Below are 288,358 nucleotides of genomic sequence, written 5' to 3' on the forward strand. Positions count from 1 at the left end.
ACCCTCACTGTCCATCACTGATGATCCTCACTGTCCATCACGAATGATCCCCCCATCTATCACTGATGATCCTCACCATCGATCACTAAGGGCCCTCATCATCCATCACTGATGATCCTCACTATCCATCACTGATGATTCTTACCATCCATCACTGACTTTTCTCACTATCCATCACTGATGATCCTCACCGTCCATCACCAAAGACCGTCACCATTCATCACTGATGATCCTCACCATCCATCACTAAGGACCCTCACCATCCATCACTGACGATTCTCACTGTCCATCGCCGATGATCCTCATTGTCCATCACTGATGATCCTCTCCATCCATCACTAAGGACCCTCACCATCCATCACTAAGGACCCTCACTGTCCTTCACTGATGATCCTCACCATCCATCACTGATGATCCTCAGCATCCATCACTAAGGTCCCTCATCGTCCATCACTGATGATCCTCACCATCCATCACTAAGGACCCTCACTGTCCATCGTTGCTGATCCTCACTGTCCTTCACTGATGATCCTCCCCATCCATCACTGATGATCCTCACCATTCATCACTCATGATCCTCACGATCCATCACTAAGGACCCTCACCATCCATCACTGATGATTCTCCCCATCCATCACTGATAACCCTCACCATCCATCACTAAGGACCTTCACTGTCCTTCACTGATGATCCTCACCATCCATCACTGATGACCCTCACCATCCATCACTTAGGACCCTCACCATCCATCACTGATGATCCGCACCATCCATCACTAAGGACCCTCACCATCCATCACTGATGATCCTCACCATCCATCACTAAGGACCCTCACTATCCTTCACTGATGATCCTCACTGCCAATCACTGATGATCCTCCCCATCCATCACTGATGACCCTCACCATCCATCACTAAAGACCCTCACCATCCATCACTGATGATCCTAACTGTCCATCACTGATGACCCGCACCATCCATCACTGATGATCGTCACCAGCCATCACTAAGGTCCCTCACTGTCCATCACTGTTGATCCTCACCATCCATCACTAAGAACCGTCACCATTCATCACTGATGATCCTAACCATCCATCACTAAGGATCCTCACAGTCCATCACTCATGATCCTCACTGCCCAGTACTTAAGACCCTCACCGTCCATCACTGATGAGCCTCACCATCCATCACTAAGGACCCTCACCATCCATCACTGATGATCGTCACCATCCATCACTAAGGACCCTCACCGTCCATCACTGATGATCCTCACCATCCATCACTAAGGACCCTCACTGTCCATACTGATGATCCTCCCCATCCATCACTGATGATCCTCACCATCCATCACTAAGGACCCTCACCATCAATCACTGATGATCCTCACCATCCATCACTCAGGACCCTCACTGTCCATCGCTGATGATCCTCACTGTCCATCACTGATGATCCTCCCCATCCATCACTGATGATCCTCACCATCCATCACTAAGGACCCTCACCATCCATCACTGATGATCCTCACCATCCATCACTAAGGACCCTCACTGTCCATTGCTGATGATCCTCCCCATCCATCACTAATGATCCTCACCATCCATCACTAAGGACCCTCACTGTCCTTCACTGATGATCCTCACCATCCATCACTGATGATCCTCACTATCCATCACCGATGATTCTCACTATCCAATACTGATGATTCTTACCATCCATCACTGATGATCCTCACCATTCATCGCTAAGGTCCCTCATCGTCCATCACTGATGATCCTCACCATCCATCACTAAGGACTGTCACCATTCATCACTGATGATCCTCACCATCCATCACGGATGATCCTCACCAACCATCACTGACGATTCTCATTATGCATCACTGATGATCCTCACCATCCATCACTAAGGACCCTCACTCTCCATCGCTGATGATCCTCACTGTCCTTCACTGATGATCCTCCCCATCCATCACTGATGATCCTAACGATCCATCACTGATGATCCTCACCATCCATCACTAAGGACCCTCACCAACCATCACTGACGATTCTCACTATCCATCCCTGATGATCCTCACCATCCATCTCTGATGATCCTCACCATCCATCACTCAGGACTCTCACTGTCCATCGCCGATGATCCTCACTGTCCATCACTTATGATCCTCCCCATCCATCACTGATGATCCTCAGCATCCATCACTAAGGACCCTCACTGTCCATCACTGATGATCCTCTCTGTCCATCACGAATGATCCCCCCCATCTATCACTGATGATCCTCACCATCCATCACTAAGGGCCCTCACCATCCATCACTGATGATCCTCACTATCCATCACTGATGATTCTTACCATCCATCACTGACGATTCTCACTATCCATCACTGATGATCCTCACCGTCCATCACCAAAGACTGTCACCATTCATCACTGATGATCCTCACCATCCATCACTAAGGACCCTCACCATCCATCACTGACGATTCTCACTGTCCATCGCCGATGATCCTCACTGTCCATCACTGATGATCCTCTCCATCCATCACTAAGGACCCTCACCATCCATCACTAAGGACACTCACTGTCCTTCACTGATGATCCTCACCATCCATCACTGATGATCCTCAGCATCCATCGCTAAGGTCCCTCATCGTCCATCACTGATGATCCTCACCATCCATAACTAAGGACCCTCACTGTCCATCGTTGCTGATCCTCACTGTCCTTCACTGATGATCCTCCCCATCCATCACTGATGATCCTCACCATTCATCACTCATGATCTTCACGATCCATCACTAAGGACCCTCACCATCCATCACTGATGATTCTCCCCATCCATCACTGATGACCCTCACCATCCATCACTAAGGACCTTCACTGTCCTTCACTGATGATCCTCACCATCCATCACTGATGACCCTCACCATCCATCACTTAGGACCCTCACCATCCATCACTGATGATCCGCACCATCCATCACTAAGGACCCTCACCATCCATCACTGATGATCCTCACCATCCATCACTAAGGACCCTCACTATCCTTCACTGATGATCCTCACTGCCAATCACTGATGATCCTCCCCATCCATCACTGATGACCCTCACCATCCATCACTAAAGACCCTCACCATCCATCACTGATGATCCTAACTGTCCATCACTGATGACCCGCACCATCCATCACTGATGATCGTCACCAGCCATCACTAAGGTCCCTCACTGTCCATCACTGTTGATCCTCACCATCCATCACTAAGAACCGTCACCATTCATCACTGATGATCCTAACCATCCATCACTAAGGATCCTCACAGTCCATCACTCATGATCCTCACTGCCCAGTACTTAGGACCCTCACCGTCCATCAGTGATGAGCCTCACCATCCATCACTAAGGACCCTCACCATCCATCACTGATGATCGTCACCATCCATCACTAAGGACCCTCACCGTCCATCACTGATGATCCTCACCATCCATCACTAAGGACCCTCACTGTCCATACTGATGATCCTCCCCATCCATCACTGATGATCCTCACCATCCATCACTAAGGACCCTCACCATCAATCACTGATGATCCTCACCATCCATCACTAAGGACCCTCACTGTCCATCACTGATGATCCTCACCATCCATCACTCATGATCCTCACTGTCCATCACTGATGATCCTCACTGTCCATCACTGATGATCCTCCCCATCCATCACTGATGATCCTCACCATCCATCACTAAGGACCCTCACTGTCCTTCACTGATGATCCTCATCATCCATCACTGATGATCCTCACTATCCATCACCGATGATTCTCACTATCCAATACTGATGATTCTTACCATCCATCACTGATGATCCTCACCATTCATGGCTATGGTCCCTCATCGTCCATCACTGATGATCCTCACCATCCATCACTAAGGACCGTCACCATTCATCACTGATGATCCTCACCATCCATCACGGATGATCCTCACCAACCATCACTGACGATTCTCATTATGCATCACTGATGATCCTCACCATCCATCACTAAGGACCCTCACTCTCCATCGCTGATGATCCTCACTGTCCTTCACTGATGATCCTCCCCATCCATCACTGATGATCCTAATGATCCATCACTGATGATCCTCACCATCCATCACTAAGGACCCTCACCATCCATCACTGACGATTCTCACTATCCATCCCTGATGATCCTCACCATCCATCACTGATGATCCTCACCATCCATCACTCAGGACTCTCACTGTCCATCGCCGATGATCCTCACTGTCCATCACTTATGATCCTCCCCATCCATATCTGATGATCCTCTCCATCCATCACTAAGGACCCTCACCATCCATCACTGATGATCCTCACCATCTATCACTAAGGACCCTCACTGTCCTTCACTGATGATCCTCACCATCCATCACTGATGATCCTCACCATCCATCGCTAAGGTCCCTCATCGTCCATCACTGAAGATCCTCACCATCCATCACTAAGTACCTTCACTGTCCATCGTTGCTGATCCTCACTGTCCTTCACTGATGATCCTCCCCATCCATCACTGATGATCCTCACCATTCATCACTGATGATCCTCACGATCCATCACTAAGGACCCTCACCATCCATCACTGATGATTCTCCCCATCCATCACTGATGATCCTCACCATCCATCACTAAGGACCTTCACTGTCCTTCACTGATGATCCTCACCATCCATCACTGATGACCCTCACCATCCATCACTTAGGACCCTCACCATCCATCACTGATGATCCTCACCATCCATCACTAAGGACCCTCACCGTCCATCACTGATGATCCTCACCATCCATCACTAAGGACCCTCACTATCCTTCACTGATGATCCTCACTGCCAATCACTGATGATCCTACCCATCCATCACTGATGACCCTCACCATCCATCACTAAAGACCCTCACCATCCATCACTGATGATCCTAACTGTCCATCACTGATGAGCCGCACCATCCATCACTGATGATCGTCACCAGCCATCACTAAGGTCCCTCACTGTCCATCACTGTTGATCCTCACCATCCATCACTAAGAACCGTCACCATTCATCACTGATGATCCTAACCATCCATCACTAAGGATCCTCACTGTCCATCACTCATGATCCTCACTGCCCAGTACTTAGGACCCTCGCCGTCCATCACTGATGAGCCTCACCATCCATCACTAAGGACCCTCACCATCCATCACTGATGATCCTCACTGTCCATCACTGATGACCCTCACCATCCATCACTGATGATCGTCACCATCCATCACTAAGGACCCTCACCGTCCATCACTGATGATCCTCACCATCCATCGCTAAGGACCCTCACCGTCCATCACTGATGATCCTCACTGCCTATCACCTGGGATCATCACCATCCTTCACTACAGATATTCACCATCCTTTTTTAAGAATCCTCACCATCCATCACTATGGCTCCTTGCCATCCATCACTAAGGACTCTCCAGATGTCTTGTTCATGTCACTGCTGTTGGGGAGTAGGTATAGGAGGCTGAAGGCCCACACTCAATGTTTTAAAAACATTGAACATGAACACTACCTTGTTCTTCGTCTTTTGTAGTATCTATTTATAATCTGTACCTTAAGGTAATTTCAATGCCTCGCACTGTCTGCTGCCACAAAATATAAACTTTCATAACATTTGCCTGTGATGACAAACCTGACACGGATTCAGATGCTGATTCTCTTGCTCCTTCGTGACTGAATTCTAAACTGCTCCTGATCGGTTGGAAACTTTATATTCCTACAGCTTGGACAGTTTGCTATGCTTGTATCATCAGTGTTTCGATTGTTTTTCATCTTTTGTTTTCCTAGCTCCAAACAGGAATAATCAATTCCTACATTTGTTCCTTAAAGAGGATCCACTGTCTGCCATTTGATGAAGCTGCCCATCTATTTATTGCCAAATCATTCCCCAACTCTTTCTAGTATCATTGTTTAGATTTAGGATGAAGTGAAGAATTATACCATGTGCTGGTCATCCCTCCCCAAGGGACCCCACTCGAGATTTAACTAGCCCTGTCTCATTGCACAGTACCCCACATGGGAAAGTCTGTTCCCCAGATGCTTCCTCAATGATCTCACATGCACTCCCAGAATTCCTGGCACATGACATTATTGCTAACATAGCTTGACCAAGGTTACTGAGCATCCTTGGTGTAGGCATCTCTAATTTGCTAATTGTTGCCATATTCTACTTTAATCTTATTGGAAGCCTACATTCGGCTTATGTCCATGTCAACAACTTCATGCTGCATCTTAGCCCCAGCCAGACTGATTCTATGTCTTGATTCTCTGAGCCACTATTCTTTCTATTGGTATTGATATTGGTTAATTATTGTCCACGTCCCAAGATACAGTGAAATGTCTCCCATCCACTACATAATGGACTGGTTGGGCACCGGAGTACATTCAGCCAGAGACTCATTCCACCGAGATGCAACACTGAGCATCATAGGAAGTCATTCCTGCCTGTGGCCATCAAACTTTACAACTCCTCCCTTGGAGGGTCAGACACCCTGAGCCAATAGGCTGGTCCTGGATTTATTTACTTGCATAATTTACATATTACTATTTAATTATTTATGGTGCAACTGTAATGAAAACCAATTTCCCTTGGGATCAATAAAGTATGACTATGACTATGACTATATGACTAAAAGATTTTCTTGCATATTGTTCGTACAGATCAAACCACTGAGGTTCGTTTATTACATGCCGCATCATATGCTGTGGGCAATCATGATCTTTGTGGCAAATTCTTCTACAGAAGTGGATTACCATTGTCTTCTTCTGGGCAGTGTCTTTACAAGACGGGTGACCCCAGCCATTATCAATACTCTTCAGAGGTTGTCTGCCCAGCATCAGTGGTTGCATTACTAGGACTTGTGATATGCACCATCTGCTCACACAACTATCGACCACCTACTCCCATGGCCTCATGTGACCCTGATCAGAGGCTAAGCAGGTGCTACACCTCACCCAAGGTGACCTGCAGGCCAGCGAAGGGAAGGAGTGCCTTACACCTCCTTTGATAGAGAGGTGTCCACCCAGCATTGAGGTGAACAACATGAAGAAAAAGAACAAAAAATAAGATGTAAAAGCCACAGATTTTAAGGTCAAGAGTCTATTTTACCATACTAGGGAACAATTTAATAGTCTTATTGCAGAGGGCTAGAAGCTGTCCCTGAGCCTGGTGGTCCATGCATTCAGAGTTTTGTAACTTCTGCCCGTTGGACAATTGGAGAAGAGAGGATGTATGGGGCGGGCGGGATATTTGATAATTCTGGCTGCTTTACTGAGGCAGTGAGAAGTAGACAGAGTCCATAGAGGGGAGGCTGGCTTGCATGTTGTGTCATTTCCACAACTCTCTATTTTCATCTTTCACTAACAACACTATCTTACCTTCTTTTACTTTTTTTCCCACCAGTCCTAAATACCAAAACTCCTTATATCTTCATCTCTGATCCTGAATCAGCCCACTGCCGTCTCTCCGACGTAGTAGGCAACCATTGATCCCAGGGGATCAGAGCTTTGTGTTTCTGGTGGACGGTGTCCTCTCCAGGTCGTGAGCCTGGCGGGAAGATTTGAAGAACCGGCTGTTGCCCATGCAGTGGGTTCGCCCTCTCCACGTCGCTGATGTAGTCCAAGGGAAGAGCAAGCGCCGATACAGTTTGGCACCAGTGTTGTCGCAGAGGTTGCAAGAGTGAAGTTGTAAACAACACCAAACTGCCTTAGGGACCCTGGCTCCGGATTTCTTCCCCGGGGTTTACTCCTGAAGCCTTTCCCGTGGGTGGGTATGGCTGCAAGGCAGTGGAGGTTTAAAATCAGAGTTTTCCTTCTCCTGGGCGGGCTGTCGTCCAAGGCTGACAAGCCCCATCTGCCCAAAACAAGTGGTTTTGAGGCGCTAGTGGTCCGCCTTTGCCCCTTCCCTTGTCAGTAGAAACAGTTCCACTGGGCCAAGTAACTAAGCCACACGTGAAAGCCAAGAGTTGAACGTGGGTTGTCAGAGACTATTAGAGTCGCATGCCATTTGGAGAACTTTATAGGTAGTGGGAGCTTATCCTCACCACCACCCCTGGCTATGACAACCTTAGGAACCATGCATCTCTCCTACTATGCATTCATGTACATTATTTGTGCTGTTGACTAATTTACCTTATTACTGAAGTTTTGCATGCTCAGACACATCATCCTCAAATGAAAAGCAAGCTACTGGAGGAACTCAGCAGATCGAGCATCGTCTATGCAGGCAGAGGGATAGGTGACAATCCCTTTCCTTCCAAAAGAGCTGCTGACATGCTGAGTCCCTCTTGAAGCTTCTACTTTGCTCCTGATTCCACCATCCGCTGTCTCTTGTGACAGCATCTTAAATATGTTCTTTTCACATTTCTAAACATCTTTATGCGATGGGATTACACTTTGCTGAAGAAGCTTCTCCTTGGTCTCATGAAGAAGCTGCTGTTTACTCCAAGAATCCTGATTGGCTGCTTCTCACAGAAGTTTCCTGGTCTGAGTAATAATTGTAATCTGTTCCCTCTGCAGGTTCAATCCCAGATTAGATCCACTCCTTCAGAAGCAACCACTAAGGCTTATTCTGCATTTTTCTAATGCTGTGTGGATCCCAAGGAGTTTCACAGGAACACGGGCCAGGTGAGGTGTTAGAAAATAAAAATAAAAAATGCTGAAAACACTCAGTAGGAGAGGAAAATAGAGATAATGTTTCAGGTTGAAGTGGGAATATGAAAAAACAAATTAATTTTAAATTGCAGAAAGGGTGGCGGGGAGGAGGGATGGGATAAAAAGAATACCTCTGAGGCACACAGAGGGTATGAGTTTGAAGCTGCATTAAAACAGAGAAGTTAGGTGTTCAATGATGTGTTCGGTTGAGGGTGAACAGAGAAGGGGCGGATTTCACGGAATGCTGAGGGTTGTATGGTCAGAGTAGGTTACAGAGGCATTGAGACAGATTTGAGTGAAGGATGAAGGGGGATGAAAATCTCATAATTCAGGAGCTGTTTATTGAAATATTTGTGTAGGGACCAAGAATGCAAATGATCCTTGAGTTCTTGTGGTTTGGTTGGGGTTGAGTTGAGGGAAGAAAGGGTGGTGTTCAGTGACTGTGCCGGGGAAGGTTGTGGTAAAGGTGTCCGAAATTTTAATGTAAGCAAGACAAAGGGTTAATTGTTGACCTGAGGAGGTTGGAGAGGGAGGAGGGTGAATACCATTATGTCCTTATCTGTAGAGACGGTTGACGGCTTTGCATGCATATCAGCAACAAAATAATCATCTAGTCCCTTCACACTGATCAAGAAAGTGCATCACCATATTTATTTTCTTGGGCATCTAAGATGATTTTGCTAGTCCAGGAGGATTGTCTCAGCCTTCTACAATTCTGCTATAGAAAGCATTCTGATGGGTTACATCTCAGTCTGGTTTGGCAATTGCTCTGTTCTGGGCTGACAGAACCTGCAGAAAGTGGTAAACACTGCACTTCTCATCACTTCTTTCCATCCAGTCTATCCTGTTTCGGGAAGCCTAGTAGTACCATCAAGAATACCTGCAATCCTGGCCATTCCCCTTTCTCTCTTCTACAGGAGCTTTGAAAGCTGCGATGTCCAGACACAAGAACAACATCTTCCCCACTAATATCAGTCTTCTGAAGCAATCACCTCTTTCACATCCCCTTCCTGGTGGGCAAACATGTTCTCAGACCCTTATTTCTACCTCTGCTGGTTATTCTGAAATTGTCATTTTAGCATTTTGCTCTGTTTCAGATAGCACCACAATCGTTCACCACTTTGCTGATTTGTGCTCGTAGCTGTTTTTATTATTGTATTGATTGTTACCATGTCAACTGTCTGCGTGCTTCTGGCAGAAAGGTTTTCCATTGCACCCTGGTGAACATGACAATAAACTGAACTGAGAGTGTCAATCACAAACACAAGGAATTTTGCAGATGCTGGAAATCCAAGGCAACACACACAAGTCACTGGAGGAACTCAGCAGGCCAGGCGGCAGCTATGGAAAAGAGTCAACAGTCGACATTTCGGGCCAAGAGCTTTTATCAGGACTGAGAGGGAAGGGGGAAGATGCCAGAATAAAATGGTGGGGGGGAACGAGAAAGAGGCTAGCTGGTAGGTGATAGGTGAAACCGGGTGGGTGGAAAGGTTAAGGGCTGGAGAAGGAGGAATCTGATAGGAGAGGAGGGTGGAGCATAGGAGAAAGGGAAGGAGGGGATCCAGGGGGAAGTCAGAGGCGGGTGAGAAAAAGTCTAAGGTCAGAGTGGGGAATGGAGGAAGGGGCAGGTGAAATCTGAGTCTCCGTGTGCTGTGTGTCTGTAGTTGTCTGTGTCTTTGTGTGAGTTTGTGTGCCTGTCTTTGTGTGTGTGTGTGTGTATGTTTGTGCATGTGTGAGCGTGCACTGTGTCTGTGTATGTGGGACGAAAATTGCAGGGGATACAGCCAGGGAGAACTTTGCGGTGAGTGAAACACATATCCTGTCATAGTTTTTATCTGGTTCTGCTTCAGAACAGTGGGCTCCAAGCACGCACTCCTCTGTGGGATTCTTTCCATTTTTAGTTTCACGTACTGTGATAATTTGATACCCTCCGGGAACTCCTAACCGCAGGAGCTGATTCAGCTGCAGTATCCTGGCTGTAATTACTGGGTTAGCCATCAGCCTGATCTTCTCAGGGCTCTGGTCTGTGGACTGCAATGACTGGTGCCGAGAAGAGTTGGGGAGAATGGGTGTGCTGGGATTGACTGCTCTGTCCCTAGGTAGCAGTATCGAAGGGTCATCATGATCTTCACGAGTGATGGTAAACCTTGCACTGGAACGGAAATGGAGAATTGATCATGGGGTGGGAGGATCCAGAGGAGTCAAATCAATACAGAAAAGAATTTCTGGTCAATAGGATTTGGAGAAGCAGTCTGAATAAATCATGAAGGTAAGAGCGAGAAATATACCAGTCACAGATAGCTTCTCCTACTGAGACACAGTCAGGTTAGAAATAGAATACTTTTGTTATTCAGGATTAACTCACAATGCACAGGACTGTTAAATTTACACTTATTAAGCATTTATTTCTGTATTGGTGAAGACAATTCCACCCCTTTTGGTTCCAAAATATAGCCAGAAAATGCTGGAAATGCCCAGCTGGTCAGACAGCATCTGTGAAGTCAACTGTTTCATGTTGATAACGATAAGACTATAAGATGTTAGGCTAGAATTAGGCCATGTATCGTGTTTTTCTTTACTATTGTGCATTTTATCTTACCGTGTTTTTTTGTGCTGCATCAGATGCAGAGTAACAATAATTTGGTTCTCCTTACACTTGTGTACAGGGAATGACATTAAACAATCTTGAGTTTGTCACATGTACATCGAAACATCAAAACATACAGTGAAGTGAGTCACCTGCATCAATGACCAAATCATGCTGGGGACAGTGTGCAAGTCCCGTCATGCTTCTGACACCAATAGAGATTGCCCACAACTTTCTAACCCTAATCCGTATGTCTTTGGAATGTAGGAGGAAACTCGCGCAGTCACGGGAAAAACGTACGAACTCCTTACAGACAGTGTCAGGAGTCGGACCCTGATTGCAGAACTCTGGGACTGTAATAGTGGTAGAGACCAAGAGGCAGACATGGACGGGGAGACGTGAGAGAAGTAGATACTGGGGAAAAGAGAGACTGGTCACTCAGGCTGGGGAGTGAGAAAGGCAGCTGAGTGACAGGGTGAATCGAACATGGAACATAGAACAGTAAAGCCCAGTACAGGCCCTTCGGCCCATGATGTTGTGCCGACCTCTTAACCAACTCTAAGGTCAATCTACACATGTATCATTCTCCATTGCTCCAAAGAGAAAACTCCTGACTCACTGATCCTCCCTTCATAAGTCATGTTCTCCAATCCAACCAGCATCCTGGTAAGTCTCCTCTGCACCCTCAGTGTTTTCTTTCTTGTTGCCGACTGGCGGGTGGGCAATATGCTGGGTGCTAGTGTTACTGTCATTGCTTTTTTTGTGTGGGAGAGGCTTGGGGGTTAGGGGTTTGATGTTTTAGCTACCTTGTCTGGGTGGGCGATTTGTTCATTTTTGCGTGAGGGAGAGGTTGGGGGATTTGGGGTTCGCAAGTTTTGTTTCTTTTTCTTTTTCTTTTTTTTAATTTTATTTTTATTTGGATAAGGAATTCACAATTATCATGTACTTTTTTCACACATATAACCTTTTCCACTTTTTATATGTATAAAACTACAATTATTTATACATTCTTAAGTACACATTGAGATGATATAAAAGCAAAATAAACATTTAAATAGATAATTATGTACTGTGGTAAATCTAACCTATTAGGCTAAGTAATGAAATTAGTTGTTAAGAAAAATGGTAATAATAGTTTCCATACAACCCTTCTGGACCATTTCCACTGGTCCAAAATGTTGCATACAAGCCTATATACCAACCATTGTAGGTGTTTATATCCCAATTTGTTCGTGCTTGTTCCTGCCCGCAGACATAATTATCCAATCCCTATGTACTTATTTACTTAATTTTTTCTTTTTTTTATCCCTTTCCCAAATCTTTCCCTTTACTTGTGTTAATTCTCTATTTTCCAAAAAAAAACAAACATTTAGACTAGGGGTGCTTACGTTAGCAATATTACTGTGTTGATGAGAAGAGCAATATAAATCATTAGGAGAGTCATCTAAAGTCTGCTCGCATTGGAGTTATATATTCTTTTTCTTTTTCATGCAGGAGGGGGCCCTTGATGACTTCCATGATTCTTCTGTATTCTATGACTACCTGGAGAAGATGAATCTCAGACTTTTATTCTGTGCACATACTTTGATAATAAAAGGAACCTTTAAAAGCTTCCACATCTTTCCAATAATGGAACTGAATACAATACTCCAAGTATAGTCTGACCAGAGATTTCTAGAGCTGCAGTATTACCTTGCAGCTCTTGAATTCAATTCCATAAAACCATAAGATATAGGAGTAGAATTAGACCATTTTGTCTGACAATTCTGCTCTGCTATTTCATCATGGCTGACCAATTTCCCTCTCAACCCCATTCTCCTGCCTTGTCTCCATAACCTTTCACGCCATGCCTAATCAAGAACCTACCAATCTCCACCTTAAATACACCTAATGACCTGGCCTCCACAACCGCCTGTGCAAAGAAATCCACAGACTCACCTCTCTGTGGCTAAAGAAATTCCTCCTCATCTCCATTCTAAAGTCATGCCCCTCTTTTCTGAGGCTGTGTCCTCTGGTCCTGGACTCTCCCACTACAGGAAACATATTCTCCACATACCCTCTATCTAGGCCCTTCAACATCTGAAAGCTTTTAATGAGATCTCTCTCATTCTTCTAAATTCCAGTGAGTACAGGCTCAGAGCCGTCAGTTGCTCCTCAGAGGATAAGCTTTTCATTCTCAGAATCATTCTTATGAGCCTCCTCTGAACCTTCTCCAATGTTAGCCCATCCTTTCTGGAAAAGGGGCACAAAAGTGCTCACAATACTCCAAGTGATGCCTCACCAGTGCCTAATAAAGCCTCAGCATTACATCCTTGCTTTTATATTCTAATCCTCTTGAAATGAATACTAACATTTCATTTACCTTCCTCACCACTGACTGAACTTGCAAATTAATCTTTAGGGTGTAATGTATGGATCTATTGATTTTAGAGCAATGACTCCCCTTAGCACCATGTATGGACTGTTGTCTACACATGTGTATTGGTCTGTTGTCTTTGCATGCATATCGATCTGTTATCTACACATGCACATTGTTCTCTCTCTCTCTCTCTCTCTCTGTCTCTCTCTGCAGTGTGAAAACACCATTAAAGCCATTTCTCACATGTGTGCTTTTATTTAATTGATGCGTAGTTGCAAACAAATTGGCGATGAGTACAGACCTGAATGTCAGAGTTTATCACCAACTGCACCAACAGTTATGGGATGATTATGGGACGAGACTGAGAGGAAAGAGTTAAACTGCACAGAATCAGTCGTCACGGACACTAACAAAAGGATGCGTGAGTAACTGCATAGTACACAGTGAAAGACAAAGTGGATAACGTGGCAATGACTTCATTCGGGAAAGTTGACGAATTTGATAGTGCTAATAAATACTAGGAGTCATATAATGAGAGGGTGGAATTAAATTGTAAGGCAAATGGCGTGGGTGAGCAAAAGTAAGCTTAATAGGTGCTAGGATGTATAATCTGTCAATTTAGTAACCCCTGAAAAGCCAGCAAATAAGACATTCGATGACATTGTTACAATTTTACAAAATCATTGGAGCCCTGTATCATTGGTAATAGCTGAGAGATTTAGATTTTACAAAAGGAACCAGTTAAAAGATAAAAGCATTTCTGAATACATTGCAGAACTGCACAAACCTTCCCAGTACTGTGCCTTTAGAGATAGACCTTCTGATGCATTAAGGGACAGGCTTGCATGTGACATGCATAGTCAAAGCACTCAGAAGAGGCTACTGTTAGACAGAGACCTGACCTTAGAATGGACATTGATTATTGCCATATTGTTAGAGACTGCAGCAAACGATGTAGCAGAACCACAGAAAAGCAGATTCGAATGTGAAATGCACAAAGTGTCCCTGAATGGTTCAAAAAGCCAAAAATGTTATCGATGTGGCAAATCCTCCCATGATGCAAATAACCTTTGGTTCAAGGAAAAAGTATGCAGGAAGTGTCACAGGCAAGGTCACATAAGAAAGTGTGTAAGGCAGACAAAAAACACAACTGAGTGTAAAGTCTCAAACACAAAACTAAGCAAATGCATGAAGTTACTGAATGTAAAACAGAATCAGACAACACAGAGTCTGACAAAGGTGAAATGTCATACCTAGAACTGCATAGTATAACTGAAGCAGGTCACAAAATCATCTGGATCACAATAGATGTGACCAGTGTAAAACTGAAAATGGAGATGGATACAAAGTAAGCTTTGTCCATAATTCCAGAGACTGACTACAATGGGCTGTTTTCTAAGATACATTAGAGAACACCTCAGTGATGCAGTGATGCTGAAGACTTACACAAGTGAAAAAGTGTTTTCCAATTGCAAACTGAAAGTTAATGTGATGTATGGATGCCAAACATAACAGTTAGAGCTTAATGTATTGAAAAGTGGAGGGCCAGCACTTTTCAGACGTGAATGTTTGAGAAAACTCCAACTAGACTGGCACTCAATCAAAGCTCTCAGTGTGGCATCAACAGGCCATGGCAGCCCAAATGGTAGCACTAACCAGAGAATGGCACAGCTGCTTAATGCTAATGAGAAGGTGTTCGAGAAGGGGATTATTAAATGCAGAAGCATGAAGGCCAGAATAGAACTGGATGAAAGAGCAACACCAAGATTCCACAAGGTGTCTCCAGTGCCTCACACACTATGTCCTAAAGTGGATGCTGAACTTCAGAGCTTGGAGGCATCCGGAATTTTCTCCAAGGTTGAGTTGAGTGATTGGGCCACAGCCATTGTCCCACTAATCAAGAAAGGGAAGGTAGGAGCCATTCGTATATGAAAGGATTTTAAGGTGAGCATCAACCTTACAGTATCCCCTGCCATGAATAGAAGACTTTTTTGCATCTTTGGCAGGCGGGGAGAGGTTTTCAAAAATTGACTTATCACAGGCCTATCTGCAAATGGCAATTGAGGTATCAAGCTGGAAATTCCTTATAATCAACAGTCACAAGGGACTGTTCCAGTGAAATAGTCTCGCCTTTGGTGTCGCGTCAGCTCCAGCAATTTGGCAAAGAGCAATGGATCAAATGCTCCAAGATATCCCAGGAACACATGGCTACCTTGATGACATCATCATGACTGGCAAGAATGACTCTTGGCATCTCCAGAACCTTGGTAAAGTTCTTAGCAGGCTGAGTAAGTATGGTCTGCATGCAAAGAGAGAGAAAAGTGAGTTTTTTCAAGAATGAAATCTCATATTGTGGACATGTCATTGACAAGCATGGCTTACACAAGTCACAAGAGAAGACTGAATCTGTGCTACAGGCACTCAAACCAGAAAATGTGTCACAACTCAGGTCATACTTGGGCCTTGTAAACTACTACCACTGGTTTCTCCCAAACACTGCTACAGTGCTGCACCCATTGAACACACTGCTACAGACAGGAGCAAGGTGGGAATGGTCAGAAAGGTGTGAAAGATCTTTCAAGGAAACAAAGAGACTAATAACATCAGATGAACTGCTCACCCATTATGACCCATCTCCGCCCATCAGACTGGCGTGCGATGTATCCCCTTATGGCATTGGAGCTGTTTTGTCACATACTATGAAAGATGGATTTGAAAGTTTGATTGTGTTTGCTTTAAGATCACTGATGAGCACAGAATGCAACTACACACAGATCGACCGAGAGGCCCTTAGTCTAGTGTGAGGAGTAAAGAAGTTTCACCACTACCTCTACAGACAAAAGTTTACAATAGTGACGGATCACCAGCCCCTTGTGTCCATTTTGATTCCCAGGAAGGAAATTCTAGTGATGTTGCTACCCGGTTACAACGTTGGGCACTATTCCTAGGGGTCCACTCTTATGACATAGGGTAGCAAACAACACGGCAACGCTGGTGGCTTGTTACATCTTCCACTGTTGGCAATTGAAGAAGGAAAGTCTTCATTCTGTGACCCAGCAGAAGTGTTCCACACCACATTGGTGGACCAATTGCCGGTAACAAATTCTGAAATACAAAGGGAAACAAGGAATGACCCGACATTGTCAAAAGTCTATGAAATCACCATGCAAGGATGGCCAGCTCACGGTAACTCAGTTTCCAGAGTTCTCAGTGAAACAAGACCATCTGTCTGTTTGTCAAAGAACACTGATGTGTGGATCTGGTGTTGTGGTTCCCTCTAAATTGCACACCAGAGTGTTAGAAAATCTGCACGAAGGACACCTGGTTACAATCAAGATGAAGAGTCTCACCTGGAGCTACGTGTGGTTGCCGGGAACAGATGAACAGATTAAAAACTTGACCAAAAGCTGTTTGGGAGATATTCATATGTTTGGACGTGCCCAAGTCTTGGAAAATATTGGAAGGAAGTATTCCAAACTCTTTCTGTACTCTTTAAAGTAAATTTTAAGCCTAATCCTTTGACTGCCCTATTTGGTATTGTGGGAAGGAAAGATATCATCTTGAAGACATCTGATCTGCCCATTCTGGCTTTTATCTCTCTTATGGCTAGGAGGGCGCTTTTGTTTAAATGGAAGGATGCTGTTCCGCCTAATCATGCTCAGTAGTTACGGGATGTTATGGCATGCCTAAATTTAGAAAAGATTTGTTGTTCAATTTCTGAATCTAACCAAGATCTTCAAAATTTGTGGGGGCCATTTTAAAATTATTTTCATAATCTTTGACTTCTCGTTAAAGTACAGAAGTTGGTTTAATAGCATCTCTTATTATCTGATAAGTTTTTTTCTTTTTTTTCCCAAACAGCTTTGACTTTGGTAGTGAGTGTAGATCTTTTTTTTAATAAAATTGTTTATATTCTAATATATGAACTAATCTAAGGAGTTCGTTAATGTGATTGAATATATTGTATCTAGTATTACTATATTTTTTCTTTTGTTTTATAATACGTATTCTCTTGGACTCTGTATTCTTCTATCTAGAAATCAATAAAAATATTGGAAAAAGAAAGATCAAAAGCTGTTTGGAATGCCAAGAAGTTCAAAATGCACCCCCACAGGCACCGTTACACCCATGGGAGTGGCCATCGTCATCATGGCACATACTATACCAAAGGAGGAAATTTCACCTGAACCCAAGGGGGACCAATATGCTCATGGGCATATTTGTTAGAGCTGTTGGGTAGGGTTTAAACTAAATTTGTAGGGGATGGGAACTGAAGTGAAGGGAGTCTGGATAGGACGGATGGTAAAAAAACAAAGATAGTGTGTAGTGAGACTGTCAGGAAGGGCAGGCAGATGATAGGACAAAATTGCAAACAGCAGGGTGAGTAACAGTATATTAGGGATGCAGAATCAAAAAGGGTAGCAAATACAGTACTCAAAGTGTTATATCTCAACGCACGGAGTATAAGAAATAAGATGGATGATCTTGTTGCACTTTTACAGAATGTTGGGTATGATGTTGTGGCCATCACTGAATCATGGCTGAAAGATGGTTGTAGTTGGGAGCTGAATGTCCAAGTTTACACATTGTATCGGAGGGATAGGATGGTAGGCAGAAGGGATGGTGTGGCTCTGCTGGTAAAGAATGGCCTCAAAAAGAAAGGTGCAACATGGGATCAGAAGATATTGAATCCTCGTGGTTTGAGTTAAGAAACTGCAAGGGTAAAAGGACCCTGATGGCACTGTTATGATATTCATAGGAGTTTATAACATGCAGATAGATTGGGAAAATCAAGTTGGTAATGAATCTCAAGTGAGTGAATTTGTTGAATACCTATGAGATGGCTTTTTAGAGTAGTTTGTCATTGAGCCTATTGCGGAATCAGCCATACTGGATTGGGTGTCTTGTAATGAACCAGAGGTGATTAGGGAGCTTAAGGTAAAGGAACCCTTAGGAGCCAGAGAGTAAAGGTATTCATAGAGGAGTAAAGAGCAGCTTTACAATGAAGTACAGTGGAGTAAAGATATTTATAGAGGATGAGAGAGAGGATCTGACCAAAGTTGATTGGAAGGGAACACTAGCAGGAATGGCAGCAGAGCAGCAGTGCCTGATGTTTCTGAGAGCAATTCAGAAGATGCAGGATAGATACATCACAAAGAGAAGAGATATTCCATGGACAGAATGACAAGGGAAGTCAAAGGCAACATAAAAGCAAAAGAAAAAGCATATAATAGAGCAAAAAAATAGTTTGAAACTAGAGGATTGCAAAACTTTTGAAAACCAACAGAAAGCAACTCAAAAAGCCATAAAAGGGGGAAAAGATGAAACACAAAGATAAGCAGGCCAATAATGTCAAAGAGTTTTTTCAGTTATATAAAGAGCAAATGAGAGGTGAGAGTAGATATTGGATTTCTGGAAAATGATGCTGGCAAAATAGTAATGGAGAATAAGGAAATGGCAGATGAACTAAATAAGTATTTTGCATCAATTTCACTTCTGAGGACACCAGCCGTACGTTGGTAGTTCAAGAGTGTCAGGGGGAAGAAGTGAGTGCAGTTGCTATAACTGGGGTGAAACAAAGTGTGAGTCACCTGGACCAGATGGACTACACCTGACGGTTCTTAATGAGGCAGCTGAAGAGATTGTGGAGGCATTGGTAATGATCATTCAAGAATCACTAGATTCTGGAATGGTTCGAGAGGACTGGAAAATTGCAAGTGTCAGTCCATTCTTCAAGAAGGGACAGAGGCAGAAGAAAGGAAACGATAGGCCAAGTAGCCTGACGTCAGTGGTTGGGAAGATGTTGGAGTCGATTGTGAAGGACGTGGTTTCTGTGTACTTAGAGGCACATGATAAAATAGACTAAAGTCAGTATGGTTTCCTAAGGGGAAATCTTGTCTGACAAATCTGTTGGAATTCTTTAAGGAAAGAACAAGCAAGATGGACAAAGGAGAATCGGTGAATGTTGCGTAGTTGGATTCTCAAAAGGCCTTTGATAAGGTGCCGCACATGAGGCTGCTTAGCAGTATAAGAGCCCATGGTATTACAGGAAAGATGCTAGCATTGACTGATTGGCAGGAGGCAAAGAGTAGGAATAAAGGGAGCCTTTTCTGTTTGGGTGCAAATGACTTGTGGTGTTCTACAGGGTAGGTGTTGGGACCATTTCTTTTTACATTGTATGTCAGTGATTTGGATTATGAAATTGATGGTTTTGCAGCCAAGGTTGCAGATGATATGAAGATAAGTGCAGGTATAGATAGTGCTGAGGAAGTAGGGAGACTTTAAAAAGACTTAGACCAGGGGTTACCAACCTGGGTTCCATGAACCCCTTGGTGAATGGTTAGGGTTCATGCCATAAAAACATTTGGAAACCAGTGATTTAGACAAATGGGGAGACTGGGTACAGAATTGGCAGATGGAATACAGTGTTGGGAAGTGTACGTCCTGCACTTTGGTAGAAGGAATAAAAGCATAGACTATTTCTAAATGGGGAGAAAATTCAGAAATCTGAGGTACAGGGACTTGCAAGTCTTCATGCAGGATTCCTGAAAGGCTAATATGCAGGTTGAGTTGTCGGTGAGGAAGGCAAATGAGATGTCAGCATTCATTTCGAGAGGACTAGAAGATAAAAGCAAGGATGTAATGCCAAGGCTTTCTAAGGCACTGGTGAGGTCTCACTTGGAGTATTGTGAGCAGTTTTGTGCCCCTTATCTAGGACAGGACGTGCTGACATTGGAAAGAATTCAGATGAGGTTAATGAGAATGATTCTGGTAATGGAAGACTTATTGTATGAGGAGTGACTGATGACTCTGTGCATTTACTCACTGGGATTTAGAAGAATGAGGGGAGATCTCATTGAAAGCTATCAAATGTTGAAAGGCCTAGATAGAGTGGATATGGAGAGAATATTTCTTATGGATCAGAGAGCACAGCCTCAGAACAGAGGGACATCCATTTGGAGTGGAGATGAGGAGGAATTTCTTTAGCCCGAAGGTGCTAAATCTGTGGAATTTTTTGCCACAGGTTGCTGTGGAAGCCAGGTCACTGAGTGTATTTAAGCCAGAGATGGATACTCAGGGTGTGGAAGGTTATGGGGAGAAGGTGGGAGAATGGGGTTGAGAGGGAAGTGGATGAGATATGATGAAATGGCAGAGCAAACTCGATCGGCTGAATGGCCTGATTCTGCTCCTATGTCTTATGGCCTTATGGTCTTACCATCTTCTGCCGTTAGTGGGTGAGCTAATTCTGAATCCAAGTTTCCCTGGATCCCATGCTTCCTGGCTTTCTGAATAAGCCTGTCATGGGGAACTTTATCAAATGCCTTACTAAAAGCCATATACACCACTTCGATGCACTACCTTCATCATTGGGCACATGGCCAAGTGGTTAAGACATTCGTCTAGTGATCTCAAGGTCGCTAGTTCAAGCCTCAGCTGTGGCAGAGTGTTTGTGCCCTTCAGCAAAGCACTTAATCACACATTGCTCTGGTCTGTGTGAGGAGTGGCGCCCCACACAGACTTCCAATCTGTGCCTTGTAAGGCTTGAAAATGCCCGACGCAGGCCTCTCATAGTCTGAGTCGATGTTCCCTTCCCCTTCATCAACTTGCTTCCTCACTTCCTCAAAGAATTCAGTTAGGCTTATGAGGGATGACCTACCTCACAAAGCCATGCTGACTAACCCAAATAAGCCTATGCTTCTCCAAATGCTCGTAAATCCTGTCTTTAAGAAACCTCTCCAACAATTTGCCAACTGCTGGTGTAAAACTCACTGTTCTATAATTCCGAGGCATACCGCTATTCCCCTTCTTGAGTAAAGGAATAGCATATGTCATTGTCTAATCATCTGGCAAGTGAGGACACAAAGATCATCATCGAAGGCACAGCAATCCCTTCTTTTGCATCCCATAGTAACCCCATAAACCCCATCCCACAGGGCGTGAGGACCCTGCCTTACTCGAGTCCCGGGCTCAGCTGGCTCCGGCTGACAGTACCCGGTATGGGCCCCTATCCAGGGTTACAGATCCCACTGCCTTGTGGGTATCTTCGGGAGAAGAGAAGGCTAAGGAGTAAACTCTGCACAAATCCGGAGTGGAGCCCCTAAGGCGGTTGGATGATGTATCACGTCACCTCCCGGCAGCTCCTGCAGCCAAGCTGATGCCAAATGTACTGCTTCGCATTCCTTTGGACCACATCTGTGAGGCCAAGAGGGGGATCTTGCTGTCTGGGCAGCCCAGGATCTCCATATTTATCGCCCAGGTCCGTGCCCTGGAATGGGCGCATCCATTGTCTACTTAGACAGACGGAGCCATGATGATGATCCCATCCCGCTCCAGTCACTTACCTAACCTGATGTTTTTCAGAATTTCCAGCACATCTGCTTTCTTAACGTTGACATGTTCCAGCATTTTACACTGCCCTCACATTTGTCAAGGTCCCTCTCACTGGTGAATATTGAGGAAGTGCATCAATTATGGACCTCCCCTACCTCTTCCGATTCCAGGCACCTATTCCCTCTTTTATCCCTGATCCCTCACTATAGTCACCCTCTGTTCTTCAAGCACGTGTAGAATACCTTGGAGATTTTCTTAGTCATATCTGCCAAGACCTCCTCATGTTTTCTTCTAGTTTTCCAATGTCCAATCTTAAGCTTCTTTCTGGCTACCTTGTAGCTCTCTAGATCTTGGGTTTCCAACATTTTTTATGCCTTGGCGCCTTACCATTAATCGAGGGGTCAGCAGACGCCTGCTCTAGAGCCCTATCTGATACTTGATTCCTAAACCTGAAGTATGCTTCTTTCTTCCTCTTGCCTGGATGTTCCACTAGATGCCTACAGACACACGTGTCCTGTGTCAGTCCTGTGGTCACAGCATTAGAAAGATCGAATAGCTATGGCACACTGACAGGGGAACTAAGCTCACTGCATGGACTGCTGCTCCAGATAGACACTTGTTTGGGACTACGTGGTGATTATTGTCATTAGGGCTTTACTAAAGAGTACATTTTACAATAGAAACATTGTCATTGTCTGCCTTCCACTAAAAATGTAGTGTTTTATTTTTCCCCACAGATGAAACATGTGAACATTACAAAAGAGGAGGTACGGCGACATTACGGAAGAGAAATGTTCCCCTCTGCGCACACATGGTTCCCCAGCAGAGGGAGTTAAGTCCACCATGTTCACATCACCGATCATTTCATCTCATCCCTCAATATTATCTCCCTGAATAAAAAGGAAATTGACGCAAGCGAGGCTCCCCCCCACCTTAACTGAGTTTTACAGGAGCACCAGTGAGAGCATCCTGACAAGTTGCATCTTCACCTGATATGGGATCTTACAAAAGGACTATAAGGATGGTCTCCCTACCATCGATCAGGGACATTTATCTATGTGTAATTCACTTGTAGATTTAAATCTTACTTCTCTAATTATTGTGTGTTATATGTTCTATTGTTCATACACCCTGGTTCAGAGAAACATTGTCTCGTTTGATGGTATACATGTATATAGTTAAATGACAATAAACATGACGGCTTGTTAGTCTTGATCTGCATAAAGATGGATAAATCCCTGGGATCTCACCTGGTGCATCCTAAGATGTTGTGTGGAGCAAGGGGAGATATCGCTAGGGCTCTGACTGATATTTGTTTAGTTGTTAGCCATGGGTGAGGTAATGAAAGACAGGAGAGTTAGAAACACAGAAAACCTACAGCACAATACAGGCCCTCCGGCCCACAACGCTGTGCCAAACGTGTCCCTACCTTAGAACTATCTAGGCCCTACCCATAGCTCTCTATTTTTCTAAGCTCCATGTACCTATCTAGGAGTTTCTAAAAAGACCCTATCTTTTCCGCCTCCACCACTGCCGCCAGCAGCCCATTCCACATACTCACCACTCTCTGAGTAAAAAACTTACCCCTGACATCTCCTCTGTACCTACTCCCAAGCATCTTAAAACTATGCCCTCTTGAGGCAGCCATTTCAGCCATGGGAAAAAGCCTCTGACTATCCACACAATCAATGCCTCTCATTATCTTGTACACCTCTATCAGGTCACCTCTCATCCTCCATCGCTCCAAGGAGAAAAGGTAGAGTTAACTCAACCTATTCTCATAAGGCATGCTCCCCAATCCTGGCAACATCCTTGTAAATCTCCTCTGCACCCTTTCTATGGTTTCCACATCCTTCCTGTAGTGAGGCGACCAGAACTGAGCACAGTACTCCAAGTGGGGTCTGACCAGGGTCCTATATAGCTGTAACATTACCTCTTGGCTCTTAAACTCAATCCCACAATTGATGAAGGCCAATGCACCATACGCCTTCTTAACCACAGAGTCAACCTGCATAACAGCTTTGAGTGTCCTCTGGACTCGGAACCCAACATCCCTCTGATCCTCAACACTGCCAAGAGTCTTGCCATTAATGCTATATTCTGCCATCATATTTGACCCACCAAAATGAACCACTTCACACTTAGCTGGGTTGAAATCCATCTGCCACTTCTCAGCTCAGTTTTGCATCCTATCGATGTTCCGCTGTAACCTCTGACAGTCCTCCACACTATCCACAACACCCCCAACCTTTGTGTCATCAGCAAATTTACTAACCCATCCCTCCACTTCCTCATCCAGGTCATTTATAAAAATCACAAAGAGTAGGGGTCCCAGAACAGACCCCTGAGGCACACCACAGGAGGGTTGTTAATGTTTTGTCTTTGTTTCAGAAGGGCTGTAAGGACAAACCAAGGAACTATTGGCCAGTGAGCCTAAAGTTAGTGTTAGAGAAGTAACTACAAGGGATATATGTGCATTTAAAGGGCAACGGCGATTTAGGGATGGGCAGCAGGGTTTGTGTGTGGGAAATTGAGTCTCGTGAATTTGATTGATTTTAGAAGAAGTGACAAAGAATATTAATGAGGGCACAGTGGCAAATGTTCTCTACATAGACTTCAGCAAGGTTTTAGAGCAGGTCCCACATGTAGGCTGGATAGAAGGTTAACTCACATGGGATTGCGGCTAATTGGATGCAAAATTGGCTTTGTGGAGGGTGACAGAGGGTGGTAGTGGGGAGTTATTTTTCAAATTACAGATCTGTGACCAGAGCTTATCTCAGGGAATGGTGCTGGGAATGCTACATTTTTTTTTGTTGTACATATTAATGATTTGGACAAGAATGTAAGGTGGAATGATTAGTAGGTTTGTGGATGTCACAAATCTTGATGGTGTGGTGGGTGGCGGAGAAGGTTCCTTGAAGTTGTTATAGCTGAGGGTGGTAATGGGGACAAGCTCCCATACCTATTAATTGCATCCAATGACGTGCATCTCAAATGGGCTCCGACAACAAAGTCCAGCTCCTGGCCTTCACATGTGGCTTGGCAACTAAGCCCGGTGGTGCCATTTCTACTGACAGGAGAAGGGGTAAAGGCCGGTTAGTGGCACCTTAAAACCTCACTTCAGGCAGATGGGGTTCGTCAGCCATCGTTGGCAACTCACCTAGGAGAAGGAAAACTCTGATCTCAAGCCTCCACTGTCTTCTGCCTGTACTCACTCATGGGGAAGGCTTCGGGAGTAAACCCCGAGGGAATAATCCAGAGCTGGAGTCCCTGAGGCAGTCGTACATTGAGTTCAATGCTGACTGGTAACTCCTGCGGTGCTGCTGGTGCCAAACTGTATGGGTCTCTGCCATTTCTTTGGCTTTATCAGATGTGTGGAGAGGGGGAGCTTGTTACATGGGCAACAGCTTGCTCTCCATATTGTACTGTCCAAGCTTGTGTATCTGGACAGTTAGAATGCAATATCCATGGTCGACTCTGACCGACGGAGGCCCTCACCTCACAATGGGCAGTGATGAAGGTTGTCTGAGGTTACAACAGGATACAGATCAACTGGGAAAAGAACGGCAGGTAGAATTTATTTATTTTTATTGTTGTTATTTAGCGATACAGCGCGAGTAGCTTCTTCCAGCCCTTCGAGCGATGCTGCCTCAGCAACCCAATTGACCTTAATCTAATCACGGGACAATTTACAATGACTAATTAGCCTGCCCGGTATGCCTTTGGACTCTGGGAGCACCCAGGGAAAACCCAAACATTCCTTGGGGAGGACGTACAGAGACTCCTCACAGAATGGTGCTGGAATTGAACTCTGAACTCTGAACTCTGAGCTGTATTAGCATCGTGCTAACCACTACACTACCGTGGTGCTCAGAGTAGTGTGAAGTAATGCATTTTGGTGAGTTAAACCAGGGCAGGCCATAAATAGTGAATGGCAAGCCCCAAGGAAGTTTGCTGAACAGAGACACCTAAGGGTACAGTACATCACTCCCTGACAGTGGTAATACAGATAGATGGGGTGTTGAAGAAGGCATGTAGCAGCCAGCCAGTCTGCATTGGTCAAAGCACTGAACACAGGAGTTAGATCATCATGTTCCAGGTGTACGGTACACTAGTTAGGCCACAGGCAGAGTACTGTGTGCAGTTCTGGTCACCATTCTAGCAGAAAGATGCGCCTAGCTAGAGAGTGTGCAAGAAAGATTCGTAAGGATGTTGCCAGGACTGAGGGGGTGATTTACGACACTGGAAAGGATGGGTCTGTTTTCCTTGAAGCAAAGGAGATGGAGTGGTGACCTTCTAGTTCTCTCACTTTTGGCTCCCTTGTGGGAATCACTCCTTTGTTTACCAACTCCCCCTTGTCTGCTCCAAATTGAATGTGGCAAGGCATTCATCCCTGCACAACGATCAGTTCCTTTGTTGCTGTTGGCTCCTTGTTCCCCCGGGTTCACAATCCCTGCTGCTGTTCATAGGTTTCATTACTTTGTGGATCCAGAACTGGCTTGCCCACAGAAGGCAAAGAGTGGTTGTAGATGGGTCATATTCTGCATGGAGGCCAGTGACCAGTGGTGTGCCTCAGGGATCTGTTCTGGGACCCTTACTCTTTGTGATTTTTATAAATGACCTGGATGAGGAAGTGGAGGGATGGGCTGGTAAATTTGCTGATGACACAAAGGTTAGGGGTGTTGTGGATAGTGTAGAGGGCTGTCAGAGGTTACAGCAGGACATTGATAGGATGCAAAACTGGGCTGAGAAGTGGTAGATGGAGTTCAACCCAGATAAGTGTGAAGTAGTTCATTTTGGTAGGTCAAATATGATGGCAGAATATAGCATTAATGGTAAGACTCTTGGCAGTGTGGAGGATCAGAGGGATCTTGGGGCCTGAGTCCATAGGACACTCAAAGCAGCAGCGCAGGTTGGCTCTGTGGTTAAGAAGGCATATGGTGTATTGGCCTTCATTAATTGTGGAATCGAATTTAGGAGCCGAGAGGTAATGTTGCAGCTATATAGGACCCTGGTCAGACCCCACTTGGAGTATTGTGCTCAGTTTTGATCGCCTCACTACAGGAAGGATGTGGAAACCATATAAAGGGTGCAGATGAGATTTAGAAGGATGTTGTCTGGATTGGGGAGCATGCCTTATGAAAGCAGGTTGAGTGAACTTGGCCTTTTCTCCTTGGAGCGGCGGAGGATGAGAGGTGACCTGATAGCGGTGTATAAGATGATGAAAGGCATTGATCGTGTGGATAGTCGAAGGCTTTTTCCCAGGACTGAAATGGCTGCCACAAGAGGGCACAGGTTTAAGGTGCTGGGGAGTAGGTACAAAGGAGATGTCAGGGGTAAGTTTTTTTCTCAGAGAGTGGAGAGTGTGTGGAATGGGCTTTCGGCAACGGTGGTGGAGGCAGATACGATAAGGTCTTTTAAGAGACTTTTGGATAGGTACACGGAGCTTAGGCTGTGGGTAACACTAGGTAATTTCTAAGGTAGGGATGTGTTCGGCACAGCTTTGTGGGCTGAAGGGCCTGTATCGTGCTGTATGTTTTCTATGTTTCCCCATGGCCTGTCCTCACTCTAGTCAGCATGCTCCACCCCTACTCTGCTCAGTCTGTCTCGTCAGTCGGTTAGGTCATGGAAGCTGGGCACTGAACCAAAGGTACTCCACACCTCTACTACCTCCGTTCATTACCATTTCATTTCACCCAATTTCCAGAGCCTTTTGTGAGACTTAATTCCTGTGTGTCAGGGCTGTCAACTCTTGAATGCATTTTTGATTATTTGCCCTGCGTACAGGCGAGCTGTGTGTAAGATGTGACACAGCTAATAGATTGGCTGCCTCACAGGTACAGAGACCCAGGTTCGATCCTGAACTCAGGTGCGGTTTGTGTGGGGTTTGCATGTTCGTCCTGTGATTGCATGGGTCCACGTTCCCCCCTCCCCGACCACCACCCTCCCCGGGCGTGCTCCGGTTTCCTTCCACGTCCCAAAAACATGGAAATGACTCCTTGTATGTAAGCGTGTGTTAGACTGTTGGGGAGAGTTGCTGGGAATGTGGGGAGAATAAAAATGGGATCAGTGGAGGATCAGGGCAAGTGGATGCTTGACCTCGTGTGTTCTCAGTGGGCTAAAAAGCCTGATTTGGTGCTGAGTGACTCTACAAATCTGCAATATAAGCATCATTAAGGCTCCTGCTGAGGAAATACTCACAAACATTTTACTGGACTGCTCCAAAATAAACTTGTTAGGAACCTAGGAGCAGATCACCAGTCCGAATATGGCCAGGAACAAGATGGTGCTGAGGAAAAAGAGGGCTGAAGGGAATTGGCAGAGGGAAGCCCAAATTTGGAGATATGCAACAAGAACTACTCATGGTGAGAGGAGGAAGGCAGCTGAGATCAAGGTTCAACCAATTACTCTTCTAATCATGAGCAGGTTTACCATGGGGAGTTGCACTGGTGACTGACAGCAAGCAAGGAATGTGTCCTATTATTGATCATGTGTTCTGGTCTGTGGGTGCCAGCTGTTCCCCAGTCCCACAAAACACACAGAAAAATTGTTTAATATCATTTCCAGTACACAAATGTAAGAATTAAATAATTGTTACTGTGGATCTGATGCTACACAAAAAAACACACAAAAGATGAAGAACACAATAGTAAAAACACACAATTGTTATAAATGCATAAGATAGCTTATATGCATTGTTTGCTTGTATGTCCATAAAGTGATGCTAGTCTGCAAATAAGGCAACTGATAGGAGCTAGTAAAGTAGTGGTGGTGAGGGTTGTGGAGTGGTGGGTTTGTGAGGAGAGATGTTCATCAGCGTAACTGCTTGGGAAAAGTAACTGTTTTTGAGTCTGGTGGTCCTGGTGTGGAAGCTATGTAGCCTCCTCCCTAATGGGACTGGGACAAACAGTCCATGACCAGGGTGTGTGGGGTCTTCATGATGTTGCTGGCCTTGACATGACAGATGCACTGGCATTTGTCGTAGAGCGGTTCAAAGGTCTTCAAGATGATTGGCAACAGTGCCACCAAGCAGTAGTCAATTATTTCTGAAGGTGTAGGTTTCTTTGGTACAAGGATGATGGTGGGTGATATGAAGGATGTGGAGACAGCAGCCCGGATGAGTGAAGTGTTGAAGATGTCTGTGAAGAACTGGTGTCCACATTCCCTGGGTACTTGGCCTGGGATGTTGTCTGGCCTGGCCACCTTACTGAAGTTGACTCTCTGCAGGGTCCTCCTCATGTCTGCTGCTGTTACAGACAGTGTCTACTCACCTGGGGGTGGGGGTAGCTTTCGTGGGCGGCGTGGTGTTGCATAACAATTGTTCAGGGCGTCAGGGAGGCATGCGTCACTGGTACAGTCGACACTGTTTTTCCTTGTGTCGTTTTCCACAATAGCCTCCAGTCTGGAAAGCCAAAGGGCACGTGGAGCTGAGGGAGACGACCGGCCATGATCTTATAGAATGGCAGAGTAGGCACATTGAGCCGAATGGCCTATTCCTGCTTTTATTTCTTAACTGGATTGGGGAGGAATGTGGAGTTAACAAGGACACTGTTGTGTTCGCTCAGTAGAAGAATCAATGCTATTAAAATCCAAAAAGAATTGTGTCTTTCACACTGACTAGTTATTGATCGTTCTGCTCCCAGCTGGGTGAGAGAAATAGCTGCAATGATTTGAAAGCATTTTAGTCAGTACATCTCCGAAGCCACATCACAGGAGCCACACATATTTATATCAAGTGCCTTCTACCAAATTACTTGAGGGAAAACAATGTCTGTGGAGAAATATGATGAATTTACTCCAAGAAAGAGCTATGACACTTGGAAGAGATCCTTGGAGCAACATGCACACTTAAACCCAGTTTAACAAACATATCACTCATAGTTACACCCGAAGCCTTCACATGACCCATTATTTCAGAGGAAGTTAAATACTGGATAATTTTCCAAGCTTCCTCCTGTACCTAAAGACAGGTACTGTCATAGTCCGGTCCGTGAAATCCATATTCCGGTTCACGGTCCGGTCCATCAACCCTTGCTCCAGGTTTTCCTTTCTACCCTGTTTCTGTCCTTGTTGAGCTAATTGAGGCAGCTGATGCTCGTTGGGGCTGGCTGCATAAATACCTCCAGAGACCCAGGCGTGGCTGCTAGATTGTTCTTGACCCCACTGCTTGTATCTCTTGCTCTGCCTTCTGTTTCCTCTCCTGAAGCCCTGCTTTGTCTTGCCTGCAGTCTTGTCCTGGAGCCACCCTGTTTCTAGCTCCCTTCCTGTCCCTTGCCTCTGCCCAGGTAAGCCAGGCCGTCTTGCCGTTACCTGGGGTTGGTTCTGTCCCTTCCTGTCCCTTGCCTCGTCACGTGGTCAGCTGCACCCTGCCCAGGTGATCCGCGCTCTGCCCTGGAGGAGCCTAGCCTCCAGCCTCGCCTGGCCTCCTGCCTCTGCCTCAGCCTCGCCTCGCCTCAAGTCTCCTTGCCTAGTTCTGGGGTCCGAGCCAGAGGCAAGACCCAGGTACTGGGTCCTTGTCCAGTCTCTGGCTCGGAGTCAAAGCCCGGGCTCCTAGCTCTCTTGTCCGGTCTTGTTCCGGGTTCCCAGTTCATGTCCATGTCCTTGCCATCGCCCTGTATCCTAGTCCTGTCCCTCGTACTTCAGTGTCTGCGTCTTGCACTTGGGTCTGTTCCCAGCCCGTGCCCTTGTGACAGGTACAGGAGGAAGCTTGAGTGGAAACTCCAGCAGAACAACATGAGAGAGGTCTGGAGGGGGTTGAGGACCATCACTGGGTTCCGGCAAACTAGCAGCAGAGGAGCCGAAGGCAGTGTGGACAGGGCCAACGAACTTAACCTGTTCTTTAACAGATTTGACATTGTGGCCCCTGCCCATCCCCCACGAGTCATCTGTTGTCGGCCCCCAACCAACACATATTCCACTCTCCCCTCCTACCCCTTCTCACAGTCCCTCACCCTGCTCTCCTGACTATACCCCTTCCCCACACGAAACCACCACGGTGGGCTTCACAGCTGAACAGGTGAGAAGACAGCTGAAACGTCTCAACCTAAGCAAGGCTGCAGGACCGGATAGTGTCAGTACCAGGGTGCTCAAAGCCTGTGCCCCTCAGCTATGTGGAGTACTTCACCATGTCTTCAACCTGAGCCTTAGGCTCCGGAGGGTTCCTGTGCTGTGGAAGACGTCCTGCTTCGTCCCTGTGCTGAAGACACCGCGCCCCAGCGGCCTCAATAACTACAGACCGGTGGCATTCACCTCCCACATCATGAAGACCCTGGAGAGACTTGTTCTGGAGCTGCTCTGGCCTATGGTCAGGCCACACTTAGATCCCCTCCAGTTTGCCTACCAGCCCCGACTAGGAGTTGAGGATGCCCTCGTCTACCTGCTGAACCGTGTCTACGCCCACCTGGACAAGCCAGCAAGCACTATGAGGGTCATGTTTTTCGACTTCTCCAGTGCGTTCAACACCATCCGCCCTGCTCTGCTGGGGGAGAAGCTGACAGCGATGCAGGTGGATGCTTCCCTGGTATCATGGATTCTTGACTACCTGACTGGCAGACCACAGTATGTGTGCTTGCAACACTGTGTGTCCGACAGAGTGATCAGCAGCACTGGGGCTCCACAGGGGACTGTCTTGTCTCCCTTTCTCTTCACCATTTACACCTCGGACTTCAACTACTGCACAGAGTCTTGTCATCTTCAGAAGTTTTCTGATGACTCTGCCATAGTTGGATGCATCAGCAAGGGAGATGAGGCTGAGTACAGGGCTACGGTAGGAAACTTTGCCACATGGTGTGAGCAGAATTATCTGCAGCTTAATGTGAAAAAGACTAAGGAGCTGGTGGTGGACCTGAGGAGAGCTAAGGTACCGGTGACCCCTGTTTCCATCCAGGGGGTCAGTGTGGACATGGTGGAGGATTACAAATACCTGGGGATACGAATTGACAATAAACTGGACTGGTCAAAGAACACTGAGGCTGTCTACAAGAAAGGTCAGAGCCGTCTCTATTTCCTGAGGAGACTGAGGTCCTTTAACATCTGCCGGATGATGCTGAGGATGTTCTATGAGTCTGTGGTGGCCAGTGCAATCATGTTTGCTGTTGTGTGCTGGGGCAGCAGGCTGAGGGTGGCAGACACCAACAGAATCAACAAACTCATTCGTAAGGCCAGTGATGTTGTGGGGATGGAACTGGACTCTCTGACTCTCTGATGGTGGTGTCTGAAAAGAGGATGCTGTCCAAGTTGCATGCCATCTTGGACAATGTCTCCCATCCACTACATAATGTACTGGCTGGGCACAGGAGTACATTCAGCCAGAGACTCATTCCACCGAGATGCAACACAGAGCATCACAGGAAGTCATTCCTGCCTGTGGCCATCAAACTTTACAACTCCTCCCTTGGAGGGTCAGACACCCTGAGCCAATAGGCTGGTTCTGGACTTATTTCCTGGCATAATTTACATATTACTATTCAACTATTTATGGTTTTATTACTATTTAATTATTAATGGTGCAACTGTAATGAAAACCAATTTCCCCCAGGATCAATAAAGTATGACTATGACTGTAATGACTGAGGTGTGATCATTAACATTTAGATTTGGGTCTTACAATCATAAGGTCATACAGCACAGCAAAAGGCCTTTGGCACAACAGGCTCTATGCTGACCAAGCTGCTGATCTCAGCTAATCCCATCTGACTGATGTTTGACCAGAACCAGGGGGTGCCAGCCTTTTTTATGCCATGGACCAAAACCATTGAGCAAGAGGTCCGAGGAGGGTGGCAGTGTTAGCTGTGAGGAGGATGCTAAGAGGATGCAGAGTGACTTGGATAGGTTGGGTGAGTGGGCAAATTCATGGCAGATGCAATTTAATGTGGATAAATGTGAAGTTATCCACTTTGGTGGCAAAAATAGGAAAACAGATTATTATCGGGTCTCGGCCTGAAACGTCGACTGCGCCTCTTCCTATAGATGCTGCTTGGCCTGCTGCGTTCACCAGCAACTTTGATGTGTGTTGTTATTATCTGAATGGTGGCCGATTAGGAAAAGGGGAGGTGCAACAAGACCTGGGTGTCATTATACACCAGTCATTGAAAGTGGGCATGTAGGTACAGCAGGCGGTGAAAAAGGCGAATGGTATGCTGGGATTTATAGCGAGAGGATTCGAGTACAGGAGCAGGGAGGTACTACTGCAGTTGTACAAGGCCTTGGTGAGACCACACCTGGAGTACTGTGTGCAGTTTTGGTCCCCTAATCTGAGGAAAGACATCCTTGGCATAGAGGGAGTACAAAGAAGGTTCACCAGATTGATTCCTGGGATGGCAGGACTTTCATATGAAGAAAGACTGGATGAACTGGGCTTGTACTCGTTGGAATTTAGAAGATTGAGGGGGGATCTGATTGAAACGTATAAGATCCTAAAGGGATTGGACAGGCTAGATGCAGGAAGATTGTTCTTGATGTTGGGGAAGTCCAGAACGAGGGGCCACAGTTTGAGGATAGAGGGGAAGCCTTTTAGGACCGAGATTAGGAAAAACTTCTTCACACAGAGAGTGGTGAATCTGTGGAATTCTCTGCCACAGGAACAGTTGAGGCCAGTTCATTGGCTATATTTAAGAGGGAGTTAGATATGGCCCTTGTGGCTACGGGGGTCAGGGGGTATGGAGGGAAGGCTGGGGCGGGGTTCTGAGTTGGATGATCAGCCATGATCATAATAAATGGCAGTGCAGGCTCGAAGGGCTGAATGGCCTACTCCTGCACCTATTTTCTATGTTTCTATGTGACCCTAGGTTGGGAACGCCTGCTCTAGACCATCCCTACCCACTTACCAGTCCGAGTAGCTTTTAATTGTTGTTATTGTACCTGCCTTGTCCACTTCCACTGGCAACATGTTCTAAACACGTACCAGTCTCTGTGTGAAAAAATTGCTCCTCGGTTTCTCTGGTTCTTGATTTCCCCAACACTGTGAATAAAGACTGTGCATTCACCCTATCTATGCCCCTTTGTGACTGTGTACACCTCCGCAAGATCACTTCTCAGTCTTCTACAATCCAATGAATAAAATTCCAACCTGCTCAACCTCTCCCTTAACTCAGTCCCTTGTGCGTGCCATTTAAGGAATGAACTGGAATTGGATTACGGTCTTTAAAACATAGCAACTCCAATAAAGATTTTATGAGGCATATTCATAAATTGCAACTGGAACCCCTGGATTGTTACAGACTTTCCAGATTTTAAATGTAGGGTAACGGTCCAAATTAAATACTCAAATTTCCTTGTCAATATCAAGACTCGAGGCAATTAATAACCTGAGCAAATAAAACATGGCAAGGGCAAAGTTTTTCTTAATATCTGCTCCAAGTGGCTTTGAGTCGGGTGTGAATTTTCCTGGAGTGTTGAGCACTGTTAATACATGGTTTTCCAGGGTCAGCATCTTGGTTTAATCATTCACAGCGACAACTACATATCTGCAGAGGCACTGAAAATTCAACATCTTTCCTCAGTGGAGCTCAGAAAAGATTGCATACCTTTAACATTGCAAATTAGGGATAACCTGGCAAATAGGATATCAATTTGTTCTTTGGGAACCTTAGCCCTCTCCCCATCACCCCACCTTTTTCAATGATATGTAGCAAAGCCACCTCATTACTCAAAATTACATGCTTACTGGATTGGGTCTCTGAGCTACAGATTGTTGTCAATGCCTTGTGGGAAGAGGAGATGCTGGATCCTGTCAGATGGTTTCCAGAGTTGACAGTCAAGTTTATGTGCCTCATTGCCAGAACTTTCAAGTAAGAGCCTCAACTTGCCTCAGAGTCAGATGAGATTTGAAATGCTCAGGAGGCCAGACAGCAGCTGTGGAAAGAAATACAGAATTTTAATGCTTTGCTTTAACTCAAGAGCATATTAAGTGCCTGGAACAGACTGCCAGGGGTGGAGCAGCTACAGTATGTAAGAGGCTTTTACAATCACACATGAATATCCAGGTACTGGAGGGATGAGGAGGGATTTCTTTAGCAAGAAGTTGGTGAATCTGTGGAATTCATTGCCACGGGCAGCTGTGGATGCCAAGTCATTGGTGTATTTAAAGTGGAGATTGACAGGTACTTAATTAATAAGGGCATCAAAGGAGAATGGGATTGAGAGGGAAAACAAATCAGTTGTGATCAAATGTTGGAGCAGACACAATAGACCAAATGGTCTATTTCTGCTCCTACATTATGTCTTATGGTTTTAGGGTCTGGTGCAAAGACCACTGCAACCCATTTCTTGTCAAAGGAACGAGGGAGAACTGATTTTGTGATGGTACAATATTTTTGTCTTATGCTGTGGACAGTGGCATAGGAATGCACGATATTATAAGCTTGTAAATATTCTGAGTAAGGCATATTGTTGGTAAAATAAAAATTGCTCAGCACATCAGCATGGGACTGGAGGAAGCCATGGCATTTCCCTGCAAGTTAGAGCTATTGTCATTAGCAACCTTTGAGATCCTGGAGGCTTTGGAAAGAGTTCAGAAGGGGTTTGCCAGGATGATGCATAGATTAGAGAATATTATCATTGGAAGGCAATCGCTATAAGGAGAGGCTGGAGAGGCTTCGATTGTTTTCTCTGGAGCGTCGGAGACTTGAAAGAGGTTTATTAAAGCGTAGATAGGCAGCCAGTATCTTTTCTCCAGTTGAATATTGGAGGGCATAATTTAAAGGTGAGAGGGGAAAGGTTTCAAGTAGACGTGCAACACAAGTGTTTTTTTTAAACAGAGAGTGGTAGGTGCCTGGAATGCACTGTCAACAGTGTGGCGGAAAGCAGATATGATAATTAGATTCAAGAGACTTTAGGACAGGCAGGAAATGGATAGATATGGCTCATAAGCAAGCAAGGGATTTATTTGGTCAGCACAGACAGTGAGGGCTGAATGGCCTGTTCCTGTGCTGTGCTGTTCAAGGTTGTGTTCTAACTGGTGATTCTGAGTTGTGGACAACTTTCCCCACGGCCACCGATGGGCAGACTGCACAGTGTATACTGATGTGCCTCCAGCTGCAGTCATTTTTATTGGATACTTTGGCATGGAGACCCGGGGAACACAGAATGTTAACAAGTAAGCAAAATGGCATTTTTCCCTCGGTCTAAATGTATTTCCCAAGCCTGGTCTCTTTCACCGTCAACTACATAGGCATTGTGATCTGAAGGGACAGATTTCTAGCAGAGTTCCTGTGTGCTTCTGCTCTCTGGGTTGACACACTGGACTTTTGGCCTGGCTGTTTGAACAGGTAGCCAACCTCTTTTGCTCTGGGAAAATCAGGAATCTCTTTTCAGTCTTAGTGCCAGGAGGAAAAAAAATAATAGGTAAGTGATACTTCAGTCAATTAGAATTGAATGTAAAAGTGAATTGGCTATTGATCACATGCCTTGGCTGTGTCTACTAATGATGGTAGCAGATTTCTGCAACAGGAGCTGTGTGCAATAGGCTTCACTGTCTTTTTATCCAGTTTAAGGCTATTATTACTAAATCTGTTGCTCTTCTGGACCTTTTCCTGCTTGCATCCGGTCCCCTTTGCCTCTCAGTTCTGCTCCTCCCACACCAATGAGCATTGTTTTTCAGTAAGGAATCATCACATCTTAACAGCTTTAAGGACTTCAAAATGTTTAAGATTTAACCTGCTCCCTCTGATGATTCTTTTAGCTCTCCCTAGCTCCAAGATGAGTCACTCCATTTGGTATACAGTGATTTTTCTGCCATTCATGTCAACCTACACAGGGGACCCTGGCTTTCCAGTCAGATCTGTTATATGGAAATTGTGTGTAGGAGTGTTTAATGGAGTTGCTGTACAGACTGCATTTGCAGGTGAAAAACAGGAAGCTTCACCAACAAACCTGGAGTCAGGCAAGCTTGCCCAACCCCCACTAGCGTATCTGTGTGTTGTTGAATTCATCAAGAGGGAGGGGTATGGGAGAGGCTGATGTCAGGAAGTGCAGGTGCTTGATGGACAATGTCACCATCTTCTGATCAGACCCACGAGTCAGTCCTCAGATCGGTCTGCTTGAACTGGGCTCAGTGGCCAGTCAGTCTCGGGAAGAGAGAGGCCGTGTTATTTGCCACTGGTCCAATGGATAATGTAATGGAATTGGTCTAATATTGTCACATGTACCGAGTACAGTGAAAACCTTGCCTTGCATACTGTTCGTACAGATCATATTATTACACAGTGCGTTGATCTAGAACATGGGAAAACAATAAAAATGCAGAATAAAGTGTAACAGTCACAGAAAAAATGCAGTGCAGGGGAAGAATAAGGTGCAAGATCATAAGGAGACACATTGTGAGGTCAAGGGTCCATCTTATCATACAAGAGGCCCATTAAAGTGTCAGGTAACAGTGGGATAGAAATTGTCCTTGACGTATGTACTCTGTTCCCCTTCCCTTAGGTACTGCGGATCCGGACTGTGTGGAATGGCTGGAGTGGATGGTCAAGGTGAAAGAAAAGTTGGAATGGTGTGAGTGGTGCTCACAGAGATGTGGTGGGCAAGAGGTCCGAGGTGCTCCTGGCGTTACTGTTTGTAGTGCGAGTGTGACCCTGCTCTTGCAGAGGCAGTCACCCATGACATAGAAACATAGAAACATAGAAAATAGGTGCAGGAGTAGGCCATTCGGCCCTTCGAGCCTGCACCGCCATTTATTATGATCATGGCTGATCATCCAACTCAGAACCCCGCCCCAGCCTTCCCTCCATACCCCCTGACCCCCGTAGCCACAAGGGCCATATCTAACTCCCTCTTAAATATAGCCAATGAACTGGCCTCAACTGTTTCCTGTGGCAGAGAATTCCACAGATTCACCACCCTCTGTGTGAAGAAGTTCTTCCTAATCTCGGTCTTAAAAGGCTTCCCCTCTATCCTCAAACTGTGGCCCCTCGTTCTGGACTTCCCCAACATCGGGAACAATCTTCCTGCATCTAGCCTGTCCAATCCCTTTAGGATCTTATACGTTTCAATCAGATCCCCCCTCAATCTTCTAAATTCCAACGAGTACAAGCCCAGTTCATCCAGTCTTTCTTCATATGAAAGTCCTGCCATCCCAGGAATCAATCTGGTGAACCTTCTTTGTACTCCCTCTATGCCAAGGATGTCTTTCCTCAGATTAGGGGACCAAAACTGCACACAATACTCCAGGTGTGGTCTCACCAAGGCCTTGTACAACTGCAGTAGTACCTCCCTGCTCCTGTACTCGAATCCTCTCGCTATAAATGCCAGCATAACATTCACCTTTTTCACCGCCTGCTGTACCTGCATGCCCACTTTCAATGACTGGTGTATAATGACACCCAGGTCTCATTGCACCTCCCCTTTTCCTAATCGGCCACCATTCAGATAATAATCTGTTTTCCTATTTTTGCCACCAAAGTGGATAACTTCACATTTATCCACATTAAATTGCACATCTTGCATTTCATCTGCAGTTGCAGGAGAAGCTGCTCTGAAGACCCACACTCAATGTTTTAAGAACACCTCTGCCATCAACTAAGTTGGCAAGGGGAAGGAAACCAAGGTGTTAGGATCAAGGAAGCGGAAAATAGAAATAAGTCAAAAATACTGTGCAGCAAAGATGGTAAGAAGGACAGGCCGGTGAATATACAGGATAATTTGCTGCAAAATAGATATTTAGCACAAGTGGCAACAGGTACCAATCTAAATGTACTGTACTTAAATGCATGCAGCATTAGAAATAAAGTGGATGACCTTGCTGCACAGCTGCAGGTTAAAAGGTATGACATTGTGGCCATCACCGAGTCATGGCTAAATGATGGATGTGATTGGGAGCTGCATATACCAGGATACACAGTGTACAGGAAGGATAGGGAGGTAGGTAAAGGGGGTGGCGTGGCCCTGATGGTAAGTAACGATATCAAATCAATAGAAAGAAGGGACATAGGATCAGAAGAGGTAGAATCCTTATGGGTAGAATTAAGAAATGGCAAGGATAAAAAGACACTAATAGCAGTTATATACAGGCCTCCCAAACAGCAGTCGGGATGTGGACTACAAGTTGCAGCTGGAAATAGAAAAAGCGTGTCAGAAGGACAATGTCAAGATAATTATGGGGGATTTTAATATGAAAGTGGATTGGGAAAGTCGGGAAGGTAATGGATATCAGGAGAGGGAGTTTGTAGAATGCCTACAGGATGGCTTTTTGGAGCAGCTTGTCCAGAAGCCCACCAGGGGACCGGCTGTTTTGGATTGGGTGCTGTGTAACGAACCTGAGGCGATTAGGGAGCTGGAGGTAAAGGAACCTCTTGGAAGTAGTGATCATAATATGATTGAGTTTAGTTTCAAATTTGAAAAGGAGAAGCTGATATCAGGTGTATCGATATTTCAGTGGAACAGGGGAAATTACAGTGGTATGAGAGAGGAACTGGCCCAAGTCAATTGGAAAAGTAAACTAAATGGAGGGACGGCAGAGCAGAATTGGATGAAATTCCTACAAAAAATAAGGAAAATGCAGGAAAAATATATTCCAAGAAAAAAGAAAATCATGAATGGAAAATGGCACAAATGTGGCTAACGAGAGAGGTTAAGGCAAAAATAAAAGCAAAAGAAACGACGTACAAGGAAGCAAAAATTAGTGGGAAAAATGAGGACTGAAAGACCTTTAAAAACTTACAGAAAGAAACTAAGAAAGTCATTAGGAAAGAAAAGATGAATTATGAAAGGAAGTTGGCGATTAACATAAAAAAGGATACTACGAGTTTTTTTAAATATATGAAGAGTAAAAGAGTGACAAGGGTAGATATGGGACCGATCGAAAATGGTGCTGGAGTAATTATAATGGATAACAAAGAGATGGCGGAGGAACTGAATGAGTATTTTGCATCAGTCTTCACAGTGGAAGACATGAGCAATATACATGATAGCCAGAGGTATCAGGGAATAGAATTAGGTACAGTCAAGATAACTAGAGAGAAAGTGCTTGGGAAGCTAAATGGACTAAGAATAGGTAAGTCTCCTGGTCCGGATGAGGTGCACACAAGGGTTCTGAAGGAGGTGGCTTTGGAGATTGTGGAAGCATTGGAAATGATCTTCCAGGAATCAATAGACGCTGGCATGGTTCCAGAGGACTGGAAGGTCGCAAATGTAGTTCCACTGTTTAAGAAAGGAAGGAGGCAGCAAAAAGAAAATTACAGACCTCTTAGTCTGACATCGGTGGTTGGAAAGATATTGGAGTCAATCCTCAAGGATGAAGTTATGAAATACCTCGAGGTGCATGACAAGATAGGCCGAAGCCAGCATGGTTTCATGAAGGGAAGATCCTGCCTTACTAACTTATTGGAATTTTTTGAGGTAATCTCGAATAAGATTGACAAGGGAGAGGCTGTGGATGTTGTGTATTTGGATTTTCAAAAGGCCTTCGATAAGGTGCCACATATGAGGCTGCTTAATAAGATGAGAGCCCATGGAATTATAGGAAAGATATTGAAATGGGTGGAGCATTGGCCGATAGGCAGAAAGCAAAGGGTGGGAATAAAGGGATCCTATTCTGATTGGTTGCCGGTTACTAGTGGTGTTCCGCAGGGGTCGGTGTTGGGGCCACTTCTTTTTACGATGTAAATCGATGATTTGGATTATGGATTAAATGGTTTTGTGGCCAAGTTTGCGGCTGACACCAAGATAGGTGGAGGAGCAGGAAATGTTGAAGAAACAGAAAGGTTGCAGAGAGACTTAGTCAGTTTAGGAGAGTGGGCAAAGAAATGGCAGATGAGATACAATGTTGACAAATGTACGGTTGTACATTTCGGAAGAAGAAATAATCGGGCAGATTGTTATTTAGATGGGGAGAAAATTCAAAAATCGGAACTACAAAGGGACTTGGGAGTCCTCGTGCAGGATACCCTAAAGGTTAACCACCAAGTTGGATTGGCGGTAAGGAAAGCGAATGCTATGTTGGCATTCATTTCAAGAGGAATAGCGTATAAGAGTAAGGAGGTGTTGATGAGGCTCTATGGGGCATTAGTGAGACCTCATTTGGAATACTGTGTGCAGTTTTGGGCCCCCTATCTTAGAAAGGATATACTGATGTTGGAGAGAGTTCAGAGAAGATTTACGAGGATGATTCCTGGAATGCAGGGGCTAACATATGAGGAGCATCTGTCGGCTCTTGGATTGTATTCATTAGAGTATAGAAGAATGAGAGGGGATCTCATAGAAACATTTCGAATGTTGAAAGGGTTGGACAGAGTAGATGTGGAAAGAGTAGATGTTGTTTCCTTTGGTGGGTGAGTCCAGGACAAGAGGTCATAGTCTTAGAATTAGAGGGTACCCAGTTAAAACAGAGATGAGGAGAAATTTTCTTAGCCAGGTGGTCGTGGATTTGTGGAATTCGTTGCCACATATGGCTGTGGAGGCCCGATCATTGAGGATGTTTAAGGAGGAGATTGACAGGTATCTAATTAGTCAGGGTATCAAGGGATATGGGGAAAAAGCCAGAAATTGGAACCAGATGGGTGAATAGTTTATCTCATGGGGGAGCTGCGGAGCAGACTCGATGGGCCGAATGGCCTACTTCTGCTCCTTTGTCTTGTGATCTTGTGATCAGACTTCTGAATGGTCCTCACTATTCCCCTTTCACACTATTTATTTATTTGAGTAACTTTTTAAATGTCTTGCACTGTACTGCTGCCACAAAACAACACATTTCACAATATTTTTCTGTGATAATAAACCTGATTCTGAAGTGATAGACAGCATTGACTGAAAAGTGATGTACAAGTCCCCAGGGAAGGGCCGAGACTGGTACCTGACGTAACCAAAATTCCCGAATATTACCTTTGTGTGTGGCTGCATCAGGCTGTGCTTAGGACTGGAGCATGCAAACACTAAGTGTCACTGCATGCTGAGCTTCTGTCTCCACCTGGTATTGTGGTGGATGGGCTTCGCTTCAGTGACTGTGCGATGTCCCATTCAAATCTTGCCAAACTTACCCGTCCTTTGTAGAAAAATTTCCATGGATCTTTGACCACATTTATCCGGCAGCGATCAGTGCAGAGAGATACAGTGGATCCTGTGGAAAAGTTCCCTATGCAGACTGTCAAGGACATTTGGCAGAATGCCTCATGGCCAGGGCTCACGAACAAATATCACGACTTCACTTGGCAGGCAATGAGAAGGTCCCTCCCTCGAGGTTACTGCAGTGTGACATGACTGCCCACCTCTCTGTGGAATGTGCTTTTGTCAAGTCTGTCTGGAAAAGGATGCAATAGTCCTTGATGAAGTTTGTCCTGAGCAGCTGCCTAACAGATCATTCTCTGATTTACGATCTGTTTCCCAGGGACATGGACCTAGACAGTCATCAGCTGCTGCTGGATCATCGTCAACGTAGTCTGCCTGAAACTTGGTCTTCCAGGGTAAGGAGAGGTCCCCAAGCGAATACTGCTAACAGGCTTATCCCAAGGTGCACAACTGTGCTCAGTGCAGCCACTGCCAAGACTTTGATGGAAAGGACCACAGTGTAAGGTCCTGTCACTACTGAGGGGCTGGGCCCATGTATCAGTCTCTTAAACACTGCACAGTTGACGGTATTTACTTGGCATTATGACTAAATATATTTCCGAAGTATAGAAAATGGATTGCTTTATGAAGTGTGGTCATTCCCCTTATCTGATGTGGGATACATCAGCTGAGATACAGATTAACACCTCTCCACCATGAAGCCTGACAATGTTCTCCTAAAACAAAGTTAGATAGTGATGCTAACTATGTAGCAGTTCTTAATATCTAATTGATTATTCAACTTACAAAATACTGGAAATCTGAAATAAAAACAACCAATACTGTAGATATTCAGCATCTGGGGTGAGACAATCTGCAGTGGTAACATTTTCTTCCTTTACAGATGCTGCCTGACCTCCTTGGTACTTCTAGTACTTCTCTTTATCTGCTAGTTCCTCATCAAATTTATTAGAAATACAGTTGTGAGAAATGGAGCATATACACTTGTCTCTATTTACGATCATCACTTTAACTGTCCTGAGGATTATAGTCATAGATGTGTATGCCCCGATGGAATAAATGATAAGAGGATTAGACAGCAAACTACAAAAATTTGGTTTGTATTCCTGTGAAGATTAATATAACCAAACAGATTAAAAAAGAATTGCTTGTGCAGTTATAAAGCAACTATTATGTCAGGTGGAGAAATCAAGGATGTGATCTTAAAGTTGTTGGTAGACCATTTATGGAAGAACTACTAAACACTTTATTAATCACACTTTTTCTTGTAAACAATCACTGCAAACAATAGCCTGCAACTTCCCTGTCAGAGTTGAGCTGTTGAATTGCCTACACAACCTGGCATTTTTGCGGTGTGAACTGAAGTCGGGAAGGTGCAGGATGCAGGTGTGGTGCGGTGTGTACGGTCTGAATCGAGGTGGTGGGATCCAGGCCGGAGAGTGGGGAATGAGCTAATGTGTGGCTGTTGCTGGAGTGGACTTGGAGGCACCTCAGTGAGGCAGAGCTGAGGGGAGGCAAGGTTGAGGTAGAATCTGGGCCCAAGAATAAGGATTGATTGATTTAAGCGCCAAGCCGAATTGGAAAGGTGGATATGGGCCAGATCGAGGTGCTGGGGCTCAGGCCCGAGAGCACATTGAAGCACAGGGCCTGGGTCTGAGAGAAAAGAACAGCCCAAGGTTTGGACTACTCACGCGCAGGGCCAGATTGGAAAGGACAGAGTGTCAGGGTCAGAAGTGAAGGACAGACCAGTTCAGCTCCCTGCTCCGCGAGGTTTATTTGTCTTTACATTGAACTGAGGCCATGGCCTGCAACTAATGGACTTCTGAATCGGCTACGGACTCACTTCTGTGAAACCTCAGTTCTGAATGCTATTAGTTTACTTTTATTGTTTGATTTTTTTTCCCCCTCTTCATGTTCGACAGTTTTCTTTTGTTTAATGGGTTCTATTGAGTTTCTTTGTTTTGTGGCTGTCTGTAAGGAAGTGAATCTTAAGGTTGTATATAGTATGATAATAACTGTACTTTGAACTTTGAAGTGTAGAACCAAGGACCTAGAGAGAAAGAAAATTTCCTAAGTTCCCATAAGCTCCAATCAAGGGGGCCTACCCTGAGATCTGGGCAATGATACAACATCCTCTGAATATTAAACAGTACTCTATCTCTCACTTTCAATTTCAAATATTTAATATTGCAAAAAAGTAAAATTATACATAAGCCTGAATATCATTCATGGAATAAATTTCTCATTAAATAGTCATGTCAAAGCTATTACAGTGAATAACTTTATAAACTCTATGAGCACACAGCTTCTAAGAAAAGGGCTCGTAATCTTTAAATAGATACACAGTAGACACCATCTCTGAAGTGAGAATTTTATCCTGCTGCATGTTATCAAACTCCAGTTAAAACATTAAAAGACGCGACTCTTTCTGATCTTTCACAAGCTGTTCCTTTCTCGGGCGATGCTGAAGACAGAGGCTGAGTTAGATTCAGATTCTTAGTTGCTGAATATATGACTTGCTATTTTCGTACTTCAATTATCCAGGCAAGCACATCCAACACGGTGTTGCAAGTCACAAAGCACAAAGAGCAAGAAATAATTCAGTAGTGTTGTGGCAGCTTGGATTGTTAGCAGCCTGAATAATTGGAGCCAGGAGCAGCTGAAGTTAATAAGAGACTCTTGTTTCCAAACATAAATTGTAACCAGTGTATCTAGGCATGGCTATTCATGTAATGACTTGGGGCTCAATTTCCCTACACAGGCTATTTAAGTGTTTTTTTTCCCCTTGATTTACTTAATTCTTTTTGAATACCTGTCCTCCAAAGATGCATAAAAAGGAACAGGAACAAACAACTTTAAGAGCTGCCAGTAAAGCTAATGCAGAAATGAAAATTCAATCTACGCAGAGAGAGGAAATGAACACCGTCAGGTAATAATCCTGAAGACAGAGCAGGAAGAAAATATAATCAAGAATTTACATGATGAAAGACAATAAAAGTGAGAGGATGGTTAGTACAGAGGGATTGTACCAACTGAAGGGGATTTGGTATAGAGCAAGATTAATTGCATACAGTGGGAGGCGTTTAGCACACTGAACAAGTATACCATTAATCTGGGTTTGATCAGGGAAATTCTATAGATCAAAAGGGGCTTGGTAAGCACTTCATTACATGGATTTATTGCAGTGAAATTCAAAACAATGAAGCCTCTCATCGTAAAGAAACACCTTCTACTACAGCTGGTCTCCAATGATCAGAGAGGAATTGTGATGGTGTGTTGGGACTTTGTTTAGTGCAATATTACTTAGTGAAGAGGAAGGAGACAAGATGGCATACATACAATGGGGAAGGGGATTTGCTGGATTTGTACTGTAGGTTGGTGAACTGCAAATCCTTGCAATGTTACCAGTTTGCTGTAGTTTTCCATAACTAGGAGGGTTTGAGTACCGTTTGGTTTTACATAGTGTGCTATGAAGGGGCTGTTATCTATAGGTTGGGCATTATAAAATTTTAAACAACTGGACTGAGTTTGGTGCCATGGATTTTAAAAATGCACTTAGTTGTTGCTACCTTTCCTATGTTATGGATGTGCCAATGTTGTATGGGGTTGATTGGGCAGAGATCAGTTGTCTTTGGAAATAAACTCTCCTATCGTCCAGTAGGAGCACGACCTTGTCATAGGGTTTGGAGGCTAGTGTATCTCAATGACCTGGAGAGCTGTGTTGGCTGGAATCAGGGCTTTGTGCTTTGGCTCTTGGTAGGGTCACCCATGGCAAACAGGTCAAAGGGTAGAGGCCAGACTAAGAGTGGTCCACTGGTCCTCCAGGTTCTGGGGTTCAGCTCAGGGCTAATAGCCCTGACTGGTCAAACAAAATTGTTACGGAAACAGCACTAAAGAATCCTTCGACATCTGAATGCAACGGTATTCCTGAGTCTCCACTTGGGACTTGCACAACTGACGGTAGTAAAGACCAAGAGAAAGCTACTGGTATGAGAAAGCAGGCCTGAACACTGCCACGATCAAGACCAAGGACAGACAGAGACTCAGGACCTTCATTGCTGCCCTAACTGCCAGCAGGTCATTACAGATGAGTTGAGCGTTCTGTTTAAATTGTGACAGGACAACCATCCCCAAAAAGCATCGATGTTGAAAATACGAATTCCAGCACATTGCATTGCAAGGCAGTCTGGACAGTTGTTTTTTTTCCCTGAAAGAACAGCTTTTAAGAAAGGAGTATATCTCAGAATATAAACTAACAGCACCCAACCATCTGGCCAGTTATCTGTGCTCGTACAAAGTAAGGATGGATTAGAGTGCAATCCTTTGTTGGATGTGTATCGCCTGGCTGTGGAACTGCTGGATATATTTTATGATCGTCAGCCCCTCACGTATGAGATTCAGAATCCAATGAGACATTGCAGAGGGCATGGACAGGGATGTTCCTCATGACCCTTGACTGAGTGACTCCCCAAGGGAACTTGCATGTCCAGCTACAGGCCTTCATTTGGCCTGGAGGCTTGTGTATTTGGAATGATGCGGTGAAGCTGTTGGGTTAGTACCCTGCTGCAAGGACAAATACATTACACCGCCATCCTCGCCCATGTCAATATGGATGGCAGGCAGCCCCTGCACAAATCACCTTGAGGACTCACTGGATGTGGTCAGCCACACTTCAGCTCAGGGTGAGAGAGAGGAAAGAGGCTCACAGTTCAACAAAACAGCAGATGACCACTGGCATGCAGTCAGCTGAATACCAGGAGCAGAAAGTACCGACGTTTTTTTTAGCTTTTGAGTTGCAATGGACCAAGCGTCCACAGATGTAACATCGGCACAATTCTGCTCGTTTCCTTTCTGCCCCACTACATTGCCTGAGGCTCTCCAGTGAGTTGGACATGTGCTGGTGCCTGCCACTTGGTTATCGTAGATGTATGTGCCTCAGGATCTGCAGCAGCGACCCCCTGGTAAACATACATCTCAAAACTTACTATTTTTGCATTTATTGATTTAGGTTTCCTATCCAGGCTTTGGGTTACTTCACAATGTATTCGGCACTGGCCCCCAAAAGGCTGCCCGCGCCCAAGATCATTTACATGGTCACCCCAAAAAGTAGCTCCCCAGGGCCAAACATCTGAAGGCAACTGGATTTTACCATTCATCCAGGTCTCAGTCATTCCTTCACAATGAAGAGATGAAACAAGTCAAAACAATTAAAAGTCTCTGTTTTTTTCTTTGCTTCTTGAGTCGATTCCTTCAACAAGTGTGCCTTTAAGTGTCAGCTAGTGCAAGAACACAACTGCTGTCCTACAGCATGGCTCTTTGATCACGGTTCTTCTCGTGATCTGGTGCCGAGCAGGCAGTCTCTGATTTCGGTGCTCTCCTGCAGGCTGCTCGAATGATGAGAGCTCAAGGTGCTCCCTGCCCTGGAACGGTAAGGTGGCAGTTCAGGATGGCTGAGGATCTCAGTGTCTGAGAGGTATGGAGGCGGTGGGAGGTCAAACCATGGTGGCCTGCTGGGAACAAGGAGATGAAACATGAGTCCAGGCAAATACAGAACAATAAGAAAGAAAGCTGATAGTGATTGATGCTCAGGAGGTTTTCTTAATCGTCACTTAATGACCTCCTGGCCAACCCAGTTTGAAAATGGTGTCTACCAATCATTCAGCTTGGATAGCACGTGAGATTCCAGGAGGGGAAAACATAAGAAAATCTGCAGATGCTGGGAATCCAGAGCAACACACACAAAATGCTGGAGGAACTCAGCAGGTCAGGCAGCATCTATGGAAAAGAGTCAACAGTCAACATTTTGGGCCGAGACCCTTCACCAAGACTGGGCCCAATAAACTCTCTGATACAACTAGGCAGGAAAATATCTGAAGAGATTCACAATATCCCATAACTCAAACCGACAGAGGTACAGAGATGTTTACAGAATATTACAAATCCTCCTGGGTTGCAAACGCTCAACTAGGAAATCTTGGTCAGCTAGGGAAGTGGGCCAAGGATTGCCAAATGGCTTTCAATTCAGATAAATGCAATGTGTTGTATTTTGGGAAGTCAGACTAGTGTAGGATTTATACAGTGAATGTTGGGCCCTGGCACTTGGCTCACTGGCCTTCATCAGCCAGGCACTAAGTACAGGAGTTGGGACGATAAAGTTACAGTTGTACCACTCCCTACTTGGAGTATTGTGTATAGTTCTGTTTACATACCTCTTGAGATACGGTGCAGAATAGGCCTTTCTGGCCCTTCAAGTCACGCCATCCATCAATCCCCTGACATAATCCTAGCCTAACCATCAGACATTTTACAAGGATCAATTGACCTAGCAACTGGTACATCTTTGGAATGTTAGAGAAAACCAGATCAGCTGGAGGAAACCCACTCAGTCACTGGAAGAACATACAAGCTCCTTACGGGAATTGAACCTGGGTGGCCTGTACTGTAAAGACATCTGCCAGCCACTACTCTGCTTTACCCTGTCATAGGCAAGACAGAATTAAGCTGGAAAAATATACACAGAAGATTTATGAGGATGTTGCCACGACTTGAAGATATGAAGATGATGGGCAGAGTAGGACTTTATTCCTTGATATGTAGGAGAGCGAGGGGCACAGATGTGGTGAATGCACAACCTTTTTCCTGGGAAGGAGAACTAAAACTAGAGAGCACAGATTTAAGGTGAGATGGGAAAGTTTTACAAGGGACTTGAGGGGCAACTTCTTCACACAACACATTGCATATGGAATGAGCTGCCAGAGGAAGCGGTTGCTGCAAGTACAGTAAAAATATTGAAAAGACATTTGGATATGTACACGGAGAGGAAGGATTTGGAGGGAAATGGGCCAAGTATAGACAAATGGGACCGGCACCATTGTCAGCAAAGATGAGCTGGACCAGAGGACCTGTTCCTCTGTGGCTCCATACACACAAGTGTTTCGGAGATCGGCATTTGGATTGGGATGGATTTGCCAGCTACAGCAAGACTGAAGGCATCTTCTGTCAGTGGGAATTGGGTCAATCTGGGTGCCTTCTCTCACCTCAAGCACCAACAACAGGAGGGCTGGGTGGAGCCAAGCAGAGATGGGAGCACTGTCTCTTTGTGTATTTTCTCTCCTCCTGATTAACCCAGCTCCTCTTTCCTCTCCTCCATCCACTCCATCTGCCCATCACCTGCCCACTCCTTTCACTGTTCCCATTTGTCTCACTCAATTTCATACTTCACTTTTATCTGTTATCGGATTCCACAGCCTGTGGCCTTTTGTCACCTCTACCTATCATCTCTCTTCCCCCCCATCTTCCCATCACCCTCCTTGCCTGCATCAACCTACGCTTGTCACTCTTGCTCCACTGCATGCCTTCACCTTTTACACTGGCTATCTCACTTCCATTTCACTGTCCAGATGAAGGGTTTTGACCCAAAACATCAACTATCCACAATAGTGCCTGACCCCGCTGAGTTCCTCCAATATCTTGTGCACAGTTATGCCTTCAGTTGTGGGTCCACCACAGGAAATCTCGGTCATGCCTAAGGCCATTGAATGTTCAAATTACAAAGTAAACTTATTATGGAAGTATGTATATGTACCATATACAAACCTGAGATTCAATTCCTTGTGGACATACACAACAAATGCATAGAATAATACCTTTAACAGAGTCAATGAAATCCACACCAACTTGGGAATTCAATCAGTGTACAAAAGACAACAAACTTCAAACACAAAAAGACAAAAATAAATAAATAAATAAATAAACAAACAAACAAGCAATGAATATCATGAACTTTTAATGAAGAGTCCTTGAAAGTGAGGCCACAGGTTGTGGGAATATTTCAATGATAATGGCAAGTGATGTTGAGTGATATTATCCCTACTGGTTTAAGAGCCTGATGGTTGAGGGGTAATAACTGTTCCTGAACCTGCTTCCTGATGGCAACAGTGGAAGAGAGCATGTCTTCTCATGGCTGCCGTCAGGATGGTGGGGGTCCCTGATGATGGATACTGCTTCCCTGCAATAGCGTTTCATGTAGATGTTCTCAGGGGTGGGGTGGGCTTAATCCGTGATAGACCGGGCCATACCCACTACTTTTTGAAGGATTTTTTTTGTAGATATGGATTGGCAGAGTGGTGGGGGAAGGGTTAAGGCATACGGTAATGCACAAGACAGCAAGAACATTACGATCAATTTTGAAGAGCAAAATTACACATTCTACTTAGTTCATCAACACCTTGTGATATCTGCAACAACTTATTGATAAAAACCACTGGCGTGGTAATGATCAATGTGTTGAACAGCTTAATTAAGGCATATTTGCTATAGTGATGTTGTACGGAAGAATGGGATTTTGCCTCAAACTGTAATCTTGGCCAAGTAGTGTCAAAGTGAAGTCACAGCAGAATGTGACTGGGGACTATGTTTACTTAAATAGTTTATACAATTCTTGTTGCTAATTGTATGTAATTCAACAATTTTCTTGAACATATTGATTAGATCAACAGCATATTGTAACAAACCAGTGGTTTGTAAAAATAGGTAGCCAATAATCTGAGCACGGGGTCAGAGGCTTTAAACACTGAGTCACAGAGCCATACAGCATAGAAATAGGCAATTCAGCTCAAAAGGACCATGCTGAACTAGATCGCAAACACGAGGAAATCTGCAGATGCTGGAAATTCAAGCAACACACACAAAATGCTGGTGAACACGGCAGGCCAGGCAGCATCTATAGGAAGAAGTATAGTTGATGTTTTGGGCCGAGACCCTTCGTCAGGACTAACTGAAAGAAGAGATAGTAAGAGATTTGAAAGGGGGAGGAATAAATAAATAAATAAGGGATGGGGTAAGAAGGGGAGGAGGGTCATTAACGGAGTTAGAGAAGTCAATGTTCATGCTATCAGGTTGGAGGCTACCCAGACAGAATAAGATTCCCATTTAAGCTAGTCCCATATCCCCATATCCCTCGAACCTTTCCTAACTATGTGCCTTATCCAAGTACCTTTTAAATGTAACTAACGTTCCTGCCTCCAATACTTCCTCAGGCAGCTCATATGGACCACTAACTGGGCGAAAATGTTGTTCTTCAGGTTTCTATTAAATCTCACCTCCCTCCCCACTTATCTTAAACCTATGCCCTCTAGTCACTGATCCTCAACCCTGGGAAAAAGACTTGCGCAGTCACCCTGTCTATGCCCCTCAGAATTTTATACCTCTAAGATAAATCCCCATTTATCTATGCTCCAACAAATAAAAAATCCCAACCTGCTCAACCTCTCTCTATGACTCAGTCTCCCAAGTCCCAGAAAGATCCTTGTAAATTTCCTCTGCACTCTTTCCAGCTTAATGACACCTCTCCTACAGCAGGGCAACCAAAACTGAACACAATCTTCCAAATGCAGCCTCACCAATCTCTTGTACAACTGCAGCATACCTAATGCCCTGGCTGATGCCAAAAGGCTTCTTCAGCATCCTGTCTGCTTCTGTCACTGCTTTTGGGGAACCATGGACTTGTACTCCTAGGTCCCTCTGATCTAGGACAATCCCCCCACGGTCCTACCATTCATTGTGCAATCCGAACCTTCATTCACATTCGCAAAATGTATCACTTCGCACGTATCCAAACTAAAGTCCATTTGCTGTTCCTCAGTCCACTTACCCAGCAGATCACGATCCCTCTGTAAGTCCTGATAACCATCTCACTGTCAATAACATCACCTACTGCAGAGATCAGGGGTTTCGAACATCAGATGGTGGGGGGTGGGTTGAGTGGGGGCTTGCTGAGGTGTGAGACGTGTCACTTACGGGGGTCTCAAGCCAGTGAGTAAGACATAGCTGAGTGAGGAGTGTCCAGTGACGGAGGAGTGGCAGTATTCTGTTAGTGACTGGTGTGGAATCTGCACTGTAGCCGGACCTGCCTGTTAAATTTCTGGAGTGATGCACAGCCTTACCATGGTTCAGTTTAGCTACGTTAAACTGAACAGAAACCTGAATTCTGTGACTGAACTTTGAGATCTTTTATTTAACAGCTCTTCATTCTCAGGCCTTGTTAAAGAGATGGCACACCTTGACAGGCCTATTAAACTGAGTTTCATAAAAGGGACCAATTAAAAAGCTTCACAATCACGGACTCATTAAAGAATCAGTATGATTAAAAGGAGGTCATTAAAGAGACAATATCAGTAGCTTAACAACATTCTGGCCCATTAGTCCGGACTCCATCCATTACCCTTAAATATTCACTTCGTATACAGCCAATTGCTTTCCCAATTTACAGCACAACTCTACCACATCTGGAAGAACATGGACAGCAGCTGGAATGGGAATATCAAATCTCCAAGTCACAAACTGCCATTCCATCAAAATCCAGCACCGCAGAGGAGCTTTTGGTGAACAGCAGTCTTTCAAGAAGGTAGCTTACCACCACTTCTCACATGCAATTGTGCTTGGTGACAGAATAGTAAGCTTGACCATCAGTCTGTCCACCATCTTAGAGATCGTTTCTCCTGTCGCAGGTACACTATGGCGACACACTTCAACAGCCTGCCAAAACTGCTCTGGCACCCCCTGATGCACTCTCCACCTCTGTCAATTAAACAGCAGAGTCACTGGAACATCAATCCCTCCAAGTCAGATTTATTCTTGACACAAGGGTCATTCACCATCCTTCATGCCTGTTGGGTTAAATCCCTGGAACTTTAGCAGACTGCGGAATTGGCTCACTATGAATTTCCCAAGGACAATTAGTGATAGGCAGTGAATGGCAAATTTCTGCAGATGTATGGCATGGTGTGGTTGCAACACTGCTCCAGTGCACAGAATTAAAAAGGCCTGCAGAGGGTACCGGACTCAGCACTCAGCCAGCCCCGTCAGGGGTACAAGCCTCTCCACTATCAAGGATAACATCAAAAGGCAATGACTCAAGAAGCTGGCATCCACTATTTAGGGGCATCACCTTCTGGAACATGCTCTCTTCTCAAGACTACCATCAGAGAAGAGGTACAGGAGCCCTGAAGACTCATGCCCAATGCTTTGAGAACAGTTTCTTTCCCTCTGCCATCAGATTTCTGAATGGTCCATGAACCTCACTGTTCCTCTTTAGCATTATTTATTTATTTATTGTAACCTGTATTACGGTTTATGTCTTGCTCTGTACTGCTGCCACAAAACAACAAATTTCACAACATATGCCAGTGATAACAAACCTGATTCTGATCCAAGGAAGTATGGATATATGGGGGACAGCGGACTCCCTTCACTGAATCTTTTTCTCTCGGAATTGTTTCCTTAATTTATAGCCAAATCTAGAAGCCTTAAAGTGCGTTAGAATGCCTGCAGCCATTAACTAAAACAAGAGCTTATTGATAAACTCTCCAATCCTGAAATAGTGATGTGGATTTCTGCTTGTGACAGATCACATTTCACTGAGTTCACACACTCCGTATCAGGAAACTATAACTTCCAGCTGTTGGGACAGGTAAGACCTCCGGTGCCTGTTCCATCCACAGTCAACCTTGCTTAAAAGGTATTTAAGACCATAAGATATAGGAGCAGAATTAGGCCATTTGGCCCATCGAGTCTGCTCCACCATTTCATCATGGCTGATCTATTTTCCTCAATCTTCTGCCTTCTCCCTATAACCCTTCATGCCCTGACCAATCAAGAATCTATCAACCTCTGCTTTAACTATACCCAAGACTTGGCCACAGCCACCTGTGGCAACAAATTCCACAGATTCACCACTCTCTGGCTCAAGAAATTCCTTTTAATCTCTGTTCTAAAAGGACACCCCCGGTGTTCGACTCCAACCCCACAGGAAACACCCTCTCCACATCCACTCTATCGAGGCTTTTCATCATTCGATAGGTCTTTGTGAGGCCACCCCTCATTCTTCCGAGTTCCAGTGAGTACAGGCCCAGAGCCATTAAACACTCTTCATATGACAAGTCTTTCAATCCCGGAGTCATTTTCGTGAACCTCCTTTGAACCCTCTCCATTGTCATCTTATAACAATGCATGCCACCTTTAACTGGAGCTAACCACTCAATAATTAAGTTTCTGTGCAGTGAGATTAGCCCAGGATGGTTATAGCCAAATTTTACCGGAACTGTGATCTTTACATGCTGCCTGTGTTCTGCTCATTGGGGTGGGGGTAATCTCATATTGTTCTCCCCTGCCTAATAAACTTGGCCCTAAGTCTTCAATTCCTCTTTCAATTCCTTCTCTCAATTCCTCTGTCTCTCAGGATGAGGCTTTTCATTCCAGAACGGAGGCAATGTCCTCCTTTTCAAAGAAAGGGGCTTCCCTTCCTCCACCATCAGTGCTGCCCTCAGTCACATCGCTCCCATTTCACACTCATCTGCTCTCACCTCACCCTCCTGTCACTCCACTAGGGATGGGGTTTCTCTTGTCCTCATCTACTACCCTACCAGCCTCTGTGTCCAGCACGTAATTCTCCGGAATTCCGCCATCTTCAGTGGGATCCCACCCCCAAGCACATCTTTCCCTCCATACCTCCCCACTTTCTGCTTTCCACATGGATTACTCCCTACACGACTCCCTAGTCTATTCATCCCTACCCACTGATCTCCCTCCTGACACTTACCCTTGCAAGCGGAACAATTGCTACAAGTGCACCTACACCTCCTCCCTCACTACCATTCAGGGCCCCAAAACAGTCCTTCCAGGTGAGACAGCACTTCACCTGTGAGTCTGTTAGGGTCATCTACTGTATCCGCTGCTCCCGATGTGGCCTCCTGTATATCGGGTAGACCTGATGTAGATTTGCCGAGCACCTATGCTCCATTTGTCAGAAAGAGCAGGATCTCCCAATGGCCACCCATTTTAATTCTACTTCCCGTTCCCACTCTGATATGTCTATCCATGGTCTCGTCTACTGTCGAGATGAGGCCACACTTATGTTGCAGGAACATTACTTTATATTCTATATGGGTAGCCTCCAACCTGATGGTATGAACATCGATTTCTCAAACTTCCAGTAATGAACCCCCTGCCCCCCACTTCCCCACTTCACCATTCCCCATACCCATTTCCCTTTCTCACCTTATCTCCTTGCCTCCCCATCACCTCCCTCTGGTGCTCCTCCCCCCTCTTCTTTCTTCCATGGCCCTGTCCTCTCCTATTAGATCCCCTTCTCCAATCAACTTCCCACTCTTTACTTCACCCCTTCCCCCTCCCGGTTTCACCCATCACCTCGTGTTTCTCTCTCCCCTCCTCCACCTTTTAAATCTATTCCTCATCTTTTTTTCTCCAGTCCTGCTGAAGGGGCTTGGCCCAAAATGTCGACTGTTCTCGTTTCCATCGATGCTGTCTGGCCTGCTGAGTTCCTCCAGCATTTTGTGTGTGTTGCTCAGATTTCCAGCAACTGCAGATTTGTGACTGGGTCTATGTCTAATTAACAGAACCATCTTGGTCAGCCTCTCATTGTTAAAGGGGTCCTGCCAGTGGGATTGCCTACTTAATGGGACTCTGATCATGAGCTGCACTGAAGTGAGTCTCATATTCTTCACTGCCTGAGGCAAAATTTAATGTTTTTTTTTATATATATATATAAATTGTGTGTGGCAGTAGCGATAAGCTGCCTTCTTGGAAGTCTGCTGTTTCCAAAAGACTCTCCTGCAGTGTTGTTAGACTCCTGAATTTTCATGGAAAGGCAGTAGATCTTCAAGTTCGAGTTATGCTAACTTGGAGATGTGATGTTCCCATTCCAGCTGTATTCCACACCCTTCCATACAGGAAGTGGGAATGAACTTGGGAGATGGTGTTGGGGTGAAGATGCCTGATTGATTTTTTGTGAACTGGAAAAGTAGCTGGTTTTATATACAGTGAATATTTAATGGAGTCCCAGTCTAATGGGCTGAGTGTTATTAATCTGCTGATGCTGTTTCTCTAACGACCTGCTTTTAATCAGACTGATTCTTTAATGAGACGATAATCATGAAGTTCTTCTCTAATTGGTCCCTGTTGGTGAGACTCAGTTAGAATGGCACAGCAACCTAGTTCAACCCTGACCTCCTGCACTGTCCGTGTGGAGTCTGCACGCTCTCCCCATGGCCATGTGGGCTGCTTCTGTGTTGTCTGGATTCCCCTCACACAGGATGGTAGGGTGATGGGCCACTGTAAACTGGTGGAACCTGGGGGAGAGCTGACGAGTGGGGGAGTAAAATGGAACGAAGGGAGATGGGTGCCTGAAGGTCAAAGCAGATGGTGTAGGTGGAAGGTCCTATTCCCATGTTATATGACTGTTGGTATTGATTTAGTATCATCACGTGGGCCATGATACGGTGAAAAGCTTTACTTTTTCATGCCATCCAGACAGATCATGCATACAATAATTACAAGGTGGTTTCAGAAAGGAAACAGAATGCAGAATATACTCCTACAGCTACTGAGGAGGTCCTCCAGGACCACAACCTTGTCGCGGTTTGGAGGCTTGTGTGCCTCAGTGACCCAGCAAGCTATGTTGGCCGGAATCAGGGCTTTATGCTTTGGCTCTTGGTAGGGTCACCCAGGCCAAACAGGTCAAAGGGTAACAGGCCAGACCTGTCCTCCGGGTTCGGGGGTTCAGTTCAGGGCTAACAACCCTGACTGGTAACACAAAATTGTTATGAAAACAGAAATGAAGAATCCTTCTACGTCTGAGTGTGATAGTTCTCCTGCGTCTCCATCCAGGACTTGCATGACTGGCAGTAGTGAAAAATGCCATGATGAAGGAAGCCCTGAACACTGTCAGAGATAAGAGAACCTTCTTTACTGCCCTAAACACCAGTCGTGTAACGGGCAGGAACTACTGAGAAAGAGCAGTGCAGGTAGATACTGAGAAAGAGCAGTGCAGGTAGGTACTGAGAAAGAGCAGTGTAGGTAGGTACTGAGAAAGAGCAGTGCAGGTAGTACTGAAAAAGAGCAGTGCAGGTAGGTACTGAGAAAGAGCAGTGCAGGTAGGTACTGAGAAAGAGCAGTGCAGGTAAATACTGAGAAAGAGCAGTGTACGTAGATACTGAGAAAGAGCAGTGCACGTAGGTACTGAGAAACTGCAGTGTAGGTAGATACTGAGAAAGAGCAGTGTACGTAGATACTGAGAAAGAGCAGTGCACGTAGGTACTGAGAAAGTGCAGTGTAGGTAGATACTGAGAAAGAGCAGTGCAGGTAGGTACTGAGAAAGAACAGTGCAGGTAGGTACTGAGAAAGAACAGTGCAGGTAGGTACTGAGAAAGAGCAGTGCAGGTAGATACTGAGAAAGAGCAGTGCAGGTAGGTACTGAGAAAGAGCAGTGTAGGTAGGTACTGAGAAAGAGCAGTGCAGGTAGGTACTGAGAAAGAGCAGTGCAGGTAGGTACTGAGAAAGAGCAGTGCAGGTAGGTACTGAGAAAGAACAGTGCAGGTAAATACTAAGAAAGAGCAGTGCAGGTAGGTACTGAGAAAGAGCAGTGTAGGTAGATACTGAGAAAGAGCAGTGTAGGTAGATACTGAGAAAGAGCAGTGTAGGTAGATACTGAGAAAGAGCAGTGCAGGTAGGTACTGAGAAAGAGCAGTGTAGGTAGGTACTGAGAAAGAGCAGTGCAGGTAGAACTGAGAAAGAGCAGTGCAGGTAGGTACTGAGAAAGAGCAGTGCAGGTAGGTACTGAGAAAGAGCAGTGCAGGTAAATACTGAGAAAGAGCAGTGTACGTAGATACTGAGAAAGAGCAGTGCACGTAGGTACTGAGAAACTGCAGTGTAGGTAGATACTGAGAAAGAGCAGTGTACGTAGATACTGAGAAAGAGCAGTGCACGTAGGTACTGAGAAAGTGCAGTGTAGGTAGATACTGAGAAAGAGCAGTGCAGGTAGGTACTGAGAAAGAACAGTGCAGGTAGGTACTGAGAAAGAACAGTGCAGGTAGGTACTGAGAAAGAGCAGTGCAGGTAGATACTGAGAAAGAGCAGTGCAGGTAGGTACTGAGAAAGAGCAGTGTAGGTAGGTACTGAGAAAGAGCAGTGTAGGTAGGTACTGAGAAAGAGCAGTGCAGGTAGGTACTGAGAAAGAGCAGTGCAGGTAAATACTGAGAAAGAGCAGTGCAGGTAGGTACTGAGAAAGAGCAGTGTAGGTAGATACTGAGAAAGAGCAGTGTAGGTAGATACTGAGAAAGAGCAGTGCAGGTAGATACTGAGAAAGAGCAGTGTAGGTAGATACTGAGAAAGTGCAGTGCAGGTAGATACTGAGAAAGAGCAGTGCAGGTAGGTACTGAGAAAGAGCAGTGTGGGTAGGTACTGAGAAAGAGCAGTGCAGGTAGATACTGAGAAAGAGCAGTGCAGGTAGATACTGAGAAAGAGCAGTGTAAGTAGGTACTGAGAAAGAGCAGTGTAGGTAGGTACTGAGAAAGAGCACTGCACGTAGGTACTGAGAAAGAGCAGTGCACGAAGGTACTGAGAAAGAGCAGTGCACGTAGGTACTGAGAAAGAGCAGTGCAGGTAGGTACTGAGAAAGAGCAGTGCAGGTAGGTACCGAGAAAGAGCAGTGCAGGTAGATACTGAGAAAGAGCAGTGCAGGTAGGTACTGAGAAAGAGCAGTGCACGTAGGTACTGAGAAACAGTAGTGTAGGTAGATACTGAGAAAGAGCAGTGTAGGTAGGTACTGAGAAAGAGCAGTGCAGGTAGGTACTGAGAAAGCAGTGCAGGTAGGTACTGAGAAAGAGCAGTGCAGGTAGGTACTGAGAAAGAGCAGTGTAGGTAGATACTGAGAAAGAGCAGTGTAGGTAGATACTGAGAAAGAGCAGTGCAGGTAGGTACTGAGAAAGAGCAGTGTAGGTAGATACTGAGAAAGAGCAGTGCAGGTAGATATACTGAGAAAGAGCAGTGCAGGTAGGTACTGAGAAAGAGCAGTGTAGGTAGGTACTGAGAAAGAGCAGTGCAGGTAGATACTGAGAAAGAGCAGTGTAGGTATATACTGAGAAAGCAGTGCAGGTAGGTACTGAGAAAGTGCAGTGTAGGTAGGTACTGAGAAAGAGCAGTGTAGGTAGTACTGAGAAAGTGCAGTTTAGGTAGATACTGAGAAAGAGCACTGTAGGTAGGTACTGAGAAAGAGCAGTGCAGGTAGCTACTGAGAAAGAGCAGTGCAGGTAGATACTGAGAAAGAGCAGTGCAGGTAGATACTGAGAAAGAGCAGTGCAGGTAGGTACTGAGAAAGAGCAGTGTAGGTAGGTACTGAGAAAGAGCAGTGCAGGTAGGTACTGAGAAAGAGCAGTGCAGGTAGGTACTGAGAAAGAGCAGTACAGGTAGTACTGAGAAAGAGCAGTGTAGGTAGGTACTGAGAAAGAGCAGTGTAGGTAGGTACTGAGAAGTGCAGTGTAGGTAGATACTGAGAAAGAGCAGTGTAGGTAGGTACTGAGAAGAGCAGCAGTGTACTGAGTAGGTACTGAGAAAGCAGTGCAGGTAGGTACTGAGAAAGAGCAGTGTAGGTAGGTACTGAGAAAGAGCAGTGTGCAGGTAGTACTGAGAAAGAGCAGTGTAGGTAGGTACTGAGAAAGAGACTGTATGGTAGGTACTGAGAAAGAGCAGTGCAGGTAGCTACTGAGAAAGAGCAGTGCAGGTAGATACTGAGAAAGAGCAGTGCAGGTAGGTACTGAGAAAGTGCAGTGTAGGTAGGTACTGAGAAAGAGCAGTGTAGGTAGGTACTGAGAAAGAGCATGAGAGTACTGAGAAACAGTGAGGTAGTAAGCGTAGGTACAGCAGTGTACTGAGAAAGGCAGTGTAGGTAGGTACTGAGAAAGAGAGTGTAGAAAGTAGTTACTGAGAAAGAGCAGTGTAGGTAGGTACTGAGAAAGAGCAGTGCAGGTAGGTACTGAGAAAGAGCAGTGCAGGTAGGTACTGAGAAAGGCAGTGCAGGTAGTACTGAGAAAGGCAGTGCAGGTAGTACTGAGAAAGAGCAGTGAGGTAGTAGCTGAGAAAGACAGTAGGTAGTACTGAGAAAGAGCAGTAGTAGGTACTGAGAAAGAGCAGTGAGGTAGTACTGAGAAAGGCATGAGGTAGTACTGAGAGCAGTGCAGGTAGTACTGAGAAAGGCAGTGCAGGTAGGTACTGAGAAAAGCAGTGTAGGTAGTATGAGAAAGAGCAGTTAGGTAGGTACTGAGAAGAGCAGTGCAGGTAGGTACTGAGAAAGCAGTGAGGTAGTACTGAGAAAGCAGTGTAGGTAGGTACTGAGAAAGAGCAGTTAGGTAGGTACTGAGAAAGAGTGCAGGAGGTACTGAGAAAGCAAGAGCAGCTGCAGCGTAGGTACTGAGAAAGAGCACTGCAGTAGTAGGTACTGAGAAAGAGCAGTGAGGTAGGTACTGAGAAAGAGCAGTGTCTGAGAAAGCAGTAGGTACTGAGAAAGAGCATGAGTAGGTACGAGAAAGTGCAGTGAGGTAGTACTGAGAAAGAGCAGTGCAGGTAGTACTGAGAAAGAGCATAGGCAGTAGGTAGGTAGGTAGGTACTGAGAAAGAGCAGTGAGGTAGTACTGAGAAAGAGCAGTGCAGGTAGTACTGAGAAAGAGCAGTGCAGGTGTACTGAGAAAGAGCAGTGCATCTGAGAGAAAGTACTGAGAAAGAGCATGCAGTAGACAAGGCGTAGTACTGAGAAAGAGCAGGTAGCTGAGAAAAGTGAGTGTAGGTAGGTACTGAGAAAGAGCAGTGCAGGTAGGTACTGAGAAAGAACAGTGCAGGTAGGTACTGAGAAAGAGCAGTGCAGGTAGGTACTGAGAAAGAGCAGTGCAGGTAGAGGTACTGAGAAAGAGCAGTGTAGGTAGGTACTGAGAAAGAGCAGTGTAGGTAGGTACTGAGAAAGAGCAGTGTAGGTAGGTACTGAGAAAGAGCAGTGCAGGTAGGTACTGAGAAAGAGCAGTGTAGGTAGTACTGAGAAAGCAGTGCAGGTAGGTACTGAGAAAGAGCAGTGTAGGTAGGTACTGAGAAAGGCAGTGTAGGTAGTACTGAGAAAGTGCAGTTAGGTAGATACTGAGAAAGAGCAGTGTAGGTAGGTACTGAGAAAGAGCAGTGTGGGTAGGTACTGAGAAAGAGCAGTGCAGGTAGATACTGAGAAAGAGCAGTGTAGGTATATACTGAGAAAGCAGTGCAGGTAGGTACTGAGAAAGTGCAGTGTAGGTAGGTACTGAGAAAGAGCAGTGTAGGTAGTACTGAGAAAGTGCAGTTTAGGTAGATACTGAGAAAGAGCACTGTAGGTAGGTACTGAGAAAGAGCAGTGCAGGTAGCTACTGAGAAAGAGCAGTGCAGGTAGATACTGAGAAAGAGCAGTGTAGGTAGGTACTGAGAAAGAGCAGTGCAGGTAGGTACTGAGAAAGAGCAGTGCACGTAGGTACTGAGAAAGAGCAGTGCAGGTAGGTACTGAGAAAGAGCAGTGTAGGTAGGTACTGAGAAAGAGCACTGCAGGTAGGTACTGAGAAAGAGCACTGCACGTAGGTACTGAGAAAGAGCAGTGCAGGTAGTACTGAGAAAGTGCAGTATAGGTAGGTACTGAGAAAGAGCAGTGCAGGTAGGTACTGAGAAAGTGCAGTGTAGGTAGGTACTGAGAAAGAGCACTGCACGTAGGTACGGAGAAAGAGCAGTGCAGGTAGTACTGAGAAAGAGCAGTGTAGGTAGGTACTGAGAAAGAGCAGTGCACGTAGGTACTGAGAAAGTGCAGTGCAGGTAGATACTGAGAAAGTGCAGTGCAGGTAGATACTGAGAAAGAGCAGTGCAGGTAGATACTGAGAAAGAGCAGTGCAGGTAGGTACTGAGAAAGAGCAGTGCAGGTAGGTACTGAGAAAGAGCACTGCAGGTAGGTACTGAGAAAGAGCAGTGCACGTAGGTACTGAGAAACAGTAGTGTAGGTAGATAATGAGAAAGAGCAGTGTAGGTAGGTACTGAGAAAGAGCAGTGCAGGTAGGTACTGAAAAGTGCAGTGTAGGTAGGTACTGAGAAAGAGCACTGCACGTAGGTACTGAGAAAGAGCAGTGTAGGTAGTACTGAGAAAGAGCAGTGTAGGTAGGTACTGAGAAAGAGCAGTGCAGGTAGGTACTGAGAAAGCAGTGCAGGTAGTACTGAGAAAGAGCAGTGTAGGTAGGTACTGAGAAAGAGCAGTGTAGGTAGGTACTGAGAAAGAGCAGTGCAGGTAGGTACTGAGAAAGTGCAGTGTAGATAGATACTGAGAAAGAGCAGTGTAGGTAGGTACTGAGAAAGAGCAGTGTGGGTAGGTACTGAGAAAGAGCAGTGCAGGCAGATACTGAGAAAGAGCAGTGTAGGTATATACTGAGAAAGCAGTGCAGGTAGGTACTGAGAAAGTGCAGTGTAGGTAGGTACTGAGAAAGAGCAGTGTAGGTAGTACTGAGAAAGTGCAGTTTAGGTAGATACTGAGAAAGAGCACTGTAGGTAGGTACTGAGAAAGAGCAGTGCAGGTAGCTACTGAGAAAGAGCAGTGCAGGTAGATACTGAGAAAGAGCAGTGTAGGTATATACTGAGAAAGTGCAGGTAGGTACTGAGAAAGTGCAGTGTAGGTAGGTACTGAGAAAGAGCAGTGTAGGTAGTACTGAGAAAGTGCAGTTTAGGTAGATACTGAGAAAGAGCACTGTAGGTAGGTACTGAGAAAGAGCAGTGCAGGTAGCTACTGAGAAAGAGCAGTGCAGGTAGCTACTGAGAAAGAGCAGTGCAGGTAGATACTGAGAAAGAGCAGTGCAGGTAGATACTGAGAAAGTGCAGTGTAGGTAGGTACTGAGAAAGAGCAGTGTAGGTAGGTACTGAGAAAGAGCACTGCACGTAGGTACTGAGAAAGAGCAGTGCAGGTCGTACTGTGAAAGAGCAGTGTAGGTAGGTACTGAGAAAGAGCAGTGCAGGTAGATACTGAGAAAGAGCAGTGCAGGTAGATACTGAGAAAGAGCAGTGTAGGTAGGTACTGAGAAAGAGCAGTGTAGGTAGGTACTGAGAAAGAGCACTGCACGTAGGTACTGAGAATGAGCACTGCACGTAGGTACTGAGAAAGAGCAGTGCAGGTAGTACTGAGAAAGTGCAGTGTAGGTAGGTACTGAGAAAGAGCAGTGCACGAAGGTACTGAGAAAGAGCAGTGCACGTAGGTACTGAGAAAGAGCAGTGCACGTAGGTACTGAGAAAGAGCAGTGCAGGTAGATACTGAGAAAGAGCAGTGCAGGTAGGTACTGAGAAAGAGCAATGTAGGTAGGTGCTGAGAAAGAGCAGTGCACGTAGGTACTGAGAAACAGTAGTGTAGGTAGATAATGAGAAAGAGCAGTGTAGGTAGGTACTGAGAAAGAGTAGTGCAGGTAGGTACTGAGAAAGCAGTGCAGGTAGGTACTGAGAAAGTGCAGTGCAGGTAGATACTAAGAAAGAGCAGTGCAGGTAGGTACTGAGAAAGAGCAGTGTAGGTAGGTACTGAGAAAGAGCAGTGCAGGTAGGTACTGAGAAAGAGCAGTGTAGGTAGGTACTGAGAAAGAGCAGTGCAGGTAGGTACTGAGAAAGTGCAGTGTAGATAGATACTGAGAAGAGCAGTGTAGGTAGGTACTGAGAAAGAGCAGTGTGGGTAGGTACTGAGAAAGAGCAGTGTAGGTAGTACTGAGAAAGAGCAGTGTATGTATATACTGAGAAAGCAGTGCAGGTAGGTACTGAGAAAGTGCAGTGTAGGTAGGTACTGAGAAAGAGCAGTGTAGGTAGTACTGAGAAAGTGCAGTTTAGGTAGATACTGAGAAAGAGCACTGTAGGTAGGTACTGAGAAAGAGCAGTGCAGGTAGCTACTGAGAAAGAGCAGTGCAGGTAGATACTGAGAAAGAGCAGTGCAGGTAGATACTGAGAAAGTGCAGTGTAGGTAGGTATTGAGAAAGAGCAGTGTAGGTAGGTACTGAGAAAGAGCAGGTAGGTACTGCACGTAGGTACTGAGAAAGAGCAGTGCAGGTAGCTACTGAGAAAGAGCAGTGCAGGTAGATACTGAGAAAGAGCAGTGCAGGTAGGTACTGAGAAAGAGCAGTGTAGGTAGGTGCTGAGAAAGAGCAGTGCACGTAGGTACTGAGAAACAGTAGTGTAGGTAGGTACTGAGAAAGAGCAGTGCAGGTAGGTACTGAGAAAGCAGTGCAGGTAGTACTGAGAAAGAGCAGTGTAGGTAGGTACTGAGAAAGAGCAGTGTAGGTAGGTACTGAGAAAGAGCAGTGCAGGTAGTTACTGAGAAAGTGCAGTGTAGATAGATACTGAGAAAGAGCAGTGTAGGTAGGTACTGAGAAAGAGCAGTGTGGGTAGGTACTGAGAAAGAGCAGTGCAGGTAGATACTGAGAAAGAGCAGTGTAGGTATATACTGAGAAAGCAGTGCAGGTAGGTACTGAGAAAGTGCAGTGTAGGTAGGTACTGAGAAAGAGCAGTGTAGGTAGTACTGAGAAAGTGCAGTTTAGGTAGATACTGAGAAAGAGCACTGTAGGTAGGTACTGAGAAAGAGCAGTGCAGGTAGCTACTGAGAAAGAGCAGTGCAGGTAGATACTGAGAAAGAGCAGTGCAGGTAGATACTGAGAAAGTGCAGTGTGGGTAGGTACTGAGAAAGAGCAGTATAGGTAGGTACTGAGAAAGAGCACTGCACGTAGGTACTGAGAAAGAGCAGTGCAGGTGGTACTGAGAAAGAGCAGTGTAGGTAGGTACTGAGAAAGGGGACTGCACGTAGGTACTGAGAAAGAGCACTGCACGTAGGTACTGAGAAAGAGCAGTGCAGGTAGTACTGAGAAAGTGCAGTATAGGTAGGTACTGAGAAAGAGCAGTGCAGGTAGGTACTGAGAAAGTGCAGTGTAGGTAGGTACTGAGAAAGAGCACTGCACGTAGGTACGGAGAAAGAGCAGTGCAGGTAGTACTGAGAAAGAGCAGTGTAGGTAGGTACTGAGAAAGAGCAGTGCAGGTAGATACTGAGAAAGTGCAGTGTAGGTAGATACTGAGAAAGTGCAGTGCAGGTAGATACTGAGAAAGAGCAGTGCAGGTAGGTACTGAGAAAGAGCAGTGTGGGTAGGTACTGAGAAAGAGCAGTGCAGGTAGATACTGAGAAAGAGCAGTGTAGGTATATACTGAGAAAGCAGTGCAGGTAGGTACTGAGAAAGTGCAGTGTAGATAGGTACTGAGAAAGAGCAGTGTAGGTAGTACTGAGAAAGTGCAGTTTAGGTAGATACTGAGAAAGAGCACTGTAGGTAGGTACTGAGAAAGAGCAGTGCAGGTAGCTACTGAGAAAGAGCAGTGCAGGTAGATACTGAGAAAGAGCAGTGCAGGTAGATACTGAGAAAGAGCAGTGCAGGTAGATACTGAGAAAGTGCAGTGTAGGTAGGTACTGAGAAAGAGCAGTGCAGGTAGGTACTGAGAAAGAGCACTGCAGGTAGGTACTGAGAAAGAGCAGTACAGGTAGTTCTGAGAAAGAGCAGTGTAGGTAGGTACTGAGAAAGAGCAGTGTAGGTAGGTACTGAGAAAGTGCAGTGTAGATAGATACTGAGAAAGAGCAGTGTAGGTAGGTACTGAGAAAGAGCAGTGTGGGTAGGTACTGAGAAAGCAGTGCAGGTAGGTACTGAGAAAGTGCAGTGTAGGTAGGTACTGAGAAAGAGCAGTGTAGGTAGTACTGAGAAAGTGCAGTTTAGGTAGATACTGAGAAAGAGCACTGTAGGTAGGTACTGAGAAAGAGCAGTGCAGGTAGCTACTGAGAAAGAGCAGTGCAGGTAGATACTGAGAAAGAGCAGTGCAGGTAGATACTGAGAAAGTGCAGTGTAGGTAGGTACTGAGAAAGAGCAGTGTAGGTAGGTACTGAGAAAGAGCACTGCACGTAGGTACTGAAAAAGAGCAGTGCAGGTAGTACTGAGAAAGAGCAGTGTAGGTAGGTACTGAGAAAGAGCACTGCACGTAGGTACTGAGAAAGAGCACTGCACGTAGGTACTGAGAAAGAGCAGTGCAGGTAGTACTGAGAAAGAGCAGTGCAGGTAGGTACTGAGAAAGAACAGTGCAGGTAGATACTGAGAAAGAGCAGTGCAGGTAGGTACTGAGAAAGAGCAGTGTAGGTAGGTGCTGAGAAAGAACAGTGCACGTAGGTGCTGAGAAACAGTAGTGTAGGTAGATACTGAGAAAGAGCAGTGTAGGTAGGTACTGAGAAAGAGCAGTGCAGGTAGGTACTGAGAAAGCAGTGCAGGTAGTACTGAGAAAGAGCAGTGTAGGTAGGTACTGAGTAGGAGCAGTGCAGGTAGGTACTGAGAAAGTGCAGTGTAGATAGATACTGAGATGAGCAGTGTAGGTAGGTACTGAGAAAGAGCAGTGTGGGTAGGTACTGAGAAAGAGCAGTGCAGGTAGATACTGAGAAAGAGCAGTGTAGGTATATACTGAGAAAGCAGTGCAGGTAGGTACTGAGAAAGTGCAGTGTAGGTAGGTACTGAGAAAGAGCAGTGTAGGTAGTACTGAGAAAGTGCAGTTTAGGTAGATACTGAGAAAGAGCACTGTAGGTAGGTACTGAGAAAGAGCAGTGCAGGTAGCTACTGAGAAAGAGCAGTGCAGGTAGATACTGAGAAAGAGCAGTGCAGGTAGATACTGAGAAAGTGCAGTGTAGGTAGGTACTGAGAAAGAGCAGTATAGGTAGGTACTGAGAAAGAGCACTGCACGCAGGTACTGAGAAAGAGCAGTGCAGGTGGTACTGAGAAAGAGCAGTGTAGGTAGGTACTGAGAAAGAGCACTGCAGGTAGGTACTGAGAAAGAGCACTGCACGTAGGTACTGAGAAAGAGCAGTGCAGGTAGTACTGAGAAAGTGCAGTATAGGTAGGTACTGAGAAAGAGCAGTGCAGGTAGGTACTGAGAAAGTGCAGTGTAGGTAGGTACTGAGAAAGAGCACTGCACGTAGGTACGGAGAAAGAGCAGTGCAGGTAGTACTGAGGAAGAGCAGTGTAGGTAGGTACTGAGAAAGAGCAGTGCACGTAGGTACTGAGAAAGTGCAGTGCAGGTAGATACTGAGAAAGTGCAGTGCAGGTAGATACTGAGAAAGAGCAGTGCAGGTAGATACTGAGAAAGAGCAGTGCAGGTAGGTACTGAGAAAGAGCAGTGCACGAAGGTACTGAGAAAGAGCACTGCACGTAGGTACTGAGAAAGAGCAGTGCACGTAGGTACTGAGAAAGAGCAGTGCAGGTAGTACTGAGAAAGTGCAGTGTAGGTAGGTACTGAGAAAGAGCAGTGCAGGTAGGTACTGAAAAGTGCAGTGTAGGTAGGTACTGAGAAAGAGCACTGCACGTAGGTACTGAGAAAGAGCAGTGTAGGTAATACTGAGAAAGAGCAGTGTAGGTAGGTACTGAGAAAGAGCAGTGCAGGTAGGTACTGAGAAAGCAGTGCAGGTAGTACTGAGAAAGAGCAGTGTAGGTAGGTACTGAGAAAGAGCAGTGTAGGTAGGTACTGAGAAAGAGCAGTGCAGGTAGGTACTGAGAAAGTGCAGTGTAGATAGATACTGAGAAAGAGCAGTGTAGGTAGGTACTGAGAAAGAGCAGTGTGGGTAGGTACTGAGAAAGAGCAGTGCAGGTAGATACTGAGAAAGAGCAGTGTAGGTATATACTGAGAAAGCAGTGCAGGTAGGTACTGAGAAAGTGCAGTGTAGGTAGGTACTGAGAAAGAGCAGTGTAGGTAGTACTGAGAAAGTGCAGTTTAGGTAGATACTGAGAAAGAGCACTGTAGGTAGGTACTGAGAAAGAGCAGTGCAGGTAGCTACTGAGAAAGAGCAGTGCAGGTAGATACTGAGAAAGAGCAGTGTAGGTATATACTGAGAAAGCAGTGCAGGTAGGTACTGAGAAAGTGCAGTGTAGGTAGGTACTGAGAAAGAGCAGTGTAGGTAGTACTGAGAAAGTGCAGTTTAGGTAGATACTGAGAAAGAGCACTGTAGGTAGGTACTGAGAAAGAGCAGTGCAGGTAGCTACTGAGAAAGAGCAGTGCAGGTAGCTACTGAGAAAGAGCAGTGCAGGTAGATACTGAGAAAGAGCAGTGCAGGTAGATACTGAGAAAGTGCAGTGTAGGTAGGTACTGAGAAAGAGCAGTGTAGGTAGGTACTGAGAAAGAGCACTGCACGTAGGTACTGAGAAAGAGCAGTGCAGGTCGTACTGTGAAAGAGCAGTGTAGGTAGGTACTGAGAAAGAGCAGTGCAGGTAGATACTGAGAAAGAGCAGTGCAGGTAGATACTGAGAAAGAGCAGTGTAGGTAGGTACTGAGAAAGAGCAGTGTAGGTAGGTACTGAGAAAGAGCACTGCACGTAGGTACTGAGAATGAGCACTGCACGTAGGTACTGAGAAAGAGCAGTGCAGGTAGTACTGAGAAAGTGCAGTGTAGGTAGGTACTGAGAAAGAGCAGTGCACGAAGGTACTGAGAAAGAGCAGTGCACGTAGGTACTGAGAAAGAGCAGTGCACGTAGGTACTGAGAAAGAGCAGTGCAGGTAGATACTGAGAAAGAGCAGTGCAGGTAGGTACTGAGAAAGAGCAATGTAGGTAGGTGCTGAGAAAGAGCAGTGCACGTAGGTACTGAGAAACAGTAGTGTAGGTAGATAATGAGAAAGAGCAGTGTAGGTAGGTACTGAGAAAGAGTAGTGCAGGTAGGTACTGAGAAAGCAGTGCAGGTAGGTACTGAGAAAGTGCAGTGCAGGTAGATACTGAGAAAGAGCAGTGCAGGTAGGTACTGAGAAAGCAGTGCAGGTAGTACTGAGAAAGAGCAGTGTAGGTAGGTACTGAGAAAGAGCAGTGTAGGTAGGTACTGAGAAAGAGCAGTGCAGGTAGGTACTGAGAAAGTGCAGTGTAGATAGATACTGAGAAGAGCAGTGTAGGTAGGTACTGAGAAAGAGCAGTGTGGGTAGGTACTGAGAGAGAGCAGTGCAGGTAGATACTGAGAAAGAGCAGTGTATGTATATACTGAGAAAGCAGTGCAGGTAGGTACTGAGAAAGTGCAGTGTAGGTAGGTACTGAGAAAGAGCAGTGTAGGTAGTACTGAGAAAGTGCAGTTTAGGTAGATACTGAGAAAGAGCACTGTAGGTAGGTACTGAGAAAGAGCAGTGCAGGTAGCTACTGAGAAAGAGCAGTGCAGGTAGATACTGAGAAAGAGCAGTGCAGGTAGATACTGAGAAAGTGCAGTGTAGGTAGGTATTGAGAAAGAGCAGTGTAGGTAGGTACTGAGAAAGAGCACTGCACGTAGGTACTGAGAAAGAGCAGTGCAGGTAGTACTGAGAAAGAGCAGTGCAGGTAGATACTGAGAAAGAGCAGTGCAGGTAGGTACTGAGAAAGAGCAGTGTAGGTAGGTGCTGAGAAAGAGCAGTGCACGTAGGTACTGAGAAACAGTAGTGTAGGTAGGTACTGAGAAAGAGCAGTGCAGGTAGGTACTGAGAAAGCAGTGCAGGTAGTACTGAGAAAGAGCAGTGTAGGTAGGTACTGAGAAAGAGCAGTGTAGGTAGGTACTGAGAAAGAGCAGTGCAGGTAGTTACTGAGAAAGTGCAGTGTAGATAGATACTGAGAAAGAGCAGTGTAGGTAGGTACTGAGAAAGAGCAGTGTGGGTAGGTACTGAGAAAGAGCAGTGCAGGTAGATACTGAGAAAGAGCAGTGTAGGTATATACTGAGAAAGCAGTGCAGGTAGGTACTGAGAAAGTGCAGTGTAGGTAGGTACTGAGAAAGAGCAGTGTAGGTAGTACTGAGAAGTTGCAGTTTAGGTAGATACTGAGAAAGAGCACTGTAGGTAGGTACTGAGAAAGAGCAGTGCAGGTAGCTACTGAGAAAGAGCAGTGCAGGTAGATACTGAGAAAGAGCAGTGCAGGTAGATACTGAGAAAGTGCAGTGTGGGTAGGTACTGAGAAAGAGCAGTATAGGTAGGTACTGAGAAAGAGCACTGCACGTAGGTACTGAGAAAGAGCAGTGCAGGTGGTACTGAGAAAGAGCAGTGTAGGTAGGTACTGAGAAAGGGCACTGCACGTAGGTACTGAGAAAGAGCACTGCACGTAGGTACTGAGAAAGAGCAGTGCAGGTAGTACTGAGAAAGTGCAGTATAGGTAGGTACTGAGAAAGAGCAGTGCAGGTAGGTACTGAGAAAGTGCAGTGTAGGTAGGTACTGAGAAAGAGCACTGCACGTAGGTACGGAGAAAGAGCAGTGCAGGTAGTACTGAGAAAGAGCAGTGTAGGTAGGTACTGAGAAAGAGCAGTGCACGTAGGTACTGAGAAAGTGCAGTGCAGGTAGATACTGAGAAAGTGCAGTGCAGGTAGATACTGAGAAAGAGCAGTGCAGGTAGATACTGAGAAAGAGCAGTGTGGGTAGGTACTGAGAAAGAGCAGTGCAGGTAGATACTGAGAAAGAGCAGTGTAGTTATATACTGAGAAAGCAGTGCAGGTAGGTACTGAGAAAGTGCAGTGTAGGTAGGTACTGAGAAAGAGCAGTGTCGGTAGTACTGAGAAAGTGCAGTTTAGGTAGATACTGAGAAAGAGCAGTGTAGGTAGTTACTGAGAAAGAGCAGTGCAGGTAGCTGCTGAGAAAGAGCAGTGCAGGTAGATACTGAGAAAGAGCAGTGCAGGTAGATACTGAGAAAGAGCAGTGCAGGTAGATACTGAGAAAGTGCAGTGTAGGTAGATACTGAGAAAGAGCAGTGTCGGTAGTACTGAGAAAGTGCAGTTTAGGTAGATACTGAGAAAGAGCAGTGTAGGTAGGTACTGAGAAAGAGCAGTGCAGGTAGCTACTGAGAAAGAGCAGTGCAGGTAGATACTGAGAAAGAGCAGTGCAGGTAGATACTGAGAAAGTGCAGTGTAGGTAGATACTGAGAAAGAGCAGTGTAGGTAGGTACTGAGAAAGAGCACTGCACGTAGGTACTGAGAAAGAGCAGTGCAGGTAGTACTGAGAAAGAGCAGTGTAGGTAGATACTGAGAAAGAGCACTGTAGGTAGGTACTGAGAAAGAGCAGTGCAGGTAGCTACTGAGAAAGAGCAGTGCAGGTAGATACTGAGAAAGAGCAGTGCAGGTAGATACTGAGAAAGAGCAGTGCAGGTAGATACTGAGAAAGTGCAGTGTAGGTAGGTACTGAGAAAGAGCAGTGTAGGTAGGTACTGAGAAAGAGCACTGCACGTAGGTACTGAGAAAGAGCAGTGCAGGTAGTACTGAGAAAGAGCACTGCACGTAGGTACTGAGAAAGAGCAGTGCAGGTAGATACTGAGAAAGAGCAGTGCAGGTAGATACTGAGAAAGAGCAGTGCAGGTAGTACTGAGAGAGTGCAGTGTAGGTAGGTACTGAGAAAGAGCAGTGCACGAAGGTACTGAGAAAGAGCAGTGCACGTAGGTACTGAGAAAGAGCAGTGCACGTAGGTACTGAGAAAGAGCAGTGCAGGTAGATACTGAGAAAGAGCAGTGCAGGTAGGTACTGAGAAAGAGCAGTGTAGGTAGGTGCTGAGAAAGAGCAGTGCACGTAGGTACTGAGAAACAGCAGTGTAGGTAGATACTGAGAAAGAGCAGTGTAGGTAGGTACTGAGAAAGAGCAGTGCAGGTAGGTACTGAGAAAGCAGTGCAGGTAGGTACTGAGAAAGTGCAGTGCAGGTAGATACTGAGAAAGAGCAGTGCAGGTAGGTACTGAGAAAGAGCAGTGTAGGTAGGTGCTGAGAAAGAGCAGTGCACGTAGGTACTGAGAAAGCAGTGCAGGTAGTATTGAGAAAGAGCAGTGTAGGTAGGTACTGAGAAAGAGCAGTGTAGGTAGGTACTGAGAAAGAGCAGTGTGGGTAGGTACTGAGAGAGAGAGAAGAGCAGTGCAGGTAGATACTGAGAAAGAGCAGTGTATGTATATACTGAGAAAGCAGTGCAGGTAGGTACTGAGAAAGTGCAGTGTAGGTAGGTACTGAGAAAGAGCAGTGTAGGTAGTACTGAGAAAGTGCAGTTTAGGTAGATACTGAGAAAGAGCACTGTAGGTAGGTACTGAGAAAGAGCAGTGGAGGTAGCTACTGAGAAAGAGCAGTGCAGGTAGATACTGAGAAAGAGCAGTGCAGGTAGATACTGAGAAAGTGCAGTGTAGGTAGGTATTGAGAAAGAGCAGTGTAGGTAGGTACTGAGAAAGAGCACTGCACGTAGGTACTGAGAAAGAGCAGTGCAGGTAGTACTGAGAAAGAGCACTGCACGTAGGTACTGAGAAAGAGCAGTGCAGGTAGCTACTGAGAAAGAGCAGTGCAGGTAGATACTGAGAAAGAGCAGTGCAGGTAGATACTGAGAAAGTGCAGTGTGGGTAGGTACTGAGAAAGAGCAGTATAGGTAGGTACTGAGAAAGAGCACTGCACGTAGGTACTGAGAAAGAGCAGTGCAGGTAGGTACTGAGAAAGAGCAGTGTAGGTAGGTACTGAGAAAGGGCACTGCACGTAGGTACTGAGAAAGAGCACTGCACGTAGGTACTGAGAAAGAGCAGTGCAGGTAGTACTGAGAAAGTGCAGTATAGGTAGGTACTGAGAAAGAGCAGTGCAGGTAGGTACTGAGAAAGTGCAGTGTAGGTAGGTACTGAGAAAGAGCACTGCACGTAGGTACGGAGAAAGAGCAGTGCAGGTAGTACTGAGAAAGAGCAGTGTAGGTAGGTACTGAGAAAGAGCAGTGCACGTAGGTACTGAGAAAGTGCAGTGCAGGTAGATACTGAGAAAGTGCAGTGCAGGTAGATACTGAGAAAGAGCAGTGCAGGTAGATACTGAGAAAGAGCAGTGTGGGTAGGTACTGAGAAAGAGCAGTGCAGGTAGATACTGAGAAAGAGCAGTGTAGGTATATACTGAGAAAGCAGTGCAGGTAGGTACTGAGAAAGTGCAGTGTAGGTAGGTACTGAGAAAGAGCAGTGTCGGTAGTACTGAGAAAGTGCAGTTTAGGTAGATACTGAGAAAGAGCAGTGTAGGTAGTTACTGAGAAAGAGCAGTGCAGGTAGCTACTGAGAAAGAGCAGTGCAGGTAGATACTGAGAAAGAGCAGTGCAGGTAGATACTGAGAAAGTGCAGTGTAGGTAGATACTGAGAAAGAGCAGTGTAGGTAGGTACTGAGAAAGAGCACTGCACGTAGGTACTGAGAAAGAGCAGTGCAGGTAGTACTGAGAAAGAGCAGTGTAGGTAGATACTGAGAAAGAGCACTGTAGGTAGGTACTGAGAAAGAGCAGTGCAGGTAGCTACTGAGAAAGAGCAGTGCAGGTAGATACTGAGAAAGAGCAGTGCAGGTAGATACTGAGAAAGTGCAGTGTAGGTAGGTACTGAGAAAGAGCAGTGTAGGTAGGTACTGAGAAAGAGCACTGCACGTAGGTACTGAGAAAGAGCAGTGCAGGTAGTACTGAGAAAGAGCAGTGTAGGTAGGTACTGAGAAAGAGCACTGCACGTAGGTACTGAGAAAGAGCACTGCACGTAGGTACTGAGAAAGAGCAGTGCAGGTAGTACTGAGAAAGTGCAGTGTAGGTAGGTACTGAGAAAGGGCAGTGCAGGTAGGTACTGAGAAAGTGCAGTGTAGGTAGGTACTGAGAAAGAGCACTGCACGTAGGTACTGAGAAAGAGCAGTGCAGGTAGATACTGAGAAAGAGCAGTGCACGAAGGTACTGAGAAAGAGCACTGCACGTAGGTACTGAGAAAGAGCACTGCACGTAGGTACTGAGAAAGAGCAGTGCAGGTAGTACTGAGAAAGTGCAGTGTAGGTAGGTACTGAGAAAGAGCAGTGCAGGTAGTACTGAGAAAGTGCAGTGCAGGTAGGTATTGAGAAAGAGCAGTGCAGGTAGTACTGAGAAAGTGCAGTGCAGGTAGGTACTGAGAAAGAGCAGTGCACGAAGGTTCTGAGAAAGAGCAGTGCACGAAGGTTCTGAGAAAGAGCAGTGCACGTAGGTACTGAGAAAGAGCAGTGTAGGTAGGTACTGAGAAAGAGCACTGCACGTAGGTACTGAGAAAGAGCAGTGCAGGTAGGTACTGAGAAAGAGCAGTGTAGGTAGGTACTGAGAAAGAGCAGTGCAGGTAGATACTGAGAAAGAGCAGTGCAGGTAGATACTGAGAAAGAGCAGTGTAGGTAGGTACTGAGAAAGAGCAGTGTAGGTAGGTACTGAGAAAGAGCACTGCACGTAGGTACTGAGAAAGAGCAGTGCAGGTAGTACTGAGAAAGAGCAGTGCAGGTAGGTACTGAGAAAGAACAGTGCAGGTAGGTACTGAGAAAGAACAGTGCAGGTAGGTACTGAGAAAGAGCAGTGCAGGTAGGTACTGAGAAAGAGCAGTGCAGGTAGATACTGAGAAAGAGCAGTGCGGTAGTACTGAGAAAGAGCAGTGTAGGTAGGTACTGAGAAAGAGCAGTGTAGGTAGGTACTGAGAAAGAGCAGTGCAGGTAGGTACTGAGAAAGTGCAGTGTAGGTAGATACTGAGAAAGAGCAGTGTAGGTAGGTACTGAGAAAGAGCAGTGCAGGTAGTACTGAGAAAGAGCAGTGCAGGTAGGTACTGAGAAAGAGCAGTGCAGGTAGTACTGAGAAAGCAGCAGGTAGATACTGAGAAAGAGCAGTGCAGGTAGTACTGAGAAAGGCAGTGTAGGTAGATACTGAGAAAGAGCACTGTAGGTAGGTACTGAGAAAGAGCAGTGCAGGTAGGTACTGAGAAAGAGCAGTGCAGTAGGTACTAGTATGCAGGTAGTACTGAGAAAGAGCAGTGCAGGTAGATACTGAGAAAGTGCAGTAGTACTAGCAGTGCAGGTACTGAGAAAGAGCAGTGTAGGTAGGTACTGAGAAAGAGCACTGCAGGTAGGTACTGAGAAAGAGCAGTGCAGGTAGTACTGAGAAAGAGCAGTGCAGGTAGGTACTGAGAAAGAGCAGTGCAGGTAGATACTGAGAAAGAGCAGTGCAGGTAGATACTGAGAAAGAGCAGTGTAGGTAGGTACTGAGAAAGAGCAGTGTAGGTAGGTACTGAGAAAGAGCAGTGCACGTAGGTACTGAGAAAGAGCAGTGCAGTAGTACTGAGAAAGAGCAGTGCAGGTAGGTACTGAGAAAGAGCAGTGCAGGTAGATACTGAGAAAGAGCAGTGCAGGTAGGTACTGAGAAAGAGCAGTGTAGGTAGTACTGAGAAAGAGCAGTGCGTAGGTACTGAGAAACAGTAGGTAGGTACTGAGAAAGAGCAGTGAGGTAGGTACTGAGAAAGAGCAGTGCAGGTAGGTACTGAGAAAGAACAGTGCAGGTAGGTACTGAGAAAGAGCAGTGCAGGTAGATACTGAGAAAGAGCAGTGCAGGTAGGTACTGAGAAAGAGCAGTGTAGGTAGGTGCTGAGAAAGAGCAGTGCACGTAGGTACTGAGAAAGCAGTGCAGGTAGTATGAGAAAGAGCAGTGTAGGTAGGTACTGAGAAAGAGAGTGCAGGTAGGTACTGAGAAAGCAGTGCTGTAGGTAGTAGTACTGAGAAAGAGCAGTGCAGGTAGGTACTGAGAGAGCAGAGCAGTGAGGTAGTGCTGTAGGTAGTACTGAGAAAGCAGTGTGCAGGTAGGTACTGAGAAAGAGCAGTGTAGGTAGGTACTGAGAAAGAGCAGTGCAGGTAGTTACTGAGAAAGTGCAGTGTAGATAGATACTGAGAAAGAGCAGTGTAGGTAGGTACTGAGAAAGAGCAGTGTGGGTAGGTACTGAGAAAGAGCAGTGCAGGTAGATACTGAGAAAGAGCAGTGCAGGTAGATACTGAGAAAGTGCAGTGTAGGTAGGTACTGAGAAAGTGCAGTGTAGGTAGGTACTGAGAAAGAGCAGTGTAGGTAGGTACTGAGAAAGAGCAGTTTGCAGGTAGATACTGAGAAAGAGCACTGCACGTAGGTACTGAGAAAGAGCAGTGCAGGTAGCTACTGAGAAAGAGCAGTGCAGGTAGATACTGAGAAAGAGCAGTGCAGGTAGATACTGAGAAAGTGCAGTGTGGGTAGGTACTGAGAAAGAGCAGTATAGGTAGGTACGAGCAGTGCAGGTAGTACTGAGAAAGTGCAGTATAGGTAGGTACTGAGAAAGAGCAGTGCAGGTAGGTACTGAGAAAGTGCAGTGTAGGTAGGTACTGAGAAAGAGCACTGCACGTAGGTACGGAGAAAGAGCAGTGCAGGTAGTACTGAGAAAGAGCAGTGTAGGTAGGTACTGAGAAAGAGCAGTGCACGTAGGTACTGAGAAAGTGCAGTGCAGGTAGATACTGAGAAAGTGCAGTGCAGGTAGATACTGAGAAAGAGCAGTGCAGGTAGATACTGAGAAAGAGCAGTGTGGGTAGGTACTGAGAAAGAGCAGTGCAGGTAGATACTGAGAAAGAGCAGTGTAGGTATATACTGAGAAAGCAGTGCAGGTAGGTACTGAGAAAGTGCAGTGTAGGTAGGTACTGAGAAAGAGCAGTGTCGGTAGTACTGAGAAAGTGCAGTTTAGGTAGATACTGAGAAAGAGCAGTGTAGGTAGTTACTGAGAAAGAGCAGTGCAGGTAGCTACTGAGAAAGAGCAGTGCAGGTAGATACTGAGAAAGAGCAGTGCAGGTAGATACTGAGAAAGTGCAGTGTAGGTAGATACTGAGAAAGAGCAGTGTAGGTAGGTACTGAGAAAGAGCACTGCACGTAGGTACTGAGAAAGAGCAGTGCAGGTAGTACTGAGAAAGAGCAGTGTAGGTAGATACTGAGAAAGAGCACTGTAGGTAGGTACTGAGAAAGAGCAGTGCAGGTAGCTACTGAGAAAGAGCAGTGCAGGTAGATACTGAGAAAGAGCAGTGCAGGTAGATACTGAGAAAGTGCAGTGTAGGTAGGTACTGAGAAAGAGCAGTGTAGGTAGGTACTGATAAAGAGCACTGCACGTAGGTACTGAGAAAGAGCAGTGCAGGTAGTACTGAGAAAGAGCAGTGTAGGTAGGTACTGCGAAAGAGCACTGCACGTAGGTACTGAGAAAGAGCACTGCACGTAGGTACTGAGAAAGAGCAGTGCAGGTAGTACTGAGAAAGTGCAGTGTAGGTAGGTACTGAGAAAGGGCAGTGCAGGTAGGTACTGAGAAAGTGCAGTGTAGGTAGGTACTGAGAAAGAGCAGTGCAGGTAGATACTGAGAAAGAGCAGTGCACGAAGGTACTGAGAAAGAGCACTGCACGTAGGTACTGAGAAAGAGCACTGCACGTAGGTACTGAGAAAGAGCAGTGCAGGTAGTACTGAGAAAGTGCAGTGTAGGTAGGTACTGAGAAAGAGCAGTGCAGGTAGTACTGAGAAAGTGCAGTGCAGGTAGGTATTGAGAAAGAGCAGTGCAGGTAGTACTGAGAAAGTGCAGTGCAGGTAGGTACTGAGAAAGAGCAGTGCACGAAGGCTCTGAGAAAGAGCAGTGCACGAAGGTTCTGAGAAAGAGCAGTGCACGTAGGTACTGAGAAAGAGCAGTGCAGGTAGGTACTGAGAAAGAGCAGTGCAGGTAGATACTGAGAAAGAGCAGTGCAGGTAGGTACTGAGAAAGAGCAGTGTAGGTAGGTGCTGAGAAAGAGCAGTGCACGTAGGTACTGAGAAACAGTAGTGTAGGTAGATACTGAGAAAGAGCAGTGTTGGTAGGTACTGAGAAAGCAGTGCAGGTAGGTACTGAGAAAGAGCAGTGCACGTAGGTACTGAGAAAGAGCAGTGCAGGTAGGTACTGAGAAAGAGCAGTGCACGTAGGTACTGAGAAAGAGCAGTGCTGGTAGGTACTGAGAAAGAGCAGTGCAGGTAGGTACTGAGAAAGAGCAGTGCAGGTAGGTGCTGAGAAAGCAGTGCAGGTAGGTACCGAGAAAGAGCAGTGTAGGTAGGTACTGAGAAAGAGCAGTGCAGGTAGGTACTGAGAAAGCAGTGCAGGTAGATACTGAGAAAGAGCAGTGCAGGTAGGTACTGAGAAAGAGCAGTGCAGGTATGTGCTGAGAAAGCAGTGCAGGTAGGTGCTGAGAAAGCAGTGCAGGTAGATGCTGAGAAGGAGCAGTTTAGGTAGGTACTGAGAAAGAGCAGTGCAGGTAGACAGGTAAAGTGCAAGGGCCACGACAAGGAAGATCGGGAGATGAAGACTCAACACTTCACCTGAGAGTCCACATCCGTCATAAGAGACATATTGACAGGCACACAGATCGGAGGCGCTTAAAGAAATGGGCCAAACGTGGAAAAATGGGACACATTCAGATGGGCCTGTCTCTGTTCTGCTTGACTCTATGTTTGTCCTCTGGTCTATGTGAGGTCCATTCCAGAGTCTGATAACAGCAGGACTGAAGCTGCCCTTGCACCTGGTGGTCATGCTCTGTGGCTTTTATAACTTCTGCCCAACGAGAGGGGGCAAAAGACAGAATAACTGAGGAGGGGCACTTCCTTGATTATGCGTGCTGCTTTCCCAAGCTACAGGAAGTATAGAGAGAGTCTCTGAGGGGCGGCTGGTTGAGTGATGGTCTGGGCTGTGTCCACAACTCTCTGGAGTTCCTTGAGTGTAAAGACTGGGCCAAGATGTACCTTGTTGACACGAACCAGTTTACTTGAGAACTAACAGAACAAGTTTTCGATGGGGCCAGCAGAGCAGGCAGTTCCTTACCTCCGTTCTAGCACAGCCTCAGAGTAGGAGGGCGGCACCTCTTCTGTGGCCAGGGGCTGGTGGTACATGGAGCTGGCGGTGACCTGGATACCGCTGCTGGCGTTGTAGGTGACGTTGCAGTGATGGGTGCGGTCAAGGATGACCAGCCGGGACAGGAGCAGCGGGTGCTGCAGGCGATGCAGGGGGGGCGTCACGTGGCCCACCAGGTTGGTGCGCTTGCGGTGGTGGTGCAGCACCATGGCCATCAGCGCCATCAGCAGGACGAACACCACGGAGCTGCCGATGATGGCGAAAACCACGCTGGGGTAGTACGGGAATATCCGCACGTCGGACGTCACGTAGTCGTGGCCCCCAGCCGGGCTGTCGTCTGCGGGAAGGAAGAGCTGGGCGTTAGTCAGGGCACCGAGTACTTCTGGAAATTCCAGCAAGTACAGGGCCGATGGGTCTTGTGCATTTTGAATCGGAACCTGACCCGGACTCAGCTTGTTCTCTAAACAGACCATAAGTCATAGGAGCAGAATTTTGTTATTCGGCCCATCGAGTCTGCTCTGTTATTTGTTATTCTCCTCCCTTCTCCCCATATCCTTTGATGCCCCTACTAATCCAGAACCTATCATCCTCCACGTTAACTATACCCAATGACCTGGTCACCGCTGCCATCTCAGGCAATATATTCCACAGATTCACCACTCTCTGGCTATAGAAATTCCTCCTCATCTTTGTTCCAAGGGAATGTCCTTCTTTTCTGATGAGGCTGTACCCTCTGGCTCCAGAATGTCTCGCTACTGAAAACATCCTCTTCACATCTACTCTACCCAAGCTTTTTAATATTCAATAGATTTCAATGGGAACCCCCCCCGCCCTCAATTCTTATAAAATCCAACCAGTACAGGCCCAGAGCCATCAAACGCTCTGAGCAATCAAATGCAGCACATCCACTACCATCACTCTCCAAAACGTTGTGTCATGTTACTTTACGAAAGATGAGGACTAGCTGTCATAACACAAGTTAATTCGTACCATGGTGTTATTCACATAACCCAGTGGAAAGACATTTCCTCGTGCATGGTGATCCCTGCCCTGCTAATCCCACAGATCCTGTGTGGATGTGGGAGAGTTCCAGCAGGCACCCCTGGAGTCCACACAGAGGTTCAGCTGGAGAAACACCGACTGCACAGGGTGATGCAATGGCACAGCTTGTGGAACGGCTGCCTCACAGGGCCAGGGACCTGGGTTCAACCCTGACCTCTGTTTACGTGGAGTTTGCATGCTCCCCCTGTGATCAGGTGGGTCTCCCCTGGGTGCACCAGGTTCTTTCCACATCCCCAGGATGAGCAGGTTGGTAGGTTAGTGGCCACTGTAATTATCCCCTAGTGTGTGGGTGTGCAGTGGAATCGGGGGCGGGGGTGTTGGGACAATAGGGAAAATAGGCTACGGGGTCTGTGAGCTGGCAAATAGTGGGCTGAGCTGAAATGGCTATTACGAGGCAGCATAATTTTAAGGTGATTGGAAGAAAGTATAGGCAGAATGTCGGAGACATCATACAGGGAATGATGGTTGTGAGGAATGTGTTACCAGGGGTGGTGGTAGAACCATGTAAGAGGCTCTTAGACAGACACATGGATAAAAGATAGAGGGAGGGCTATGTATGAGGGAAGCATTAGAAGGATTTTGGAGTAGGGAAAAAGGATCAGCACAACATTGTGGCCTGAAGGGCCTGTACTGTTCTGCGTTCTATAAGGAAATATGGAACAGCAGTGAGACTTCTCAGCAAGATTGGAACGTAGGTATACATAGCTCTGGTGGGTTGCTGGTAGCTCTGGGCAGTACGACACTTGAGGACACATCGATGTCCTGACTGAGCACAGAGATATCACTCAAGAGCACTTCGAAAGAAGAAATTTCCCCATCTCTGATCTTCTCACCCCTTCTCTTGAGACCAGGACCCCTAGCAGCTAAGTGAAACATCATCTCCACATTTACTCTGCCATGACTCCTAAGAATTTTGTTTGTACTCATAAGAAACTGCACCCCTCTTTCTTTTAGCCTTTCTAGTATACATTGACTGGGTCCACTTAATTGCTTCTTTATGGCCAATCCCTCCCATCCCAGAAATCAACCTATTTGCAAAACTGCTAAAAATATTCTCAGAGAAAAATATACCGTAGCTTTATATAAGGAAGTAATTTTGGAGTGCTTTTGCCTTTTGCCTCAACTCTTGCTATACATGCTAAGCAATTAAATGATGTTGTTGCACAGTTCATCAAGAAGCTGAAGCTGTTTTCTTTGAAAGCTGCACTGATATACAATGCCCTACTCTGAAGTCTTACTGAACAAGGCAATTCCTGCCAAACAAAGGCCCTACTATACGAGGACACGGACATTCACATCACGGGACTCAAGACTGTCACAGCTCACAGAGCTGAAAGGAAGTGTCCTGGGCCAACTTGACCCCTGCTTTGGACCTTGAAATTCTCTTGTGATGCTCCAGCATCCACTGAATTTTCATTAGATTAATTGTAGTCCAGTAACCAATTAGTCAGGGAGATTTGCCAAAAGATTCTTTATGTTTGAAACATACTGTGGTGTAGACATGCAAGGTCACTGTCTCCTTCAGGGTTGTAACTGCATGCTCAATTTCTGGGGATACAGTTTATACTACACTGTTGGTTTTAAACAACAATTCTTCCCTTGCCAGCACTGAACTACTTGCTCATCATGTGCTGTGTTTCGATCACTGCATTGCAATGATTGTTATTAAAGCTTCTGACAGCTCATAAAATCATTTGCTCTGAATTCAGTCAAAACAAGACCAGGAAATGCCTAGCTAATAGATGCATGAGAATCATGAGCTTCAGAGGATCAGAGTCAGCTCATTTAATTAGTATGACTGAGAAGGGGGTAAAAGATGCCTGTAGCAGGGATTCAAAACCATTTGAACTGGATGGGGTTATATATGCAAGCAGAACAATTGAATGGAAGGATTAGCTATGATAACACTGGACAACACTTTTTTTTAAAGTGTTGCTTCCTCAGAAATTTATTTTGGTTAGGATAGACCGCTTGATGTTGAATAGAAATATAATTTTAGATTACTTGTATCACATAGGAATTTGGAGAAACAAGAAATAACTTTTATTGAATATAATGCATTCAATTGCATTAAGGTACTGACACTTTGCAGTAGTTCAACTAGGCTAAAAAGGTTTTGTTAATGATTTTCATTTGTATCCAGAGTCTGCAGCTTCTCGCTTAAGCGTCCAACAATAATCAGCCAGCATTGATGGATTCCAGTTGCCCTGATACCGTAACTCTATGACCGTAATGTCCTGGTGAAACCTTCACCATGCTCATCACTGACAATGTCAAGATTTGCAGGGAAGAAGTCTAAATGGGAATGCAGAAAATTAATCTTCAGTGACATGTTACACTTCATGGTTTTGCATGTTTGAAGCATGTTGTCAACCAGCTGTACGTAGTTTGGTGCTCTGTAATTGCCAAGAAATTTTTCAACAACATCCTTGAGTGCCTTCCATGTGATTTTCTCTGGTCCCACTACACCTAGAAGCTCTTCAAATTGCCTGTCATTGATGACCTGTTTGATTTGTGGACCAACAAAATGTCTTCCTTAATCTTGCTATCAGTTACTTTCACTTGAGTTATGAATTGAAGTAACAAATATAGGTGATTTCAAAAATATGTTGCGTAATAGGGAAATTCCATAGTGATTTTCATGATAAGCAATCCAAAATCCATAAGATAAACCCAAATGTATTTAGGAAGCAAGATCTTTATTGCCCAATGTTATGTATGGAGAGTTATATTAGCAGTTTGAGATTTGGTTTGTCACCTAAGACACTCAAAAATTTCTACAGCTGTCAAGCGGAGAGCATTCTGACAGGCTGCATCACCATCTGGTATGGGGTGGGGTGGGAGGGGGCTACTGCACAGGATTGAAAGAAGCTACAGAAAGTTGTAAAATTAGTCAGCTCCATCTTGGGTACTAGCCTCTGTAGTATTGAAGACACCAAGGAGCGGAAATCTCAGAAATACATCCATCATTAAGGATCCCCATCACCAGGACATGCCCTCTTCCCATTGTTACCATCAGGAAGGAGATACAGAAGCCTGAAGACACACAGTCAGTGAATCAGGAACATCTTCTTCCCCTCTGCCATCCACTTCCTAAATGTACACTGAACCCATGAATACTATCTCACTTTTATTATTTCTGTTTTTGCACTATTTTTATATAACTATTTAGTACACATATACATACTTACTGTAACTGATTTACTTTTTTTTCCATATTATCATGCACTGCATTGTACTGCTGCTGCTAAGTTAACAAGTTTCATGACATATGCTGGTGATATTGCACCCGATTCTGATTCTAACTGAGATGACTTAGCACACCACGCACACATGCATGAACTGCAGGTCGATGCATGAAATACTATAGGCAGCAACAAGTGCTAAATAAACTACTGGCGCTAGGTAAATGAAATAAAAATTAGAAAATGCACTGCAGGTCAGATCAATAATCTTTTAGCAGAAATCAGAGTTTGGATCATTGTCACTAATACGAAGTGAAGTGCCTTCTATCGTTTTCACATTCCCAATGTGCTGCTCAAGTTACTTACTCAGACTATTGACTCTTGCACATTAGATGCAACCTATCCTTCCAAAAACCCACCTGGCTCCATTCCAGTCACTTCTAATTTTTAAAAATGCTCAGGTCACATTTTCTTTAAGTACACTTTCCAATCACCTCTCTGACAGCCAATTTCCTGGCTTCACCCCCTCACTTTCTCAGATGCTGGAGTTAAATTTGCAATTTTGCTGACTGAATTAATACTTCCTGAATCAAGACAACTTTGCAAAATGATAATCATATGCAAACTGAAGTGGTAACATCTTTTAAAACCCAGGGGTAGAAGATAGGTACCATTATATTTTCTAATATTGGCCAACACATTATCCTTAGGGAGTTCCAGTCATGGAATCATTACAATTTTCAGATATAATTTCCTCTTTTGACAAATGACACAAAGTATCTGTTCAACAAGTTCTTTATTTTTATTTGCAATATTAACTGCAAGCTAATTTTAAACATTCAATAATTCATATTTCACTCATATTCCCAAATTTCTTCCCCAGGCACTTGCTCAGACACAACCCTCTATAACTACAAAAGGGCCACATTTATTTTATTGAGATACATCACGGAATGTTTGGGCAGAGCTACGATAGTGCTTGACAGCGACCTCTTCGTGCTCAACTGCGGAAACAGCTAACTTCTATCTTTAACGTCTCTCTTTTTCCTTTTCGAGGAGGATGGGGTTCTGTCGAAGACCCTGATCTGGAGCCACACCCAAATTTCAGTTCTTTGTGGCCGTTTTTTGAAATCCCAAGGACGCGGTCCAGAAGACAAGAGCGTCCTCGGGGATCTGAGGTTTTGCAGCCCTGGGGACAGGCTGATTCTGTGCTGGTGCTGCTGACTGAAGCGGACTCGGCTGCTGGCAGAGGTTAACACCACAAATCAGCGAGTTGTTTTGTTTACCTCTCCCACCTCACTGAGTAACAGCTCTCTGCTTCTTTATTAGGGAGGGAGAGAGGGAGCCTCGGGTATCTCAAATTGTAGGGTGAGCGATTAGTTTTTGTTGTACTGCGGATCACAGTCTTTCTTGGGGGCTTTACTATTGCTTGCTTGGTGGGTGTAAGGTGTTGATGTTTTTTTTTGATGAGGTAAGTGGGGGTGGGAGGGTTGTTGCTCTGCAGTTTCTTGTGTGTAGAAGAGGGGGTCTTTGTGTTTCTAACGTTTTTACTGTCACTCGTTCTTTGGGGCTCTCTTCGTTTTTGTGAATTTCAGGTTGTATATTGTCTACATTATCTGATGTTAAGTGGAACTAGTGAACAATTGAGAATAGATCCTTTTGGCACTTCAAGCCACACTGCCCATCAATACCCCGATTTTCACTCTGAGGCTAATCACGGGACGGTTTACAGTGACCAATTAACCTACCAACTGCAGCCCCTTTGGACTATGGGAGGCAGCGAAGCACCCAGAGAAAACTCATGCAGCCATGGAGAGAACGCACAAACCTCTTACAGGAGGCGGCGGGAAGCAGCATTTAGCTCCATAGGCCCCAAGATTCCTGCAGCTTATTGTTTACTCTTCCTTTGCAGTTGCTCCTATCCCCACACTGAATATTATGTGTGGCTCCTCCTTCAGTATTATTTCATCCTGCAGTAGTCTTGTTAACCCAAGGCTATATGGCAAGTACAACCCCTCCCCTTTCAGTACATTACTAGTCTAGCATCGGTAAATTCCTTTCTGCACACCAATGATGACATTGTCCTCTGCCTAGGCTGTCCTTGGAGGTGAGGAGGATTTCCTTCCACACCAGCTGTGAGGAATGGAAAATGCCTGTGTGTGAGTTCTTTGTGTGTGGGGTGGCCATGGCAGACCAGCCACCTACACACTGAGGTCTTGGCCCAATCATGAGGAGCTCTGAGACATTTTTTGACCAAGGTCTGTGGCACGAATTGGGTGAGCACACAGAGACAGACACCTCTATACACACACACACACACACACACACACACAGGAGTACCATGACAACACACACATACACCGACCCCCCTACTCACACATACAGCCATATCCTGAGCATGCCTGCGCACACACACAGATACAGATACAGAATATCCTGGCCCCACACACACAGATGGACACCTCTACACAACCTGGGCACACATGTGTAACCTGACCATACACACATACCCTAACTCCCAGAATGCACATATGGGGGTATCCTGACCCCACACACACACGTACACATAGATATATCCTGACCTGACACACAGAGCCGGGCACCTCCACACAATCTAAACACATACAGCAGTACCCTGATTACACACATGCACATGTACCCCAACTCCATATTTGCACAAAGGGGTGTATCTTGACCCCACACAGCTCATTCACGGATATACTCTGATCTCACACACAAGCCTGCACGTGTTATGACATAGCATATATATATATAGGCATATCCTGGGCATAAACACACATTCTAACAGATACACCCTGATCCAGACACAAGTGCACACATGCAAAAAGCCAAAGTACCCTGAACTCACAAGCAGTCTCTTTTACCAAAACACTCTGTCCCGCAGTAACTGGTTAATGAGAATGATGTCCAAATCTTCACTGTTCTCTTTCTTTTCTGTTCAGCACAATTTCACCAAGGAGCCAAAAATAATTATTTGCCAGGGAAGTCATTCCATTACCTGTCAGTCAAATCCTACCAGAGACTGATAACCCAATTCCTGACTTCCTCGTCATTCAGATATTTCTTGTATCCGTTTCATAATTAAAAAGCCTTTGTCAGATGAAGACACTAGACTAAATTCTAGGCTGGTTTGATTAAGCAGAGTTATTTCTTTCCAAAAACAATTTGGCAGTTTTTCAAACCTTGGCTCCACAAACCTCCTGAATCTATTTTATCTGCATATTAAAATAATTTACTGAGTTCCAAGAGGTACTTGACTCAGATAAAGGTTTATTTCACTATCAAACACTGCATCAATTTACCCTATTATACTGGAGATGATGATCAGATAACATCTAGAAAGTTGCTGTAGTTATTTTTGCATTTATGATAAGTATCACAGATGACAATTTTGTTTAAAATACTTTTGTGGAAGCTAGTAAATATACATAAAAGAATGTAGTGAAATACACAGTCAATAGCACTCTAAAAGACATAGGAGCAGAATTGGGCTATTTGGCCCATCAAGTCTGCTCTACCATTTCATCATGGCTGATTTATTATCTCTCTCAACCCCATTCTTCTGGCTTCTCCTTACAACCACTGATGCCCTGACTAATCAAGAACCTATTAACCTCGGGCTTAAATATACCCAATAATAAGGCCTGCACAGCCATCTGCGGCAAAGAATTCAAAAGATTCACCACCCTTTGGCTAAAGAAATTCCTCCTCATCTCTGTTGTAAATGGATGTCTTTCAATTCTGAGGCTGTGCCCGCTGGTCCTAGAATCCCCTAATATAGGAACCATCTTCTTCATATCTACTCTATCTAGACTTTCAATATTTGCTAGGTTTCAATCAGATCCCCTTCATTCTTCTAAGCTCCAGTGAGTACAGGCCCAGAGCCATCAAATGCTCCTCTTACATATGATAACACTTTCAATCCTGCAATCACTCTTGCGAACCTCTTTTGGACCCTCTCCAGCACATCTTTTCTTAGATATGGGGCCCAAAGCTGCTCACGATATTCCAAGTGTGGTCTGACAAATGCCTGATGCCTGATAAAGCCTCAGTATTACATAATTGCTTTTGTGTTCTCCCGAAATGAATGGTAACATTGCATTTGCCTTCTTACTGCCAACTGAACCTGGAAGTTAACCTTTAGGGAATTCTGCACAAGGGCTACTAAGTCCCTCTGCACCCTTGATTTTTGAATTTTCTTCCCATTTAGAAAATAGTCCACATCTTTATTCCTTCTACCAAAGAACATGACTATGCACTTCCCTACATTACATTCCATCTGTCAGTTCTTTGCCCATTGCCCCAATCTGTCTAAGCCCTTCTGCAGACATCCTGTTTCCTCAAAGCTGCCTGCCCTCAACCTATCTTCATATCATCTGCAAACCTGGCCACAAAGCCATCAATTCCTTCATCAAAATCATTGACATACAATGTGAAAAGAAGCAGCAGCAACACCGACCTGGGTTGCATACCACGTCACCAGCAGCCAACTACAAAATGCCCCTTTTATTCCTACTCTTTGTCTCCTGCCAGTCAGCCAATCTTCTATCCATGCTAATACCTATCCAGCAATACCATGGGCTCTTATCTTGTTAAACAGCACCTTGTCAAAGGCCTTTTGAAAATCCAAGTAAACGATATCCACTGACTCTCCTTTGTCAATCCTGCTTGATATTTCTGCAAAGAATTCTAACCAATTTGTCAGGCAAGACTTCCCATTTAGAAAACAATGCTGACTTTGGCCTATTTTTTTCATGTGCCTCCAAGTACCCCAAAACCTCCTTAATAATACTCTAATCTCTTTCCATCAACTGATATCAGACTAACTGGCCTGTAACTTCCTTTCTTCTGCCTCCCTTCCTTCTTAAAGAGTGGAGAGACATTATCTTGTTAAGCAACCTCATGTGTGGCACCTTATCAAAAGCCTTTTGAGAATCCAAGTACACAACACCCATCGATTCTCCTTTGTCTATCCTGCTATTCTTTCCTTAAGAATGCCAACAGATTTGTCAGACAAGATTTCCCCTTAGGAAACCATACTGACTTTAGTCTATTTTATCATGTGCCTCTAAGTACACAGAAACCACGTCCTTCACAATCAACTCCAACATCTTCCCAACCACTGACGTCAGGCTACTTGGCCTATCGTTTCCTTTCTTCTGCCTCTGTCCCTTCTTGAAGAGTGGAATGACATTTGCAATTTTCTAGCCCTCCAGAACCATTCCAGAATCTAGTGATTCTTGAAAGATCATTACAACGCCTCCACAATCTCTTCAGCAACCTCTTTCAGAACCCTGGGATACAGATCATCTGGTCCAGGTAACTTATCTACTTTCAGACCTTTCAGCTTCCCCAGCGCATTCTCCTTAGTAATAGCAATGACACTCATTTCTGCCCCTGACTCACTCACATTTCTGGCATTCTGCTGGTTTCTTCCACAGTGAAGTCTGATGCAAAATACTTAAGTTCCTTCACCTTTTTTTTGGTCCCCTATTACTACCTCTCCAGCATCTTTTTCTAGTGGTCCCATACCCACTCTCATCTCTTTTACTCTTTATATATTTGGAAAGAAACTTTTAGAAACATAGAAAACCTACAACACAATACAGACCCTTCGGTCCACATAGCTGTGTCAAACATGTCCTTATCTTAGAAATTACCTAGGGCTACCCATAGCCCTCTATTTTTCTGAGCTCCATGTACCTATCCAGGAGTCTCTTAACAGACCCTATCGTATCCACCTCCACCACCGTCGCTGGCAGCCCATTCCACGCACTCACCACTCTCTGTGTAAAAAAACGTACCCCTGACATCTCCTCAGTACCTACTTCCAAGCACCTTAAAACTATGCCCTCTCATGTTAGCCTTTTCAGCCCTGGGAAAAAGCCTCTGACTATCCACACGATCAATACCTCTCATCATCTTATACACCTCTATCAGTTCACCTCTCATCCTCCGTCACTCCAAGGAGAAAAGGCCAAGTTCACTCAGCCTATTCTCCTAAGGCATGCTCCCCAATCCAGGCAACATCACCGTAAATCTCCACTGCACCCTTTCTATGGTTTCCACATCCTTCCTATAGTGAGGCAACCAGAACTAAGCACAGTACTCCAAGTGGGGTCTGACCAGGGTCCTATATAGCTGCAACATAACCTCTTGGCTCTTAAACTCAGTCCCACGATTGATGAAGGCCAATGCACCGTATGCCTTCTTAACCACAGAGTCAACCTGCGCAGCAGCTTTGAGTGTACTATGGACTCGAACCCCGAGATCCCTCTGATCCTCCACACTGCCAAGAGTCTTACCATTAATAGTATATTCTGTCATCATATTTGACCTACCAAAATGAACCACTTCACACTTATCTGGGTTGAACTCCATCTGCCACTTCACAGCCCAGTTTTGCATCCTATTGATGTCCTGCTGTAACCTCTGACAGCCCTCCACACTATCCACAACACCTCCAACCTTTGTGTTATCAGCAAATTTACTAACCCATTCCTCATACAAGTCATTTATAAAAATTACAAAGAGGAGGGGTCCCAGAACAGATCCCTGAGGCACACCACTGGTCACCAACCTCCATGCAGAATATGACCCATCTACAACCACTCTTTGCCTTCTGTGGACAAGCCAGTTCAGGATCCACAAAGCAATGTCCCCTTGGATCCCATGCCTCCTTACTCTCTCAATAAGCCTTGCATGGGGTACCTTATCAAATGCCTTACTAAAATCCATATACACTACATCTACTGCTCTACCTTTATCAATGTGTTTAGTCACATCCTCAAAAATTCAATCAGGTTCATAAGGCACAACCTACCTTTGACAAAGCCATGCTGACTATTCCTAATCATATTATGCTTCTCCAAATGTTCATAAATCCTGCCTCTCAGGATCTTCTCCATCACCTTACCAACCACTGAAGTAAGACTCACTGGTCTATAATTTCCTGGGCTATCTCTACTCCATTTCTTGAATAATGGAATAACATCCGCAACCCTCCAATCCTCTGGAACCTCTCCCGTCCCCATTGATGATGCAGAGATTATTGCCAGAGGCTCAGCAATCTCCCCCCTCGCTTCCCACAGTAGTCTGGGGTACACCTCATCCGGTTCCAGTGACTTATCCAACTTGATGCTTTCCAACTTGAATTTCCCCCAGAAACATCAGCCATTCCTGTTCTGCCGTCAGCCCTACTAGTGTCTGCTTCCAAACAACTTTGGCCAGCTCCTCTCGCATGCCTCTGTAATTGCCTTTACTCCAGTGTTATATTGAAACATTTGATTTTAGCTTCTGCTTCTCAAACTGCGGGGCGATTTCTATCACATTATGATTACTATCTCCTAAGGGTTATTTTACCTTAATCTTCCTGATCAAATCTTGGTCATTATACAACACCTAGTCCAGAATTGCTGTTCTGCTAGTGAGCTCAATCACAAGCTGCTCTAAAAGTCTATCTTGTAGGCATTCTATAAATTCCTCCCTTGGGGTCCAACACCAACCTGATTTTCCCAATCTATCCACCTATTGAAATCCCCTATGATTAGTGTCCTTTTTATAGGTCTTTTCTATATCCCACTGTAATTTGTAGCCCACATCCTGGCTACTATTCAGAGTCCTGGATATAATTTCCAACAGGGTCTTTTTACCCTTGCATTTCTTAACTCTATGCACAAGGACTTAACGTTTTCCAGTCCTACTGTATGTCACCTCTTTCTGGAGATTTGTTTTCATTTTTTTTTAAACCAACAGAGCTACCACATGCCCTCTGCCTACTTGCCCATCCTTTCAATATAAGGCGTATCCTTGGATGTTAAGCTCCCATCTATGATCTTTTTTCAATCACGACTGAGAGATGCCGACAACATCATCACTTCTGATCTCTGTGCAACAGGACGATCTACCTTATTTGGTATACTGTGCACACTGCACATAGCAGCTACTTGTATAACACTGTCCCATCCTTAGCCCTATCATTCCCATTCCCCCCCCCCCACCAAATTAGCTTAAACCCTCCCCGACAGCTCTAGCAAACTTGCCTGCAAGGATATTGGTCCCCCTCGTGTTCAGTGTAACCCATCCTTTTTGTACAGGACGTACCTTCATCAGAAGAGGTCTCAATGATCCAGAAACCTGAAACCCTGCCCCCGCACCAATTCCTCAGCCACGCAGTCATCTGCCAAATCATCCTATTCTTACCCTCACATACAGCAATCCAAAAAATACTATCCTGGAAGTCCTGCTTTTCACCTTTCTGCCTAACTTCCTGTACAGTATTCTTTCAGAATCAAAATCAGGTTTATTATCACTGGCATGTGACATGAAATTTGTTAACTTAGCAGCAGCAGTTCAAATGCAATACATAATCTAGCAGAGAAAAAAAAAATTTAAAAAGTAAATCAATTACGTATATTGAATAGATTTTTTAAAAATGCATAAACAGAAACACTGTATATTCAAAAAAAGTGAAGTAGTGTCCAAAGATTCAAAGTCCATTTATGAATCGGATGGCAGAGGGGAAGAAGCTGTTCCTGAATCGCTGAGTGTGTGCCTTCAGGCTTCTGTATCTCCTGCCTGATGGTAACAGTGAGAAAAGGGCATGCCCTGGGTGCTAGAGGTCTTTAATAATGGACGCTGCCTTTCTGAGACGCTGCTCCCTGAAGATGTCCTGGGTACTTTGTAGGCTAGTACCCAAGATGGAGCTGACTAGATTTACAGCCTTCCGCAGCTTCTTTTGGTCCTGTGCAGTAGCCCCTCCATACCAGGCAGTGATGCAGCCTGTCAGAATGCTCTCCACAGTACAACTATAGAAGTTTTTGAGTGTATTTGTTGACATCCCAAATCTCCTCAAAGTCCTCAGAGTATAGCCGCCGTCTTGCCTTCTTTATAACTACATTGATATGTTGCGACCAGGTTAGGTCCTTAGAGATCTTGACACCCAGGAACTTGAAGCTGCTCACTCTCTCTACTTCTGATCCCTCTATGAGGATTGGTATGTGTTCCTTTTCTTACCCTTCCTGAAGTCCACAATTAGCTCTTTTGTCTTACTGACATTGAGTACCAGGTTGTTGCTGTGGCACCATTCCACTAGTTAGCATATCTCGCACATGTACGCCCTCTCGTCACCACCTGAGATTCTACCAACAATGGTTGTATCGTCAGCAAATTTATAGATGGTATTTGAGCTATGCCTAGCCACACAGTCATGTGTATATAGAGAGTAAAGCAGTGGGCTAAGCACACACCCCTGAGGTGTGCCAGTATGATAGTCAGCAAGAAGGAGATGTTATCACCAATCTGTACAGATTGTGGTCTTCCAGTTAAGAAATCGAGGATCCAATTGCAGAGGGAGGTAAAGAGGCCCAGATTATCAATCAGGATTGTGGGAATGATAGTGTTAAATGCTGAGTTACAGCATCCTGACATAGGGGTTTGTGTTGTCCAGGTGGTCTAAAGCCGCATGGAGAGCCATTGAGATTGCGTCTGCTGTTGACCTATTGTGGCAATAGGCAAATTGCAATGGGTCCAGGTCCTTGCTGAGGCAGGAGTTCAGTCTAGTCATGACCAACCTCTCAAAACATTTCATCACTGTCGATGTGAGTGCTACCGGGCGATAGTCATTCATTAACGCAGCCCACTTTATCCTTCTTAGGCACTGGTATAATTATTGCCTTTTTGAAGAAAGTGGGAACTTCCACCCGTGAGTGAAGCAGTGAGAGGTTGAAAATGTCCTTGAATACTCCCGCTATTTGGTTGGCACAGGTTTTCAGACCCTTACCAGGTACTCCATTGGGACCTTCCGCCTTGCGAGGGTTCACTCTCTTTAAAGACAGCCTAACATTGGCCACTGAGACGGAGATCACAGGGTCATTGGGTGCAGCAAGGATATTCACAGCTGTAGCTGTGTTCTCCCTTTCAAAGCGGGCATAGAAGGCACTGATTTGTTCAGGAATCCTCCCTTTTCCTACCTATGTCGCTGGTACCAATATGCACCACGATTTCTGGCTGTTCACCCTCTCCCTTTAGAATGCCTTGGACCCAATTCAACACATCCCTGACCCTTGCACATGGGAGATAACATGCCATCTGGGTGTCTTTTTCACATTCACAGAATCTGCTTTCGGCTCCTCTAACGTGGAATCCCCTATCACTACTGCAGTCCTCTTCTCCACCTTCCCTTCTAGACCACAGAGCCAGGGACCTGGTCGCTGTGGCTTCTCCTGGTAGGTCAACCCCCTTAACAGTATCTAAAGTAGAACATGTATTATTAAGGGGAATGGCCACAGGGGCACTCTGTAATGACTGCCAATTCCCTTTCCCTCTCCTGACAGCCAACCAGGTACCTGCCTCCTGCAACTTAGGGGTGCCCACCTCCCTGAAGCTCCTATGTATCATTCCTCATTTTCCCATATGAGCCGAAGGTCACCCAGCTGCAGCTTCGGTTCCTTAACATGGACTCTAACGAGCTACAGCTCGGTGCATTTCATGTAGATGTAGCTATCAAGGAGATTGGAGGTCTCCCCAAGTTCTCACATCTCACACAAGAAACATAGCTCTGGACCCATTCTCAGAACACTAGCTATGTACTAACAGAAAAAAACACTTCTGAGAAATTTGCTGACCTACTTACTTGGAACCTCCACCTGCGTTTGCCCAAGCCTGTTGAACCAAAGCAGGACCACTCTAACAATGCCCCACTCCAACAATGGCCTCTCAGCTTACACCTCCTTTCTTTTTATTGGCCCTGTGCTGATTTCAGCCCACCAAAAAGAAGCTGAAAGCTCCCAAGCTCTTTTTAAACCTTGCATCACCAACGAATGACCTCTGGTGCTGATTTCACCCTGCTGAAAAGTAGATGAAAGCTGAACATACTGAAGAAATTACCCCAAAACACAGTTCAAGATGAAACCCCACAAAAATTTGACTGTATCCTTTCATCTTTCCATGAAACCAGACGTGAATTATAACCATTCCACACAGAGCACCATCACAACCTTTTGACATCTGTAAGATCAGTGAGTGGCAAGGAGCCATTCAGATGAAAAACAAAACAGAACTGCAGATACTACAAATCTGAAGGGAAAGAACTGGAAGTACTAAGGAAACCTGGCTGCGTCTGTGGAGAGAAAAATAATGCAGCCTTTTATCAGAATAGTTAAGTTCCAATGAAAGGTCATCAACCTGAAATGTAAACCTTGTTTTCCGACTCACAGATGTTCTCTTTGCTGAATATTTATAGAATTTTTGTTTCCACTTTAGAATTTTATGGCATTGCATTTAAAATGCCTTGAATTTATCTGAGTACTTTGAACAACCTCAGAATTTCAGAAAGGTGTTCACAACCAAGCTCAATACTGACCCCGTCTTCAGTACGTGAGTTGTATTCCACGAATAACTGTTTCTTCTTTTGTTTTTGCCCTTTATCCCCAGGTCCTCAATGTGTACCTTGATGTCAGACTTGAATCGACAACCTTCTAATTTAGAACTTCAGTGGCTGTTAATTAGTCAGTGATGGAACTGAAGTGGGAGGGCCTTTGAAATTAGTAAAGATACCAGTCATGTCACTGTGGAAATAGGGATACATCCCATCTCCAGAATGGCTCTGAATAGCTGTCTGTTGATGTTACAGCTCTGAGGTTTCTATATCTTGCTAATCCAGCTATCTGAGAACAGGTCCAACTAAGGTGGCAACTACTGGTAGGAAAATAACCATTTGTAACAGTCTCTTGAATCTGACTGAATCGGTGCTGAATTCAAACAATGAAATCAACCCTAGACACCTCACAGCAAACAAATGGGATCTGGGAACTGCAGTTATTATTGTCATAGGTACCAAGATACAGTGAGAAACTTTTCTTTTGTGTGCTGTCCAGACAGATCATTTCCTACTTAAGTATGTAAAGAGTAGCTAAAAAAAGAATGTAGACTAAAATTCAGTGCAGGTGGAACAAGTGATAAAGATGACAATTATCTTACTGACATTTTTTTGCCTGGGGACTGGAATTTAGAAATAGAATGGTTTGTTACAATTACACAGAGTGCATTACAAACTGACAGTAAGGTGCAAGGCCATGACGAGTGGATTGCGAGGTTAAGAGCCCAAAAGGCAAAGGCAGGAGTGAAGAGGTTGTATATTTAAGAACTCAGCAGGTCAGGCAGCATCTACGGAGAGGAATAAGCAGTAGACATTTCAGGCTGAGATTCTTCATCGAGTTTATCAAGAGTGAATTTGTGTCTGTACTTCCCCTGCCCCACTGGACTCGTGTCTGCAAAACTCAACTCCATTTTATCCACCTTGGTTCATTTCCTTCCCACCTGCATCTGTGACACTTCGCATGCTCGCGATCTCTTCAACCACTTTTAGTCCCCTGGCCCTGATTGCCTCATTTTCACTATGAACATCCAGTCCCTATACACCTCTATTAAGTGTGTCAGCCTGAAATGGTACGTGTTCATTCCTCTCCCTCGATGCTTCCTGACCTGCTGAGTTCCTCCAGCACTGTGTGTCTGTTACACTGGATTTTTAGGATCTGCAGAATCTCTTGTGTATATTTAAGAACCTAATCATAAGGCAAAAACTGGATCAATTTAAAATGTTGTCATGACTCTGTTTCTCAAAAGCTTCAGTTATCTGCATTGGCTCCTTTTCCTCAACACCTTAGCACAACAAAACAACTGTTGAATTCTTTTTCTAATTGAACCAGCAGTTTATCAAGGCAATGAGTTCCCATTTTTACTCGGTGACATGCTCTAATATTCAGGTTGCTTTACATTTCATAGGTCCTCTCCAGATTATGAACACCTCTCTTTGTGCAGCCTGTTCCAATGATAAGGTGCTTGGGACACTGGTGGAACGGACACCAGCCGCAGGCGACACCAGCGAGGATTTTGCCACATCAAATCCATGCTAATATCCAGTTTGCCAATCCTATCTAGATGCACACCATCTGGGGCAGCCTCAGCGGCCTTTGTGAAACCACCCACAGCATTTAAAATACACCTGCATTAAAATCTTTTAAAATATCATTGTTAGCCCAAAACAGGCTCATGGAAAATTTGTTAACATCAGGTCTATAATTAGGAATAGCAAAACAAGATTTAAAATGCAATAGGACAATACACTTCTACCGACTGGGAACTCGGTTTGCAGTCCCATTTCCAACTGGCAAACCGATTGGGATATGAATGGTTCTCAGGAATGAAAGCCTGGTGTAACCTGGAAAGGACCTGTGTGAAGGAGCTTCTTGCTTTTGATCAGCTGCTTGCCTGTAGAACACGGTGAACATAATAATTCCCCTCCCCTTCACTCACTTCTCACCAAGCAGTGAGCACAATACAAACTTTGTTAACTCTGGTCACAGCTAATACTGCAATCCCAAATGCTATCTCTATCAGAATGTGAAACACAACTCTCCGCGTTCTAAAGCACTGTAAACATTGACGTTCCACCGCACCCCCCAGCAGACCTTCGAGATGATGAAGGAAGATGACTTGCCTTTAAACCTTTCCTGAGGAATACAGGATGTATATTTGTGAATTCTTACAATATCTGTGATGGTTGTTGTGCACCCCAGAACATAGAACAGTGCAGTACAGGCCTTTTGGCCCATGATGTTGTGTCACCTCAAAGATCAAACTAATCCCTCCCCATCACAAAACCCTATAGTTTTCTTTCATCCATCTGCCTATCTAAGAGTTTCTTAAATATCTCTACACCTTCCTCTACCACCACCCCAGGCAGCACGTTCCATGCGCCCATCAATCTCTCCATAAAAGACCTTCTTCTAACATCCCCCCTATACTTTCCCCCAATGACCTTAAAATTATGCCCTCTCATATTAGCCATTTCCATCCTGGGAAAAAGGCACTTGCTGTCTGCTCTGTCTACGTCTCTATCATCCTGTACACCTCTATCAAGTCACCTCTCATCCTCCTTTGTTCCACAGAGAAAAGCTCTAGTTTGCTCAACCTTTCCTCATAAGATATGCTTTCCATTTCAGGCAGCTTCCTGGTAAACCTCCTCTGCACCATCTCTAAAGTTTCCTCATCCTTCATATAATGAGGCGACCAGAAATGAACACAATGTGGTCTGACCATGGTTTTATAGAGCTGCAATATTACCTCATGACTCTTGAATTCAATCCCTGGACTAATGAAGGCCAACGTACCATATACCCTCATACCCACCCTATCAACTGACATGGCAACTTTGTGGGTGTGGGCCCCAAGATCCCTCTATTTCTCCACACTGCTAAGAACCTGCCATTAACCATGTACTTCCAAAGTACATCACTTTACACTTCTCTGGATTGAAATTATGACAACCTTCTACACTATCCACAACTCCATCAACCTTACGTCATCCGTAAACTTACTAATCCACCCTTTCACTTCCTCATCCAAGTAATTTATGAAAAACACAAAGAGCAGAGGTTCCAGAGCAGATCCCTGCGGAGTATCACTGACCACCGACCTCCAGGTAGAATATGCTCCATCCACTACCGCCCTCTGCCTTCTATGGGAAAACCAGTCCTGAATCCCTGCAGCCAAGCTTCCTCCGATCCCACGCCTCCCGACTCTCTAGATGAGGCTACCATGGGAAACCTTCTAAAATCCAAACTCCAAAAATTAATATGCATCACATCCACTTTTTTACCTTCAACAATTTGTTTTTTCCCACTCCTCAAATAATTGAATCAGGCTCCTGAGGAACGTCCTGCCCCTCACATAGCTATGCTGACTAATCCTAATTATCCTACGCTTCTGCAAATGCTTGTAAATCCTATCTCTAAGAATCTGCTCCAATAATTGACACAAGACTCGCTGGTTTATAAGCCCTGGATTATTCCTATTACCTTCTTTGAACAAAGGAATAACATTTGCAACCTTCCAATTTTCTGACAACACTCTTGTGGTCAGTGAGAATGCAGAGATTGTCGCCAAAGGCACAGCTTCCCTCACTTCCCATAGTAACCTGGAATTATCCCATCGACCCCGGGTATTTATCTACCCTAATGTTTTTCAAACGTTCCAGCACATCCTCTTTCTTAACATTAACATGTCACTGTTCTACAGTGACCTTGCATTGTCAAGGTCCCTCTCACTGACAAATACTGAAGGAAAGTATTCATTAAGGACCTTCCTACCCCCCTCCCAGGTACATGCTTCCTTCTCTTCTCCTGTCCACTTAAAGCTCTCCCAAAATTGTTCTTACGCTCCTTCCTTTTAACACTTGTTACATGCTCAAGGAGATCTGTAGTTTTTTTGTGAGAATGATGTAATGGTCTTTTGGACGTCCCGCCGATGTGAGGTCACGTGATGACATGTGACCCATGACTATATAAGGGTCAACCCAGGTGATGCAGGGTTTTTTTTTAGTTTGTAGATTTCCAGGTAGAACGTGCTGTATCCCCGTTTCTATTGCGTGTTTGTTTTTGTGACACAGTTTCATTTTTAAAACGGAGTGTGCGTTCTGTTGCAAGATACCATATTATTGGACTGGAAATTTTTACTAGATGTGTTGATTTACCCAATTCCAACAGTAGAAGGGAGAGTGAAGAATTTATCGAAGTGCAGGAGCGAGGGATCGAGAGGAGTCAGCGTCGTTTGGCAGTTTGATAAAGGATCGACCTTACTGAGTCTTCGTTGGAGTAGCAACCGCCATCGAAGATAACTCTCGCCAAAAAGAGCAAAGAGTTCATGCAACGGTTTGCACTCTCTCTCTAAAAGAATTCAAGGTCAGTTGTTTTAAACTGTTTATTTACCTCCATGTAGATTCCATGGACAGAACCAGCAGGAAAGTTGCGTCTGTAAAGAAATCCTTCTCCAGAGAAGTCTCTCCCCAATTGAACATATAGATCTGTTGGACTTTCGAATTTATTGCTTTAAGAACTATATCTGACTTTATCGCTTTAAGAATTGTTTTCGCATTTAACGCTTCAAGAACCAGAGCCGAGTGTTGATTCGTTGAACGGCTGCATATCGGTTAACTTCCGGTTAAAGTTTTCGTTTGTTTTTTTTTACCTTATCATTTATCCGTGTTGAATAAATGTTTGGTTATTTTTATATAACCTGTCTCGATTGATATTCATTGTTGCCGTTTATGTAACACACTCTAGAGCTCTGTCTGATCGTTGCTTCCTAAACCGTAAGTAAGCTTTCTTCCTCTTGACTTGATGTTCCATATCTCGTCAATCATAATTCCTTCACCCTACCATCCATACATCAATACATATTTTTTATAATATATATTAATTGCATACACACATGCAGAAAAATGCTGGGAAAAGGCCAACAATATTACAAAGATCCCATTCACCTTACTCATGGAGTGGTTTGTCCCACTCCCATCAGGATGTTTTTATATGCTGCATTGGATCTGGAGTAACAGGATAAATTTCATTCTCCCTTACACTTGCGTAGTGGAATTACACTGAATAATTTTGAATCTTGGACCTTGAATACAAGTGCCTCCTAAACAAACTTCACATTTCTGTTGTGTATTTCTCTGACGACATCTGTTCCCAATTTATGCTTCCAAGCTCCTATATAATAGCATCATAATTAGCCTACACTAATTAAATATTTTTCCATACTATCTACTCCTATCCTTGTCCAAGGCTTTGCTATAGGTCAGGGAATTGTGGTCACTGTTTTCGAAATGCTCACACACTGAGATCTGTCACATGACCAAGTTCATTGTATAGTACCAGATCTAGTACGGCCTTTCCTCTAGTCGGACTGTCTAAATATTGTATCAAGAATCCCTCCTGGAGACACCTAACAAATTCTGTCCCACCTAAACCCTTTGCATTAGAGGAGGTGTCGATCAATATTGGGGAAGTTGACATCACCAATGACAACAACCCCTGTTATTTTTGCAGCTTTCCAAAATCTGCCTCCCGATCTGTTGCCAGGACTAGCAGACTCAAAAACAGTAATTTTCCTCAAGCAGTAGGTTTGATCGACCACTAACCCACTCTACCCCACCACAGCCCTACCACCCCTACTTTGTCATTCCCTGTCAGTCTGCCTTCTTCGGTGCCTCTATTGCTAATGGGGGGGGGGGGTCTATAGAATATTCCCAATAGAATGATTCTACCCTTCCTGTTTCTGACTTCCACCTACACTGACAAAAGACGATCCCCTCAGGTCATCCTGCCTTTCTTCGGCTGTGACACTACCCCTGATTAGTAGTGCCCCACCCTCGTTTGTTACCTCCCTCTCTGCCCACTTTGAAACATCTAAACCCCAGAACATCCAGCAGCCATTCCTGCCCTTGGGACTCTAACGACCACAACGTCACAGTTCCAAGTGCTGGTCCATGCTACATCACCCATGTTCCTGATACTCCTCACATGAACAATCTCAGATTTCAGCCCATCCAACTATGCCCCAACCGTTGCTCATCCTTCCTCCCAGTCTCTCTACACATTGCATCTGCCTTTACACCAACTGCTCCATTCCTTCACTTGTCACTCTGGTTCCCACCCTAGCAAATCTGCCTGCAAGGATATTGGTCCCCTTGAGCTCAATGGTAACCTGCCCCCAACAGGTCATACCTTCCTCAGAAGTGATCCCAATGTTCCACAAATCTGAAACCCTGCCCCTTCCATCAATTCTTGATCATAAAGTCATGGAGCACAAAAACAGGCCCTTCAACCCATCTAGTCTATGCTGAACCGTTTATCTTCCTAGTCCCAATGAGCTGCACCTGGATCACAGATAGCCCCCCATACCCCTCCCATCCATGTACTTATCCAAACTTCTCTAAAATGTTGCATCAAACCCGCATCCCCCATTTCTGCTGGCAGCTTGTTCCACACCCACTACCCACTGAGTGATGAATTTCCCCCTCAGGGTCCCCTTAAATATTTCACCTCTCACTCTTAACCTATGACTTCTAGTTCTAGTCACACCCAACCTGCTTGCATTTACCCTATGTATAACCCTCATAATTTTGTATACCTCTATCAAATCATCTTTTAGTGCGCATGCGCCGGTCGTGCATGCAGCCTGGTACAGCCGTTCCGATCTATTCTTACTTTCTTCTTCTTACTTATTAACTTACGTTATTTTTTGTATTTTTTTTCACGGTAACAGTTTGAAGCTGCATCCTCTCTAACATGCTGGTAGAGAGTTTTATTTGGGTTTTTAGCGCTGGAAATAGCTACATCCCGACACGTGGGACAGAAGCAAGGTTGCATTGTGTATTCCAGGGACCAGCTGTTTGCGCTAATGCCGGCCAGTTTAGCGAGCAGAGTGGCGGACATCCCTGCTGAAATCTGGAGGAAAACACACAGAGGGGGATCACAAAGTTGAGGAAAGAGGACCGGGTCGAGACAACAGAGACTTATGGAGAAGAGGAGTTCGGTGGGTAATAAAATGGACGAGTTCACGGCGCTAGCCAGGAGTCAGAGAACATTTCGGGAGTGCAGTGTTATGTGTTTCGCTGGAACGGGGCTGCACGAGGACATACACGATCAAAACTTCTCCATAGACGGCTTCCAGACCGTTCCAGCTGACCAGAAGTGCACTGAGAGCGGTAAGCGTAAAGGAGTTGGGTGCTTACTGTTTTGGTTAACAACAGATGGTGCAATCCGGGGCACATTACGATCGAGGAACGTGTTTGTAGACCGGATATTGAACTTTTTACTGTTGGACTTCGGCCATATTCCACCAAGATACAACACTGGGCGGCACGGGAGGTCGTTCCTACCTGTGGCCATCGAACTTGCAGCTCCTCCAGTGGAGGATCAGACACCCTGAGCCAATACACTGGTCCTGGACTTATTTTCCATCTGGCATAGTTTGCATTTTGTTGTTTGATTGATTGTGGTTTTTGTATTGCTATATTTACGCTCTATTCTTGGTTGGTGCGCCTGTAACGAAACCCAATTTCCCTTGGGATCAATAAAGTATATCTATCTATCTAGCTATCTATATCTCTTGTTATTCTCCTATACTCCAGGGAATAAAGTCTAACTTTTTAAACCTTTCCCTATAACTCAGGACCTTAAGACCCGGCAACATGCTTGTAAATTTTCTCTGCCCTCTTTCAACCTTTCCTGTAGATAGGTGACCTGAATTGCACACCATACTCCAACTTGGGCCTCACCAACATCTTACACAACTTCAGCATAACATCCCATCTCCTGCACTCAATACTTGGATTTATAAAGCCCAATGTGCCAACAGCTCTCTTTATGACTCTGTTTACCTGTGATGCCACTTTCATGGAATTATGGCTCTGTATTCCCAGATCCCTCAGTTCTACTGCAGTCCCCAGTGTCCTACCAGCTCACTGTGCAAGACCTACCCTGGTCTGTCCTCCCAAAGGGAACACCTCACACTTATCGGCATTAAATTCCATCTGCTATTTTTCAGCTCAACTTTCAAACAGGTAGAGTCCCGCCGCAAGCTCTGATAGTCTTCCTCACTGTGCAGTCTTGGTATATTCCACAAATATGCTGATACTGTTTACCACATTATCATCTGAATGATTGTTATAGATGATGAACAACAACAGACCCAGCATCGATCCCTGTGGTACTCCACTAGTCACAGGCCTCCATTCACACAGGCAGCCATCACTCTTTGGCTTCTCCCGCTAAGCCAATGTTAATCCAGTTTACTCTCCTGAACACACAAAGACTGAAACTTCTGGACCAGTCTCCTGTGAGGTACTTTGTCAAAGATCTTGCGAAAATTCAAGTAGACAATATCCACTCCCTTTCCTTCATCATCTTTCCTGATCATCTTCTTGAAGGCCAAGCCTTTATGTATACTTAAGGCAGAGGTAGACAGATTCTTGACTGGTCAGCCCATGAAGGGATACGGGGGTGGGCGGGGAGGCAGGAGATTGGGTTGAGAGGGAAAATACACTAGCCATGATCAAATGGGGTTGCAGATTCGATGGGCCTAATGGCCTAACTCTGCTCCTATACATCTTGGGTCTAAAAACTCTAGGAGAGGTTAGACACAACCTACCAGTCATAGCCCTGACACAGCGCGATTTTGGTCCCATCACCAGAGACAGGCCAAGGGAACACATGAACCATAGACAGACAGACAGACAGACAGACAGACAGACACACACACACACACACACATAAACAGAGCCTTGTCTGTATCACTTTCCAGAGCCTCACTCCTCCTCCCCTTAACACTACTTCCTCCTTCACTTAGACACCCTTCCCTCCCCTTCAGCAGCCCTTCCCCTCCTCTCCCTCAGCTCCCTCCCTTCAGTCACCTCCTCCCCCTTAAGTCTGTCCTCTTCCTCCAAAGATCTTTCTCCCAATCCCCTTCCTTTCCCTCTCCCACCCACCCACTTCAGCCTTCCCCTCACTGGTTGACGGTAATCTGTCACCATCAGGCAGAGTCAGGGGTGGTTAAAGATTCTCCTGAGACTTCCTGTATGTTGGAGATCTGGGCAAGGCGACAAACCTTAGGTAGGGTGAGTAGCTACTGAGATTAGGGGCCACCTGGGAGCCAGATAAGGAGGACTGTAATTATGGATCCTTTTTCAGCTTGGAGGGATGAAAAATGGAATGTCGAAGTTTATTCTGAGCAGCTGCATGTTGTAGGGCTCCGTGATCCATGGGACATTGCCAGGAACACTCACCGAGACAAACATTGACTGCTGCTGGGAGATCATCAACTTGGTGAAAGATATCCTTTGGTCTTCCAGTGCAAGGAGATGTCAATGCTGTTCCAAGGGCTTTACTCAAGATTCTCACCTTATACGACATTGATTTAGAGTGAGAGGGATAAGATTTAAAAGGGACCTGAGGGGAAACATTTTCCACACACAGGGTGGTGGGTATATGGAACGAGCTGCCACAGGGAGTGGTAGAAGTGGGTATAATTACAGCATTTAAAAGACACTTAGACAGGTACATCTATAAAACACATTTAGACCATAAGACCATAAGACAAAGGAGTAGAAGTAGGCCATTCAGCCCATCCAGTCTGCTCCACCATTTTATCATGAGCTGATCCATTCTCCTATTTAGTCCCACTCCCCCACCTTCTCACCATAACCTTTGATGCCCTGGCTACTCAGATACCTATCAATCTCTGCCTTAAATACACCCAATGACTTGGCCTCCACTGCTGCCCGTGGCAACAAATTCCATAGATTCACCACCCTCTGACTAAAAAAATTTCTTCGCATTTCTGTTCTGAAAGGGCGCCCTTCAATCCTTAAGTCATGCCCTCTCGTACTAGACTCCCCCATCATGGGAAACAACTTTGCCACATCCACTCTGTCCATGCCTTTTAACATTCGAAATGTTTCTATGAGGTACCCCCTCATTCTTCTAAACTCCGAGGAATACAGTCCAAGAACGGACAAACGTTCCTCATATGTTAACCCTCTCATTCCCGGAATCATTCTAGTGAATCTTCTCTGCACCCTCTCCAACGTCAGCACATCCTTTCTAAATAAGGAGAGCAAAACTGTCCACAGTACTCCAAGTGAGGTCTCACCAGCGCCTTATAGAGCCTCAACATCACATCCCTGCTCCTATACTCTATTCCTCTGGAAATGAATGCCAACATTGCATTCGCCTTCTTCACTACTGACTCAACCTGGAGGTTAACTTTAAGGGAATCCTGTACGAGGACTCCCAAGTCCCATTGCATCTCAGAACTTTGAATTCTTTCCCCATTTAAATAATAGTCTGCCCGTTTATTTTTTCTGCCAAAGTGCATAACCATACACTTTCCAACATTGTACTTCATTTGCTACTTCTCTGCCCATTCTTCCAATCTATCCAAGTCTCTCTGCAGACTCTGTTTCCTCAGCACTACCGTATCGTCAGCAAACTTAACCACAAAGCCATCTATTCCATAATCCAAATCGTTGATGTACAATGTAAAAAGAAGCGGCCCCAACACTGATCCCTGTGGAACACCACTGGTAACCGGCAGCCAACCAGAATAGGATCCCTTTATTCCCACTCTCTGTTTCCTGCCAATCAGCCAACGCTCTATCCACATATGTAACTTTCCTGTAATTCCATGGGCTCTTATCTTGTTAAGTAGCCTCATGTGTGGCATCTTGTCAAAGGCCTTCTGAAAATCCAAATATACAACATCCACTGCATCTCCCTTGTCTAGCCTACTGGTAATTTCCTCAAAAAATTGTAATAGGTTTGTCAGGCAGGATTTTCCTTTAAGGAATCCATGCTGAGTTCTGCCTATCTTGTCATATGCCTCCAGGTACTCTGTAACCTCACCCTTGACAATCGACTCCAACAACCTCCCAACCACCGATGTCAAGCTAACAGGTCTATTAATTTCCTTTTTGCTTCCTTGCCCCCTTCTTAAATAGTGGAGTGACATTTACAATCTTCCGGTCTTCCGGAACCATGCCAGAATCTATCGACTTTTGAAAGATTATCGCTAATGCCTCCGCAATCTCCACAGCTACTTCCTTCAGAACACTTCAGCTACATCCTTTAGTGGGACATAGGCCTAACAAAGGCAAACGGAACCAATTCAGATGGACAGCTTGGTGGCATAGACGAGTTAGGCCAAAGGGTTTGTTTCTGTGCAGTATAATTCAAACTCTAAGGTGCATGAGGAGCTGTCGAGGGATACACTGAAATGTAGTTCAATGGGTTGATAGCTCTGAAGGGAAAGACTACAGTATTGAGCTATACTGCTGCTGTTGGACAGTGAGACAGTAGGCTCACCACTACCCTCCAAACATATCGCTGGTGAGACGTCTGAGGATGAACCAGGCTGATGTGTTGAAAACAAGTGTGAAGTCATGGTGGGAACAGTAAATGAAGATAATGCTACACCGTTGTGTAATCATATATTTTGTGAGTAAAATGTGCTTTTTGGAAAAAGAGGTCTCAACGTGTAGTCTCTTGTTAACCCATGGACCTCATGTCAGTGATTAGAGACACTCAGAGATCTCACTCAGCACTAGAACCATGTCAGCTGCACACTGGAATTTGGCCTATACAGAACTTCCCTGAGCAGTCAGTAATTAGTTACGCCAGCCCGAGTTTCTGAGAAAAGACGACCACCAGGCCTCCCATCCTCTGGGTATAGATCGGCAAGTCTCAGTGGAACTCAGCCAAGAGTAAAGTGGGACCTCATTAAGGGCACCTCTCCAGTCACCCAAAGGGCTTGTTCTCTTCTGTACTGTTCCATGTTCTACCTCCAGATTGTACCAACCATCCATGTGCTAGGAGCAATTTATAGTGGCCAATCAATCTGCCGACAATTGAAGCTATGGACAATGGACAATGTCTTGGACAATGTCTCCCATCCACTACATAATGTACTGGGTGGGCACAGGAGTACATTTAGCCAGCGACTCATTCCACCGAGATGCAACACAGAGCATCATAGGAAGTCATTCCTGCCTGTGGCCATCAAACTTTACAACTCCTTCCTTGGAGGGTCAGACACCCCGGGCCAATGGGCTGGTCCTGGACTTATTTCTTGGCATAATTTATGTATTACTATTTAATTATTTATGGTTTTATATTGCTATATTTATACTCTACTCTTGGTTGGGGCAACTGTAACGAAAATCAATTTCCCTCGGGATCAATAAAGTATGACTATGACTATGCAGTACCTGCTTTCAGAGAAGGCACTGAGAAAATTTTACCCTGATGGAACAAGACAGACAGAAGAAACTTTGTACTGTACCTTTTTTGTGTTTAAAACACAACATAACTGCTGGGAATAATCAATGGGTCTGGCAGCATCTATGGAGAAGGTGAGACTGAAATAAATAAGCTGCTGTTTCTTTACTATTCAACACAATCAAACCCTCAGCTCCAATCAACAAGCTTCAAAAGCTGGGAACTTGCACCTCCCCCTGCAGCCAGATCTTTGACTTCCTCACCAGGAGACCACAGGCTGTGCAGATCAGAAATAGCATCTCCTCTTCGCTGACAAACAACACTGGGGCACCTCAAGGATGCATGCTTAGCCCACTGCTCTACTCTCTACGACCACAATTGTGGTTAGGAACAGCTCAAATGCCATCTATAAATTTGCTGATGATACAACTATTGTTGGCAGAATTTCAGATGGTAATGAGGAGGTGTATATGAGTAAGATAGATCAGCTGTTTGAGTGATGTCACAGCTACAACCTTGCACTTAACGTCAGTAAGACCAAGGTTTTGATTGTAGACTTCAGGAAGGGGAAGTCGAAGGAAAACCAGTTCTCATCCAGAAGTGGAAAGGGTGAGCAGTTTCAAGTTCCTGTGTGTCAACATCTCTGAGGATCTATCCTAGGCCCAACCTATTGGTGCAAGGCTTGAAAGCAGCTATCTTTCATTAGGAGTTTGCCTTTGGTGACATACCAACTCTCCTCAAACTCCTAATGAAAGATAGCTGCTTTCATGCCTTGCATCAGTATGTTGAGCCCAGGTTAGATATTCAGAGATTTGACACACAGGAACTTGAAGCTGCTCACCCTTTCCACAGTACATCTATAGAAATTTGTGACCGTCTTTGGTGACATACCAATTATTCTCAGTCACAAATTTCTACAGATGAACTGCGGAGAACATCCTAACCGGTTACATCACCGTCTGGTATGGAGGCCTCTGCACAGAATCACAATAAACTGCAGAAAGTTGTAAACTCTGATAGCTCCATCATGGGCACTAGGCTCCCCAGCATCTAAGACACCTTCAAAAGGCGATGCCTTAAAAAGGTGGCATCCACCATTAAGGACCCCCATCACCCAGGACATGCCCTGTTCTCATTGCTACCATCAAAGAGGAAGTACAGGAGCCTGAAGGCACAAACTCAGCTTTTCAGAAATAGCTTCTCCCCCTTCCGCCATCAGATTTCTGTATGTACAATGAACTTATGTATTATATACCTCAGTATTCCTTCCTCTCTTTTTGCACTACTTAATTATATTGTCTTTTTCCTATACTTATTATATATATCTGTTCTCAATTTTCACAGCTTAAGTGGGTAAATTCCAAAGTTCAAAGCAAACTTATTATCAAAGTACATAAATGTCACCATATACAACCCTGACATTCATTTTCTTGTGGGCATAGCCAATAAATCTATAGGATAATAACCGTAGAGAATCAGTCAAAGTCTATACCACCTCGGGCGCTCAACCAGTGTAAAGACAACAAACGGCAAATAAATAAATAAGCAAGCAAGCAATACATAGAAAAAATGAGATGGAATCCTTGAAAGTGAGTCTATTGGTTGTGGGAACATTTCAATGATGGGGCAAGTTGAGTGGTTAACTCCTTTGGTTCAAGAGCTTAATGGTCGAGGAGTAGTAACTGTTCCTGAACTTGGTGGTGAGGGTACTGAAGCTCCTGTCCCTTCCTCCTGATGGCAGCAGTGAGAAGAGAGCATAACCTGGTTGAAGCAAGTCCCTGATGATGGATGCTGCTTTGCTGCAACAATGCCCCGTGTAGATGTGCACAATGGTGGGGAGGGCTCTACCCGTGATGGACTGGGCCATATTCACTACTTATTGTAGGATTTTGTGTTCAAGAGCATCGGTGTTTCCATATCAGGCAGCGACGCAGCCAGTCAATATACTCTCCACTTCACTTTTATAAGTTTTAAATGTCATGTCATATCTTTGCAAACTCCTAAGGAAGTAGAGGCACTGTTCTGCTTTCTTCATAATTGTATTTGCATGTTGAGCCCAAAACAGATCCTCCAAAATAATAACACAGAGGACGTTAGAGGATTAGGAAGCTTATAAAAACCAACAGAAGGCAACTTTAAAAAAATTCATAAAAAGGGAAAAGGTGGAATACAAAGGTAAGCTAGCCAATAATATTAAAGAGGATACCTAAAGTTTCTTCAGAGTAAAAGCGACGTGAAAGTAGATATCAGATCACTGGAAAATAATTCTGGGGAGGTAGTAATGGGGACAAGAAAATTGCAGATGAACTGAATAAGTCCTTTTGCATCAGCCTTCACAGTGGAAGACTCGAGCAGTATGCCAGAAGGTAGAGAATGTCAGGGGGCAGAAGTGAGTGTAGTTGCCATTACTAGGGAGAAGGTGCTTGGGAAACTGAAAGGCCTGAAGGTAGATAAATCACCTGGACCAGATGGTTTACACCCCAGGGTTCTGAACAAGATGGCTGAAAAGATGGTGGGGGCATTAGTAATGATCATTCAAGAATCACTGGATTCTGGAATGGTTCCAAAGGACTAGAAAATAACAAAGGTCACTCCACTCTTCAAGAAGAGAGAGAGGCAGAAGAAAGGGAATCCTAGGCCAGTCAGTCTTAACTCAGTGGCTGAGAAGGTGTTAAGAGTCAATAGGTGAGGACGTGATTTCAGGGTACTCTGAGGTATATGAGAAAAACCAGGGAAAATCTTGCCTGACAAATCTGCTGGAATTCTTAGCAGAAACAATAAGCAGGATAGACAAAGGACAATCCGTGGATGGTGTGTACTTGGATTTTCAGAAGGTCTTTGACAAGCTACTGCACATGAGGCTGTTTAGCAAGAGCCCATGGTTTTACAGGAAATACACCAACACGCATAGAACATTGGATGATTGGCAGGAAGCAAAGTGTGGTAACAAAGGGAGCCTTTTCTGGTAGGCTGTTGGTGACCAGTGGTGTTATGCACCGTGGTAGTGACTGCTTCTTTTCATGTTATATGTCAGTGATTTGGATGATGGAATTGATGGCTTTATGGCCAAGTTTGTGGATGATATGAAGACAGGTGGAGGGGCAGATAGTAAGGTGGCAGAAGGACTTAGGGAGATTAGGAGAACGGTTAAAGAAGTGGCAGATGGAATGCAGTGTCAGGAAGTTTATGGTCATGCATTTTGCTAAAACTATTTTCTAAATGGAGAGAAAATTCAAACATCTGATGTGCAAAGGGACTTGGAACTCCTCGTGCAGGATTCCTTAAAGGTTAATTTGCAGGAAGGCAAATGCAAAGTTAGCATTCATTTCAAGAGGACTAGAATATAAAATCAAGGATGTAATGTTGAGGCTTTATAAAGCACTGGTAAGGCTTCATTTGGAGTATTGTGAGCAGTTTTGAGTCCCTTGTCTGAGAAAGGATGTGCTGACATTGGAGAGGGTTCAGAGGAGGTTCAAGAGAATGATTTCTGAATGAAAGTGTTACCAGATGACAACCAATTGATGGCTCTGGGCCTATATTCACTGGAATTCAGAAGATTGGGGGGGCGGGGGCGGGGGCGGGGTGGAGTCTCACTGAAACCTGCCGAATGTAGAAAGGCCTCAATAGTGGAGAGGATGTTTCCTATGGTGGAGGAGTCTAAAACCAGAGGACACAGCCTCAGAATAGAGAGATGTCCATTTAGAACAGAGATGAGGAGGAATTTCTTTAGTCACAGAATGGTGAGTCTGTGGAATTCATCGCCACAGGCAGCTGTGGAGGTCAAGACATTAAGGCAGAGGTTGATAAGTTCTTGGTTGTTCAGGACATGAAGGGCTACAGGAAGGCGGCAAGTGACTGAGGCTGAGAGGGAAATGGATCAGCCATGATGAAATAGCAGAGCTGACTTGATGGGACAAATGGCCTAATTCTGCTCCTATTTTGGTCTTATGGAATTTAAAGTTGCTGACCCTCTCCACTTCTGATCCTCCGATGAGAACTGGCTCACGGACCTCTATTCCCTTCTCCTGAAGTCAATAGTCAGCTCCTTGGTCTTGCTGGCATTGAGTAAAAGGTTGTTGCATCACTCAGCCAGATTTTCAATCCCCCACCTCTTTGCTGATTCATCACCACCTTTGATTCGGCCTACAACAGTTGCATCGTCAGCAAGCTGGAATATGGCATTGGAGCTGTGCTTAGCCACACATACGTAAGACGAGTAGAGCAGGGGGCTAAGCTCACAGCCTTGTAGTGCACCTGTGCTGAAGGAGATTGTGGAGGAGATGTTGTTGCCAATCTGAAATGACTGGGGTATGCAGGTGAGGAAATCAAGGAACAATTGCACAAGGAGATACTGAGGCCAAGGTCTAGGAGCTTGTTGATTAGTTTTGAGGGGATGATAGTATTGAATACAGAGTTGACTCATAACCTAGTAATCAGGCTGTTCACCTTCCTGCAGACACCTACCCAGACAGAAACTGGATAAGCCTATTAGGTAGATAAGACTATTTAAGACTGGACAAGACTATTTGGATTCGATTTGGTAGATAATAAGCTGGCTGCTCCCATCCAAGGTTGCGTATCTCTACCTAGCTCACAACATAGGAGGCCATTCAGCCCATTGAGCCTATGCCTGCTCTCAGAGGAATCCCCTCAATCCCATTGGCCTGTTCAGTTCTCAGTAACCATTCTCACATGTGCTCTAAAAAAAAAGAGCTGCTTTGACTGTGGAATGCAATGCTAATCATTTGGTAACATCTGGTTCAGGAGCTATTTATATGAAGCCAGTGCATACACAAGACAGATTTATGCCATTTTGTCACTCCGGGGTCAGAACGAGCTTGTATCCACCACCTCCAATCCCAAACCAGCCCAAATTCCTGTCATGATCTCTCTCCCCATCAGGTCCTGGGGCTGATAATTGAAGTTTATACAGTTTAATTATAAGGATTAAGGTTCGGGCAGTAGACCGTATTAGCAGAGCAGTTGCGTCTTGACTTTGTCTGTCTTGTTAGCCGAGATTTTAAACTTCACTGCTATCAGCCACTTTGACCTGGCCTACAATCTCATCTGGTTAGTCCAGTTCCACTTTGCCAACCTCCCATCCATTGACTGTCTGCACTTCACAGTGATTCTGTAAAGCAGCCAACATTATCCCACCCCACCCCACCGCACCCCTCACTCCTTCTCTCCTCACCCCCCCAAATCGGGCAGGAGATACAAAAGCTTAAAGAACACATACTACCGGGCTCAAGGACAGCTTCTATCCTGCTGTGATCAGACTCCTGAACTGAACTTCTTATTGGATGTTGAGCTCTTGACTTCACAATTTGCCTCATCAGAGCCTCTGCACCTTATTTAGTAGCCTAAACTGCATGTTCTCTGTAACTGTAACACTATATTCTGCATTTGTATTTTAATTCTCTTTTCTATTTCTTCGATATACTTATGTACCGAATGACTCATCGGGATTTCGTGCAAACAAAAGCTTTTCGGTGCATCACGGTACATGTGACGATAATAAACCAATTACTCGCCCAGACTGAGGCCTTGTTTAAAAGGTGCTTTTGAAGTAGTTGTCGTACTTGGTATTTCAGAGAGCTGCCTTGAGAGGCTGGGATCGGTTACATTCAGACTGATGGCCTTAATTTATTGAGGGCGAGGGTTGCTAGGATTATGAGCGCTGAACTTGCAGTGTGGGATCAAAGACGGTAACTATTTGCGTAAGAGATTGTGTTATTTCTGAAAGAGCCATCAATAAGTTCCGGACAGAGCGCATTATTACAGACACATACATGGTCAGTTTACAGAATCTCTAGAGGCAAATAGTTAAGTTTTCAATATTTTAATATTCTGGACCATCTCTTGATCATACATATAGCATCAAAGACCCCTTTGAAATAGTCTGATGTGATATAATATCCCTGTACCCTGAGGTGCCTCAGTTGATGAAGAGATTGCTCTCAATAGGCAACAGGCTCTTTCCCTCTACCTTTGTCTCGGTGAATAATGACACCTTTTCAGTGCGTCTTGTGCAGCAGGCCCCACAAAACAACCACTAGCTCTGAATAATGATGAGGCTGGAGAGTAACAGCCACTAACTCCACCCTGTTTAACTAGTTTTAAACCACTCAGGCTGGGAGGTGGACAGAGCTGTGACAAGCTGGCACTTCCGGGCAGGGAACCGGTATGGCAAATGCTCTGCCCAAAGCCCAAAGACCACAAGAAACTGTGGAGAGTGGTGGGCACAGATTGGTTCATCACTAAGGCTTGCATCTCCCTTGTGGACTCTGTCTACAATTGTTGCTTCCTCAGAGAAACAGACAGCATAATTCCTCCCACCCCCGGATATTCTCTCTTTGCCACCCCCCATTCCATTAGGCAGAGATTACAAAAGCCTGCAAACACACAACACCAGGCTTGACGGCAGCTTCGTTTCTGCTATGATCGTTCTCGAGTGATAAAGATGAACTCTTGGCCTCACCGTTTATCTCTCCATTTTATTGTCTGCCTGCACTGTGCTTTCTCTACAACTGTAACAGCAAACTCTGCTCTGTTTTTCCTTTGTACTACCTCAATGTACTTATGTTTTGAAATGATCTGCATGGATGGGTTGCCAAGGTTTATACTGTACCTTGGTACATGTGACAATAATAAACCAATTCCAATTAAAAGCCCTCACACTTTAAAAGAAAACGTGTGAACTGCTTGTAAGTAAGTAAAGGCATCCGTTAGTCTTGCGAGACCATGGATCTGCACCTGAAAAGTCTTCACTCTCCAGGGCGCAGGCCTGGGCAAAGTTATATGGAAGACCAGCAGTTGCCCATGCTGCAAGTCTCACCTCTCCACGACACCAATGTTGTCCAAGGGAAGGGCATTAGGACCCATACAGCTTGGCACCAGTATCGTCGCAGAGCAATGTGTAATGAAGTGCCTTGCTCGAGGACACATGTTGCCTCGGCTGGAGCTCAAACTCACGACCTTCAGGTTGCTAGTCCAATGCCTTAACCATCAATGCTACTTGATGCAATGAAAATTAGACAATGAAATGTCTCAATTGTACATGTTGTTCCTCTCCATGCCTTGAGGCGCATCGGGTGGCAATCCCTTTCCTTTTCCTTAGGATCTGTCTGTTTTTTACGAGACCGAGCTGCGAGCTCAACTCTCAACCCAGTATGAATGGAAAAAGTGCAAGGACTGGCCAGATTCGAACCTGGGACCTCGCCCCGAAGTCAGGTGCAGATACCACTACACCACCAGACAGCTCAATTGTACTTACCACATTATAAATAAAGTATAATTTGGGGGGAAAAAAGTACCTATGGTTTCTTAGTTTAAGTTCTGTATTAGTTGATTTTCCCCTCTCAAAGATCAGACAGATTCTTCAATTGGCAGATTATTCACTCTAGGATACAACGCATTTACCGAAGGTAAAATTCCCAACAATCAATTACTGAATTTATCACTCCGCATTCCTGCCCACGCTTTCTGAAATAAGCCAGCAATGGACACAAAGGCTCGGAGAAGCACAAAATGGAGCTGTCAGCTATTTAATTGGCATCAATTATTTTAATTACTGTCAAAATTACCCCAATGTGTGAGTGGGTTTACTGGCTGGTTTTGCTGTGTGTGCTTTATAAAGTATTGTCACCAATCCCCAAATTATCCGCAATGTGAAATGAGCATTAGAGCTGGAGGTACACATTGACAAACTGAGGTATAATTGCTCATTTCACAGTGCTGCCCAGTCAAACATGCTCCTGCTTTGTGACAGCAAATTTAAAGTTAACTCACTATAACTCGCAGAGGTTTCAATCTTCCTATATACATTAGTGTTCTATCCAAGGTGCTGGCTAAGATTCTCAGTATGATTTGGAAGGTGGCACAACCCTTGGCAAGTGAGACCCTCTCTCGGTGCACCCCCTCGGTGATCTCTGCTGCTCTCTGACTTTCTGACCAGGCGCACACCCACACTCACCTTTTCACCTATCACCGAGCTCAGGGGTCCCCAACCTTTTTTTTATGCCGTGGAGCCTTACCACGAATCCAGAGATCCATGGGCTCCAGGTTGGGAACCTCTGTACTCCTTCAATTGCGCCCCCCAATCTTATTCTGGCTTCTTCCCCCTTCCTTTCCAGTCCTGAAGGAGGGTCTTGGTCCAAAACGTCGACTGTTTATTCATTTCCATCGATGCTGGGCTCCTCCAGCATTTTGTGTGTGTTGCTCTGGATTTTCCAGCATCTGCAGAATCTCATGTTTACCCTTGACAGGATTAACCCTCCCGGATCAGCAGCACTGAGACGGAGCAAGGGTTTCGATACAAAGGATTGGGCTGTTCCGTAACCCATCAGAGGCTGCAGCCTGAACGTGAAAGAATGGATCAGCATGCTACTCCCCGCATGCCCAGCCACACCACCGTTCACCCCCGCTCCCCAGAGAAAGTGCTGGGAAAGTAAAAACTTAAAACACCATAATAAATCTGCAAACAGATTAACCCTGTGGCCAGGGGATACTTACATAGAGATCAGTGCGCTTCTAGAAATATTTGTGAAGCCCGGTCTCCAAGGAGATGGGCCCCCCATCGGTGAGAGAAAAGAGCACTTAAACTGATTAATCAGAGTTTCGTCTTTATTTCCCGGCTACCCACCTTCATTTTGGGTCAGGTACATGAAGGGGACAGTGAACAGAATGCTGTGCGATACATCCAATCTTCCCGCCACTCCATATGATGAAGAAATATTAGACAGACAAGGCATCAATACAGTTTCTCTTCTGCATGTCAACCTAGATTATCTAGTTAGGCAAATGCTGCTGAAAGTCCAGGCAAAAGTTACTATGCTAACACCAGGGCCACAATTTTTGGCCCATAATCACAGAGAAGTAACAGGACCTTTGGTCCATCTAGTCCATGCTGAAACCATTTAAACTGCCTACTCATATCGACCTGCACTGGGACCATAGACCTCCACACCCTCACCATCCATGTACCTATCCAAACTTCTCTTAAACGTTGAAATCGAGCTCATATGCAACACTTGTGCTGGCAGCTCGGTCTTTCGCCCTTGACCAATGACCTCTGGTTGTAGTTCTCCCCCCCACCCCAACCCCATTGGAAAAAGCCTGCTTGCATTAACCCTATCAATACCCCCCATAATTTTGTATACCTCTATCAAATCTTTCAATCTGTTATGTTCTAAGGAATACAGTCCTAACCTATTCAATCTTTGTTTATGCATTTGAGAGACTTTGAACTTTTTACTGTGCTCATGGACTGTTCTCCATCCAGTTATGGTATTGTTGTACTGTTGTAACTATATGTTATAATTATGTGGTTTTGTTAGTTGTTTCAGTCTTGGTCTGTCCTGTGTTTTGTGGTATCACACCGGAGGAAATATTGTATCATGTTTTAATGCCTGCATTACTAAATGACAATAAGAGAGGACTGCGTGTCTTAATAATCTAACCCAGGTCCTCCAAACTCACAACCTCAACCACCAAAAAGAGTAACAGATCTGAGGAATACCACCACCAAGTCAAACACCACCACCACGACTTCTTTTGTACATTGCTCACTTGTCAGTCTTTCTCTGTTTAGGTGTAGTCTTCCATAATTTCTATTGGATTTCTCTTTTTCCCTGTGAATGCTTGCAAGAAAATAAACCTCAAGGTGGTACATAGTTTGATAATAAACTTTGGTGGTCCACCACCATCATAGAGTCTTGTCCAAGTGCACTGTGGGAGCACCTTCACCAGATTGGGAAATTGTGGAGTGATACCGGCCTCATGCAGGCAAGTGGGATTAGTGGTTACACGAGGTGGGCAAAACAGAGCAAACTTCTGTGCTGCATGACTATGAAAAGCTTCAGGAAGGTAGCTCATTCCCATGTTTCACAGTGAATTAGAGATGGGCAGTAAATGGTGGTCTTGTCTGCAATGCTCATATCCGAATAAAATGAATTAAACTAATATATTCTTCTCTTCATTAATGATAAATTGTAGAACTTGGGAAAACCAGTGTGTCTCCTCAAGTTGCAGGTGCACAAGCGATGCAACAAATCTGAATCCCACCCCAAGCTATTTGAGGACCTCAATGGGCGAGTGACACTGATCATCATTACCTGCAGGTCAGAGGGGTCTAATTTCATTATATAAACCTCGTACCTACTGCCTTCCTTCATGAGTTAGCTAGCCTCAGGCTGAAGTGTATTATGACCAACCAGATAGTCTCCTGAATGACAAGTGTGTTGAGAGTTAGACTGAGGGGCCCTGGAGCTAGAGGTTGCTTACCGCCTCAGGTGGTCTTTCACTGTGAACAATTCTGAGTGATGGCTGTCAGCAGCAGAGTGACAGCTACAGGAAGAGCCAGTTCCACAAAATGCCACAGCGGGCCAGTCTTTTCTCATCCCTCGTTAGCCAGCACTCCCTCACTGCCTACTCCAACCTGACCCAATCTGGCAGCTCCATTGAAGCAAAGCAGGAGAAATCACAGGGGTCCTGAGGGACTGGGCTGGGAAATGCACAGAGGCTTGGGGCAGCTAAGCAGCAGTTGCCATGACAATCACCTGATTAAACGATTCCCTGCTCCGAAGCGTAACTTAATGCCAGAAAGAATTTCTGTTCTCTCAACAGATTATCTGACACTGAAACTCAGCACCAGAATGGGGATCATTGTGTAAACCGTGAACACAGCCAGCCTCTGGGAGTCTTGCCTACTAACAATTAAACCAAAGATCTTTAAAGAAGCAGGCATTCGAAACTGCATTTGAGCGAATTACGCCACTAGCCAAATAGAAATACATTGACGTAATGTAGGGTATTGATTCTTACTTACTAACTGTAACAAAGGAGGAAACCACTCAGCCCATCTGGTCCATTCCCTTATCTCCCTGTAGCTCTACAACTTGCCTCCTCTCACAAGCCCATCAACTCCCCTGTGATTCTTTCGGCCATCATCTACATTAAGAAGCATTTTTTAAAAACAGTAGCTAATCAACCTACAAGCTTTAGGAACGTGGAATGAAACTGGAGCACCGAGAGGAATCCACGGGGCAACAGGGAGAGCGTGCAAACCCCACACAGTCAGCAGGCAAGGCCAAGGTCGAACCCGAGTCCCTCAGCACACTTTCCTCTGCCATCTCAATATTGCTTAATATTCAGATGAATTCAGATCCATTTCTCTCCAAGTTCTCCTCATCTGAATGGTCTTTCCCTTTATTCCAAAACCGGGACCTCTGGTTCCAGACTCCTCCCTGCATCCACCCTCTTGAGCCGTGTAGGAAATTTATTTGTCAATGAGATCACCTCTTACTTTTCCTAAGCACTAAAGAAAACATGCCATGTTGATTCAATCTCTCCTCATACAGCAAACTCATCATCTCAGGAACCAGTCTGGTGTATCTCAATTACATACCCTGTCACATGCATGTCCCAGAACAAACACAGCACTGTAGTTTTGGTCTCCCTACCTCTCGTTACTTAAGCCCTACATAATTGCAGTAAAACAACTTTAAAACTCCTCTTGCATAAAGACTAACTGCTTCTGCAACTGCACATTAGCTATCACTAAACCATAAGCAAGAACAGCATATTTGAAAAGGAATGGCTTTATAGTGAACTGCCATGCTAGCATATGTTAAGCCATATATTGCTGCATCTGGCTTTTAGTTAAGGGACATTAAGCATGTACAGTTTAACATCTGCCCACACTTTGCCAAGGCTGTTGCACTGAACCTTTGCTGAATGTCTGCAAGGTCTAAATAAAATAATGATACCCTAATACTTAAATCCAATGAAGTAAAGCAAGATGTGATCTGCTACAGTGGTCAAATAATTCATCAGGCTTATTGAGACTCATTACAGCTGTAAAAATACCCAGCCGCTACAACATTTATCTCTCCTCTCAAAAGGTGAGCTGAACTTTCCACGGGCCACTAATCTCCCGATTGCCTGAGGGTGGCCAGAGTTCAAAGTTGAAAATAAACTTTATCATCAAAGTCCATACGCATCACTATATACAACTGAGATTCATCTTCCTGCAGGCACACTCCACAAATCCATCAAATAGTAACTAAACAGGATCAATGAAAGATCAACCAGACAACAAACTGTGCTAATGTAAATATAAATAAATAGCAATAAATAATGAGAACATGAGATAAAGAGTCCTTGAAAGTGACTTCATTGGCTGTGGGAACATTTCAATGATGGGGCAAGTGAAGTTGAGTGCAGTTATCCCCTTTCATCCAAGAGCCTGCTGGTTGAGGGGTAATAGCTGTTCCTGAGGCTCTTTTACTCTCGACCTGAGGGCACAGTGAGAAGGGAGCATGGCCTGGGTGGTGTAGATCTCTGATGATGGATGCACAGTGTTTCATGTAGACGAGCTCCAAGGTTGGGAGGGCTTTACCCATAACGTACTGGGCTGAAGACACTACCTTTTGTAGCATTTTCCATTCAAAGGCGTACATGGGAATAGTGTGATGCAGGGCTCCTGTACACTAACCTGCTCTCCCCGCTGTTACTCCTTTCTCCATGTAGTCCAGTGGATGAACGTTGAGACCTTCATTCTCTTGTTAAGCCTCTCCATGGTTTCATTCCTCTCTGCTTCTGTAATCTCTTCCAGCCTTGCAAGTCTGCACTCCAAATTCCCACCTCAGTTTCCTTACTCTGCCACTGCCCCCACACCCTGCAGCTCTCGACACAAACACTCCCAAGTCTCCTCCGCCGAGAAATTCTGAAACCATTCAACTTTCTGTCACCTTTCCTCTTTCTGTGGTTGGTGTCAAATTTTGTTTGATAACCTTACGAAATGCCACAATGTTGTTCTTAATTTAAAGGAACAGCCTATCAAAAAAAATTCAAAACAACCGGGAGAAGGCGAGGCTGTGCAATTATTTTGTTAAAATTACAGCACAAGTACATAATGCAGCAATGGTCCTGGCCATGACTACCATCATACCTTTACATTTGCAAAGGTGGAAATGATATACAAACTGTGGAATCCAGATCAAATGTCTGAAATGCATAAGTGATGAGATTTTTGTCTTTGAACTGGCCGTACGCAGAGCAAGACTGGCCAAAGGTAACCCGGCATGGGATCAGGAAGAGTTGATCTAGCAGGACACTCGCAAATCGGCTTATGTTGACGCTGAAAATATGTGCGGTGGCTCTGCTGAAACCAATCAAGAATGCTGTAAAACATCGGCAGAGCAACATCCGCAATTCATTTCTGGTACTTTTAAAGCTTTGTTCCTGTTGATTATCTAATGGGCAAGAGTCTAACACAAGGAAACACAAAGCGGAAAGAGGGCTGACTGGCAAGTCACAGCAGGCTGCACTAATCTAATCAGAGACACATTCTCACTCAGCAGGCAACCACAGACCCAGAAATCATCCTAATGATAAACCCTTACAGCACCAAGTCCAACTGAATACTGTGCACCCACCATTTTGTACTCAGACTGCACAGCTTTTGCACACACACACACACACACTGAAGAGGACAACATGCCTCTGTACATATAAATAACAAGGGTTTCACATGCACACAACTCACAAGGTCTGCCTATTCAAGTTTGCAGAAGGTTTTATGCTTAATGCTATACGGACCATGCAGGTTATACACATTCTAGACTCTAGATGGAGTTAACATACTGACGGATCAGAACGAGAGGGATAAATAATTGAGATACTGAGCGGAAGGTAAAAAGAGTTTCACATTAGCAAGGCCAGAAATTAACTATTTGCTTTGCTCCACTTCAGCCAGATTTACCATGGTGAAATATTTTGTGATCCTGAATATCGTCTACTCTTGGGAGTGCAGCACCGTACCTGGTGAGATCTCACAGTCATCTTCATCACTATTGTCCTGGCAGTTGTTCACTCCGTCACAAAGGAAGCTCTTGTCGACACACCTTCCATTCTTACAGTGGAAACGGGCTGTTGAACATAACAGGGGATTTGCTGCTACGAAACAGAAATAGTATTAGAGATTTACAGAAATAACCAGCCGACAGTGGTTGAAGACAAAACTGCTTGTTACACGGTGCTACTTGACTGAAATTATCTAAACAAAATAAGCCAAATTCAAAGACAAAAGTGCTGATGACTGGGCTATAGTTATTCTGTAAAGAGCTGGAACATGGATATTGATAGACACATGATAGACCATCGTCTACAGACATACAATTTTTTGTGCTGCACCATTTCAGCAGCCCATTTCTCGTGCTGTACGATAATTGGAAAATTGCTTTTAAATACTTCAAGCGATCTGCAGTAAAAATCTCACATTACACCAGGGCCTGAACTAGTCGTATATAGTGACAAACTGTCAGGGTCACACAGTATGACACACACGCTTGTGTGTTATGCAGTGATGGACAATAACACTGTTATAAAGAAGACATAGTCATGATATTGTAGATGGATGGATGCAGACACAATCTTATACAAGAAGAGGGACCCAACCCAGGTTTTAAAGGAATTAATATGGATACAGTTTGTCATACAGAGATGGATATCACACTCTATATTAAATATTAACCAAGGCTTTGGTAAAATTCCTTAAGATACATCATTCAACACATGTTCAAACTCAGTCCTGGAGAATATTTTACTAACAGAACATTCTACCATGAAGAGATTTAAAATATTGTTTGCAATCATTTGCTCTCCTGCGACTGTGAACCATCAGTGAGAATTGCAAAGGAATTTATTCAGACCCATTCATTGATTAGCCAATAAACTGAAGACAAAAAAAGTCAGCCATCTCTTGATTTGCAACTGGACGTTCTCTCTTCTCTCTTCTCCCCTCTCCCATCGGGAGCCTGAAAACAGAAACCATCAGGCTCAAGGCCAGCTTCTACCCTGCTGCTACATTAGTTTTAGTTCCATAAGCTAAACTCTTGACCTCACAATCCATCTTATGATCTTACACCTTGTTGTTTACCTGTTGGAGGCAGAGTTAAGATGGCGCTAAACGGCCACTCCTTTGCTTGCATCTTCGGAAAGATATCTACTTCCACCTTTAATATCTTTATTTTTTTTCCGTTCAGGGTTCTTTTGAAGACCCTGACCTGGAGTTACACACAGACTTCGGTTCTTTGTGGGAATGGGACCTGTTCTCGGGGTTTCAGGACTGGCCATTATTGTTCGACATGCCAAGGGTTCAGACCGAGAGTCCAGCTCGAATTTGAGAGCCCAAGATCTCGGGCCTCTGGAGGAGGGCGGATCAAGGGTCCGTGTCACGGCAGGACACTCCTGTGTTGTCAGGGAGGCCGGAAAATCTTTCGCTGTGGGCTCGAAGACCCGAGTTCTTTGCGATCTTCAGGCACAGAACTCGTAAAAAGCAACAAAATGGACTTTTTAAACAACGTAAACCAACAGGCTGTTGTTATGTCTCCTGCTCGTTATGAAAATGGGGGACACCTCCCTCTCCCTTATTAGGGAGAGAGAGAACCTGTGGTTTGTCGAATGCTGGATGAAATGCGATAGTCTTTGGGGTAACTGCAAGGTCTGTGCCTTTGCTATTGCTTAGCTCACGCTTGTGCTTGGTAGCAGGTGCGCTTTTTGTTTGCTGGAAGGGGAGAGGGGATCGTAGCTTGCTGCCACTTACACGCGGGGGGGAACCGGGGAGTGAACTTTGGTGTTCTCATGTTTAACTGTCGTTCATTCTTTGGGGCACTTCTCTGTTTTCGTGAGTGCTTACGAAGATAAAGCATTTCAGGGATGTATATTGTATACATTTCTCTGACATTAAATTGGACCTTTAAAACCAAAACTGCATCTTCTCTGTGCCTGTTACACTTTATTCTGCATTCTGTTATTACTTTACCTTGCACTGGGTAGTGATCTGATCTGTGTGAACAGAATGCAAGGCAAGTTTTTCACTCTACCTCAGCAGATATGGCAATAATAGACCTATTTCATTTATAGTGTTACTGTTGTTCAAAGTAGTGGTGGCTGGATATCCTGGTCTACTACATCCCTCCCTCCATGCTACGGTATGGTCTTCACTAAGCAGCTCAGGGTCAATAACCTACTTACGCACAGCAAAGTCATTGCCATCCAAATGTCCAAACCAAACTTATCTTTAGGTTTCTTTTACTGAAAGTGTATGATGATCAGAACAGGCTATGAAAGTAATGTATATTGTTGGTAATTGGGGATGGGAAGAGAGGAGGTGATCCTTGGGGTTGGGAATGGGTAACGTGGGGAAAGACAGTGGAGAAGTGCAGAGTGAAGCAAAAAAGCTGCAGATGCTGGAACTCTGAAATAAAAACATACAGAATGCTAGAAACATTCAGCAGATCGAAACGTTGACTGCACTATTTTCCACAGATGCCGCCTGGCCTGCTGAACTCCTCCAGCATTGTGTGTGTGTAAATCAGACATCATGGTGGTTTGAGCTGTCCTGTTTGATGGGCTGGGCATCTCCAGGGCTCCAGTGGTTAGATCAGGGATGCCAGCTGAAAGAGACCCTGCCCGACACCCCCCCCCCACCTCAGTCCCCTCCACCAGGAAACCAGTTTATTGCATGAAAGGATTTAAGTAGTCAACCTTGGCACTTTGCAAAAGTTACTCCTCCACAATAAAACACACACAAAAAAATGCTACTCTGTAAATCTGAAATTAAAACAGAAAATGCTGGAAGTACTTAGTGGGTCAGGCAGCATCTGAGGAGGGAGGAGCACAGGTAGTGTTTCAGGCCAGTAACCCTTCCATGGTGCTTGGCGTTTTCCCCTCCACCCACACCCACATCCCTGGCTGGCATGGATAATAACTTCAGTCCAAAGGAAGCTCACTAAGATGATACATGCCTCTACAAGACACTTGGAGGACCGTCAGACCTTCCAACACCTGCTTCTGTTGCTGGAGGGCTCTGCGGGGTGCTGTGGGACGCAAATCTAATGCATCCTTCGTTAACTTGGTCTTTAAAACGGGGCTGGACAATGGAGGCCTGCGCCGATCTTCACTGAATGGAGCAATGTGCCACAGAGACTTGCAGATGGAGGATGCTTAGGTCTTATTGCATCACCTCAGTCAACAGCTGACATCAGTGACCACCCTACTTTGTACATAAATAAAACTTCCTCACTTACCCAACAACACAATCGGCTGCTTTCCTCTACAAGAATATTCTAGAAGTCACCATCACTTCTCCAAAAGGTATACCCACCAATCGACCTTGCTCGTGCCTCACTCATGCAGATGGCCACAAGTTTTCAACAGCTTGACAGTAGTCCAGTCAAGGTGCAGGAATTCACAGCTCCGTCATTCCAACAAGAAGCAGAGTAAGCTCTCCACTTGCTCTCTTGGTGCCAGAGGCGAGGATTCAGATTGTCCTGGACCTTCCACCATGGGATTCAGTATCTCCTGGACCTTCCACCCTGGGATTCAGTATCTCCTGGACCTTCCACCACGGGATTCAGTGTCTCCTGGACCTTCCACCACAGGATTCAGTGTCTCCTGGACCTTCCACCACGGGATTCAGTGTCTCCTGGACCCTCCACCACGGGATTCAGTGTCTCCTGGACCCTCCACCACGGGATTCAGTGTCTCCTGGACCCTCCACCACGGGATTCAGTGTCTCCTGGACCTTCCATCCTGGGATTCAGTGTCTCCTGGACCTTCCACCACGGGATTCAGTGTCTCCTGGACCTTCCACCACGGGATTCAGTGTCTCCTGGACCTTCCACCCTGGGATTCAGTGTCTCCTGGACCTTCCACCATGGGATTCAGTATCTCCTGGACCTTCCACCATGGGATTCAGTATCTCCTGGACCTTCCACCCTGGGATTCAGTGTCTCCTGGACCTTCCACCCTGGGATTCAGTGTCTCCTGGACCTTCCACCCTGGGATTCAGTGTCTCCTGGACCTTCCACCACGGGATTCAGTGTCTCCTGGACCTTCCACCACAGGATTCAGTGTCTCCCGGACCTTCCACCCTGGGATTCAGTGTCTCCTGGACCTTCCACCATGGGATTCAGTGTCTCCTGGACCTTCCACCATGGGATTCAGTATCTCCTGGACCTTCCACCATGGGATTCAGTATCTCCTGGACCTTCCACCCTGGGATTCAGTGTCTCCTGGACCTTCCACCCTGGGATTCAGCATCTCCTGGACCTTACACCATGGGATTCAGGGTCTCCTGGACCTTCCACCCTGGGATTCAGTGTCTCCTGGACCTTCCACCCTGGGATTCAGTGTCTCCTGGACCTTCCACCATGGGATTCAGTGTCTCCTGGACCTTCCACCATGGGATTCAGTGTCTCCTGGACCTTCCACCCTGGGATTCAGTGTCTCCTGGACCTTCCACCATGGGATTCAGTATCGCCTGGACCTTCCACCCAGGGATTCAGTATCTCCTGGACCTTCCACCCTGGGATTCAGTATCTCCTGGACCTTCCACCATGGGATTCAGTGTCTCCTGCACCTTCCACCATGGGATTCAGTATCTCCTGGACCTTCCACCATGGGATTCAGTATCTCCTGGACCTTCCACCCTACTCTGTGCAACTACATCCCGTCTGCAGCTCAGAAGCTGCTGGTTTATTCTGAAAGCTTAGCACTGCTCTGAGTGATCTCCTGAGGCAGCTGTGACCGCTGTAGGAATGTCCATAACCAGATTAAACAGACTGGATGAAAGGTGTTGCTGGGACTTGAGGACCCGAGTTCTAGGGAAAGCTTTGGATTTTATTCCCGGGAGTGCAGGGGAATGAGGGGAAATCTTTTAGAGAGATACAAGATACAATTTTGAGGGGTATGGATGGGGTAAATGTATGCAATCTTTTTCCCTTCAAGTTGAGTGAGACTAGAACTAGAGGTTATGGGTTTAGGATGAAAGGTGAACTACTTAAAGGAGGAACTTCCTCACCCAGCGGCTGGTGAGTGCAGATCGAACTGCTGCAGAAGTGGTGGATTCAGGCTTTAACTGCTTCACAAGAGAAGATTGGATAGGTAGATAGATAAGTGGGGTATGAAGGACTATGGTGCAGTGCAGGTAGATGGGACTAGGCAGGATGTCAAGAAGGCTTGGACTAGATGGGCCAAAGGGCCTGTTTCTGTGCTATAGTATTCTATAAAAGAGCCAGAGATAAGGAGAGGTTCTATTTTACACAGTTTATGGTTTGGATCATATGACCTGAAGCAGATTCAGTAACACATTTCTGGTGAAACAGAATTAATTATTGTAGGTGATGTATTTGTCCTGGGAGGGGGCAAGGAAGAGAAACTAATTGCATAACTCCACTGAAGAACCATCACAAACTCAGTTCTGTGCCATATCTTTCCTTTGCTTGATGTGACACCGAGAATCATGCCTTGCCTGGTGGTTCCTTCAACCTCTTCCCTCCTACCGGGAGTCACTGAGTCTCCAGGTACCCTCACTTCACCGGCCAGAACAAAGGTTGTCATCAGATGGCAGCCAGCAGTCGTGTCCTCCGGGAGCAGGAAGGGTCAAAGGTGCTGAGATGACTTCACCACAGTGAAAGCACGGAAGTGAAGTCCTGAAGCTGTTTCCTTTTGCAGAAGAACAAGAGAGTTGAATTAACACGCCATCACTGGAGCACTCCAACAAATGGGGTCAGGGATAGATGACTGCAGACCGTCAAATACGATTAGATACAGCAATCTTACAGCTTTAACTTTTAGCTGGATGAGTAACCAGCGAAGCCCTGTGGAAGGTTTAGGGAGAAGACAACCATTGAAACCACTTTGATCAAACGCCTCCGATACAAGCTTTCGAGGAATTCTTGTTAATTCTTTATCTACAGAGATGTGGAGGAACTTCTTCAGCTGGGTGGGAGATAAATCTCTGGGATTTATTGTCACAGATGGCTGTGGAAGGCCAAGTCATTGGGTACATTTAAAGCAGAGGTTGACAGGTTCTTGATTAGTTGGGGCGTCAAAGGTTACGGGGAGAAGTCAGGTGAATGGGGTTGAGAGGAATAATAAATCAGCCATGATTGAATCATAGAGCAGACTCAATGGGCCAAATGCCCTAATTCTGCTCTTTGTGCTTTGGTCTTGCACAGGTTTTGATTCAGTGCTCCCTGTCCACTAGGATTCTCTTATAGTCTTCAGAAATGCCGTCAGGGTGAGGTGATCGAGTGAGTGTGAAAACGAGAGTATTAGATACTAATACAAATCCCCATTGCAAGGTGGTTGCTGCAGTTGTGACCAAAACAGTGAGGTGTAACATCCTGTCAGTCAGTCAGTCAGCACAAAATGTTCCAACAGGATAAACTCAAGGATTCACAATGCATCGCAATATGTTCCTGCAGCAACAATCAGGCTGTTCCTTAGAATGGTAGTAATCCTTGGACCCTTCCGGATTACTAAATGACACTGGGTAAATTAGGTGAACCTTTCTAAAGGATCCAAAGTGGCAGGGGACAGTCAATTGGTGTCTGCCTAGAAGAGTGAACACACACGGTCAGCGAGTGCTGTGTGCCTACTTGAGGGCTACAAGAGGCTAGAAATAGCAAAGGGAACGAAAAGGCACAGAGCAGGTTCAGGAATGTCAGAAATGAGACAAGGTTTAGAATTTCCAGATGTCCACATCGATCACCAATTCACCAGAAATTAAGGATTAATCTTCAATAAAATCAGCTGTGGCACCTTATTTACTCCTACTGTTATAAGAGTCTTGAAGGGACATGGTTATTGACAACAATGAACTCTTTCTACCTTGCCGTGGACCCTCTGCCTATTTGCCTACCTAGACTGCACTTTCTCTGTCAATATAACACTACATTCTACACTGCTTTTTTGCGGTTCTACTACCTCAACGCACTTGCGTCTGGAATGATCTCTCTGTGACCAAAACCTTTTCACTCTATCTCACTAAAAGTGTCAACAGGAACCAATTACCGATTCTTTTAACTACAGTTTTGGCCCTTTTGCTTTATTTACCACACAGTAAAAACACAGGGAAAGAAAATCTCACTCAGCCAAACTAACGGAGGAGAAAAAATTATGTGATGAATCCTCCAGGAATAAATGGAAACCAAGATAAAAATTCTCCAACTGTTGGGGCGTGGAATTAAAATCCCATAGGCCTAATTATGGGCTACCAGGGTTAGTCGACACAAGAAAGTCTGCAGATGCTGGAAATCCCAAAGCAATGCAGACAAATTGCTGGAGGAACTCAGCAGGCCAGGCAGCATCTGTGGAGAAGACTAAGCAGTTCACACTTTGGGCAGAAGGGTCTCGGCCCGAAATGTCAATTATTTACTCTTTTCCATAGATGCTGCCTGGCTTGCTGAGCTCATCCAGCATTTTGTCTGCATTACCAGGGTCAGTCTCTTCCTTTCAAAACTATAGACTAATCTGGTAATAGAAGAACTTACTGCAGTTTTCCTCATCACTGCCATCTGGACAATCCTCAAATCCGTTACACCGGAAACGCCCGATAATACAATGCACGCCGCTGGCGCAGGGGTAAAAGGTTGGAGCACATTTGGATTTGACTCTTGCTGTAGGACAATGAGATAAAAAGATGAGAGAGAAAACCAAAGCAAAAGTTAAGATGACACACAGATATATTTCATCATGGGGGCAAAAATCTGCAGGTCACGAAACCTTAAGCCGTGAACTTCCATTAAAAAAAAACAGGTTTACCCTGACCACTCACCCATCATGAGAAAAAATTGCAATCCGTTTTAAATCATCGTATTAGAAATAATGCCCGAGCAAGTCAGCCAATAAATTTATCCCTCCCTCTGCCTGCACTGCCTTTCCCATCAGACATCCCTGGGTAAGGGAGAGATCTGTCACCTGCGATTTAACACTCTACTTTCCAACAGCCCCTCTTTTTTTCGCCGTCCACCTCTGCAAAATTATTGAGAAGATCGGCCAAAATGCAACTTGGTGTCAAAAATAGAACGGCAGGTAATTCCAGATGGAAGGTACATAGTGTGCTTGAACCCTACCAGCAATGAAAGAGGTTGCAGAGTTGGACGTGTGAATGGGGCAGTAAGTGCTTCAGGGTACTAATATAAAGGTCAGTGGGGTTCTCCCTGACGTGCAGGTACTTATTTAACTGTGAACAACAACTAAAGGAGCTTATCTGGTATCTTTAGTGTGATCTTGCTGTGTGTAGAGCAGCAGCTGATTTTCCTATCTAATTAGGGATGGAGAATGAATATTGACTTTGCCAACAAGGTCTACAACCTGTGGGAAAAAATGGCTATTGAAGACTGGGATTTCTTTAAGTCTTCAAGTGCATCCTGCACATGCAGTGTTCACTATTATACAGGGTTCCCTATCTTTTTCATGCCATGGGCCCCTATCATTAACTGAGGGCTCCATAGACCCCAGGGTGGGAACCCCTGTTAAATAGATGGAGCTGATGCCACAGCTCCAGCAGCCCAGGCTCAATCCTGACTTCTGGTGCCCAGTCTGTGCCAGGTCCGCACAATTCTCCCTGTGACTGTGAGGGCTTCCTCCAGGTACTCCAGTTTTCCCCCACATCCACAAGATGCTTGGGTTGGTGAGTTATATGGCCATTGTAAATGATCCCTAGTGTGTGGGTGAGGGGTAGAACCCGAGGAGTTGGGAGAAGTTTATGGGAATATGGAGAGATTGATTTCAGGTTTAGCATAGCATTAATGTAAATGGGTTGGCAAGGACTTGATGGGCTGAAGGGCCTGTTTCTGTGTGGTCCAACTCCACGTGAACATTTCACTGACAAACTGGAGGCAGGAATAATCCAGCATCTACTGCTACTGGTCAGAACTTGCAAAGCCTGTGCTACAGAGTGACGTGAGATGATGTGTGATCAGGAACTCTGAGACCCTATTCCTCTGCCTAGGTTCAGAGGCTGAGAGGGATTGGGGATGGGATAAATTTAAAGCCATCCTACAGTTTTTTTTATATTGTGTTATTTGTCCGATCTTTCTCATTTTCTTTTGTGCAGGGAGGGGATTTGAGGGTTGAAGTGCCTGCTCTGTTTTTGTTTGTTTTTTTGCATGGGAGAGAGGATTTGGGGGCCGATGTGCCTATTCTGTTTTTGTTCTTATTTTTGTGCGGGGAGGGGGGATTTGGGGGTTGACGACTGTGCTGCCTTTCTTTTCTTTTTTGTTTCATGGCTATCTGGAGAAGAAGAGCTTCAGAGTTGTATACTTTGATAATAAATAAATGAACCTTTGGTTCTCAGGTTACTCTCACACACCTCACTGTTGTTAAACAATTGTTTTAACATAAGACACTGACTGATCATAAGTTCAACACCCCAACACATAGAAAGCTCCAGATCATTAACAACTACCTGATTGAAAAAGTTGGTCCAATAAACATGCTACTCCTTCTGACGCATGCCTAACACGGCTTTGTCTGTTGCTTCAGAACCAGGGACACCTCCTAATGGGATCAACTTCCTTCTACATACCCCCAAGCAGACTATATGTATTTCCAGTGATGTGTGCTCCATCACCTCTCCGCAAGAAAAATAACCTATCTCGAATCATTAAACATGACTTGTTTTTAATAAATCTGGGCTGGTTCTTTTTCATTACTTCAATCTCCTTATTGAACTAATAAAGAAGAACCAGTCCAAATTTATTAAACTGCTTATTAATATTTCCCTTTTTAATATTTTTATAAAGCTTCTTCACGAGGTTAAAGTGGAGTGTCAATCTACACAAGGAACTCAAGTGAACTGAGCTCCCCCAGCATATTGTTTGATGCTCCAAGTTACAGCATCTGCAGTCATGCCCATCTTCACTGAAGTTAAAATGACTAGCGTGCAGCTTCTGGACACGTCCTTGCACCCTGTTCTAAACAACAGTGTTGCACTGGGTTCCGCTGTGCCCTATGAAGATCGTCATGGAATAATGCACAAGAGTGGTAACAATCAGAATCAGAATTAGTTTTAATGTGGTCGTTTTGTTTACTTGAGAAACATGGTGGAGGAGGGCAAGGAGTTGTTTTTGTAAGTTGTTCTTAATGTTGAAACCAAATATTTCATAGCTGTTTCCCCCAGCTTTAAGTCGATCCACATCGGTTAACACCACTTCAGGTACTTTCAGCATTGCTGCAAGCTAATGCTTAACTAGCTGGTGAGCTCTGATGCACAAATGGCAAACTGCTTGACCCTGTCCCTGCTTTTTGGGAGATTGAGAGAGCAAGAGGACCAACATGAGCTAAGCTAGCTCTTCACTGCCTGGTATGGTGGTACAGGCAAATACATTGGAGGCTTTTAAGAGACGTTTAGATAGGCACATGAAGATGAAGAAGATGCAGGGATAGGGAGATTATGTAGATAGGAAGCGTTATTTTTTTTTTAGAGGTTTTTTAAATTTACTTTTTAGTTGGTTTTGTACGACATTGTGGGCCGAAGGGCATGTATTTGTGCTGTACTGTTTGATGTTTTATGTTCTAAAACTAAACAATTTATTTCTTACTATGACATTGGGGACCTTTTGGTCCAATGGCTCCATGCTGGGTCCCAAAAGAGCCATTCCCTTGTTCCCCTGTAGTCCTGCAGCTTGTTCTTTCTGAACTGCCAATCAAGTTCTACTTCATTTTTTCTGTGACTTACCCGAAGGGTACTTTATAATAGCTAATTAACCCACCAACATGGCTTTGGAAACAAGAGTACTCACATGGTCACAGGAAGAGCATGCAAACTCAATACAGGTGGGGGTGGGGGGGGTGGAGAAACAGGTTCAAATTCTGGTCACTGAAGATGCGAGGCAGCTGACAAGTAAGGGTTTTCTGGATCATTGTACTGAGAGTGTACTAAACATTATCTTTATGTTGTTGCTTCTGTTGCCAACAAGAAAGGGGAAAAAGGGATTGAATTTATCTAATATTTTATATAACACCAACACGGGTAGATAGGGTGATAAAGAAGGTACAGCTTGCCTTCGTGGGACACTGAGTGTGGAGTCAGAAGTTATGTTGCAGCTATATAAAGTTTTAGGTCAGGCTACATTTGGAACATTGTCTGCAGATCTGGTTGCCCCATTTGCAGGAAGGACATGGCAGCAGAGGTTCACCATTTTGCTGACTGGCTCAGAGAGTTTTAACTGTGAGGAGAAGTTTGGACAAACTTGCATTGTTTTCTCTGGAGCATCAGAAGTTAAGGGGAGACTTGACAGAGGATATAAGATTATGAGAGGCATAGATAAGAATAAACTCTTCTTGGGCTTCCAGCCGGGTGCAGGTATTGATTATAACCGATGTTTCAACGACAACCTCTGCTTTCTCCATCAGGGATCCCCAGTGAAGATGGCAGAGTTTGTCACTGAACCGTCAGTTATAATCGATACCTGTACCCGGCTGGAAGCCCGAGAAGAGTTTATTCGTCATATATGCTGGGAAAGCGCGAGATCCTTTTTTTCAGAGGCATAGATCCAGGGTTGAAATGTCAAAAACTTGAGGACATGGCATTAAGGTGAGAGGGGGAAGCTTACAGGAGATGTGTGGAGTAAGGTTTTGTTTTAAAAACACTGAGAGTGGTGGGTGCCTGGTATATGTTGCCAGAGGTGGTGGTAAAAGCAGATGCAATGGTGGTATTTCAGAGGCTTTAAGGCAGACATGTGAAGATGTGGGCAGTGGAGGGGCAGAGGGATATGGCTCATGTGCAGGTAGTAGACATTAGTTTAACTTGACATCATGATCAGCACAGAGGCTGGGGCTAAAGGGCCTGTTCCTGTTCTATGTCCCATTATCTTTCATGTCCTTGGGTTGTCACAAGAATGGATTACTGACTGCACTTTTTTTTACTTTTGATTTTACTGCTGTAATGCAGGACCATAAAAGCAGTTGAAAGGTTCAATCTGTCACACGTGGCTATTTAAAGTCAGTGAAGGCTGGTAAATGCAAGGGCACAGAGCATTTAGTCCTTTTAGGCAATCCATCACATTTTTCCCCGACAGTAAAATATTTGGATGCTCTGTGATTTATTGCCAATCTGCTTCCATCTTTCAGCCGATGTGTGACTGATGACCACGTTCAGCGCAGACGATTGTGAGGACATTAAACCACCTGCAGAAAATTTTGGAACAGGAACCGTCTACGAGAAATACAAAGCCATCACTCACGACACTCCTTTTCATCACTCTTGTCAAAGCAGTCTGGCTGGCCGTCACACTGCCAGGCCCCGGGAATACACCTGCCGTCACTGCACATGAAGTTCCCCGGAATGTTGCACTCATTGGTAAAGTTGCTCCCAGGAATTAGCTGGCCTTCTGTTGAAAAGACAGTTCACAAGAGAGAAACTCAATCAGCAACAGGCCCATTCAGTAACATTTTTATGGATGAAATGCATTGGCATGGCCATAAATGGACATCCCTTTGTATGTGTTTACAGGCGCATGTGTGATTTCATGCCAATCTATGTAAGGGTTATCTATGTACATTTACATGTAAACTACATTTGCCAGTATTAGAACATAGAACAGTACTGGCTCTTCTATCTACGATGTTGTACTGACCTAAACCTAATCCATGATCAATCTAACCCTTCCCTCCTACATAGCCCATAATCCTTCATTGTTCTTTCATACATGTGTCTACCCAATAATCTCTTAAATGTCCCTATCATATCAGCCTCTACCACCACCAATGACAGTGTGTTTCAAACACCTACCACTCTGTGTAAAAAAAATTTACTGTACCTCTGAGATCTCCCTAAACCTTCCTCCACTCACCTTAAAGGGACGTCCTCTCGTATTAGCCATTGCTGCCCTCTCTGTCCACTTTATCTATACCTCTCATAATCTTATGTACATCCATCACTTCAAAGAGGAAACCCCTAGCTCGTAAGGCATGTTCTCCAATCCAGACAGCATCCCGGTCAATCCCCTCTGCAGCCTCTCCAATGCTTCCACACTCTGCTTAGAATGAAGCCACAATACTCCGTGTGGCCTTACCAGATTTTACAGAGCTGCGACATTACCTTGTGGCTCTAAAAAACTCTGGTTAGTTTGAATATTCCTGTTGACGTGCAGACCAGCAGATAGTAGTTTAGATATTGCCACTGTAGATGTGTCTGAAGCCAGAGGTTACACAATAGGTTTAGAGGAAGGAGTAAGTATTTAGTAGGGACCTGAGGGAAACAGAGGGTGGTTTGAATCCAGAAGGGACTGTCTGAGAAGACAGTGGAGACAGACACTCTCACAACATTTATTCTGAATAGGCACTTGAATCACTCAGGTACAAGGACCAAGTGCGGGTAACTGGGAATAGTATAGATGATTGACATTGACGTGATTGGTTGAAGGGCCTCTTTATGTTTGGTACACCTCTATTATTCTTTATACTGTATGCCTTTTATTTCCGATCTATCTGAATGTGTATGTGGGTATTACCATGCATGTGTGTTAGTATGTGTGCACCTCTGTATACGCGCAAGAAGTGTGTGTATCTACATATTTCTACATTTAGCTATTACCATATGCATATGAATCTGCGCACAAGCATTACCTCGTGCATGAAACTGTGCGCATGTGGCCATTACAATATGTGAGAGAACCTGTGTGCATGTGACTACTACAATGTACGAGTGACCTGTGTGCACGCGACTATTACCGCGTATGAGTGACCTGTGTGCATGTGACTATTACTGCATACAGGAGAACCTGTTTGCATGCGACTATTACACCAGGTCTTTAATCAAAGCCAATACCATAACAGTAAAATAGCACTTCGCATTCCCATTCGGATATGTCCATACATGGCCTCCTCTACTGCCATGATGAGGCTAAACTCAGGTTGGAGAAGCAACACCTCATATACCGTCTAGGTAGTCTCCAGCCCCTTGGTATGAACATAGAATTCTCCAACTTCCGGTAATTCCCTCCCCCTCCCTTCCCCTATCCCTATTTCACTCTGCCCCTCCCCCAGCTGCCTATCACCTCCCTCATGGTTCTGCCTCCTTCTACTACCCATTGTGTTTTCCCATATTCCTTCTTCACCTTTCCTGCCTATCACCTCCCTGCTTCCCTCCCCCCACCCCTTGATCTTTCCCCTTACTGGTTTTTCACCTGGAACCTACCAGCCTTCTCCTTCCCACCCTCCCCCCACCTTCTTTATAGGGCCTCTGCCCCTCCCCTCTTCAGTCCTGACGAAGGGTTCCAGCCCGAAACGTTGACTGATCTTTTCCACGGATGCTGCCCGACCTGCTGAGTTCCTCCAGCGTGTTGTGAGTGTTGCTTTGACCACAGCATCTGCAGAGTATTTTGTGTTTAGTAAAATAGCACTACAGTGCAGTCGATACTTGCTTAGCTTTTTATATAAAATATCAGCAATAACAGCAAATAAACTTGCAGGCTCAGTGTATGCCAGGCAAGGTTACAACAGGGCTGTGGGGCTCAGTATCATATCAAACTCACATTCTCGGCCCCAGGTCTTGAGAGCCTTTCAAGTGAGGCACACTGAAAGAATGCCTACCAACATTTAGAAAAACTGCTTTAAACAGAATTTACTGCTACTATAGAGGCATCACAAGGATTTCAAAGCAAACAGTGATGTCCCTGACAGAGCACCTCAAGTAACCAAGAAATCCTGCAAGCCGATTGATCTTTTCAGATGTTATTCCCTGACGTTTAGATCTTTACTCTATTGTTGCTGAAGCTCACATTTGATCTGGTTGTAGAACTCACGTGTTGAGGAAGATGCTTGGAGACGAACGAGTGATACTGATCAGGTAAACACTATAGCATGCATGGTCTGGGGTGTCAGCAATATCAAATGTGCTTTTTACCAGAAGACAGATAGAAGTAAAGGACTTTTTTTTAAACCAAGACTTTTTCACCCACCATTTAATGCTCACTGATCTACATTAATTCCCAGTCTGGCAATGCCTCCAGATTAAAATTTAAAGCCTTATTTTGTTCACTTAGACTTTCACTCTTGCCTAATTACTGTAGTTGTCACTAGCCATACAATCTCTGAGAGAAAGACAGTTCTCTGAGCTCCCCTGACTGACTAGTCCATGATCTCTCATATTCTCTCTTTACACCATTCTAATTCTCCGCCTTTGTGACTCTCTTTAAAATCCATTTCATTCACCAACCAAGCTTTGTTGCCCTGACCTAACATCACCCCAGGTACCTCAGTGTCAGATTGTGCAGGCTAATGCCCCTGTTAAAAGTCCTGTAATGTTCCACTAAGTTTAGGGCACAAAAAGGACACAACCACCATTGTTTTTTTTTAAATTGGATGCTGACTAACTGCTGCATATTTCCAGCATTTTTACATTTCATTTCACATTGCAAATATTTGCAGCATTCCTGAATTTGGAACAGTGTTACTCAAAGCTTATCCCTGAAATTGGGGGGGTTAATTTCCTCATCCACATCCCTCACACTGCCAATGCAGAAAGTACTGTAACAGTCCGAATACAAAATATTTTAGCAACTGGGGACAATATCAAGATGACAACTCAGGAGTATTCAGAACCTCATTTTCGACAAAACCTCCAGCTGATCACTGCTCTTTTAAGACATGACTAAAACATGAGGGCATGGTTTGCAAAAATCCTGTTGTGGAAAATAATCACAAAGATTTTCTGCGCGCACAATATTTATGTTGCTCTGTCGCCTATTTTGGGTTGATAATTAACAACACTCAGCGGTTGAATGAGTCACAGCAAGTAACTGATGAAAATTTTACCGAGGGGATGTCTGCTTCCCGTCTTGAAACCACACAGCATAGAAGTAAGCCATTCAGCCCATCAAACCTGCATTCCTAGTTTCATATTAACTCCATTTTATTCTCCCCACATTTGTATTGACTCCCTCAGATTCCACCACTCACCTCCACACTTGAGAGTAATTTTCAGTAGCCAATTAACACACTTTGAGATATTGGAGGAAACCAGGAAACCTCAGAGAGAATGTGAAAATATCACTTTGACACACTAGACACTGGGATTGAACCACAAAGTGAAGGTTGAGTTACTATCGTCATATGCACAAGTACGTGTTTGCATAGGTGCAGAGAAAATCTGGTCTGGTGCACAGACCGTACTCGTACAACCACATAGTCACCATGGTTAAGGAAGCTAACCAACACCTCTGCTTCCTCAAGACACTAAAGAAATTTGGATTGTCCCCATCAACCCTTACCAATTTTTATTGATGCATCTCGGCTTGGTATGGCAACTGCTCTGTAATCTACCATAAGAAATTGCAGAGAGTTGTGATCACAGAAACTAGCCTCTCCTCTATGGACTCTATCTATACTTTTTACTGCCTCGGAAAGCTGCCAGTACAATAAAAGTCCATAAAACCACAAGACACAGGAGCAGAATTAGGCCATTTGGCCCATCGAGTCTGCTCCGCCATTCAATCATGGTTGATCCTTTCCCACCTCCTCCAGCCCCACTCCCCGGCCTTCTTCTGGTAACCTTTGATGCCATGTCCAATCAAGAATCTATTAAGCTGTGCCTTAAAATACACCCAACAACCTGGCCTCCACAGCTGTATGTAATAACAAATTCTGCAAATTCACCAACCTCTGGCTAAAGAAATTCCTCCACATCTCTGTTTTAAATGGACACCCCTCTATCCTGAGGCTGTGTCCTCTTTTTCTAGACGCCACCACTATGGGAAACATCCTTTCTACATCTACTCTGTCTAAACCTTTCAACCTTCCAAAGGTTTCAATGAGATCCCCCCTCATCCTTCTAAATTTCAGTGAGTACAGACCCAGAGCCATCAAATGTTCCTCATATGATAACCCTTTCATTTCTGTAATCATCCTTGTGAACCTGCTCTGTACCCTCTCCAATGCCAGCACATCTTTTCTCAAATGAGAAACCCAAAACTGTTCAAATATTCAAGTGAGACCCTACTGGTGCCTTATATAGCCTCAGCATTACATCCCTGCTCTTGTATTCTAGACCTCTTGAAATGAATGTTAACATTGCATTTGCCTTCCTCACCACTGACCCAATGTGCAAGTTAACCTTTAGGGTGTTCTGTACAAGGACTCCCAAGTCCTTTTGCATTTCAGATTTTTGGATTTTCTCCCCGTTTAGAAAATATTCTGCACATTTATTTCTACTACCAAAGTGCATGATCATGCATTTTCCAACATTGTATTTCATTTGCCATTCTCTTCCTCATTATCCTAATCTTCTAAGACCTTCTGCAGCTTGTTTCCTCAACCCTACCTGTCCCTCCATCAATCTTCGTATCATCTGCAAATGGCAACAACGCTATCTATTTCATCATCTAAATCACTTATATACAGCACAAAAAGAAGTAAGCCCAACACTGACTCCTGCAGAACACCACTCATCACTGACAGTTAACCAGAAAAGGATCCTTTTATTCCCATTTGCTGCCTCTACCAATCAGCCAATGCTCTAACCATGTTAGTAACTTTCCTTGGTAAGCAGCCTCATGTGTAGCGCCTTGTCAAAGGCCTTCTGAAAGTCAAAATATACATCCACTACATCCCCTTTATCTATCCTACTTGTAATCTCCTCAAAGAATTCCAACAGGTTTGTCAGGCAAGATTTTCTCTTAAAGAAATCATACTGACTTTGTCCTATCCTGTCCTGCATCACCAAGTACTCCATCACCTCATCCTTAACAATTGACTCCAACATCTTCCAAACCACTGAGGTCAGGCTAACTGGTCTATAATTTCCTTTCTACTGCCTTCCTCCTTACTTAAAGAGTGGAGTGAGTTCTGCAATTTTCCAGTCCTCTGGCATCATGGCAGAGTCCACTGATTTTTGAAAGATCATTTCTAATGCCTCCACATTCTCTATTACTACCTCTTTCAGAACCCTGGGGTGAAGTTCATCTGGTCTGGTTGACTTATGTACCCTTAGGTCTTTCAGCTTTTTGAGGACCTTCTCCCTTGTAATACTAACTGCATTCATTTCTCTTCCCTCACATCCTTAAACAACTGGCACACTGCTAGTGTCTTCCACAGTGAAGAATGATGCAAAATACTCATTTAGTTCATCAGTCATCTCCTTGTCCCCAGTCCTGCTGAAGGATCTTGGCCCGAAACGTCGACTATGCTTTTCTCCATAGATGCTGCCTGGCCTTCTGAATTCCTCCATCATTTTGTATGTGTCCCTCGCCCCCATTATTATTTCTCCAGCCACATTTTCTAGTGGTCTTATATCCACTTTCATCTCTTTTTCTTTATATACTTGAATAAGGTTTTTCTATCCACTTTGATATTATTTGCTAGCTTGCTTTCATATTTCATCTTTTCCCTCCTAATGATTCTTTTAATTGCTCTTGGTAAGTTTTTCAAAGCTTCCCAATGCTCTAGCTTCCCGCTAATTTTTGCATGCCCTCTCTTTTGCTTTGACATTAGCTCTGACTCCCCTTGTCAGCCACAGTTGTACTATTTTGCTATTTGACATTACCCATCCTGAACACGCTCTCTTCGCCCATCTTCCATTGGGCAGAAGATACAAAAGCCTAAAAGCTCATTTCACCCTGCTGTCATAAGACTATCAAATGGATCCTTAGTAGAATAAGATAGTTTTGACCACATAATCTACATCGTTGCGATCTTGCACTTTGTTTACCTGCACTGCACTTTCTCTGTAGCTGTTAAGACTTTATTCTATGTTGCTATTGTTTTACCTTGTTCTACCTCAATGTATTGAATTGATCTCTATGAACCCGAAGCAAGACAAGCTTTTCACTGTACCTCAGTATATGTGACAATAATAAACCAATTCCAGCCCTGAAAGTCATTCTTGTGTTCGAGCTTATTCTGGAATTAGGGTAAACAGCAAATATTAACTTCAGCAACTAACCTCTGCAACCAATCTTTAGACCAAAACATGAATTGTAGATCAAATTTAGAATGCGGCATGGACAATAGCTTCCTGGAGTCAAGGATGCCAGTTAATGGAAAACCAGACAATGCTGATTAACATTCATTTTTGGGTGTCTGGAGTGTGGGTGTGAAGGAGGAGGTGTGAAATTATATATAAGTTAATTCAAAGGAGGCTGGCTGGTGGCATTGTGGTATCAGCGCCGGACTTCGAATCCAGCCGGCTCCCTTGCACGCTTTCCATCCGTGTTGGGTTTAGTGTCAAGCTAGCTACTCGGCCTCGTAAAAACAAGAAAGCCCGCTAAAAAAAAAAAAGCTGTCAATGACGACGTCCCAGTGACTTCACTCGGAGTTAAGGGCTTTCTTCTCCTTCTTCTAATTCAAAGGAAGCATTGTAGATACGTTGCAAATATAGAATTGTCTTTTGATCTTTAGCATATCAAAATGTCATGTAATATTGGGGTGAACAGGCCTCTTCCTCCAAAAGGTTCTTAATATGTTGCCTGCTGCTCGTTTTTGTTCAATAAAACATTTCTATATACAATAGCTTTAGTGTCTCTCTGTTCATGTTATGTTTGAGGGTTTGTCTGGAAACCATCACATGGCCAATGATTTCAGCAGTCTAAGTGCATGGGTATTTTTAAAATTACCACTCACACTTGGATCTGTTCGAGTCAGTGAGTATGGGACTTCGAGGTATCACAAAGAGGGTAGAGAGCTGAACCCGTAGACAGAGAAGTAGTGTGGTGTGGGAGCGGGCATGTCTGTTTATGTAAGAGACTAAACATTTGTGTGCTAATCTGGTGAGACAGGCAACCAGTTGCGAAATTTGGTTACTGATGGTTCGGGACTCCAGTGGTGTGCGTGAATACTCATTCCGGGAAGAGTGAGAGTGAGAGTGAGAGTGAGAGTGAGAGTGAGAGTGAGAGTGAGAGTGAGAGTGAGAGTGAGAGTGAGAGTGAGAGTGAGAGTGAGAGTGAGAGTGAGAGTGAGAGTGAGAGTGAGAGTGAGAGTGAGAGTGAGAGTGAGAGTGAGAGAGTGAGAGAGTGAGAGAGTGAGAGTGAGAGTGAGAGTGAGAGTGAGAGTGAGAGAGAGAGAGAGAGAGAGAGTGTATATGTACGTACACATGCGCATTTTAAGAATACGTTTGTAACCTTGGTGTAGCAGTTCTCAATGCACAGAGATACACCAGGCCTTAGTTCAGATGCATATAAGTGGAAGATCGCAGAGCACGTACTCTCCAATGTTAAGTGTGTACTGTTTAATTTTTATCCATCATATTTTGCATAATGTGGGAATTAGCATGGAGATATTTGAGGGAGAGATTACTCAGTTTCAGGATATATCCGTCAGGATGGTACCATTTGAGTTTAGGCAATGTTAGGCCGAGATCAGTTTCAGGATATATCCGTCAGGATGGTACCATTAGGGTTTAGGCAATGTCAGGCCGAGATCAGTTTCAGGATATATCCGTCAGGATGGTACCATTAGGGTTTAGGCAATGTCAGGCCGAGATCAGTTTCAGGATATATCCGTCAGGATGGTACCATTAGGGTTTAGGCAATATCAGGCCGAGATCAGTTTCAGGATATATCCGTCAGGAAGGTACCATTAGGGTTTAGGCAATGTCAGGCCGAGATCAGTTTCAGGATATATCCGTCAGGATGGTACCATTAGGGTTTAGGCAATGTCAGCTCGAGAACCTGATGACCCAAGCCTGCCCTTGACTTTGATTACAGACATCCATAAGCCCCTCACCGCCGGGGAGAAGCAGATCATTCTGTCAGAGTTGCCCTCGCTGCAGGTCACCTGCGGGAATGCAGAATTCTGGCACAAGCTTAAGGAAATGATTGAAATTCACCAGTTGCACCCTAAAGGTATCCATGTGTTGCTAAAAGCAGTGTCTGAGGAATGTGTGGGACAGTATGGCCCAGGGCATGAAGGATGGTACATGGGCAACCGGGAATGCCAGCAATGAAGAGAGATATCACTTCAAGGGGGAAGTGAGGCAGCGACTGGGGGGAGCTGAGAGTAATTGAGGAACAATAATGTCAGTAGTTCAGACAGCTGATGAGTTTGCCATGGATTATGCAGAACATAAATATCGAGTGTATGAGGAGTATTCAGGGTAGCAGCCCACCAGGAAACTTTAGACTTGCGGTTAGCTTTGGGATCGACCCACTCCATGATAGTATCATGAGCTAGTGAGGTAGACTAGAGGGGAGTGGTGAAGAGAAGTCGTAAAGCGGCTGTAGTGAATGTTGTTGCCGTAATGTCACAGAGAACTTGCCTTGTGTCCCAGCAGCTGGGTCACGTAGCAAGGAACTGCTGGAATAGACTTGGGAGGGTAAAGGAGAAGATTTGTTACAGCTGTGGCTTCTCAGGCCATGGTTGGAGACAGTGCTCTGAAAAACGAGGGGAGGGTAAAGATCACTTTCTAAAGCAGTGGCCTCTCTTTCTGATTTGGCTGCTGACCAGATTGTGGAGCTGGTGAGGTCAAACAGCTGATGGCATTTTCTATTGCCAGTGGTGGTCGTCCACGGATGCACACAAGAGTTTTGTTAGGGGGTTAGCAAAGTGAAATATCAGTGGACACAGGGCTGTCAGTATCCATAACTGTATCTACCCTTGCCCGCAACTGGAAAGGCGATTTACATGACCAGTGCAGGAGGTGAAACAATGAGGGAGGAGAGAAATCAGCCTCAGGTACTTGAGATTGAGGGAGGGCAGCTTCCTGTAAATTTCTGAGTGTGCCCAAACAATGAAGGTACTATCCTGGGAACAGATACACTGAGTAAGAGAGATGGAGGCTCAGGAAAGGGTGAAATAACATGTGTGACCTGCAAATCAGCTAACATGGCCCACAGACAGACAGCAGCCACAAGCAGATAGATACTTTATTGATCCCAAAGGAAATTACAGCATCACAGTAGCATTACAATTGCACAGATGTACAAATATTAGAAGAGAAGTAAGAAAGAATAAAAAATAATTTACTACAAACAGTCTAACAGGAGGGGGTCATCACTTCCCCAGATATAGGTTGACTCATTATAGAGTCTAACGGTCAAGGGTAAGAATGACGTCATATAGTGCTCCTTGGAGCAGTGCAGTTGTCTTAGTCTATTACTAAAAGTGTTCCTCTGTTCAGCCAAGGTGGCACGTAGAGGGTGAGAAGCATTGTCCAGAATTGCCAGGATTTTCCGCTGGGTTCCTTGTTCTATCACAGCCTCCAGTGTGGAGGGGAGACAGGGTGATGTGTGGGAATCACTTCAGGAGGTCCCGGGGGTGGGTCGAGCACAGTAAGGAGCTGTTGGAAGGATCAATGTAACCAGGGTAACACACTGAGGGATCGAGCAAAGCAGCAGAGACATCTTGTGGACCAGACAGAGCCAGAGGGAGAGAGGATACTTCTCCCACAACTAGGTGACCAATTCATGGTAAGAGAGGTGGCTGAAAGAAAGGTTTCACTTGCAGGTGGATAGAACCACGGGTGACGCTCCAGATGAATAAGCATGGGTTGGTCGACAGTCCCTGCGAGGCAGCCAGAGAAACACTAGACTCAGGTTAAACCCACATTCCTATCATCCTCACAGACCAAGCAGGAGATCAAGTGTACCCGGTGACAATGCCATTGCAGAGAACCCAAGCGATGAACACCAGCCGGTTGCATCAGACCTGACCAGGGTGATGCTACTCTGTAAGGAAGACTGGTTGCTGAAGGCAGATGTATATCTCAGTAGAGAAAAACATCTGGGGAATATAGATGGGAAGGGATCTGATTTACTGCAAAGACATCAACTTTGATGGTGGGGCAGACCGAGAAAGAAAAGAAAATCCACACTGTGTCTAAAGTCACCCAGCCTGAATGGGGAGTGAGTACAAATGAGCTGGGTTCCTTCAGTGGTTGGCTCAGTGATTGAATGGACAGTACTGAAGGGAGTGCCACCAGGGTGAGGTCCTTGCGGTCATCCAAATAGGGACCACACAACAACAATGAGAGGGTCTATGAACCAGATACATTTACCTTGCTGGTGCCCCTGACCAGAGAGTATTCACTGATAACCACTGCAGAGTCTTAGTTATCAGAAACTGAAGGGGTGAAGATGAAGAATGTGATTAAACCACAATCGGCCAGCAGGGAAGGAAGCAACAAGCATATGAATGATGAAGTTGCGTTCTAAAGACTGCTGGTCAAATTTCTAAAATCATCTCTGCTTAGAGTCTTGTAAGTAGACGTTATGGATGATGACGTAGATGCAGATGCACATAAGAGTAATTGGGGGAGGGATTCTGAAGTATAGGGAATTTTGAACCTCCTTAAGATTTGGCTTTTCCTAGAACAACCTTATTGTTGTCCAGGAGGGCCAAAAGGAGGAACTGTCAGGGCATATTCTGGAATTAGGATATATAGCAAATATTAACTTCATCAACCAATCTTTAGACCTGAACATGGATTGTAGATTAAATTTAAAATGCAGCCCTGGACAATATTTTCCTGAAGCTGTGGATGCTAGTTAATTGAAAACCAGACAACAGTTTTAACATTCATTTTGAGTGTTTGAAGTACGGGTGTGAAGGAGGAGGTATGAAAATTAGATGTAATTCAAAAGGAAGCATTGTAGATACTATACAATTGTCCTTTAATCTCCAGCATATAATATTGGGTCAGACGGGCTTCTTCCTCCAAAAGAGCCTCAACACGCTGCCTGCTGCTTGTTTTTGCTGAATAAAACACTTCAATATCCACCAGCTCAGTGTCCCTCCAGTGACTTTGTTCAATTATAACATCTGCAGCAGCATCACAGGCACACACAGCATCAGATAAGGAGCACTCACAAGAACATCATCAATAAAGGACACTGGAGCTGTAGGATGTCCACTCCACCAGCTGTGTTACCCTATGTATGAAACAAGTGAAGTAAACCAGCCACTACTAGCGCCCCATATAAAACTAGGAAGTATTCAGGAGTCCTGGGACACAACACAACTTGGGGCGTCACAGTTCTGCTGTCCTGCGTAAAGCGTCTCTGTGCTTCCTCCCTGTGGAATGTGGGGGTTGTCCCCAGGTGCTCCGGTTTCCTCCACAAACCAAAGACCTACAGGTACTTTAATTGCTCATTGTAAATTGTTCCATAATTAGATTTGGGTTAAATCGAGGCTGTCGGGGGTTGCTGGGGCGGTGCAATACTTTGCACTGTATCACTAAATAAATAAATTGGATATATTTAACTTTAAAGCCAGGTGAAATAAGGCAGTAAGCCTCTGTGCAAACGATATACAGTAACACATGTAGAGAGAGACATGGGATGTACAGGATTCCGGCTCTGTTGATGAAATACAGCCGTTGGCCATCCACACATTTGCGCAGTTTGTTGTCTCTATACTCTTGCTTTGACTGGTTCTGTTTACAGTGACTGTTGTACAGACTTGCTGTGTATGCCCACAGGAAGAAAGAATCTCAGGGTTGTACGTGGTGACACGTATGTACTCTGATAATGAATTTTACTTTGACTTTGATGCTGTCATTTGCCAAACCAAAGGTGGTAATGAATCAGCATAAAGGAGGGAGATTGAAAATCTGGCTGACCGGTGCCACAACAACAATCTCTCACTCAATGTCAACAAGACCAAGGAGATGAATACAGGTGTCCCCCGCTTTTCGAATGTTCGCTTTACGAAACCTCGCTGTTATGAAAGACCTACATTAGTTACCTGTTTTCGCTAACAGGTGTTTTCACTGTTACGAAAAAAGGCAGCGCACGAAAAAATTCTGCCAGTGAACTGCTGTTAGCAAGATGAGTTCTAAGGTATCGGAAAAGCCTGAAAGAGCTCGTAAGGGTGTTACACTTAGCGTAAAACTAGACATAATTAAGTGTTTCGATCGTGGTGAACAAAGTAAGGACAAAGTGAGTTTGGCTTGTGGAAGTTGACGAAGATGATGTTGAAGAGGTTTTGGCATTCCATGACCAAGAACTGATAGATGAAGAGCTGATGCAATTGGAAGAGGAAAGGATAACAATCGAAACCGAATGCAGTAGCGAACGGACCAAAAGTGAAGTCGTCCAGGAACTGAACGTGAAACAACTGCATGAGATTTTTGCTGCAATCGACAATAATGATTGCAGAAAAGTACAACTTTAATTTTGAAAGGGTACGTAGGTTTAGGGCATATTTGCAGGACGGTTTGAGTGCTTACAAAGAACTGTATAATAGAAATATGATTTCCCATATAAATAAATGGTAATTGCTTCTTCGCTTTATGACATTCCGGCTTACGAACTGTTTCATAGGAACGCTCTACCTTCGGATGGCAGAGGAAACCTGTATTGACTTCAGGAGAAGGAAATCAGAGGTCTGTGAACCAGTCCTCATCAGGGGATCAGAGGTGGAGAGGGTCAGCAACTTTAAATTCCTCAGTGTTATCATTTTGGAGGACCTGTCCTGCGCCCAGCATGTAAGTGCAAATATGAAGAAAGCATTGCAGCGCCTCTACTTCCTTAGGAGTTTGCTAAGATTCGGCAAGACATCTAAAACTTTGACAAACTCATATAGAAGTGTGGTGGAGAGTATACTGACTGGCTGCATCACAGTCTGGTGTAGAAACACCAATGCACTTGAATGGGAGATCCTACAAAAATTAGTGGATATGGCCCAGTCCATCAAGAATAAAGCCCTCCCCATATCACGAAGCACGTCTACACGAAGCGTCGTTGCAGGTCAGCAACACTCATCACCAGGGACCCCCACGACCCCGAACATGCTCTCTTCTCACTGCTGCCATCAGAAAGGGGGTACAGGAGCCTCAGGACTCACACCTCCAGGTTCAGGAACAGTTACTACTCCTCAGCCATCAGCTTTGAACCAAAGGAAATAACTTCACTCACCCTATCATTGAAATGCTCCCACAACCTATGGACTCACTTTCAAGGACTCCTCATCTCATGTTCCAATACGTATTGATTATTTATGACTGTTGCTTTTTTAAAAAAATATTTGTACAGCTTGTTGTCTTTTTCACACTGGTTGGATGTCCAAGGGTGCAATCTTTCATTGATTCCATTATGGATTTGTTATGCATGGCCGCAAGAAAACGAATCTCAGGGTTGTATACGGTGACGTATATGCACTTAGATAATAAATTTACTTTGGACTTTGTACATCTCACCTGACATCACATTCCAGGATCAGGTACCTGTACATGAGGTGTAACCAAGGATATCACAGTTTGTCAGCTGTGCTGCTGTGAACATGTCACCACTAACAGTTTGCCTGGCCTGCCATTAACAGCTCTACCCATTCAGAAACATCCCTCCTCGTTCCTACAGCTTTACAGGCTTGGTCTGTCACCGAGGTGGGGACTCGGTTTCCCTTTCCCCCTCCCCCGAAGCAGCCTGCCATTCGATTTCCAGCTTCTTTTTGTTTTTTGCCTGGAAATTATTCTGGGTAACTAGGTGGATGAATTGATAATTCATCTTCTTTGCAAATGTTATGAATTATTGAATAACTCCACGTCCACTTGGCACAGTAAAGACTGTCTCATTTAGAAGAGCTACTGCTGAACCACCACATTACTAATCTCCACCAGAGTCAAATTATTGATAGTGTTCCTACTGTTTTTAATAAAAGCAGCCCACAGTTATGGAGGGTAATCTGCATGAACTCTCATTATGAATCACCGTTTACAAGCCAAAAGGAAACCTCAACTCCTCCATCCTTACCAACTGCAGGCTCCTGTGTCTCCAATCATTCAAACTACAGGCCCCAGATCAGATTCTTATAATTACTGCTCCTCCATCTGCACTAATGACAGGCTCCAGATCCTTCATCAATATCAATTGCAGACCCCATCCCTTCCATCAATATCAATTACAGACCCCATCCCTTCCATCAATATCAATTACAGACCCCATCCCTGCCATCAATATCAATTACAGACCCCATCCCTGCCATCAATATCAATTACAGACCCCATCCCTTCCATCAATACCAATTACAGACCCCATCCCTTCCATCAATACCAATTACAGACCCCATCCCTTCCATCAATACCAATTACAGATCCTATCCCTTCCATCAATACTAATTACAGATTCCATACCTCCATCAATACTAATTACAGATTCCATACCTTCCATCAATACTAATTAGATCCCATCCCTTCCATCAATACCAATTACAGACCCATCCCTTCTATCAACACCAATTACAGACCCCATCCCTTCCACCAAAACCAAGGAAAGACCCGAGCTCACCATTTATACTCATTTCAGACTCTAGCTCCTTCATTCCTTTAATTACAGAACCAGTTCCCTTGAATCATTCAAATTACAGATCAGAACTCCCTCATTTTCTTTAATTACAGCCTCTCCATCAATAGTAATTACAGACCCCATCCCTTCCAGCAATACTAATTACAGACATGATCACTTCCATCAAAACTGGTTTCCAATTCCAGTTCTCAGTCTTTCTTAAGTACAGGCCTCGGCCCCTCATCGACACCAACTACAGGCCTTGGCCCCTCATCAACACCAAGTACAGGTATAACCCTCAGGTTCGGCCGGAGGCGTTAGTCAAAGGGAAGACAGTCTCCAGCCCCGCCAAACTTATGAAATTTCATTTGTGTGGATGCTGCATGATGTGTTACCCTGTTACAAATCAGTACCACGAAATATCAGACAGCACACCATATGCAATTAAACAATTGAGTTATATAATTCTTAACTTGACTAAAGGGTTAGTAAAGAAAACAAAAAAAGGGGCCCATTTTAATGAAACAGTCTAATATGCACGTTGGAGCTCACAGTTTTCCCGTCCCGTTAGTCCTCCATCTATTTTCCGGTCCCATTCCAAGTCCACTCTGTCCTGCAGTCTACAACCTCTCCGTTCTGGCATCTTCTCTCTCCATCTTCCGCTAAACAAAAGACCGCGAATACCTCGCTCTCGGGCACACAAGAAAGAAGACACTCCCCTCATTGATCAGTGCACATTATAAAGCCCCCGTTATCTCTAGTCATAACCCAAACACTGCAGCAACAGAGAAACCATTACATTAGCAGTGAAACCTTTCCCAGGGTGTTACACGGGCCTCACCCCCTCATCAATACCAAATACAGAGACCAGTCAGCACCATAGGGTAGAGCAAAGAGAGATGATTGGAAGTGCAACTCTAAAGTAGTTTTAGTAAACCATGGGAGGTGAAGGGAGCAAATGGGGGGTAAGCTTAGGGAAATAGTTAACAGGAATTGTAAACTGTAGAAATGTGAGGGGTTGAGTGGTTGTTGGCATGGTACAACTCATGGACCCACTTTGGAAACTCTCCTTTTCTGAGAAATTATTTTTAAAAATTGTTTCCCCCTACTAAAGTTCTTGCCCAATTTTAACAAGTTCTCTAGGGATAAGTGCAACTAATTTACTCTCATCATCGGGGAGCAGTTTCAAATCAATAATTGACCCATTACTTTCTTAAAGGACCACTAGAATTACACTGAACTTTCTGAAGAGCAGAACAATTTGTCATAGTTAGGTGTGATAGTGCCAGAAAAAAGAACAAATTATAGACTAGTGAGTCCTACATCAGTAGTGAGAAAAACTAATGGAGAGAATTCTTTGGGACAGGATTTATTGGGCTGCCCAATCCCTTTTTTTTTTAAATTTTTTGTTTTGGTTTATAGTGAATAGTGGGTTTTTTTCTATATAGTGCATAAAAATTATAAAAGTTTCTTTATCTTGTTTTTCTTTTTATGAATTGATAAAAGGAGAATTGATTACCTTATTTTTTATTATATACTATCAGATTAATACTATGTATGATCTTGATAATGTTTATTTTATCTTTTACATGTTTTGTTATCGAAATAGATATTTGAGATAATTCTCCTCGTTTGTATATATGTACTTTTTTAAAATTAATAAAAAGATTGATAAAGAAAGGAGGAGGATTTACAAGTGTTCGGAGAAAAATAGTTTATTAGGAATAGTCACCATGGCTTTGAGAAGAGCAGGCCATGCCTCATGAACCTGATTAACTTTTTTGAGGAAGTGACTAAACAGATTGATGAATGTAGAGCAAAGGATGTTGATTATTAGTTAAAATGTTTGACAAGGTTCCCAATGGTAAGTTGATTCAGAAAGTCAGGAGACCTGGAACCTGGGAAAACCTGGCTCCACGTTTTCGGAACTGGCAGGGGGTGGTAGAAATGGAGTATATTCTGCCTGGAGGTCCATAACTAGTGGTGATCCACAGGGATCTGTTCAGGGACACCCACTCTTTGTGGCTTTTATAAGTTACTTAGATGAGGAAGTGGAAGGGTGGGTTAGTAGGGTTGTAGATGATGCAAAGGTTGATGGAGTTAGAAGTTTGTTACAGGTTACAACGGGACATGGACAGGATGCTGAGCTGGACGGAGACACGGCAGGTGGCGTTCCATACAGAAAAGTGTGAAGAGATACACTTTGGAAGACTGAACTTGAAAGGCAGAGTACAAGGTTACTGGCAGAATTCTCAGCGGTATGGAGGAACAAAGGAATCTTAAGCAACACTCACAATATGCTGGAGGAACTCAGCAGGTCAGGCAGCATCTATGGAAATGATCAGTCAGCGTTTCGGGCCGGAACCCTTCTTCAGGACTTAAGCCCATAGATTCTCAAAGTTGCCGCGCAGCTGAATAACATGGTTAAGACGAGATATGGCGCATTGGCCTTCACTAATCAGAGGATTGAGTTCAAGAACCACGAGGTATGTTACGGCTTTGGTTAGGCCACACTTGGAGCTTTGTGGTCAGTTCTGGTTACTTCATTATAGGAAGGATATGGAAGCTTTAGAGAGCGTGTAGAAGAGACTTACCAGGATGCTGCCTGAGTTAGAGAACATACCTTAGGAGGAATGGTGGAGTGAACTCTCTTTAAAGGTTAAGAGGTGATTTGATAGAGGTGCATAAGATCACAAGAGGTATAGGCAGAGTGAACAGCCAGTGCCTTTTGCCCAGGGCAGCAATGGCCAACACCAGTGGACATGCTTTAAAGACGAGTGCTAGAATGTTTAGGGACAATATTGGAGGCAGCCTTTTTACACACAGAATGATAACTGCCTGAAATGCACTGCCAGAGATCGTGGAAGAGCTGATATATTTGGGATTTTACTTAATCCTCTGAGATTTTACTAGATAGACACACGAACAAAGGAAAATTGGAGAGTTATGGGCTACGTAGGAAGGAATGGTTAGATTGGATCGACGAGTAAGTCTAAAGTCAACACAACATCGTGGGCTCAAGCGGCTGCACTGTTCCATATTGTATGCTCAATTAATTTGTAACGTTTTGCACGGATTGTGCGCAACCCTGGCTGACCCATTACAGGAACGATGTGGAGGCTTTGTAAAGGGTGCAGGATGCTGTGTGGTTTGGAAGTTGTGAGCTACAAGCCGTTGCTGGACAAGATTGGGTTCTTTGCTCAGGATGGTCAGAAGCTGAGAGATGATCTTACAGAAGTTGATACAATTATGAGAGGCACAGGTAGGGTAGACAGTCAAACACAAGAGGAGATGGATTTAAGGGGAGAGGGGAAAGTTTGAAGGAGATGTGTGGGGCAAGCTTTTTAATTTACACCGAGAGTTGTAGGTGCCTGAGATGGGCCACCAGGAGTACTGGTGGAAGCTGTTACATTAATGGTGTTTGAGAGGCAATTAGGATGACACACAGGCAGAGGAGATTTAGTTTATTATGTTGGGCATTGACATTGTGTGCTGAAGGACCCATCCTGTATTGCTTAATGTCTTATGTAGAATGCTTTAATTGTGATAGAAAAATGAAATGACAAGTAGAAAGCCGAAAGGATCTTCACATGGCTTTTGATTAAATGATCATAATGGGTATTGACATGCTGAAGTGGAGCAGATCAATGTTGAGCAGGAGGAAATTAAGACTGTGTTCAGCCTGAAAATGGAAGGTAGTACTGAACAGGGTCTTTGATGTTTGGCTTTATCAACATCTTCAGCTGAGTTCAAAAGTTTCACTCCAAAGTACACAAAGAGAGGGTATGCTTCCACAGGGTCGCTCGACACCGTCAACAATGTTACAAAGAAGGATGTGAGTCACAAGAGCAGGAGAACACTGGGCGTTGGGGTGTGATGTTTCTGTCATTCATTCGTCGGGATTTTTTCTGTTTGGTGGATGTCTACACAGAGTATGAATTTCTGTTTATATACTTATACTGTAATGCTATATGTATTTCATTTTGTGCAACTCTGTAAGAGCTATTTGTTCTGCTGTCAACTTGTTCGGGTTATTGTTGAAGATAAGGGATGATGTAGAATGTGTGCCACCCAGTTAGCGGGAGGTTTTTCTTGGTGAAGGACAATAAAGTTGGTCTTGGGCTTTTGTTCGAGAGGAGATGAAGAGAGAAGACGCTGGAGAACCAATCGTAGCATATGATCCGGGGGGAGGGGAAACCCATTTGTTCAAGATGGATAGCGAGTGATTTTCGGAAGGTGGTGTGTGCCTTCACGTTGACTGAGAACCCCAGCGCACGAGTGACAGAGAAGTTCAAGATTAGCTCCAACTGGTGCATATTTGACTGTTTAATTAGAATGGGCCCTTTTCATTTTGTCATTCTTTACTAACTCTTTTGTTGAGGTACATAAATATAATTCCTTTAATTGTATGCAGTGGGTGAGTTCTGTCATCAATTTGTAACGGTAGCAAATGACACAGCATCCACACAAACCAAAGTTTGGGGTGGGATTCTGTGCACCTCAACCTCTAAAGTTTGGCGGGGCCAGAGGTCGTCTTCCCTAGACTTACGCAGCCAAAGAAACCAGGGTGTTTCATACTGTATACATTCTCTAATATTAAATCAAACTGTTGAACACTGCCCCCAAATTCCCCTGGAAAACGCTAAGCCTCATGAGGGAACAAAGGCACATGGTATCAGGGCCAATGTCAGCAGATGAAAGAGTAAACAAGTTTATAATGATTATACCTTCACTGTGGTATCTCAGAGTTACCAACATGGGACATACCATTCAGGAGCAGGAGGTAAGCCTGTTCTGCCATTCCATAAGGTCATAGCTGATCTAACTGTACCCTCAGCTCTACTTTCACACCTGTCCCTGGTAACCTTTCATCTCCCCTACTTTTCAAGTGTCTGTTTACCTCCACCTGAAATGGATTTCAAAGAACTTGAGGAAAGCCATAACGAAGGCTTATGACTCATTAAGAGAAGAAAATTCTGAGGATCAAGGAGCAACTTTATTCACAACATACATTTCATGCATTAGAAATTTACTGTGATGTGTTGGTGTGACAAACAAAAAAAAATAATTCAACAATTATGAAGACCATAAGACATAGGAGCAGAATAAGGCCATTTGGCCCACTGAGTCTGCTCTGCCATTCAATCATGGCAGAACCTTTTTTCCCCTCCTCAACCCCACACCCTGGCCTTCTCTCCGTAATCTTTGATGCCATGTCTAATCAAGAACTTGTCAAGCTTTGCCTTAAGTACCCCCAATGACATGGTCTCCACAGCCGTCTGTTGTAATAAATTCCACAAATTCACTGCCCTCTGGCAAAAAAAATTTCTCCACATCTCTGTTTTAAATGGACACTCCTCTATCCTGAGGCTGTGCCAGCTTGTCCTAGACATCCTTTCCATCATCTACTTTGTCTTGGCCTTTCAACATTCAAAAAGTTTCAATGAGATCCCCCACCCCCCATCCTTCTAAATTCCAGTGAGTACAGACCCAGAGCCATCAAATGTTCCTCGTATGATAACCCTTTCATTCCTGGAATCAACCTTGTAAACCACCTCTGGACCCTCTCCAGGCCAGCACATCTTTTCATGAGAAGCCCAAAACTGTTCACAATACTCAAGATGAGGCCTCACCAGTGTCTTATAAAGCCACTGCATCACATCCTTGCTCTTGTATTCTAGACCTCTTGAAATGAATGCTAATATGGCATGTGCCTTCCTCACCACTGACTCAACCTGCAAGTTAACCTTCAGGATATTCTGCACAAAGACTCCCAAGTCCCTCTGCATCTCAGATTCCTGGATTTTCTCCCCATTTAGGAAATAGTCCACACATTTATTTCTACTACCAAAGTGCACGACCATGCATTTTCCAACATTGGATTTCATTTAGTCATAGTCATACTTTATTGATCCCGGGGAAAACTGGTTTTCGTTACAGTTGCACCATAAATAATAAATAGTAATAGAACCATAAATAGTTAAATAGTAATATGTAAATTATGGCAGTAAATTATGAAATAAGTCCAGGACCAGCCTATCGACTCAGGGTGTCTGACCCTTCAAGGGAGGAGTTGTAAAGTTTGATGGCCACAAGCAGGAATGACTTCCTATGACGCTCTGTGCGGCATCTCGGTGGAGTGAGTCTCTGGCTGAATGTACTCCTGTGCCCACCCAGTACATTATGTAGTGGATGGGAGACATTGACCAAGATGGCATGCAATTTAGACAGCATCCTCTTTTCAGACACCACCGTGAGAGAGTCCAGCTCCATCCCCACAATATCACTGGCCTTACGAATAAGCTTGTTGATTCTATTGGTGTCTGCCACCCTCAGCCTGCTGCCCCAGCACACAACAGCAAACATGATAGCACTGGCCACCACAGACTCGTAGAACATCCTCAGCATCGTTCGGCAGATGTTAAAGGACCTCAGTCTCCTCAGGAAATAGAGACAGCTCTGACCCTTGTAGACAGCCTCAGTGTTCTTTGACCAGTCCAGTTTATTGTCAATTCGTATCCCCAGGTATTTGTAATCCTCCACCATGTCCACACTGACCCCCTGGATGGAAACAGGGGTCACTGGTACCTTAGCTCTCCTCAGGTCTACCACCAGCTCCTTAGTCTTTTTCACATTAAGCTGCAGATAATTCTGCTCACACCATGTGACAAAGTTTCCTACCATAGCCCTGTACTCAACCTCATCTCCCTTGCTGATGCATCCAACTGTGGCAGAGTCATCTGAAAACTTCTGAAGATGACAAGACTCTGTGCAGTAGTTGAAGTCCGAGGTGTAAATGGTGAAGAGAAAGGGAGACAAGACAGTCCCCTGTGGAGCCCCAATGCTGCTGATCACTCTGTCGGACACACAGTGTTGCAAGCACACTGTCACTTTGTCACTTTCTTGCCCATTCTCCTGATCTATCCAAGTCCTTCTACATCCTACGAGTTTCCTCAACACTACCTGCCCCTCCACCAATCTTCTATCAAAGAGGGGAGAAGATGGCAGCGCGACGACAGCACGCGCGGCCTCCCCGGCGATGAATATCTGTTATCTGTCAAGTAGGGGACCGTGAACAATTCTGATTTGATGGAGACAGACGTGAGTGCACAGCAGAACATCTGGAAAACTTCTGAAATGTCTGCTTTGCTACCGCTGCTACTGTGTGGTAACCAGAATCTCTGGAGCTGAAGGCCTCAAAATCCTCGGCTTTGTGCGTTTCAGCAGCCGGGGAGAGGTCGAAGGTGCTCGGCAGAGGATGGCACTCAGGAGGCTGTATCGGAGAGGCTGCTCGGAAGCTCGGAGTTTTCTGACGGATGGACTCAGCGTTGGCTGGGATCGGCTGCTTCCAAGGTATCGGCAAGTTGACGGTGCCTGGAGGTTTATGGCAGGGAGTTTCTCCCTTTTGCCGCCGCTATCGGGGACTCGGGAGTCGATCGACTCGGGGACTTTGAGACTATTTTTTACTGTGCCTATGGACTGTTCTTCATCAAATTATGGTATTGCTTTGCACTGCTGTAACTATATGTTATAATTATGTGGTTTTGTCAGTGTTAGTCTTTGGTCTGTCTTGTTTTCTGTGATATCACGCCGGAGAAACATTGTATCATTTCTTAATGCATGTATGCATTTCAAGATGACAATAAAAGAGGACTGAGTATTCTCATAATCTAAATCTGCAAACTTGGCACAAAGCCATCTATTCCATCATTTACGTCATTTATATACAGCATAAAAAGTGGTCCCAACACCGACCTCCCCCCGCGGAACACCACGAGTCACTGGCAGCCAACCAGAAAAGGATCCTTTTATCCCCACAGAAAGAATGATAAATTATAGTATATCAAAATAAAGATATTAAAGTATGGACAAGGAATAAAATGTGCATAAATACATAAATACCAGCACATTTTATTCCATATCTGTACAAAGTCATCTCATCTACTTTAAAGGGCTGACCCTTTACTGCTAAACAAATTCTTTAGTATGTTATGTTTCAATCAAATCTTCTCACACCCTCTTAAGCTCAATCAATGCAAGACTACTGCGTCTAACATTTCCTCATAAGATACCATTCCCATTACAGTACAAAGTTCAAACTCAATTTATTATCGAAGTATAAATATGTCATCACATAAAAGAGTCATTTTCTTACAGGCTTTCTCAATAAATCAAATAACCATAAATAGAATCAATGAATGACTGTGCCAACAGGGCAGACAACCAGTGTGCAAAAGACAGCAAACTGTGCAAATATAAAAAGAAAGAAAATAATAACAATACTAAATAACTAAGCACTGAATATCAAGAATGTGAGATGAAGAGTCCTTGAAAGTGACTCCATAGGTTGTGGGAACATTTCATTGATGGACTAAGTGAACTGAGTAAAGTTATCCACTTTGGTTCGTGAGCATGATGGTTGTGGGGTAATAACTGTTCCTGAGCCTGGTGGTGAGAGTCCTGAGGCTCCTATACCTTCTTCCTGCGACAATTCTCCTTGTAGATGTGCTCAATAGTGGGAGAGTTTTACCCATGATCACTATTCTTTGTAGTATTAGTTGAATAAACCTTCACTGATCTGTTTTCAATGCATTTACATCTTTCCTTACACAGGGAGACAAATACTGTACACAGTACTTTAAATGTTGGTCTCACCAGTCTACCAAAATGAACTACTTCATGCTTACCAACATTACGCTCTATTTGTTACATCTCCCAGATCTCTGGCACATGCTGCAGAACACATCATAAACCAAATCGAATCCTATCAAGACAGTGGAAATCAGGATTGACTTCCCCGATAACGCCCTACCTGCGCCCCTCCCCTTGGAAATGAATGGTCAGGCTGTGTCTGTGGTCAAGTCACTCAAATTCCAGAGAACTACCATTATCAACAAATTGAAGTGGGAGAAGCACATTATATTCATCACTAGGAGAGCCCAGCAGAGATCGGTCTTCCTATGCCAGCTTAGGAAATTGAACACCTCAAGGCGTATCCTGGTGAGTTTTTACTTGGCCATCACTGCGAGTGTTGTGACTCTCTCAATCACCATTTGGTTTCCTGCTGCCTCCTCCATCTCTAAGACCAGGTTGCAGCAAGTGCTCCACTCAGTGGAGATGATACTTGGCTGTCAGCTACCGATATTAAAAGACCTGTTTGTTGCCTGAGTGAAGAAAAGAGCTGAAAATATTACTGCTGATTCCACCTACCTTAGCAGTCACCTATTCACCAAATTGCCATCAGGGAGATGCTACAAGTCCATCATCACCAGGACTGAAGCTCCTTTCCTGTAGCTACCCAGCTTCTCAAAACTCACTCAGGTGCGATACCCTAGCTGTCTCTGCACAACATTGTTAAATGGTCTTTCCTGCTCTCCTTGTTCTGCTGATAATTATTGAGTCTGTCCATATGTTCACATTTATTTAAGATTGATGATTGATGTTTGCACAAGTGACCATTCTGCTAATTGTTCATTGCTCATGGCTGTTTGCATTATTGTCTTGTAAAGTGTTGATTGTTATTGTGTTGTCTGTTATTGTATTGTCTTGTGTTTTATGCTTAGCAGCAAATCATTATCAATTCTGGTATGTTTCACATACTGGCAATAATGTGATTCTATTTCTGACAACTGTTTCTTCAACCCAATAGAAAAGAGCTTTAAAATATCTGTTGCTGAAATGCAAATAAGTTTGCCAAATGTTGATAAACTTCAGGTTAGATCTCAGCTGGAGGAATGTGTTCAGTTCTGAGGTCTACTAAAGGTGTAAAAACAATTTAAAAACGTATCAGCCACAGGGGACTTTCAGTAATGCCTATTACTGGATTAAAAATATTCGGCTTTTGGCAGCAAGATTTAATGGAACAAGAAAAGTAGACAATGCATCTTTCCAGGGACAGTTCTCTGCTTTGCAAACAATGCTACTGGTGTGGCATCATACTCAAGCTGTATTGCTCCACTTTTGAGCCTTGCAGGGTTACCTTACTTAGAATATCCCTCCTACTGATCTCCTTCCTGGCACTTATGCTTGCAAGCAGAACAAGTACTACACCTGCCCCTACACCTCCTCCCTCACAGGGCCCCAAAAAGTCCTTCCATGTGAGGCGACACTTCACCTGTGAGTCTGTTGGGGTCATCTACTGTATCCAGTGCTCCCAGTGTGGCCTCTTGTATATCGGTGAGACCCAATATAGATTGGGAGACTGCTCAGCCAAGACTCTTCATCAGAACAATTCATCAGAGCCCTTCATCAGGACTATTCATTTCCCTCCATAGACGCTGCCTGACCTGTTGAGTTCCTCCAGCATTTCGAGTGTGAAAGGGAGAAGAAATTGGAGGTGAGAGGGAGAACAGATTGAGAGGGGTGAGTTGGGAGGAAGCAGAATGAAGAGCCATGTGAGGTGGATTGGGGAAGGCAATAGTCATTTAAAGCAAGATGAAGGGATCACAAAGGAAAGCAGTCTTCTTGGCTAGCACTCTCCCCATCATTTTAAGCAGTTATTGCCTACATTGTGAGTGCAGTGGTTCCAACATGTCCACTGCAGTTACTCATTAAAGCAACTCCAACAGCACCTCTAAACCCCTGATCTTTACAACGAGGAGGACAAGGGTATCAAGCACAAAAGTCCCATCACCTATAGAGCCCACTCCAACTTACACTCTCAGATCAGCATAGTGTGCATCTCTATCCATTATCATCAAGTCCAAATTGTGAAAATTCCAACCCATCATCAGAAAGCTTTCTATCTAGGTCAACCAAGGATGGCAAGGAAAAGCTAGTTTTGCCTGTAACAGGTAGGTCTTGAATGGCGAATAGTAAGAGAAGAGGGCATTTGCTGAAGTTATTAACATCAGAATGTCTGCAGATGCTGGAAGTCCAGAGCAACACACATAACATGCTGAAGAAACTCAGCAGGTCAGGCAGCATCTATGAAAATGAATAAACAGTTGATGTTTCAGGCCAAGACCCTTCTTCAGGACTGGAAAGGAAGGGGAAAGACAACAGAATAAAAAGGTGGGGGAGAGGGGAAGGAAGATAGCTAGAAGCTGAAGTTTTTCACTGTCCATTGGTACATGTGACAATAATAAATCGATTTACCACTCAAATCTAATTCAGCTTCACCACAATCCTCCAACACACCAAACCTGCTACATTCACCTCAAAGACTGGACCTTCTCATGAACAGGTTTTCATAAGAGGAAGGGGAAAGACTATTTTACACTGGTTCTTCCAAAGTCTTCACAAATACTGGATCCAAGCTTTAAAGAAGTAGATGGCTCTGGAATTGCTTGCACATGATCCAGTTACAAGGCAGCTAAAAAGCACTTTTTTTTTTTTTAAACATGATTTCATATACAAACCTGATTACATAGATCTTTTTTATTCTCTGGTGTCCTGAAGAATGAAGCCTGGTCTTACAGAAATATGTCAGACTCTACTGGGTAGATGTTGAGATTTTTTCCACTTACAATAAAAGTTTTGAAAGAGATGAGGATAAAACAAACTGCAGGAGGAACTCAGCAGTTAAGCCACATCTGTGAGGGGGTGGGGAGAGAATTTGTTGAGGTTTTGGGTTCAAACAATGCACGGGACTAAGAGTGGAGAGTGAGATGGCAGTATAAAGAAGAGAGGACATTATGAGCTGAAGAGCCTGTTCCTGTACTGTAGTGTTCTATGTTCCAATTCCCTTCAAGTTCAAGAACGTTACTACTCCACAGCCACCATGCTCCTGAACAAAAAGGGATAACCACACTCACTTGCCCGTCCATTGAGGTATTCCCACAATCAATGATCTCACTTTAAAGGAATCCTTATCTTGTTACTTCATGCTGTAGTTATTTATTGTGATTTATTTATATTTGCATTTGCAGTTTGTTGTCCTCTACACTCTAGTTGACCTTTCATTGATCCTGTTATTGTAACTATTCTATAGATTTGCTGAGTATGCCCACAGAAAAATGAACCTCAGGGTTGTATGTGGTGACAGTTATGTACTTTGATAATAAAACTTACTTTGAACTTTTCATGTTTGATTAGTGTGGGTAACCTGGGTTACATATTTCCAGAATAGCTATTGTTTCTTACTTGGGTCTCCTCCCACCAGTTCCTCCAGGACTACAGAGGGTAAACCATCAGGGAAATGAGTTTCTCTCCAAAGGCGTTGAGGAGCAAGAGCCTTGCTGAGCACTACACTTTTATTCATTTGCCATATCCTTTACACATGGTTCAAGCAGCCCAAAGGCTATGTCCCACTCTGCAATTGGCCAATTATAAAGATATTGCACGATGTGCACTGTGACTGTGTGTGTCATTGACAGACAAGGCCAGAACCTATCTACTCATTACAGGCTGTAGTCACTATTCCCCAGACCAGTAATGAGCACATCACGCCTGCATCAAATGCTGTTCCCTCAATTACTTGGCATCTCAGTTACTGCTCAGCCATCTACCACGCATTAATCACCAACTATTAAAGCAGCAGATTGCAGAACATAAATTAAGAGTCGAGATATCAGTGTTCAAACTGCCTTCCTCTACAGGGGTGCTGCTATCTGTTCAGAATTAATTGATGAGAGAGATGGTTAAAGTCTAATTAATGATTCTAAAGGCCCGTGCACTAATGAGAGACACCATCCAGCTCATTTGTCAGTGACCCTGGCTCAGCTGATGATGCTCACCTCCCCTCCCAGTGCAGCACCTTCCAATGCAGTGAGTTCACACTACCTCACTGCTCTGCATGTGACCACAAGAAACTTCAGAGAGTGAGTTGTGGACACAGCTCAGCACATCACAGAAACGGACTGACTGTACTTCACGCTGAGGTGGTAAGACAGCCAGCATAATCAAAGACATTCCTGCTAAACAATAAACCGCATAGTCATGATCTTAAACCTTACGAAAGATGCAAGGCGAAAGATCCCAATAAAGGCAAGTAGTGTTGGACCAGGTTAATGAAGGCATGGGCCAGATCAAAGTGGCAGGGTCATAGGAAACCGAATCTCCAGTAACGAGATCAAGCAGCACAAGATCAAGCAGCACAAGAGGGATCATTTTCCCATTGCCTGCATAATTGCTTCTTGCCTCTTCCATCAGGCAATCCAAAAGCCTGAAAGCACATACCAGCAGGCTCAAGGTCAGCTTCTATCCTGCTGTTATAAGACTGGCACAAAAAACTGGACTCTTGACCTCATAACCTACAAAAATTTGCACTTTATTCCCATTCTGATATGTCCATCCATGACCTCCTCTACTGTCAAGATGAAGCCACACTCAGGTTGGAGGAACACCACCTTATGATCCGTCTGGGTAGCCTCCAACCTGATGGCATGAACATTGACTTCTCTAACTTCCGCTAATGCCCCACCTCCCCTTCATACCCCATCTGTTATTTATTTATTTATTATATATTTTTTTCTTTTTCTCTCTCTCTCCTTTTTCTCCCTCTGTCCCTCTGACTATACCCCTTGCCCATCGTCTGGGCTTCCCCCCTCCCTCTTTTCCTTCTCCCTGGGCCCCCTGTCCCATGATCCTCTCATATCCCTTTTGCCAATCACCTGTCCAGCTCTTGGCTCCATCCCTCCCCCTCCTGTCTTCTCCTATCATTTTGGATCTCCCCCTCCCCCCTCCCACTTTCAAATCTCTTCCTAACTCTTCCTTCAGTTAGTCCTGATGAAGGGTCTCGGCCTGAAACGTCAACTGTACCTCTTCCTAGAGATGCTGCCTGGCCTGCTGCATTCACCAGCAATTTTTACGTGTGTTGCTTGAAATTCCAGCACCTGCAGAATTCCTCGTGTTTGCAATTTTGCACTTTATTGTTTACCTACACTGCACTTTCTCTGTAGCTGTTGTATTTTATTCTGCACTGTTATTGCTTTACCTTGTTTCTCCTCAATACATTGTCTAATGATTTGACCTGTATGTTCAAGGTTCAAGTTCAAAGTTCAAGGTACTTTCACTATCAAAGTATGTATACTTTATACAACCTGAGATTTGTCTCTTTACAGGCAATCACGAAGCAAAGAATCTCCAAAAGAACCCATTAACAAAAGATCACCAAACACCCAACATGCAGAGGGAGAAAAGAAATCGTGCAAAAATAAAAGTAAGCAAATAGCATTCAGAACCAGAGTTTTATGAAAGAAACGAAGCCAGCATCACTGCAGCGGGTGCAGGCAACAGTCATAGTTCAGACAACAGCCACAGTTCACTGCAGAGCCGAGTAAACATTGCGAGACAACAGGCATGAAGCCAGGCATCACTGCAGCTCAGCACAAAGCTGAGTAAACATCACAGATTGGTGAGCAAAACCAGCCCTCGCTTTGCCTCCAGTCCCAACACCCTGGCCTTTTCAATCTGGCCCGGCGATTAAATTCTCACAAACATTGGGTCATTCCTCGCTGTCAGATCACTGCCACCATGATTCCGTCCGCACCTGACTTTTCCAATTCAGCCCAGCGCTTGAATCGATCTGACATCAGGGCTTCCTCGCTCTCGGAGATGTCACAACTCTGCTTCGACCCTGACTCCACTTCTCATACCTCATCTGCATCTGCGGCTCTGCCACCACTCGTTTCCGTCTGCCTTGACCATACCTCACCTGCACCTCCACCACTACTCGCCTCCGACTGCCTTGACCATACCTCACCTGTACCTCCGCCACCACTCGTCTCCGACTGCCGTGACCATACCTCGCCTGCACCTCCGCTACCACTCGTCTCTGAATGCCTTGACCATACCTCGTCTCCACCTCCACCACCACTCGTCTCCGACTGCCTTGACCATACCTCACCTGCACCTCCGCTACCACTCGTCTCTGAATGCCTTGACCATACCTCGTCTACACCTGCGGCTCCGCCACCACTCGTTTCCGTCTGCCTTGACCATACCTCACCTGCACCTCCGCTACCACTCGTCTCTGAATGCCTTGACCATACCTCACCTGCACCTCCGCCACCACTCGTCTCCGACTGCCTTGACCATACCTCACCTGCACCTCCGCTACCACTCGTCTCTGAATGCCTTGACCATACCTCGTCTCCACCTCCACCACCACTCGTCTCCGACTGCCTTGACCATACCTCGCCTGCACCTCCGCTACCACTCGTCTCCGACTGCCTTGACCATACCTCGTCTACACCTGCGGCTCCGCCACCACTCGTCTCCGACTGCCTTGACCATACCTCACCTGCACCTCCGCTACCACTCGTCTCTGAATGCCTTGACCATACCTCGTCTCCACCTCCACCACCACTCGTCTCCGACTGCCTTGACCATACCTCACCTGCACCTCCGCCACCACTCGTCTCCGACTGCCTTGACCATACCTCACCTGCACCTCCGCTACCACTCGTCTCTGAATGCCTTGACCATACCTCGTCTCCACCTCCACCACCACTCGTCTCCGACTGCCTTGACCATACCTCACCTGCACCTCCGCCACCACTCGTCTCTGAATGCCTTGACCATACCTCGTCTCCACCTCCGCTACCACTCGTCTCCGACTGCCGTGACCATACCTCGCCTGCACCTCCGCTACCACTCGTCTCCGACTGCCTTGACCATACCTCGTCTCCACCTCCACCACCACTCGTCTCCGACTGCCTTGACCATACCTCACCTGCACCTCCGCTACCACTCGTCTCCGACTGCCTTGACCATACCTCGTCTCCACCTCCGCCACCACTCGTCTCCGACTGCCTTGACCATACCTCGCCTGCACCTCCGCCACCACTCATCGACTGCCGTGACCATACCTCGCCTGCACCTCCGCTACCACTCGTCTCCGACTGCCTTGACCATACCTCGCCTGCACCTCCACCACCACTCGTCTCCGACTGCCTTGACCAAACCTCACCTGTACCTCCACCACCACTCGTCTCCGACTGCCTTGACCAAACCTCACCTGTACCTCCAACACCACTCGTCTCCGACTGCTGTGACCATACCTCGCCTGCACCTCCGCCACCACTCATCGACTGCTGTGACCATACCTCGTCTGCACCTCCACCACCACTCATCCTCGACTGCCTTGACCATACCTCGTCTGCACCTCCACCACCACTCATCCTCGACTGCCTTGACCATACCTCGTCTGTGTCTACGCCTCCACCACCACTCGTCTCCGACTGCCTTTACCATACCTCGTCTCCACCTCCACCACCACTCGTCTCCGACTGCCTTGACCATACCTCGTCTCCACCTCCGCCACCACTCGTCTCCGACTGCCTTGACCATACCTCGCCTGCACCTCCGCCACCACTCATCGACTGCCGTGACCATACCTCGCCTGCACCTCCGCTACCACTCGTCTCCGACTGCCTTGACCATACCTCGCCTGCACCTCCACCACCACTCGTCTCCGACTGCCTTGACCAAACCTCACCTGTACCTCCACCACCACTCGTCTCCGACTGCCTTGACCAAACCTCACCTGTACCTCCAACACCACTCGTCTCCGACTGCTGTGACCATACCTCGCCTGCACCTCCGCCACCACTCATCGACTGCTGTGACCATACCTCGTCTGCACCTCCACCACCACTCATCCTCGACTGCCTTGACCATACCTCGTCTGCACCTCCACCACCACTCATCCTCGACTGCCTTGACCATACCTCGTCTGTGTCTACGCCTCCACCACCACTCGTCTCCGACTGCCTTTACCATACCTCGTCTCCACCTCCACCACCACTCGTCTCCGACTGCCGTGACCATACCTCACCTGCACCTCCGCCACCACTCGTCTCCGTCTGCCGTGACCATACCTCGTCTGCACCTCCACCACCACTCATCCTCGACTGCCGTGACCATACCTCGCCTGCACCTCCGCTACCACTCGTCTCCGACTGCCTTGACCAAACCTCACCTGCACCTCCGCCACCACTCATCCTCGACTGCCGTGACCAAACCTCACCTGCACCTCCGCTACCACTCGTCTCCGACTGCCTTGACCATACCTCGCCTGCACCTCCACCACCACTCGTCTCCGACTGCCTTGACCAAACCTCACCTGTACCTCCACCACCACTCGTCTCCGACTGCCTTGACCAAACCTCACCTGTACCTCCAACACCACTCGTCTCCGACTGCTGTGACCATACCTCGCCTGCACCTCCGCCACCACTCATCGACTGCTGTGACCATACCTCGTCTGCACCTCCACCACCACTCATCCTCGACTGCCTTGACCATACCTCGTCTGCACCTCCACCACCACTCATCCTCGACTGCCTTGACCATACCTCGTCTGTGTCTACGCCTCCACCACCACTCGTCTCCGACTGCCTTTACCATACCTCGTCTCCACCTCCACCACCACTCGTCTCCGACTGCCGTGACCATACCTCACCTGCACCTCCGCCACCACTCGTCTCCGTCTGCCGTGACCATACCTCGTCTGCACCTCCACCACCACTCATCCTCGACTGCCTTGACCATACCTCGCCTGTGTCTGCGCCTCCACCACCACTCGTCTCTGAATGCCTTGACCATACCTCATCTGCACCTCCACCACCACTCGTCTCCGACTGCCTTGACCATACCTCACCTGCACCTCCGCTACCACTCGTCTCTGAATGCCTTGACCATACCTCGTCTGCACCTCCACCACCACTCGTCTCCGACTGCCGTGACCATACCTCGTCTCCGACTGCCGTGACCATACCTCGTCTCCGACTGCCGTGACCATACCTCGTCTCCGACTGCCGTGACCATACCTCGTCTCCGACTGCCGTGACCATACCTCGTCTCCGACTGCCGTGACCATACCTCGTCTCCGACTGCCGTGACCATACCTCACCTGCACCTCCGCCACCACTCGTCTCCGTCTGCCGTGACCATACCTCGTCTCCGACTGCCGTGACCATACCTCGTCTCCGACTGCCGTGACCATACCTCGTCTCCGACTGCCGTGACCATACCTCACCTGCACCTCCGCCACCACTCGTCTCCGACTGCCGTGACCATACCTCGTCTCCGACTGCCGTGACCATACCTCGTCTCCGACTGCCGTGACCATACCTCGTCTCCGACTGCCGTGACCATACCTCGTCTCCGACTGCCGTGACCATACCTCGTCTCCGACTGCCGTGACCATACCTCGTCTCCGACTGCCGTGACCATACCTCGTCTCCGACTGCCGTGACCATACCTCGTCTCCGACTGCCGTGACCATACCTCGTCTCCGACTGCCGTGACCATACCTCGTCTCCGACTGCCGTGACCATACCTCGTCTCCGACTGCCGTGACCATACCTCGTCTCCGACTGCCGTGACCATACCTCGTCTCCGACTGCCGTGACCATACCTCGTCTCCGACTGCCGTGACCATACCTCGTCTCCGACTGCCGTGACCATACCTCGTCTCCGACTGCCGTGACCATACCTCGTCTCCGACTGCCGTGACCATACCTCACCTGCACCTCCGCCACCACTCGTCTCCGTCTGCCGTGACCATACCTCGTCTGCACCTCCACCACCACTCATCCTCGACTGCCGTGACCATACCTCGCCTGCACCTCCGCTACCACTCGTCTCCGACTGCCGTGACCATACCTCGTCTCCGACTGCCGTGACCATACCTCGTCTCCGACTGCCGTGACCATACCTCGTCTCCGACTGCCGTGACCATACCTCGTCTCCGACTGCCGTGACCATACCTCGTCTCCGACTGCCGTGACCATACCTCGTCTCCGACTGCCGTGACCATACCTCGTCTCCGACTGCCGTGACCATACCTCGTCTCCGACTGCCGTGACCATACCTCGTCTCCGACTGCCGTGACCATACCTCGTCTCCGACTGCCGTGACCATACCTCGTCTCCGACTGCCGTGACCATACCTCGTCTCCGACTGCCGTGACCATACCTCGTCTCCGTCTGCCGTGACCATACCTCGTCTGCCGTGACCATACCTCGTCTCCGACTGCCGTGACCATACCTCGTCTCCGACTGCCGTGACCATACCTCGTCTCCGACTGCCGTGACCATACCTCGTCTGCGTCAGTGCCTCCTCTTGCCTCAACCACCCTTTGCTCACCTCTGCATTGTTAGCATTGATTGTTATTAATAAAATGTTATTAGAGAGTAGGTTCCTCTAGTTTTGTTTTTGGGTGATGAACAGTATTGCACGACAAGCTGTATCTCGGTACACGTGACAAAAATAAACCAATACCAGTCTTTACAATTTCTTCACCTTTGGTGTCTCCATAGAGTCCTTCCATGGAGAGTTTAACTCTTGGGTGGTTTAGAAGACTGGTGCACTGGTTTTGCAGGCTGATTTCTTCATTAGTCGCGGGATTCTCCAGCTAGACCACACAGAGTATTGTGCTGTTCGAGTTGCCTCATTACAGGAAACATGTTGAAGCTTTAGAGAGGGTGCAGAAGAGATTTACCAGCATGCTGCCTGGGTTAGAGAGCACATCTTATGGAGAAAGTTTGAGTGAGCTAGAGCTTTTCTCTTTGAAACAAAGTAGGATGAGAGGCAACTTGATGGAGGTGTGTAAGATTATGAGCAGCATAGATTGAGTGGACACAGCACCCTTTTCTCAGGATGACAATACCAGAGGACATCTGTTTAAGGTGAGTGAAGGAAAGTTTCGGGGAGATGTGAAAGGCAGGTGTTGTTTTAAACTCAGAGAGGTGGGTGACTGAAACGCACTGCAGGGGTGATGGTAGAGGCTGATATAAAAGGGACATTTAAGAGACTCTTAGACAGGGACATGGATGTACGAAAAATTAAAGGTTATAAGCTACAAGGGTGTTGCCTGAATTGGAGGGCGTGCCTTATGAGAATAGGATGAGAGGTGACCTGATAGAGGTGTATAAGATGATGAGGGGCATTGATCATGTGGATAGTCAGAGGCTTTTTCCCAGGGCTGAAATGGCTAACACAAGGGGGCATAGTTTTAAGGTGCTTAGAAACAGGTACTGAGGGGACGTCAGGGGCAAGTTTTTCACAGTGCGTGGAGTGCACTGCCAGCGGCGTGGTGGAGGCACCAATAGAGTCTTAAACTATAGGGCTATGCAGTAGGGAAATTCTAGGCATTGTCTAGAGTAGGTTACATGGTCAGCATAACATTGTGGGCCAAAGGGCCTGTAATGTGCTGTATATTTCTAGCAACACACCCAAAATGCTGGTGGAACGCAGCAGGCCAGGCAGCATCTATTGAAAGAGGTACAGTCGATGTTTCGGGCCGAGACCCTTCGTCAGGACTTGTAAATTTCTATGTGGGAGGGAAGGGTGAGATTGATTGTTCATTAGATTTATCTGGTTCAGCAGAACATTGTGGGACAAAGAGCCCATATTGTGCTATACAGTTACTGTATGTGTTTCATGTTCTCTTTCGTACATTTTTAACTGAAAAGCAATTGGCTAATGCGGGAAATAAAAATATGTCAACAGATGAATGACTAGCCTAAGAAAGCAAGTCCTGTTAAGTACCTCAGAGCCACAAAGTATAGAAACAGGCCTTTAACCTACTGATATCAAGCACCCCATTAACTCTAATCCCATTATTTTCTCCCTCCCCTCTCCAATTCCAGTCAAGTCCTTCTCAGATGCTACGACTCACCTGTGCGAATGGGCAATTTGCACTGGCTAATTAATCATGTCGCCCTTTGGCATGTGGAAGGAAACCTGTGTGGTTGGTCACAGGGAGACCGAGCTTCAGAAATCAGGATTTAACCTGGGTTACTGGAGCTGAGGTAGGAGCCCTTAGTAAGCCACGGGGAAGGAGAAATCTATCATTTTATATAGGACAATTTGCCAGCAGGACAAGGTGGTTTTTTAACTAGTCAAGATGATAGCAGATTTAGACAATGAGATGATATCTGGTAAAGTCGAATCCCTGGAGGTAGTGTATGCTCAGTGACCCAAGGACCAAAGTTAACCAAAATAACCTACAGGTAACAAGCTAAAACAGCGTCTTCATCAACACACACAATGCTGAAGGAACTCAGCATGTCAGGCAGCATCTATGGAAGGAAAGTGAACAGTTGACCTTTTGGTCTAAAAACCTTCATCGGGACTTCTTGAAAATCACAGTCTTGAACTTCTTACATGTCTCACTTATACACAAGCCCTCAATGATATGATCCAAAAAAACACAGCAACAGTTTACAGATGCTTGCTGACACCATTACTCACTCTAGACCTACTCACCAATCTCTGCTGGAGAGATTGAAATTTCTTCTGGCAAAGCCATTGCCTCAAAACTTCATCAGAGCCTCTGAGTCCAAGCCAATGCTCCCCACATTCCCCAGTATCCGAACTTAACTGAGCACTGTAAGCTCGAATACAGAGTCAAGTGATTGTACTGGAAAAGATCTGATAGCTTCTTGGTAACAAACTGTGCATAAATATATTATCTATTTAAGTCAGCGTGAACTGCCGATTAATAAAATTAAATGTTGGACCAGTGTTTTATAAGTCAATTAGAATCTTAAATTAATAGTTGCCTACTGTGGGATTTCTATTTAGTCTGCATGATAATTTTTATTCACTGTGCTGAGCTTCTATTTCTTCAAGTAATGTTACTTCGTCTTGTTTCTATTTGTTCAGTTGGGCTTGCTCTCCCACATTTAGTGCAAAGCCCGTTTCAGAATCAGAATCAGATTTAATATCACCAACATACGTCGTGAAATTTGTTAACTTGCAGCAGTAATACATGATATAGAAAAAAATGAATTACAGCAAGTATATATACATAAATTAAATAGTTAAAGTAAGTATTGCAAAACCAGAAATAAAAAAAAGTAGTGAGGTAGTGTTCAAGGGTTCAATGTCCATTTAGATATTGGATGGTAGAGAAGAAGCTGTTCCTAAATTGCTGAGTGTGTGCCTTCAGGCTTCTGTACCTCCTTCCTCACAGTAACAATGAGAAGAGGGCATGTCCTGAGTGATGGGGATCCTTAATGATGGATGCCACCTTTCTGAGGCCCCACCCCTTGAAGATGTCTTGGATACTGCTAGTATCCATGACGGAGCTGACAAATTTTACAGCTCTCGGCAGTTTATTATGATCCTGTGCAGTAACACTCCCACCCCCATACCAGACGGTGATGCAGCCAGTCAGAATGTTCTCCACAGTACATCTGTAGAAGCTTGAGTGTTTTAGGTGACAAACCAAATCTCCTCAAACTCCTAATGAAATATTATCAAAGTAAGGGTTAGTCCATGTGTAACATTTCATTAGAATTGAAATTTCTTTCACCATTTATTTTCTTTTACTTCTTTTTGATCCTCGGCTGCTTTGGGAACTTGATACCTGTGTTGATGTAAATTAGTATCATCTCAAAGGATCAGGCATGTTGCATGCAATGGATGTACTGTATTAGCAACCTACACACTAATTCTCATCTCTCAGCAGTGCCTTGATTAGTGGGATCTAATCCTTTCCTCACCAGCCTTCAAATTTTGATTCCAAGATTGGGGAATGTGCTTGTTCAAGCTAGTAATGCCTTTTTAAAACATCTGAAGCCTCTCACACAATTTCAAATTCCTGGGTGTCAACATCTCTGAGGATCTATCCTGGGCCCAACATATCGATGCAGTTACAAAGAAGGCTATATTTCATTAAGAGTTTGAGGAGAAATGGTTTGTCACCAAAAAGACTCGCAGATTTCTACAGGTGTACGGTGGACAGCGTTCTAACTGGCTGCTTCACCACCAGGTATGGGGGTGAAGGGGGGTGGGGCGGTGGCTACTGCACAGGATCGAAATAGGCTGCAGAAAGTTGTAGACAGTCAGATCTATCATGGGCACCAGCCTCCGAAGCATCCAGGACATCTTCTTGGAGCATCCATCATTAAGGACCCCCAACACCCAGGACATGCCCTCTTCCCATTGCTACCATCAAGGACATGGTACGGGAGCCTGAAGGCACATACTCAGCGACTGGACGTTGAACCCATGAGCACTACCGCACTACATTTTTATTCTTGAACTTTTTATATATACACTTCTTACTGTAATTCACAGTTTTTATCATTATGTATTACAATGTACAGCTGCTGTAAACCAACAAATTTCTTTCTTTTTTTAAATCTTTTTATTAATTTTTCAAAATTACAAACTCAATAACAAAGTTGGTACACAGAGATTGGAAAAATGTTCATCAACGTATATAAAATGAATTTTAAGTAACTCAGATATAAAAGACTTCCAAACTCATGATGAGATTAAACATTAAAAAAGAAATAAAAAGAAAAAATATATAGAAACAAAAAAAACCCCAAAAGAAAAAAAGGAAAAACCCCAAGAAAAAAAAAACAGGGCTAGACCAACAGCTTATATCGAACATGTTCAATAATGTCGTTAACTCCGCTCCTCTCCTCATATAACTTAAGTTTAGAAAAAAGATTCGGAAAGGTCAGATTACATTATATGAAAATGTTGCATAAAAGGTTTCCAAGTTTCTTCAAATTTAACTGAAGGGTCAAAAATATCACTTTAATTTTTTCCAAATTTAAACTTAATATGGTTTGAGCAAACCATTGGAATGTAGTTGGAGGATTAGTTTCCTTCCAGTTCAACAAAATAGATCTTCTCGCCATTAAAGTAACAAAAGCTATCATTCGACAGGCTGAAGAAGACAAAGATCTATGTTAACAAATTTCACGAAATATGCCGGTGATATTAAACCTGATTCTGATTTATTTCTTCCTTTCAATTTAATACTGCCTATGCTGCCACCAGTACACTGCACTTTACTTTTGGTTCCAAATGTCGGTGAAGGACAACATCCTACACTTCCACCAAAATTCTGTTAACTTAACATCCTTTGTATTTACACACACTGTCTAAGGAATGGTTCAATTCCCTCAGCTTCTCCTTAATGGGTTCTCCTCAATGGGTTCTCCTCATCTTAATAATGGGCTTCCAGGAAAATGAAAATAATTAATAAAACCTGACCCATGCCATCCAATTTCATTAATGGACCGAGATCAAAAATACATCATGCATCCATCATGCTTCAAATGTGTCTTTTCTGAAGCAGAACAAGCACTTACACATCTTGGGATAAGCTCACAGGGACCATCAAAATATCATTATTATTTTACTAGAAATTGCGAATATGGGAAGCGACTCCCAAAAGGCCACACCAGGCACTGAGTTCTCACCAAGACAAATGTTTGAAGTGGAATACTTCTAAGCACCACACTGACGATGAAAAGTGAAAAAACCCATCACAGCTTCTGTGTGGGACTAATATTAATAACTGCGGTGCACTCCCTCTCGTAATAATCCTTCCCGCAGGGAGCTGGCCTTTACGGGATGTATATTATGCTTCAGGATTTAAAACCTGCAACAGGTTAAAGAAGACAGCAAATGAGAAATTCTGCAGGAAGTGGAGAAGATAGTCAGCTCTGCAGGAACACCAGAGATTTTTCTGATGAATTTAAAAAATGGATCAGTCCAATTCTAGAGAGATGCCCCCTTTCCCTTCCAAGCATGTGAAGCTCTAAAGAAAAACAGCGATGCAAGAAGATGGGAGTGGGAGGGAAAGTCAAAAAACAGAACTATGGAAAAACTCAAGTGTGTTAAGATATTCCTTCACCTAGACTTGTGGGCATTTAGCTGCATTAAAAGCTCATCACAATAAGTATTTGCTATAGGGTCCTGATCCTACCTTATCTTATACTCTCCCACCTCACTCACTCATTATACAGCAACTTGTTTGAAGAAGAAGGATACCTCAGTCAGTAGAAGAATGCAGAGTGGTTGTCTGCACTCAAGATGAAGGGTGGGCACGCCCACACAAAATGCTGGGGGATCTCAGCAGGCAGCATCTATGGAAAAGAGTGCAGTCGACACTTCAACAAGAGAACCTTCAGCAGTTAGCTTCAGGTTCACTCTGCTTTTCCGCATCCCATATTGCAGGCAGGAAACTTCGCCACAGTTCCTTCCACCACAAAAAACAGTCTGGCACCTAACCTTGTGTCCAATGGTGGTGTTAGACTTGAGAGAATGGGGCGGACAAGTAAAGTGTCAGGTTTGATCAAATCCTGGGCAGCTGAACATCCTTTTCAGATGGAGTGAAAGATCAGGTAGAAGTTCTCCTCCTGTGCTGCCTGAGGATGTGAATCCATAACCTGCTCATCCATCAGGAAGCTACATTACAGGCTGAGGTTGCTTAGGCAATAAAACACATGAAATCATGCATGATTACATTAACTCTGGAAGGCTGATGTACAGCAACAAAGAGTTAAATCAGAGTAACATGAGTCCTGGAGATGGATTTTTCTACATGGAACAGCTAATCATTAAACAACTTCCTCACCAGCTTCCAAAGTGTTCATGCCTTGCACAGTCAAGGCTTGGCCCTCCCTCCCGATAGAGCAGCTCATTTATGCTTCTCATGTGCTTCATTCCAAACTAAGCCTTCCTGCCATCCCTCCTCATTTCCTGAAGAATGAATTTCAAATATCTCATCCAAGTAATGATCCCTCTCACAGGACTGGCAAATATTGTAAAGCAGTACAGAGACGTGTATGTTCCAGATGGGATCATTGCACCAACTTGGTCCTTGAACAGTTGCAGCTATGGAGGGGGCACGACAGCGGCTATATTTCATTAGGAGTTTGAGAAGTTTTGGTATGTCACCAAAAGCACTCACAAATTTCTACAGATGTACTGTGCATGGAGAGCATTCGAACTGGCTGCGTCACTGTCTGGTATGGAATCGAGTACGCTGCAGGGAGCTGTAAAGTTAGTCAGATCCATCCTATGTACTAGCCTCTGTAGTTTCCAGGACATCTTCAAGCAGCGGTGTCTCAAAGAAGCGTCCATCATTAAGGACCCCCACCACCCAGGTCATGCCCCCTTCTCAGTGCTACCATCAGGGAGGAGGTGCAGGAGCCTGAAGGCACACACTCAGTGATTAAGGAACAGCTTCTTCCCCTCTGCCGTCCGATTTCCGAAATGGTCATTGAACCAACTATCTCACTACCTTTTTATTTCTATTTTTGCACTACTTATTTTAACTATTTAACTAGACAACCGGGTGACCTGTTCGGGCACCCTTTGAGAGAAGGGTAGTAGAGTCTGATGTGACCAGAATGCACATTAAATTTCCCTGAATGCTATTGCTATCGCTTAGCTTTGGAAACTAAAGAAGAAAAACTCAGTTTATTAAAGAAGAAAGAGGCGTAGCAAGACAAATATAGCTCCTCCTCGTTTAACGAAGGACACTTGTGAGGACAACATTTCTGGTTGATCTGCCACTCTTCAAGAATACTCTAACATTTTCATTTCTTTTTCCCCGGCTTAAAGCCACATACGGTTGACTGTGCTGGAATACCGGTTTCTCCAGATAAATCAACACACTCTCCATGGTTTGGCCTTGTGCCTTATGTATAGTCATAGCAAAGCAGGACTGGATCGGGAACTGGCTCCATTGAAGAGGGACATCTTCCCCTTCAGATAAACAGAGTAATTCTTGGGATCATGACAATGGCATTTTTGAACGCACCAATGTTTATCTTTGCTACAATGAGATTGTCGTGCAGTTCTTCCACCATCACTCACGTTCCATTGCAAAGCCTTGGTGGATCCAAGTTCCTCATTGAAATGATGGGAGATTCCCTCTTCAATTCCAGTTTATGTGGTGGCAATCCAGGGAGTTTGACCGAATCAAGGAATTCTGTTGGAAAATGAGTGGCGTTAGCTCCTTCACATGGAAGGAACAGTATTCTTTCATGATTCCAGGGAAGCGTCTAATGCATGTGAAGTTTATTTTTCGCATCATTTCATGAGAGGAACCAAGACAGAATTCCTCAAAAACAGTTCTGCAGGATTGTCGAATGTCGGGTAGATGAAATCAATACATTCTTCCATAGTTTTTGCTGGCAGAGTCATATCTTCAGGTAATTCGATTTCATCGTTTTCATTTTTCTCAAACTTGTCTTCTCCAACATCCAATAAGAACTCAGAATATCGTCCTTCTTCCTCACTCAATCGCATGTTTCTCTTCAATTGAAACTTGATGAAGTTTCTCCTTAAGTAGGATTCTTTTATGCATGAATTCTCCACATCAGCATCATTTCCGTATTTCACAACTGCTAGAAGCTGACGGAAATCGCCACAGCAAATAGTTAAAGTACTCCCAAAGACCTCATTCCTGCCACTTACATCACGAAAAGTCTGGTCCATGGCTTCGAAGCTCTCCCTCCTAATTATGGGGCACTCATCCCAGACAATAAGTCTCGCATTTCGGAGTAAATCTGCAGTATTGGTGTTTTTAAATCGATGTTACAAAGGGCATCTTCATTGACTTTGAGGGCCATCTTGAATCTTGAATTTGCTGTCCTACCACCAGGCATCAATGTTGCTGCAATACTGGATGATGTTACAGCAATAGCAACACCTCCATCTCTCCTAACTTTAGCGAGGATCAAGTTGATGATAAATGTCTTGCCCATTCCTCCCGGTGCATCAATGAAAATCATTGAAGAGAGATTCTTTTCCAAGCAGTCGCACACATATTCAGATACTTCTCTTTGCTCATTATTCAATAGGGAGTCCTTCTGCAAAACAAATTCCTGTTGTTCATCTCTGTTGTATTGCAGTGCACACAATAATTCCAGAGTGCCAGCACTTTGAGGAATTGTACAGTTTTTTGGTGTCGGCAAGTTATATTCTTCAAGTGTTTTGCCCAAGTTCTCAAGCTTCTCTTGGAAATACAGATGAGCTGGTCCATGATGCTTCTCATCGATCATGATGTTAGGATCACTGATAGATCTCCTCTCCATTTGTAAGAAATCTTCAGATATTGCATTCTTGAGCCGGTTCCATAATTGCTGTGGATTGTTGATTTCAGTGTTTGTTAGCAAGACGACAAACAAATTTCTCATTGCTCTGGGCATTCTTGTTCTCTCTGCTTCTTCCATAGTTTGCTGCCAATGATCGTCAGCTTTCAACAATCCTCTCTCTCTGCAGACGTCTTTAAATGATGGAAGGATATCTCCATCATGTGTTTCCAATGATTCGAAAGATACTGGTCACTTTATGTGATGACAAAGAAGTCTCAAATAGTAGAGGTCACCACTTCATGGAGAAACGGTATACACTCGACCCAGAACATTTGCTTCAAAAATCCCGGAGTACTCCTCCACTCTTTTCCCCCATTCTCCTTCTTTCCCATCTCTTATTAGTCCAAGTGTAGAATCTGGGAATATCAGCATAGTACAGGGTTCTTGCAACTGGATCGCGAGTGCAAAGATCCATGAATTCCATTAAAGTGGTTCTTTCTGTATCATTACTCAGTCGCACAGCAGCATTATCTTGAAAGAATACTTGGTGCTGTTGGGGAAGGTGCACTTGAAGGCGAACAACAGCCGGTTCCCTCTCGTGAATTGGAAATCTAAGTATCAATCCGACAGCTCCAGAGGGCCCGATATATCTGCCTGTCAAATACCATGTGATTTCATCTTCTCTATTCACTCCAAAAATTGCCCAATCACTCCCCTTCATGGTATACTGGATCACATATCTGATGGACTTGACAGATCAGCATATTTCTACATTTAGATGACAACTGAACAGCCTCAATAGTTGGGCACTATAGGGGACTACCCACTCAGAAGTTATAGTTCGACTCCTCCCATTTCCACAGACCGTCTCCTATACACAGGATATGAATCATCTCCACACCTTGTATGCTCAATGATTGGCTTCGGGTTCCTCTTACTGCATGTACCATTTTGCCAACACGGTGATTGAGTGGTGCAATACGGACCATGTATCATGTGCTTCAAGACCAATTCATGCAGCTCTGGATCTTCATCTGGGTCTGGTATTTCTGTTTGCACGAATCTATCGTAATCTTGTGCTCTTGGCTTGAATGCTTCATCAAGCCACAGCAGACAGTGCAAATAAGGCAGACCCCGCTTTTGGTACTCCACACTTACAATGTAAGCGATACACCTACTGACCATATTTTTTTTACCTTAATGCTGGATAGAAGATACGAAGCAGTAACACCAAAGCCTCCAGGATGCTGATTTCTATTAATGATGTGGTTGGTGCTCTCCTAAATGGACGTGATATAGTCACCACTGTCCTTTGACTGCAGCAAAGGGTTTGATGGGTGTTTTGAAGTACTTCATTACAATTATCTCTTGTTGATGGGTCGCAGTTTGATCTGTCCCAATCCTGCACATGCTGATGGTGATTAGCAGAATGTGACCGCTCGAAATACAGCTGCCCTGCCCTTTTGCTGCGGTAGGTGTCGCTGCTGTGAGTATCATGAGGCGCTGCTAAGGCTGGCCGTGCGCATGCGTCGTGGTGTCGCGTCGCATCGCGTTCTCCATGAAAGCTGGAATTGGGTGTGGAATGAGGGGCCTGTTGACGAGTGAGCAATTTTATACGAATATAACCCTGACTTTGCATGCATTCTGTAAGTTAGCGCATTTTAAGCCCATTTAGTCAAAAAAAAAGTGCCGCTGTAATGCACCATTTGGGCTAATTTGAGGGCACAAACAGACAAACCGACAAACAGATAAACAGAATGAGAATTTTAGTAATGTATAGATAGATATATACAAATGTGTACATATATGATACAGACACACTCTTATTGTAATTCATGTCTTTTCTTTATTATTCTGTATTGCAATATATTGCTGCCATGAAGTTAACAAATTTCATGACATATGCTGGTGATATTAAACCTGATTCTGATCAATCTGCTCCAGATCCAAAGGGAAGATGCCATTGACTGCACACAGGACTCTACTCACAATGTAAACCTGATTGGAAAACAGGCAGTGAACGTGTCCAATCCATTCATGCACTCAAACATTTGGAGAGTCATACGGCACAAAAGCAGACCCTCAGGCCCACGCTGGACATTCATCACCCATTTTCACTAATCCCATCCGACTCGCTCCACATTCCCATCAACTCCCCCAGGTCCTAACTCTCATTACGAACTATTTAGAGCAGCTAATTACCCTATCAATTTGCTCACCTCTGGGACCCTCCTAAGCACCGGGGGAAAACGACGGCGGTGCAAGCAGAATGCACAAACTCCATATGGAGAGCACCCGAGATCAGCATTGAACCTGGGTCTTTGGTTTTGGGAGATAGAAGTCCTACTAGCTGTGCCTCTGTCTGAGACAAGGCTGGGCAAAGAAAACCTATTTATCCAATTTTCCTGACTTTCTTTAAGACCCAAAGACCATGACCCGTCTATGGAAAAGCACATCTCTTCAAATTATGATGATACGTTCTCCCCTCCCCATAATGAAATATTTCCCCAAAGTCTTCATCCTCAGAGACAGCAAGGTGGCTTTCTTCTGGGTGGTCTGGTTTCCACAGGTTAATTGGCCAGTTACCTATGTGAATGGCGGACATTTGAATGGTGGTGGAGAGAAAGAAGTTTACTGGGAAAATTGGTGGGAGGATGAGATTATTCTGCACAGATGTAATAGCCGGAATAGCTTCCTTCCATACCATAAGGAAATATGACAATCTGCAGATACGACTACTGAGTCAACAACAACAATTAAGGCTGGTATTTAATTACCACCCTTCATGTCTTTAAGATATCCCAGGGTACTTCACAAACTTTTAAAGGGGATCAATTCTGAGGGAGACTCTCCCTCCAGCTTCCTGCCTCCCCTCCCGTGACCTGTTACTGTCAGGCCTGTGTACAGAGAGAATTACCACACCACTATTGGTTACACATAAACCTGAGCAGCAGGGACTGCACACTTCACTAGAGTAACATAAACATGTACAGGATCTTTTCTCTCGACCACTTTTCAGCTGGCTGTATATTACTATCCTGTTATTGATTTGGGCTGCAGGACTCAAAGGCATCAATGCAAGTAATCATTTCCAAAAACAAACAAATAAATCACACTTTAACATAGTTCAGGGGAGTGGAGCACTGCAGGACACCACCAGGTCCTGAGCACTGCATTTCTAAATAATTCGATTAATCTAGGCAGTTCATCTACACTGCTAACACTAGTGCTTTGAAACACAGGCTCCTCCAACTTCACATTTCCAGCAACTGACTCACTTTAATAATAGCCCTGAACAAGCAAAGCCACATCACACCAGCATCCCAGAACCCTTCACAGCTCTGCAGTATCACACACCATTTGGTTTTTAACACTCAGGATATTCAGGCACAAAATGGATTCCACTCCTGTAGGAACAACCACCAAGAGCTGAGATTTCAACTGCTACAGATATGACTCTTGTATGGACCTCTGTTATGATAATATACTCCTGATCTCTCAATCTACATCATACTGCCCTTACATCTTACCTGACTGTAACTATAAACTCCCGGTGGCCAAGCATCTTAATTCCCATTCTGACATGTCGATCTATGGTCTCCTCTTCTGCAAAGATGAAGCCACCCTCAGGAGCAACACCATATGTTTTGTCTGGGTACCCTCCAACCTGATGGCATGAATATCGATTTCTCTTTCTGGGAAGCAAAAATTCCCCCTCCCCCACCTTCCTCTAGTCCCCACTCTGACCTTTCACTTCTTCTCACCTGCCTATTACTTGCCCCTGGGCCCCCTCCTTCCCTTCCTCCTCTGGTTACGGGCAGACTATTATTTAAATGGGGAAAGAATTCAAAGTTCTGAGATGCAATGGGACTTGGGAGTCCTCGTGCAGGATACCCTTAAGGTTAACCTCCAGGTTGAGTCGGTGGTGAAGAAGGTGAATGCAATGTTGGTATTCACTTCTAGAGGAATAGAGTATAGGAGCAGGGTTGTGATGTTGAGGCTCTATAAGGCGCTGGTGAGACCTCACTTGGGAGTACTGTGGCAGTTTTGGTCTCCTTATTTAAGAAAGGATGTGCTCACGTTGGAGAGGGTACAGAGAAGATTCACTAGAATGATTCCGGGAATGAGAGGGTTAACATATGAGGAACGCTTGTTCGCTCTTGGACTGTATTCCTTGGAGTTTCGAAGAATGAGGGGAGACCTTATAGAAACATTTCGAATGTTGAAAGGCATGGACAGAGTGGATGTGGCAAAGTTGTTTCCCATGATGGGGGAGTCTAGTACGAGAGGGCATGACTTCAGGATTGAAGGGCGCCCATTCAGAACAGAAATGCGAAGAAATTTTTTTAGCCAGAGGGTGGTGAATCTATGGAATTTGTTGCCACGGGCAGCAGTGGAGGCCAAGTCATTGGGTGTATTTAAGGCAGAGATTGATGGGTATCTGAGTAGCCAGGGCATCAAAGGTTATGGTGAAACAGCGGGGGAGTGGGACTAAATAGGAGAATGGATCAGCTCATGATAAAATGGCAGAGCAGACTCGATGGGCCGAATGGCCGACTTCTGCTCCTTTGTCTTATGGTTCACTCTCCTCTGCTAACAGATTCCTTCTTCTCCAGCCCTTTACCTTTCCCACCCACATGCTGTTGAACCCAGGTTACTGACAGCATGCAAGAAGTTTCTAGATGAACCCCTGAATCACTTGGGCATGGAAAACTATCAGCCAAGTGCTGGGAAATGAGATCAATATGAAGTTGTCCCCATGAGTTGGCAGGGATGTGTTGGGCCAAATGGCCTGCTTCCGCGATGGATGATTCAATGCCTATGACCACAGCTCTATATTGAGCCAACCTTCTTTCACTATTGCCCTATGTGCCAGACTTCTGACACCATTTTCCAATGTGCCTTCCCACTCTCCTTTCCTTTCCAGTTTTAGGATGGATTCAGCCCATTTTACTCAGAGAACATTTGACATTCTTTGGCCATTGTAAAAATATTGCTTTAATCTTACAGAACCTTTCCCCTGAAGTCATTTAATTTACTGTGCTTCATTTCTGAATGTTTCAGCAAACATCTGGAAGCAACACACACGGTCTGATTTTGCAAGACTCTTGGCTATGCAAGTTTTAGAAGCACAGTTGAATGCTTAAGTGTGCGATGTTTTGTGATGCATAGAATGGGGCAGAAAAGGGGAGCTGTGCTCATTGGCTTCTGAAAGTCACTTTAACATTGAAGCTCTTTTGAAGTAAGTTCTCACACACAACCCCAGATGACATAGCACTCACCTATCCTGTATCACAGCTGGACTTTGCCCACCTAAACTCAAATGAATTTGATCTGAATTTCTATGGATAATGATGATGTTTAATAAGTGTAATACTCAATCCAAAGAATTTCATGGCAAATGTATGGAAGTTTGAGTTCTTTGTCACATTTTAACTTTTTGTTTTGCAAAGGCTGTCATTTTAAAAAACACTTGATGCACTATTTTGTTTGCAAAGGCTACCACTTTACAAAACATTGGGTAGAATTAACCTAACATAAAGGTGTATAGTTCTGGTCACTACACTATAAGGAGGGATGCGGTTGCCACAGAGAGACTTACTTCCTGTTACACCGCTGGCGTTGAGGGCAGCAATGAAGGTCCTCCATCTCTGATGGTGTTCAGGACTTCCTTCATTGGGTCAATAGCTTCCTCTTGGTTTTCACTACTGTCAGTCATGCAACAGATGAAGACTCAAGAATACCCTCACACTCAGGTGCAGGAGGATTCTTTATTGCGGCTTCATACAACTTTTGTTTTGACCTGTCAGCGTTGTTGGCCCTGAGCTGAACCTCCAAACCTGGAGGACCAGTGGACAACTCTTAATCTGTCCTCTACCCTTTGACCTGTTTGGCTTAGGTGACCCTACCAAAAGCCAAAGCATAAAGCCCTGACTCCAACCAACATAGCGTGCCGGGTCATAGAGGCACACAAGCCTCCAAACTGCGACAAGGCTGTGGTCCTCGTGGAGGGCCACAGAGAGAGTCCGTAAGATATATACCAGGAGGTTGCCTGGAATGAAGGTCTGAAGTTACAAGTCATGAGGCGAGATTGGAAAGGCTGCGTTTATTCTCACTGAAATCTGGTAGTCTGAAGGGTGACTTTATAGATGTTTATAAAATTATGAGATAAGTAATCAGAGTCTTTTGCACAGGGCAGAGGAGTCTAGAATTAGAGGCTATAGGTTTATGTTAAAAGGGGGAGGTTTTTAAAGGATATCTGAAGGGTTGGTTTTTCCACACAGAGATTGTGGTTACCTAAAACAAGCTACTAGGGGGCTGGTGGGGACCGATGCAATTACAATGTTTAAAGGGCATTTGGACAAGTACTTGGATAGGAAAGACATGGAGGAATACTGGCATAATGTGGATAAATGGGACTGCGGCAGAGAACACCACCACTGCATAGAAAAGTAGTCTGCAAGATCAGATGATCCATGATACATATTCTGGCCAATTCTTGTCAAATCAAAAGGGAGAGGCAAATGATTCTCCTGTGATATATAGTTTTGCTGTTCCTTTCTTGCCTGGCTCCACTCACATTTCATCTTTGAGCAGCAGCCAAGGTGGATTCCCTGAGTACTACACGTCCACAGGCCATCGACCCAGTGGCAAAGCACATCTTTCATGCCATTACTGGAATCATTAAACTCAGGAGGACATTTGCTCCTTTTGACCCTTTGAAAGAACTAATCATTCTGTCCTATTGCCCACTGCTCTTTTAACCACATAGCCGCAGGTTTTTCATTTACAGAACGTGGAAAATTACCACACAGGAGTAGGCCTTTAGGCCATGATGCCAAATTAAACTAAACATGACCCACACCTTTCCATTCCCTGCATGTATTGTACGTATGCCTGTTTATAAGTACATGGCTCCTAATGTCAGCCTGAAGGGCCTGTTCATGTGCTGTTACTCTCCATAACTCCATTTCAATTGTCACCATCTCTCAATATGGAGTCTTTGTGTGATCAGAACATAAATGATGGTCACCATTAGATTCAGTGGCTATTGGCCAGTTATTCCTCTCTAGTCTGGCCTGCTTGTGCTCCAACCCTACTTCATACGGTTCCTTCTGGAACAGGCCCGTCAAATGTCTGAGCTGTACAAAGTGTAGTTACTTAAGAAAAATCAACCCCACCCTTTGAGGAAAAAAAGCCTTTTGCCAGCTTTGTCCAACATTGGAGAATTTCCTAAATTTGCTCCAGTCTGTGTAACCAATTACCTTTGAATTTTCTTTCACCATCTTTTCAGGCAGCATATTCCAAATTAAATTAACTCTCTGGTCATTTCCTTCACTTATACAAATTGCTGGATAAGCACAATCTTTCTTTCATCCAGTTGTACTCAAATTTAGGTCACATCTTTTGCTTAATAAAATGCCTGTCAGAGCCTGGGTGGCATTACACTCCACAGGGATTTCACTGGCAATCATGGAATGCCTCCTTCTTTTATTCATGCTGACTAGACAGATCCATAAAGTCAGTCGTGCATTGATAGACAAGAAAGATGCAGTTTTTTTATCTTCCTCTTTCATTAATTAAACCAGTTTAACAGCACATAGATAATGTAGTCCCAGACCTTGTAAAACACCATTACTTCCAAATAAAGATGACAATTTTTCAGGATTTTCCATGACCTGGCTCTTCAGAAGTTAATAAATACTTATTTGAAGAAAGTTCATGTGAATTATTAGTTCTTCTCATCGTGCAGTTCCCTGAGGGTGAACGAATTGGTGGACTTTGCCTCAATTACACTTCAACCATGCCACCAAGAAGTAATGACCTCTGTATCTGCAATTTTATCACCAAAGTCTGACAAGTACTTAATCAATTACACCCAGGAGGCTAATACCTGAATGGATTTTATGCTCAATGTGATCCATTTTTTAAGTCTATCTTACGTTTTGCTGCCCTGAGGGAAAAGTTCAGTTCTCTCTTATTCTGTTGGAGTTCATGGATTACCTGAATTGCTATTTCGCCAAATCCTTTATTTACTTCCACAACATAACTTTTTACAACTTAGTCCTCGCTAATCTTTTATATTTGTGGAACATTTTCTCTACCTCCTACCCTTTTTATCTATTGTCTTTCTCGCCTTGAATCAGAATCAGATTTAATATCACCGGCACGTTGTAAAATCTTAACTTTGTGGCAGTAGCACAATACATAATACAGAAAAAAACTGAATTACAGTAAGCATATGTACAGTATGTTAAATAGTTAAATTAAGTAGTGCAAAAACAGAAATAAAGAAGCAGTGAGGTAGTGTTTATGGGTCCATTCGAGTGGCAGAGGGGAAGAAGCTGTGCCTGAATCAGTGTATGTGGGCCTTCAGTCTTTTCTACCTCCTCCCTGATGGTAGCAATGAGAAGAGGACATGTCCTATGGAGCAATGATTAAGCAGAGGGACCTCAGTTAAAAAGACTGCTTAACTAAATTCAGTCCAATGGCCTACCTGTCCTTTAAGTTTTCATGCAATCACTTTTCTCCAGTCACAACTTGTACTCTTTGTCCTTATATTTTTACATTTGGTGGGGTTCAGGGGGATATGTATTTGTTCCAGGAATATGGACGCCACTGGCAATGCCAGCACCTAATGTCAATCAGAAATTGTCCTTAAGTAGGGAAGGTCATTAAGGTCATGGAAAATATAACACACCCAGAATATAGTACAAAATGACCAAATCATTTTACGGAGTGCAACATCATGCAATACATGAAATGATCGAGTCACTATGGTATGTAAAGTATCCCAGTAACAGTGTAGTGGAGAAAAAAGTCCATCCTTTTTACACAGTACGTAAAATTATCCAGTTATTGCAATAAAATTCTTGATAATTCGGACTAAGAAGATTCTTTGAACTATTGGATTTAGAGTGAGTGCACTGATAATGTTTCCTCACATGGTGGTGAAACATTTGCAAGTAAATTGCCAAGGTTGGAGAACAATTCAACCACCCAAGCTACACATTTTCTGAATTATTTCCAGTATAGTACATTTTCCAGTGAACTCAGTGAATTTAAAGGGAGTGGTTACTGGTCCAGATCCTGGTTACAGATGCAAGCCAACCCAAATTCCGGACCCCTGCTGCTCCAGAGCCTGATTCCAGCTCGGGCCCCACAGCCCCGGCCACACTCCATATCCCCAGCCCTCGCATAATCCTGTATCATGACCGAGGTTGATGCCGAACCATCAGGACTTCTGAACAATAGGATGCTGGATTATACAGAAAATAATGCAAGGACTCCATATTTTAAAAGTAACTTGCACTGTACACTGCAAAAATGCATTTAGTCCGTGGAAAGCGCACTGCACAAACCTAGTCACTTTCAGATGTGGAACAGAATCACAGTGTTTGCGTCAGCTTGTTTCGAGAGCATTCCCTCTGTAATCTCCCTTGCTCTCCCTCCCTATACCCTTCCAAATACTTATCCCATTCATCCTTGAAAGCACCGTCTCATTCTACTTCCACTGTAGTGCGTTCTGTTTCCAACTGCTTGAAATCAGTTTGGCAGTGACTCCCTGACACTTGGATTCCATATCTCAATTTGTAAAACCTCAGGATCCCAACTGTTTCCGTGGCTGCACTTTGTTAGCCTGACTACTCCCTTCAAATGTATATGGATAACCACCACCACACCCCGGTAGTGAATATTTAATATTTCTGTAATATTTGAGTAATATTGTAAATATATAGATTAATGAAGCATTCTTTGTTTACATAATTCATTATGTGTTACATGTAAAAGTATGTGAATGGTATATGTTATTAAGCCATGTCATATGCGAGTGCCTCACTAAAGTAAAATGAAGTAGACCCAGGCTCCTATGTTTTTCTTTCAATTATTTCCTGGAGTTAAAACAAAACAGTGGCGATGAGGTAGTTTTAAAATGAACCTGAGATGACTACCTACCTATTGTAGTGCAGCATGTTTTTTCTTCACAGTGGAGAGAGACACTAGAGTTTTTTTTTAAAAGTGCAGCACGTGCTTCTTCACAAGGAGAGAAAGACACTGTGTTTAGAAAAAAGGCAGAAAACAGACTAAACAGTGAGTACCATGATAAAAATAATAAATGTTAATAAAGCAGAAATGGCTGGGTACATCGGAAAGACAGATATGTTCGACTGCGCAACAGATAATTGGGCGATGTATACTGAATGAATTGAACAGCATTTTGAAGCAAATGAAATAGCCAATGAAAAACAAGTGCCAGTTTTACTGAATATAATAGGCGGAAAACTATACAGTTTACTTGTAAGTTTGTCTGCTCCAACCAAACCGGCCGAAATGAGCTTTGCTGATATTGTGATAGTAATGCAGGGACATTTAGAATCAAACCATTGTTGATTGCAGAACACTTTATGGTTCATAGGCAGAATCAAAAGAAGGGGAATCTATTTCAGCTTACATGGCTGAATTGAAGGAATTGCTCAAGCAATGACAGTTCAGTGATGGGCTTACTGACACACCAAGAGGTCGTTTAGTTTGCGGAATCTTACAAGAAAGCATTCAAAAACAGCTCTTAACTGAAGCACAACTCACATTTAAGAGCAATTGAATTTGTGTTATCAATGGAGACAGCAATCAGAAACACAACTGAGTTGCAGTCAGGAATGAAAGTGAACATGAACAAAATTGCAATGTCTAAACTGAAACCAGTCTGGCCGAATAAACTGTGTTACCATTATGGCAGGGGCTCATGTACAACAGGCCAATGCAGATTTAAAGGCAGAACTTGCAGAAAATGTAACCAAGTAAGACATATACAAAGAGCACGTCAAGCAGGCAAAAATAAATGGACTCCACACGGATTAGAAAATGATTTTTTAAAAAATCAAGTTGCAGTTTCAAAAATCTGATGATGATGAATGTGATAGAACTGGTTAACTTTGAGATTTACAATGTGAAAACTAACAAGAGACAAGCAATATGGCTTACACCAGAAGTGAATAGCAAAGTAATTAAAATGGAATTGGACACTGACGAGGCTGTTTCAGTCATTCCATGAAATGAGTTTGAACGGCATTTCAAAGATACTAGACTGAAGCCTGCAGATATCTAACTAAGAATTTATGCTGAAGAAAAGATCACATTCATGGCAGTAAAATACAACAACTAACAAGCCACATTGGGCTTGTATGTGGTAAAAACAGGAGGGCCAGCATTGCAGGGCTGTGACTGGCTGAGACAACTACAACTTGATTGTAGATCCACCCGTAGTTTGCATGCCACATTCCCTGCAATAGTCAACTGAAAGTGAATTAAGAAAGTTACTAGATGATGCCACAGTAGTGCTCAAGGATGGCATTTGAAAACTCAAACATTTCAAGGGTAAAATAGTGTTAAATGAAAATGCCACACCCAAGTTTTAAAAGGCCTGTCCGGTTCCTTATACCATCTATGATAAAATAACCAGTGAGCTAGATCACATGGAAGCTGAAGGAATTCTTTCCAAGGCTAAGTGGAGCCCAAGGGCAACATTAGTGGCCCCAGCAGCCAAGAAGAATGGGTCTGTTAGGATCTGTTGTGATATTAAGATCATCATCAATCCTTTACTGAAAGCAGATCAATACCGTCTGCTCAGGATAGAGGAAATGTTTGCAAACCTTTCTGGAAGGAAACACTTCTGCAAAGTGGATTTAGCTGAGGCCGACCTACAAATGGAGATGGAAGAACTGTCCAAATTTTTTCTTGCCATAACAAGGGGCTTTATCACTATAACATGCTTAGTTTTGGAGTAGCATCTGCACCTGCACTCCGGCAGGAAGCTATGGACGAGGTACTGCACTCAGTGTTACCTGGATGACACAATTTTTAACAGTGAGGATGACAAGGAACATCTCCAAAATCTCAAGACAGTGTTAAAAAGGTTAGAAGATTATGGGCTCTGATCACAGTACAAGTGTGAATTCTTCAAACCAAGCATCACATGCTGTGGTCTCACTAATGATGCACAAGGATTACACCGGTACACTGAGAAAATTCCAACAGTGGTGGATGCCACAAGGCCAAAGGACAGTTGTGGTCCATTTTATGGATTTGTCAATCACTATAACAGGTTCCTGCCAATCCTGGCTACTGTATTCCACCTCTGACTCATTACTACAGATTGGGAAGAAAGAGCAATGGACAAAGCAGTGTAAGATGGCTTCCCAAAAGGTAAAGGAAATGGTGACATTGGACACTGTACTCGCATGTTATGATCCACATCATCCAGTGAAGCTTGCTCACCTTATGGGATAGGTACAGTCATGTCATGTTATGAGTGATGGAAGTGAATGCCATCGCTGCAGAGAAAAATTATGCACGGATTGGAGAGAGGTCTTGAGTATAGTTTGGGGTGTAAAACATTTTCAACACTTCATAGGAGAGAGTTTACCCTCATTATTGATCATCAACCACCAGTCGTCATTTTCAATCCACAGAAGGGTGTTCCACTAACACTGGCACAAATGCAGAGATGGGCTCTGTTTCATGGAGGACACAATTACAAGATCCAATTCAAGAGGACAACTAATCATGGAAATGCAGACAGATTGCCCAATTTACCCTTGGAGAAAGGAAATACCTGAAAAATTTAGAAATGGGGACACTCCTCTTGACATAGTCTCCCTAATGCAAATCAAGGCTCCCTAGTACTGCAAAGATGACCCAAAGGGAAACCAGAAATCAGCCCACACTGCCTCAAGCCTACACAACAACCCAAAATGGCTGGAATGTGCAGCAGAAATTCAAGTTTTTCCATTTTTACCAGCACTACGATGAACTTGCCCCGACAAGGGTTGCCTTATGTGGGGATTGGGAGCTGTTGTATCATCCAAGCTAAGAACTAAAGTGTTGGAGGAACTTCAAGCTGGTCATCTAAATGTGGCCAAAATGAAAGTATTGGCTCGAAGCTTTGTCTGGTGGCCTGGGATAAATTGGGAGCGGAGGGGAGATGACACATTACATATTGCAATTGAGATGTGTTCCATATTGAATTGGGCTTGATAGCCACGCAGGAAGGAATGTAGTGTATTAAATATTTGAATAATATTGTTTGATTAAGCTTTCTTTATTGATATGATTCATTATGGGTTATGTGTAAAAATACATGAAAAGCATACATCTTCACCCCACCACCACATAGATGAGAGCCTCACTAAGTAAAACAAAGTCGGTACGTTTTCCCAGGTTCCTGTGTTTTTCAGTCAGTTAGTTTCTGGAGTGACAAACGTAACAACCCGCAACCCCAAAATGCCTGAGAAAGAAGATTCTGCCGTTATTGCATATTCAAAGTACTCAACCCAGTCTTCTCCAGCAAATCTGCAAGCAATTAAGGATGTCTGTAAACAACACTGGTGCATGGCTTTGGCTGTTCAAACATCATTTCCTGTGCACATCTCACACTGTGCGTGTTAGGTACACTTATGCAAACCAATGTGGCAGGGAAAGCATGCTGTCTAATTTTAAAATGACGACAACATTACAAGATGTGAAGTGTCACAAGTGACACTGGGCATTCCTAGTGTGATAACTCGTCGTCAACTCATCCTGCTACAGACGGAGCACAGGACAATTTGTTAATCAACAACTTGCTTGCATAGGAGACTCGAACTCCTGGATGCCATTGAATTAAGGGCCAAAGTCAGCACACAGTTATAACATTTGCCAGTTGTGTACCTTGAGAAGTAAACTACCCTGATACAGCACATAAAACAATGACTGTAGTGACAATCTGCTGGAGGATCTCAGCAGATCAAGCAACATCTGTTGGGAGGAAGAAATTTGAGACAACAGGAATTGTCAATGTTTTGTCTGATACCTCAATAATTCTTTCTGCTCCCCACTGATTTCCAGTAGACTGTCTGCTGGAGGAACTTGGGTTTAAGCATCTGCAGTCTTTTGTTTCTCCAACAGCCACTCTAGTCTCCTTTATATTTCATTTCCTTCTTTAGCCGTCTCGACCATATGGGCTCTTAAAACAATCCCATTCCCCAAAACCCGTTCTCGATCACATGCCCGTTAACACCCATCGGATTCCACCACTTATCTTGTCCATGCGGGCTCTCAAAGCAATTCCGTCGATCCCATCCCCCCCACTTATTTCCCCAAAGCCTATTCTCAATCACATCCCTGGCAACACCCATCAGATTGCACCACTTATCTGCAAACGAGGGGCAGTTTACAGCGGCCAGTTAAAAAGGCATACCAACACTCATGCATTTGGGATGTGGAAAGAAACCAGAGCGCGCAGGAGAAAACACTTGAAACTCCACCACACAGCACTGGATGTCAGGATTGAACCTGGGCCTTGGGCAATAAGCCTCTCAAAGTCCAACCCTACGTCCCTGATGCACTATCAATTACTCCAAAAGACTGGAAGTAGAGTAAATACTGAAAGGCTTTTATTAATAGTAAATAGACACACGTCCATGCTGTATGTCTGTCCTGGACTGAGGGAGGAGCAGTGACACAATCGGCTTTATTCAGGGGTCTGTGGGAGGAGCCACAGAAGCAGTCAGCAGAGGGGCGTGTTAAGACGGGTGACCCAGTTACAACCTATATACATGGTTTACCACAGTCCCCATCACGAGGGGTGGAAACGGGCAGGGCTGGCCAGCAGGGCTCTGGAGAAGCTGTATAGTCTGATCGCCTGTACAGTGGATACAATGGATTACAGAAACATTGATGAAATCTGACCATCCCATCGACTTTGTCGTCGAATGAATGCATCCAGAATGACAGAGATGGGAGGTCACTGATGGCCTATGTTCCACTGGGAGCTCAGGACCCAAGAAGATTGGGTGGTAAGGTCTATAGCACCACTGTAGTAACCCATAGGATATCAAACAATATAAGGAAATAGAGACCAACATTTAAACGACCCATGACACTATGCATCAGAGAAACTTATTTAGCATAAAAGGTAACTCACTGTCCACACAGCATTATTTGATCCAGCCATTTACTGAGATTAAAACAACACAGAAACTGGAGGGTATGTGAAATAATGCAGCCTTCATAAAGCATTTTAATTAACTTAGCCACTATACAATGCCTAGCAAAGCTCAGCCACAAACAGCAGTTGGACAAAGTCAGCATCTGGTGTTAGTTAAATAAGCTTGTATTCAACGTAACTCAATCACCAGTTTATTCATTAAGCTAGCCTCCGTGAAGTTATAATATAATTCTGCCACTACGAAATAACCTAGCCACAGTAGTGTATTTAAAATGACACAGCCACTAGAGTCTATTTAATCTTACCATGCATAACGTACAATATAATCCTGTCACCATATAAACCGATCATAATACTATGGAGAAAATAATCTAGTCTCTCTATGCTTTAAAATAATTCAGTCATTATGAAGTATACAAGGAGCCAGGCACTATACAGTATACAGAAAAATGCAATCTTTGTACAATTAATGACACTTCAACTAGAAAGCATCTTAGAACACAATCACCATACGGACCTGTCTCAGTATAATATGTTTAAAAAGACAAGCAACCAAATGACTTAAAGTAACCTGGCAATTACATAACAGAATAACTAAAAGTTCTAGTATGTAAATGGAGTATAACCAGTAAAAATACATATATTCTTATCACTATCAAGAAGTAGTTTAGCCAGAGTGTGTAAAACATCCCAGCCATTACACTCTTAAATAAACCCATTCCACCTCTGTGCAGTGTTTAAGCAACAACCACTACACACTACATGGCATAAGGCAGCCACTATATATTTACAATGCAGTGTACACACAATCATTAACGACAGGACCCAAGCCCTAGTGTGAGGGACAACCTAGTGTTTGGACAATTTAAGTGCCGGGCTGGATGGATTGAAAAGGCAAGGGTCGGCTGGTTCGCTCTGCGCTCCGCGACACTGAGGCTGGGCTGTGGGCCTGCCCCAGGCTTCATGTCTATGGAATCATTTTCATTCTCAATGCTGCTGCTTGCTTTTATTGTTTGCACTATTTGTTTTTCCTCTCTCCCCTCCCTCTGCGCATTGGGTGTTTGTTAATGGATTCTTTTGGGTTTTTCTTGTTTTACGGCTGACTGCAAGGAGTCAAATCTCAAGGTTGTGTAATTTATATATGTAACTGGGTCTTGGTTACACTGGCTGCTGAGGTGTCTAAAATGGCTTTTCTGTAATAATAACTGTGATGTAAGGAGTTCTCTCTCTCCCTGCTGGTTTGGATTATATTATTGATAAGGGAAAGAATGAACCAATGAGTGTCCATGTTATTCTTTTTGTGGATGATATTCTGTCTCATATGGCTGGGAACCGTGTGGTTTGGCAGGCTTTTCGGGAGGAGAACCGAAGAGGACAAACGTGCTGGACGCGCTCTGGTCGACCACCATGGTTGGTCCCGAGCGGCGGGTCGAGGGGGTCAGAGGGGATTGCATTGTGGAGAGAAGACCCCGTTCATTGAGCTCCAACGGTTGTGCACGAAGTAGTTGAACTCTGATTAGTTTGGTGCCTTTTTCTTTCCCTTTTATATTGTATCTCTATTAATTACATAGTTCCAGTAAGATTTATAAGGTGTAATCTGTAAATCGTACATTGTGCGCTGTCTGATATTTGATGTGAGAGTTTGTACCAGGTGGCGTTACACAGCAACTACGCAACCGTGAGACATGGTTTGGCGGGCGGATGGGGTTTCCCCTAGATAAACACGAGCCGATAGCCCTGAGCGTTACATATATACTTTGATAATAAATGTACCTTCAACTTTGATTACACCGGACCTAGAATACCACTGTCATAATATGGCCAAGTAGAACAACCTGGTCCCCATGGATGAGACAGGGTGTGGTACGTGAGAGCAGCAAAGGGACACCGAGAGTGATTTGGGTCACTGACTACCCCACTGCAAACTTCAGCTGAACCAATAGGCCACCCTGAACACCACATCCTCATTACCCTCTGACCTATTCTCTGCCAGTCTGAGGGTGGCCGTGTATTACTAGAAACACTGATAAGATAAAATTATTCCTCTCTTGTGGTGTCTGGGAATCATGTTCTTTGCATGAGGTGGACTGCGCTTGATGTCTTCACTGGCAAGTAGTGAAACGTTAGAAGTCAGAGTACAGGCTCAGGGTGGGAGGTTCAAGTAGAAGAGTCTAGGAGAGGTGAAGGTGGAGGGATGGGTTAGTGCAGTGAAGGAAGGCAGCCAAGGGTATGTAAACAAAGTCCCTGACTCACCCAAAGTCCCAGTCCATCGCTGCACCATGTCCAACAGCGGCTCCTCCCAGTAAAACGTGGTCTGAATTCCTCTCTAGTATTCCAAAAGAAGCACTACCATTTTCTGCACCCCACTGTGGAAACGATGCCAGGACACAAGGAGAACTCACACTCAGAGGTGAGTCTTACTTCCAGAATGACCTGATGTGATCCAGGAATGCTGAGTTTGCCAGTCTGTTCTATGGTATTACACAACAGTGTTTCCTAGCCTGTATAATATATTGTAAACCACAATATGGTACCTATTACTCATCTTTAGATGATTCATAAAATAATTCAGTGACCAGGATATGCACGATACTATACTTAAAATGACCCTGACTCAGTATCATGTTTCATAACCCAGCCATTATAACTTTTATAAAATGGCCAAATCATGACACATTAGATAAATTAATCCATCTGCTACATTTGCACTGCCACCTTCTTGATGGTTTAAAATAATGAAGTCTTTACACTATGTTAAATAACCACAAGCTTGTACAGTGTACAAAGCATCCATACCAAACTGTAACAGATGAAACAGCACAGCCTCTCTATAGCAAATTAGTCAACCCAGCCACTGTGTACTACCAAGACTATCACAGTCATTATTTGCATTGAATAACATCACAGACGCAAGTGTGAGTTATTAGACCAACGGAAAAATGGATGGAGTGAAAGTGGAAAGAGTCTATTTCAGTAGGAGAAGAGCCAAGACAATGGATCTTGGGCAGGAGATAAGAAAGATGCACAAGGACAAGGGACCACAAAGTTAACTATGCAAACTTTGATAGTCTTCCTCACTGTCCACTACACCCACAATCTTGGTGTCATCCACAAATCCCGTTTATCACGTTATCATCCAGATTGTTGATATAGATGACAAACAACAACAGATCCAGCACACCATTAGTCACAGGCCTCCAGTCAGAGATGCAGCCATCTACAATCAATATCTGACTTCTTCCGTGAACCCAAAGTCTAATCCAATTTTCTGCCTCATCCTGAATGCCAAGCAACTGAACCTTCTTGACCAACAGGACCTGTCAAATTGCTTGCTGAAGTCCATATAGACAACACCCACTGCCTTGCCTTTATCAACTTCCCTGGTAACTCCCTTGAAAAACTTTATAGGATTGGTTAGACATGACCGACCATGCACGACGCCTTGTAGACAATCCCTAATCAGTCCATATCTATCCAAATACTTATAAATCCAGTCGCTTAGAATTATCTTCCAATAACTTTCCCACTACTGATGTCAGGATCACCAGCCTATAATTTCCTGGCTTATTCTTAGAGCCTTTCTTAAACAACAGAACAACATTAAATATCCTCCAGTTCTCTAACGTCTCACCTACAACTAATATCTCTGCTAGGGTCCCTGCAATTTCTGCAATAGACTCCCACAGGGTCCAAGGGAATACATTCTCAGGCCTTGGGGATTTATCCACCCTAATTTGTCTCAAGACAGAAGCACCTCTTTCTCTGTAATCTGTATAGAGTCCATGACCTCGCTAATGCATTGCCTCACATCTATGGACTCATTGTCTGTCTCCTGAGTAAATACAGATGTAAAAAATCCTTTTAAGATCTCCCCCACCTCTTTTGACTCCGTGCTTAGATTACCATTCTGATCTTCCATAGGATCAATTTTGTCCCTTCCTATTCTTTTGCTCTTAACATATCTGTTTACAATCCTTTAGGATTCTCCTTCATCTCAGCTGCTAGAGCAATCTCATGCCCTCTTTTAGCTCCTCTGATTGCCTTCTTAAATAGAACACCATAACAGCAACTGTTAGTCTCCCCTTCGGAGAGGGGGGGAGGGGGGGAGGGGGACTGTGGCATGTCGAACTGTCGGGTAAACAATAGTTTTTGTTGATGGCAGATCATGGTCATTCTTTGGGTGGTTTGCCATGGCTTGGTTGGTGCTGGGCACTGACACTTTCTGCTGAAATGGGTGGGGGTGAGGGTGACATTGTTGCTTTGCTGCAGCTTGCACAGGGAGAGGGAAAAGGGGGCTTTAGGGCACATCTTGCTCTCATTCATTCTTTTGGCATCCTTCTGCTTTTTGTATTTTAGGTTGTACACTGTACAAGTTCTCTGATAATAAACAGAACCATTTGAAGTGTTTTCTGGCATTTCTAACACTCAAGTACCTCATTTATTCCTGTCTACTGATACTTGCTATGCACCTCGTTCTTTTTCTTAAGCAGGGCCTCAATATCTCTTGAAAACCCAAGGCTAAGCTTGCTACCCTTGCCTTTTACTTTGACAGGAACATTCAAACTCCGTTCTCTCAAAATCTCACTTTTGAAGGCCTCCCACTTATCAAGTACACCGTTGCCAGAAAACAGCCTATTCCAATCCACACTTGTCAGATCCTTTCTGATACCATCAAAATTGGCCTTTCCCCAACTTAGAATCTCAACTCGCGGATAAGACCTATCTTTTTGCATATTTACTTTGAAACTAATGGCATTGTGATCACTAGATGCAAAGTGTTCACCTACTCAACTTCTGTCACCTGCCCTGTCTCATTCCCAAATAGGAGATCAAGTATCGCACACTCTCTGTAGTTGGGATTTCTATGTGCTGAACACATTTGACATACTCTTTCCCATCCAGCCTTTTACAGTATGGGAGTCCCAGTCAACATGTGGAAAGTTAAAATCACCTACTGTCACAACCTCGTTTCTTGCAACAGTCTGCAATCTCTTTACAAACTTACTCCTTTAATCCCATGGACTATTGGGAGGTCTATAATCCCATTAACGTGGTCATGCATTTCTTATTCCTCACTTCCACCCATAATGTTTCACTAGACAAGTTCTCCAGACTGCCCTGACTGACCACTGCTGTGACATTTTCCCTGACTAGTAAAGCCACCCCTCCCCCTTTAATCCCTCCCGCTCTACCACACATATCTAAAGCAACGAAGCCCCGGAGCAATGAGTTGCCAGTCCAGCCCTCCTGTAACCAAGTCCATAAAGCCATAAGATATAGGAGCAGAAGTGGGCCATTCGGCCCATCGAGTCTGCTCTGCCATTCAAATCATGGGCTGATCCAATTCTTCCAGTCATCCCCACTCCCCCTGCCTTCTCCTCATACCCATTGATACCCTGCCTAATCAAGAACCTATTTATCTTTGCCTTAAATACACCCAATGATTTGGCCTCCACAGCTGCTTGTGGCAACAAATTCCACAGATTTAGCACCCTCTGACTAAAGTAACTTCTCTGCATCTGTGTTCTAAATGGCCCTTTGTCCTAGATTCCCCGACCGTGGGAAATACCTTTGCCATATCAAATCTGTTCAGGCCCTTTAACATTCAGAATGTTTCTATGAGATCCTCCCTCATTCTCCTGAACTCCAGGGAATACAGCCCAAGAGCTGCCAGACGTTCCTCATACCCTTTCATTCCTGGAATTATTCTTGTGAATCTTCTCTGAACCCTCTCCAATGTCAGTATATCCTTTCTAAAATAAGGAGACCAAAACTGCACACAATACTCCAAGTGTGGTCTCACAAGTGCCTTATAGAGCCTCAACATCACATCCCTGCTATTATATTCTACACCCCTAGAAATGAATGACAGCATTGCATTCACCTTCTTCACCACTGACTCAACCTGGAGGTTAACCTTTAGGGTATCCTACACAAGGACTCCCAAGTCCCTTTGCATCTGCATTTTGAATTCTCTTCCCATCTAAATAATAGTCTGCCCATTTATTTCTTCCACCAAAGTGCATGACCATACACTTTCCAACATTGTATTTCATTTGCCACTTCTTTGCCCATTCCCCCAAACTATCTAAGTCTCTCTGCAGGCTCTCTGTTTCCTCAACACAACCCGCTCCTTCACCTATCTTTGTATCATCAGCAAATTTAAACACAAATCCATTAATCCCATAGTCCAAGTCATTGACAAACATCGTAAAAAGCAGTGGTCCCAACACTGACCCCTGTGGAACTCCACTGGTAACCGGCAGCCAGCCAGAATAGGATCCCTTTATTCCCACTCTGTTTTCTGCCCATCAGCCAATGCTCCACCCATGCTAGTAACTTCCCTGTAATTCCATGGGCTCTTATCTTGCTAAGCAGCCTTATGTGCGGCACCTTGTCAAAGGCCTTCTGAAAATCCAAGTACCCCCACATCTACTATATCTCCTTTGTCTACCCTGCTTTTAATTTCCCCAAAAAATTGCAGTAGGTTAGTCAAGTGGGCAGGATTTTCCCTTCAGGAAACCATGCTGGCTTTGGCCTATCTTGTCATGTGCCTCCTGGTACTCCGTAATCTAATCCCAAACAATCGATTCCCAACCACTGGTGTCAAGCTAACAGGTCTATAGTTTCTTTTCTGCTGTCTCCCACCCGTCTTAAATAGCGGAGTAACATTTGCAATTTACCAGCCATCCAGTACAATGCCAGAATCTATCAGTTCTTGAAAGATCATCATTAATGCCTCTGCAATCTCTCCTGCTACTTCCTTCAGAACCTGAGGGTGCATTTCATCAGGTCCAGGAGATTTATTCACCCTCAGACCATTAAGCTTCCTGAGCATTTCTCAGTCATAATTTTCACTGCGCAAACTTCACTTCCCTGGCACTCTTGAATGTCCGGTATACTGCAGATGTCTTCCACTGTGAAGACTGCTGCAAATATAAACACCTTGGGTGCAACTACCTCCCTGAGTGCCCAGTCTATCAACCCCTCAGCCTCCCAGATAATCCAGAGTTCATTCAGTTCTAGCTCCAACTCCTTAATACAGTTTGTTAGAAGATGCAGGTGGTTGCATTTCTTGCAGGAGTAGTCGTCCGGGACACTACATCCTGCATTAGGAGAATCCAGTATCCTGCCCGGTATCCTTATAGAGCTAAATGTGCAATATAAAATAAAGAATAAATAACAAAAATAATCTAGCTGTGGCCTACACCTCTCCTTGCCAAAACCTTAACTCCCCTCTCCAACACTGGCCCACTCACACAATGGCCGCTCCACTTATACCTAATATGTTCTTGCCAAGTGCCTAAAAATGCGTAATCCAATGTCTCCTTGGAACTGTGGCTCGCAATATATGCTGAATGACCCACTTGCTTCTTTTAAGCTGTCTCTCCAAAACAATTCGGTGTCTCCTCAGTTTGCTTCTTTAAAACTCACTCGCCCTCCAAACAATCTGGTGTCTAATCGGATCTGTGGCTCGCAAAGTGCGCTGACTGCCACAGATCACTTTTAAACTCTCTCTACCTCCAAGCAATCTGGTATCACCTCAAACTGTGGTGCACAAAATGTCAAGATAGTTGACATTGCTGTGCAAGCCTATGGGGTTTTAACAGATGTTTGCTCCTGGCCAATGCCTTGAGAGAGACCAAGATATCCAGAAAGGCAAGAAAGAGTCAGAGATGGATTACGTTAAGGGTCTTCAAAGATTTTCAAATTGAAATATTAAGACCGTTTCTCTTTTTTACAGATGCATCCTGATCTGCTGGGTTCAGTATCTTCTGCTTTGTTAAAAATAAACTGATAAAGAGAGTAACTCTTACATGCCCCAACAAGTCACTCTGGGGCAGCTAGGGGTGGGTTATAAAAATCGGCCTTGTCAGTGATTTTAGGTTATGGAACATTAATGAAAGGAAACAAAATTATATTAGATAACCCAGCCAGTATACAGAGCAAAACCAGCCAGCGTACTGTACATTAACCCAGCCAGTGTAGAGCAAAAACCAGCCAGTGTACAGTGGTAAGTAACCCAGCCACTGTTCAAAATAACCCAGCCAACATACTGTGCAAAATAACCTGACAAGAGGACCATAACCTTTTCGTGGTTTGGAGGTGAGTGTACCTCAATGACCCAGAGAGCTATGTTGTCTGGAGTCAGGACTTTATGCTTTGGCCCTTAGTAGGGCCACCCATGCCAAACAGGTCAAAGGGTAGAGGACAGACTAAGAGTGGTCCACCAATCCTCCAGGTTCGAAGGTTCAGCTCAGGGCTAACAACCTCATCTGGTAAAACAAAATTGTTATGGAAACAGCAATGAAGAATTCTTCTTCATCCGAGTACGATGGTATTCCTGAATCTCCACCCAGGACTTGCATGATTGACGTTAGTGAAAACCAAGGGAGCTGCTGAGGCGATGAAGGAAGCCCTGAACACTGCCAGAGATGGAGGAGCTTCATTGCTGTCCTAAACGCCAATGGCGTAACAGGAAGTAAGTAATACAGTACAACATAACCCAGCCGGTTTACAAAGTCCAGCTAGTACCTGATGTAAACTAATCCAGCTAGTTTACAGTATCCAATATCGGATGATTGTTTAATTTGCAGATTATTCAGCAGCTAATATTCCAGCCTCCATAAAGTATCCAAAGTAATCAGACTTTTTTACATTGTGTCATTATATAACATACAGAACTGTGCAAAAGTCTTAGGCACATGTAAAAACATTCTGTGAAGCGAAGATGCTTTCAAAAATAATGAAATTTCTAAATATCAAAACATTACCATAAAGAGCAGTAAACAGTAAAAGGAAGCAAATTAAAATCAATATTTGGTGTGACCAACCTTTGCCTTTAAAACTGCATCAAGTCTCTTGTAGTTTTATAAGAAAATCAGCTGGTAGGTTGTTCGAAGCAACTTGGAGAACGTGCCAAAGCCATTCTGCAGGCTTTGTTTGTCTCAGTTGTTCCTGTCTGTCTAGGCAATTCCAGACAGCCCCACTGATGTTGAGATCAGGGCTGTATGGAGACCATACCATTTGTTGTAGGACTCCTTGTTCTTCTCTTCCCTGATATAGCTTTTTATGACTTTGGCTGTGTGTTTGGGGTCAGTGTCCTGCTGCAGAATGAAGTTATGACTGATCAGATGCCTCCCTGACGGTATTGCGTGATGTACTTCTCACCATTGGGGATTCCATTAATTCTGACCAGATCACCAACTCCATTTGCAGAAATGCAATCCCAAACCTGAGTGGAACTGCCACTATATTTCATTGTTGGCTGCAGACACTTATCCACGTAGCGCTCTTCAGCTTTCCTACGGACTAACTGCCTCCTGCTTGAGCCAAAAATTTCTAAGTTTAACTTGTCAGTCCAGAGCACTTGCTGTCAGTGTTCAGCATCCCAGCCCTTGTGTTTTTGTGTGTTGGCGAGTCTCTTTGCTTTGTTTCCACTTTGGAGGAATGGCTTTTTGGCAGAAACTCTTTCATGAAAATCACTTCTGACAAGACTACTCGGACTGTAGAGGGGTGTACTTGGGTTCCAGTGGTTTCAGGGAGTTCAGAGCTGACCGCAGTGCTGGACTTCTTCTGATCCAGAAGGGAAGTCAGTTTGATGTACCTCTCGTCTACAGTTTCCATAGCCAACCACTGCATTTCTGGTCTTCAGCTTTGCACTTTGTGCTTCTTCAGAAGAGCTTGGAAAGCACTTATCAAAACTCCTGTCTGCCCCCAAATTTCTGCTTAGGGAAGACCTTGCCGATGCAGGACAACCTCTTTGTATCTTGTTGCTATGCCTACCCTTGCCACAGTATAAGAACTGATGACTGGAAGAGTGTCTGCAACAGCCTCATCTTTTAATTGGGTTGTCCTTCACCCAGCTTCCTTCTACACCTGCTTCTGTTTCAGTTAATCATTCATCCCATTATGTCATTGATCAATAGCACTGGTTGTTAATCTTTGTTTAATCATGGCCTGGGCTACATAACTACAAAGTAATCAAGTTTTTATTTGAAAAAATGGTCTATTATTTAATACTAACATAAGAAAGTCTGCAGATGCTGAAAATCCAAAGCAACACACCTGGAGGAACTCAACAGGTGAGGCAGAATCTATGGAAATGAATAAGGAATCGGTGTTTTGGGCCAAACACCTTCTTCAGGAGAAGAGTTAAACTTCTACAGGGTAGACATCCCTCGAAGAGACTTCGCAGTGGAGCAGCAAATCACAAACATGAGAAAGTCGGCAAATGCTGGGAATCCAATGACTTAATATGTCACTTTCTTTAATGAAATAAAAACATTTCCCTGGAACATTTAAATTTTTAGGAAGTGAATGTTTGGAAATCTAAAATTTACTCTTTTCTACTGACAAAGTAATGCAGAAATAATTTTAAAAAAGCATCAAGAGCAAAATTTATATTTAAAAAAATCAATGGTGCCTAAGATTTATTGCACAGTATTGTACTTTGTCTTCCCAATTACCAAATAACACTCATACTACTGAGCCAAATACTCTTATTTCTGTTTCCCAACCAGCTTCCTATTTTAATCAATATACAGCACGGTTTATAAAGTTTTGCACAGTACTGCACACAGTTACGGAACTGGAGCTGCAGCTCGATGACATTCGTCTGGTCGGGGAGAGTGAGGAGTTGATAGAGAGGAGTTACAGGGGCGGGTAGTCACACCGGGGCCACGGGAGGCAGACAAGTGGATCATGGTTAGGAGGGGGAAGGGGAAGAGTCAGGTAATAGGGAGTACTCCGGTGGCTGTGCCCCTTAACAATAGGTACTCCTGTTTGAGTACTGTTGGGGGTGACAGCTTACCCGGGGGAAGTGACAGTGGCCGTGCCTCCAGCACAGAGTCCGGCCCTGTAGCTCAGAAGGGTAGGGCAAGGAAGAGGATGGCAGTTGTGATAGGGGACTCAATAGTAAGGGGGCAGATAGGCGATTCTGTGGACGCAGTCCAGAGACCCGGATGGTAGTTTGCCTCCCTGGTGCCAGGGTCCAGGATATTTCTGATCGTGTCCAAGATATCCTGAAGTGGGAGGGTGAGGAGCCAGAGGTCGTGGTACATATAGGTACCAATGACATAGGTAGGAAAGGGGATGAGGTCCTGAAAGGAGAATATAGGGAGCTAGGAAGGGAGTTGAGGAAAAGGACTGCAAAGGTAGTAATCTCGGGATTACTGCCTGTGCCACGCGACAGTGAGAGTAGGAATGCGATGAGGTGGAGGATAAATGCGTGGCTGAGGGATTGGAGCAGGGGGCAGGGATTCAAGTTTGTGGATCATTGGGACCTCTTTTGGCGCAGGCGTGACCTGTACAAAAAGGACGGGTTACACTTGAATCCTAGGGGGACCAATATCCTGGCAGGGAGAGTAGCAGGGGCTACTGAGGTGACTTTAATCTAGAATGGTTGGGGGGTGGGAATCAAATTAAAGAGGCTAGGCCTGAGGAGGTTAGTTCACAACAGGGGGATGGGAACCAGTGCAGAGAGACAGAGGGGTGTAAAGTGAGGGTAGAAGCAAAAAGTACTAAGGAGAAAAGTGAAAGTGGCAGGCCAACAAATCCAGGGCAAGCATTAAAAAGGGCCACTTTTCAACATAATTGTATAAGGGCTAAGAGAGTTGTAAAAGAGCGCCCGAAGGCTTTGTGTGTCAATGCAAGGAGCATTCGTAATAAGGTGGATGAATTGAAAGTGCAGATTGTTATTAATGATTATGATATAGTTGGGATCACAGAGACATGGCTCCAGGGTGACCAGGGATGGGAGCTCAACGTTCAGGGATATTCAATATTCAGGAGGGATAGACATGAAGGAAGGGGAGGTGGGGTGGCGTTGCTGGTTAAAGAAGAGATTAACGCAATAGAAAGGAAGGACATAAGCCGGGAAGATGTGGAATCGATATGGGTAGAGCTGCATAACACTAAGGGGCAGAAGACGCTGGTGGGAGTTGTGTACAGGCCACCTAACAGTAGTAGTGAGGTCAGAGATGGTATTAAACAGGAAATTAGAAATGTGTGCAATAAAGGAACAGCAGTTATAATGGGTGACTTCAATCTACATGTAGATTGGGTGAACCAAATTGGTAAAGGTGCTGAGGAAGAGGATTTCTTGGAATGTATGCGGGATGGTTTTTTGAACCAACATGTTGAGGAACCAACGAGAGAGCAGGCTATTCTAGACTGGGTTTTGAGCAATGAGGAAGGGTTAATTAGCAATCTTGTCGTGAGAGGCCCCTTGGGTAAGAGTGACCATAATATGGTGGAATTCTTCATTGAGATGGAGAGTGACATAGTTAATTCAGAAACAAAGGTTCTGAACTTAAAGAGGGGTAACTTTGAAGGTATGAGACGTGAATTAGCTAAGATAGACTGGCAAATGACACTTAAAGGATTGACGGTGGATATGCAATGGCAAGCATTTAAAGGTTGCATGGATGAACTACAACAATTGTTCATCCCAGTTTGGCTAAAGAATAAATCAAGGAAGGTAGTGCACCCGTGGCTGACAAGAGAAATTAGGGATAGTATCAACTCCAAAGAAGAAGCATATAAATTAGCCAGAGAAAGTGGCTCACCTGAGGACTGGGAGAAATTCAGAGTTCAGCAGAGGAGGACAAAGGGCTTAATTAGGAAGGGGAAAAAAGATTATGAGAGAAAACTGGCAGGGAACATAAAAACGGACTGTAAAAGCTTTTATAGATATGTAAAAAGGAATAGACTGGTAAAGACAAATGTAGGTCCCCTACAGACAGAAACAGGTGAATTGATTATGGGGAGCAAGGACATGGCAGACCAATTGAATAATTACTTTGGTTCTGTCTTCACTAAGGAGGACGTAAATAATCTTCCAGAAATAGTAGGGGACAGAGGGTCCAGTGAGATGGAGGAACTGAGCGAAATACATGTTAGTAGGGAAGTGGTGTTAGGTAAATTGAAGGGATTGAAGGCAGATAAATCCCCAGGGCCAGATGGTTTGCATCCTAGAGTGCTTAAGGAAGTAGCCCAAGAAATAGTGGATGCATTAGTGATAATTATTCAAAACTCGTTAGATTCTGGACTAGTTCCTGAGGATTGGAGGGTGGCTGATGTAACTCCACTTTTTAAAAAAGGAGGGAGAGAGAAACCGGGGAATTATAGACCGGTTAGCCTAACGTCGGTGGTGGGGAAACTGCTGGAGTCAGTTATCAAGGATGTGATAACAGCACATTTGGAAAGCGGTGAAATCATTGGACAAAGTCAACATGGATTTGTGAAAGGAAAATCATGTCTGATGAATCTCATAGAATTTTTTGAGGATGTAACTAGTAGAGTGGATAGGGGAGAACCAGTGGATGTGGTATATTTGGATTTTCAAAAGGCTTTTGACAAGGTCCCACACAGGAGATTAGTGTGCAAACTTAAAGCACACGGTATTGGGGGTAAGGTATTGGTGTGGGTGGAGAATTGGTTAGCAGACAGGAAGCAAAGAGTGGGAATAAACGGGACCTTTTCAGAACGGCAGGTGGTGACTAGTGGGGTACCACAAGGCTCAGTGCTGGGACCCCAGTTGTTTACAATATACATTAATGACTTGGATGAGGGAATTAAATGCAGCATCTCCAAGTTTGCGGATGACACGAAGCTGGGTAGCAGTGTTAGCTGTGAGGAGGATGCTAAGAGGATGCAGGGTGACTTGGATAGGTTGGGTGAGTGGGCAAATTCATGGCAGATGCAATTTAATGTGGATAAATGTGAAGTTATCCACTTTGGTGGCAAAAATAGGAAAACAGATTATTATCTGAATGATGGCCGATTAGGAAAAGGGAAGGTGCAACGAGACCTGGGTGTCATTATACACCAGTCATTGAAAGTGGGCATGCAGGTACAGCAGGCGGTGAAAAAGGTGAATGGTATGCTGGCATTTATAGCGAGAGGATTCGAGTACAGGAGCAGGGAGGTACTGCTGCAGTTGTACAAGGCCTTGGTGAGACCACACCTGGAGTATTGTGTGCGGTTTTGGTCCCCTAACCTGAGGAAAGACATCCTTGCCATAGAGGGAGTACAAAGAAGGTTCACCAGATTGATTCCTGGGATGGCAGGACTTTCATATGAAGAAAGACTGGATGAACTGGGCTTGTGCTCGTTGGAATTTAGAAGATTGAGGGGGGATCTGATTGAAACGTATAAAATCCTAAAGGGATTGGACAGGCTAGATGCAGGAAGATTGTTCCCGATGTTGGGGAAGTCCAGAACGAGGGGCCACAGTTTGAGGATAGAGGGGAAGCCTTTTAGGACCGAGATTAGGAAAAACTTCTTCACACAGAGAGTGGTGAATCTGTGGAATTCTCTGCCACAGGAAACAGTTGAGGCCAGTTCATTGGCTATATTTAAGAGGGAGTTAGATATGGCCCTTGTGGCTACGGGGGTCAGGGGGTATGGAGGGAAGGCTGGGGCGGGGTTCTGAGTTGGATGATCAGTCATGATCATAATAAATGGCGGTGCAGGCTCGAAGGGCCGAATGGCCTACTCCTGCACCTATTTTCTATGTTTCTATAAAATAACTCATTATATAGTGTGCAATTTTGTAATTAACCCATCCATTAATATGCATAATAATTCACTCTTGAAAAAGTATGTTAAAGCCAGTTATCACATGCTCAAAACAAGCATTATACACTCTATTATAAAGAACTTAGCCATAAAATACCCTGCAAATTAAACCAGAATATTATTTAATCATCAGTATATTATTTAATCAAGCCCCTATGTAGTGTACAAAATGGCCAAATAAATACAGTAACTAAATAAATGATATTTTACAGAGTGCAAAATAAACCAGCCATAGACAGGAAGATCAATTAATCCAATCATGTATATATGTAAAATCCAGTTCCATAAATTATGACTAGTAATCAAAATTTCTAAACATCTGAAATAAAATAATCTAGCTTTTGTACTGTACAAAATAATCCAGACACAATAGGAAATGTCAGCTATAATGTAGAGTTAATAAACTCAGCCACTATACAGAATAGAAAATAATCCATCTTCCATAAAGTATGCCAAGTAACCCAGCTATGTTTTCTAACCCATCCACTCTCGTGTATAAACACACCAGCCGGATGCTGCTTAAACCAAACACGATACAGAGAAAAGTGTCTAATGTAACACAGCCTCTTTATGGAGTCTTTTTTTAAAATCAAGGTCTATGCTGTGCTTAATTGCCCAGCCACAGTACATTATATAACACAGTACAGCATCAATTAATCCAGTCAGCATCCACAAAATACACTTCAGTCATTATACAATGCCCTTATTACAATGCATTATATCATATAAAACTTGTCAGTACACCATTTATAATACAACCACAAGACATTGGATTAAATAATTGAACAATTCTCATGTGTAACTTAAGACAGCTTCTGTAAACTGTGTTTATTAACATAGCTACTACAGAGTATAAAATGGACATCGACAAAACTGTGCTGATTAATCTAGCCAACATATACCGTTCTACCATCCAGTTCCATGCAATAAATACCATAAGCTCAGACATTGTGCTCAACCCAAAACAGTACAGTACGTAATATATTTACCATATTAAAAACCCAGCTCCAATACAGAATTAAAAATAATGAAAACAGAGTAGAATATATAACCCAGCCATGAAAGAATATGTAATTTTAACTAATTATATGGTGTACAAATAAATAACCTGGTTTCCATGTAGTATATAGAACATAAAACTACTGGATCTGATTCTGTAATGTCCTTTGGGGAAGGGAATCTGTCTACCTTACCCAGTCTTGTTTATTTGTGACTCCATACCCACCAATTAAAATGGACTCTTAATTTCCCTCTGGAACAGGCTAGGAAACCATACAGCCTGTAACATAACTTGCTGTGTTGTAAAGTAAGTATAAAACCAGACAGACCACCTGGTATTGAACTAGGTGCACAATTCCCACACAGCAAGGTTACCCTCAGCTTCACTAGCAATTCAATGTCACCTTCACAATTATCGGGGGACTGGTGTCTAAAATGAGAGATTCCTCCACAAACTGGTCAAGCCACAGCCCAAAAGAACCATCCTCAGAGATTCATGCCTTCCAGACATTACTGGTGCCATACGGGACATCACAGCGGTGCACAGGTTGAAAGGAATAGTCCTGGGAGTCACCAAAATTGGCTCAAGACTTTGCGCAATCTCATAGCATCAGGACAAACATGGCTGAAGAAATCTACTCCTGATTACTGCCTACTTTTGTCCCTCGTTCTCCTCCATCTTGAGCAACACTTGGAAGAAGTGCTGAGAATAACAAGGGAGAGGACTGGACCTGGGATGGTGACCAATGTCCATCACAAAGCATGATCTGGTTGAGTTCTGCAGGATATGGCTGCCAGACTGGGTCAGGAGCAAGTAGCCAAAGAACCGTCATCAGAGATAAGCACAGTTACCCTCCTCCTCAGCAGAGACAGGTTCACCTGCCCATGATAGCACTGGTTGTGACTGGTGGGAAGACAAAATAGCCATTTTGAATTCCCCCTCACCCATTGTATTACGAGGCATTGTAATTGTGCGCAGTGGGACAGGCTCCAAACAGATTAGACAGCTCAAAGCTAGGCATTCACGAGGCAGTGTGGACCATCAGCAACAGCAGAAGCATAGACCAGCCAATCTGGTGGCTGGAGATATCCTTTACTCTACCATCAAGCCTCATATCACTAGGATTTCAGGAGCAGAATAAGGGATCAATAAAAATGAGTTGCTAACCCACTAAAGCTGCAATACCAGACAAAAGTCACAGAGTTAATAGAAACATAGAAAACATACAGCACAATACAGGCCTTTCGGCCCACAAAGCTGTGCCGAACATTAATGGGAACAGGCCTTTCAGCTCACTCACTCTCCAGCACCAATTTAAATTAATCCTACTCTAACCCCCTTGTATTGACCCTGTATTCCCATCAACTCTCCTCAGCGGTCCATTGCACCTACCACCCTACAAGTCTCTGAGAAGTGGAAGAGAAACGAGAGCACTCAAGAGAGAGCATTTGGAGCTCAGTGAGTTCACAACAAATGGATCAGATTAAATGCTAGATCTAATCGTGAATTATGGTGGATAAGTAAACAACTGATCCCAAAAAGAGCATACAAAGACATCCCTTTCCTCAATGCAGGCAGAGGTCACCTGTGAGTAATGAAAGGCTAAAGCAAACATTTTCATTCAAAAGTCCTGAGCAGGTGGGCCCTGCCAATCTAATTCACTCCATGATTCATGCGACCACAATATCCTGGAAAGGAAGGGTGAGCAGCCAGAAGTCGTGGCACGTATTGGTAGCAGCGAAAAAGGAAGAAAAAGGGAGAAGGTCCTGAAAAAAGAATATAGGGAGTTAGGAAGGAAGCTGAGAAGCAGGATCTCAGGGGCAGTGATCTCGGGATGGGTGCCTAAGCCACACGAGAGTGAGGATAGGAATAGAACCAAGTGGCAGAAAAACTGCAACATGGAGCAGGGATTCAGATTTCTGGATAACTGGGACCTCTTCTGGGGCAAGTGGGGCCTGTACGAATGGTTCGGGTTACATTTGCACCTGAGGGGGACCAATATTCTTGCGGGTAGATTTACTAGAGCTGTTGGGAGTGGTTTAAACTTATACGGCAGGGGGATGGGAACTGGGATGATAGAGCTGAGGATGAGCCAGCAGGTTTACAAGTAGATGATGTAATATGAATGTAAGGAAGGACAAGCCAATAATTGGGCACAAATGCAGACAGAGCAAAGAGTTAAATTCAAAAGGACGAAGAATGCAGGACCGAAGGTACTATATTTAAATGCACGTAGAATTCAGAATAAGGTGGATGAACTCATGGAACGACTAGAGATTGGTCAGTATGACTGAGTTATGGCCATAGCTGGGAGCTTAACATCAAAGGATATACTTTGTATCAAAAGGACAGGCAGGAAGGCATCGGTGGTGGTGTGGCTCTGTTGGTAAGAGATGGAATTACATCTTTAGAAAGAGGTGATATAGGGACAGAGAATGTTGAATCTTTGTGGGTGGAGTTAAGAAACTGCAAGGGTGAGAAAACCATTATAGGAATCATATTTAGGCCTCCAAATAGCAGCCAAGATGTGGGGTTGAGATTGCAAAGGGAGCTGGAAAGGGCATGTAATAAGGGTAATGACACAATTGTAAAGATGGACTTCAACATGCAAGGGGACTGGGAAAAATCAGGCTGGTGTCAGATTGCAAGGGAGGGAATTTGTTGAATGCCTATGAGATGGCTTTTTAGAGCAGCTTGTGCTTCAGCCTACTTGGGGAAAGACTATCTTAGATTGGGTGTTGTGTAATAACCCAAATCTTATTAGGGAGCTTAACACAAAGGAACCCTTGGGAGGCAGTGATCGTAACATGATTGAATTCATACTGCAATATGAGAAGGAGAAGCATAACTCACATGTATCTGTATCACAACGGAATAAAGGGAATTACTGAGGCATGAGAGAGCAGCTTGCCCAGGTGGATTGGAGGAGGATACTAGCAGGGATGACAGCAGAGCAGAGATGGCTGAGGTTTTGGGAATAGTTCACAAGTCGCAGGATAGATACTTCCCACAGAGGAAGCAGCTCTAAAATGGCAGGGGTAGGCAACCGTAGCTGACGAGGGAAAATGATGCTAGTGAGGTAGTAATGGGGGACTAAGAAATGGCAGGACTTAATGGTTACTTTGCATCTGTCTTCACCTGTGGAAGGCACTAGTAGTGTGCCAGTGGTCCGTGAGTGTTAGAGAGCAGGAGTGAGTGGTATTGCTATTACAAAGGAAAAAATTGCTAGGCAAATTGAAAGGTCTTAAGGTGGATAAGTCACCTGGACCAGATGGGTGACATCCTAGAGTTCTGAGAGAGGTTGCTGAAGAGATAACGGATGCATTGGTCATGATCTTTCAAGAATTACTTGATTCTGGCATGGTCCCGGAGGACTGGAAGATTGCAAATGTCACTCCACTCTTTAAGAAGGGAGGAAAGCAAAAGAAAGGAACTTGCAGGCCAATTAGCCTAACCTCAATGGTTGGGAAAGTATTGGAGTCTATTATTAAGAATGAGGTTTCGAGGTACTTGGAGACTAATGATAAAGTAAGTCAAAGTCAGCATGGTTTCTGGAAAGGGAAATCTTGCCTGACAAATCTGTTAAGAGTTCTTCCAGGAAATAACAAGCAGGGTGGACAAAGGAGAGGCAGTGGACGTCATTTACTTGGATTTTCAGAAGGCGTTTGATAAGGTGCCACACACAAGACTGCTTAACAAAATAAAATCCTATGGCATTACAGGAAAGATAATGGCACGGATAGAGGAATGGCTGACAGGCAGGGGCAGTGAGTAGGAATAAAAGGGGCTTTTTCTGGTTGGCTGCCGGTGGCTAGTGGTGTTCCTCAGGGGTCAGTATTGGGACCACTGCTTTCATGTTGTTTGTCAGTGACTTAGATAATGGAATTGATGGCTTTGTGGTAAAGTTTGGGGATGATACGAAGATGGGTGGAGGGGTAGGTAGTGCTGAGGAAGCAATGCGATTGCAGCTGGACTTAGACAAATTGGAAGAATGGGCAAAAAATGTGGCAGATGGAATACAGTGTTGGAAAATGTATGATACTGCTTTTTGGTAAAAAGAAACAATAGTACAGACTACTATCTAAATGGGGAGAAGGTTCAATCATCAGAGGTGCAGAGGAATTAGGAGTTTTTGTGCAAGACTCCCAGAAGGTTGGTTAATTTACAGGTTGAGCCTGTGGTAAGGGAGGTAAATGCAATGTTGGCATTTATTTCAAGGGGAGTAGAATATAAAAGCAAGGAGGTAATGCTGAGGCTTTATAAGACACTAGTCAGGCTGCACTTGGACTATTGTCAACAGTTTTGGGCCCCATATCTCAGAAAGGATGTGTTATCATTGGAGATAATCCAGAGGAGGTTCACGAGGATGATTCCGGAATGAAGAGGTTAACATATGAGGAATGCATGTGAGGATTGATTACTGCACAATATTTGGTTTTATTCCGCGTAATATCAATCCTAGAAAATGTGCAGGGAAGTGACAAGTGATATTGTACCAGGCCATTGCTGTCTTCACCTTCCTCTCGACATTCATTGCATGACTATTGCCCCATCAATGAATCAACTGGCCCAGCCTCAAAAACTGCGCCCACAAGAGAAACTAGTGGCCACATATTCTCTGGCAAGTGACTTTTCTCCTGAACCGTCAAAGCAGGTTCCAAAGCGGACAACTCAGTGTCATGCCTCTACTTGCCTGAAAGAGTATAGCACTAAAGCCACCATCCAATACAAGGCAGATAACTCAATTAACAGCCCCATCCACCACAACATTCATTCATCCCCTCCCACTTCTGGTGCAGCAGGGCTGAGTGTGTACCACTTACCAAATGCACTGGTAGTAACTCGCCCAGGCACAAAGGAAATTAATGTGCGCACAAAAGGTTAGTTACCTAAAATAATGTAGTAATTAATAATTATACTCATTGAAAATAATCCTTTAGCTAACTAGTTCTGTTAACTAGTTAGTTGGCTTTTCAAATACCACAATGCACATCACTAATTTATGTCACCTCACCTATCCTGTTCCGGTTTGTACAGCTGCATCACGGTGGCAGCCATGTTTGGCGAACAGTGTTCATATCGTAAAGTTTACAAAGATCTGTTTCAAATCCTGTAGATAGCTTGCTAAGTTTTTATTGGAAAAAAAATTGATTCACTATGTCGAATTCAAAAGAAGCAAAGGGCGTGAAGTGCAAAAGAACTGCAAATTTGTTTAAAGTTGAATGGCTTAACAAAATAGTAGAAACTGCTACACCAAAAGCTCATGAGGTCATGAATGTTCAGCTACGAGAAATATTTATGTATGATTCGGAAACTGGAGTTATCTGTTTGTATTGTCGTGATGTGAAAGTTGCTGGAGAATTTGCTAGTGGAAAGAAGCGGGATGATATTTGGAAACTTGACTTTTTGAAGTTTCATTTGGCAAGTAAATCGCATTTGGATGGTATACAAAAGTTCAGGTAACAGAACCCGTCATTACCCGTTACAGGAGAGCTATGCATGTTATGGTTGAGTGCAGATGAGCGAGAGCAAAAACGATCAAACTCAGAGGAGATCAAAGTGGAGGTACAAGAATGGTCAGCTTTTGATTTCTCCGCAATTGCAGATTGTGACTTCACTTTTGGCGATGAACAAGTTAATGCCTTATGTCTAAAACGTCATGAGTTTCTAGCTGAAAATATTGTAATAGTTAGACAGTTTAATGATTTCAAATTTTCCGTGCAAGAAAAAATTAAATCCAAACCAATTTCAAACTTTGCTCAAATGGTGGCATTTGTACTTCAAAATGAACAGTTTTGCGATCTTGCACAGTTGACGGACATTGGGGGAACCTTTCTTATGTCTAGTGCGGACTGTGAGAGAGGTTTTAGCCTAATGAATCAACTCAAAAACAAGCTGAGAAACCGTTTAGGTGAATGTCATTTGGATATGTTAATGAGAATCAAAAGCTATCAATTGGACGTAAGTTCTATTAGTCTAGATAGAGTTTACAAAGAATAGGTAAATGCCAAAGGCAGGAGGGAGAAAAATAACTGAGTGACTTAAATATGTATGTTATTTTGTTGTTATTCTGTGCAGTTTTATGTCAAATATTTTGTAAACCTACATAAACTGTGCCATGTGTACATTCAGTGCGCACATACTTTTGTCACAGGAAAAAAATTTGCAAAACATAATATTTTTGCGCACACTGACTACAAAAAATTAGAGGGAACATTGGTTATTGGCACCTTAAAACCAATTGCTTCAGGTAGATGAGGCTCATCAGCCGTGGTTAGCAACTCCTCTAGAAGGAAAATGCTGATCTCAAACCTCCACTGCCTTGCAGCTATACCCACTCATGGGGGCTTCAGGAGTAAACCCAGAGGGAAATATCTGGAGTTGGAGTGCCTATGGCAGAACCATATTGAGTACAACGCTGACCGGCAACTGCTGTAATGGTGCTGCTGCCAAACTGTATCAGTCTCCACCATTCCTTTGGATTCATCAGATGCATGGAGAGGGAGAGCTGGGTACATGGGCAACAGCCTGCTTTCCATATTGCGCTGCCCCGGCTTGCATAACTAGACAGCTAGATACGGTCGACCCTGACCAACGGAGGCTCATATTTAACAATGGCACTGTGAGAGTGCCTTCACCGGGACAATACTTTCTCAAAGGGTCAACAATACATGGGGTCCTCGCTTTACCAACATTGCCTGCAATCCAATAAATAAATAAACAAATAAGCTGATTGGGCCTCAGCCTGAGGGTACCTTAGGCCTGTTTCTTTTCCTTTGAGTATGGCACAGTTTGAAATTCAAGAATGCCTTAGACTTATGATCAATCAGCTCCTGGCTGTTCTGACCACAGTCCTGCTGTGACTCAGTGGGAAAACAATGGGTGTCCTCACTTGCCATGGTGGATTATGGAAGAACAGGTACCATGGAGCTGGCTCCTGTTGTCCCTGGAGCACTTACTAATGAGCTCTGTCCAAAGTCCTTCGAAGCTTTTGCATTGATTTCTTCAGGCAATAATTTCTGTTGATTTTTTTTTAAAAAGACTAAGCTGATGGGTAGAGTGAATGAGACCATGGTCAGTTCAGCATCCGACTTGGCATTGTTGATGCAGATATCCTTGCCATTGAGACAATGACATGATCTGACAGATATGGCTGCCGATGTAGGGGGTACTGCTGTGTAGTAATCCGACTTGTCTCTCTGCCAAACTAGGATGCTCATCATAGCATTTTAGTTATCCAATTCTGCTTGATGATGCTAAGTTAGATCACATGTTAAATGCAGCAGAATTAATTACATTATTATGAAAGGGACATTGATAAATTTTATAAGTGGGCAAAATTATAGCAGATAAAGAGTCCATCAAATGGGAGTGCAAACCCTCAAAGAGAGTCAAAATTATTTTGTAAAGTAGCAACAGAGGTCAAGTTATTAGCCTTACATTAATTGTACCCATTTTGCATTATTCCCAAAGGTATATTTAATCACTGTTTCAACTTCAGATCTCTGTAACCTGACCACCACCTCTGCCTCTGAACTTCAAAAGCACCTCCGCTACTTCATGCAACTCAAAATTACAGAGAGTTTGAACTCTCCACATGCAATATTCCATTATAACGTCATTCTTATCTTCATGTGATGCGTGTCATGTGAATTGTCTTCATGTGATAATTCTCCATGTCAATTTATTTCACTGTACAGCATGGAGAAGGCCCTTCTGGCCCTCAAGCCCTGGCACCCTAACCCTGGGAGGTGGGGGGGTGGTTACCAACCTATCTTATACCATGAGTCAATACCATTAATCAAGGAATCTTCTCCGTGGATTGTCACCTTGTCGTGGTGGAGAAGCTTGTGTGGTCCTGTGATCCCGAGAGCAATGCCATCTGGAGCTATGCTCCTGGTAGGGTCACCATGGCGGTAAGGTCAAGGGTGAGGTCCCTGACAAAGAACAATCCGACCAAGACCTCAACGGTGGAACAGGCGGACGAAGTTACTTCAAACTCAAAGGCTGTGAAGGCGGATGAAGGCTGCAACAAATCCATCATCTCCAATCGTCGTGGTTTCCATGCCATTGGAATCAGTTGGTTGAGTTGTGAAGTATCGTGTGCTTCTTGGAGTGCAACATCAAGTACATGTTAAATAAATACACGCACAGGAGTCTTCACTCTGTGGGCCACTTCTTCAGAATGAGGACCATCATCCTCGACGTCGAGGGATAGCCACGACGAATCAAGGAATCCATGGACCCCAGGCTGGGAACCCCTGCACCTAACCTAATCGCGGGCAATTTAAAATGGCCAACCACCTACCAGATACGTCTTTGGACTGTGCAAGGAAAGTGGAGCACCTGGGAAAACCCAGGACGTACAGACTCCTTACAGATGGCACCGGAATTAACTCCAAACTCCGGAACCTCCGAGCCATAATGGGGTCGTGCTAACCGCCACACTACCACGGTGCCCAAGATAAATAAATCACTCGTTACGGACACGGTATTAGTTAACACCTGTTTAACTAATCTCTACATATCCATTAGCCCAGTGTGCAGTGGTTGTGACTTCATGAACAGCGAAGTGCAACGATCATGAGCTTATGTCCTGTGATCTGCTGTCAGTCAAATCTTGGATGTAATGTTTCAGAAGGAAATAACCTGTGTATTGAGCACTACAAAAACACTCAAATATCATTCCTTAAGTAAATGGTGTAAATATTTTGTTCACAAACCATATTCAAATCCAGAATTTATAATCTCAACAATGCAAATTGTGAAAAGCTGCCAGTCTGCTGACCAGGTGTTAAACTTTCCAATTCTCGATATGTTTTGCTTCAAAGCAATTGTTTTTTGCAAGTCCAAGCTCCCAACCAGTGTGAGTCAACAGTGAAAGAATTGATGAATTGATGCATCTGACCACATTATTCACACCATTCACTTTCTTATTAGTTAAGAGTTTGCATTCCTCTGGCATGAGACCTTGCTAGGATCCACATATTATTCTCCATGAATTTGTTTACCATTAAGAGTTATTGTATAACATGCCCAGACAATATTTAACACGGATGTTAAGATACATTGACTAAAAATATGTTAAAGAGGTAGATTTTAAATAGCAACTTAACTGCTATTTTCTGAGTAACTTATTACTGTCTGCTATTATAGATTTGATTCTCCTTTACATATCTAAATCCATACAATGTATCTGTGACAATTAATGTCTCAACATTACACTCTCTTGTTCTCATAGCATCAAGGAGCAACTTTTTTTTACATGTGTTAGGATTTTGTTGTGGTGTGGGCGAGATATACAATAAAAACTTTCAACAATTATAAAAGATAAAAACAAAATTAAAGTACGGACATGAAATAACGTGCATAATACCAGCAATACAAGCAGAATTATAAAAAGTGGCTTAAACCCCTGTGACTCGGGTATCACTACCTGCAGAACAACTGTATCCCACCGACTGTATCCTGTGGGCTCCTGGATGATAGTTCTCCCTCCACACAACCCCTTCCCCTCCCCGTAGCACTCCAAAATGTGGGTAACCCGGCAGGTGGGAGAACTTGTCGAGGGAGCGGGAAGAGGAAGATGGGTATAAACACACCTTTACACACCCACTCACACTGCTCATGCCCACTTGTGTTCACCCAGGAGGCGAGAAGCTACTGTCAGATGTGATATCGACTCTCCTGTGGGACGCGCAGTAGCCCCCGGGCCCAGCCACAGGGCAGCCTTGTCCGCCCCGTCCCCGGGAGGTTCCCAGGCCGTCGCGGCCCGGAGTCTCTGCAAACTTTCCTGCGGCCAGTGCCAAGGAAAGGGTAGAGGGGAGAGGCCGGGTTGGCCGCTGAGAGCGCATTCTCCCCCACCGCCCCGTCCGCGGGCTCGGAGTACTCACCCACGGAGGCCACCAACAGGTAGAACGGCCACATGGTCCCGCGGCGGGGGCGCCGCGATCCTCAGTCGCCGGCTGCCGTCGTCTGACCCCGATCCGGTCCCCGCTCGCAATCCCGCTGCCAGAAACGATCAGGCAGCGCGGCCGAGGCTGCGACTGGTGGGCAGGCGGGAGAGGAAGTGCTGTGGGAGCGGGGCAGTGTCTGCTGTGGGACGAGGGCGAGGATTCCGAGCCTCGGCAGCCAAAGAGAAGGCACTGGGGAGAAACGCCAACAACAACCGCTTGCATTTATGTAGTCTCCTTCCCAACGCTGCAGAACCGAGCTCAGCCAAGACCAACTCTGTCAGCAGCACCTTGGTGCATCCCCTACGGATAAAGGTTCCATATAACTCCTGCTTTTAAAACAGATTCATAGAAAATAATACATAGAGACATAGATTAAGACGCAAGGCCGCTCGGCCCAACTCGTCCGTGCCGATCATCGTGCTAGTCTCACTTTCCCCTGTTTGGCACATATCCCTTTAAACCGCTCCTATTCATGTACCTATTCAAATGACTTTTTAATGTTATTATTGTACCTTCCTCGGGTGCTTTCTCTGACTCCTCCCTCTGTGTGAAGAATTTGCCCCGAGGTTCCTTTTAAATTTTTCACCTGTGCCCTCTACTTTTTAGTTCCTCCTTCGCTAGGAAAAATACTGCATGCGTTCACAACTCATGACTTTATACAGCTCTGTAAGATCAACTCACGACTTTTAAACTGCTTTGTAAGGTCAGCTCTCAGTCTCCTATCTTTTAAGAAATGAAGTCCTAACCTGCTCAGACTCTCCCTGTAGCTCAGACCTAGTGAAATCCATTGCCAAGGGGTGCATACACTTGACTATATAAACATTAAGAAAGGTGTACGATGTGAATGATTTACTTTGATGCTGGGACCTTGACACACTGCAGATGTTGGAAATCTTGAGCAAAACACGAGATACTGGAAGAACCTCAGCAGGTCAGACAGCATCTGTGGAGGAGATTAGACAGTCGTCGTTTTGGGATGAGGCACTGGGTAGGAAAGGGGCAGATGCCAGAATGAGAGGTAGTGGAAGGGGGAGGAGTACAAACTACAGGTGATAGGTGAGACCAGGTGAGGAGGAGGTGGGTGCATTGGCAGAAGGGGGGAGAATTTTTAAATCAGGACACTATTTAATAATGAGTTAATGGAGGCCCTAAAAGTAGGATGAAGAATTGGCTCATGAAATTGCTGGGTCTCCTGTGTCCTTTCCATCCACCATCCATTCTCTATATCACAGGTTTTCTGCTCAACCCTAGCCTTCTGCTGCTTTGTAGAATGGTTCCTTTTCCCTTGAGGCGTGGTAAAGTTTCTTATCTGGGAACATCCTGTGTTTCTGGCTAACTAGCTCTTCGTCACAAACCCATCCTCAGTTCTTCTCAGTAGGGAAACCGTGAGTATATTCATGGTTGCCAATTATGGTAGATGTCAGGGTGACCCATAGACTATGGACACTGCAGCACCTGTTGAATGGGAGGAGGTCTTTGGTGAGATGGTGTCTAAGGGGGGGTACCTGTGTCAGATCCTTGAAAGCTGTGACACTGCTTTTCTCATGCCAGGGACTGTTGAGGTTAGAGTTTTGTGACAAGGTTTGTAGAAGTAAAAGAATAGCTTCAGCAGTTATCAACAGTCCAATAGTCCTGGGACCGATCATGGAATGGATGATGTAGAGACCCTTAGTCTGTGCCTCGGAAGATGATATAATCAGACAGGTATCGGTGCCCATGTCAGAAGTAAATCCATGACACCTTGTGCTTGTTCCTCAGATCTTGCTCTAGGTCTTTGTAAGGAAACTGGCCTTGTTCACGTGTTTTATCTGTACTCCCTCCTTGCTAATCACAACTTCCCAGAGAACTGTCTTTGCTTGATTCACAAGTGCACAAGGAAATAGGAGGACTAAACCACTCATCCCCTACAGCCTCCCTGCCTCTCAATCTGATCCTCCAGAACTTTAATACTTACATCCTTCATATACAAACATGAGGAGTAAAAATCTTTACATTACGTCTCTATCTAAATGTGCAATGTGCAATTTATAGTAATTTATAATAAATAATATGTACAACAGGATAGTCAATATAACATAGAACTCCAGTTGTGTCAGCATGAATTAATCAATCTGATGGCCTGGTGGGAGAAGCTGTCCTGGAGCCTGTTGGCCCTGGCTTTTATGCTGCGGTACCATTTCCCGGATGGTAGCAGCTGGAACAGTTTGTGGTTGGGGTGACTCAGGTCCCCAATGACCCTTTGAGTCCTTTTCACACACCTGTCTCTGTAAATGTCCTGAACAGTGGGAAGTTCACATCTACAGATGCAGTGGGCTGTCTGCACCACTCTCTGCAGAATCCTGTGATTGAGGAAGGTACATTTCCCATACCAGGGAATGATGCAGCCAGTCAGGATGCTTCCAGTTGTGCCCCTATAGAAAGTTCTTAGCATCTGGGGGCCCATACCAAACTTCTTTAATATTCTGAGGTGAAAGAGGTGCTGTTGTGCTTTTTATACCACACAGCCGGAATGTACAAACCACGTGAGATCCTTGGTGATATTTATGCCGAGGAACTTAAAGCTGTTCACCTTCTCAAACTCAGATCCATTAATGTTAATAAGAGCTAGCCTGTCTCCATTCATCCTGTAGTCCACAACCAGCTCCTTTGTTTTGCGATATTGAGGGAGAGGTTGTTCTCTTGACACCACTGTGTCAGGGTGATGACTTCTTCTCCGTAGGCTGCCTCGTTATTATTTGAGATTAGGCCAATCAGTGTAGTGTCGTCAGCAAATTTAATTAGCAGATTGGAGCTGTGGGTGGTGACACAGTCATGGGTATACAGAGAGTAAAGCAGGGGGCTTAGTACACAAGAAGGTGTACTCTCCCCTTCGTACCTAATGTAGAGGTCATAGGCTTGAGAGGTCCTTTCAGAGCTTGAAACATTTCTCCCGTCACATGCCCCAGAAACCGCCTCGAGACCCCACTGCATGAGTTCTTCAGGACAGTGTCCTCCACTCCAACTATCTCCATCAGCATTAGGGCCTGAAGTGGTGATCTGATGGATATACGAAATTCAACTCTATTTGCAACTTCTCAGCAAATGAAGCGGTCCTTGGCTGCATGCAGCAAGACCTGGACAACATTCAGGCTTGAGCTGATATCTGATATATAACATTCACAACACTGAAGTGGCAGACAATGGCCATGTAGGACAAGAGCCAATCTTAACCACCTACCCTTCACATTCATTTACCATTGCTGAGACTCTGTTTCTACCATCAATATCCTGGGGGTTACCACTGACCACAGACAATTGGGATTTCAAGAGCAGGTCGGAGGCTGTGTACTTAAGGCAAGTTGCTCCTTCTCTGACACTTCCTTGCACAATCTGCAAGATATAAATTGGGAATGGAATAGGATGCTCTCAACTAGTCTGAATAAGTGCAGCTCCAACAACCCTTGAGCTCAATGCCACCCAAGTAAAGCAATCTGCTTGATTGGCACTCCATCCACCACAGTACAGTGGCTGTGGAGTGTCCCATCGACAAAATACACTGCTGTTACTCACCCTACAAACCCACACTCTCCATTATAAGGTCAGCTGATGACTGCAGATCCATGGGAACAGCACATCTGCAGGTATCATCCCCCCCCCCCCACTAAATCACAGAACATTATCACTTGGAAACACATTACCAGTCCTTTATCATCTCTGTAGGAGGTCCTTCATCCTTCATCCCTCACACCTCATACAAGAAGTTGCAAAGAATCTAAAATCCAGAATGGCCATGATCAAGAAGATAGCAGGAACCAAATGGGGTGCTAATCAATCAGTCCTACGAACATCTAGCCTAGCACTATGTTTCTTAGTCAACAAATATTGCGTACACACCTAAAAGAGAAGTGCTAACACAAACATAATCAATACATAGCTGCATACTTCTATGAAAATAATATGGAGCCCTAAAATCCACACCTGTCCAATCGCTCCCAACAATAAGTGGAATAGTACCCCTGGACATCAGTAGAAGAGCAACTTCAGCAAAATTCTACAAGAGCATCCAAAAAATGCCCAAAAACATTCTAGTTCATAAACTCATTGAAAATGCCTCTCCATCTTCCCAATTCAAATCCCGAAAACACTGAATGGCAACAATACTGGCACACCAACGCGGTCCCCAGCAGAGAACTTATTGACAACCCCACCTCGCTCCCCCAGGCTTTACTACAGCTACCAGGTGCAAAAAGACTCAGAAGTCAACATGCCAAAACACTGCAAACACTACACTGAAGTGGAGCCCGACACACTCCAGCTTCCCCCTGTGGTTCCCCAACCCAAGACATCCTCCACCTGGTCCAAACGTGCCCTCTCACCAAGATCTGAGACAGCTTTGCCACGGTCTATTGATGTGGCCACGAGCTGGAGGAGTGGCTTGACAAAAACCAGCTAGAAGTGTGAAGAGAAAAACACCTGACATATGAAACAACAACATAACTTGGAAATAGGGGAAGTAAATTAGTTTTCAGTCATAGGGAAGATGGGCAGTAGTAGTTGGAGGGAAGGTGGTGGAGGTCCCCCATCAGGGCACAAGAAACTGGAGAAGAAGTAGGTCCCACCATTCAATATGATCAACATTGAGCTCAGCTGGTCTCAACACCTCTTTTCTGCCAGTTCCCCATAACACTGAATTCTTTCATCTTTCAAATCTTCATCTATTTCCGCCCAAGATATCCTCCAAGAGCACCACAACCTTGTCATAAGGTTTGGAGTCTTGCATGCCTCAGTGACCCAGAGAGCTATATTGGCTGGAGTCAGGGCCTTGTGCTTTAATACTTGGTAAGGTCACCCATGCCAAACAGGTCAAATGGTAGAGACCAGGCTAAGAGTGGTCCGCCAGTCCTCCAGGTTCTGGGGTTCAACTCAGGGCTAACAACCCTGACTAGTCAAAAACAAATTGTTATAGAAGCAGCAATGAAGAATCCTCTGTATCTGAGTGTGATGGTATGATGACCAAGGACAGACAAGATGGAGGACCTTCATTGCTGCTTCAGTGCCATTGGCGTAACAGTAAGTATCCTAGATACTATATATCCCCAGGGGCAAAGAATTCCAAAGACTTGGCATCCTCTGAAAGAAAGAATTCCTACGCACCACAATTTTAAATGACTGTCCCCTTATTTTGTAACTATAACCCCCTGTTCATGACACTTCCACCAGTAAAGTGTCCGACATTGACCCCATCAAGGCCCCTTAAGGATTGTACAAGGTCACTCCTCACTCTTCTAACCCCCAAGGAATAGGGGAACTGCCCAGCCTCTCTCAACTGTACAGCTCTCTCATCCCATGGGTTAGCCTAGTGCATCCCCTCTGGACGGCCTCCAATGTTACTTCATCCTTACTTAGTTAACTAGGTGCAGTATTCCAGGTACGGCTTCAGCAGCAACCCACACATCGTTAACAATATCAATGATCATTGTCCTGACGAAAGGTCTCAGTCTGAACCGTTGACTGTTGATTCCTTTCCATAGAAGCTGTCTGGCCTGCTGGGTTCCTCCAGCACTTTGTGTGTTTTGCTCTGAGTTTTTTGTGTCTATGATTAACAATGCCAAACTACTTTAAAACTCCAATGCCTTCACAATGAAGGTCAATGAATTAGCCTTCTGAACTACTTGTTAGACCTGTCTGCTAAATTTTTGTGATCCATGCAGCAGAACGCCTTGATCCTCTGAGCATTTTATTCAGTTTTACTGAAGAACATGACCTCACACTTCCCCACATCTAACTCCATTTCTCTGTTTTTTTGTCCAATCTTTTGATCTATCTACACTCGGTAGCCACATTATTAGTTAGCTCCTGTACCTAAAGTAGTGGCCACTGAGTGTATGTTCATGGTTTTCAGCTGCTGTAGCCCATTCACGTCAAGGTTCAACATGTTATGTGTTCAGAGATGCTCTTCTGCACATCACTGTTGTGGTTATTTGAGTTACTGTCACCTTCCTGTCAGCTTGAGTCAGTCTGGCCATTCTCCTCTGATGTCTCTCATGAACAAGGCATTTTTGCCCACAGAGCTGCTGCTCACTGGATGCTTTTTGTTTTTCGCATCATTTTCTGTAAACTCCACAGACTGTTGTGCATGAAGATCCCAGGAGAGCAGCCGTTTCTGAGATACTCAAACCTCCCTCTGTGGCACCAACAATCATTCCATGGTCAATGTCACTTAGATCACATTTCCTCTGCATTAGACCACAAGACCATAAGATAAAGGAGCAGAATTAGGCCCATCGAGTCTGGTCACCATTTCATCATGGCTGATCCATTTCCCCTCTCAGCCCCCAATGCCCTGACAAATCAAGAATCTATCAATCTCTGCCTTTCAATGACTTGGCTTCCACGGCCGCTTGTGGCAACAAGTTCCACAGATTCACCACTCCCTGGCCAAAGAAATTCCTCTTCTTCTCTGTTCTAAGTGGACATCCCTCTATTATGAGTTGTGTCCTCTGGTCTTAGACTCCCACCCCACCCAGAAGAAACATCCTCCCCAAACCCACTCTATCGAGGCCTTTCAACATTCGATAGGTTTCAATGAGAGACCACCTACCACCCTCCCCCTTCATTCTTCTGAATTCCAGCGAGTACAGGCCCAGAGCCTTAAGATGATAAACCTTTCCAACCCGGAATCATTTCCGTGAACCTCCTCTGAACCCTCTGCATTGTCAGCACCTCCTTTCTAGTATAAGGGGCCCCAAAATGCTCCAATACTCCAAGTGAGGCTTTGCCACTGCCTTATAAAGCCTCACCATTACATCCTTGCTTTTGCGTTCAAAATGAATCTGGAATTCATACTGGAGACTTGTGTGAAGGAAGCCCGCATAATTAAGTACAATAAATAAGCACTTAGAAGATCTAAATAGTTTCAAAGGTTCAGAGGCTCCTGTACCTCCTTCCTGATGGTTGAGGGGGTAATAACTGTTCTTGAACCTGGTGGTGTGGGACCTGAGGCTCCTGTACCTCCTTCCTGATGGTTGAGGGGGTAATAACTGTTCCTGAACCTGGTGGTGTGGGTCCTGAGGCTCCTGTACCACCTTCCTGATGGTTGAGGGGGTAATAACTTTTCCTGAACATGGTGGTGTGGGACCTGAGTCTCCTGTACCAATCTCCTCATAGTTGAGGGGTAATAACTGTTCCTGAACCTGGTGTTTTAGGTCCTGAGGCCTCAGTCCTCCCTTCCTGATGGGTGAGGGGTAATAACTGTTACTGAACTTTCTGATACTTAGTCTGAACAACTGCTGAACCCCATGACCACGTCTGCATGCATTTATGCATTGGGTTACTGCCACATGATTGTTCAATTAATGAGCAGGTACCTAATAAAGTGGCCACTCAGTGTATATGCCATTGCAGAATCACAGTGTCCTCATCACAACATGCCCTTCTGCCTATTTTTAGTATTTGAGGCAAAGTTGGAAACATTATATTTTGTTCCCAACTCAATGGTAAACTATCAAGAGCCAAGACTCGATCCTTCGGGTACTCCACTCATTACATTCCTCCAGCTTGAAAAGGGCACATTTATTCCAATTCTCTGTTTTCTTTGTGAGAGCCAGCTTTCAATATTCTACTGCCCGTCATACAGCTGGCGTCTAGGGCCGCAATGAAGGTCCTCTATCTCTGGTGGTGCTCAGGGCTTCCTTCATTGTGTCAGTAGCCCGGTTTTCACTTCTGTCAGTCGTGCATGTTTTAGGTGGAGACTCAGGAATACCTCTGCACACACAGGTAGAAGGATTCTTCATTGTTGTTTCCATAACAGTTCTATTTGACCAGTCGGGGTAGCTAGCTCTGAGCTGAACCCCTGAACCTGGAGGACTGGTGGACCACCCTTAGTCTGGCCTCTACCTTTTGACCTGCTTGGCATGGATGACTCTACCAAGAGCCAAAGCATAAAGCCCAGACTCCAACCAATATAGCTCTCCAGGTCATTGAGGCACACAAGCCTCCAAACCCTACAACAAAGTTGTGGTCCTCTTGGAAGAGGTTTCAATGCATGCAAGCACATTTCCTCCAGTACCTTGGGAATGTTGTGTCGCTAATGCCATGTGACTGAGATGCTGCTGCCAGTAAGTTTTTCATTGCACTTGTGCATGCATGAACTAGGGCATATGACAATAAACTTGACTCTTGACTTTTGACCTTAGGTTCTCAATTTATGCACCAGCTTCTTAAGTGGCAACACAGGCAAAATGCTTGACGAACTCAGCAGGTCAGGCAGCATCTATGGAGAGGAATAAATAGTCAATGTTTCATGCCAAGACCCCTCATCAGGACTTTGTGTGAATGCAGTATTATTGTGTGTATTGCTGTAGATTTCCAACAATGGGAGAATCTCTTGTGCTCTTAAATGGCAACTTCTCATATGCTTTTTGGAAATCTGAATGCTCTGCATCTATAGATTCCCCTCTGTCACATCTCAAGGTAAGTACCAGTTTTCCTCTCCCTCAAAAGTCTTGCCTCAATTTTGGTAGTGAGTGTAAGAAAGTAGTCGGAGCAACCTCTCCCCTCGCTGAAGGCCACCAGCTCATTTAGCAGGGCAGGTTCTAAAGCCATTTTTTTCTAGTTCTTCCCAGCAAAGCCGGCATGATTTTTATTACATACAAATGTATTTCAAAGTAAATTTTATTATTAAAACCTGTCACCATATACAACCCTGAGATTAATTTTCTTGTGAGCAGACTCAGCAAATCTATTGAATAGTAACTATAACAGGATCATTGAAAGATCAAGTAGAGCATAGAAGAGAACAAACTATACAAATGCAAATATAAATAAATAGCAATAAATACCAAGAACATGAAGTAACAAGATAAGGAATCCTTAAAATGAGATCATAGGTTGTGGGAACATCTCAATAAATGAGTGTAGTTATCCCCTTTTATTCAAGAGCCTGATGGCTGAGAGGCAGTGACTGTTCTTGGTGGTACAAGTCCTGAGACTCTTGTACTTTCTACCTGATGGCAGCAGTAAGAAGAGAGCATGACCTGTGTGGTGGGGGTCCCTGATGATGGATGCTGCTTTCCTACAACACTGTTTCATGTAGATGTGCTCAATGGTTGGGAGGGCTTTACCCATGATGTACTGGGACAAATCCACTACGTTTTAGGTTTTTCCATTCAAAGGCATTGGAGTTTCCATACAATGCCAGTCAATATACTCTCCACTACACATCTATAGAAGTTTGTCAAAGTTTTAGACGTCTTGCTGAATCTCTTCAAACTCCTAAGGAAGTAGAGGCATTGCTGTGCTTTCTTCTCAATTGCTCTCGTGTGCTGGGCCCAGGACAGATCCTCTGAAATAGTAATACCCAGGATTTTAAAGTTGCTAACCCTCTCCACCTCTGATAAGGACCGATTCATTCACCTCTGATTTCCCTCTCCTGAAGTCTACAATCAGTTCCTTGGTCTTGCTACGTTGAGTGGCAGGATGCTGTTACGACACCACTCAGCCAGGTTTTCAATCTCCTTCCTGTATGCTGATTCATCACCACCTCTGTTTCAGCCCACAACAGCGGCGTCATCGGCAAACCTGAATGTAGCATTGGAGCCGTGCTTAGCCGCACTGTCATAGGTGTAGAGCAGGGGGCAAAGCACACAGCCCTGTGGAGCACCTGTGTTGATGGTGCAAAGGTGTCTGTGGCTTCAGATGTTTCTCAGGTCTCGGACTGAAGACCTTTAAGATTGCTCTGTTTTTAGGATGGTGATAACTCTGGAGAGGAAACATTCCAATTGGAATGAGATTCTAATGAGAATAATGAGCTGACGTGTTTCACTAAACATATTATTAATAATACCAGCCAATTATTCAAATCACCAGTGTGGTTATACGTAGCATGTTGTGTGCTGTGCAGGAGTATCCTAGCTCTGGTTAGGTCATAGTCATTGATGTGTCCCCAGGAGCATTTAACTGTGCTGTCTGAGTACTTGGGTTCCCCAATTAGAACTGTCATATATCCACACAAACAGTGGTCTTACTATATACTGGAACCAATGTATTAATCAAATGACACAGGCTGAGCAAATACTCCTCAGTAAAACGTAACTATGAAGAGGAAGGGTTGTGAACAAGTGCACAATATAAACTTTAGTGGGACCAGGAAGTTCTCATGGAGTCACATGTAAAGCAGCATGGACCATGAACTTATTCAGATGTTACATGTTGTTTTTGTACATACATCAACTACTTTCTCCAGCAGCTTGTTCCATATACACACCATCCTCTACATGAAGAAGTTGCCTCTCAGGTTCTTTTTGAATTTTAGCCCTCTTATTTTAAACTTCTGCCCTTGAGTTTCGGGTTCCCTTTCCCAAGGTAAAAGATAATGTGCGTTCACCGTGTCCATGATTTCATACATCTCTTTATGGTCACCCCTCAGTCTCCTGTGCTCCAAGCAATTACCCTGCTTAACCTCTTCCTATATAATAAACTTCAAAATAGTAATTGTATGTTCTAGTATCAATTGTTTGGTGACAATAAGGTATAAAATAAAGTCAAAAGTCTGCAGACGCTGGAAATCCAAAGCAATACACACAAAATGCTGGGGGAACTCATCAGGTCAGGCAGTATCTATGGAAATGAATAAACAATCAACGTTTCAGGCCGAGACCCTTCTTCAGGACTGAGAAGGAAGGGGGAAGATGTCAGAATAAAAAGATGGAGGGAGAGGGAGGAGAGTAAGAGGAAGGTGATGTGAAGTCGGGTGAGTGGGAAACGTCAAGGAATAGAGAAATAGGAATCTGATAGGAGAGGAGAGTGGACCACAGGAGAAAGGGATGGAGGAGGAGACCTAGAGGGAAGTGATAGGCAGGTGAGAAGAGGTAAAAGGTCAGAGTGGTCAGAGCCAGATGGGGAGGTGGTTTTTGTTTACCAGAAGGGGAAATCAATATTTATGCCATCAGGTTGGACGCTACCCAGATGGATTATAAGGTGCTCCACCCTGAGGGTGACCTTATCTTGGCACAAGAGGAGGCCATGTCAGTCCATGTGGGAACGGGAATGGGAATCACAATTAAAATGTTTGGCCACCAGGAAGTCCCGCTTGTAGCAGATGTGTGGAGGTGCTCAACAAAGCAGTCCTCCGATTTATGAGGGGTCTCCCCGATGTAGAGGAGGCCGCATCCCCATCGGGAGCATCGAACACAATAGACGACCCCTCCAGCTACGCAGGTGAAGTGTTGCCTCACCGGAAGGACTGTTTGAGGCTCTGAGTGGAGGTGAACGGGCAGGTGGGCCGCTTGCAGGGATGTGTTGGGAGGGAAGAATGGACAATGGAGTTGTGGTGGAAGTGATCCCAATGGAAAGGGTATGTGTAATGGTAGCATCCCTTTGGAGATGGTGGAAGTTACGGAGTATGATGCACTGGATGCGGAGGCTGATGGGGTGGTAGGTAACTCATTGGCACCTCCTCCAAGCTCTCCAGGATTGTACTTTCCCTGAGTTTCCACACAGAATGGTCTTCCTGCCCTCTCCCTTGCCTTGTTAGGAATAATCTGTGTTTCTAGTTGAGCTACTGCCTCACAGGTCCAGTTTGAAACTAACTTACAGTGCTGTTTGTGTGGAGATTACACATTTTCCCTGTAACTGTGTAGGTTTCCTCCAGATGCTCCGGTTTATTCCCGCATCCCAACAACGCTTACGGCGGTAAGTTAATTGCCGCTGGTATGCAGGCAAGTAGTAGAATTGGGAGGGAGTTGGTGGAAATCTGGGGGAAATGAAATGTGATTAGTGTAGATGGGTACTTGATGGGCAGTCTACATTTGATGGGCTGAAGGACCTGTTTCTGTGCTGTGTAAGTTAGTTTATGCTCTGTTGTTTGGGCACAGGGTTAAATAAGAAAATAGCCTCCACTCTCTGACCGGCAAGTTGCTTATAGTGTGTTCAGAATTACTTTTGTGGGAACTTAAGTACAGAATTCAATTGCCACACTTGCACAATAGTAAATTTTCATTCAGGACAAGATTAATGTTTAATAGTGGGCAAAGCCGTAGGCCTGAATGGTCAGAGGTCCATTGTATTAGTTAATCTCACAATTCTGCTGAGTGCTGTGTAATAGAAAGGGATCAGATTGGTTCTTCTTCCTGCCATCAATGTTTTATGAAGCCTTTAGCTGAGAACACTATACATCCTATTAATAATTTCTTGCCTTGAATAGCTTTGAGACAAGGACAAACCATGACCTTCGCGAACAAGTGAATTGATATCCTTTTGTTCCTGGGCACACATTATTGAATCCAAAGGATAACCTCTCTGTGGAAGTGCTCTACCCATGTCCGGTGAAACAGAACGTTTTCATAGCTTACACCTCAACTAAATATAACACATCTTTTCTTCTTACAGATGTCACTTTGCCAGCCGGGTGTTTTCATGACTTAGATCATTTGAAAATAAGTTTCCTCTCTTTTCGATTTATTCTATTGATTTCAGCTCTTTCTCTTCCTTTTTATCAATTTTGTTTTGCACATTTGAGCTCTAAAGACTGGAAGGGTCATCTCACTAGCAACCACTAAGCTGGGATTAACTTTATCCTCTTGTCTGAAAAACACGCTCAAAACCCGGATTCCAGAGAGACTGAGGAAGATTTTGATTCTGGACTATCATGTAAAAAAGGGCGGTAATCTGCTGGCAAACCAGTTTACATCCCTCCGAATGAAGTCAATGGATATAAAAATCAGGAGCAAGTAAAACAGCCTGCTAATCGCTGTCAGGGATATGGCACTGAAGTCAAGCCTGCTGGTGACATTTCAATTCAGTCATGTCACCTGGCTCAGTCTGTCTCAGTGAGTTTCCTAATTTAGGCACACAAGCTACACTCGATGGTAAGTGTAATGAAAGCCAAGATGTCAATCAATTATTGTGCAAGGCCAGAAGAATTCCGAGTCTGGAGCGCACTATCTGGTAGAGATAGAAACCCTCATTACATTTAAACAGAACTTGAATTTAAACAGGTTCCCCACCACCCAGGCCATGCTCTTTTCTCACTGCTGCCATCAGGTAGAAGGTACAAGAGCTTCAGGACTCGCACCACCAGGTTCAGGTACAGTTACTACCCCTCAACCATCAGGCTCTTGAACAAAAGGAATAACTACACTCATCTGTTGAGATGTTCACACAACCAAATAATCTCACTTTAAGGATTCCTTATCTTGTTGCTTCATGTTCTCGATATTTATTGCTATTTATTTACACTTGCATTTGCACAGTTTGTTCCCTTCTATGCTCTACTTGGTCTTTCATTGATCCTGTTATAGTTACAGTTCTATAGATTTGCTGAGTGCGCTCACAAGAAAATTAATCTCAGGAATGTATGTGGTGACATGTATGTACTCTGATAATAAGATTTACTTTGAACTTTGAACTACTTTACTCTTAATTATGACCTGCAGATTTAGTGGGTTAAGTTGGCTGGCTGTTCTTACTGGTGCACAAATGATGGGCCAAATGGCCTCCTCTAGGCTGTGGGTTTCTAGCAATTAAGACAGACGACGATTCCAAAAAGACAAAAGGAAAGTCTTTTTATATCAACAGGAAGAAAATCTGCAGATGTTGGAAATCCAAAACAATACAAACAAAACACTGGAGGAGCCCAGCAGGTCAGACCCTTCTGCAGGGCACAACGACACAGGAACAAAGCCTTTGGCCAACAATGTTGTGATTAACTAATTAAGCTAACAAAACCTAAACTCTTCTGCCTGCACGTGGTCCATATTCCTCCATTCCCTGCAGATTCATGTCCCTGTCTAAAAGCCCTTAAGCACCTTGATCATATCTGCCTCCACCATCACCCCAGACACTCACCATTTTCTGTGTAAAAGATCAGCTCTATACATCTCCTTTGAACTTACCCCATCTCATCTTAAAAGCATGGCCTCTAGTTTTAGACATTGTGACCATGGGAGAAAGGTCCCAGCTGTCTGCTCTATCTCTGCCTCTCATAATGTTATGAACTTCTGTCAGGTCTCCCCTAGCCTCCACTGCTCTAGAGAAAACCACCAATTTTGTCCAACTCTCTTTATAGAACTTGCTGACTAATCCAGACCGCATCCTAGTAAACATCTTCTACACCCTGTGCAATCTAGAAGTGCCAATGGTCCAAAGCAGTTTCTTTGAACCAGTACAGGTGTACATCTGCAGTATGGAAGTTTAGGAACAAGGAGTAAAGGAGAGGGAATAGAGGTCTGGTAATTTGTTATATGTGATGAGAAGCCTAGGCGAGAATGGTAAGGACCCAAGTTCTGGAGTATCCGAGACTAAAATCGAGGCATGATTTCAAGACTGAGGTGAGGACAGGGTTCTTGACTAGATGATGGATGAGAACCTGATGAGACTAGACATGAAGCCAAATGAGACAGAAATCCTAAGCACAATCGCAGAGTGAACCAAAGTTGAGCTGACAATTGAGCACCAAACCTGAGTTCGGGTGCTCTTTAAGTATCCAGATCTTGGCGCCAAAACATGGCCGCTCATTAGCAGAACAGGCCTGAATCTTTAAAGGACTGTGTCGGCTATTCCTTCTCCAGAGAATCGGAGTGTCTAAATCCCAGAGGCTGGCACGGTCAAGTGCATACCAGAACATTATAGAAGGGCTAACGTTTCATCATTAAACATGAAGCGGTTAAGGTAAATTTTCTCAAAAACACATGAAGCTTATCCAAAAACAAATGAAGTCATAGGATATTGTACATATAAACACAGGAACGAATGAATGTATGAATGTCAATGAGAGGACGTTGATGGAACACGTCCTCTTCAGAATACACAAGGGTATTGTAGGCATGATCACACTTTTTCTAAATTGGAAAATTTATTGAGGGAAGAAGTAAACTATTAGAGCCTCATGGAAAGCAATAAGAAGAGAGAAATTAGGCAGTGGCAACAATTGCATTATGGTGACAGAGAAACAATTGGGCTCCAGATTGTTAACCTTGGGTTGACAACTGGGACAGTCTAAAAAATTAAGAGTGAACATGGCAAAAAAAAAAACAGGAGAATGTTATAGGAGAGAAGCACGAAATCAGATGCATTGGAGAAGGAACAGCTGCCTTAGGGAGTGGAGCCTAAAGACTGGAGTGAAATATATGTGGCAGTCTTATGAAAAGAAGGTGATAGATTGATGGAACATAATTTGGAACATACAGGATGAGGAAAAGGCAAAAGATGAAGAGAAATGTGGCTAGATATAAGGCAATCAAATGCCTGTAAAGGGGAAGACTATGGCTCTCAATTCTACTGGGATTTGCCAGGGAAATTGAGTATATCAGGTGCACTTGGAATAAGGCAAAACATCTACATACTGTGCTGGACAGAGTGTGTCAAAACACATAGGACAGGGGGTGGGGGAGATGTGAAGGGGTGTGTGAAGGTAACTGGTCAGGTTAGAGCTTTTAAAAGAAGCAAACTTAGCTTGTAAAGAGCTGATGGGTAACCAATTGTCACTGCTGGTTCTGATTCTGATAAATAAAGATTTGAAGGGATAGTAAAAATTAATTTCAGAATTTGCTGATGATAACCGATTGGATGGGGTCATAAATAGCAGCAAACAAGGCGATCAATTGCAGAGAGATTTATGAAGGTTCAGCAATTGGAGAGTTTATTACTTGACAAGTAAATTAAATGGTCAGAAGATACGCCAGTGACAGAGAAAGGAAACAGGACTTGGATTTTTACTCGCCTTGTTTTAGAGTGGAACAAGAGCTTCTGGTGGCTGGGTGAAGTCCACAGCTCAGTGCAGTTTGGCGATAAGGATGCATCGTCACAGGTGCTGCTCTTCAAATGAGACGTGCACTGCTTTTCCATTCATTGCTGGCTACTCATTGTTTATCTTCACTCAGCTGGATAATATTGATTCCCTGTGTTACTGTTTGAAGCTCTAATTATTCTGCAGGGTGAGGGTTATTAGGAACAGTGTAGCGCTCCAGTGCGCCGAACAAGACAAAGAGATTTAACGAACCCAGCTATGCAGGAGATCGTAAATCTGCAAAGGCAGGGGTGGTGAAGCTCAAGAAAGATTAATCACTGGAAATTGTGTGGCATACCAGTGTGCCCAGACAAGCCTTGGCTGCATGGTTCCAGAGGTCTGGGCTCAATCCTGACTGTTGGTGCTGTCTGTGTGGAGTTTGCCATTCCCATAGCTTTCCAGATTCCTCCCACATCTCAGAGATTGATGAGTTGCTAGGTTAAATGGCCTCTGTAAATTGCCCCGAGTGTACAGTTGAGAGGTGGAATTTGGGGAGGAGGAATTAATGGAAATATTGGGAAAATGAAGTGGGATTAATGCATTACTGATTGATTGATTGGTTGATTGATTAAGATACAGCATGGAATAGGTCCTTCTGGACCTTTGAGCCAGCCACCCAGCAACCTGGTACATATTGGTACAAACAACAGAGGAAGAAAAAAGGAGGAGGTCCAGAAAAAAGAATACAAGGAGTTAGGCAGGAAGCTGAGAAGCAGGAGCTCAAAGGTAGTAATCTCAGGATTGCTGCCTGTGTACGCAGCGGTGAGGATAGGAATAGAATGAGGTAGAAGATAAATGTGTGACTGAAGACTTGAAGCAGGGACCAAGGATTCAGGTTTCTGGATAATTGGGACTTTTTCTGGGGCAAGTCAGACCTATACAAAAGGGACAGGTTGCACTTGAATCCGAGCAGGGCCAATATTCTTGCAGACAGGTTTACTAGAGCTGTTGGGAGTGGTTTAAATGAATATGGCAAGGGGATGGGAACCAGGATGATAGAGCTGAGGATGAGCCAGCAGGTTCACAAGTAGATGATGGATGTAACATGAATGTAAGGAAGGACAAGCCAATGATTGGGAACAAATGCACACAGAGTAAAGAGTTAGATTGTACCTCAGAGGCAAAATTCAAAAGGGCAAAGAATGCAGTACTGAAGGGGCTGTATTTAAATGTGTGTAGCATTCGGAATAAGGTGGACAAACTCATGGTGCAATTAGAGATTGGTTGGTATGACGTTGTGGGCATCACTGAGTCATGGCTGAAAGAAGGCCATAGTTAGGAGCTGAACATCAAAGGACATCAAAGGATATACCTTGTATCAAAAGGACAGGTGGTGTGGTTCTGTGGTAAGAAATGGAATTACATCTTTAAAGAGGTGACATAGGGTCAGAGAATGTTGAATCTTTATGGGCAGAGCTAAGAAACTGCAAAGTTGAAAAAACCATTATGGGAATCAAATATATGCCTCCAAATGGTAGCCAAGATATAGGGTTGAGATTGTAAAGAGAGTTGGAAAAAGCATGTAATAAGGGTAATGACACAATTGTAATGAGGGACTTCAATATGCAGGGGCATTGAGAAAATCAGGTTGGTGTCAGATTGCAAGAGAGGGAATTTGTTTAATGCCTATGAAATGGCTTTTTAGAGCAGCTTGTGCTTGAGCTCACTCAGGGAAAGGCTATCTTAGATTGGGCATTGTGTAATAACCCAGATCTTATTAGGGAGCTTAACATAAAGGAACTCTTAGGAGGCAGTGATCAAAATATGATTGAATTCATACTGCATCTTGAGAGGGAGAAGCATAAGTCACATGCATCAGTATCACAATGGAATAAAGGGAATTACAGAGGCATGAGAGAGGAGCTTGCCCAGGTGGCTGGGAGAAAGATACTAGCAGGGATAACAGTAAAGAAGAGAAGAAGTTCTCAAATGGCAGGGGTAGGCAACCATGGCTGACAAGGGAAGTTAAGGACTGCATAAAAGCCAAGTAAAGGGCATATAAGGTAGCAAAAATGAGTGGGAAGTTGGATAATTGGGAAGCTTTTAAAATCCAAGAAAAGACAACTAAAAAAACTATGAGAAGGGAAAAGATGAAATACTGTATGAGGGCAAACCAGCCAATAATATAGAGCAGGATACCAAAAGTTTTTTTTTCAGTTACATTAAGAGTAAAAGGGAGGTGAGAGTTGATATTGGACCACTCGAAAATGATGCTGGTGAGGTAGTAGTGGGGGACAAAGAAATAGCAGACGAACTTAAGTACTTTGCATCTGTCTACACTGTGGAAGACACTAGCAGTGTGCCAGAGGTCAGTGAGCGTCAGGGAGCAAGAGTGAGTACCATTGCTATTACAAAGGAAAAAGTGCTGGGCAAAGCCGAAGGTCTTCGGGTGGATAAGTCAGCTGGACCAGATGGACTACATCCCAGAGTTCTGAGAGAGGTTGCTGAAGAGATAATGGATTCATTGGTCATGATCTTTCAAAAATCACTTGACTCTGGCATGGTCCCAGAGGACTGGAAGATTGCAAATATACACTCCACTCTTTAAGAAGGGAGGAAGGCAAAAGAAAGGAAATGATAGGCCAATTAGCCTAACCTCAGTGATTGGGAATGTGTTGGAGTCTTTTATTAAGGATGAGGTTTCAGGCTACTAATGATAAAAAAAAAGTCAACATTTCTGTAAAGGGAAATCTTACCTGACAAATCTGTTAGAATTCTTTGAGGAAGTAACAAGCAGAGTGGACAAAGGAGAGACAGTGGATATCATTCAATGGATTTTCAGAAGGCATTTGACGAGGTGCACACATGAGGCTGCTTGACAAGATAAAATCCTGCTGCGTTACAGGAAAGGTACAGCCGTAGATAGAGGAATGGCTGACAGGCAGGAAGCAGCGAGTGGGAATAAAGGGGGCCTTTTCTGGTTGGCTGCCGGTGATGAGTGGTGTTCTTCAGGGGTCATTATTGGGACCGCTAATTTTCACATTGTTTGTCAATGATTTGGATAATGGAATTGATGGCTTTGTAGCAAAGTTTGCAGATGATATAAAGGTAGGTGGAGGGTTGGTAGTGCTGAGGAAGCAATGTGATTGCAGCAGGACTTAGACAAATTGGAAGAATGGGCAAAAAAAGTGGCAGATGGAATACAGTGTTGGGAAATGTATGATAATGCATTTTGGTAAAAGTTACAATAGTGCAGACTATTACCTAAATGAGGAGAAGGTTCAAACATCAGAGGTGCAGAGGGACTTAGGAGTCCTTGTGCAAGACTCTCAGAAGGTTAATTTACAGGTTGAGTCTGTGGTAAAGAAGGCAAATGCAACGTTGGCATTTATTTCAAGGGGGATAGAATACAAAAACAAGGAGATGAGGCTGAACCTTTATAAGACACTAGTCAGGCCACACTTGGAGTATTGTTAACAGTTTTGGGATCCATATCTCAGAAAGGATGTGCTGTCATTGGAGAGAGTCCAGAGGAGGTTCACGAAGATGATTTCTGAAATGAAGGGGTTAACATATGAGGAGTGTTTGACAGTTTTGAGCCTGTACTCACTGGAATTTAGAAGACTGCATGGGGATTTCATTGAAACCTACCGAAAGTTGAAAGGACTAGATAAGGTGAATGTGGAGAGGGTGTTTTCTATGGTGGGGGTATCCAGAACTAGAGGGCACAGCCTCATAATTGAGGGGAAACAGAAGTAAGGAGGAATATTTTTAGCCAGAGAGTAGTGAATCTGTGGAATGCTCTGCCACAGACTGCGGTGGAGGCCAAGTCCGTGGGTATATTTAAGGCAGAAGTTGATAGTTTACTGATTGGTCAGGGCATCAAAGGATATGGCTAGAAGGCAGGTGTATGGGGTTGAGTGGAATCTGGGATTAGTCATGATGGAATGGCGAAGCTAAATGGCCTAATCGTGCTCCTATGTCTTATGGTCTTATGGTCTAACTCCCAAATTAACCCTAGAACATAGAACATAGAAATCTACAGCATATTACAGGCCATTCGGCCCACAATGATGTGCCGACCATGTAACTTACTCTAGAAACTGCCTAAAATTACCTTACCGCATAGCCCTCTATTTTTCTAAGCTCCATGTACCTACCTAACAGTCTCTTAAAAGACCCTATTGTATCCACCTCCACCGCCGTCACCAGCAGAACATTCCACGCACTCACCACTCTCTGCATAAAAAACTTACCCCTGACATCTCCTCTGTATCTACTCCCAGGTACCTTAAAACTATGCCTCCTCATGTTAGCCATTTTAGCCCTGGGATAAAGCCTCTGGCTATCTACACGATCATTGCCTCTCATCATCTTATACAACTCTATCAGGTCACCTCTCATCCTCTGTCGCTCCAAGGAGAAAAGGTCAAGTTCACTCAGCCTATTCTCATAAGGCATACTCTCCAAACCAGGCAACATCCTTGTAAGTCTCCTCTGCACTCTCTCTATAGTATCCACATCCTTCCTGTAGTGAGGTGACCAGAACTGAACACAATACTCCAAGTGGGGTCTAACTAATACTGTCAACCTGTGCAGCAGCTTTGAGTGTCCTATGGACATGGACCCCAAGATCTATCTGATCCTCCATGCTGCCAAGAGTCTTACCATTAACACTATACTCTGTCATCTGCATCCGTTCGATGTCATGCTGTATCCTCTGACAACCCTCCAGACTATCCACAACACCCCCAACCTTTGTGTCATCAGCCAACTTACTAACACACCCTTCTCTTTCAATATTTTTAAAGACATATAAAGACGTATAAAGACTCCTTACCCTATATTCGTACAAGTCAATTAGTTCGTAACATTGAAAAATAATAATTTTATTATATAAAAAAATCTAACCCACTACCAAGACCGAAGCTGATTAGTATAAAAAAAAGAAAAAAGATTATTGATCATCATCTGTGCTTTAACAGCAAATCAAAGGTTTTTAAAATAATTCAGAAAACATCCCCACAGTGTTTGAAAGTCTTGATTACATTCAAAGATTGAACATCGAATCTTTTCTAAATTTAAACATGATATCACATCACGTAACCATTGGGCGTGAATAGGAGGGGCCACCTTTTTCCATTTAAGTAAAAATGTCCTTCTGGCCATAAGAGACATAAAATGGCTCCAAAATACAGGTGTCCCCCGCTTTTCGAACGTTCGCTTTACGAAACCTCACTGTTACGAAAGATCTACATTAGTACCCTGTTTTCGCTTTCAGAAGGTGTTTTCACTGTTATGAAAAAAATTCAGCGCGCGATAAAAAGCAGTGCACGCCCTGAGCAGCCGCTCTCCCTGGATTCGGAACGGCATTCTCGCCCGCATTGCTTTAACACGAGCCTGTGGGCAGTCATTTGCAAGATGAATTCTATGGTGTCAGAAAAGCCTGAAAGAGCTCGTAAGGGTGTTACACTTAGCGTAAAACTAGACATAATTAAGCGTTTCGATCGTGGTGAACGAAGCAAGGACAAAGTGAGTTTGGCTTGTGGAAGCTGACAAAGATGATGTTGAAGAGGTTTTGGCATCCCATGACCAAGATCTGATAGATGAAGAGCTGATGCAATTGGAAGAGGAAAAGATATCAATCGAAACCGAATGAGTAATGACAAAGTACGACTTTAATTTTGAAAGGGTACATAGGTTTAGGGGATATTTGCAAGATTCTTTGAGTCCTTACAAAGAACTGTATGATAGAAAAATGCACGAGGCTCAGCAGTCAAGCAAGCCACAGCAGACGACGAACCTCGACCTTCAACATAGAGGCGGGCAGTCATAGAAGATGAGCTGCCTGCCCTGATTGATGACAAGATGACACCCCAGTGTCCCACCACCCCAACACCCAGGCCGCGGACAGATACTGTACCGATTCGCGGAGAATGCAGCAGTAGCGGGGAGGCACACAGCACATCTTTAAGAAAAAGGCCGAAATAAACATACTAATTAATTAGGTGCCGCCCCACACGTAATGTCGGCCCAGATCAGAGATGATGCTATTGGCAATCGGCACTGATCTGGGTCGACAATTACGGGTCAGGCGGCACCTAATTAATTAGCATGTTTATTTTGGCTTTTTTCTTAAAGATGTGCTGTGTGCCTCCCGGCTACCGTTGGACCCCTGTGTGCTTCGCGGCAATGTATCGCTCGGCGGCCCAGAGGGTGGGGGCCACTGCACCACCCAAACTCTGACGACCCAGTCTAACACACCATCATCAGTGTGCTTGGCGCTGTCCCGATTCCAGTAAGTGGTACTACACTGCACATACATTATTTCCACTTTATATAGGCTGTGTATTTTTACGTGTTATTTGGTATGATTTGGTAGCTTCATAGCTTAAAGGTTACTGGAGAGCGCTTGCGCCGTGTTTTTGCCAACAGCGCTTGCGTGAGATTTTCTGCCGACGGCGCTTGCGTGAGGTTTTCACTACGGAGAACAGTTCAGTAATGATTGTGAAAAAGTATTTCTACTTTATATAGGCTGTGTATTCATCATATCATTCATGCTTTTACTATATGTTACTGTTATTTTAGGTTTTATGTGTTATTTGGCATGACTTGGTAGGTTATTTTTGGGTCTGTGGACGCTCACAAAATTTTCCCATATAAATTAATGGTAATTGCTTCTTCGCTTTACGACATTTCGGCTTATGAACCGTTTCATAGGATGGCAGGGGAAACCTGTAATATCCTTTCCTCCAACAGAATCCTGTGGCCCCTCCTCGCCTATGCAGTTCCGATCTCGACAGTCGAAACCTTAGAGAGGAGTGTTAGCAACCACCTCAGGAGATGGCTGGGGCTGCCAAAGAGCCTGAGCAGCATCGCACTCTATGGACACCACAACAAACTGCAACTGCCCTTCAAATCCTTGGAGGAAGAATTCAAGGTAACAAGAGCCAGAGAAGTGCTACAGTATAGGGACTCAAGTGACCCGAAGGTGGCTAGAGCAGGGATCCAAGTAAGTACTGGCAGGAAGTGGAGGGCAGAGGAATCTGTTTAGGAGGCAGAGGTGAGGCTGCGTCACAGGAGGCTGGTGGGAGGGGTCACACAAGGCCGAGCTGGGCTAGGGTCCTTTCCAACTCCCCAAATGGACACCAGAGGGAAGGAAAGGCGTCGTCTAGTTCAGGAGGAGGTGAGAGCAGTAGTGGAGGAGATGAGAGCCTGCAAGGCGGTGGGAATGAAGCAACGGGGAGCTTGGACAAGATGGGAGAATGCGGTTGAGGGGAAAGTGACCTGGGCTGCTCTTTGGAAAGCCGAACCACACCGCATCCAATTTCTCATCCAGGCAGTGTACAATGTGCTTCCAAAGCTATCAACCTGCACACATGGGGCAAGGCAGAGTCATCTGCGTGCCCACTGTGCTCCAAGCGAGGAACCCTGGAGCACATCCTCAGTGGCTGTGCAAGGGCACTTGGTGAGGGACGGTACAGGTGGAGGCATGATCAGGTCCTGAAGACCATCGCTGAAGCCGTCAGTGCAGGAGTTGAGTGGGCGAAGCGATCCCAACCCTCCAAGCAGACCATTGCCTTTGTCAGAGCTGGGGAGCAGCCAATACCTGCCAAAAGAACATCTGCAGGCATTCTGACCTCTGCAAGGGACTGGCAGCTGTTGGTGGACCTCGAACGGCAGCTGAAGTTCCCCAAGCATATTGCAGCCACCACCCTGCGACCAGACATTGTCCGAGTGTCTGAGTCTACTAAGCAAGTGGTGCTGCTGGAGCTGACAGTCCCATGGGAAGATAGCTTGGAAGAGGCCTTTGAAAGGAAGCTCTCCAAGTACGCAGGACCGGTCAGCAACTGTCAGCAGGCTGGATGGAGAGCGAGGTGTCTCCCAGTGGAGGCTGGTTATAGGGGATTCGTAGCCCATTCCTTAGCTAGAGCCTTCAGCATTTTGGGCATCGAGGGAGAGGGGAAGAGGAGAGCCATCTGCAGTACCACTGATGCAGCAGAGAGGGCCTCAAGATGGCTGTGGCTCGAAAGAGGGGAGCCATGGAGTCATAAGTAGCTAGCCATCTGGACACAAACTGGGGTCTGATCAGCCCTGGCTGGGTCACCAGGAGGAGGTTGTATGATGTTGAAAGACCCGAAACACCCGATGATTCCAGGAACATCACTGAAGATGTGTCCAGAAGCATCAATAGATGTATGTACACAGCTTACTTGATTCAATAGAGTAAGAAAATTTTCTTTAAATAGGCACTTATAATTTTTAGTAATTGTTATAGCTAAATAAGTAAATTGCTTTCTTACAATTTTAAAAGGAAGGTTAGAATTTATTGGTATCAAATTGTTCAAAGGGAAAAGTTCACTTTTATGTAGGTTTAATTTATAACCTGAAAACTGGCTGAAACAGAAGAGTAAAGAAAACACATGGGGTAATGAAGTCTCAACATTCGAAATAAATAACAGCAAATCATCAGCATACAACGAGACTTTCTGAATAGTGTCTCTCCTTAAAATACTGGTGATATCATTAGATTCTTGAAAAGCAATGGCTAAGAGTTCTAAGGCCAGATCAAAAAGCAAAGGACTCAATGGAGAACCTTGTCTAGTGCCACACTGAAGCTTAAATGGTTTGGAGTTATGAAAATTAGTGACAACCCTAGCAGAAGGGACTAAATAAAGTAATTCAATCCACTGAATGAAAACAGGTCCAAAATTAAATTTTTCTAAAGTTTTAAATAAATAATTCCATTCAACTCTGTTGAAAGCTTTCTCAGCATCTGGGGATACCACACATTCCGATACCATGTTAGAAGGAGAATAAATAACATTTAATATTAAAGTGAGAATTCACACCCTTCTACCTCTTCACCCAGGCTACTTATAAAAATCACAAAGAGGAGGGGTCTCAGAACAGATCCCTGCGGAACACCACTGGTCACCGTCCTCCATACAGAATACAAACCATCTACAACCACCCTTTGCCTTCTGTGGGCAAGCCAATTCTGGATCCACAAAGCAAAGTCTCCTTGGATCCCATGCCTCCTTACTTTCTGAGTGAGCTTTGCATGGGAAATCCATATACACTACATCCACTGCTCTACCTTCATCAATGTGTTTTGTGGGACAATTTACATTGAGCAATTAACCCACGAACTGGTATGACTTTGGACTGTGGGAGGAAACCAGATTACCCTGAGGAAACCTATGTGGTCATGGAGAGACCATACAAACTACTGGTGATTGATTGAAGATCTGTATCAACTCGGTGGGCCGAAGGGCCTGTTTTTGTGCCTCTATGACTCTAAATTCTTGTTTGCTCAAAAACACAAACACAAACACCTCTCTATAGGTCATCACCAACAGGAACATAGGTAATAGATTCTTACATAGAAGATTTGTAATGGCATCATGGGCACTAAACTTACAGAGAACAGAAGCTGCTTACAAAGTTACTCCTGAAGTGTGAACCTTACCTATTCAGTAGTGAGGTGGAATCAGGGTAACCTTGCCTTTGAATGGTGTTGGGAACTAGGAGTGGAATTGGAATTGGCTTATTATTGTCACATGTACCATGATACACTGAAAAGCTTGTCTCACATTCTATTCATACAGATCAAATCATTGCATAGTGCACTGAAGTAGTACAAGGGAAAACAATAACAGAATTCACAGTAAAGTGCAACAGGTACAGAGAATGTGCAGTGTAGGTGGACAATAAGGTGCAAAATCATATGACTCAGATTGTAAGGTCAAAAGGCCATCTTTTTTTAGTAGGGAACCATTCAATAGTGTTATAACTGGAATAGCAGCTGAACTTGAGCCTAGTAGTATGTGCTTTCAGGATTTTGTATTTTCTGCCTTATGAGAAAGGGAAGGAAAGAGAATGTTCAGGGTGAGTAGGTATTTGATTATCCTAGCTGCTTTACTGAGGCAGTGAGAAGTACAGACACAGTCCAAGGAGGGTGTCTTGTTTCCGTGATGCACTGAGCTGTATCCACAACTCTCAGCGGTTTCTTGTGGTCTTGGGCAGAGGAGTTACCGTAATGAACTGCGATGCATCCACATAGAATGTTTTCTATGGTGCATTAATAAAAACTGGTAGGGATGTCGGTGACATGCCAAATTTCTTTAGCCTCCTGAGAAAATTGTTGAGCTTTCTTAACTATGGGATGACATGGTTAGGTCAAGACAGGCTATTGGTGATGCTCTCTTCTAGGAAATTGAAGCTCTTGACCCTCTGTCCTTCGGCACTGTTGATGAAGACAGGAGCAAATGCCGAAGTCATGACCAGCTCTTTTGTTTTGCAGACATCAAGGGAAAGCTGGAAGTTGCTGCAGTCGGGCACCTGAGGCAAGGAATAGTATGGTCCCCACAGCTCTCCTTATAGACGAACGCTTGGCCTTAAGCACCAAACTTATGAGTGGCCTACTTTGTTTTGTGTGAAGCATTGGTTACTTTAGCCCTTCGGTACAATATAGATGTTGCAGCAACAAGGATGATTCATTACGTGCTGACTAAATCACTGGATGGTGTTCAGTGTGTCACAGGGCTGGAAGGCCGTGATTGACCCTGACATAGGGCTCAGCCGCTCACAGAATGGCTGGCTGTCTACCCTACTACACTGCAGGCTTTCCAGTTCAGTTTCAAGGCTCATGCTTGGGGTATGGTGACCGGGAAAGAGAATGCCCTCGGTGTTCTTGCTTGCCCTGTGGGTGTCTCACTGAACCTATGCCAGGAGCCACCACTCTTGCTTTGAGTTTGCAGGAGCTGACCCTGTTTGAAGCAGGCAGTGCTCACCCCTCAGCTCCAGCGCTTCCAGAATCATCTGCCACAGAACTCAATGAGGCGCTTCAGAAGCTAACTGCCTGTGGCAGTTTTTTGGAAACAGTCAATAACATGATTTGCAGTAGGAGCCTCGAATTACAGCTTAATGACGTTCTGCCCAACTGCAAGCATAAAATTTCTTGGAAATGTATTTTTTATTGTTATGATTATTGAAAGTACAGTGGCTCCAAGTAATCGGGCAGTTAAAATTCAAAATGTTCCAGAGGGAGTTCGACCATTTACTGGGGTCATTCACCTTGCATTTTCTCCTTTCTTGACAACATAGAGGGAGGACACTCAGCCCTTTGCTAGCTCTCAGAGAGATCCTATCAGTCCCATTCCTCTGTTTATCTCTCTGTAACCTATCCTCTCTCAAATGCCCATCAACTCCCCCTTCGGACACAAGGAGCAATGCACAGAGGGCAGTTAGCCTGCTGATCTGCACATCTCCACAATGCAAGAGCTAACTGGAGCACCTGGGGGAAAACCCAAGCAATTGTGGAGAATATGGAAGTATCTGAGAGGAGGATGGAAACTGGGTCACTGGAGACTCCCCGCCATCGAGGACATCTTCAAAAGACAATGCCTCAAGAGGGCAGTATCCATCGTTAAGGACTCTCACCGCCTGGGACATACTCTCTTAGCATCAAGGAGGAGGTACAGGAGTCTGAAGACTCACACTCAAATGTTTTAAGATCAGCTTTTTCCCCTCTGCCATGAGGTTTTGAGTGGTCCACAAATCCATGAACCATGATTCCATGAATCCATGATTGCTGTTTCTCTTTTGCACCATTTATTTTTATTGTAACTTGCAGTAAATTTTATTTCTTTCACTGTAGTCTGCCACAAAACAAATATTGCAACATGTGACAGTGATAGTAAACTGGATTTTGAGGCTGTATCCCTGTGTGCTATCATTTACATTTTCAAAGATTCAAAGTAATTTTCAAAGTATGCATGCAGTATACAACCCTGAGATTCATCTCCCCCCACCACACACACACACACAGACACACAGACACACACACACACACACACGCACACACACACACACACAGCCACAAAACAAAGAAAACCATGGAACCCACTCAAAGAAAAACATCAACCTCCATGCGCAGAAAAAACAAATCGCATAAGTGGCAACAAAAAATCGAGCAGGAAACAGAATGTAGAACACCAAATCGAAAGAGTCCAGGCTTATTCAGCTTGTGGTTTATAGCAGCTGGATGTGTGGTGTCTGCAGGTTTGTCTACATTACTCTTCAGTAAAGCAGTTAACAAGGATGGAGCTTCTAAGCAAAAGTCCTTTACCAAAGTGGAGAAGCACCCAGATAACAAAGATATCAACCCATGCCATATCACATGGTAAACGTTGTTCCTAAAGGTATATAGCACACTATTTTCTCTTTGACAAGAGTTTTCTTCTTCTCTCAGAGTCAAACCTGACTCCAAATACAGAGGGAAACCAGTGGGTAGGGAGGTGCTCGATGGAATAGGTGTAAAGGTAGTCTGGGATGTGTGGGAGCCTCCAGCATTTTCACCAAGTTTGTAACTTCTGAACTGAAGGTTCTCAAGGTTCCTTCTCCATTCTGAGTGCTTGTGAGCCTGGGGATACCATGGGTCAGTGAGACAGTTACACTTCTTCAAGGAGTCTTGAGAACAACTAAGAATCATTTCCTCTGGCCCTCCAAAAGCTCAGGGCAGGATGGAGTTCAGTGTGGAAGGTACTTTGCAGAATCTACTGTCGGACATGTAAGTATCATAGCCTGCCAAGTGCCGTGGATTGAGTCTGATTAGAGTCTCAAAGCTGGAGATTTCAGCCACGGTGAGGACGCTGAGCTTTGTTCTTCCATCCCGCCGATGGATTTTGAGGATTTTGCGAACATTGACATAAGAGATTCTGCAGATGCTGGATATCCAGAGGAACTCAGCAGGTCAGGCAGCATCTATGGAAAGGAATAAACAGTCAATGTTCACTGTTTTACAACCGTTGTTAGTGGATTCTTCCCAGTGCTCTGAGGTGACAGCTCAGGCACCGGAAGTGTTCAGGAGGGCAGTGATCACTGAAGTCTGGTAGATCTTGAGTTTTGTGCTGGGTTTATGATCTTTGGTGTCTGACAACAAAGGTGATTTTGTTGTCAAGCACAAAAGGCTGTGCTAGGGCACTGTTTGTGAGGAGGAGGAGAAGATAGCGACACGACACAGCGCACAGCAGCCACTCTGGTGAATGATATCTGTTATCTGTCAAGTAGGGTGCCGTGCACAATACTGATTTGATGGAGACGGACGTGAGAGCATGGAGGAACACCTGGAGAAACTTCTGAAATGCCTGCTTCGCTGCCGCTGCTACTGTGTGATCCAGAATCTCTGGAGGAGAAGGCCCCGAGTCCTCGGCTTTGCTTGTTGCTCAGCAGCCCGGGGGGGGGGGTGGTTGAAGCGCTCGGCAGAGGATGGTGCTCTGGAGGCTGTATCGGAGGGGCTGGTCGGAGGCTCGAAGTTTTTGGATGGACTCAGAGTCGGCTGTGGTCGGGTGCTTCCAATGCATCGGCAGTTGTCGGCGCCTGGAGGTTTATGGCAGGGAGAGTTTCTCCCTTTTGCCGCCTGCTATCGGGACTATCGGGAGTCAATCGGAACTTTGAGACTTTTTTTTACCGTGCCCATGGTCTGCTGTTTATCAAATTATGGTATTGCTTTGCACTGCTGTAATTATATGTCATAATTATGTGGTCTTGTCAGTGTTAGTCTTTAGTTTGTGATATCACTCTGGAGGAACATTGTATCATTTCTTAATACATGCATTTCTAAATGACAATAAATGAGGACTTAGTGTCCTCATAATCTAATCATCATCTACATGTACTTTTGCTGATAGGCACATTTTTCTAGGTCTTACATGGATCTCTAAAGGTGGGGGTGTGGTCATCGAAGACATTTTTTTGTGTTTATTTAGTGTTAGGCATTTTCCTTCACACAGTTCAATGAAAAGTTGATGCTGATTTGGAGCCTGGTATCTAGATCATTGCAAGAGCAAACATCAGCAATTGTATGAGTGAGGCTGGAGTGATGGTGTGGTTCAAGAGTGAAGGGAAACATTCCCATTTATCCTGTCGAGTGTTTTCACCCCAGCAAGAGACTGAAAGATGCCCCATTCTTTGTAGCAATGGCTGTTTACTGCTTTAGTCTGTTGTCTCCATCAGCCTGGCCCCAGTACACTACTGCCGCAAAATCAGCCAAGGTCTCAGAGAGTGGCAGTCCCTCACAAACAACATGACAAGTTCCGACCCACCACTGCACAAACCCATAGAGTCAGGGCTACCTTGAAGTTTTTTGGGTTCATAGCTGCTTCAGACTATGGAGACCATCCATCCTGAATTGAATTAATCAGAACAGGCCTGGCAGCTCAAACCTAGGCATCCATGAGGCATCATGGACTATCAGCAGGCCAGTAATGTACACCATTACAATTAGGTAAATCACTTAGTCTATTATGACTATCAGAACAGGGGATGTACATTAGTTCGGCAATGAGTTCTAAGGGGTAAACACAACAACAGAGGACCACGTGTGGGTGAAACGGCAAAGACAGCATGCAATGGATAGAGCTGAGGGATTGCTGAATCCATAAATATGTGCTGCCTCATTAAAAATCTCAAAGTCAAGATGCAAGATTGTTTTTGTCATTCTTTAATATACAAGTGCAAAGGACTGGTCAGGCAGCATCTATGGAAACTGATAAACAGTCGATGTTTCAGGCCGAGACCTTCCTGTTTCAGGACTGAGAAGAAGAAGGGAAGATGCCAGAATAAGGTGGTGGAACAGGAATGGGAATTGGAATTAAAATGTTTTGTCACCAGGAAGTTCGGCTTTTGGTGAATGGAGCAGAGGTGCTCTGTGAAGCAGTGACCCTATTTTCAACAAGTTTCACCAATGCAGGAGCACCGGACACTATAGACAACCCCAGCTAATTCGCAGCTGAAGTGTTGCCTCACCTGGAAGGACTGTTTGGGACCCTGAATGGAGGTGAGGGAGGAGGCGAATGGGTAGGTGTAGCACTTTGTCCACTTGTGAGGATAAGTGTTGGGAGGGAGATTAGTGGGAGGAAAGATGAATGGACAAGGGAATCACAAGGCAATCCCCGTGGAAAGTGGGGGGGGGGTGGGGAGGAGGTGAAGGTACATTTGGTGGTAGGATCCCTTTGGAGATGGCAGAAGTTGCGGAGGAATGATGTGTTGGACGCGGAGGCTCATGGGGTGGTAGGTAAGGACAAGAGGAACTCGATTCCTATTAAGGTGGCAGGAAGGTGGGGTGAGTGTGGATGTTCAGGAAGTGGAGAGATGTTGCTGAGGACAGCATCTATGGGGGATGAAGGGAAATCCCGTTCTTTGAAGGAGGACATCTCTGACATCCTGGGAACAGATGTGGTGGAGATGAAAGAACTGAGAAAAGGGAATAGCATTTTTACAGGAGACAGGTGGGAAGAGGTATAATCAAGATAGTCGTGTGAATCAGTAGGTTTATAAAAGATGACGGTCGACAGTTTGTCTCCAGAGATGGAGACAGAGAGATCGAGATAGGAGAGGGAGGTGTCAGACAAGGACCAAGTGAATTGAAGGGCATGGTGGAAGTTCCAGGCAAAGTTGCTGAAATTGTCAAGCTCAGCAGGCATGCACGAGCCAATGCAATGGAGGTAGAGCTGGGAAGTATTCCTGGGGAAGGCTTAGAATGTAGACTGTTCTACGTAGCCAATGAAGAGGCAAGCATAGCTGGGACCCATGTGTGTGCCCATGGCTAATCCTTGAGTCTGGAGATAGTAGTAACAGCCAAAGAAAAAAATTGTTGAGGGTGATGGCCAATTCTTCCAGATGGAGGAAGGTGGTGGTGAAGGGGAACGGGTTTGTTTTTTATTGAGAAAAAGACAGAGAGAAAGCAATAAATATCAATATAAAGGCAATCCTATATCACAGAAACAAGAGAAAATCTGCGGATGCTGGAAATCCAAGCAACACACGCACGCAATGCTGGAGGAACTCAGCAGGCCAGGCAGCATCTGTGGAAAAGAGTATAGTTGATGTTTTGGACCAAGACCCGTCAGCAGGAGGGGAAAAAGATGAAGAGCCACAGTTAGAAGTTGGGGGGGAGGAGGGGAGGAGGGGGAGGAAGCAAACACAAGGTGATCGGTAAAACCGGGGGTGGGGGAGTGAACAGCAGTGGAGCTGATAGGTGAGAGATACAGGGCTGGAGAAGGGGTATCTGATAGGAGAAGACAGAAGGCCATGGAAGAAAGAAAAGGGGGAGGAGCACCAGAGGGAGGCGACAGGCAGGCAAGGAGATAGGGTGAGAGAGGGAAAAGGGGATGGGGAATGGTGAAGCGGAGGGGGGGCGCATTACTGGAAGTTTGAGAAGTCAATGTTCATGCCATCAAGTTGGAGTCTACCCAGACGGAATACAAGGTGTTCCTGCTCCAACCTGAGTGTGGCCTCTGGAATAAGGGCACTGATGTGATTTCTGTTTCTCTCTGCTGAACATTTCTGGTACTTTTTATTCTGCTTTGTATCCACAGCAGCAAGTCGGCATTGGGATCCCTACCTTCAACTCAGCTAATTGGTTAAACTTTAGACACAAAATACTCTGCAGATGCTGGGGTCAAAGCAACACTCACAACACGCTGGAGGAACTCAGCAGGTCGGGCAGCATCCGTGGAAATGATCAGTCGATGTTTCAGGCCGGAACCCTTCTTCAGGACTGAAGAGGGAGGGGGCAGAGGCCCTATAAAGAAGGTGGGGGGAGGGTGGGAAGGAGAAGGCTGGTAGGTTCCAGCTGAAAAACCAGTAAGGGGAAAGGTGAAGGGGTGGGGAAGGGGAACCAGGGAGGTGATAGACAGGAAAGGTGAAGAAGGAATAGGGGGAAGCACAATGGGTAGTAGAAGGAGGCGGAACCATGAGGGAGGTGATAAGCAGCTGGGGGAGGGGGGAGAGTGAAATAGGGATAGGGGAAGCGAGGGGGAGGGAATTACCGGAAGTTGGAGAATTCAATATTCATACCAAGGGGCTGGAGACTACCTAGACGGTGTATGAGGTGCTGCTCCTCCAACCTGAGTTTAGCCTCATCATGGCAGTAGAGGAGGCCAGGTATGGACATATCCGAATGGGAATGGGAAGCAGAGTTGAAGTGGGTGGCAACCGGGAGGTCCTGTCTGTTGTGGCCGATGCTCGATGAGGCGGTCCCCCGATCTGCGTTGGGTTTCACCGATGTAGTGGAGGCTCCACCGGGAGCACCGGATGCAATAGATGACCCCAACAGACTCACAAGTGAAGTGTTGCCTCCCCTGGAAGAACTGTTTGGGGCCCTGAATGGTGGTGAGAGAAGAGGTGTAGGGACAGGTGTAGCATTTACACTTACAGGGATAAGTGCCAGGTGGGAGATCCGTGGGAAAGGACGTGTGGACCAGGGAGTCGCAGAGGGACCGATGCCTGCGGAAAGTGGAGAGGAGTAGAGAGGGAAAGATGTGCTTAGTGGTGGGGTCCTGTTGAAGGTGGAGGAAGTTACGAAGGATAATGTGCTGGATCCGGAGGCTGGTGGGGTAGTAGGTGAGGACAAGGGGAATTCTGTCCCTGTTGTGGTGGTGGGAGGATGGGGTGAGCGCCGAAGTGCGGGAAATGGAGGAGATCCGTGGAGGAGGTTAAACCTAGCGCACACACACCGTTTGAAAGGAGGCCATGAGCACAAGTGTCAGTGCCAATAGGAGCCGCAAAACAGGAGGTTCAATCCTACACAGCCTGGTCTTTGGGATTGTGCGCCTGGTGGAGAGAGTATGCGATGGTATGTATGCAATCAATTAATCATCAGAACTCCATCTGCACAGATCTGACTGATCTGGCAAATTTCCACAGGTGTACCATGGAGAGCATTCTAACCGGCTGCATTACTGTCTGGTATGGGGGAGGTGCAGTGGGGTAGCTACTGCACAGGATCGAAGTAAGTTGCACAGAGTTGTAAACTTAATCAGCTCCATCATGAGCTCTCGCCTCGGCACTGTCCAGGACATCTTCAAGGAGCGATGCCTCAAGAGGACGGCATCCATCACGAAGGACACCATCACCCAGAACATGCCCTCTTCTCATTGCTACCATCAGGGAGGAGGTACAGGTGCCTGAAGGCACACACTCAATGATTCAGGAACAGCTTCTTCTCTTCTGCCATCAGATTTCTAAACAGGCATTGAACCCATGGAAATTGTTAAACTTCTATTTTTGCATTACTTATTTAATTCAATTATAATATATATAATTACTGTAATTCTATTTTTCTCTATTATTATGTATTGTATCATACTGCTGCTGCAAAGTTAACAGATTTCATGACATACACCAGTGATATTAAACCTGATTCTGATTGATTGTGATTCTCCATCATGATCAACAGACTGATGTTGGAACACAGAACCACCTCTCACTCAGAAATCCCTGGAATCAGTTTCTGTTCATGTTTGTTGCAAAAAGCTATTGTCCACGAGGTTTGGGAAAATGCAACAAGTGACACTGAGCTCCCAGGCTCCCCCACCACTCCCCTCCCTTCAGTGGAAGAGAGCCGGCAGCCTGTAACTAGAGGGACTCTTACTGCCTCACAGTGTCCTATTTTCATGCAGGCCCAGTTGAATTTGTGACTTGCAATTTTGTATGCGATTTGCTCAATGAGTTGCAGAGGGTAAATTCAGTACCAGGGTGTAGGATGTCTTGCACTGGCTGATAGCATCTTGCAGGAGTCGATGGAGAGCATCCAGTGTCTGGACAGCTCTTGACAAGTCACCATTTCCTTCCCACCACCCCCTCACAATATGACTTCAGATCTTCCCAGGCTAGAAACACAGAGATATTTATTCCATATTTCCATTGCATCCAGCCTATCAAGTCTACATCAACTCACAGACCGTTTCCACTCCCCATCTGATTTCTATCTCCCACCTACACACTGGAGACAATTTATAGTGGGTAATTAATCCAATCATCTGCATGTCTTTGGGATGTGAAAGGAAATCAGAATACCCAGGGAAACCCACGAGTTTAGAGATAAAGCATGTAGATTCCACATAGACAGCACTGGAGGTCAGGATCGAACCCAGGCCTCTGGGGCTGTGACACAGTAGCTCTACTATGCCATCACAGTGAAACTCCCTTGTCAGGGAGCACCAACTCCTTACTGGGATATCCTGGGATTCGTTCGGATTATGCCATTATTAAATATCTAAATGTTATCATTCAGTCAGTAAGTGGGTGCCGTCCCAAATCCAGGGTTGGTGGCTATGCACCTCCATCTTCTTCGATCTTGCGGCAGCACCGAGTACAGCCTCTCCTCCAGTTTGTTCTCGCTGGCCGCGTTGGCATCGCCCACCGCCGCCCCCCGTCGAACTCGAGCCCGAGGCTGTGTCGGCCTCCAGCCGCGGCCGCTTCCTCGAGCTCGACTCTTCCTTAGGCAGAGGCCTTGGGAAGATCCAGGCATACGGTGCAGTGCCCAAGTTCATAATGTCTCTTCTAACTAGGTGCATAGCAAACGATTCGTAGATACGTGGTGAGGCTTTAATCTCTTCCACGGAAGATGGCCGTTGGCTCACAAGGAGCTCTTCTGCCCTTTGTCAGGTCTTTTTTTTAGTCCTGCTGGGTGTTATAACATTATTAAATATTAGTGCCCTTGTCCTGGGATTCGTTCGGCCTATGCCATTATTAAATATCTAAATGTTATAACATTATTAAATGTTAGTGCCCTTGTCAGAGAGCACCAACTCCTTACTGAGGTATCCTGGGATTCATTTGGACTACGCCATTATTAAATAGTTCTAAATGTTATAACATTATTAAATATTAGTGCCCTTGTCAAGGAGCACCAACTTCTTACTGGGATATCCTGGGATTCCTTCGGACTATGCCATTATTAAATATCTAAATGTTATAACATTATTAAATATTAATGTCCTTGTCAGGGAGCACTAACTCCTTATTTGGGATGTCCTGGGGTTGTTTGGGCTATGCTGTTATTAAATAGTTCCTGGTGCAGGGTCTTGACCCGAAACATCAACTATCCCTCTACCTCAACAGATGCTACTGGACCCACTGAATCCGTCCAGCAATTTGTTTTTGATACATTTAGACAGCGGTTTTTTCATGACCCATTAACCTATCATATACCAAATGGACTATCTAGGGGGAAGCGCACCAGGACTGATTCTTGGACAGTAGATATTTTAGGATTTAGAAATCGGATGGCATCTCAGCAGATATGGTAGTCCTGGAGAGCAGGTCTAACTCACCCTATTGGAGAAGCCCAAGAAGCTCTGTAGCTATTGGAGGGAGTGCGGTCGGGGCCATTCATTGATGGGGCACACTTTCTCTGGGTCCACGGTTGTGCCTTGAGGTGAAAGGATGCCAACCAGGAAGGAAATGACCGGGTGTGGAACTGGCATTTCTCTAACTTGCAGTACAGCTAGTTCAAGGAAACACTGAAGGTCTAAAAGCGTGTGACAGATGTGGTCTGGGAGAAGATGAGGATCTCAGAGGCAGACGAACACATACCTGTGTAGTACGTCTCAGAGGGTCTCGGTAGTGAAGGCTTGGAAAACAGCTGGACTGTTGGAAAGTTAGAATGGCATCCCCAAGAATTTGTAGTGGCCAGTGGGTGTTATGAACGCTATTTCCCACTTACCCCCTGGCAGATACAGATCAAGTTGTATGCGCTTTGTAAATGCAGTTAGGTCAAGATCTGGGCACTGTGGAGTGTTTCGAATGCGTTATCAATCAGGAGGAGAGGATGGCAGTTCCAAATGGCGAGTTTATTGAGCTCACAGTTGTTTACGCAGGGGTGAACACCCCTTTATTTCTTCTTGAGAAAGAAGAATCCCGCACTGGCTGGGGACTGGGATGGTTGATTGAAGCCGTGCTGAGGCATTTTGTTTGGGTCTCAGGAGGGGAGAGGGAGAACAGATAACCTTGGGCTAGTGTGGCACCCAGGAGGAGGTTGATAGATGAGTCTGTGAGTCTGTGAGGTGGCAGGGTGGTACACTTTCTCCAGGCCGTGTGCACACTCTGACCATCGCAGACCCCAAGGAATATCCGACAATGACAGTAATGCTGAAGGGATGGGGGACAGGCTCGGTAGGGAGACTGAACTGCACACATAGAGTTGTCTGCTGGACTGGAATCCACCAGAGCCTCCTGTGGGGGGGAGAAGGGGGGGAGAGAATGGGGGGAAAGAGAAGGGGGGAAGAGAATGGGGAAAAGAGAAGGGGAAGAAGGAGAGAAGGTGGAGGGGAAGAGAAGGGGAGAAGGAGGGGAGAGAAGGAGGGAAGAGAAGGAGGGGAGAGAATGGAGGAGAGAACGGGAAAGAGAAGGGGGAAAGAGAATGGGGAAGAGAAGGGGGAAAGAGAATGGGGAAGAGAAGGGGAAGAGAAAGGGAAGAGAAGGGGAAAGAGAAGGGGAAGAGAAGGGGAAAGAGAAGGGGAAGAGAAGGGGAAGAGAAAGGGAAGAGAAGGGGAAAGAGAAGGGGAAGAGAAGGGGAAGAGAAGGGGAAAGAGAATGGGGAAGAGAAGGGGAAGAGAAAGGGAAGAGAAGGGGAAAGAGAAGGGAAAGAGAAGGGGAAGAGAAGGGGAAGAGAAGGGGAAAGAGAATGGGGAAGAGAAGGGGAAGAGAAAGGGAAGAGAAGGTGAAAGAGAAGGGGAAGAGAAGGGGAAGAGAAGGGGAAGAGAAGGGGAAAGAGAATGGGGAAGAGAAGGGGAAGAGAAAGGGAAGAGAAGGGGAAAGAGAATGGGGAAGAGAAGGGGAAAGAGAAGGGGAAAGAGATGGGGAAAGAGAAGGGGAAAGAGAAGGGGAAGAGAAGGGGAAAGAGAAGGGGAAGAGAAAGGGAAGAGAAGGGGAAAGAGAAGGGGAAGAGAAGGGAAAAGAGAAGGGGAAGAGAAGGGGAAGAGAAAGGGAAGAGAAGGGGAAAGAGAAGGGGAAGAGAAGGGGAAGAGAAGGGGAAGAGAAGGGGAAAGAGAATGGGGAAGAGAAGGGGAAGAGAAAGGGAAGAGAAGGGGAAAGAGAAGGGGAAGAGAAGGGGAAGAGAAGGGGAAAGAGAATGGGGAAGAGAAGGGGAAGAGAAAGGGAAGAGAAGGGGAAAGAGAATGGGGAAGAGAAGGGGAAGAGAAGGGAAAGAGAAGGGGAAGAGAAGGGGAAGAGAAAGGGAAGGGAAGGGGAAAGAGAAGGGGAAGAGAAGGGGAAGAGAAGGGGAAAGAGAATGGGGAAGAGAAGGGGAAGAGAAAGGGAAGAGAAGGGGAAAGAGAATGGGGAAGAGAAGGGGAAGAGAAAGGGAAGAGAAGGGGAAAGAGAAGGGGAAAGAGAATGGGGAAGAGAAGGGGAAGAGAAAGGGAAGAGAAGGGGAAAGAGAAGGGGAAGAGAAGGGGAAAGAGAAGGGGAAGAGAAGGGGAAGAGAAAGGGAAGAGAAGGGGAAAGAGAGGGGGAAGAGAAGGGGAAGAGAAGGGGAAAGAGAATGGGGAAGAGAAGGGGAAGAGAAAGGGAAGAGAAGGGGAAAGAGAAGGGGAAGAGAAGGGGAAAGAGAAGGGGAAGAGAAGGGGAAGAGAAGGGGAAAGAGAATGGGGAAGAGAAGGGGAAGAGAAGGGGAAGAGAAGGGGAAGAGAAAGGGAAGAGAAGGGGAAGAAGGAGAGAAGGTGGAGGGGGAAGAGAGGGGGAAGAAGGAAGGGGAGAAGGAGGGGAGAAGGAGGGGAGAAGGAGGGGAGAGAATGGAGGACAGAAGGGTGAACAGAAGGCGAAGAGAGGGGAAGAGGGGGAGAGGAGAAGAGAATGGGGAAGAGAAGGGGAAGAGAAGGGGAAGAGAAGGGGAAAGAGAAGGGGAAGAGAAGGGGCAAGAGAATGGGGAAGAGAAGGGGAAGAGAAAGGGAAGAGAAGGGGAAAGAGAATGGGGAAGAGAAGGGGAAGAGAAGGGAAAAAGAAGGGGAAGAGAAGGGGGAAAGAGAAGGGGAAGAGAAGGGGAAGAGAAGGGGAAGAGAAGGGGAAGAGAAAGGGAAGAGAAGGGGAAGAAGGAGAGAAGGTGGAGGGGGAAGAGAGGGGGAAGAAGGAAGGGGAGAAGGAGGGGAGAGAATGGAGGACAGAAGGGTGAACAGAAGGCGAAGAGAGGGGAAGAGGGGGAGAGGAAAAGAGAAGGAGGGAAGGGGAGAAGGGGAGAAGGGGATGAGGAGGAGAGAAGGGGAAGAGGAGGAGAGAAGTGGGGAGAGAAGGGGAGAGGGGGTGAGAAGAGGGTGAGAAAGGGGAGAGAAGGGGAGGGGAAAGGAGGAAGGGGAAGGGGAGAGGGAGGAGGGGAAGGGGAGAGGGAGGAAGAGGAGGGAGGGAAGGTGAAAAAGCTGGATGGAGATTGGGAGGAGCTTGCATGTGTAAAAATAACAAACAAATAACAACAGAAAATGCTGGAAACACTCAGTAGTTCCGACATTATCTGTGGAGAGAAAAGCAGAGTTAATATTTCAGGTTTAGGACCCTCACTTGCTGAAGGCCTGCCTCTAAATGTTTGTCCTGCACTCTCTACAATGTCGGTTAAAAATCTTGAGGCTTTGATGTATAACGCCTTCCACTTGGAGGTTCAGAATACACACAAGGAACATTCCAGATTTTATCATCTGCATTTTAAGTTCACAGTTGCGTCTAACTATTTATGGGGTCTGTGGTCAGTCCTGCTAATTGGGGCAGTGGTGTTTGAGGTCAGTCTCTCTGTTATTGGGAAGTCTCTGGTCAGTTCCCCTTTCAGCAGATATTTGTGGCCTGTGCCTTTTACTGCTTTGTGGACAGACTCTGTAAATTGGTGTCTGTGGTTCACATCAGTTGTAAGAACAGAAAATACTGGAGAACCTCTGCGATCTGGGAGCATTCATGCAGAGAGGAAGAGAATTAAAGTTTCAGAGCTCTGACTCATCACAGCCATCTCTCTGTTAATGTCACTCGTGACGTATATACATCAAAATCTCTTTGCTTGCAATTGTTTCCACTTTAAAATGGGGTTTGTTTCAGACATGTAGACTTTTTATAGTCAGAGACTGAGAAACAAATGTGAAGTCTTATTTCCTGTTGTAGTCAGCTATCAAAGGGCTGATAATTCCAGAGTTAACCCCTCTGCTCTTTACTCCTCAGTGTCTTTGACAGATCTGAATTAGGGCACCACAATGGTCTGGAGGGGGAGTGCTTTATATATTTATTAAGCACAACTGAGTAATCTATGCACAGTGGTCTGGACTGCGTCCAAATATATTTCCCATGGTAGAGTCATCCCATTTGATCTGCCTTAGATTGTATTTCAATCTTCTGCTATGGAGAGTCTCTTTTCAGTGGTGCCTCCTTGTGGAGTTCTGTTGACCTACTGTATGCCAGCATTTGGGCAATGGGTCTGGAAATGAGCGTGTTGTTTATTATTCACACACACCAATGTACAGTGAAAAGCTTTATTATGATGCTATTCATACAGATCATTTCATCATATCAGTACATTGAGGTGGTAGAAGGGAAGAGCAGTAACAGAATGCAGGATAAAGTGTTACAGTTACGGAGAAAGTGCAGTGCAAGTAGACAAGGTCTTGATGAGGTAGATTGTAATGTCTGGAATCTTTGCTAGGGGACTATTTAATGGTCTATAAACACGAGAAAGTCCACAGATACTGGAAATCCAAAGCAACAAACACAAAACGTTGAAAGAACACAGCAGGTCAGGCAGCATCTATGGAAGTGGTAGATAGCTGACGTTTCGGGCTGAGACACTTTCTCAGGATTGTAATAGTCTCATAACCGTGGGATAGAAGCTGTCCTTGAGCGTGGTTGTGTGTGCTCTCAGGCTTTTGTCGCCCTTCCCATCTTCTGCCTGATGGGAACGGGGGCAAGAGAGTGTGTCTGGGGTTGGTGGGGCCTTTTATTTATGTTCGTTATTTTACTGAGACAGCAAGAAGTGTAGACAGAGCCTATGGAGGGAAGACTGTGATAGAGCGAGTTGGTCGACTGTTTGCTAGTTATCATTCACAGAAGTGGTCTTTGAAGAATCATTATACCAGTGGGAGAACACAGATCATGCATCATGGAGAGAAGGGAACAGGAGAGGACCATTTAGTTCAATGCTTTTGTGTCAACATTCTGCTAGACTGTGGTTGGTCTGTGTCTTAACTCCATCCACTGACAGTTTCATAACCTTTAAAGATACATGCTTATAAAAATCAATCAGCCTGAGTTTCTTTTAAAACTCTTATCTTTATAATGTTACAAAAAAAAAAGCTCATCCAGCATGTTAGGATCACGACAGTTGCCAGTAAAGCTATCACTTCAGTCCCATTCCTACTCTCCTCATTTCCCTGTCCCTCTGAAACTATTTTTTCTCACTAATATCCGTCAACTCACGTTTGGTTCTTCTTCCCATTAATTGACGCTGAGGAGTAATTTCCAGCAGTCAGTGAGCAAGATCTGTGGGACAAAGGAGGAAATCAAAACCTCAGAGGGTACAGAGCACACAGGGAGAACATGCAAACTATTCCCTCCTGTCCTTGAGTCCATAATGATGGGACACGACTTCAAAATTAGATCTGACTGTTACATGGGTTATGTCACAAAGGACATTCACGTCCAGGGGTAAATGGGGTTGTCAGATTTTGGAATCGGTTCTGGGTGGCAGCACATCAGCTGGAGGTTAGGATCCCACTCACCCTGCAGCTGTGAGACAGCAGCACCAACCGACTCCAAAACCTGACAACTCCACTTACCCCTGGACGTGAATGTCCTTTGTGACATAACCCACGTAACTCTCAGGTTAATTTTGAAGTCGCATCCCACCAATTCCAGACCCAAGGAAGGGAGGGAATTGTCTTCTTCCAGCAGTCTATCAATTCCATTGATTGTGCATCAATCTTCTGCATTCAGTGGAAAGAAAGGGCCAATATTGGCTCTAGTGCTCACAGAATAAACACAGACCCATCAGAGATTCAAGGCACTGTTCCCTAACTCAGCAGGTGATTAAAATAACAGAGCATTTGGTATGTGGTCAGGAGAGGTTCAGAGCCATTGTCTGTTGAAGCGCTGTTGCAGGGGCCTTGCAGGGGAACAAAGGTGGATGAATTCAAAAATACTCAGACCTTCATTTATCAATCTAAAACCACTCTTCTAAAGAGTAATTGATTCATAACAGCTATTGTCAGTGCAGGTCTTTGTGGGTGTAATAGTGGTGCAGATAAGGGAGCCACTCCAGTAAAGGTGATGATCCTGATTTATGCAGAACTTGTACATTCTCTCTGTCTCTGCACTGATTTCCTCCGGGTGCTCCTCTTTCCTCACACATCCCAAAGGTAGCCTGGTTGGAAGGTTAATTGCCCATTGTAATTTGTCTTTAGTGTGTTTAACATCTTCTTCTCGTTGACAATCAACACAAGTGCACCTCTGGATGCATGCTAAACTCACTGCTCTACTCTATACACTCATGACTAGGCACAGTTCAAATGTTAGGGCGTATCCTGGAGTTTGGGTATAAAACAAAATAAAGTTCAACAGCAGCCATCCCTCAGACATGATCATGGATTGTAGATTGAATTTAAAATGCAACCCTGAAGAATAGTTCTCCTGGAGTGGTGGATTAGAGTTGATTGCAAATCAGACCATGCTGATTAACATTTATTTTGGGTATCTGGAGTGTGGGTGTGAAGAAGGAGGTATGAAACCATATTTAATTCAAAGGAAGCATTGTAGACACCTTGTAACTATAGAATTACCCTGCTGTTACCTTTGACCTTTACCATATAAAAATGTCATGTAATATTGGGTCAGGAGGTCTCTTCCTCCAAGAGCATCTCATTTTGTTGACTAAAACTCTTCTGTATCCACTAACTTTAGTGCCTCTCCAGTGACTTTGTTCAAATTACATTTGGGGCCTCATCCGGGATGCCTTCATGACCCATCATGTGGCCAATGATCTCAGCAGTCTAAATGGATGAGTATTTTTTAATTAGTACTCACACTTGGATCTGTTCAATTCAGCGACTATGGGATCACGAGGTATCACAAACAAGGCGGAGAGCTGAACTCCTAGATAGAGAAGTAGTGTGGTGAGTGCGGGCATGTCTGTTTACGTAAGAGACTAAACATTTGTGTGTTAATTTGGTGAGACAGGCCACCAGTTAGGAAGGGTGGTTACTGACCATTCAGTAAGCCAATGGAGTGAGTGTGTACTCGTTTGGCAAACCGTATCGTGGCAGATGCATTTGCAAGTGTGTGTGTGTGTGTGTGTGTGTGTGTGAGATTTCAGAATACACTTGTAACCCTGGTGTAGCAGCTTTAAATGCAAAGAGATAAACCAGGCATTATGAGTTCAGATGCACATAAGTGGAAGATTGCAGAATTTAGTTTTTTTATCTGTCATTTATATTTTGCATAATGTGGGAATTAGTGTGGAGATATTTCAGGGAAAATTTCACCCAGCTATACTTGGGATGGCACTGATTGAGGTCAGGCAACATCAGCTTGAGAATCTAATGACCCAAGCCTGCCCTTGACTTTGATGACAGACATCCATAAGCCCTTCACCCCGGGGAGAAGCAGATCATTCTGTCAGAGTTGCCCTCACACCTGGTCACCTGCGGGAATGCAGATTTCTGGCACAAGCTCAAGGAGATGATTGAAGTTCACCAGCTGCACCCTAAAGCTATCCATGTGTTGGTAAAAGCAAAGTGTCTGAGGAATGTGTGGGACAGTATGGCCCAGGGGGTGCAGGATGGTACATGGGCAACTGGGAATGCCAGCAATGAAGAGAGATATCACTTCAAGGGGGAAGTGAGGCAGCGACTGGGGATGGGGGGAGGTGAGAGTAACTGGGGAACAATGATGTCGGTAGTTCAGAGAGCAAATGAGCCAGCCATGGATTATGCAGAACGTAAATATCGAGTGTATGAGGAACATTCAGGGTTGGATGACCCAGTCTTCCTGAAAATGCTGTAGGAAGTCCTGAGCTCAGCCACCAGGAAGTTTTAGTTTTGGGGATACTGTAGTTGTGTGATCGACCTACTTTGTAATAGTATTATCGGCTGGTGAAATAGACCAGACTTGGGGGAAGAGAGGTCGTAAGGTGGCTGTAGTGAATGTAGCTGCTGTGACGTTACAGAGAACTTGCTTTGTGTGCCAGCAGCCAGGGCGGGTAGCGAGGAACTTCTAGAATAAATGTGGGAGGGTGTTTGTTACAGATGTTGCCTCTCCACCCATGGTTGGAGGCGGTGGCCTGAAAAGAGAGCAAAGTGTGTAGCTCACTCACCAAAGCAGACAGAGTCCACAGCAGCACCCTCTCTTTCCAGTTTGACTGCTGACCGGATTATACAGCTGCTGATGCCAGACAAACCGCTGACAGCGGTTTCCTTCGCCAGTGCTGGTCATCCATGGATGTACACAAGAAGTTTCCTGGGGGTCAGCAATGTGAAATGTTGGTGGATATGGGGTAGTCAGCATCGATAACTGATCTATCCTCGCTGACAACTGGACGGACAATTTGCATGACCACCGCAGGAAGTGAAGCAATGAAGGCGGAGAGAAGTCAGCCCCAGGTACTTGAGATTGAGGGAGTGCAGCTTCCTGTAGATTTCTGGGTGTGCCCAAACAATGAAGGTACTATCCTGGGGATAGACACACTGAGTAGGGCAGCTGCTATCACAGACTCAGGAAAAGGAATAAAATGGACAAGACAGGGACAGCAAACATGTGTGACCTGAAAAGCAACTAACATGACCCACAAAGAGATGGCAGCCCCAAGCAGCGGGGAGAGACAGGGTGATGTGTGGAAATCATGTCAGGAGGTCCCGAGAGTAGGGTCAAGTAAAGTCAGGAGCTGTTGGAAGCAGTGCAACTGCCTGAGGAGGGAGCAGTGATGAAAGTAAAGGCTCACCAGAAAGGGGATAGTAAGGAGCAGAAAGGGAACGAGTGGGCAGATGCCGGTGCGAGGAGGGCAGCGGAAGGACAAGAAGCAACAGAAATTACAAACGTACAGAAAGAAACTACAACTGGCCGTTTAGTAAGATTACATGGAGATACAAAGGACTATTGTAACCAGGGTAACACACACTGAGGAATAAAGTAAAGCAGCATATTGCAGATCAGAGAGAGCCAACGGAGAAGAATAGTCCTCCCACAGCCAGGTGACCAGGTCACGGTAAGGGAGCTGTTTGAAAGGACAGGTTTCGCTCCCGGGTGGATAGAACCACAGGTGGTGCTCCGAATTAATGACGCCTGTGTCGGTGTACAGTCCCAGCGAGGGAGCCAGTGGGAACACTGGACTCAGGTTAAACCACATTACACACTTTCTTGTCACCCTCACAGACAGAGTGGGAGATCAATTGTACCCAGTAACAGTGTCACTTCAGAGAACCTAAGTGATGAACACCAGCCAGTTACATCAGACCTGACCACAGCTGATGGAAACAGACCCACGGCAAACGCGAAGGCAGAGGACACCGAGAGAGCACAACAGCAAGTCGTGAACAGCATGGTAAAGTATAATAGTAGTGGTACTCTGTAATGCCGGCTAGTTGCTGAAGGCAGATGATAAGTTGTAAGGAATATTTGGGAAAAATAGATGGGAAGGGAACTGAGGTACAGCAAAGACATCAACTTTGATGGTGGGGCAGACCGAGGAAGGAAAGAAAATCCACACGGTGTCTAAAGTCACCCAGCCTGAATGGGGAGTGAGTACAAATGAGCTGGGTTCTTTCAGTGGTTGGCTCAGTGATTGAATGGACAGTACTGAAGTGAGTGCCACCAGAGTGAGGTCCTTGCAGTCACCCAGATAGAGACCACACAACCCCACCTGTACATCGATGAGAGGGTCTGAGAGACTAGTCATAGAAACATAGAAAACCTACAGCACAATACAGGCCCTTTGGCCCACAAAGTTGTGCCGAACATGTCCCTACCTTAGAAAATACTGGGCTTCCCATAGCCCCCTATTTTTCCAAGCTCCATATACCTATCCAAAGTCCCTTAAAAGACCCTATCATGTCCGTCTCCACCACCATTGCCAGCAGCCCATTACACTCACTCACTACTCTCTGAGTAAAAAAACTTACCCCTGACATCTCCTCTGTACCTACTCCCCAGCACTTTAAACCTGTATCCTCTTGTGGCAACCATTTCAGCCCTGGGGAAAAAGCCTCTGACTATCCACACGATCAATGTTTCTCATCATCTTATACACCTCTATCAGGTCATCTCTCATCCTCCGTCAGTCCAAGGAGAAAAGGCCGAGTTTACTCAACCTGTTTTCATAAGGCATGCTCCCCAATCCAGGCAACATCCTTGTAAATCTCCTCTGCACCCTTTCTATGGCTTCCACATCCTTCCTGTAGTGAGGCGACCAGAACTGAGCACAGTACTCCAAGTGGGGTCTGACCAGGGTCCTATATAGCTGCAACATTACCTCTCGGCTCCTAAATTCAATTCCACAACTGATGAAGGCCAATACACCGTACGCCTTCTTAATCATAGAGTCAACCTGTGCAACTCCTTCTGAAGTCAACAACCAATTCCTTAGTCTTGCTGACAATGCTGATTAACATTCATTTAGGGTGTCTGGAGTGTGGGTGTGAAGGAGATGCGTGATAACTGAAGTAATTCAAAGGAAGCATTGTAGAAACATTATAGAAACGGAGTTGTCATGCCATTACCTTTGATCTTTAACATATAAGAATATCATGTAATATTGGATCAGGAGGCCTCTTCCTTCAAGAGTGCTTCATTTTGTTGAATAAATCACTTCTGTATCTAATAGCTTCAGTGTCTCTCCAGTGACTTTGTTCACATTACAACATTAAACATAGATTTGTCAATGACACCATTGTTGTTGGCAGAATCTGAGATTTGTCGAGAAGACATACAGGAGCAAGATAGATCAGCTGATTGAGGGGAGTTGCAACAATAACCTTGCATTCAACGTCAGGAAGACCAAGGAACTGATTCTGGACTTCAGGAAGGGGAAGTTGAGTGATCACACACCAGTCCTCTTTGAGAGGTTAGGGGTATAATGGGTGAGCATTTTCAAGTTCCTGGGCACCAACATCTCAGAGAACCAGCAGTCCAACATATTGATGCAATCGCAACGTAGGCATGGCACCAGCTATAATTCATTGAGAATTTGAGCAGACACGATGGGCCGAATGGCCTACTTCTGCTCCTATATCTTATGGTTTTATGGAGGTTTGGTATGTCACCAAGGACTCAAATTTCTACAGATGTAACAGGGAGAGCATTCTTACTGGTTGTCCGTCGTCGTGGCTATCACTCAAGGTCGAGGATGATGGTCTTCGCTCTGAAGAAGTGGCCCACAGAGCGAAAATGCCTGTGCTTGTATTTGTTTAACATGTACTTGATGTTGCACTCCAAGAAGCACACGATACTTCACAAATCAACCAACTGATTCCAATGGCATGGAAACCACGACAATTGGAGCTGATGGATTTGTTGCAGCCTTCATCTGCCTTCACAGCCTTTGAGTTTGAAGTAACTTCATCCGCCTGTTCCACCGTTGAGGTCTTGGTCGGATTGTTCTTTGTCAGGGACCTCACCCCTGACCTTACCGCCATGGTGACCCTACCAGGAACATAGCTCCAGGCGGCATTGCTCTCGGGATCACAGGACCACACAAGCTTCTCCACCACGACAAGGTGACAATCCACGGAGAAGAACTGGTTGTATCACTGTCTGGAATGTAGGCTCCAGTGCACAGAATCACAAGAGGCTGCAGAAGCTTGTAGACATCTCAAAGACTGCAGGTGGACGGGTTAATTCACCACTATAGTTTCCCCCAGTGTAAGTGAGTGGTAGCATCCGAGTGATTTGATGGGCATCTGAGGGAGGGAGCGACCAGTAACAGGAAAAATAAGCTTGGTGGGATTGCTATAGATGCTTGCAGTGACTCAGTGGGCTGAATGGCCTCTTTCTAGATCTTTTGAATATATGTTTCCAATGCATAACGTGGCCGTAATGAAATGCATTGTCATTTGCAGATAGAAGGAGAAATCAAGCTACCTGCATGAGTTTTAAAATTGTGCTCTTACTTCCTCCCAAGGATACTTCAGAACCAGCAAAGATAACAATTATTTGATATTAAAGTTACCCAAAGTGATGATTTCATACGAGAGTTCCATTCAACAGTACTCTCCACTGGTCGAGCAGATGCAGTGGTGCAGTGAGCTGTAAGGGCTGTAGAGGGAGTTCTTGTGTAAAATTAATTACAAAGGGAAATATTGCCTTAATAGCCGGAATAGAATGTTTAGCCCTTTGTCCATCTAACTGACCACTGGACGGGTCACAGAGCAAAGCAGTCGAGTAGGGACTCGTGGCGGAGACGGTTTGTGCAATCTTTAAATTGAGCCATCAGTTGTCACGGACTGTCATCAGTGTGGTTGCCATCCCCATGGGAAATCAGAAGCATCTTTAAATGATTTACTTTATTTTAATATTTGAATTAGTCTCATATACATACACAGACACCATGCACACATACTCTCTCTCTCTCTCTCTCACACACACACACAAAAACAGACCCAGTTCTGTTGTTAAAGTCTTATTCCCTTTAAGTTCTGTTATCTGAATGGTGATGGATTGGGCCATCCTCGTCTACCATTCATAGAAAACAAGCAGTCAGGAAGGCGAATGGCATGTTGGTCTTTGTTGCAGGAAGATGTGAGTACAGGGCCTTGGTGAGAGCCCAAGTGGAGTTTAGTATCCAGGTCTGGTCTTCCTCATCAGGAGGGAGGATGTTGTTGTCCTGGAGACAATGTAGAGAAGGTTTACTAGGCTGCGTTCTGGAATGGCAGCACTGAAGTATGAGGAGACATTGGGATGGTTAGAACAGTTACTACCTCCCAACCATCCGGCTCTTTTTCAAAAGGGGATAACTACACTCATTCTATTTCTGATGTTCCCACAATCAGTGGTCTTGTTTTAAGATTTTTTATCTTGTTATTTTATGTTCATTATTTATTGCTGTTTATTTACTGTATATTTTCATTTGCTCAGTTTGTTGTTCATTGATCCTGTTTACAATTACTGATCTATAGATTTGCTAAGTATGCCCACTGGAAAAAGAATCTCAGGGTTGTGTGGGGGGATATGTATGTCCTCTGATAGTAAATTGTACTTAGAACTTTGAGAAGAATGAGAGGGGATCGCATAGACACCAAAAACATTCAGGCAAGTCTGAGCAGACGAGACAACGGGCAAGATAATCCTGATGCGTGGAGAGTTCGCAGCCTTAGGGTGTAGGGGATGTCATTTAGAACTGAGATTGAGAGAGATTTCTTTACCCGGAGGAGTCGGGGGTGGGGGGGGGGGAGGCGGTCCTTGGATTCTCGTGCACAGGAGTGAATGTCATGTCACTGAGCACATTCAGAGAGGTAGATACACACTTTCATACTAAAGAGAGAAGGTGAGAGCAAGCACTGGTGGATGATCAGCTATGACAAAGGAGGCCAGAAGGACCTCCCAGCCTTTGCCCAGTAAATTTCTATGTTTCACTGTAGCTACCTATCTGAATAGCCTACACAGCATAAAGCATGTAACCAAGCCCTTGCCAGGTACCTGCGAGGTGACCGTCTTGTTCGAAAAGCACAGCGGACGAGGAGAGGACCTTCCTGTATACAAACACTGGGGTGGCGCAGATTGGCATCTCTGCCAGGGCTGGAGGAACCCTGGCAATGCAATGGTTACAGTCCTTTAACTCTGTTAATAATTAGTGGCGAGCTTCTCCCTATGGATGTCTGTATGTTTCTAGCCATTCCTCTGCCCAGCCGACCAGCATCACACGTTCACGAGCACCGGCACTTTTAATTCCACTGCAGGATCTCTTGGGGTGACACCCATTCAGTCCTTTGCTCTGAGAAGGAACAGGACTGGACAGAGGAGGATGAAGACGAGTGATGGCACCACATGCCAATGGGCTCCAGGAGAATGCCAGTTACACACGACATACAGTTGGGATACAGGAGTCTATCTGAGCGGAGCAGAGCTCCAGGCTTTGATAAGGAGGCTTTAGAGCTGCCAGCTCAGTTTAATTTACCCAGGGCAACACAGTTGCTGGCTGACCCTCAGAGACCCAGGTTCGATTCCAACCTCAGGTGCTGTCTGTGTGGAGTTTGCAGGTGCTCCCACATCACAAATCAGTGTGCAAATTGACAGGCTAATTGGCCACTGTAAATGACCACCTATGTGCAGGAGAGCAGTAGAGTCTGGGGTCAGTTGATTGGGACTGAAATGGAGTTAGGGTAGGATTAGTGGAAATGGGTGGTCAATGGTTGGTGTGGTCTCTGGACCAAGGGGGCTGTTTCCACGCCTGTGATACCTGAACATTCACAGATCCGTCTTGCTTGTTGGTCGCTGCTTCTTCTGGGAAGGAGACATTCCTCTTCCTTGAGTGGGAAGTGGCAGTGACCTGCCTAATGCAGGGATGTCCAGTATCGTTCAGCTATTGTGACCCGAAATAAATGGGAAGTTCATGGTGACAATTACCCTGAACTCTGCGGGACAGTAGCCTGGCCTGCGGGACAGTAGCCTGGCCCTGCTGGGTAGAGGTGCACAGGTGGCATGGTGGTTAAGTTACCTGGCTATGAAGCAGTGACCATCAGAATAATCTAAGGAGCTGAATTCAAATCCCATCTCAGCAATTGTGGAATTTAAATTCAGTTAGTAAACTGGAATTTGAAGAAAAATGCCATTAATCTTAGTAATTGTCATGTTACTAAGGCAAAGCTTCTGTTGCAAAGGAACACATGGTTCACTAGTGAACTTTGTGCAGGAGAGGGGTGAAATCTGCCTCTCAGAACTGGCCTATTGGTGACCCCAAACCCCGCCATGTGTTTGTCTCTGAAATACCCTCTGTAGGCGTCATGTTTCAGTTCTCTATCTGCATTGTATTCTGTATTGCGCGTTCATTATGCTTATTATGGTAACTAGTCACATGAGTGGGGACATGGTAAAGCAAAGGGAATGAGTTTCGAATTTGTGGTTTGTTCGGGGCAGTTTGGAGCTGGGGACTGACGAATCTTTTGTTGACAGCTTAGTTACGTTTAAGTTTCATTGCTTTAAGTTTGTATGTTTGCTAATTGCTAATAAAGGATTGAATACTTATCTTCAACTTTTGTAACAATCATTAATAGAGTGATTGGAGGGTGTGTCACACAAGTATAACAAATACATGGAGGTTGCCGGCGGTGGTAATTGGTTTTTTAGCATTGGCCGCTACGCCCTCTGAAGTAGTCTCTTAAGGTCACCACAATCTTCGAGACAGGCAATAAATGCTGGTCTTCCCAGTGACACTCAGATCCCCCGAGAAACTGATAAAGCAACTTATTGATCCCGGTTTCCATATTCAAAAAAAACCCTAAGCCTCTAAATCATTGCTGTTTGGGCAGCTGGAAGCAGACACATCACCATACTGACTTCTAACCTTCATTTGTGGAGTAGAGAAGCATAAATATTTAATGCTAACGTCTGAAAATAAATAATTGGCACTACAATTGTACAGCTTGAGGGCAATTCTAAGCAGTGGCTGCTGACCACGAACTGATATTGATCCTTGGAGCGGCAACTTTTAATACGTCTGAATGAATTAATCTCCAGTCAGCAAATCCCAGAGTAAGTCCCATTAGAGAAAAAAATGCATGCAAAATCTTGTATTATTCATTCAAGAGATGTGGGTATCTCTAGTAAGGCCAACATTTCCACAGGCATCTAATTGTCTTTGAGAAGTCAGTAGTGAGCCACTTTTTTGAACAAATGAGTTGCAGGAGGAACTCAGAGGGCCAGGCAGCATTTGTGGAAGGAATTGGGCAGTTGACGTTTCAAGTTGAAATCCTTCATCTGTCACTTTCTCCTCCCAAGATCTATCACTTCCAGGCCTCTGTGGCTATTTAAACTCTCCCTTCCTGATGCACTGTCAATTACTCCAAAAGACTGGAAGTAGAGTAAATACGGAAAGGCTTCTATTAACAGTAAAATGGATCCACGTCCATGCTGTATGTCTGTCCTGGACTGAGGGAGCAGCTGTGACACAATCGCCTTTATTCAGGGCTCTGTGGAAGGAGCCACAGGAGCAGTCAGCAGAGGGGTGTGTCCAGGCATGTCCAGACAGGTCACCCAGTTACAACCTATATACATGGTTTACCACACTTCCTCCATCTGCTTGTCATTCCTCCTCACCTGAATGTACTTATTGCTTGGCAGCTCTTGATTCACCCTTTCCCATTACCTCTTGATACTGGCTATCTCCTCTTTAACTTACAAACCAGGTGAAGTGCACCTTGCCCTATACGTATGATATCTAGGTTTAGATACAGTGGAGTAATTTCTTGGTACTCCTTCTATGCCACTTATGTTTCTGTAGGTCTCTTTCAGGTTCTCCCTTAGATTCCTCTGCTCAAGGAAGCCAATCCAACCTCCCCTCATAACAGGAAACATGCTTAATCTCCTTTGCACTTCCCCAGCGCCATCACATTCGTCCTCTAGTGTGGCAGCAGGACATTACACAGGATCTTAACTCATGTTTCAGAGCCAATGCTCTGACAGGGTGGTGCTCAGGGAGTACTCCTCCTCCGAGGAGTTCAGGTGACTATGGAATATTCTTTGAGCAGCTGCAGGAGAGTAGAGAAACTGAAAAGTGTTAGTTCCTGGCAAGAACATCTCTCCTCTGAAACTGCTGTCATCGATCGTTATAAATTCTGCCAATCACAGATCCAGCATACATTTGCTTTAATGAATAAAAGAAAGGCTGAAGATGGACGTTGGCTCTGATCCTCTCCACTGCTTTGCATGTTCCAACCCTGTGATTGACAGCAAAGAGTGTGGGCGGCAGAGAAATAATAACACCTTTAAATTCAGTTCAGCTCACTTCTTATTTTAATCTCTTGCAAACGAAATGGATTTGAATCCGGCCATTCTTTTTTTTCTGTAGGAGCTGCATATCTTAGCAAGTGCTACTGATTATGGCAAGTAAAAGGAATAGTAAGAAAGTGCCTTAAAGATTCTTTGCACCTAATCGATTCATGAGAAACGATAAAGGCAAGGGGAAATGTATTTCAATTTGAATGGAAATGGAAAATGTTCTCTTGGGTGTGGGAGAACATCTACTCATTTCTCAAGAGCTCTCTCTTTGAAAGAGTTCCACCAACAAATTGCACAGAGACAGCACTGAGACCTGGATTGAAGCTGCGTCCCTGGAGCTGGCGGGCACCGGTTCTGCCGACTGCACTGTTCTCTGCCAATGACGCTCAGATTGAAGTATACAAAATGTCCTCTTTTGACACAGTATCCACTTGGTTACGAGTGTGGTGAGTTGGGATTTGCTCCATATTTAAGTCATTGCTGCATTGTAAACCAGTTCTTATTAATGGGAGGAAATGGGGTCGGTGCAGGAAATTGGAGGCAAAGTCAAAGTTCAGCCAGCTCTTTGAATGGCAGAGCAGGCACAAGGTCCACCTTCAACTTCCACAGATGTACTGTGAGAGCATTCTTACTGGCTGCATCATCGTCTCATATGGGGGGGGGGGGGTGCTACTGCAAAGGATCAAAATAAGCTGCAGAGAATTGTAAAATTAATCAGCTCCATCATGGGTACTAACCTTCACAGTATCCAGGACATATTCAAGGAGCGGTGTCTCAAAATGGCAGCATCCATCATTAAGGACCCCCATCACCCAGGACATGCCCTCTTCTCACTGCTACCATCAGGATGAAAGTACAGAAGCCTGAAGGCACAGACTCAATGATTCAGGAACAGTTTCTTCCCCTCTTCCATGGGCATTGAATCCATGAACACTACCTCACCACTTTTTATACTTTATTTTTGCACTACTTATTTAATTTAACTATATAGTATACTGTAATTCAGAATTTTTTCTATTATTATGTATTGCATTGTACTGCTTCATTTCACGACATATACCAGTGATATTAAAACTGATTCGGATGTTTGTGTTCTCGCAAATCAAATAGGAAGCATTGTACAAAACCTCTGCTGAAATACTCTGATCCCTATTCCTCCCCTGGGATGATTGACTGATATGTGGGAATCGACAGTTTTGTTTATGTGAATCCTTCCGGACCATGGGTGCCGGCAGATTGTTCCTGGGGGAATCAGAGTAGGAAGCTTGGCTGATTTATCAGAATCCTGCTCCAATCTTCTTCTTCAGCCACTTCTCAGGCTGTCCCTTGGGATCGAGAATGACTTGCTTTCATCGCAGTCCTGGGTGACTTACAAACCCAATGGCTCTTGCAGAGACTGGGCAGGAGGTGGGTGACATGGTGGGTAGGCACCCGGTTTGGGAGGTGGGTGAGATGGTGGGTAGGCATCTGGTTTGGGAGGTGGGTGAGATGGTGGGTAGGCACCTGGTTTGGGAGGTGGGTGCCATGGTGGGTAGGCAGGAGGTGGGTGACATGATAGGTAGGCACCGGGTTTGGGAGGTGGGTGCCATGGTGGGTAGGCAGAAGGTGGGTGAGATGATAGGTAGGCACCCGGTTTGGGAGGTGGGCGACATGGTGGATAGGCACCCGGTTTGGGAGGTGGGTGACATGGTGGGTAGGCACCCGATTTGGGAGGTGGGTGACATGGTGGATAGGCACCCGGTTTAGGAGGTGGGTGATGTGGCGGGTAGGCACCCGGTTTGGGAGGTGGGTGACCTCCTGTTGCTGCTTACACAGGGCCACTGTGAGCTCCTGCTGTAAAGTCCCGAGATTGTCAATACCAGTGCTTTTCCACCTCATCCCAGAGATCCCCAGCTGACAATGGGGATCTTCATCAATACTTTGAGTCCATCCTTCTCTTTTCTTCTGTTAATTTAGTGATCTCCTCCCACAACACGAGTGTAACCGAGGAGCCAGCATCATGCAGTAAGTTGTGTCTTGGTTATGAATTATCACTGCTGTGGAGTTTTCTTCTACAGTTTGGAGATTACCAGAGTTTTTATAAATTAGTCTTGGGTCTTATTTCAGAATCTTTTTACTGTTCTCAGTAGTTAAAATTAATCTACTTTGGCAATAAATTTACTTTGACTTTTAGATGGCTGTGATGTCAGCAGAAGATTCAAGATGTAAGTGACTGCAGGATGTGAAGAAGCATTGTCTTTTCTCACCTTCCTTTCTCTTTGGCTTGTGTTCTCTGAGGAGGTGGGAGCTGGGGGTTGTTGGTATGGGGAGATGCCTTTTACTTCAATTAAAAAACACTTCTGAATCAAAATGACACTTTCAACATTGCCAAACCCTGCAAAGCCCATGACTGACTTGTAAAGAAACCTTATACTCATGTCAGAAAATATCCCAACTGCAGAGAAAAATGATGTCTTATTTTTTCCCAACAGATCATTTATTTTTTCATGTGTAATTCAAGAGTGTTATTTATGTGTACTCAATAAAGCTTTAAAACCGAAGCCTCAATACGATCTTGTGCAACTGGATCCTTGATTTCCTCACTTGTAGACCCGCCTGTTTGGATTGGCAACATCTCCTCCACAGCCTCCCTCAACACAAAGCTGTGTGCTTAGTCCCCTGCTCTACTCACTTTATATTTATGACTAAAACGTGAGACAGTTCCATGCCATATTTGTTTGCTGATGACAATCAGCATATAGGAATGAGACTGAAAATCTGGCAGAGTGCTGTCACAACTACAACCTCTCACTCAGTGTCAGCAAAACTAAAGAGCTGACCACTGAATTCAGGAGGAGGACACCAGAAGTCCATGAGCCAGTGTTCATCGGGAATCAGAGGTGGAGAGGGTCAGCAACTTCAAATTCTTCAGTGTTATCATTTAAGACCATCTGTCCTGGGTCCTGCACATATGTGCCATTACAAAAAAAGCATGGCAGCGGGTCCACTTTCTTAGAAGTTTGCAAATATTCGGCCTGTCTTCGAAAACTTTGACAAACTTCTGTAGGTTTGTGGTGGAGAGTATATGGACTGGTTGCATCATGGCCTGATATGGAAACACCAATACCCTTGGAAGGAAAAGTCTACAAAGTAGTAGATACGGCCCAATCTATTACAGGTGAAGTCCTCCCCACCACTGAGCACATTTACATGGAGCGCTGTCGCTGGAAAGCAGCATCCATTGTCAAGGACCTCCACCAACCAGGCCATGCTCTTTTCTCACAACTGCCACTAGGAAGAGTATACAGGAGCCTTAGGACCTGCACCACCAGGTTCAGGAACAGTTTTACCCCTCAACCATCAGGCTCTTGAAACAGATGAGTTAAATTCACTCAACTTCACTTGCACCCTCACTCACCCCATAACCTAAGGACTCACTTCCAAGGACTCTTCATCTCATGTTCTCGATATTTATTGCTTATTCATTATTATCATTATTTTTTCTTTCTTTTTATACTGTATTTGCATGGTTTGTTTTTTTTACACATTGGCCATTGTCCGTCCAGTTGGGTGTGGTCTTTCATGAATTCTATTGCATTTCTTGTATTTACTGAGATTGTCTTTAAGAAAACGAATCTTAGGGTTGTATATGCAGATATACACCTATGTACTTTGATAATAAATTTACTTTGAACTTTGAAGAAACAGCAGAAAATGCCCAGCATGAGGATGAGAAATCATTTCTGGAACGGGCCTGCAGCGTCGTCTCGTAACAGAGCTGTGACTGATATACACTATTCCCTTGACCTAGCCTGATACCCATTCCTAAGATCAGCTCCCAGTTATACAGAGTAAACTGTACATTAGTTCTGAATGCCCTCTGTGCCATAAACTTTTTTTTTGTTTAACGAGTGTGTGAATAGGAAAGAGTACGGTACATGAAAAACACTGTTCAAATATCTAACTGGAAACACAAACTTTGGTTTGAAAATGGGCTGCAGAAATCTTGCAGTTGCTAACTTCCATGGCAGGAAAAGACCATCTACAGCAATATAATACACCCTCCTCCCATTGATGTTCAACAGTATTACCATCAAATCATTCTTCACTATCAACAGCTCAGTTACTCCACAGAGTAGAAAGTTTACTTAAGCAACTACATGAATACTTTGACAGCAAGAGCAAGTCTAAGGCTGCGAGTGCAGACCGAGTGCAGAGCTCAGACGGTACGATGAAACCTTCCCCACTTGACTGGATGAGTGCAGCCACAACAACGTTCAAGAGGCCTAACACTGTTGAACAATGTTCAAGAGGCCAAAACCCACTTGATGAGCACCCCCGTCAAATATGTCTCCAACGTGCATTGTAGTAGCAAGATTTCTTCAGGAGAGCCTCCTAAACTTGAAGCCGCTATCACATACAGGAACAAGGGGAGCAGGTATACAAAGACAACGATACGGGCCGAGGCTCGAAACATGGCCTACTTATTCATTTCCATGAATGCTGCCTGACCTGCTGAGTTCCTCCAGCAATGTGTATGTGTTGCTCTGGATTTCCAGCATCTGCAGACCCTCTATCTTAAAAGTCCTGTCCTGCCTTGGAATTGAGTTGTTATTTATTTGCCATCAACAGGTCTAAATTTTGGAACACCCCTGCCATTAGCACTGTGAGATGTCCCTCAGCAGGAGGGTAGGAGTGGTTCAAGAAGGTGGCCACTACCACCTTCTCAAATGCTTTTAGAGATGGGCAATCAATGCTGGCCTTCTGGTGCTGCTCACAACCCACTCATTCATGTATGTCACCACATTCATTGACTTAAAACAACACTACATCATAAAAAGCGTTTCATAGGTGATAGTGGGCTGAATGCAGAGTTTTTCTGCATCCAGAGCCTGAAAAAAAACCCCACCAAGCCACTGGTAATGGTAACTAGAAGACAAGAGGGTAAACAATGGAATAAGGTGTAACAGACTAACCCGAAGAACTGGGGAGGCTTGAGAACTTTGAAGGAAATCATTGTGCAACTATACATTGCTATTCCAGATTCCAGTTACAACTAACTAGAAACATAAATCATAAAACATCTTTATTAGAGGCGAGAACAAGAAAAATACATGTTTCAATATGAATATTACAGACAATGGCTCTAATGATGGCTATTTACATCTGTGATTCCTTTCCGGTTGTACAGACCACAGCTCCATTCAGCCCACGAAACACTCCTTCCAGCAGTTTCCTGCTCTGTGTCAGAGTAATTAGGACTGTCGAATCAACCAGAATTCCTTTTGAAAGGAAACTTGCATTATACATAGCTGCTTTCATTTCTATTGTGCAGGGGATGGCACCAGATTAATGGGTCCATCTCATGAACAAACACAAGGGGTTGGGATCAGTGACTGTGCTCTGATATCAGGTCTTGGTGTTCACGGGGGTAGGCTACATATACATGTGACAGTGTTGAGAAACCCAGAGGTCTTGAGGCTTCCCACATGCTGTGGAGGTTTAACACCACAGTCTGTGACTTCCTTGGGTCCGTTTTGAATTCTGCTTGGTCAACCTCTATTTAACCCTAACCTAATTACGGGACAATTTACAATGACTAATTAACCTACCTGGTGTGTCTTTAGACTGTAGGAAGGAACCGGAGGACCCAGAGAAAACCCATGCATTCCATAGAGGACGTATAGACCCTTCTTACAGAGGACACTGGGATTGAGCTCCAGACACTGATACCCTCAGCTGTAATAGTGTTGCACTAACCACTATACCAGGGGTCCCCAACCTTTTTTGCACCGCGGGCCAGTTTAATATTGACAATATTCTTGCAGACCGGCGGCCAACAGGGGGTGGTGTTCAAGTTCAACAGTGCATGACAGGGAATGAGGAAAAGTGCAGCTGACTCATATCGTTTCATATCGCCATACCATATTGTTTCCCCGCGGCCCGGTAGCACATGCTTTGCGGCCCAGTGGTTGGGGACCACTGCACTACACAACTTCACTCTGGCAACCTCTGCGATGACACTGGTGCCAAGCTGTATCAGCACTTGCCCTTCCCTTGGACTACATCAGTGACGTGGAGAGAGGGAACCCACTGCATGGACAACAGCCGGTTCTTCAAATCTTCCCGCCCAGGCTTGCACCCAGGAGAGGACACAGTCCACCAGAGGCGCAAGCCCATGATCCCCTGGAATCGACGGCTGCCTACTACCATGGAAATAGGGAAATCCTGCACAAGGACTCCCACGTCCCTTTTCACCTCTGGGGTAAAGGGAGTCTGTAAAGTCTCTGGTGGAGTGGAGGGTTTAGTCTACAGGGGTTTGATTGTGCAGGGGGTAACTCACCCGTGCCAGCCGACTGGTGCCATTCTTCAGGGAGGAAGTGTACTGTAAAAACCTCTAACCCCAGCCACTTCCCACTCTGATCTCACTGGCCCGGTTCAGCAGACCATGCACCTCAATGAGGGAAGCCAGGAAATTAGCGAGCCTCTCCCTTCACTTCCCTGTTTTCCAGCTCCCTGTGGTGCTCCCAGCCCTGTAGTAAATGTGAACCCTTCTCCGGATATTTTCCCTAGCTCTTACTGGTCTGCAAAGCAGGCCTGTCAGATTGAAGCAACTTTCAGAAACATCTTGATATTTTGCATACATCTGGGCAATTTTGATTTTGCCTGAGATTGATCCAACTGTTGTTAAGGTGAATTCTCCCGACTTTTACTTTTGTCAGCAAAAAAGGAAATGAAGCACCCTTTTGCACTGTGAGCCTCAACCATCCTTCTTCCCGGACTGGTTGCTTCACTTGGCAAATAAGGTGCCCCCTGAGATCCAGAAAGGTAGTAAAGTTGAGTGTAGGAGTGTGTGGGTTGTAGAACGAGAACAGTCCCAGATTAAACCCTTTGAGGTTTGTGAGGGTGCAGCTCCTGTGAGAAAGAGTCTTCTTGACTGTGCAGCCTCCTGTTGATGCTGGGATCTCCATTTCCGTTGGAAGATATTCCAGGTTCATTCACTTCATGCGCACCACTGCAAGTAATTCTCTGGTATGACCAACCATTCCCAGGAAAACAGATGAAGTGACTGCTAATCTTTCCATGCTGGGCACCTACATTTTTCACAGCTGATAAACAAAAGCATTAAAACCAGGGTTCTATGCAGGGAGGGTCCAGCAGGGATATCTCCTAACCTCTCAAAAAATGTCATTATAGATACATAATGTAAATCAATTCAAGCAGCTCCTACAAATGCTTTAAAATTTAAATTCCTATGTATTTCCTTACTTAAAAGAAGACAATTTGTTTCCTTCCTACCACTTCGACAGTTTTCTTGAGTTGTCCTGGAGGATGTGTGATTCTTAATTAAAGTACATTGATTAGACATATGGTTCTTCCACATATGTTGACCAACCAAGCTGGCCTAAACACACACAGAGGAAAGTGGGCACTTCCCACATTGTCAGAAAATGACTATTAAAATAAGAAATTGTAAAAATAAATTCATGATCTGTTTATAATTTGAATATCTCCAGTTTCAATTATCTGTTTTAGCTCCATTGCAATAGTCTGGGTCACACCTTGTGCCTGGTTCTGCATTCAGTTTTCACATCTGACAACTGCCGTCTCTCTCTCTGCTGACCTTCAGGTTGTCCACTTATTTCCAGCCGCATTCAGAAATTAACAACCTTCCTCATTAGTTCACAGGTTTCAAAGTTCAATATTCATTACAAGTTTAAAAGTACATTGATTAAATCCAAAACTCTTCTTTACAATAGCGGTAAAAGGCAGTTGGAATATCTGAAAGACAAAGAAAATTAACACAGTATTACCGTGGAGTCAATCTGTTCCTGCTGTTTCTGACCGACAGCAGATTGACAACAACAGTAACCTGAAAGCCAGATCCTTGATGGACCTCAATATAGGTAAAAAATCTCATGCTTTAAACTTTGCACATTGTTCTTCCTGGGACTGAGTGAGTCCAGCGTGGAGTTCCCTAAGCAAGTGCAATTGGATAAATATGAAATAAAAAAGTCTTTAATGATAGGAGTCACAGTCCACGTTTCCTTACACTGCCTGCTACATCTCCTTGCTTTTGCTTATCTCACACATTGTCAATGACTTCCTTCGCGGCTCCTGAATGTTCCTTGATTCTCCTTTGCTTTCATTTCAGGAAGCCTTTTCAAACTATCTCTTCTACCACTTGTAATTTCTATCAGCTTCTTTGCCCCTTCTCCCACTCAGTGCTAACCTTGTTCCCACCAAGTCTTCTTTTGGCTTAGGCAAAGACCATTGTAACTTCATCCACATTGGGAAGCCCTGGCACTTTTGATCAGTCTTGACTGTACTGATCAAATTTCCATTTGTGTGTTTCCAGTCTTGGGTCAACTGTGCCGATGTCCTAAAGAATGACACTTCCGCCATAACCACTTTCAAGGTTTGTATCTGTGTTTGAACTTGCTACCTCTTGCTGTGAGTACTCCTGTGCGGTGTTCAAAGAACAACATGGGCCAGCTCCTAACTTCTATACCTTGGGTCTGTTCCTACGTTGACCCCACAGCCACTTTATCCTTGCATCCATCTAACGCCATAGCCCAGATCCTCTGCTGACTGGAGGTAGGAAATGTAATGTCCATCAAAGATTGACAAAATGCACCGTCCAGCCCCTGCAGAGCTGTATTCTCTGCTCAGTGCCTCTGTCAGTCTCCTTCATGACCAGGTCCGTCACTGCCACCTGTACTTCCTGACACCGGGACGACATTCCAACTAACACCCTGCACCAAAGCACTGAACTGGATCTGCACCACACATAGGGGATAGAAACTTGCACCTTTCCACTTATGGTGACTCTCGTGCTTCCTGAAGCTGAGCTTCTTGCTTCACAATTCCGACCATGACTTTCATCATCCATTTAATGATCTCATTTTGGTTGCTCGACCTCAGTGCAGTGTGATTGCTTTCCTTCCACCATAGACACATTTAAAATATATATTTCTATCTTTCCCCCCCTGAAATTAGCCCTTCACTCTACAAAGCTCAATTGTTTCCCTGTTTAGAACCAAGACTGGCCACATATCCAGTCTCACTCTCCACAATTTGTAAGTTAAAGTTTACCATCTTTACGTCTTGTTGTTCTGACAACACACGCATATAACCTTGTAATTGATTTGGCATTTTACTGAGTGGCTTTTCCACATCATCTATTTCAAAGGTACATTTAATATCAGAGAAGTGTATAAAATAAACACCTTGAAATGCTTTTTCTTCGCAACCATCCACAAAAACAGAGGAGTGCCCCAAAGAATGAATGGCAATTAAAATGTAAGAACCCCCAGCCCCCCCCGCATAAGCAGCAGCAAAGCAACAATTCCCCCCTCCCTCACCAGCAAATAAAAGCATCGGCACCCAGCGCTGAGCACCCAAGCGTGCAGCAAAGCAACAGAAAAGACACAGACTTACAGTACCCAAAGACTACTCGTTCACCCGGTATTCGACATACCACAGGCTCTCTCTCTCCCTAACAAGGGAGAAAGAGGTGTCTCCATTTCACAGCGAGAGGGGAGACATAACAAACAACTCGCTGGTTAACGATGTTAAAAGATGTTTATTTGAACATTTCTCAGCCTTCCTTATTTGATCTTCCAGTGTTTGGATTTCCCATCGGAAGGCTATTTTGCCAAGATCTATCTCCATATTCACCAGCCACCAAGGATGTAACAAAAAGAACAGGAAGAGGCCATTCATCCTCTTTGGCTTAACCAGTATCTCAACAATTAACGCAAACAACAGGAATTCTGCAGATGCTGGAAATTCAAGCAACACACATCAAAGTTGCTGGTCTCGGCCTGAAACGTCGACTGTACCTCTTCCTAGAGATGCTGCCTGGCCTGCTGTGTTCACCAGCAACTTTGATGTGTGTTGCTCTCAACAATTAATGCGGCCACATCTGATCACCTCCCTCAGTACTATTCCATATCCTCGATTCCTTTAAAAATCAAAAAAACTACTGTTGCTTTCCTAATGTTTGGACCAGTGGATGGATTCTACTATTTCCTCTGGTGTTGAACAGTGTGTTTCCAAAAAAAGACATCATCAACCTTCAGAAGCTGGCGCACAACTTTGCAGTTAGACTGATAACCCTAATTATTTCTGAAGTGCTGTCACAGGAAACATATTCATTTATATGTACCCTACCAGATATACATACCTTTAGTCAGGGATTCAAAGACAGGGCCAGAATTTGTGAAGGGATTTGCTATTCAAGTTTCTGAATCAAATAAGCATGGCTGGTGAAGGGCAGCCAGTTATGGAGGATTTTTGAATGCCACTTTGGGGGTGACAGAGACTTAATAACTGAGGTGGTTGGCTGGCCAGATGGTCAATGGTTGGCTGAAGCAGGGCACATAGGAAGGTTATTTGAAGCTACAGGCAGATGAAGCTGGAACTGGCACAGACTTCGCAGGTTTGCCACAAATCCTACTTGCTTCTCGCCACCATCTCAGGCTGGAGCAGATACTACACACCCTCAGCATCTTATTCAACTTTTGAGTTGAGCTTCAGGCACATCAGAACAAAGTTTGCCTGTTTCCTCTTCTGCAACACAGGAGCCAGGGAAATTCACCTTTTAATCGCTTGCGCCTGCTCCCCCTCAGTTGTGCTACAGATGAACATCTGTATTCCAACTTCAGCTTTGTTTGCCATCACTGTTAAGCTACATCAGTGTACATTGTGGTGGGGAGTGTGAGAGGCCCATTTGGTCAGGATCAGAAAGTGTATGCCCCCGTGGAGCAAGCATGACATACAGCCAAATTTGAGGAGTGGGCTCCATGGGAGAGACTTGGTGATGCCATCAAAGGCCTTGTACAGATGGTGGTGCCTATCTCTGCATTTCTCTTGGAGTTGTGATAAAGATCATGATTATTATGCCTCTCAACAGACAAGATCCACACCATGGGGGGGGGGGTGCAGATACCGTCACACCTCCACATCAATCAGAGAACTTACTGTTTGACTTTTAAGGGAAATAATTCGTTCTCATTCAGACTCAGGGCCCGAGAAGGGTTTCTGAATAACTTAAAAACAGTGGCTCGCATGACAACAATGAACACTACAAAGAAAATTACAGCCATCCGTGAATTACAAAAAGGATTTTTCCATGCAGATGGAACGGATTACCTGACCTCCTCTCCAGAAGATAACTCTTCTATCCATGGAATGACGTAGATTGGCACAACTACAATGGTCATGGGACTGGGGTTGTGTGGGCTCTGAATTTTGTTAGCTACTCTTTGAACCTGTGTTTCTTTATAGACTGACAATTGAAAGTTACTATTCTGCCAGGCCTTGTGGAACTACTTTTAAGCAAATATTGCAATATGCGATTCTAATTAATAGTCAACATTCATTGGATCTGATTCAAAATGACACACTGCACTGCTTTGGAAATTCTGCTCTCCGCCTTATAACCATATAACAATTACAGCACTGAAACAGGCCATCTCGGCCCTTCTAGTCCATGCCGAACTCTTACTCTCACCTAGTCCCATCTACCTGCACTCAGCCCATAACCCTCCATTCCTTTCCTGTACATATACCTATCCAATTTTTTTTTAAATGACAAAATCGAACCTGCCTCTACCGCTTCTACTGGAAGCTCATTCCACACAGCTACCACTCTCTGAGTAGAGAAGTTCCCCCTCATGTTACCCCTAAACTTTTGCCCCTTAACTCTCAACTCATGTCGTCTTGTTTGAATCTCCCCCACTCTCAACGGAAACAGTAATGATCTGCCTTCCCAGTATTGATCTGCTAACCAACTGCCTGAGGAGGATGAGAGAATTCTCAATAAATTGATTAACATTTAATAGTATTTTTGTATAGAATCTTTGAGTCATAAAGCACAGAAACAGGTCTTTTGGCCCACTGAGTCTGTGCTGTCAATCAACCACCTATTTATTTTAAAGTTACACTAATTCTATTTCTACTTTCTCTTCAATTTCCCTCCACATACCATGTTCAATCATACAAGGGACAATTTACAGCATCAGACTAACCAATGTGTTTGTGGGGCGAGGGGCTGATGCGTCTGGTCCAGAGAGAATGTGCAAACTCCACATGACAGCACCTGAGCTCAGGACTAAACCTAGGGTGTTGGAGATGTGACGCTGCACCACTGATTGGTGTGTGACCTGCTTGTTTCCTGGTTAATTACCTCATTCAACAGCTTAATTAAAGCCTAATTAATAGTTACTAAAATACATTTATTTTGATTCATTCAAGCTGCAAGGACATCCCATGCCCCCTCATGGCAGATTGCTCAACTATACTTCACATTTGTCCCCATTCCTTCTTGAGCAAATTGGCTTCGATTGAAAGCTTGTCCAAGTTTACTGATTTAAGGTTGCAGAGTCGCAAATATAAATTAACAGAGCCCACAGGGCCTCTTCCCATTCCTCCCCTTCCCTATCACCCTGCAACCAGGGCCCAGATAATGATGGTTTCCATTAGCAACCAAATTCTGATGCTGACTTACCAAAATCTTGTTAACTTCACCAAGGTCCATTTGCACTTGAAGGCCCTCCAGAACCTCCACTGTTGCCTGGAGGAGGCGAGTCATCTCGGTGGGATATTCCCCTTTGGGAAAAAAAAGAACAGGACAATCATTTTGAGTAAGCTTATGAGAACTTACGCACTGGTGGTAAGGACAAGGAAGAACCAGCTACACTGGGGAACTTCTGAGACATCAATCTTAACTCTTTGGAAGTCCAAGTCAATATGTTGCGTAAAATCTACATGTTTTGATGTAACATATTGGTTAGGAATTTCCAGACTTATGTTGTAATGGCTAGTGCACTCTTGTTGCAGCCTAAAACAAAATCACTTAAAGACATTTAATATATAGAGTACCAAACTGAAGGTATGAAAAACTCTTGATATGACATTGGGAATACTGTATTTACCCACCAAGCTGTAATGCTCATGATAAAAAGCAGCTCTTACTCTGAGATATTAATATAATGGATTTGTGCTACCACTCACTGTGAATTTACAATATTCAATTATTATGCAAATATGAAATATTCATGCAGTTGCTTCATTTTGTAAGGAATTCTATATAACCGGAATTTTACTTTCGAACATAAAACAGTACAGTAGAGGTCCTTCAGCCCACAATGTTGTGCTCACCACTTAACCTACCCTAAGATCAACCTAACCCTCTGCTTTTCCTTCACCCAACTGCCTACCTGAGAGTCTCACAAATGTTCCTAATGTATCTGCTTCTACCATCACCCCTGGTAGCAGGCTTTGTGCACCCACCACTCTCTATGTAAAAAAAAAACTACCTCTAACATTGCCCCCATACTTTTCTCTAATCGTTTTAAGATTATGCCCCCTAGTATTAGACATTGCTGCCCTTGGAAAAAGCTGTCCACTCTATCAATGCCTCTTGTCATCTTATACACCTCTGTCAAATTACCCCTCACCTTCCTTTGTTCCAATGACAAAAGCCCTAGCTCACTCAACCTTTCCTCATAAGACATGCTCTCTAATCCAGGCAGCATCCTGGTGATTCTCCTCTGCACCCTCTCTAAAGCTTTCACATCCTTCCTATAACGAGGCAGCCAGAACTGAGCACAATACTCCAGGTGTGGTCCAGCCAGTTTTACAGAGATGCACCACTATCTTGCAGCTCATTAACTCAATCCCCTGGGTAATGATGGCCAACACATGGCTACGCATTTTAACCATCCTATTCATTTGCGTGGTAACGTGGACCCCTTTGAAATTTAATCGTTCCTGGTATTGCAACAGGATCGAAAAAGTTTTTAGTGACTACAGTGAAACTATTAATCTGCCATGTTTGGAAGAGTGCTAGAGGTGCACAGGTGCTACTGCAAGTTATTCCAATTAATATTCTAAATCACTTTCAATGCATGTTTTTTAAGGTTCTAGTAAGATAAATTAAAATTAGAGTATAATAACTTTTAGTATTTAGATTAAGATTGTGGGGTTACTCAGCTGACACGGCTCCAAGGGCCAGAAGGGCCTACGCTGTGCTGTATCGCTAAATAAAATAAATCAAATCAATAATTTTCAGCAAACACAGAAAGCTTAAATGCAGGAAATAGATCCCAGTGAGGTTCCAGTGCAGGAAACCACGGCTCCAATGAGTTTCAAAGGAATAGGGGAATTGGGCCCCGTTAAGCTCAAAGAAGCACAGGAACAGCACCCATGGAGTTTCAAGGGAATCTAGGAATTAAGGTCTCAGTGTATTATTGGGAATGTGGTCATTGGTTTCTCAGTGTGTTATGGGGAATGCGGAAACTGGGGTCCCTGTACCTTGGAAGGGTGTTTGGGAACCAAGGTCCTTGTATGTTAGTTGAAGTACAGGAGCTAGATCCTTTGTATGTTTACTGAGAGCTCAGGAATTAATATCTGGTCAGCCAGGTGCCAAAGCATCAGGCTTTACAAACAATCAGAGAGCAGATTATTGGAGTTCTACTGTAGTTTCTGGAGTATAATCCAGAACGTAATATCACAGGAACTTCAGCATCTTCACTTCCTCTCCTCAACTATTCATCATAATAGCTCAGGGAGAATCATTGGCTCTGTTCAAATGCGCAATTTCAATTGAGGAATTACACTGCTGTACCTACAATTGTGTCCATCTGTGTAAAGTCCTTCAGGTTCACCATAGGGATGGATGAACCAATGTCGGAATCAGGATCAGAATTGGAGTAAGATTTATTATCACTGACTTTGTGGTGTTTATGACGTGAAATTTGTTGTTTTGTGGCAGCAAAGACAAAATGACTATAACTTACGTAAATCAATAAATAGTGCAAATAAAAGGAATAGTGAGGTAACGTTCATGCATTCAAGCACTGCTCCCAAATATGATGGCAGATTTCACCTCCTGGGCCAAAAACTCCAGAACTGAGGCCCCAGTTACACTCAGTCAGTTAGGTGTGACATCTTTGAAACTCTCTTCAAAGGACAGTGGAATAGGAGTCAGAATATTTTTAGAGCAGAGGGAGACAGTTTCTGGAATCAGAACCAGAACCAGGCTTATTATCTCTGTCAGGTGGAGTGAAATCTGTTGTGCTGTGACAGCAGTTCAGTGCAAGGCGAAAAAACTGCAAGTTTACAAACAAGAAGTGCAAAAGAGGAATAATGAGGTAGCATTCATATGGGACATTCAGAACTCCGGTGGCATAGGGGAAGATGCTGTTGCTAAAAAGCTGGGTGTGGTCCTTAGGCTCCTGTAGTTCCTTTCCAATGGTAGTGACAAGCGGGCAGCGAGGGGGAATTAAAATGACTACTAAGTCAGCCATGTACTCCGTCGCTGAGCAGGCTTGGGCAGATGAGTGGTACATCTGCATGCCCCACGTCATTGCTGTGGATTGGTACACACAGCTACGTGTGTTATAGGGAGCACACCAATGCAGTGTATATCTGAAGCATGACTCTTCTCCCTTATCAACACTTAGCCCCATGCCCAGCAACCTTCTGACATTTGGCTAAGGCAGAGTCACACCCTGAGGCTCACTGGTGGGTAAATCTTTCCAAAGACTTTGAATCTTCACAAATGTCTTTGATATTTACAGCATTTTTGAGAGATATTCAAAACTATTAAGAATTAATGGAACTATTAAATATAAATTATCATTTTTGTATTAATAATTAAATAAAAAACACTAGAAAATATTTTAAAAGAATTAAATACATTTGGTAAGAATTAAATACATCCAAATTTTTAAATTTGATAAAATCCCACACTGAAGTCTGATCACCCATGGAATTAATATCAGTACACACAGGAAATTGGCTCAGAGCAACCAATTCTTGTGGTAAGAATAAGTTATATAGACTGGTAGAGCAGCGTGGTGTTTTCCAAGTATCGATGCTGGGGCCTCCGCATTCTTTGATAATTTTACAAAGAAGGGTGTGATATGAAGCTTGGAATTCTGCCAGAAAAGGTGAACCCAGCAGGAATGATGGCCTCAAGGACTTCACGGGATGCCTAATACTTCTCCATTCTTGTGACTCAAGGGGCGCTTCACATTGCCGGCCTGCGCTCCCCCCCACCCCCCACAAAATGTAGCATTTTAGCATTGTCCAAAAGCTCCGTCACTCCATCGTGACTGACAATGGGGTGGTAGAGACTCTCATAATCTTTCAGGAATAGCCGACGTGCTGAGGTATAGAGTCAAGCACAGTAGTGTAGGTGAGTACATGATGGACTGTGTGGTCTGTTTTTATGCTGTGCGACCATGAAGTTCCTGCAATTACCAACAGGTAGAGTCTCTGGTTATTTGGTTTCTCTCTCCCACCCTTCATAAATGTTGTAGTGTTACTTGCAATTATTTTATCCAAAGGCACTTCCCTGAGTTCAGAGAATTTTGGTCATTATGATTATGATGAATACATCTGAAATTTCCTTTCTAACGCACTGGGGAGGAAACTATCAGTTCTCAGGTAGTACAGGTATTACTTTGCCCAATAGAATCGCTTAATTACATTAAACCGACAAAGATGATCCCTTTTGACAATTTCAGATTGCTTTGTGCTGTCAGTGTTTAATCCAGTCCCTCTGTTGATACAAAGTACTCATTAAACAAGTATGACATATTCTTACCATGCATAACAATTCAAACTGCAACTGGGCATAATTCCCTTTTTAACCATTTGTGTGTTTTTTTGATGTGTTTATAAAATATTAGGTTCTACTGTTCTTTATAACCTTTGCATCCTTTCTTTGTTTCTAATCAGCTCTCTGGGACTTTTGATATTGATTCATTATTTGCTGTCTCTGGTTGCTCAGCTATTCAAATGGAGACTTAGGTTGGAAGCCTGTGTGCTGTTCCATTTGGTTTCAAAAAAAGTAAATCAATCTTTATGAAAAGATGCGGCTTACTGCAAGTTCCCTAACCTTTGATATTTTTCTCAGTCTTCTGCATTCATGCATGAAGAACCCCAGAGTGTGCATTGACATCCATGGGCGAGCCATATTTGCCTGATGCCACGTGCATTACAGAAACAGAACGAGCTGCGAAATGCTCAGCAGGTCAGGCTGCATCTGTAGAGGAGAAACAGAGTCAATGATTCAGGTTGAAGACCATTGGTCAAGTGTATTCTGACGAAGCGCCCCCTGCTGTCGGAGGAAGGTGTCTGTGATGACGGTCTCTCTCCCTGCTGTCGGAGGAAGGTGTCTGTGATGACGGTCTCTCTGACCTGCTATCGGAGGAAGGTGTCTGTGAGTGACGGTTTCTCTCCCTGCTGTCCGGAGGAAGGTCTGTGAGTGACGGTCCCTGTCCCTGCTGTCGGAGGAAGGTCTGTGAGTGACGGTTTCTCTCCCTGCTGTTGGAGGAAGGTCTGTGAGTGACAGTCTGTCTCAGTGCTGTGGGAGGAAGGTGTCTGTGAGTGCCGGTCTCTCTCCGTGCATTTGGAGGAAGGAGTCTGTGAGTGACGGTCTCTCTCCCTGCTGTCGGAGGAAGGTGTCTGCAGTGACGGTCACTCTCCCTGCTGTCGGAGGAAGGTCTGTGAGTGACGGTCTCTCTCCCTGCTGTCAGAGGAAGGTGTCTGTGAGTGACGGTCTCTCTCCCTGCTGTCGGAGGAAAGTGTCTGTGAGTGACGGTCTCTCTCCCTGCTGTCGGAGGAAGGTGTCTGCAGTGACGGTCACTCTCCCTGCTGTCGGAGGAAGGTCTGTGAGTGACGGTCTCTCTCCCTGCTGTCGGAGTAAGGTGTGTGAGTGACTGTCTCTCTCCCTGCTGTCGGAGGAAGGTCTGTGAGTGACGGTCTCTCTCCCGTCTGTCGGAGGAAGGTGTCTGTGAGTGACAGTCTCTCTCCCTGCTGTCGGAGTAAGGTCTGTGAGTGACTGTCTCTCTCCATGCTGTCAGAGGAAGGTCTGTGAGTGACGGTCTCTCTCCCTGCTGTCGGAGGAAGGTCTGTGAGTGATGGTCTCTCACCCTGCTGTCGGAGTAAGGTCTGTGAGCGACTGTCTCTCTCCATGCTGTCAGAGGAAGGTCTGTGAGTGACGGTCTCTCTCCCTGCTGTCGGAGGAAGGTCTGTGAGTGACGGTCTCTCTCCCTGCTGTCGGAGGAAGGTGTCTGCGAGTGACGGTCACACTCCCTGCTGTCGGAGGAAGGTGTCTGTGAGTGACGGTCTCTCTCCCTGCTGTCGGAGGAAAGTGTCTGTGAGTGACGGTCTCTCTCCCTGCTGTCGGAGTAAGGTGTGTGAGTGACTGTCTCTCTCCCTGCTGTCGGAGGAAGGTCTGTGAGTGACGGTCTCTCTCCCGTCTGTCGGAGGAAGGTGTCTGTGAGTGACGGTCTTTCTCCCTGCTGTCGGAGTAAGGTGTGTGAGTGACTGTCTCTCTCTCTGCCGTTGGAGGAAGGTCTGTGAGTGACGGTCTCTCTCCCGTCTGTCGGAGGAAGGTGTCTGTGAGTGACAGTCTCTCTCCCTGCTGTCGGAGTAAGGTCTGTGAGTGACTGTCTCTCTCCATGCTGTCAGAGGAAGGTCTGTGAGTGACGGTCTCTCTCCCTGCTGTCGGAGGAAGGTCTGTGAGTGATGGTCTCTCACCCTGCTGTCGGAGTAAGGTCTGTGAGCGACTGTCTCTCTCCATGCTGTCAGAGGAAGGTCTGTGAGTGACGGTCTCTCTCCCTGCTGTCGGAGGAAGGTCTGTGAGTGACGGTCTCTCTCCCTGCTGTCGGAGGAAGGTGTCTGCGAGTGACGGTCACACTCCCTGCTGTCGGAGGAAGGTGTCTGTGAGTGACGGTCTCTCTCCCTGCTGTCGGAGGAAGATGTCTGTGAGTGAAGGTCTCTCTCCCTGCTGTCGGAGGAAGGTCTGTTAGTGACGGTCTCTCTCCTTGCTGGCGGAGGCAAGTGTCTGTGAGTGACGGTCTCTCTCCCTGCTGTCGGAGGAAGGTTTCTGTGAGTGACGGTCTCTCTCCCTGCTGTCGGAGGAAGGTGTCTGTCAGTGACGGTCTCTCTCCCTGCTGTCGGAGGAAGGTGTCTGTGAGTGACGGTCTCCCTCCCTGCTGTCGGCGGAAGGTCTGTGAGTGACGGACTCTCTCCCTGCTGTCAGAGGAAGGTCTGTGAGTGACGGTCTCTCTCCCTGCTGTCGGAGGAAGGTCTGTGAGTGACGGTCTCTCTCCCTGCTGTCGGAGGAAGGTGTCTGTGAGTGACGGTCTCTCTCCCTGCTGTCGGAGGAAGGTGTCTGCAGTGACGGTCTCTCTCCCTGCTGTCGGAGGAAGGTGTGTATGTGTGACCGTCTCTCTCCCTGCTGTCGGACGAAGGTCTGTCAGTGACGGTCTCTGTCCCTGCTGTCGGAGGAAGGTGTCTGTCAGTGACGGTCTTTCTCCCTGCTGTCGGAGGAAGGTCTGTGAGTGACGGTCTCTCTCCCTGCTGTCGCAGGAAGGTGTCTGTGAGTGACGGTCTCTCTCCCTGCTGTCGGAGGAAGGTGTCGGTGAGTGACGGTCTCTCTCCCTGCTGTCGGAGGAAGGTGTCTGCAGTGACGGTCACACTCGCTGCTGTGGGAGGAAGGTCTGTGAGTGACGGACTCTCTCCCTGCTGTCGGAGGAAGGTGTCTGTGAGTGACGGTCTCTCTCCCTGTTGTCGGAGGAAGGTGTCTGTGAGTGACTGTCTCTTGGCCTGCTGTGGGAGGAAGGTCTGTGAGTGACGATCTCTCCCTGCAGACGGACCCCGTGAGTGACGGTCTCTCTCCCTGCTGTTGGAGGAAGGTGTCTGTGAGTGACGGTCTCTCTCCCTGCTGTCGGAGGAAGGTGTCTTCGAGTGACGGTCACACTCCCTGCTGTCGCAGGAAGGTGTCTGTGAGTGACGGTCTCTCTCCCTGCTGTCGGAGGAAGGTGTCTGTGAATGACGGTCTCTCTCCCTGCTGTCGGAGGAAGGTTTCTGTGAGTGACGGTCTCTCTCCCTGCTGTCAGAGTAAGGTCTGTGAGTGACTGTCTCTCTGCATGCTGTCGGAGAAAGGTGTCTGCAGTGACGGTCACTCTCCCTGCTGTCGGAGGAAGGTCTGTGAGTGACGGTCTCTCTCCCTGCTGTCGGAGGAAGGTTTCTGTGAGTGACGGTCTCTCTCCCTGCTGTCGGAGTAAGGTCTGTGAGTGACTGTCTCTATGCATGCTGTCGGAGAAAGGTGTCTGCAGTGATGGTCACTCTCCCTGATGTCAGAGGAAGGTGTCTGTGATTGACGGACTCTCTCCCTGCTGTCCGAGGAGGGTGTGTATGTGTGACCGTCTATCTCCCTGCAGTCGGAGGAAGGTGTCTG

At 44.8% G+C, this 288,358-nt stretch overlaps 2 protein-coding genes and 1 long non-coding RNA gene across 8 annotated transcripts in view; 1 reads left to right on the forward strand and 2 right to left on the reverse strand.

Moving 5' to 3' along the window:
- Positions 1 to 44,108: 44,108 nt before the first annotated feature.
- On the reverse strand, positions 44,109 to 216,148 carry ldlrad3 (low density lipoprotein receptor class A domain containing 3). Of its 6 annotated transcripts, none has more exons than XM_063062235.1 (6): positions 215,619 to 216,148; positions 132,438 to 132,584; positions 127,740 to 127,865; positions 120,220 to 120,351; positions 78,483 to 78,849; positions 44,109 to 47,517 (listed from the first exon to the last, which is right to left on the reverse strand). In XM_063062235.1, the coding sequence occupies exons 1-6, from the start codon at positions 215,650 to 215,652 to the stop codon at positions 47,331 to 47,333; spliced, it is 993 nt and encodes a 330-aa protein (XP_062918305.1). In that variant the 5' UTR covers positions 215,653 to 216,148; the 3' UTR covers positions 44,109 to 47,330. The 6 variants fall into 6 exon arrangements, with proteins under 6 accessions (XP_062918305.1, XP_062918304.1, XP_062918303.1 ...); XM_063062234.1 differs by having other exon boundaries at positions 44,110 to 47,520; XM_063062233.1 differs by having other exon boundaries at positions 44,110 to 47,517; positions 120,220 to 120,354.
- Positions 216,149 to 228,645: 12,497 nt separating this feature from the next.
- On the forward strand, positions 228,646 to 242,096 carry LOC134354314 (uncharacterized). The gene is made up of 3 exons (XR_010019769.1): positions 228,646 to 228,744; positions 238,144 to 238,324; positions 241,691 to 242,096. It is a non-coding gene; the product is annotated as an uncharacterized LOC134354314 (long non-coding RNA).
- A 31,086-nt stretch (positions 242,097 to 273,182) lies between these two features.
- Positions 273,183 to 288,358, reverse strand: part of trim44 (tripartite motif containing 44) — a 117,435-nt gene continuing 102,259 nt past the window's right edge. Inside the window, exons 5-6 of the mRNA XM_063062239.1 lie at positions 280,607 to 280,707; positions 273,183 to 275,874 (exon numbers count right to left, since the gene is read on the reverse strand). Of these exons, the coding sequence (XP_062918309.1) occupies positions 280,623 to 280,707 (85 nt within the window). The 3' untranslated portion in view covers positions 273,183 to 275,874; positions 280,607 to 280,622. The remainder of the gene's footprint in view (positions 275,875 to 280,606; positions 280,708 to 288,358) is intronic.

This window comes from Mobula hypostoma, chromosome 11 (assembly GCF_963921235.1).
Source record: "Mobula hypostoma chromosome 11, sMobHyp1.1, whole genome shotgun sequence".
In the NCBI taxonomy this organism is placed as follows: Eukaryota; Metazoa; Chordata; class Chondrichthyes; order Myliobatiformes; family Myliobatidae; genus Mobula; species Mobula hypostoma.

What these genes read in the sequence shown, in the direction of transcription:
- ldlrad3 (XM_063062232.1), bottom strand. Translation starts at nt 215,652, where the DNA reads ATGTGGCCGTTCTACCTGTTGGTGGCCTCCGTGG. An exon ending in GAGTGATGAAAAGGAGTGTC is followed by an intron (nt 127,866 to 132,437) that starts GTGAGTGATGGC and finishes ATTGTCCTACAG; the next exon opens with CAAGAGTCAAATCCAAATGT. An exon ending in CAGTGATGAGGAAAACTGCA is followed by an intron (nt 120,355 to 127,739) that starts GTAAGTTCTTCT and finishes TCTGTTTCGTAG; the next exon opens with CAGCAAATCCCCTGTTATGT.